Here is a 288,358-nt window from a genome sequence, read left to right as displayed (position 1 = left end):
CTCCCCATGTGGTCAATTTGAAATCCTATCTGAAGGATACAAAACATTTTCTGAACTGTATTGACAGAATGGTCTGGATGGATGGGTATACTATGATGGTCATCGACATCGCCAGTTTGTATACATGCATAGAGCATGATGAAGGACTACAGGCTATTTCCTGGTTCTTGGAGAGTAGGCCAGTGAAATACTACGAACACAATAAAATGTTGATGGAATTTTTAAGATTCTGCCTCAAGAACAACATCTTCCTTTTTGGCACAAACCTCTACAAACAGCTAACAGGCGTGGCGATGGGCACCTGCTCTGCCCCAAGCTTCGCAAATTTATTCGTTGGGCATTGGGAGGAGCGGGTGGCCTGGGCCGAAACCAACAACAAATGGAATGATCTGGTAAAATGTTGGTATCGTTATATAGACGACCTGTTTATCATCATTGATGGATCCATGGAACTAGCTATGGAATATCTAGAGGTACTCAATAACAATGCCAACAATTTGAGATTCACAGGTGAAATTAGCCAAAAGGAAGTGAATTATCTCGACTTGACTGTTTTCATTGAAGGTGGCAATCTGCATACCAAGCTCTTTCGTAAGGCCACCGCTGGCAATTCAACACTATTTGCTACCAGCGGGCATCCTAAGAGCTTGGTGAATAGTATACCGTATGGTGAACTTTTAAAGATAAGGAGGAACAACACCAAGGATGATGAGTTCAAAAAAGCAGCCAGCAAATGCTTACAAAGGTTCAAAGCCAGGGGATATAATGCTGAGACACTTCAACAAGCTTTAAACAAGGTGGTGAATCTAGAAAGAAGCAAGTTGCTGGAAGACAAAACTCATGAAAGAAATACGGAGACTGGGCAATTTCGACTTGTAACCACTTATTCAAGGAATTCCGGAGATATCAAACGCATTTTGCGTAGACATTGGAATATCCTTATGATGGATAATGTTATCAAGCAAGATCTACCCTCCTATCCTCTTGTAACATTCAGAAAAGCCAGAGCATTGAAAGACTACTTGGTCCACAGTCACTATGATGAACTGAAACCCAAACCTAAAATTGAACCTATGAAAGGTTTCTTTCCCTGCGGACGATGTAAGGCCTGCAAGGGAAGTAAACGCATCATTCAGTACAGCATACCTGGTGTAAAGGAACCAAAGAAAATTCTAAAATTCCTCACATGTACTACACCTTATGTGGTGTATTGTCTGACATGTCCTTGTGGCAGAAGGTATGTCGGCAGTACAACCAATCCGGTGAAACTAAGAATACTAGAACACCAGAGAGCGATCCAGAATGCAGATGTCAGTTATCCTGTTGCGAGACATTTTGACAAGGAACATGGACGCAATAGAGAATTATTAACCTATTTCTGCTTGGATTCTGTCCCTGCTAGTGTAAGGGGCGGTGATAGACTCTTAAAGCTGAGACGATTGGAATCACGTTACATCATAGACTTGTTAAGTAAAATGCCAATCGGGCTTAACATGCATGAGGACTTGGCTGTGCATCTGGTATGATTATTGATATCCAAGCTATGAACTATTGAATTGACCGCACCATTGCTTTATGTTTTTTGATGTCTTTTGATGTTTCAATTGTGATGACGAATTGATTTTCATTAAGATCTACTATGTCCATGAGGGCTGAAATACGTTGCAGATAATGATTTATTTACTTGCCCATCCAGGGCCTGATAACATGAAGAGTAATGGAGATTATGGGTTTCGTGTAAATATTGTAGCCATATGACTTTTGGGATTAATTTGATCCAGCATTTAAACTATAATGTTACTTTTGTATATTTGAACCCATTCCATGATGGCGGATGCCGATATAATTTGAGTGAAATTAACTTGCAATTGCCCATCCAGGGCGCAATTGGTCACTTTGTATGATAAATTGGTGCATTATGTGATTATTGCAGCCACATTGGTTTTTTTGCATTTGAATATTAATTAATGCATGATTGCGCACATTAGCGTTCAGCACAATGCATTAATATCCACTCCAAGATGGCGCTTGCCGATTTTGATTGCAGTCCTATCTTTATGTTGATTACTCGTGCAACGCGGGTGTTTAAATGTGAGTGGATGGTAACTCCCTCTGTCTCATTACTGACGAAGGCCGAGTGCCGAAAGCGCTTTGTGTGAGATTAAAATACTTTGCGAACCTATCCTTGGGGTGCTGCCTCCTGTTTCCCTAGCATTGCGGGGAGGGACTGTTGGAGCGGACATTGTTGTCGGGTGCACCCCCGACCGGCAGGCACCCGCCTCTGAGTGCAACAGGCTGGTGCGAGTGGAGCTGATATATATATATATATATATATTTTTTTTTTTGACGGAGAGGAAGTGTCAAAAAATTCGACTTTATATATATATATATATATATATATATTAGCTTTTAAAAAACCAATGAAATTCACTGAAAAAACCATAGGTTATACACTATATATAGTTAGGAATTAGCCTTTAAAAAACCAATGAAAAAAAAATAAAATATATATATATATATATATATATTCAATGAAAAAACCATTGGTTTTAGGCCATATATAGTTAGGGATTTGCATTTACAAAACCTTATTTTACTCGCATAAAACCATTGAAATTCCATATATAGTTAGATGCGCTAACTATATATCGCGCACCCGCAATCCACTGCTGTTGATGTCACATATTACATCATTCATGACATGGTCAGTGACATCACTGATGACATCACTGATGACATCATCCAGTGACTGTATGTTTCTGTAAAGTTAAAATATGTCTTACATATTGAAGAATGAGTGGATGTATAAGTGTCTGGATGAAGGATTTAGTAGGTGCATGACTGATTGTATGAGGGAGTGATTAAATGTGTCTCACTGAGTGCATGGGTTAGTGATTAAACTGTATTAATTTGTGCATCATTATATCTGTTGTTCTGTAAACTGCTGCATGTGTTGATCAGTAGCTATATGAATAACTATATGGGTTATTGATTGGTTGCTCAAGTATTTGTATGGGAGACTGAGTATGTGTGTGGGTGGCTGGGAGGTGTGTGACTCTGTGCATAGATGTGTAAGCAGTTGATTCACTAGGTGTATGAGTTCAAGAGTGCATGTGGAAACAGCTATATGGGCGGTTGACTGTGTGCATGAGTGTATTGGTGAGTGAATGGATATCTCAGTGCTACATGTCAAAGTAAGTACATATGTAAAACACAGTACATGTGAGAGTTAACATATATAAATAATTGTGCATAAGAGCCAGTGAATGTGTGAGTGGCTGTATAGATCATTGTGAACATGTATCAAGGATTGTATAAGAGAGTAAATATGTGTTAGAATATGTTTCAATAAGTAAGGTGTGTATAACTGTATAGTTGAGGAATTGGAGGTGTGTTTGATTCTTTGCATGACTGTCTAGGTGTATGAGTAACTCCATGGATGAGTGACAGTCTGTGAGTGTCTGTTTTCACTGAGTGTATCTAAGGATATATCAGAGTCTGTAGAGGTTCATCGTATTAACACATGAATGATGTCATCTGTGATGTTGTCAGTGATGTCATTTGAGTTGTCATTTGAGTTGTCATCAGTGATGTCATTTGAGATGTCATCAGTGATGTCATTTGAGTTGTCATCAGCGATGTCATCAGTGATGTCACTGACCATGTCATGAATGATGTAATATGTGACATCAACAGCAGTGGATTGCGGGTGCGCGATATATAGTTAGCGCATCTAACTATATATGGAATTTCAATGGTTTTATGCGAGTAAAATAAGGTTTTGTAAATGCAAATCCCTAACTATATATGGCCTAAAACCAATGGTTTTTTCATTGAATTTTCAAGGTTTTGTAAATGCAAATTCCTAACTATATATCGACTATAACCTATGGTTTTTTCAGTGAATTTCAATGGTTTTTTAATAGCAAATATGAAAAGCTTTAAAATGTCAAGTACGTGATAGATAAAAACATTTTCGTATTTATGCACGCTGATGTGCTTTGAACGCTGCACCCCCCCCCCCCTCCCCTCTTTTCTCTTAGTAGTACTCTCTCTTTGCAGATAGTGAACGGTAGTTAACGCAGGCCTTTGCCCCCGTTGTAATCCGTCGTGCCTGCTTGTCTCTCCATTTGATTGATTGTTATCCAAGCATTTACTGTTTTAGAATTGGTTCTCTTTGGATCATTCTCTATTTACAAACAAGCACAAAGTCGCAATACTCTGTTTAGTCTTTGCAGATAGTGAAAAATCGTGTAAAAAAATAAAAGTAATCGAGCAAAATCAGTAGGCCACTAATTGGATCTCTTTTTGACCTCGCTAAAATAGAAATATTAGGAACAACCCTTCATGAGAAATACGAAAATAGTGAGATGAACTGAGCTCCACACCATGAGGGCTGCAAGACAGCTCGACTCCGTCACCCACCCCGCCCAAAATAACGACAAACCCTATGCAAATATTAAAAATATAGACAACACACCAGCAAAGAAACAGGGTAAAACATTTTATTAAATAACTATTTACATAACTATTTTATACTTTTTATTGCCCGATCCGGCTAGCTCAATCGATCGAGCATGAAACTCATGCACTCTGATAGCAAGCGTTGCTACTGATGCTATGCAGACCAAAACTGGTTTTCAGTTTGTACATTTTTCTAGATTTTTCAATCCAAGGTTGGTTGACTTTGTAGAACGATGGCTTCAGATTTTCAACATACGGTGTGGTGGCGCGGACTGGGAGGGGGCGCTTCGCTCCTGCCCCCTCCCCAAGTAAGATTTTCATACGTGAAAGTACGTTAATGGTTTTGGTCCCTGAGTTGCTTCAATGTCACTGCCATTCTCAAATGGCATAAGTTCTGGATGTTGGGTGCCATAGTTCAGAGTTCTGAGCAGCGCTTGTAACACTGTCTGAAGCTTATTTCCACCTACTGCAGCTTCACTATTCTCAAAGTAAGTGAGTGTCGTTTGTGGACCTGACTGCATTTGAAAACAATGTGATATGTTACCTTCCTAAACAGCTTGACGGAGGCCCCCGAGGGGCGGTGTGATGGCCATGGACTCGGAGAAGACGCTTGGCTCCGACCCCCTCCCCAAGTCTTATAGCACTGGTGTAGCCTGAGATCGCCCCCGACATAGGCGGCCGGCTCCCGGGGTCCGGCGGAACTTTTTGCCTTTTGATGACTCTTCTATTCTGGACCTTGTCCCACAATCCGTTTGACCTGAAGACACGCTGTAGTGGGGCGCCCCTTTACCGTTTCAGTTGCCATTCCGCCCGCTTTTGCTACACTGTGCCTCTTCCGCCATTCAGCTGTTTACCGCCCGCTCTTGCGACTACAGCGTCTCGCTCACCATGTAGTTGAGTTGCTCCCGCTCTTGCGGTGCAGCGATAGGCGGCTGCCACAGGACTCTCAAAATGGCGGCCGGCTCTTCGGTTTTGGGCCTGGTCCACTAAAATGGCCCTGGGACACCTTTGAACTCGGACGCTTCCCTGATAGGGCTTGGGTCCCATTCTCAAAAGCGTCCCCTCAGCCGTGAAGATTCTACAAAAGTCTTGGGGGCCCCCGACTCCCGCAGGCTTCTGGTGGGGAGCGGCTGCCATGTCTGCTCGTGGAATGGCCACGACGGAGCTACGAGATGGTAGTGCTCTCATGCTGACGCCAGCTTTAGTCTGAAACATCCAGAAACACTGTAGACTACCAATTCGATCAGTTCCGGTAGCACCCCAACATGACCCGGAAGAGAAGAACTTGCCCTCCCCTCTTTGACTGATGGTTCTTGTTGCCTGTCCCCTCTGTTGTCATTTAACAGAACTTTTTGGACTGCTGAAAGGGGTTGTGTTCCGAACGCTGGTTGGTGGAGACATTTTGACTATATTCTTGACCTACGTTGTCGCGTAATGCGTTATATGACACGCCGCGTTAGAGCACCCGGAAGTGATCCGAGGCGCGGCGCGCAGCGCGTAACGTAAGCATAACAGGTCATGTGACTTGTTAATAAAACTTTTCATTGGTTCATTTTGCTTTTGTTATTTTAATGATGTAAAGCTTGGTCATATGACCTAAAAATTACGCTTTTTATTGTTTTTGAACATTATTTTTTTTTAAACATATGTTATAATATTCCAGGCTAATGTACTTTCCCGGAAAATTTACAACTGTCCTGCAAGTAAAATATATTCCTTTTTCGAGAAAAAGGGCGTTTCTTCGTTCCATGACGGAGCCGTTGAGTAAAAGAGACTCGGCCTGCTGTCTTAGTCGCCGATACGCCTGATTATCAGATTCTTATCGATCACTTTATGTTGCAGAAATGAAAAACACAACTGCCCTTGACCATTTATCTTTACTGCGTTCCTACATATTATACCTTTTATCCGTCATGTAATTGGACTACTTTATTTCACTTGCCTTTTACTGATTCGAAAACAGTGACTAAAAGTAAAAACTTTACCAATGTAAATACTACTACCATGTTTTGTTTTAAAAAGCTTTATTGTGAAAATGTCAGTATACAAATACGGGCCTATAACCACGTGGGCCGGCCACGGAGCAAACTGGAATCGTATATGATGAGGAGACATTTACATTATGGAGGAACGTAACGAACGAGCCATTAGGTTGCAAGAACTAAGGTGTCTAACAATTGCGGAATCGGTGGACGTACATTTTGTAATTAAAATACGACAGGGCCACTTACAAAAAAGTTATCTAGATATACATTTGCGTGCAAGTACCATGGGTGACGTTAATTCGAACTTTCAATAGTACAGTAATCAATAACACATCAGAACTTAATATCAATAGGGATGTCGAAATATTCAATCAATTCTCGTCCCCGCCCGCCATGAGCATCAAAACTGCATTCATATCTCGTGATATCAAGGTTGTTCAACTAGTACACAACAATGAGTTACGAGTCCCATTTATACTGGCGCCATTTTGGGCGAGGCCGGGCAGGTCCAAGATATAGTCAAAATGTCTCCACCAACCATCGGCCAGACCAGAACCCCTTTCGGCCCTTTATGCTACAAGATGGTGTCTTCCATTCAGAAAATATTATTGGCAGCATTTTGAAAGGAAAAATAAACAGCCGTTCTCCTAGTGAGTTTCACATTGTTACATTTAGGAAGAATGTTGAAGAGTAGTATGTGGAAAATCTGAAGCCATTTTTCTACAAACTCTCAATCAGCCTTGGATGGAAAAAAAATCCTGAAGAATGTACAAACTGAAAACCAATTTTTGTCTGTATAGCATCAACAGCAACGCTTGAGTCAGCTTTGTGTCAAGCCGCCATTTTCATTCACTCAATAGCGTCCCCCTGCACACATTCAGGGACCTGGTCGTGTTTTCAGATGAAACGGATTGTAGGACAAGAAGCAGAAAAGAAAAGGAAAAAAGTTCCGCCGGACCTCGGGAGCCGGCCGCCTATGTCATGTGCGACCTTTGGCCACACCAGGGCAATAGTGAAGCTGCAGCAGGTGCAAATAAGCTTCAGACAGTCTTCCAAGCACTGCTCAGAACTCTCAACTATGGCACTCAACATCCAGGACTTGCCATTCGGATCTTGGCGCCTTGTGCTGGTTCCGACCTATTCACACATCGGTCCACTACTGACATCACCTCATAAGCCAACGGGACACCCCACGCCGACTTTCGGCGCGTTCGAGTCACTGTGCCGGAAGAGTGACCGGAACTCAGCTGAACACGCCGTCTTTCGGCGCAGCATTGTAGGATGGCCACACCAGTGCGGCAATTTGCTGGACACCACCTCGGTGCCATCCGGATCTCGGTGCGTTGTGCTGCCTTCGGCCTACTGTAGCCGCAAGTGCGGACGCAACTCAGTTGGACTGCGAGTGAAACACTAAGGGGCGCCGCACTGCAGCCGAGGAGCCTCCATCTTGGGGGAGACGCACAGCCCCCACTGACTGACGCGACCTCACAGGCCAACGGGGCGCCCCACGCCGACTTTCGGCGCAGCATTGTAGGATGGCCACACCAGTGCGGCAATTTGCTGGACACCACCTCGGTGCCATCCGGATCTCAGCGCGTTGTGCTGCCTTCGGCCTATTCGCACATCGGTCCGCTACTGACGCCGCCTCACGTGCCAACGGATTTTCTACGCTTTTTGTAGCCCTATGCCGCATAACAGGTCATGTGACTTGTTTATAAAACTTTTCATTGGTTCATTTTACTTTTGGTTTCCTAAAGATGGAAGGCTTGGTCATATGACCTAAAAATAACACTTTTCATTGGTTTAGAACATTTTTTTTTCCAAAACGATGAAAGCCCCACCTTGTTTCTGGATGTTTCAGACTAAAGCTGGCGTCAGCATGAGAGCACCACCATCTCGTAGCTCCGTCGTGGTCATTCCGCGAGCAATCATGGCAGCCGCTCCCCACCGGAAGCCTGCGGGAGTCGGGGGCCCTCAAGACTTTTGTAGAATCTTCACGGCTGAGGGGACGCTTTTCGAGAATGGAGCCCAAGCCCTAGCAGGCAAGCGTCCGAGTTCCAAGGTGTCCCAGGGCCATTTCAGTGGACCAGGCCCAAAACCGAAGAGCCGTCCGCCATTTTAAGAGTCATGTGGCAGCCGCCTATCGCTGCACTGCAAGAGTGGGAGCAACTCAACAACATGGTGAGCGAGACGCTGTAGCCGCAAGAGCGGGCGCAACTCAGCTGGATGGCCGCCACCTGGGGAGGCCCGATCACGCCGCCTCCCCCACGCCCCCCCCCCCCCCCCCCGGGCCGCCCCACGCCAATTTTCGGAGCAGCATTGTAGGATACCAAAACCAGTGCGGCAGTTTACTGGACATCACCTGGGTGCCATCAACATCTCAGCGCGTTCTGCTGCCTTGGGACTATTCGCACAACAGACCGCTACTGACGAGGCCTCCCCCCGCACCACCCGGGACGCCCCACGCCAATTTTCGGAGCAGCATTGTAGGATACCAAAACCAGTGCGGCACCCAGGCGACATCACCTGGGTGCCGTCCAGAACTCAGCACGTTGTGCTGCCTTGGGACTATTCGCACAAAAGACAGCTTCTGACAATTGTTGCTTTTTTTGGTGAAAAATGTTTAAATGTTTTTACAGTTTTTGTTCCGTTCATTATATTTAAAAGTTAATAAAGTTTTATAATCTTACTTTGTTGGAGTGTTATAATTTTTTTTTAAAACGGGTGAATGGGGCCTTGAATCGGGTTATTGTCATGTGTGGGCTTTGCAAGTGTACTGCTACAGGATCGAACATTTCAAACTCAAATGCACGTTCTTTTTCTTACCTTTCCGAAGCATGGAGCGCAATAGCAGGCAGAGAAAGGGTGATGCAAGTGTTGAACACTGCCTAGCCTGGAAGTTGCTGGCAGTGCCCCCCCCCCCCCCCGCCCGCTCCTGAAAGAGGACACACATACACCGCCGCCCCGAGTACTTCACAGAACTTTAAAAGACCATGCGCTTGTTTATGAGGCTTAAATGGTTTATCACCCCTTCTAGAACCCCTGCATCGACCCTCTGACGTTTCCTGGAAGAATTAACACGTAACACAATACCAAGCCCTGTCAGCTGAAACCCCCGAGGAATCATGGGGCATATTATCAAGGGGGTTTATCTCCACTTTTTTGGCTTTAAAAGCCAAGAAAGCGGAGATAAAATTATCTCCCTATTACCAAGCTGTCGCTAACACCAGTTAGTGACAGCTAAAAGGAGATAGCGACCATCGTGGGCCCCGCTTTGCATATCAGTGATAGTGCCCTGAGCAGTTCTTAGCCATGTTATCCAATGGGAGGTGGATAACATGGCTAAAAGCATTTGCTCGATAATACATGAATATCGCTGACTTTTCTGCGATATTCATGCATTGTGGCCGTTTTTTATCGCATTTGCGATAAACCTTGCTAATAGCAAGGTTTATCTGCGATAAAAATCGCCGATGTGCGGCGATAATTTTTGTCTCTAAACAAGTTAGAGACAAAAATTATCGCTAGTTGTTGGTAATATGCCCCCGGGTTTTTGCTTGCAGAAATCGGGAGGCGGGAGACTAGCACTGAAATCAGTAGTCTCACGCCTGAATCGGGAGGGTTGGCATGTCTGGATTCTCTACAGCTGGGGCCATAAACTACATCCGCAGGGGTAGGTGATAGCCTGGGACCAGCCTGGCATCTAAAATGGCTGCCGTGCACGACAAAATTGTGGCATTGGAAAAAAGGCAAGATGGCGCAGACAATGTTTATCAATAAGGATTCATTTATAACAAAATATTTTATCGCAGTGACAAATTGGCGGTCAACACTTCCTGATTTCCATCGAATCGAACGTTAACAGACGTCACGCAGCAAAAAAAATAAAAAGCTCACGCACAGCCGCTGGAAGAGATGTATCAACATATATGAGCCTCCTCAGCCACCCTCATGAAACATAGGGGATTAGGATACGTCTCCCGCACCCCCTTATACCTAGTAATTTAATTAAAACGAAGCACAAAATGGCGAATTCTCGTTTCGCTACCAGTTTGCGGCCCAGTTCGCGGCCCGTGAAGCGCTTCTACCGTGAAAAATCATTTTTTTTTTATTTTCCCCACGGGACCCTTTAATAACTCCAACATCATTCCTAGGGGGTCAAGAGGGGTCTACCTTGCCCCCTTTCATTAAATTCCCCCTTCGTTTTTCACCTCTTCTTCTCTCTCGATCCTACCGAGAGATAAGATGGCGGCCGCTCCGGACTGTTTAGAATGTTGACAGACACCGGAGAGCCAATCAGCTTTCTGCGCTCAAAGTTCCGTTTCGCGAAAAGTAAGCGAACCGGAGCGCAGCCTGGAGCGCTGTTACAGATATATATCTTGTTTTAAACGTTAATTTCTCAAAAACTACTGGAGCACATATATTGAGACCTAGCAAAGGCACATCGGGCTAACAGTCCCTACAATTTTGCCAAGTTTCGTGCAAATCCATTCAGCCGTTCGAGCTAAAAGTGAGTCCAACCGCCCTATGGAAATTAACATGGGAAAAACGCGTTTTGGGACCCCCCTTTTTTCTCGGCCCCCCCTCGACAAAACCCCCCCAAATTTTCAGGGGCTGCTCAGAAACAAAATGTGCCATTTTCCTGAAAATTTCAGCCGATTCGGTCCACAAACGCCAAAGTTATTAGACATAGAATTTTCAAAAATCCCATAGGGAAAAAATCCTAACTATATATACCTACTGGCGATAGCCAGTAGGTAATATACATATATATATATATATATATATATATATATATATATATATATATATATATATATATATATATATATATTCACTGAAAAAAACATAGGTTATACACTATATATAGTTAGGAATTAGCCTTTAAAAAACCAATGAAAAAAAAAAAAAAATATATATATATATATATATATATATATACATATATATATATATATATATATATATATATATATATATATATTAGCTTTTAAAAAACCAATTAAATTCACTGAAAAAACCATAGGTTATACACTATATATAGTTAGGAATTAGCCTTTAAAAAACCAATGAAATTCACTAAAAAAACATAGGTTTTAGGCCTTATATAGTTAGGAATTAACATATAAAAAACCATTGAAATTCCTCCTATATAGTTAGCTGGACATTTTATTGATATAGAAACCAATGAAATTCGACATATAGTTAGGTGCACTAACTATATATTTCGCGCATCCGCAATCCAATGCTGATGATGTCACATATTACCTCATTCATGACATGGTCAGTGACATCACTGATGACAGCTCATTTAACATCAATAATTACACCACTGATGATATACTTCATGTGATAATACAATGCACCTCCTTACACTCTAATACACCTAGTGTAAAATACAGAGTATCATTTTTGAAACTATTGACACACCAATACCATTTACTACATACCCACTAACTGATTCCTACGTCTACATGCACATTCATTCATTCACCCATAAGGTCATTCGTACATACTGTCACTCATCATTGCAACACTATCATATGCACTCATACACCTATGCAGACACTCACACACTGCCACTCATCCATGGAGTTACTCACACACCTACTCAGTCCTGTAAAGAATCAATCACACTTTGATTTCTTCATCTATACAGTTAAACACAGAACAGCTTACATTTTCACAGATATACAAACACATACTTACTCACTTATACAATCAAATCCTTCATCCATACTCTTATACATCCTCTCATTCTTCAATATGTAAAACATATTTAAACTTTACAAAAACACACAGACACTGGATGATGTCATCAGTGATGTCATCAGTGATGTCACTGACCATGTCATGAATGATGTAATATGTGACATCATCAGCATATATATATCCATAATACTATTATCAAGAGAGAGCTGAAACCTTTGAGGCGGGTAAGCTCAAGAAGTACAGCACCAATCACAACACCCAATACAGCATTGTAAAGGACAGGTGCAGCAGATGGACATAGGCTATACAGCTGGCCACCATATACATTATAAGGGGGAAAGATCGTTAGGGGAAAAGTAGTCTGTTGTGGGCGTGGGCGTTCTGCTGGAAAGCCATGGGCGTGTGCATGGGCATGTGCATAGAGCGATGGGCGCAGCCTGCTGGGACTACGAGGGGGCGTTGCATTTACCATTGTTGTGGGCGTTGGCCGTTGACGCGATGTGGGGCGTGTAATTGCCGTCGGTTGGAGGGAGCCGTCCCAATACGAGTGGGCGGCGTCCCAATACAAGTGGGCGTTGCATTTACCATTGTTGTGGGCTGCACGTTGACGTGATGTGGGGCGTCTAATTGCCGTTGGCTGGAGCGAAGCGTCAGGTGGAGCGCACAAACACGTTTGCGTCTGCAGCGGACACAAACGTTCCCATATTGCATTGAGGATACGGCTTCACAGTGGACGCATTCTTCTGCGGGGCCTGGAGATTCGGAGTCGCGGGGCCTGAGCCTTGGGGACAGCTGGTTGTACTTTAAAAATCAGATCACACATATAGAAAATGAAATTTTAAGTATCATAATGTTATATTTTTTAGTTAAGTACTTGTAATTTATTATTTTACATGTAGTTACTTATAGTCACCTTCCCTTGATACTTATTATTTAAATAATTCATTTAAGTATAATTACTTTAATACATTTTTACTTGAGAATTGCTAACATTTAAGGTAGCTTACTGTTCCTTCCACACACGAATTATAAAAGCGAGCATGTAGTTATACCGCTACCTAGTGGTCATTCAACAAACTGAACACCAACCACTTCACACAAAAAAGTATTTAAAATTAACGCCAATGCTTAGGATATGGCACTTTACAAATTTTCTTTAGGAGAATGCAAGGTGTCTGACGTTTGTCTTAATCATTTCTCATGAAGAACGGTTGACTTTTGAAACAGACACAAACGGTGGCTCCATGACCAGTAGGTCTTAAAAACATAGGGGCATATTATCAAGACAGGCGAAATTGAATTATCGCCTCTATTGCGGCCGTTTTCGGTCGCAAAGCGGCGATAATTTCACCGCCCTATTAGCAAGCTGTCGCTAACATCAGTTAGCAACAGCTTTTAGGTGACAGCGAGTGGTTTGGGGCCTGCTTTGCATGTCAGCGATATTTATCGCTAATGACATGCAAAGTGGGTGTACCCAACCAGATAGAGACTGAAAGCAGTCGCTAACGTCGCTATCGCCTATTAGCAAGGCAGGCGTAGGGGTACAAACATTTGGGCTTAGCGCGAATATCGCTGAAAACTAACGCCTGCTCAGACCAGTTCTTAGCCTGTACATCCAATGGAAGGTGAATATTCAGGCTAAGACCCTATTAGCGATAATGCCTGAATATCGCTGGATTTCCAGCGATATTCACGCATTTCGCCGCCATGGCCGGATATTTTATCGCTTTGGAGAAAAACGTTGCTAATAGCACGTTATCTCTGCGATAAATTCCGGCGATGCTTGGCGATAAAAAAAAATTCGCAAAGCTTCTTTAGCGATAAATACCGCTAGTTGTTGATAATATGCCCCATACGTCCCACGCTACTGGTGGTCGTCGCTGGGCAGCACACTGCTGCACCTGATTCAAGGCTTTGTACTTTTCAGAACCTCCACTTGATTCACACCAAGCTCCAGTGGCGGCTGGCATCTACTGTGGGTGAGTGGGCGGGCAAACTAAAGAAAAACGAAATGTACTTACCGATTATGACGATGGTAACAACGTCCTCCTCAATTTGACCTTGTCTGCTGCTGAGACTGCAGAGCAGGCCCCAGCAAAAGCCCTCGACCAACCCAGGACTGCTCACCTGCTGTTAAACCATCATGTGAGCAGTGCCCTGATTGGTGGGATTAGCCTCTTTTGAATCTTTTGCCGGTGCCAAGGGATGTGGATGCCTGCACTTGCTCTCAACCTAGCTGTCTTAAGACAGCTGGGTTGAGCAGCTTAAAGTGCACAAATGTGTCTGTCCCTCTGAAGACGGATGGCCAAAGACACACGCGCACTTTAAACAAGTGCAAAAGGCAGCCATCTGCCCACCACTCCTCCCTGCTCACTGAGCAGGCCTCACCCGTCATGACGCTTGGGTCAGGATGGGGGTAGTGTTTTAGGGTTTAGGGAAGTGCAGTGGTGTTTGGGTAGTGTAGGGGGTCGTGCTGGGGGTAGTGTTTTAGGGTAGTGCAGTGGTGTTTGGGTAGTGTAGGGGGTCGAACTGTGGGTAGTGTTTTAGGATTTAGGGTACCGCAGTGGTGTTTGTGTAGTGGGTTGTGCTGGGGTAATGTTTTAGGGTTTAGGGTAGCGCACCTGTGTTAGTGTAGTGTAAGGGGTCGTGCTGGGGTTAGTGTTTTAGAGTTTAGGGTAGTGCAGTGGTGTTTGTGTAGTGTAGGGGGTCGTGCTGGGGGTAGTGTTTTAGGGTTTAGGGTAGTGCAGTGGTGTTTGGGGAGTCTTGGGGGTCGTGCTGAGGGTAGTGTTTTAGGGTTTAGGGTTGTGCAGTGGTGTTTGGGTAGTCTAGGGGTCGTGCTGGGGGTAGTGTTTTAGGGTTTAGGGCAGTGCAGTGGAGTTTGGGTAGTGTAGGGGTCGTGCTGGGGGTAGTGTTTTAGGGTTTAGGGCAGTGCAGTGGAGTTTGGGTAGTGTAGGGGGTCGTGCTGGGGGTAGTGTTTTATGGTTTAGGGCAGTGCAGTGGGGTTTGGGTAGTGTAGGGGTTCGTGCTGGGGAAGCGTTTTAGGGTTTAGTGCAATGCAGTGGTGTTTGGGTAGTGTAGGGCATTGTGCTGGGAGTAGCGTTTTAGGGTTTAGGGCAGTGCAGTGGTGTTTGGGTAGTGTAGGGTGTCATGCGGGGGTAGTGTTTTAGGGTTTAAGGCAGTGCAGTGGTGCTCGGGTAGTGTAGGAGGTTGTTCTGGGGGTAGTGTTTTTGGGTTTAGGGCAGTGCAGTGGTGTTCGGGTAGTGTAGGGAGTCGTGCTGGGGATAGTGTTTTTGGGTTTAGGGTAGAGCAGTGGTGTTTGGGAAGTGTAGGGGGTCGTGCTGGTGTGGTGTTTTAGGGTTTAGGGTAGCGCAATGGTGTTCGGGTAGTGTAGGGGGTCATGGTGGGGTACATTTAGGATTTAGGGTAGCACAGTGGTGTTCGGGTAGTGTAGAGGGTTGTGCTAGGGGTAGTGTTTTAGGGTTTAGGGTAGTTCAGTGGTGTTTGAGTAGTGTAGGGGTTAGTGCTGGGAGTAGCGTTTTAGGGGAGCGCAGTGGTGTTTGGGTAGTGTAGGGGGTGATGCTGGTGGTAGATTTAGGGTTTAGGATAGCGCATTGGTGTTGTGTAGTGTAGGGGGTCATGCTGGTGGTAGTGTTTTAGGGTTTAGGGTAATGCAGTGGTGTTTGTGTAGTGCAGGGGGTCATGCTGGTGGCAGTGCTTTTGGGTTTAGGGTAGTGCATTGGTGTTTTGTAGTGTAGGGGGTCGTGCTGGGGATAGTGTTTCAGGGTTTAGGGTAGTGCAGTGGTGTTTGGATAGTGTAGGGGGTTGTTGTGGGGGTAGTGTTTCAGGGTTTAGGGTAGCGCAGTGGTGTTTGGGTAGTGTAGGGAGTTGTTGTGGGGGTAGTGTTTTAGGGGTTAGGGTAGTGCAGTGGTGTTTGGGTAGTGTAGGGGTCATGCTGAAGGTAGTGTTTTAGGGTTTAGGGTAGTGCAGTGGGGTTTGTGTAGTCTAGAGGGTCATGCTCAGGGTAGATTTATGGTTTAGGGTAGTGCAGTGGTGTTTGTGTAGTGTAGGGCATCATGCTGGGGGTAGTGTTTTAGGTTTTAGGGTAGTGCAGTGGTGTTTGAGTAGTGTAGGGGTCATGCTGGGGGTAGTGTTTTAGGGTTTAGTGTAGTGCAGTGGTGTTTGTGTAGTGTATGCGGTCATACTGGGGATAGGGTTTTAAGGTTTAGGGTAGTGCAGTGGTGTTTGTGTACTGTATGGGGTCGTGTTTTAGAGTTTAGGGTAGTGCAGTGGTGTTCGGGTAGTGTAGGGGTCGTGCTGGGGATGGTTTTTTAAGGTTTATGGTAGTGCAGTGGTGTTTGGGTAGTGTAGGTGGTCGTGCTAGGATAGTGTTTTAGGGTTTAGGGAAGGGCAGTGGTGTTTGGGTTGTGTAGGGGGTCGTGCTGGGTGTAGTTTTTAAGCGTTTAGGGTAGTGCAGTGGTGTTTGGGTAGTGTAGGGGTCATGCTGGGGGTAGTGTTTTAGGGTTTAGGGAAGGGCAGTGGTGTTTGGGTTGTGTAGGGGGTCGTGCTGGGGGTAGTTTTTAAGCGTTTAGGGTAGTGCAGTTGTGTTTGGGTAGTGTAGGGGTCATGCTGGGGGTAGTGTTTTAGGGTTTATGGTAGCGCAGTGGTGCTTGGGTAGTGTAGGGGATCGTGCTGAGGTAGTGGTTTAGGGTAGCGCAGTGGTTTTTGGGTAGTGTAGGGGGTCTAGCTGGGGTGGTGTTTTAGGGTTTAGGGTAGCACAGTGGTGTTTGGGTAGTGTAGAGGGTCGTGCTGGGGTAGTGTTTTTTAGGGTTTAGGGGAGGACAGTGATGTTTGTGTAGTGTAGAGGTTGTGCTGGGGGTAGTGTTTTAGGGTTTAGAGTAGCACAGTGGTGTTTGTGTAGTGTAGGGTGTTGTGCTGGGGATAGTGTTTTAGGGTTTAGGGTAGTGCAGTGGGTAGCATGTTAAACTCTAATGTTATTTTAATCATTGTCTCTAAAATGTGTATACACATTGCTCTCACTAATGTACTGCTCTCTCAGTAAAAGGAGAGTTTTTATGCAGTCCACCTATAAACGCTCTCACCACTCTGCCAACAAGGAGCAGCTGAGATCGCCAGAGAAGAAACGCAGTGCGCGTGCACATCGGCTGTCCAGGCGCGCTGCGCATGCATATCTGCTGTCCGGGCGCATGCACATCTCCTGTCCCCCTACGCGTGCACATCTGCTGTCCTATGGAAAATAACATGGGGAAAACACGTTTTGGGACCCCCTTTTTTCTCGGGCCCCGCTTGTCGCATCTCCACGAAACTTTCAAGATACAAGCTGACCGCAGCAGGCCACTAGTTTTGACAATTTTGTGACGTTTATTAAACTGGCAGCAAAGTTATTGGGAAAACAAAAAGGCTTTTCCTATGGAAACTTGTTCCTAATTATAACTACCTACTGGTGACTGCCAGTAGGTAATATTTATACACACAAGACCCTTTATGACCCACATGTGGTTGAAATGTGGACCTAATATTTTTAGGTCTTTTTGCAATGTGATCAATTTATGTGTATTTTACTGCTTATTTATATATTTTTATGAATGAATGGTTTTATACTAATTATTGGCGCATTTGCACAGACTGAATAATCCAAAACATTAGCATGATTAAGTACAGAGGGATTGATGACCAACAATGTGGTGCATTTTGTCATCAGTGATTCAATAATCAGTTCTTTAGGCACAGTTTTCAGTTGTAAGTTTTAATAACAAGGGGGCTCTCTAGTTAATATTCTATGCTTGTGTTGGTTCAAACAGCAATGATTTTAAGTTATTCATTTGCGTAAATGATTGAAATAATTGTATATAGCTCGATTGTGATTACACATAGATTTAACAAGGCTGTTCTTTCTCCCTGCCCAACATCTTCAGTTCACATTTACAATACCCGGACGGGAGGTGTGAAACGTTAGATATTTGTTTTTATAATTTAGCACTTGCACTTTATTCACTTATCTGGTTGCTCACCTTTAGTAGGGCAATGTTTATATTGCGGTCATTTCAATTAGTAATTCATGGCCTAACCATACAACATTACTATTAAGTGATATGCTGTGGTAACATATAGGTTAATGGCAGGTTATGAAACGGATTGAAGAAATGCCTATTTATAGATACCTGTGTTTCAATTGAATTTACCATATTTGTTTTTACAAACATATATGTACAATTGGGATTTCTTACAAAATGTATTTGAACAGATATAAAATGTTTCAGAATGTTCAAAACGTTTAAAAAATGTTCAGCCTGCACAAACCTTGCATGAAAATATAAATGAACATTGCCAGTGCACCGTGATGGACTAGTGGGACGTGGAAGTCTGTCCACTATGTCCATCATAGGTCAGGTGACAACCTATCACGTGATGCTTTGGGTGTTTAAATGTCTGTTGGGTACATGGCACAAGCGTTTTAGTGAACAAGGTGACTGGGATCGCCGAAACGCGTCTTTCTTGATTTGCACATGCATTTCACTTGAAAAAATCTAATAAATTATAACCTATAAATATATATATATATATATATATGTATCTATATATAAAGGGTGGGCGGAATTTGCGTAGTCGCGCTACGCAAAGCTTCGCGAAACGGTAAAAAATCTCCATGAGCACGCAGAGTTTAGCAAACACGCGGAATTGCTCGTTTCGCCCATTCACGATGTGTTTTTCCTGTTCGCGAACGCTGTTTGCGAGTTCGGGGGGAATATCTTGCGAACATGCATTTTAAAAGGGCAAATGAGCAAAAAATTCCGCGAAGCCGCGGATAACAGAATTTTTGGCAATTCCGCGTTCTCCATGGAACGCGAAATTACACAAAATTCGGCAAATTTCCAGAGCGGAACGGAATGTACTACCCAGACCTTATATATATATGCAGAACAAACTCCAAAGCCACTTCCAATCACGCAGACCGGCGAAGCAGGCGACGGACCACAGGATCTGGTAAGGTTGTTTATTTCAATTTCTTTCAGGTGAAAAACAGCAACAACGTGTTTCGGGCTCAGGAGTATATATATATAATTGGTCACACTTGTTTTTTGCACAAGCACTGTAGTTCAACTGAGGTGTGAACAGCCTTTGGTCATGTGCTCAAGGGCGGGATCGCCCGAAACGCGTAATGGCAGAGCTGGCAATGAAATAAAATGGATGGAAAGTGGAAGCTGAGAGCGAGTTGAGGATATATATATATATAGGAGAGGAATGTCCGAAACGCGTCTGATGGCTTGCACCACAATGAAATAAATAATTTTGGAATTTGAAGACTGACTCTGGCGTATTTTTGCAGTCTGCATACCTGTCAGTGCAGCGAAGCACTTTGAAGGCAAGTCGGATAGTCATATATATATATATATATATATTTGGTCGCACTTGTTTTTTGCACAAGCACTGTAGCTAAACTGAGATGTGAACAGCCTTGTGGTTCTTTGAAAGAGCAAAGGCACTTGCCTACAAGAATTAGCATAAAAGATAGAGTTAATAATTTCGGGAAAGTATAACTTTATACATTTCTCCAACCATTTGCACTTATCTTTCAATAGAATACATTTTATGTTGTTTTGAATTTTAAACAACAATGCGATATTTGCACAAGGCACAGTTAACTTATTAGTGAGTGACATTGCATGAGATATCATCCGTGAACGTCAGCTTGGTCAGGTGTATAAAGTAAACATTAATAGGGCAGTTATGAACTGAAAAAGGGGTTTTTTAGAGATTCGGAACCCAAGGGCGCACTGCCTAGGTTGGTACGTTACAGTGTGTAAAGCTAAAATGAATGTTGTTGTGTAGTGCGTGAAGAGCAGACGGCAAACACCCTTAACCGTCCAATAAGTCAAAAGACATAACAAATTTACAAAGCTATGCTCTCGCAACTACATATGTAGTAACAAAACAGGGTACAATGACCAAAAAAGAATAGAAGCACAGAAGCAGATTCTTTGGTGTGTATTTCCTTGTCACAGCATGATGTAGGTTTATTTTCTCCAGACTTGAGAGATGTTACAATCGCCGACACGTGTTTCGTCGTGTACGGTTGAGTCAACACGACTCTTCAGGGCTGGTGATACAAAAATCACGTAAGCATGCATTTAAGTAAACGTCATATCAAGTGACAAACTGCATATGGTGACAGAAGTGCATCCAACATGCAGTAGTGACGTGCGTGTTCATTCCCACACAGTGGTGTGTCTGGTGAAGTCATTAAGGCACTAAGAGATATAGAGGGGCGATAGTTCTACTGTGCTAGTGTGCATGTTGTGAGTAAAAGTGATATCAAGAGAATGTGTGTGGTCGTTGTTAGCTCGCACACAGTGGTCCTGTATCTCAAGGGTTCGAGAGGTGGTTCGGCATTAACCAGAAAGTGTCTAAAACAAAGTGTTTGGTGAGAACATTGGTGATAAAGTCAAGCCAGGGCGTCTATGTGACATAGCAACGTGAAAAATATAAAGAATAGCGGTGCCTATTGTGGGTTAAGATCCAGAAGAAACTCTCCATGCGTTTGTAAGCTTATTCTATGTGAAAGGTTCTATTACCTTAGTCTTCAATACCAAATGTATGGTTTGAAGTGAGTCTGGACCTTGTCGTTTATGTTCTGTGTGAATAGAGTGGGGAAAAAGAAAAAGAAACTCAACAGGAGGCATCAAAAAAGGGGGAAATTGCAATGGACTCTGCAGTCCAAGGTCAGGATTGCTGGGCATAAAAGATCCTTCTCCTACCGCTATATTGTTGGTCAGAGTCGGAATTATCAATACTCTGGAAACGTTTAAACAGTGAGGTCAAACGTGTAGTAAGAGTTTAGTCTAGTTGTGATCCCGCCTCACTGGTCGGTGAAGAGTCTCGAGTGTAGAAGCTCTATTGGGATAAGGGAATCATAAGTTTAAGCGTCAATGCGAGTTAGTTGGTCTTTACACCAAAGAGTTATATCTGGCTTTAGTAAGTCTAGTTTAGTTGCCCAATCCTATATTAGTCACACAGGAGAATACCTGAGTACGTCTTCGTCTCAGGCGGAAGCCGGGAGGGGATTCTTCGGTTGTGCTCCTGAAGGGAAACGGGTGCGTCTCTTCGGCGGTGTACTGGGAAATTAAAATTGATTGTAATTAAAACATTATCGTCGTCGGATATGCAGGCGCCCGAAGCTCTAGGCAACAGACGTAAAAACGGGCATTAGTTTAAAGTTAGGCGGAGGAGGTAGTGTCACTTACCCGTAGTAGGCAATCCCTCCTCTTGTGTTTCCCGGTGGTCGTCTCTCGTGTACGGACATGTGACCCCGGGTGAGGTGAGATTTAAAAGGTTTTAGTAGACATCGAAGATGTCCTCGTTTTCATTGCGTATATCTGGGCGCCATTGTTAAGAGGGGTTATCTGGACACCTAGTTATCCTATTATATCTTTCGATTCGTTTAGTACAAAACTAATGTGCTCTACTGTCATTATTACGAGTTGGAGCTGATGTATACCGACATGATGTATATAAGTTAGAAGACTTCTAGATTTTTAGACGTGGAGTTCGAAATCACTTCACTTACGTGTGTAATGTTTTTGCAAAATACCGCAATGTCGTGTATTGGCTGTTTTGATATTATTCGGTTCCAGCTAGATCCATAACGTCTAGAGATATGCGCTTGGTGACAGTGCACATGCAAGAGACTATAGTGTCTGGCCAGAAAATACGTGACGTGATACAGGGTGACGGCGGTGATCCTGATGCCATGGTTAGCACAGGAGTCTGAATCCAACATTTTCTCCACATAATATTGCATTTCTCGTTATGCAGCAAGGTTACATATACAATCATCACATGTTATGAGAATTGTTTCTACCATAATACATACATTGTCGCGAAGTCTGGATAAATCAAAACAGTACATTTTAGGTATTCATATCGTACAGTACAACAGTCAGTAATAACATTCAGCTCCGAGGGGTTATGAACCATTCTCAAGGTGTTAAGTTTCCTAGTAATAAGTTTATGGTTTTGCTGTTATTACAAGGAAATTAATGTGTGCATGTGATGAATCCCCCCGGTGATTCTTTAATCACCTAAGAAATATTGAAGCTCAGAATCGTAGTTCAGCCCATGTTCTACGCTTTGTAAGCGCATTATCCATGTAGCTTTCCTACGTCTGAGTGTCAATTCACGGTTGCCCCCTCTGATGTTGAGGGGAATCAAATCAATCCCAAAGACACGTACTTTGATGTCGTCCTCCAGAGGTTGGCATTCTGCAATGTGAAGGGCTACCGGGTATCTAGGGTCTCTCTTCTGTATGGCTCTCATGTGTTCAGAGATCCTCTCTTTGAGAGCCCTGATAGTACTTCCTACATAGATCTTGCCACATTGGCATTCGATTACGTACACTACAAACTTGCTAAGGCAAGTGATATTGTGTTTGATCTGATAGACCTTTCCATCTGGTCCTTTGAAGCTCGTGGTGCCATGCTTCCCCCACATACACATTGAACAGAAGCCACATTTATAGAATCCAAGGCTACGTGTGGATAGCCAGTCACGTGCTGTGGTGTTTGGGGGAACGGTGGGGCTCAGTTTGTTTCTCAGAGTGAAGCCCTTCCTATATGTGATGGATGGTCTGCCTGGAAGAAATTCTTTGAGTGTAGGGTCATCAGTTAGGAGTTTCCAGTGTCTGTTTATACTCTTTTTTGTAACGCAGTTAAGGGCATTGAATTCAGTTATCAGTCTGATGGGTTGTTCAGAGGACTCTATCTCTGTGCGTGTCTTTAGACAATCGGGTCTCGGGATGGTCCTAGTTTTCAATTCTGCTTTCTTGAGGGATATCTTAGAGTACCCTCTTTTATGGAATCTGTCTCTCATATTAGCAATACTTCTCTGAGCTCTACAGGACTCAGTGACATTGAAAACGAGATCTTAGCTAATGCAGAGCAGAATAGTTCAACCTTTTTTTTAGAAATGGAACGGGTGAGGAAGGGCAACAGAACCCAGCCACCAAAGGTCGCTGTAAACCCAAACCCCATAGGGGCAAACGCAGGAACAAGCGAGGAATATCGCAGGAAACTGAGGTCAGGGACTCAGAGGAATTAATCGCATCAGTAGACAATGTACAAGTCATCAATCTATCCTCATTTCCATTAACACCTGAAATGATTTCCTTACTTAGCAAAGGCCTAAACTTCAATCCTTATGCTACTGGCGACTTATGTCAAACTAAAATTTACCTTTTCAAGTTTATACGAAAGCTTAAACTTAAGAAACATTTTGCTGGATCACTACAAACACAGAGACAGCCTAGACATATTCCGAATGTTTTTGACGATGTACCCTTGACCATTAAAGATGTACAAACCACACACTTGCTTCTTTCTTTGACAGACAGGGAAGACAGTCCACTAGAAATGGAGCAACTACTTGAGGAACTTGATGTGGAAACTGATTATAGTATGGCGAGTGGTCTAAAAAACAAATCAAAATGGACACCCACACTATCAGGGGGTAACATTGTTGACAACTTTCACAGACACATTCTTGAAGATCTCAATAGAACCAATATCAAAAACCTGAACACCAAGTTCAAATACAGAGACAACTTGACTAAAGGAGAACGATCAGCACTTTCCACTCTTAGCGAGAACCCCAATATCATCATCAGAGAGGCTGACAAAGGGGGCAATGTGGTGGTCATGGATCTGATTGATTACAACAATGAGATCCTAGGCCAATTGAGTGACGACTCATGTTATGAGTTACTTAATCATAACCCCATGGGTCCATTAACACTACTACTTAATGGACTATTACTACATTGGAAGCAATCGGGTCTTCTTGATGACAATGAATACCTATATCTCAAAGTCTACAGACCCACGTACCCATGGCTATATACCTTACCCAAAGTCCACAAAGATCTACCGTTCCCACCTGGTAGACCAATAGTATCGGGAATTGGGGGTCCCACTGAAAGAATCGCAGAATATGTGGATCTTTTCTTGGGACCCCTAGTGAGAAACCTTCCATCATACATACAAGACACTAAACATATACTGAACATCATGGCAGACATAGATTGGCAGAAAGACACCATATTAGTGACCATGGATGTGGTGTCTCTTTATACCAGCATCAATCTAGAACTAGGAATTGCAGCTATCACCAAACTTCTATCCAACAGACCGGCTTCACTATGGGCACATACCAACATGTTAATACACATGATGAAGATTATTCTTGAGAACAATTTCTTTATTTTTGATCGGAAATGGTACCGCCAGAAAAAAAAATTTTCGCCCTCCTTTGCCAATCTCTTCATGGGGGCTTTGGAGGCTGATCTCATCTGGGGCACCAAAGGCTCACAATATATCGACTCCATAGTCTTTTGGGGTTGATATATTGACGACTGTTTTCTCTTGTGGTCAGGATCTGAGGAACTTCTTCTCTCTTTTTTCGAACATCTTAACACTAACACATGGGAAATTAATTTCACTATGCGACATAGCCTGACCAACATTGAATTCCTAGACCTAGAATTTTATGTGAAGAATAATCACCTACACTCAAAACTGTTTAGGAAACCCACTTCTTGCAACGCTATACTCCATGCCTCCAGCTTTCATCCTGAACACCAGTTACGTTCCATCCCATATGGAGAATTCCTGAGAGCCAAACGTAACTGTAGTGAAGCCGGTGAATTTGATAACTGTATTGCTAATATGAGAGACAGATTCCATAAAAGAGGGTACTCTAAGATATCCCTCAAGAAAGCAGAATTGAAAACTAGGACCATCCCGAGACCCGATTGTCTAAAGACATGCACAGAGATAGAGTCCTCTGAACAACCCATCAGACTGATAACTGAATTCAATGCCCTTAACTACGTTACAAAAAAGAGTATAAACAGACACTGGAAACTCCTAACTGATGACCCTACACTCAAAGAATTTCTTCCAGGCAGACCATCCATCACATATAGGAAGGGCTTCACTCTGAGAAACAAACTGAGCCCCACGGTTCCCCCAAACACCACAGCACGTGACTGGCTATCCACACGTAGCCTTGGGTTCTATAAATGTGGCTTCTGTTCAATGTGTATGTGGGGGAAGCATGGCACCACGAGCTTCAAAGGACCAGATGGAAAGGTCTATCAGATCAAACACAATATCACTTGCCTTAGCAAGTTTGTAGTGTACGTAATCGAATGCCAATGTGGCAAGATCTATGTAGGAAGTACTATCAGGGCTCTCAAAGAGAGGATCTCTGAACACATGAGAGCCATACAGAAGAGAGACCCTAGATACCCAGTAGCCCTTCACATTGCAGAATGCCAACCTCTGGAGGACGACATCAAAGTACGTGTCTTTGGGATTGATTTGATTCCCCTCAACATCAGAGGGGGCAACCGTGAATTGACACTCAGACGTAGGGAAGCTACATGGATAATGCGCTTACAAAGCGTAGAACATGGGCTGAACTACGATTCTGAGCTTCAATATTTCTTAGGTGATTAAAGAATCACCGGGGGGATTCATCACATGCACACATTAATTTCCTTGTAATAACAGCAAAACCATAAACTTATTACTAGGAAACTTAACACCTTGAGAATGGTTCATAACCCCTCGGAGCTGAATGTTATTACTGACTGTTGTACTGTACGATATGAATACCTAAAATGTACTGTTTTGATTTATCCAGACTTTGCGACAATGTATGTATTATGGTAGAAACAATTCTCATAACATGTGATGATTGTATATGTAACCTTGCTGCATAACGAGAAATGCAATATTATGTGGAGAAAATGTTGGATTCAGACTCCTGTGCTAACCATGGCATCAGGATCACCGCCGTCACCCTGTATCACGTCACGTATTTTCTGGCCAGACACTATAGTCTCTTGCATGTGCACTGTCACCAAGCGCATATCTCTAGACGTTACGGATCTAGCTGGAACCGAATAATATCAAAACAGCCAATACACGACATTGCGGTATTTTGCAAAAACATTACACACGTAAGTGAAGTGATTTCGAACTCCACGTCTAAAAATCTAGAAGTCTTCTAACTTATATACATCATGTCGGTATACATCAGCTCCAACTCGTAATAATGACAGTAGAGCACATTAGTTTTGTACTAAACGAATCGAAAGATATAATAGGATAACTAGGTGTCCAGATAACCCCTCTTAACAATGGCGCCCAGATATACGCAATGAAAACGAGGACATCTTCGATGTCTACTAAAACCTTTTAAATCTCACCTCGCCCGGGGTCACGTGTCCGTACACGAGAGACGACCGCCGGAAAACACAAGAGGAGGGATTGCCTACTACGGGTAAGTGACACTACCTCCTCCGCCTAACTTTAAACTAATGCCCGTTTTTACATCTGTTGCCTAGAGCTTCGGGCGCCTGCATATCCGACGACGATAATGTTTTAATTACAATCAATTTTAATTTCCCAGTACACCGCCGAAGAGGAGACGCACCCGTTTCCCTTCAGGAGCACAACCGAAGAATCCCCTCCCGGCTTCCGCCTGAGACGAAGACGTACTCAGGTATTCTCCTGTGTGACTAATATAGGATTGGGCAACTAAACTAGACTTACTAAAGCCAGATATAACTCTTTGGTGTAAAGACCAACTAACTCGCATTGACGCTTAAACTTATGATTCCCTTATCCCAATAGAGCTTCTACACTCGAGACTCTTCACCGACCAGTGAGGCGGGATCACAACTAGACTAAACTCTTACTACACGTTTGACCTCACTGTTTAAACGTTTCCAGAGTATTGATAATTCCGACTCTGACCAACAATATAGCGGTAAGAGAAGGATCTTTTATGCCCAGCAATCCTGACCTTGGACTGCAGAGTCCATTGCAATTTCCCCCTTTTTTGATGCCTCCTGTTGAGTTTCTTTTTCTTTTTCCCCACTCTATTCACGCAGAACATAAACGACAAGGTCCAGACTCACTTCAAACCATACATTTGGTATTGAAGACTAAGGTAATAGAACCTTTCACATAGAATAAGCTTACAAACGCATGGAGAGTTTCTTCTGGATCTTAACCCACAATAGGCACCGCTATTCTTTATATTTTTCACGTTGCTATGTCACATAGACGCCCTGGCTTGACTTTATCACCAATGTTCTCACCAAACACTTTGTTTTAGACACTTTCTGGTTAATGCCGAACCACCTCTCGAACCCTTGAGATACAGGACCACTGTGTGCGAGCTAACAACGACCACACACATTCTCTTGATATGACTTTTACTCACAACATGCACACTAGCACAGTAGAACTATCACCCCTCTATATATCTTAGTGCCTTAATGACTTCACCAGACACACCACTGTGTGCGAATGAACACGCACGTCACTACTGCATGTTGGATGCACTTCTGTCACCATATGCAGTTTGTCACTTGATATGACGTTTACTTAAATACATGCTTACGTGATTTTTGTATCACCAGCCCTGAAGAGTCGTGTTGACTCAACCGTACACGACGAAACACGTGTCGGCGATTGTAACATCTCTCAAGTCTGGAGAAAATAAACCTACATCTTGCTGTGACAAGGAAATACACACCAAAGAATCTGCTTCTGTGCTTCTATTCTTTTTTGGTCATTGTACCCTGTTTTGTTACTACATATGTAGTTGCGAGAGCATAGCTTTGTAAATTAATAGGGCAGTTGCTGGGAATTTTAATGCCTGTCTTTTTACACACATTCAATGTTTTAAATTGTTAAAATTTGCAACATTGTCTCATAGCCTAGCAATTTGTTGGGAGGTACGCTCATTTGCAGACAGTAGACATTTGTGTCTAGATACTTTGTTTGCATATGAAATGAAATGAAATACCAGTATTTGTAAAGCGCACAGCTACCTCCGAAGTGGTGTCCCGGCACTTGGGGACCTCGGGAAGATTAAGCGAGCTACTGCCTAGAGTCACATGGTGCTGGGCTAACCTGCACTGGGGATCGAACCGTGAACCCCGGAGTCAGCTACAGTGGCGTCACTAGGGGGGTGCGGGGGTGCGAACCGCACCGGGTGCCACCCCATCTGGGGGTGACACCAATCTAGTTACTTAGCTGTCCTAAATGCCTGCCTGGCCACTAGTGTGGGTGCTGCTTAGTGTTAGTGCAACTGACTGCAACTTGAAGCGCACGCCGCCAAGGCGCCACGCACGCATGCACCGCACCCAGATGTGGCTGCCGGAGAACATTTTGCCTGCATACTGCCTCTCATTGCGCTGGGCCCGACAATACTCCTTTGATCGTCGCTGTGCCAGAAGTCTCACGCAGGTAATTTGATACTCTTTTATTCATTTTTGAGCGTAAATAATCACTGCGTGTGCCTCCAACAGCTCTCATTGCGTGGCTGTCTCCTCTGTGATTTAATGGATACAGTACACCTGACTAGGCCCTGCATCAGTGCCCGGTAGCCGTTCATTTCGGTTCTGACCGGGACTCCCAGGCAGAAAGGACCACGTCAGGATAACATCGGGAAGTGGTGGGGGAAGAACCCATGCCAGCCGGATTCTGCCTGTCCAACGCGGATCTAGGGTGACACAGGCCAGAGCTTCCTTAGGTTGCCCGGTGCAGAACAAAGTCAGTTTGCAGCTGCAAAGTGCATGTGCACTTCCAAAATGCAACATATATTCAAGCACTGGCAGCACAGCAGCAGGTCGCAGCTCCTGGCCCTGAAACTGCACAGTGGGGAAGCCTATGCACTGGAGGGAAAAGGGAGGAAGAGGGTTGTGTCCGGCCTGGCCGCAGTGAGAGAATCCATAGATAATTTGGAGCTGGACCGACGGGCAGCCCCGGAGCTTCAATGAAGCCTAAACTGGACACGAGCTTTTGTCAGCGCATACAGGTTACAGCTGAGACCATGACGATTTGACCCCTGAGATGAGGTTGCAGCTATCTATTTAGTTGACGTTCTGCCACCAGTGCAGTCCGATCTCCAGATGGCAGGTCAGGTCAGTGTGTGGGGTGTTTTTTTTGTCTGTTTGTGGGCTTGTCAGGCTGGACTGCTGATTTTTTCTGAAGAAAATAAAATCCTGCAGTAACCTTAAATGAACGGAATCGGACATGCAAAACACGTATAGCATATGAGGACAACCTGAACACGTGTTTGTTATGATGTACGTCATGATCTCATACTGTTGCACTGACTTGCAATGCTATGAAAAAATTGTTTTTGGTGGCACAGGCGCGTTGCTCAAAGGGGTGTAATTTCTGATATTTATGTTTCCTTCATTTTTATTGCTTGATTTTACTCGCAAAAAAGTGTCACTCGTAGTCGTTGAAATGTCACTCATAATTTCCCTAAAATTATGAAAACGTCACTCATAGCAATCTGAAACCTTGGCAGCTATGCAGATGTATGTTGTGATGATCGTCACTGGTGGTGCGATGCGGATGCGCGCGGGCCGCGGCTTATGTACCCAGCAGTTTGGTCCCAGGGCCGTCAATCTTAGCACTACTACCAATGACGGCCCTGGGACAGCCCCCACCCGCTGTGCGCAGCGCACCTGCTCTCTGACTCATCACAGCGCGCTCACGCGCCCTCCAGGGAGTGGACTGAGGTCGCGGAGACCGTGCGTGCGCCGCAGTGGTGAAACACAATACCTACGACGACATCAGACAGAGGCCACCACCTTCTTCTCTGTGATATCGCGTCGCAATTCGCCTTCAAATTTGGGATGCCAGGGACGACGGTGAGACTAGAGAGAAATAATATTTACATCAGATAGATGCCAAGTTTCAGAATGCTTATGTGTGAATTTTTTTAAATTTCAGTGTAATTATGAGTGACATGATTCAGCCACTCTTTCTCGCGAGCAAATTCAAGCAATGAAGACCAGGGTATTAGGGTCCACACTCTGCTCCTCAGTCAATCATAAGTCTCTTTGCTCGGTCGGTTGCAAGGCCGTCCATGTTAGTACCTTGCGAGAACCACTGAGCCTGTCGCCATTCTTACATCCCTCCCTGAAATAAACACTCCCCGATAATGCTCCACTCAGCCCTTGGTCCATCTACCAGGCCCAGAGGGCTGCCCAGGTCATGCCCAGGTCACTGTCCATCTGTCCCTGCATATACTTGGATTAAGGAGTCTGCTGTCCACATGGGTAAAGATTTACGTATTAAAAAGGCAAGTCTCATCTGATGTGGTTAATGAGCATTTGCTCTGCTTTTTAAAGGAGGCATTTGATCCCACCTCTACTGCTCTCAACTTATAATACCTAGGAATTGGGGAGATATTCAAGAAAATAGTAGCGATGCAAGTGGGATTGGGGAGGGACACACGCATAACCACCCGTGGTACCCTGTTACTGCTCTCATGTCCATGAGGATTCATACTGCTCAGATGCTGTCCCACCTTAACAGATGTATACTCTTCAATGGTGGTTCTGCGGGAACATGCCCCTGCCCATTAAATTGCACACTCGTCAATAGCAGTAGTACCAGATTTTCTCCCACTAGCAGGCTGCATACTCTTCGATAGTACTATTGCCCAGACATTCTCGCGCCCAGGAGGATACATACTCTTCAACGGTGGTACTGCTCTGATGCTCTCCTGCCCATGACAAAGCAAGCATACTCTTTGGTAGCCAGGAGGGTCAGAGTCCCACTGTCTTTGTAGAAGCCCTGCTTGCCACTGTGGCACATAGCAGGGAATGTTCTGATCTGTTACAAATTCTCCTCTTTTCTTTCCAGAAGAGACAGGATTCGATCTGGCTGATATTTACATTTTAAATGCCTTACTAGTACGGCTAGACTATACACAGGCAGCTGCTTCTTCATCCATTGGAGATGAAAGTAGGCTTGTTTCAACTGATGGGCAAGTCAAAGACTGTCGCTTAAACCCCTTGAAATACACTGGAAACACTGAAATAGGCGACATGGTCTTGCTAAGTGCTGTGTCCAGATACACAATGGAAAAGACATTCTGCGCGATCTCATGAACATTTAGCGTTGATTTGATCAGTGCTGATAAAGACAGGCAGTGCAGGCAGGTCAACAATTTTGTTAGGACTTCTTCCCTTTAGAATTACACGGTCTGCATTACTTTTCTGATAAGGATGGCACTACTAGGCCTAATTCTTCACAAATTGTAGCAGAAAGAATAGGGGTTCTTAAACAGATGTGTATTTGGAGTTCTCCTTTACCTTGTCCTTAACATGGCCCAGGCCGGGTGCTTTTTCCGCCTTTCCTCACGGGCGGACAATTTTACAGTGCTGCGCCCCACCAAAGGGTTTCATCTCTTCTGGTACTTGACTCACAACCCACAGGTGGCGGGCTTCAGACAGTGGCCAGGCCAGCTAGGATGATGAAGAGGGATCACTCACCGCACTCTCCAGCAGCGCCACTTTTAAACAGACCCCTTCTCCAAGGCCATGTGATCCTTATGTTGTCCCATTGCGTCTCTGCTGCAGGGCTCTATCTCAGCATGGCCTCTACTTCGCTGGATCGCTTCCCGGGCAGACACTGGGATGTTACGTAGTGGGTCAGCAGCAAAACAACCAGCCAGCCAGGAGCCTTTGCGGTGCATGTAGGGTTTAACAAGTGGAAGAAAAGTGGCAGAGCTCAGAAAAGAGCAGCCACCAGGTTTCGCATCATCGTCACCCACCTCCAGTTTTAATACACAAATAGTATCGCTCCTCACAAAGGTAAATCAGGAGGGCTGCATTACCTCAGCTGTGAGACACAAGTCTGCTGTAGCATCGCACTTCACGACCTGACTGTTTACATTTATTTATTAATAAGATCATATTACTGCATGAACTAAGTTAAAAATGTGGCACACAAATGTGATCAGATTCAGTGCACAGGACATGCTTTTTTTTACTGGCTCAAACGAAAACACGTCCCTCTTCGGGCAGGTGCACCAGGCAAAGCTTTCTTCCTTCATTGGGTTGGGCAGTCAGCATGATAGGCCTGAACTGCGCGGTAATGGCATTTTGTTTGCTTTGATAGTTGCACATCATTGCACAAGTGCCACCATTGCCTACGAACGTAACGTTTGTTCTTGTGTTTGAGTGTCCATTGCAGTATTATCCTTCTACCTGCGTTTGGTACTCCTTTGTAACATGCACACGCCACTTTTCTCTTGTTGTAACACACTGTAACGTTACTAAGGATGCTGTATGGGCCCGTTATTTGCCATCTGTGTCCACTGGCGGACTCGGAACGGAGGAGGTCCCTGCGGTAAGTCGTGAGGGGGTGACACCATGAGTTACCCGCACCGGGTGACACCAACCCTAGTGAAGTCCACTGGTCAGGTACCCTGGCCGCTGCGCCACACCTCTTCCACAAGTTGCTTTGAAGCTTATATTGTAGCACTGGCACTTGAATTGTTTTTTCAAAACTTTATTGCTAATAATGCACTGTCACTTTAAAGATTTGCACTAGTATAAAATGGTGAAAAATGGCGTCAACTTCAGGTTTGAGAAAGACTGCTGTGCGGCCGAAACGCATTACCTGTTAGTATGTGGCTGAAATAAACACTTACAATAATTGACCCCGAGCGTGCTGGAGTCTGTTCCAAATTGTGAGAGCAGACGTTGGTACGAATATATATAGCGTGGCCGCTGGTGTTATCGGAATGTTGTATAGCGCTACACACGGCAAAGCCCCCCCCAGCATTGAAATAGAAGGCAGGTCGTCATCATGTGAAGGGTCGGATATATATCTTATGTATTCATATTAAAAAGATTTACTAAAATGAATGCCCTAAACCTGTGTAGATTTTAAGAAAAGATACTAATATAAAGATAAACGTAATGGTTATAAAAAATTAATACTGTAGATAAAAGAGAATGGCCACAAATCAGATGATTTACATTAAATTGTTTGACCGAACTATCCTCTGGTGGTAAACTGTTTTCCCTTTTAGTTTCTGGTTAAATCTTGTTGGCACCAAATGCGAAGAGGAGTTTCAAAGGGCCTTCTTTGCATACCGCTCCATGATAACATTGTTTTCAACACGTCTGCTATGATGCAAAGAGAATGGAACTTGTCTGAGTTTTGGTTGTTCCGTACTGTGAAAATACAGATACATCTCCCAATATCAGCATTTACCCATCAGCTCAAGATATCTACATTATACAGTGTTGTCTGCTCATAGCACCCAGAAAAGTCTTTACTGTCACTCAGGAAAGATGCTTTTGCATCAGACTTAGATACACTTTTCTTGCTGTCATGATAAGTCAGACACCATGAACAGTGATTTAAAATCGAAGTGGTAAACAAATTCTGCTTAACACACACCGAAACTTTCTGCGTTATAACTCACATCATATGTGAATAATGGGGGTACTGTCACCATCTAGAACACAACATGTATAAATGGTGCCTATTGAAATATTAATTTATCATGAGAAACGTGTATAATTGGATGAAGAAATGCAATTGGAGGCACAAGCAGAAAAATCAAAAGCTCCTGACACTCTGAGAATTACATATTTTCTTCTCTCCCCGCGTGCCGTCTCTCCCTCACATCCCTGCTCACTGGGACTCCCCATGTTGCTTTCCACCACTTCCCTCGTTTGTAAAAGCACAGCAACAGGTATATTTTTGCCAGATTTGGTTACAGGGCAGACATTATGATACTAGTTTTTCTTTTATCTCTAACCTTTCATATGTTGCATCAAGGGCCATAGCACACACACGCAGAATTATGGCTATGTGGAGGGTGAGACAGCTGCACCCATTCAGCAATGTTTTAGACAGACAAGTGACTATAGTCTTCTGCCAGAGGCTATTATGTATGTTTTTCAGATTGTTGCACAGCATAAAATGGCTGAAGCATTTGTTCCATTTCCTAGTCATTAATGGCAAGCATTTTGTTTTAAATACTGACACTTCCCCAAATAGCTGTTATTTTCGATTAATTACCTGCATCTATCCTTTAGTGGACTTGCTCCTCCCACAGCGCAAAGCCGTCTGGTAGCAGCTGCTGCTGTCCCCATCTACTGCTGCTACTGATCCAGAGGCCAGGAGTTCAAGGCCTTCCTCTATCCCCAGGCTCCTGACTGCCCCTCATCTCTGGTGGTCCAGTGGTAGAGTGTCACTGCTCTGCGGCTTGACTGCCCTTCTGCCTCTTTTGCTGCTGTTTCTGTCCCTCTTTCTGCTTTTCTCTTTTTGTTTTACTGCCTCTGCCTTTTGGCTTTTCCTTTTATGCTCCTTATTTCTGTCCCCTGCTGCTGCGATCACCCGCGTCCCAGCCTCCCTCTAGTGTTCCTTCCTGCCTCCCAGCTGTCCAGCCCGTCCACTAGCACTACTTAATGGCTGCTGCTGCGCAGCTGTGCAGAGCCTTGCCGCTTTGGCGTGCCAACGACAAGCCATTCTAGGCCCGTCTGGTCCTAGAACACGCCCAGCTACATGGACCCTACTTCTCTGGCATTTCACCGCTACGAAGCCAGGGCCCTCCTTGACCTCAACCCGGGACGCCACTCCACTCACCATCTAACATCACTGAAGAAGACCCTTGGACCCTTCTCCTGTTGGAACTGAAACCACACCTTCAGCAATGCCAACATGCCAGCGCCTCTCGCCACTCAGCCAAACAAAAGCGCCCCGTCCGGCTCAACTACATCCTTCTCAACGTGGGGTCCCTCCATAAATACACCACAAAAATTTGGGACCTCCTTGACGCCACCTCTCCTGACATCACTTTCTTCACGGAAATCTGGACCAACCCCTGCTTCTCGGACCAGACATCGTCATTGCCATCCCCAAAGGCTACAAAATCACCCACAAGGACCACGCACTCCAACAACACAACATCAACCATGGAACACCTCCACTTCCAAATCCAGACCAACTACAACACCACCCTCCGCTGCACCGTTGCCTACAGGCCCCCTGACCCCACTTCACCAACGATTTCGTAGACCTCATCAGCACCCCAGGCTCTCGCATACACAGACTACATCCTACTCGGAGATCTCAACCTCCACATGGACAACCCCAGTGACCAGACCACTGACTTCCTAGTGGAGAACCTCCACAATATTTTACTTAAGCAGCTAGTCACAGCACCGACGCACACAGCTGGACACACCTCGACCCCGTCTTCTCCACCTGTGAGAATATCAGCTACAACCACACAACCAAACTCTCCAGGACTGAACATCACTGCGTGCATCTCGCCTTCACCATGCCAACCACACACCACAATCATCATCACCCCTCCGCCACAGTTGGATCAAGGCCACCGAAGAACTTCTCATCAACTCCCTCAGCACAACCATTCCACCAACGGACGCCAACTCGGCAGCACACAACCTCCACCGCTGACACCGTAGCATCGCTCAAGAAAAGACCAGGTAAGCAACACTTCAGGAAGGCCAGCTGGTTCACACCCACCCTCCACGAGTTTAGACGCACTAGCAGACAACTTGAGAAGAGATGGAGGAACAACAAAACCCCAGAAACTCATGCAACCTTCAAACCCTCCATCAACACACACCATCGCCTCCTGAAAACCACAAAGAAAACGGTCCTCCAAGACAGGTCCATTGCCAATGCACACAACAGCAAAGAACTCTTCGCCATCGTTAAGGAGTTCAACATGCCCAAAAGTGAAACCACAGATGTTCTCTCATCCCAAGACCTCTGCAACAAACTGGCACCTTCTTCCACTACAAGATTAGGAAGATCTGCGACAGCTTTGACACCCTAGACCCAGGCACTACGCCCACCACCATTGCATACAACCAAGCCGCACCCTAACAGACCATGCTGGACCCCCCTCACAACAGAGGACATGCTCAAGACCATGAAGAGCATCCACTCAGGAGCCCTGATGGATCCTTCCCCCTACCACATCTTTCACAGTGCAGCTGCCGCATCTCCCCCGAGCTTTACAGCACCATCAACTGTTCCAGCAAAACCACCTCCTTCCCTGATGACTGAAAACACGTTGAGATCAATCCCCTGCTGAAGAAGCCGTCCTCTGACCCGACAGACTTCAAGAACTTCAGACTCATCACCCTCATCCCCTTCCCAGCAAAGGTCATCGAGAAGGCCATCAACGCCTAACTGTCGCGTTCATCGAAGTGAGTCACATCCTGGACACCTCCCAATCTGGCTTCTGAAGCAATCAATGCACGGAGACTGCACTCCTCACCGCCAATGATGACATCTGCTCCCTCCTCGACCGGGGCGAGACCTCAGCCCTCATCCTACTAGATCTCTTGGCTGTCTTTAACAACTTCTCCCGCTGCACCCTAATCACGAGACTCCACAGCGCCGACATCCGCGACAAGGCTCTGGACTGGATCCATTCCTTCCTCACCGGCTGGACTCAGTGAGTCAGACTACAACCTCTCAGAACCAACTGAGTTCAGCTGTGGATGCCTCAGGGTTTGTCCCTGAGCCCCACCCTCTTCAACATCTACATGGTCCTCCTGAAGCCATTGTCAGAATCCAACGGACTCAACATCGTCTCATACGCCAATGACTCCCAGCTGATCCTCTCCCTCACCAACAAACCCACAACCGCAAAAACAAACTTCCACTGTGGAATGAAGGCAGCTGCTACCTGGATGAAAGATAACTGCCTCAAGCTCAACTCGGCCTAGGCAAAGTGCTCATCCTGGGACCCAGGCCTTCAGCTAGGGATGACTCCTGGTGGCCACCCGCTCTGGGAATTCCCCCCACCTGACAGACCATGCACGCAGCCTCAGCATCATACTGGACTCATTGCTCACCATGAACCGCCAAATCAACGCAGTCTCCTTAGCCTGCTTCTAAACGAAAGACATTCAGATGGATCCCCACAGAATCCAGAAAGATAGTCCCCCACGCACTCATCGCCAGCAGACTCGACTATGGAAACGCACTCTATGCTGGCGTCGCCCAGAAACCGCTCAAGAAACTGCAGAACGTCCAAAACACCACAGCTAGACTGGTACTCGATATCCCCCACCACAGCTAAATCACACAACACCTCTGACAAGTGCACTGGCTCCCAACAAGAGAACCACACTAAAGCTCCTCACTCACACCTACAAAGCTCTACACGACTCACATTCCACATACCTGCCAGACAAATCAGATCCTCCCAACTCGCCCATGCCTCTGTCCCCAGGATCCACAACACCAGAATCAGAGGAAGGTAGTCCTCCTACCTCACTGCCAAGACCTGGACCACCCTGCCCCTCCACCTCAGGAAATCTGCGTCGTTGACCCAATTCCAGAATGCCCTGAAGACCTGGCTCTTCGAATGATCCACCACCTATCCGACCAGCAGCCTCACTACCCCAGCGCCTTGAGACCCTCATGGGAGAATAGCCATGCTATTCAAAGCCCTGATTGATTGATTGATTGATTGATGTTGGACCCGGCCTTGTGGCGTGGTCCCCCTTCTCCCACATGGTGGGTCCCGCACTACCTCGACCCCTGATCCCCGGCCGAGAGCAGCACCATCCACCCTCCACGAGAGCAGCCCCTCCGGGCAGCCACCAGCTCTCCTCCGTTGGAACTCGGCGACCTCTCCTCAACACACTCGGCTGGTCCGAACCCTATCCCGGACCACCATCTCAGACCCTGACTCCATCTTGGGCCCTCCAAGACCAGGCCTCGTGGCCTCCGCCCGACCCCAGCCGCAGACCCAGCGAAGCGCCGACATAGAGGCACCACCATTCGACCAGGGGGTAAAGAGACCACTTGACGGATCAATGGGGGAAAGAGTTTCGATGGTCCTCCAACCGTCCCACGACGCCTGGTTTCGATCACCCCCCAGCCTCCCTGGGCGCTAGCTCCACCCCCCTGCTGGGTGTCTGGACACGCACATCCCGGCCCCTCCGACCTCCAGGTGCGAGGGTCCGGACATCAAAGGACGCTAGACCTATAACTGGGGCAGCTCCAGAGCAGGTCGGCAGTTGTATCCTGGAGTCGAGAGACACCGGGACGAACTCATCCGCGTGGAACCCTTAACCACCTTGGAGCCCTGCTGGCGCTGCCGCGGCCCATCTTCGTGAAACCATCTCTGGAGCCCTGCTGGCTGCCGCAGCCCATCTTCGTGAATCCATCTCTGGAGCCCTGCTGGCGCTGCCGCGGCCCATCTTCATGAAACCATCTCTGGAGCCCTGCTGACGCTGCAGCGGCCCATCTTCGTGAAACCATCTCTGGAGCCCTGCTGGCGCTGCCGCGGCCCATCTTCGTGAAACCATCTGGAGAGCCCTGCTGGCGCTGCCACGCCCATACCGAAGAACCCCCCAGCTCGAGGATTGAGAGCTGAGCGCAGGGTATCCCTGTACCCGGCTGGTACCAAGACTGTCCCGCTATCCCCTTCCGTCAGAGACTAAGCTGGAAAGGATCCCTGGATCCACGTATCCCTGAATCGTTACGATAACCTGCCTTAAAGTATTGATAAAAACGTTAAGAACCTATCTTTGTGTGGTGTGCATCTGTAGGGGGGGTGATTGCTCGTCTGTACGATCCTAGGAGAGGAACCTCGCCAGGAGTCCTCTCGACCTCGCTCGGCCAGTCCTAAGGTACCCTTTCCAACATTGGTGGCAGGCGGTGCGATCCGAGCCGACGCAGATTGTACAGAGAGTAACTCGCCCCACTATGAACAGAAACACGACAACCATGACGACTAAAGAAACCGGACCAACCGCAGAGTTCCAGATGGAACGACTAGAAGATTATAGCCACAAAGAATTGAAGCAATTCTGCAAAGACTTGGGTATCGCTACCACAGGACTAAGCACCAAAGACGATCTCAAGCAGGCTCTGCAGACCTGGGTGGAGACAGGAGCGTCGCCACCCCAAAACGAAGGCATCACAGTCACCGATCTGCACCCCGAGAACACCGCAACCCCAGCGGAGGAGAGAAACACGGGCCTCTCCCCCGAGGATGCCCGAGAACGAGAAAGAAGCCGGCTCCACGAATTATACCTGGCTAGACCCCGCTTAGATGGGGAACTGCAACTGGCTGAAAAGAAGATAGCCCTTGAGCAACTACGGCTAAAGGGAGACCTGGAAGAGAAAAGAAGGCCAAGAGAGTTGGAGGAGAAGAAGCTCGCGTACGAGCACGAGCGCGGCATGAAAGAACTGGAGATCAAGGCAAAAAACGGGGACACCGGCGTCTCCGGGAGCCGGAGCCCCCCTCCCACTACAGAAACCAAGGTCCACATCCCCAAAGATGTCGTCGAGAGTACTATAAAAACGACGACATCCAGCAATGGTTTAAGGTCTACGAGGTAGCCATGACCTCCCACGAGTACCGAAAAAAGACTGGGGTGCGGGGTTGTGGGGGAGGTTCGTCAATGAGGGGAGAGACGCCCTGCTACAGCTCCCTGACGCCGAGATGACCTCATACGAACACATGAAAGCTGCCCTCCTCACTCGCTATGGGCTCACCCCCGAGATGTACCGGCAGCAATTCCGAGACTGCAAGAGGATCCCCGGTACCACCTGGGTGGAATATGTGAACTTCTATAGTAGAGCCTTAGAGGGGTGGATCAAGGGCAGCCAAGTCACCACCTACGAACAGTTGTTCAACCTCATTGTATGGGAACACCTCTCCAACAACTGTTTCGTCGAACTCAGGCAGCATCTCCTCGACAGCAAACTGACCGAGCCCCGTAAACTCGCCATCGAAGCTGATCGGTGGGAGAGCACCCGGGTCCCCCGGAACAGGATGGGCGACCAAGGCCGAGCTTACCAGCGGTCCCACCATCAGCGAGGCGGAGGAGGAGGAGGCCAGGGCCGGGGCAGGGACTTCACCACGGTGCCCCCCACCAACACTTCCCTTCCCCTGGCCGGAAGAGGAGCCCCCCCTGCACGGCCGGGGCCCCGCTCAAACATCATCTGCCACAAATGCCAGCGACCTGGTCATTACGCCAATGACCCCAACTGTCCCAGAAACCAGCCATCCCACCCCACGGGTTCGCAAAACCGCCAGATCGCCGCCGCCTCCCTGGGGGAGGAGCAGGGCGAAGAAGAAGCAGAAGACTATGAACAAGACCAGACCGAGTGGGAGCCGGCTGCCATGTCCCTGGTATGTCTGGGAGAAAGAGACATGGTCCCCCGGGCCCCAATCCTGGCCAACACCCAGAAGTACAGCCAGTGGGTCACCATTAATGGACACAGGGCCGAAGCCCTCCGCGACACAGGGGCCAGTGTGACGGCTGTCCGTTGCCACCTGGTGACCCCGGATCAAATTTTGCCCAATGTACTGTGCCCAGTACGGTCCGCGGATAATTCTGAGAGCCTGTGCCAGATGGCCAGCGTCCCCTTTGAGTGGGGAGGAGTGTCAGGCATGCTGAAAGTGACTGTCCGAGACGATGCCCCCGTAGACTGCCTCCTCGGGAACGACCTTGAGAGTTCCCTCTGGGCTGACGTCGAGCGGAGGGAGCACCTGGGGATGCTTGGCCTTCCTGAATGGGTTTGTGCGACAACCTGATCCATGGCCGCCCGAGCCATCACCGCCACCGAAGAACCAGAGTGGCCCGAGCCTCCACCACCCGTCGTCGCCGAAGACACCGACCCTGAACCCGGTCCACCGGGGCCCAACTGTGAAGAAGTTGCCCCACTCAGCGACCTCCCGGAACTGGCCCAGTGGCGCCAAGAAGGTGGCCCCACTCGAGAACAGTTCCGTCAAGAAAAAAAAACGTGTCCCTCCCTCGAGGGGATCCGACAGCAAGCCGCAGCCCAGAGCACAGGGGATGCCTCGGGGGCACACTGGGTCTATTGGGACAATGAGCTACTCTACAGCGAGCAGAAGATTGTCGAGCTAGGGGCCAGCCGGGTGCTGGTAGTCCCCCTCCGATTCAGAGACTTCCTCCTGAACCTGGCACATGATGTGCCCCTCGCCGGGCACCTGGGGCAGGACAAAACTTACAGCCACCTGGTGACCCACTTCTACTGGCCCAAGAGGAGGAACGATGTGATCAACCACTGCCGAACTTGCCCCACCTGCCAAGCCAGCGGGAAGAGCGGCGGAAAACTAAAAGTCCCCCTGCAATCTTTCCCAGTCGTCAACACTCCCTTCGAGTGGGTGGGAATCGACATCGTGGGGCCCCTGGAGCCCCGGACATCACAAAGTCACCGGTTCATCCTTGTCCTGGTAGACCATGCCACCCGCTATCCCGAAGCCATCCCTCTCTGGACCGTGACAGCTCCCGTGGTGGGCCGGGCCTTGATGGGGATCTTCTCCCGGGTGGGCTTCCCCCGAGAAGTCGTCAGTGATCGGGGTACGAACTTCATCTCCCGATACATGAAGTCTCTATGGCAGCAATGCGGGGTCACGTACAAATTTACGACCCCATACCACCCCCAAGGGAACGGACTGGTAGAGCGCTTCAATCGCACCCTCAAGGGGATGATCATGGGCCTAGAGGAGCCCTTACGACACCAATGGGACGTGTTGCTGCCCTGCCTCCTCTTCGCCTATCGGGAGGTCCCCCAGAAGTCTCTGGGGTTCAGCCCCTACGAACTATTGTACGGGCACCCCGTCCGGGGTCCCCTAAGCTTGGTCAAAGAAGGATGGGAGGTGACCGCCCAAGATGCTCCCCCTGATGTGTACCGGTACCTCCTGACCCTCCGGAACCAGACTAGGCTGTTCCGAGAACTTGCCAAGGCCAACCTCGAAGCCAGTCAAGAAGACATGAAACGTTGGTATGATCAAAACGCCTCGTCCATTGAGTTCGAGCCGGGACAGCAGGTCTGGGTCATGTCCCCGGTTGAACCATGTGCCCTCCAGGACAAATGGACTGGGCCCTTCAAGGTGGTGGAGCGCAAGAGCCCCGTCACCTACCTAGTGGACATGGAGTCCCCTAGGAACCCCCTCCGGGTCCTCCACGCCAACAGACTCAAGCCTCACTTTGTCCGCTCAGAACTTAGCCTCCTGATGGCTACCGACAGTGGTGCTGAAGATGGCTCCGAGCCCCTACCAGACCTCCTGAATACCCTCGAAAAAGACGGCTCCGTGGAAGGAGTCAACCTCTCTTCCACCCTGACCCCAGAACAACGCCAAGATTGCCAAGAACTATTGAGACAATTTGCCTATTCTCTCTCACCCCCGGGGTTACCCCTTGGTGCCTCCACGATGTCGACACCAGGGATAGCCCGCCTGTGCGGCACCGGGCCTACCGAGTTCCTGATCGAGTGCGAGCCTGCATCCAGTCAGAAGTGTCCAAAATGCTGGCTCTGGGGGCGGTCGAGCCCTCCGACAGTCCATGGGCCAGTTCTGTTGTCCTGGTCCCCAAGGCCGCCGCCCCTGGCGTCGCCCCCGAACTCAGGTTTTGTGTGGACTACCGGGGTCTGAACGCCGTCACCAGAACAGATGCTCACCCCATCCCCCGTGCTGATGAACTGATCGACCGCCTGGGGGCGGCCCGTTACCTGAGCACCTTCGACCTGACCGCGGGCTACTGGCAGATCGGACTCACTCCAGGTGCCCAGGAGCGATCAGCTTTCTCCACCCCCGATGGCCACTACCACTTCAGGGTAATGCCCTTCGGGATGAAAAACGCCCCCGCCACGTTCCAGAGACTGGTGAATAAGGTGCTGGCGGGACTCGAGGAGTTCAGCGCCGCCTACCTGGACGATATCGCGGTGTACAGCCTCCACTGGGCTGAACACCTCCAACACCTCCGGGAGGTCCTGGCCGCCCTCCGCCGGGCCAGATAAACAATAAAAGCCAGCAAGTGCCAGATCGGCCAAAGTTCTGTGGCCTACCTGGGGCACCAAGTGGGAAGTGGCCAGGTGGCCCCCCTCCAACCCAAGATCGACGCCATCATGGCCTGGGAGCCCCCAGTCACCCAGACGGAGGTCCGAGCCTTCCTGGCGCTCACTGGATATTACCGGCGCTTCATAAAAGACTATGGCAGTGTTGTGGGCCCCCTCACGGAACTCACTTCCAAGAGACAACCACAGAAGGTGCACTGGACACCCGAGTGTCAGACCGCCTTTGAGACCCTCAAGACAGCGATGTGCACCGCCCCCGTGCTCCAAGCCCCCGATTACAGCCGGGAATTCATAGTGCAAACAGATGCCTCCGATCACGGTGTTGGGGCAGTTCTCTCCTAAGTCAACACCGAGGGAATTGATCAGCCGGTGGCCTTCATTAGCCGACGTCTGCTGGCCCGAGAACAGCGCTGGAGCACCATTGAGCGGGAGGCCTTCACCGTGGTATGGGCCCTCAAGAAGCTCCGGCCCTATCTCTTCGGCACCCACTTCCGGGTACAAACCGACCACCGACCTCTGCGGTGGCTGATGCAGATGCGAGGGGAGAATCCGAAGTTGTTGCGGTGGTCCATCTCCCTACAAGGGATGGACTTCACTGTGGAGCATCGCCCAGGCAACGACCACGCCAACGCAGACGGCCTGTCCCGCTTCTTCCGCCTCGGCGAGGAGAATACCCAAGAGGATGGGTGACTCTCCCTGCCTTCAGCTGGGGGGGACGTGTGTTGGACCCGGCCTCGTGGCGTGGTCCCCCTTCTCCCACATGGCGGGTCCCGGACTACCTCGACCCCTGTTCCCCGGCCGAGAGCAGCACATCCACCCTCCACGAGAGCAGCCCCTCCGGGCAGCCACCAGCTCTCCTCCGTTGGAACTCAGAGACCTCTCCTCAAAACCCTCGGCTGGTCCGAACCCTATTCCGGACCACCATCTCAGACCCAGACTCCATCTTGGGCCCTCCACGACCAGGCCTTGTGGCCTCGGCCCGACCACAGCCGCAGACCCAGCGAAGCCCCGACATAGAGGCACCACCATTCGACCAGGTGGTAAAGAGACCACTTGACCGATCAATGGGGGAAAGAGTTTCGATGGTCCTCCAACCGTCCCCCGACGCCTGGTTTCGATCGCCCCCCAGCCTCCCTGGGCTCTGGCTCCACCCCCTGCTGGGTGTCTGGACACGCACATCCCGGCCCCTCCGACCTCCAGGTGCGAGGATCCGGACATCAAAGGACGCCAGACCTATAACTGGGGCAGCTCCAGAGCAGGTCGGCAGTTGTATCCTGGAGTTGAGAGACACCGAGACGAACTCATCCGCGTGGAACCCCTAACCACCTTGGAGACCTGCTGGCGCTGCCGCGGCCCATCTTCGTGAAACCATCTCTGGAGCCCTGCTGGCGCTGCCGCGGCCCATCTTCGTGAAACCATCTCTGGAGCCCTGCTGGCGCTGCCGCGGCCCATCTTCGTGAAACCATCTCTGGAGCCCTGCTGGCGCTGCCACGGCCCATCTTCGTGAAACCATCTCGAGAGCCCTGCTGGCGCTGCCGCGGCCCATACCGAAGAACCCCCCCAGCTCGAGGATTGAGAGCTGAGCGCCGGGTATCCCTGTACCCGGCTGGTACCAAGACTGTCCCGCTACCCCCTTCCCTCAGAGACTAAGCTGGAAAGGATCCCTGGATCCACGTATCCCTGAATCGTTACGATAACCTGCCTTAAAGTATTGATAAAAATGTTAAGAACCTATCTTTGTGTGGTGTCCATCTGTAGGGGGGGTGATTGCTCGTCTGTACGATCCTAGGAGAGGAACCTCGCCAGGAGGCCTCTCGACCTCGCTCGGCCAGTCCTAAGGTACCCTTTCCAACAATTGATTGATTGATTGATTTAACTTTTCCTTGAAGCTGGTCATATGCAATAAGATTTTAAATTGTGTTGATTTTTCTGTGTGGAATTCTAAAAATAAACCATGACATTTATACAGATTTTAAATAATTAATTCAGTTCTGAGATACCTTAAGACAAGAATGAGCTTTTCCTCCAATGTTTTATGTTCTCTTTTATTTTGTTTAAAATCTTTTTATTTTGATTACAAGGAAACCAAAATGCACAGTACAACGGGTACATATATTAATGTAACTCTCATCGTTCAGAGGTAAGATTAAAGCAACACTAGAGTATGCAGTATGGCACACACAATCAAGGAAACAAAACAGAGAGACATCTGATTGCAACAGCATTCCATTACCATTCAAAGCGTACATCTCAAACAACCCACCAACCCTCTCTCGCTCTCCCACTGTCAGAATAAGGTTAGAGAAGGTGGTGCCCAGAGTGCTGCTGGTGTCATTTGTTCCGGTTTTGAACGCGCTAAAAACTTGTTTTATCCTGTTTTTACCTTGTCTTTCTAGCAATTACTGGGGGTAACTGTTAGCTTTATTTAAATTTAAATCTGTTTGTTTCCCTGCCGCATGCACTTTAACCTGCTCACCTCTTTCATCGGTCCCCTGTTGCTCCACTCTCCGATCCACCGCAGCAGCTAGGCTGCTGTTTGAGTGGAGGAAGTTGTTCTCTCTTTCTTTCCAGGAAGTGGGTTCCTCCCACTTCCCTTCGGCCACTACATGGAGGCCATTTTGGAGGTGAGATGCTCTAGTCTTCCTCCAACTCCCATCAGGGCTTCTTGGCATAAACTTAGCCGATGGCGCTGACACACAGCAAACGTGCACAGCGGGTGCGCCAAAGATAGGCCCGTCTGCACCTGTCCGCATCCAGCTGGGGGCAAGGGCCACCCCCCTGCCGGTTTTAGTCCTCACTGCCACATATACTCCTCAGAGTTACTTATGAGATTGAGGATGTCTCCCAGTAAGAATTGCCTTCACGCCATTCGTTCACTTATGGACATCTTGACTTGTCCTCAATGTTCTTATTCTTTATCTCCTCCACCTAAACCCCGCCGGGTCCCTGCCTCCTCCTTAGTCTACAAAATGATATCTCTTAATTGCAGATCCTTATCCAAACATGGCAAGCAAATCTCTATCTTGTTCCAAGAGGAATTTCCTGACGGCCTATTTCTTACGGAAACCTGGCTCAACACTGAGTCAGAACCTGATCTAGTCCAATGTCTTCTACCGGTTTATCATATCCAGAGGAAAGATCGGGAACAGGGAGGGGAGGAGGCATTGCCATTATTCTAAAAGAAGGTTTAAATTCAGCATTAACCCCAATATCCTTCCTGTCTGTGAGAACGACTCCTTCTCCATCTCACTTCAACTCATACCTTCTCAGGTATCCTTATATACCGCCCCGGTCCCCATGGACAACTGTTTAGAATCCTGCCAGAAGCTGGTGCTAACCTGGTAAGCTCCCCTTCTAACTTTACTATACTGGGGGATCTCAGTTTGCATTTCGATGACCCCTCAGACCCTGTAGCGACTGAACTAATCCAAAATCTGTTGGCTCTCTGGATAAAGCAAAATGTTACAATCCTCACCCATGAAAAAGGGCATCTTCTAGTTCCCATTTTCTCCAACTGCAATGAACTTTCAGTCGCAGATCCAGTCCAAGTACAATGGTCCGACCACTTCCTGGTCCCCTTCTCTTGGGATATATCAACCCCCCACACTAATATTGGCACGACCAGTATTGGGAAAAGTTCCTGTTCCAACATCCCATTGGACTCCTGGAATTCAGCTCTGATAAATTACATACCTACTCTAGATCCCTGCCCCACGGTTGCAAATGACCAATTTAACCAATGAATCAACTCCTCTCTTGACCTAGTTATACTTAAGAAACCTATCCATTAAAAAAAAACAGGAACAACCCCTCTCCATGGTACTCCTCTACACTGCATGAGTATAAACAAATCTGCAAAAAACTTGAGAGGAAATGGAGAAGAAATTACGATACAACAAGCAAACAGATCTACATGCACTCCATTAAAATTTACCAATCCAAAGTGAAGGAGGCACAAGCACTATACTATGAGGAAAGAATCAACTCCACCTCAAACGCCCCACGTGAAATTTGTAAGATCGCAAGCATCTTCAAAAACTAACAGTCAGGGATATTCCACCAGACAGCTCAAACGCACGCTGTGACAAGCTTGCAGAGTTCTTCTCAAATAAGCTCTAGGATATCTACAGTTCCTTCTCCCCCCGGCCCATCCATCAATCATCAGCTTACGGAGCACTCAATATCTGGTGAGCACTGTCTCAGGGAAATTCCCCTTATAGACATGGACACCCTAGTAAAAACATGTGCTTCAGTAAAATCTGGCTCTCACAATGACCCAGCACCTCACAATTTTTTAGTAAAGCTGGGGATACAATCGTCCGAGTGTTGCTGAAGCTGATAAACTCCTCCATTTCAACTAGATTAGTATCCCACCCTGGAAACATGCCATGGTTAGAGCACTATTGAAGAAACCCATCTTGACCCTGATACACTTGGAAATGATTGCCCTATTTCTCTTCTTCTCGGGATCAGCAAAATGCTAGAAAAGCACGTTAACTCAGTTATCTCTGCTTTTCTTGAATCTAATAATATACTCCACCATCTCAAACTGGATTTCTCCCCCAACACAGGACTGAAACTGCATTACTCCTAGTGGTTGAAAAGGCCAAAATTATTCTAGCAAAGGAGAATCGGCGGCCATCATCCTCTTGGAGAAAATTACAAAAAACAATTTGATGGACAGAATGTAGATCAATGTCTTACATTCACCCCAGTACAAGGATCTGGGCCTAAATCCATCGTTTTTTGCACTCCACACCACCCTGGGTCAGATAATGGCTTTATGCAAATCAGCTCTGACCCTGTGCCCCATGGGAACAGTCCAGTCCGAACCTCAACAGCCATATCTTTCCCAGACCGGAATCAAGCATCCGAGGACCGGACCGGTTTCGAGGTAACACCTCTCATCAGCCCGGCTAGCTTGACTCCAGTGGTGTGGAGGCTCTGGGACCCACGTCTGAGCTACCCCAGTACACTCAGGGAGAAAATTACAAAAAACAATTTGATGGACAGAATGTAGATCAATGTCTTACATTCACCCCAGTACAAGGATCTGGGCCTAAATCCATCGTTATTTGCACTCCACACCACCCTGGGTCAGATAATGGCTTTATGCAAATCAGCTCTGACCCTGTGCCCCATGGGAACAGTCCAGTCCGAACTACAACAGCCATATCTTTCCCAGACCGGAATCAAGCATCCGAGGACCGGACCGGTTTCGAGGTAACACCTCTCATCAGCCCGGCTAGCTTAACTCCAGTGGTGTGGAGGCTCTGGGACCCACGTCTGAGCTACCCCAGTACACTCAGGGAGAAAATTACAAAAAACAATTTGATGGACAGAATGTAGATCAATGTCTTACATTCACCCCAGTACAAGGATCTGGGCCTAAATCCATCGTTTTTTGCACTCCACACCACAGGGCACAGGGTCAGAGCTGATTTGCATAAAGCCATTATCTAACCCAGGGTGGTGTGGAGTGCAAAAAACGATGGATTTAGGCCCAGATCCTTGTACTGGGGTGAATGTAAGACATTGATCTACATTCTGTCCATCAAATTGTTTTTTGTAATCATCATCCTCTTGGACCTCAGTGCCGCCTTCAACACTGTTTAACTACGACATCCTGATCCACAGATTGAAGAATGTTGGTCTATCAGGTAGTGCCATCACCTGGCTACAGTCCTTTCTCAAGGACAGGAGCTTTCAAGTATTTGAAGGGGATAACTCGTCAGATCAAAACCCACTTGGCTGAGGTGTCCCTCAGGGCTCATCCCTGAACCCGATGTTGTTCAAGGTCTACATGAGCCCACTGGCACAGATTGTCCTCCCCTTCGGGAAAGACGTTGACACCAAGTTATTGGTGGCCCTAAACAACCCAGAACCCACCTTGTCTAGTCTAAGCCCCTGCCTGGAGAGAGTCGCCAAATGGATGGCACTCTCCTTCCTTTAACTAAATGGAGATAAAACAGAGCTTATGATGCTGGGCAACTCACCCATCTCTGGCATCGGCCTAGCTTGGCCAAGCTCTCTTGGCCCTCCACTCACACCCAAAAATCAGATCAAAAGTCTAAGCATGTGGCTGGATCAGTCACTCACTTTTGATCATCAGGCAACTAAACTGGCAGCCTCTTGCTTTGGCATCCTGCAGATGCTCGGTAAAGTCCTTCTGCTCCTCCCTTTTTCAGCAAGAAGACTCATGGTCTAGACTTTAATCCTCTCTCGCCTCAACTATGGAAAAGCTCTGTATTTAGGAGCTCCTAGGTCTACCACAAATAAACTGCAAGCCATCTAGAATTGTGCAGCACGGATGCTTTTTGTGACTCCCAACAGCCAAACCTCAAGGCCTGCTCTGAAAACCCTGCACTGGCTCCCGGTTGCGGAAAGAATAAAATTCAAGTCTTTATGTAACGCCCACAAATATTTCTGGAAGAAAGGCCCCCCATCGTCCAAGCCATTGTCTCCCTTACCAGCCTAATAGACTCCTTCGTTCATCCAGTCCCTACCTAGCTGCGGTCCCAAAAATCAACAGGATAAGAAGTAGTAGTCGTTCCTTCTGCTTTACGTCCGCCAAGCTCTGGAACACGCTTTCTCTCCACCTACGATCTGAACCAAATCTTCTTCCCTTCCATAAACATCTGAAAAGTTTTTTTCAAAACCCCTCCTACTAAGCTGCTGTGACCTGCCTCTCTCTCGGCTAGTGCTGAGACACCTTCGGGTAGCAATGCGCTCTACAAATATCCATAACATAACATAACATAACATAACATTTCTTTTACTATTCTTTACAAACCAGGAGTTGCAAAGCAAGTTGCTGAATAATTACCCTATAAAAACGAGATGTATTAGCTTTGTTTATTAATTACGAGGCAGCAAATATGGCTAATACAACTAAGTGGTGCCAGATGCTTGCTGTGCTGAGTTAGTGATATCTATGTTTTTAAAAAAAATAAAAAAATATTTATCATTTTCAAATAAAGTACAGTTCGTTGCTGTTGACACCATTTACAGTATAAATATAAAGCATGTATTTACATGAGGCATAGGGGTAGCACATTTCTCCATGGGGACATAAATAGGCATCCATGAAAAATCATTGTTAGGGTTGCAACTCCAATCTTGACATATGCATCTCGTAACTATATCAGGTATTGTACATCATCAGTGCATGCCTGGGTCTCTTAAACAATCTGTTTAATGGGATAAAACTTCCTGCCTTAGAACTGCTGTGGCCTTGCTATTGCAGCATGCATGCCCCCCCAATTACCTTATCTATTATTCTTGCCTCCCCCATCCCATTCCTATTCTTCTGATTGCTGGACATTCTTATTGTTTCGGTTTTCTGCTCTACTGTGTAGGTAAGTCTTAAATGGTACCCATATGTCACATGGTCTGCTACGAATCAGCATCAAGGCGTTAGAAATGTCTGCATTGGTATTACAATAGGTCATATCGGCATACCATTCAGAGATTGTCAGCACCAGGCCTCTCATCCAGTGCATCGCAACTCGTCTGTTTGCCAACAGCAGACCTGTTGGCAAACCTTCTATGTTGTTTTGGTACGTCGCAGTCTCGACCCAGTAAGGCTAGCATTGGAGAGTCTGGAACTGGTTGCCTCACCATCCCCTGGAGCTCATTTGCCATTTTTAACCAGAATGCTTGTATCTCAGGACAGTACCAAGCAAGATGGCCAAACCCAGCATTCTCAACACCGCATCTTACACATTTCTCATCACCTCTCAGGCTGCATCTCTTTTGAGACATTTAAAGTGCCCCAGGTGATGTCTGCCATTTTGCGATATGCTCTTAGTGATTGAGCACCAGCATGTCCATTGCTTGTCTGTTATTATTACGCCCAAGTCCTCCTGCCATTCCCGCCGTGCCTTTCTATTTGGTGGATCATCACTATGTCGCATAAGTTTATATAGTGTTGAAATCCCGTGGAGGTTGCCTGGAGCAAATATGTCAGTGTTTTCTTTCAGGCAGTTCTGCTCTGTCTGACCCCAACAGCGCCTACAGTGACTGATATGTTCCATGGCAATTATATCTGGTGATCAGAGTTGCCTCAGGTATCGAGTCTTGGACCACTTCCCAGGTTATCAGGATTCCATCTTTGAAGAAGTCTCCCATGTTGTGTATTTTTACCCTTTGCAGTGTCCGCGTTATTGCCCCATCTGCACTTAAGGTAAACCATGTGAACCACTCTATTGGTAGCTTTGGCGAATACAGTAGCGGAATCCACCTTTCATATGCCGTTTCTTAAGTAGGTAACGCGTAGACCATAGGGTCAATTGTGCTGAAGTTACGCTGTGCTATGCTTAGCAGGTAGCATGGGAGCGATAACGAGTCAGCTGCTTCCCTCTCCCAGTACAAGTGTGGGAGAACTGGTGGCCCATGAATCCAATAATATGCATGTATGATCTGCGATGCCCTATAGTATATTATAAGGTCTGGTGCATCCAGCCCACCTATCATATAAGGGAGGGTTAATGTTCCCCATCCCAGGCACAGCAATTTCCCAGCCCAGGCCAAGTGAGTCATATGTGTGTGCAAGGTGCAAAACACGGTTTTTAAAAATAGTATTGGTATATTGACAAACAAGAAAATAATTTTCATGAGAGCTATTCGGCCCATCAATGAGAGGGGTAACCGTATGCAGCTCTCTATCACCTCTGTCAAAAGCTGCACTGCTTTCCCATAATTCTCTCTTATTACCACGTCAGAGTATGTATGTATCTGAATCCTTAGGTTCATTGTTCCACACTAAAGGGAATTCTGTTTGTGTAGTCGTGGTGGATGTTGTGAGTGAAATATCAATAATTTCTCCCAATTTACTTTCAATCCTGGGGTTTGTTCTATCTATGTAGTACAGATTTGTAAAACTTAAAAAAAAAATTAAACTTAGTCCTAAGGGCTCCTCTTCATTTTGCTTAACCCGTTCGCTGCGGTGCAAATTTCCCCACTGTGCAGGCGTATTGTACGCGTGCAGTAATTGGACCCCCCTCAGCCGTCCGACGCACACACCCAACGTGACAGCCGGGGGCCGTCCGACGCATGGAACGCGTTAATCAGGCCCCACAAAAAAGTCTGACATGCCTGAAATAGAAAAAACACCTGGTGGAGGTATTTTGTTAGCATGGTTCAGGCAAGAGTACTACACTAGAAGTAGCCGTAGACTGCACATAGCCACACAAACAAATGATAGCCACCTTCTGTTGTCCTAGCACAGTTTGTACACAATATATGTCATTTTAGAAGGAACTATGCCCAGCCTTTTGGCTGTCATTCCACTTACTGGATCTGGCAAATATCAGGAACAATAGTTTAACCAAAAGTGTTCTTCAAAAGCATAAACAATTTTCATCAACTTCCTCTGTTATTCAAATACTTTGTCAGTAAGTGTATGTACAGTGCACAGCTAGGGTGGGCAACAAGACACAAGATGAAGTCATACACCAAATTGAATCTGCTGCACAAATCACATGTAGACAGCAACAAACTATTTTATTTTTCAATAAGGTCCTTGACATTCTTTCTTATTTTACAATATGCACTTGGCAGTCTTATTTTTATTATCTGAAAAGAATATTGGCAATAGTGTTAGTTATCTGTGTAGCATTCTTTTTCAAGAAGTTGACTAGTTTGGGGAGAAAAGGCTGTGTTGCCTGGAAAAGAAAGAGATACACATATATAAATATACATTTCAGTTGGGAGTTAAAGAAAAATGGAAAACATGTTTACATTTATAGGTAACTTGAACCCTAAACATAAGCTAATCATGACCAAACAGTAATAGTGGTTCATAACCTGCATTGAACGATTACATTATCTGCATTCAATACATACAGGTATTATAACTAATGTGGCTTTCAGTACACCTCCGGCACAAGTAAAAAACAGGATGAGTGTTAACATTTGTCCTGAATTCTTGTGATCGTTATGAAGTGCTCAGTTGCACAATAACTCAGGACCAAAGCTTATGCTATTACAGTGTAGACCCTGCACAGCCGAGCTCCCGACGGTTCCCGATCTCCTTGCCAAGTTTCCCAGATCCATGCTTAACTAACTGCAATGGTGTGGGTTTTGACTTTCCACTCTGGGATTTGTAGTTCTTGTTTATCCACATAAAACCAGGAATACGCTTCCCAGAAGTCAAAGACTAAGCCCTGTTCTGGAGTAGCTAGTCAAGCCTGAAACAAGGATTCTTGGGAGTTACAAGGTAATGGCAGGGTGATAAGGGCCTGAAAGGTTTGGGATGGGCGGAGATACCCGATCTCACGATTCAGCAGCTTTTTTTTCTAATCTCAGAAAGTGCTAAAGACTCAGTGCCATGCCACAGAAATTTGCACTAGTGAAAACTGATTCCACACAATTTTTCACTTTGTAAAGATCATATGTTATCACAACTTTTTTAATGGAAATTATCGCAGTATATTTGAGACAAAGCCATTTTGCTCCATAGTTTATTACAGTAGTATCACAGATAGTGTAGAAATAGTTTTTTTTCTCCAAAAAGCCAATTATGGATTAAGATTAGTTGAACTTTCTCTGGTGCTTTTTAAATGATGTATAAACAATACATATGTAAAATAAGGTTTCCCGATCCATCTGTAATATGGACACAAACCTCAACATAACCTGCAAAGTCAGTAAATCTGTCTATCATGTGGGCTTATGGGGAAGAAGTGGGCACTGGAAGGCGAGAACTGATGTAAAGATCAGCTAACTACACAGGGCTTGGAAGGATGGAGGAGATGTCAATGAGGTTAACAGGATTGTCATGGAGCCATTTTAGGGGTCGATTATGATCGTGGACGGACTTGCGTCCGTCCGCGACCCCAGAGCAGGAGGGAACCTCCGCATGACATGCGGAGTTCCCTCCTGTGCAATTAGGATGTGACCGCCACCCTGGCGGTCACATGCTCTATTTTTAACATTGCCGCGGGTGCAGCTTCAAGCTGCACCCGCGGCAATGTTAAAAAGGCACGCATTGCATTTGCATGCAGAAAGAGGCAGGCACCACGCGGTGCCTGCCGCTTTCTGCATGCAAATGCAGGGGGGTACCATAGGTACCCGCCATGTGCACCCCCCACCCCCCCTTCACCTAGGGGGCCCGCAACGGGCCCCCGCAGTGAAGTTCCGTATGCTTTTCCACGGCGGAAAACCCGCCGCGGAAAAGCATACTTTACTGGCCATCCTAATATGGTGGACGGTGTCTGGAAGACACCGTCACCATATTAGAGCTTTTCCGCCGCGGTTGTAATCCGACCGCGGCGGAAAAGCTGCGGACGGAAACCAGGACCCACCAGCCATCCTAATCTGGCGGTGGGTCTTTGGTCAGTCCGCTGCGGATTTTCCGCATCCTCGGAGCCGGCGGTGGCTTCCGCCGGCCCCGAGGATGCGGAAAATCCGCTATCATAATGACCCCCTTAGTTTTGAGATTAGACACATCAGTTCTGTAGGGGGAGGGGCAGGCAGTATAGGATGCAGATGGATATTGGACACCCATTTTGAAGGACAACAACAAACCATGCATGTGGGGGTCAAATAAATACTCAACCATATGGCTCACACCCCTCCATTGATATTCCGTGTTGCTTAAATGGCTCACACCCCTCCATTGATATTCCGTGTTGCTTAAATGGCACACACCCCTCCATTGATATTCCGTGTTGCTTAAATGGCTCACACCCCTCCATTGATATTCCGTGTTGCTTAAATGGTTCACACCCCTCCATTGATATTCCCTGTTGCTTACCCTTTCTCTCTCAGAAACGTAATAGATCTGGTTTAAAAGTATAGGGCTGCTCCTCTGAAACATTCCCGATGTGCCATGCCACAGTGAGTGCTGTGAAGACACAAAAAAGAGAATGAGGGAAACACTCAGTCAAAGTATTGTGCCCCTGTCAATAGGCATGTTACCCACCCCAAGCATCACTTTCTCTTTTTTCTAGTCTCCCCGGTTTGCTCTGCATCAGCTGCAGAAGAATTGTAAGCTCCTGTAAACTCTTTGTTACCATTTTGTTTCCAGAACCCACTTTAGATTGTATGTAGTGAAGTAAATCTGTACAATGCCAGTTGAGTTTCTAGCACATAAGCATTCCTAAAACTGCTTAATTGGGTAGGCAAAAGGAACAAATGTTGGACGGAATGTTGAACAATGCAAACATTCACCCTTAGTCACAAAGATCTGTGTTAAATCGATCGTTATTTTGGTCACCACACCACCCCAGCTTGGACCCAGCCGTGTGGGTAGGCCAGTAGTTGGAAATTAAAGGGATGGAAGATACCATTGCTGGACAAGCTGTCACCAACCAATTACATGCTTACACTGAAACTTATAACACCCTAGGCACTAATGAACCACTGTAGAATGGTATTCTTCCTTACAGGCAATGAAAGCCCTACTCATGCGCAATTGCATGTTTTCCTTCAATATTTAGTGTGTACAACTCTTTCCATTGATTTTTCTCCTTCAGAAATGATCATTCTGATGCATGAGCGATATTATCTTACATAATTCATAAGCAATCACACTAACAAGGAAAATTAAGACTCATTCAGTAACCGGGGGCTCGTTAATGCAACACCCTCTGCAACAAAATATGAGGGCAAAAACTGACAACCTTTCCCATTATTTAAAATGAATAAGGAATTAATTTTTCCATTACAATAAATCTGCTTAAAACATAGAACAGAAACTGCACCAGTGGATATCTGGGTCAGCTTGTGAGATTCAGCTACACTATAACCGGTCTGTTGCACATATCATTGACCACTCCGCTCCAGTTGTTTGAAATCTCCCACCCTGCGAGGTCACATGAAGAATACTACGTCATCCTTCATTCTGACCTAAAAGACCCAGCCTTACCTTCCACTCCTAAGATGATGACTTGTAGATTTACTTGCAGGTCATAGGAAGCAGCTCATGAATGTGAAAGAAGACCTCAAAGCAATACAGATGTGGATGACTCCGAGCAGCCTGACACACCCTGGCTCCAAAATAGAAATCCAGGTGCTGAGACACCACATCTCCCTTATAAAATACTGGCACTCTGATTCCCAACCTTCTTTGGAGACATTGTTCCATGAAAACCAAAGTCTGGGTCATAGTCTTTATATAGCCACAAACCCCACTCTCAACTGACAGAAGCAGTGGTCAATACCACTTTCTACTAAATATAGCTCCTCAAAAAAATCTTGCCCCTCATCCCAACAAATACCACCTCTGGAGGTAGAAACATCAGTAAATGTGACTACGGCTATTTCCTGTACATCACTCCCCCTGCCAAACCAAAGTACTATGAAAAACTGAAACTTGCCGTTCAACGTTCACCATTCACACTTTTTTCACATACAAAAGCGTAGACCAATCACGCCTCAATAAAATAGTCTCACTTTGCCTAACCTTCAACTGCCTTTAGGGCTCAACACCCTTATACCTACAGAATGCAATCATGCACCAACAGCTTACCATCTAAGATTCTAAGCAATCAACCTTTTGGTGGTTACTGGAGCCAATTGTAGAAAACACTTCAGAGTCACTGGCTTTCACTTTTTCAATATCCTCCGCCCACACACTAATAATATTATGAGTAACATGACCTTTAGGATTCAAAATTAACCTTGATAAAAATTATTGCTTGCACAACGACTTATCAATACAATTAAAAGCAATAAGAATGTCATGAAATAACAGTCATCCCCATACGACACGTGTCTTACGGAAGCCTTGAAACAGTTGACATGAAGTGAGTGCTTAACTAAACAAATAAACATAAACGTTTTTCAAGAATCATGGTGTCAGCATTAAGTGGTTATCCAGGGCTAGGTGGATGGAGACGACATCGGTCTGAGTTAGATAAAATAAGAATGTAGGGTCAGATTTATCAGGGCTTTGTGTTGGTGCAAAGTCACAAAAAGAGATGAGCACTGGTACAAAGTCTTGATAAAGTTTTCAATTTTCAGTGCAAACATTTATTTGTGAGGAAGATTGACTAAGAATATCGCAAAGTAGCTGTTTGTGTTACTTTGCATTACTTTATGTCAATGGGGTGTTCCATGGGTGGTACATGGGCATTCCCATGTAATTACCCAAGGAATTTAACACAGAGCCCCATCTACTAACAGAGGTAGACAGGGGTTTACACTCAAAAAATACGCCTCCATGAGAAAGGCACAAAGTAGGAGAACTCATTTTTTCTCCAAACTGTCCGATCATTGCATGTGTATAAATAACATGTACAAAGTGGCAAAGTTTAAAAGTAAGTCTAAGCAAAGTATTTTGTACTGGAGGATTATCATTTCGGTACAAAACCTTCTGGTACTAAAGTTTCTGCATGGTGCTAGGCAACCTTAAGGAGAACAAGAACTTGAGAAAATAGCAGCAATGCACCATCTTTGTAGATGTGACACTAGCCAGCTCTCTCCCTTCCACACAACACACCACAGTAACTTTGCTTGTCACACTGCGCTGCATGAAAAGTAGATTTTCCCCTTAGAGCTTAATGGCATTTTCAGAATGAGAAAGCAATAGTTTAGAGATTTGATCATTTGGGGGGAGGGTATAAACGTTTGCAGAAGATTTAAAGGCAATTCACTGATAGAGAATTGTAACAGCAGGCACTGGGTGGGGAAAAAGGAAACACTCACACATGGGTCTGTCCACTGATCACTTACCCTCTGCCTTCCTGAAGTGTGATTTATAAGGCGACACACCAATGCGATGCTGCTCTCTTGTTTTCCATCTGAGGTGCGTAAGTCCGGCAACTGCGAAGATCCCAAAAAAGTATCAGGCAAGATAACTCCCAACAGCCACAACAGAGCCCTTTATTTTTACCTGCCTGTAGTTCTCCTATTGTAATGTTATCTACTTTCGAAATAACAACCTACAGATGTACTTCGGGACCAAAGCATATTCTTCAAACTATCAGAGAGGAATGAATAATTACGTAGAAAACGGAATTCAGTTTCGTAGAGCTGTTTTCTGTGCATAGGGCTGATGCTTTAAGGCATGGCAAGAAAGCTTTAGAATGCCCATCTATCGAATAAAACCTGAAAATGGCGTTTTTGAAGTGTCTAGGGAGTGGTCGAGCAAAATACGTCTTTGCTATTTGTAAGGAAAACTCAGACACTGTTTCCTTCTGTGCAGAGAACCATAAAGAAGATGCAGGAGTTCAGATGAAAAGACACGAAAGAGGAGATTCCTGACCATTTGCAATCATGGCATAAAGATGAAGCACCCAGAGTGGGCTAGGAGGGATGGAGATGACATCAATGTGGCAACTGTAGGTGGCTAAGGTTGGCCATGGATTTGGAATCTGATCTGGGTGCCTAAAACTGGATTCTTTGATTACTCGATAGTTACCCTTATGGAAAACAGATGGGATGAGGGATAATGGGGTTTTAGAATGTCCAGTGGTGAAATATTGTAAAAACAATATTGATCTTGGACATTCCATTACAGCTAGCATGGAAACATTTAAAAAACAAGCTAAATCCCTATCCACTGATTACCTCTCACTTATTCTTTGACTTTCACTATCATAAGGGACAAGGCTTGTGGGGCCAGATGTACGACCATTCTCTTTAACGAATCGCAAATTGCGACGTTTTGTGACTCACAAAATGTAATGTACAACAGTGTCTGTGACACTATTTGCGATTTTCGATTGGGTCGCAAGGTACCTGCCTCATTAATATTCAAGAGGCAGGTCGCACTTTGTGAATTATTGGGTATGGTCTGCAAACACAGGGATGGTGGTCTGTTGGGGATAGCAGACCCCAATTTCTGTGTTTGACTTTTTAATAAGCAACTTTTTTTCAAAATTCAGTCCATTTGGGAGTGGCTTACCACTTACTTGAAGTAGGCTGTAAACTTCAAGTGTTTTGCAAACACAAATGTGGTTGGAAAACAATGGTATATACCATTATGACTCGCTATTAGGAAGGGACGCCCTTGGCATGCCCTTTCCTAATAGCAACTTACAAACACTATTTTGCGAGTCACTGACTCGCAAAATAGCGTTTGTACATACCACCACCTTTTTTGACGGTCACAAACGGGCGGATTCCGCGTTTGGGGCTGCTAAAAAAGGTCATACATCGGGCCCCTGGTCTATTCCACTTCAAGTATGGCAGGTCTGGGTTCTTGCTGCGAAGATACCAAAAAAGAATTAGGCAAGATTCAGTTCAAGGGCAATCTCCTCTATCCACACACATACAGTCTCTCTAGCTCCACAATGAAAGACATTTTGCTTTTTACTGTGTGCAGCCTACAGGTGATCGTCTAAGTGGGAAGACAGCTTATGTTTAAGTCTGACAACTTTGTGAGATGATCGATGATTGCTTCTAGCAAATTTGGCACAATGCCTAAAAAATAGTTTTGGGTAATGTGTAGCCCAATTAATTTATTTAGTGTGAACAGGTTAAAAATGGAAATTACATTGTTGGTATGCCGGAAGAAACATTTCAGGGGAAGGTAACATGAGTAATGGGTAACCATTTATCCAGATATAAAGAGAAAGTCAAAGAAGGGTGGTCCTGGCCAGCGATAATCATGCAGCAAGGCAAAAAGCCTCAATTACACTGCAGCTGAAGAACTGGTGCAGATAGGAAATTTGGTCTGGGGCTACATGGCCCAGCAGCAAAAGATGACCAGCTACCCTACACCTCAGTATCACTTCAACCAGGTAAGGTGCTCCCTTCTTTGCTCGGTGTTCCATCATGCAGTGATTTTGTGCAGCCTTCTCCTACGTCACCACCACAACTTCCTCGTTAGGCTCTGATTCCTCCACCCAGATGTCTCCATACAATTGGGTTCCCACTTCATCGCAGCCTACTCATGCCCCTACACACTGCCACATTCAACCTCAGACTAACTTATCCCACACACGGCACTAGCCTCTTCATCCATTCATATGCATGTACTTTAATCGAACCACCTATCCATGGATTCAGTTTCTCTACAACCATCCAAGCACTAACTCTTCAATTTAGTCACCTTTTATGTTTAATGATCAGTAGTCAAACTTTAATCTGCAGTTATTTTTAAACATAGAGGGACAGCTCCCTCTTCTGTCCCTGTTTGAAAACCACCGACTTCACTGATGTGCATACCCCTTGGTGCCCTTACATACTCAGAGTATTTAAGGCTTATGTACTCCGAGTATTTAACAGTGGCACCGATGGGAAGGTACTGCAGTGAATTTGGTATTTGGCAGCGCTATTTCTTAGAGCAAAATGCATCCTCACATCTATTTTTGGTTGCGAGGGTGCATTTAGCACTAAGAAAATAGCAGCACATGCACACTCCGCTCCATTGCTGAATTCCGCAGAATTTTAATGTTATCCCACAGAATTACACAGAATCAAATTCAAACTTTCTGTCTGCCCCATATGGGGCTGCCTGACTGCAAGATTTGGCTTTGCAACTTTTCGAGCAGAAAGGCTGGCAGGCCCAGCAGAGTGTGTTATATACTTAGCTAACTTGGAAGGTATGAAGGCAATGATTAGGAAAATATGGAAATGACAAAGATTTTTTTAAATTTTTTTATCTGATGTACATGTCTTTTTCCCTTTAGCTTTATCATTTCCTTTGGTACACAAACAAGGATCTAGAGTAAAGAAGTAATGATCCATGTGTAAGAGGACACCTGACTATTTTTGGAGGAGAAAACCAGTGATTACTTATAGCAAGTCTGGCAGTTTAAAAAATATTTTGAGTAAAATGCAGCCTAATTAATTTGTTTACTGTGAATAGATTTAGAATAGAAAATAGACTGATAGTATGTGAGAAGCCCATTGAGCCAGAAATAAAGGTAAAGACTAGGAAAGGGTTCGTGGGTAGTGAGATTCATGCTGTGAAGAAGAAAAGCCTAGCTCTTTGGAGGACGTAGGTAACATAAAAATATTGATGGCAAGTGAGAAAGAGGGGTGCTGAGGGTGTACTATGCAGCTTTTACCTCTACTGATATGTGCATTAATTCACTTAAAATGTTCTTCCTTTGAAAATTCCTGGACAGTAAGGCATCCATGTGGTGCAATGCAGTTGTAACATTTTAGTTTCAGCCCACAGCAGCATTTGCATTCTATTTCAAACCTCTTCAGTCACCCATGGCACTCTGCCCAAGTCAAAAGGTGATCATAAATGCTCCAGTACCATCAATATTGTTTTGAGGAAATCGCAAGTGATGGCAGACAAAAGCCTTAACCTCTTAGCTATTAGGTCTACCCCACCATCCCCCTGGTTATAAGCCTTTTTTTGACTGTTTGGGGTAGCTCGTGCTTAGGCCCCTGTAACTTTTTGTCAACATTAGGTATCCATGCCAAATTTGCGTCCTTTTCTTTCAACATCATTGGAATTTTAAAGATACCCAGGGTTTGTGGATTTCCCTGGAGGGGTCCCAAAATTAGCCAAAAGACAGCAAAGCACATTTCTTTTCTTTTTTGTGGGAAAAAGTGCTGCAGAAGAAAGAATCAGTTCTTTCCCCTGCAAATGGTATCATCAAACAGTTTGTGGTACTCAAATCTCCATCTTCCCAGCTTTGAGGAACAGACAGAATTTTGTCAGAAAACCCATACGTTTTAACAGTTTGGGCATTTTACTGGGACATATCCTATTTTTGCTACTTTTTGTGCACCAACCTCATTCCAGTTAGTGGTAAAAATAGAATTGGAAGAAATAATGGATCCTGGAAAACTATACATTTCTGAAGTAGACACATTTCTGAATACAGCTAGGGGTAATTTGTGTAGATCTTTCAAGGTTTATTTTTGATAGAAACCAATAGTTGAAAATAAGAAAAATTGAAAATGAGATTTAAAAAAAACAGCTATTTGTGCCAACGTTTTCACCTGTAACATCTTCTATGTATTTCAGATTTCTTTACAGCAATATACTGTTAAATCCACTGGGCCCTTCAGGTTGTGGGGATATATAGGACTTGTAGGTTCACTGTTAGAACTGGGGGTCTCTAGTTGGCAGAGGTAGGTACCACTGTCCAAATAGGGACCCTTGCTTCTAGGCAGGGTAAGGAGGAAACAATCTTTAGATAACCTCTGCTCACCCCCTTGGCAGCTTGGCACAAGCAGTCAGGCTTATCCAAAAGCAATGTTTAAAGTATTTGTACCATCACTCACAGTAACACAGTGAAAACACATCAAACTGACTCCACAACAGTTTAGAAAAATAAAGGTATTTAATCTATACTACACAAGACCAAAACAACAAAAATCCAACATACACAGTTCAAAAATATGGTTGCAAAAGAGTTCTTAAGGTTGCGATAAAATAATCCACAGTTGCATGAAAAGTTCACAGTTGCGTCACATTTAACCAATAGTACCTTTTGAATGTGACAAAGTTCCAAAGCAGAAGCTGGTGCAGTGGAAAACAAGTGATGCGTTGCTCCTGAGACCCTGGGGAGGCGATGCGACAACCCCGCAGCAGCAGCGGGCGGGTTGCGACTAATCCGGTCTGTATGGGGAAGAAGGCGGAGTTGTATGGATTTGGGTGCGTAGGTTCCGTGAGAAGTTTTCTCTCGCAAAGGCACGATGCGATGATCTTTGGAGTTGCGGCGATCTCCAGGGCGACGATGCATGGACCAGCGGTGATCTCTCTCTCGCAGCACCTCTATGCGGTGGCTTCTGCGACGACACTCGCAGCGACGTGATGCGGTCCGCAAGCAAGTGGTGCGGCAATCTCACCCTGCGACGACAGGCTCCGCGACGACACTCGCAGCGATGGTAATCTTCCTACACCGGTCTGGTGCGTCCCGCAAACGAAGGATGCAACAGCTCTGGCAGCGGCAACAGGCGCTGCGACGATCACGACCTTCGTAGCGGCGGGAATTTCCTCGCACTGTTGGGGATGTGCTCTGCAAGCGAGCGATGCAACAAAACTTGCAGAAAGTCTTTAAAAGCTTGGTTTTCAGCTTCCCAACACAGGTACAACTTCTAGAGGCACCACACATGGGCCACGCACTCAAGGAAGGACAGAACTTTCTCAGTAGAGTTTAGGGAAGCTGGGGGTCCTTTTGTTCCTGGGACTTCAGAACAGGGAGCCAGCTCTTCTCAGGCCCTTGGAGATTCCTTCAAGACAGGGGACTCAGCACAAAGCAAAGTCCTTCTCCTCTCATTGGCAGCAAAGCAACAGCCAGTCAGTCCAGCAGAGCAACAGCAGGACAGTCGTCCTTCTTCATTCCAGGATGATCTAATTTTCTGTCGTCAGTGGTCCTGTACTTATACCCCTAAAAGTCTTTATTCTCTTAGTACAAGTGGGCCCTGAGCCCGGTCTGAACCAGTTCTGGGTGTTCCTCGAGCATTTTGTTTTCCTAGCTTCTCCTTTCTTTTCAGAGTGAGGGGCAGGGTCGTCAGCCTCCCGGCAGGAGGTGGAGCCAGCATTGTGGACGGTAGGCACAGCCCTATTCAGGCCCAGGTGCTATCTCCTCCCATCACTCAAGTTGCAAATGCAGTCATTCAGCCTAGGGTTGACTCAGCCAGCCTCCTGGGGAATTCCCAGCCCCTGTCGCTCTCAAACCAGACAGTCCATTCACAAACAGACCGAGGCACACAGAAAGGTCAGACAAGAGAACAGCGACTTTCTAAAAGTGCTGTTCTCAAAAACAGGATTTAAAAACAACCTTTCCTAAAAGATGTGTTATTAAATTCTGAGTTCAGGGATACTAGACTTTTATGTCCTATCTTGTTCCTATGGGAAGATATGCTGGTAGCCACTGTAGCCAGCATCAATCAATCAATCAATCAGTGACACTTATAAAGCGCGCTACATACCCGTGGGGTCTCAAGGCGCTGGGGGGGGGGGAGCCGCTACTGCTCGAACAGCCAGGTCTTCAGCTTCTTCCTGAAGGAGAGGTGGTCTTGGGTCAGGCGCAGGTCGGTCGGGAGGGAGTTCCAGGTCTTGGCGGCCAGGTGGGAGAAGGACCTTCCTCCTGTAGTCGCTCTTCGGATGCGGGGGACGGCGGCGAGGGCGTGGTTGGCTGATCGGAGGTGGCGTTTGGGAGCGTAGAAGTTGACTCGGCTGTTGAGGTAGCTCGGGCCTTGGTCGTGTAGGGCTTTGTGTGCGTGGGTGAGGAGGCGGAAGGTGATTCTTTTGTTGACGGGGAGCCAGTGAAGGTCTCGCAGATGTCCGGAGATGTGGCTGGTTCGTGGGATGTCGAGGATGAGTCTGGCTGAGGCGTTCTGGATCCGCTGGAGTCTCTTCTGGAGCTTGGCGGTGGTCCCGGCGTAGAGGGCGTTGCCGTAGTCCAGTCGGCTGGTGACGAGGGCCTGGGTGACGGTCTTCCTGGTCTCGGTGGGGATCCACCAGAAGATCTTCCGTAGCATGCGTAGGATGTTGAAGCATGCCGAGGAGACGTTGTTGACTTGCCTGGTCATGGAGAGGGGGGAGTCCAGGATGAAGCCCAGGTTGCGTGCATGGTCTGTCGGTTTGGGTGCGGTGCCCAGGGCGGGAGGCCACCAGGAGTCGTCCCAGGCGGAGGGCGAGGAGCCCAGGATGAGGACCTCCGTCTTGTCCGAGTTCAGTTTCAGGCGGCTGGTCGTCATCCACTCGGCTACCTCTTTCATCCCTTCGTGCAGGTTGGCTCTGGCGGCGGCGGGGTCGTTGGTCAGGGAGAGGATCAGCTGGGTGTCGTCGGCGTAGGAGATTATGCTGAGGTTGTGTTTGCGTACGATGGCCGCGAGGGGGCTCATGTAGACGTTGAAGAGGGTGGGGCTCAGAGATGATCCTTGGGGGACGCCGCAGATGACTTCGGTGGCCTCTGACTTGTACGGTGGTAGGCGGACTCTCTGTGTTCTCCCGTCGAGGAAGGAGGTGATCCACTCCAGCGCCTTGTCCTGGATTCCGACGTTGCTGAGGCGCCGTACTAGGGTGCGGTGGCAGACCGTGTCGAATGCCGCGGAGAGGTCTAGGAGGATGAGGGCCGCTGTTTCTCCATTGTCCATCAGGGCTCGGATGTCGTCGGTGGCGGCGATGAGGGCGGTCTCGGTGCTGTGGTTGGCTCGGAAGCCGGACTGTGAGGGGTCGAGGGATCCGTTCGTCTCGAGGAAAGCGGCCATCTGCTTGTTGACGGTCTTCTCGATGACTTTGGCTGGAAACGGGAGGAGCGAGATGGGGCGGTAATTCTTGAGGTCGGTGGGGTCCGCTGTTGGTTTCTTGAGTAGGGCGCTGAGTTCGGCGTGTTTCCAGCTCTCGGGGAAGATGGTGGTGTCGAGGGATGTGTTGATGATGTCTCGCAGGTGGGGTGCGATGACAGCGTCGGCTTTGTTGAAGACGTGGTGAGGGCAGGGGTCGGTCGGTGATCCGGAGTGGATGGAGTTCATCGTGCGGATGGTGTCTTCGGTGCTGATCGGGGTCCAGGCACGGAGGGTGGTGGTGGGGGGTGGTTGTTCGGTCATGGTGTGCGTTGGTTGGTTGTTGAAGCTGTTGTGTATGTCCGCGATCTTGTTGTGGAAGTATGAAGCCAGGGAGTTGCAGAGGTCTTGCGATGGGGTGATGTCGTTGTTTCCTGCGCTGGGGTTGGAAAGCTCTTTGACGATGTTGAAGAGTTCCTTGCAGTTGTGTGCGTTGTTGTCCAACCGGTCCTTGAATGCTGTTTTCTTGGCGGCGCGGATCAGCTGGTGGTGTTTCCGGGTGGCAAGTTTGAAGGAGGTCCTGTTGTCCGGTGTCGGTTCCCTTCTCCAGACTTTCTCGAGGGCTCGGCAGTTCTTCTTGGAGCTCTTGAGTTCGTCGGTGAACCATGGGGCTTTCTTGCTGCCGGGTCTGCTGGGCGGGGTCCTCAGTGGGGCGAGTTCGTCCGCGCAGTTGCTGATCCACTTCGTGAGGTTGTCGGCGGCCTGGCTGGGGTTCGCTGAGCTGGCAGGAGGGTGCTGGCTCAGGGAGGTGGCGAGCTGGTCTGCTGTGATCTTGTTCCAGCTTCTGCGGGCGGTCTGTTGCTGGTGGTGGTGGGTCGTTGTTTTCTTGAAGGTGAAGTGGACGCAGCTGTGGTCCGTCCATTGAAGCTCTGTGGTGTGGCTGAAGTTGATGTCCTTGCTGGATGAGAAGACAGCGTCGAGTGTGTGTCCGGCGAGGTGGGTGGGGGTGGACACCAGTTGCTTGAGTCCCAGGTTGGTGAGGTTGTCGAGCAGGGTGCTGGTGTTGCGGTCGTTGTTGTTCTCCAGATGGAAGTTGAGGTCTCCCAGGAGGATGTAGTCAGCGGAGGGGAGGGCATGTGGGCTGACGAAGTCGGCGATGTCCTCGCTGAATTGTGTGCGTGGTCCAGGGGGTCGGTAGATCAGGGTGCCTCTGAGGGTGGTGTTCGGGTTGGTGTGGATCTGGAAATGCAGGTGTTCGGCGGTGGTCAGGGAGTTGTCGGTGCTGGTCGTGAGACGGATGGTGCTCCTGTGGATGATGGCGATGCCTCCTCCCATCTGGTTGGCGTTTCGGTCCCTCCGGACGATCTTGTAGCCCTCTGGGATGGCGATGGCGATGTCGGGAGCTGAAGAGGCGTTCATCCAGGTCTCCGTGAGGAAGGCAACGTCTGGAGCTGTGGTGTCGAGGAGGTTCCAGAGTTCGATGGCATGTCTGTGGATGGAGCGGGTGTTGAGCAGGATGCACTTGAGGTGGGTACTGCTGGTGTTCGGCTTGGTGGGTGCTGGTGCGAGGCAGGTCCGGATGCAGGTGAACTTGCAGGCGTGGCAGCTGAAGGGTCCGTGGGTACGTCGTGGAGAGGCTTGATGGCATTCTGGGAGTCGGCCGGTGTTGAGAGCGGTGAGGGTGGCGGCGGAGTACGTCAGGCGGGTCGGTCGGGGTCTTCGTGGGCCAGGGGTCCTGGCGCTGGTCGCGATCCGGTCGCGGACGGGCGTAGACGGGCTTACCTTTGGCGCGCCTTCGGCGCACAATCGGCGCGCCCGCTGCGCGTGACCGCTGCGCGTCCGCACGGTCGCCATTTAAGGCGAAGTGCGCGGGTGGGCGGAGCAGCTGGGAGGCGGGAGCGGGGAGGGAACAGAAGAGAAAAAGGGGCGGGGCCAATGTCGGTGGCGGGAAGCGAGAGCGGAGGGCGGCGAGGTAGGCGGCCAATCAGGAAGGAAACTGGACACGGCACAGGGGATACAAAGAAATTAACAGGCACAAATTTAGGGCAAAACAAATAAAAACGGCAAAATACGCGAGCAGACGGCAGAAACAGACAAGCACAAATTACGGGCAAAACGAGGAAAAACAGCAAAATACGCGAGCAGACGGCAGAAACAGACAAGCACAAATTTAGGGCAAAACAAGGAAAAACGGCAAAATACGCGAGCAGACGGCAGAAACAGACAAGCACAAATTACGGGCAAAACAACTGGGAAACCAGAGGGGAGCGACCACGGCGTCAGCGAGGCAGAAGGCAGGCAGAGGGGAACACACGCAGCAGCTGGTGGCCGTGCGGCGCGGGGGTGTCCTCGAGCATTTTGTTTTCCTAGCTTCTCCTTTCTTTTCAGAGTGAGGGGCAGGGTCGTCAGCCTCCCGGCAGGAGGTGGAGCCAGCATTGTGGACGGTAGGCACAGCCCTATTCAGGCCCAGGTGCTATCTCCTCCCATCACTCAAGTTGCAAATGCAGTCATTCAGCCTAGGGTTGACTCAGCCAGCCTCCTGGGGAATTCCCAGCCCCTGTCGCTCTCAAACCAGACAGTCCATTCACAAACAGACCGAGGCACACAGAAAGGTCAGACAAGAGAACAGCGACTTTCTAAAAGTGCTGTTCTCAAAAACAGGATTTAAAAACAACCTTTCCTAAAAGATGTGTTATTAAATTCTGAGTTCAGGGATACTAGACTTTTATGTCCTATCTTGTTCCTATGGGAAGATATGCTGGTAGCCACTGTAGCCAGCATCCCCCATGATAGCCTATGGAGCAAGATAGCCTTGCAGCTGTGAAAAACGAAAATGGCTGTAATTCATTACCAGAGCATGTCACCTGCACAGGTACATGCTCTACCTTTCACATACACTGCACTCTGCCTAAGGGGGTACCTTGGGCCTTCCATAGGGGTGACGAATGTGCACAGAAAGGGAAAGGTTAGGCCTGTTCAGTGGGGACACGGACCAAGAGGACATGACAGTTCACAGACTGCACACAGGCACTGTGGTGGCAGGCCCGAGACACCATTTTAGGGCTACTTATGTGGGTGGCACAATCAGTGCTGCAGGCCCACTAGTAGCATTTTTTTCATCGCCAGCCCTGGCACACTCAGTGCACTTTACTAGGGACTTCTTGGTAATACATATATGCCAACCATGTATATCCAATCACAATAACAATTTACACAGAGAGCATTTGCACTTTAGCACTGATCGGCAGTGGTAAAGTGCCCAGAGTCCTATTGCCAACATCCACAGGTCAGGAAAAATAAGGGAGGAAGAAGCAAAAAGTTTGGGGATAACCCTGCAAAAAGGGCCAGTTCCAACATTCACCAAGGACCAGAGGAACCCAGAGCTAATAACTGAGCTGGGTCTTTGAATGGTTTTTCATTGTGTACCGGATATATAGCAATTCATTTGGTAAAATATAAAGAGTGAAAAATAGGTATCAAGGACACCTATGTATTTCCAAAATGGGAACAAAATATAGAGTTTAGAAGCAGTAGCCATTTGCTTTTTTTTTTATTTATTTATTTATTTATTTTTTTTAATTTTATTTCCATAATTTGCACAGTTTACACATCATACATTTATACATTTCGTATACTGCATTTCATATTATTTGCCTGTAAGGTAAAACATAGGAACACAACAGCGAAAAGCCAAAAAACACAAAGGAATAGCCCTTAGACCTACTGAGGCCCAATATTCTCTTTCCATCTAGTTATGGGTTCCCATATTTTTAATCCTCTCATTTTACCTCTTATCCCTTTTCTGGAATAAATAGGCTTCTCCAAATTATAGGCTGCCAACAAATTAGCCAACCAGGTTTGCATGATAGGTGGATTTTTATCTAACCATGCTCTAGCTATAGTCAGTCTATAAACTGCAGCAGCCACAAAGATAAATTCTTTATGTATTATATCTCCATCCTGATCCATCCCCAACAATAATATTGATGGTGTGAGGGTTATACGTAACTTCAATGACCTAATTAAAAATCGTTCAACATTTTCAATCAGTGTGTACAGCTGTGGACAAGTAGCAAAGACATGTATTATACCCCTTTTGAACTGTCAGCGTGTCAGCGTTTGCCTACTGCTTGGGACCGAGTATCAGCCTTTCAGACTTTCCAGTCTTTGCCAGTCTCTGCCTACCCCTCGCGGAACCCGCTCCGCGGGTCCCGCATCGCTGGAGTGTTCGTGTTTTCTCCCTGGAGTTGAAAAGGAACAGCTGTGGGAAGTGTGTAACGGGGCTGCGAGCGAGCGCGCCTGCTCCCTGAGGGACTTCATCTCCCAGGAGCGAGCGCCAGCCCGGAGCAGCATCACCTGGGCCGCTCTCCCCGACCCCTCCCACCCTTCCACCGAGCAGTTTTAAGCAGCTTTAGCTGTGACCAGAGCGGGACGCCCTTTTGAACTGTCAGCGTGTCAGCGTTTGCCTACTGCTTGGGACCGAGTATCAGCCTTTCAGACTTTCCAGTCTTTGCCAGTCTCTGCCTACCCCTCGCGGAACCCGCTCCGCGGGTCCCGCATCGCTGGAGTGTTCGTGTTTTCTCCCTGGAGTTGAAAAGGAACAGCTGTGGGAAGTGTGTAACGGGGCTGCGAGCGAGCGCGCCTGCTCCCTGAGGGACTTCATCTCCCAGGAGCGAGCGCCAGCCCGGAGCAGCATCACCTGGGCCGCTCTCCCCGACCCCTCCCACCCTTCCACCGAGCAGTTTTAAGCAGCTTTAGCTGTGACCAGAGCGGGACGCCCTTTTGAACTGTCAGCGTGTCAGCGTTTGCCTACTGCTTGGGACCGAGTATCAGCCTTTCAGACTTTCCAGTCTTTGCCAGTCTCTGCCTACCCCTCGCGGAACCCGCTCCGCGGGTCCCGCATCGCTGGAGTGTTCGTGTTTTCTCCCTGGAGTTGAAAAGGAACAGCTGTGGGAAGTGTGTAACGGGGCTGCGAGCGAGCGCGCCTGCTCCCTGAGGGACTTCATCTCCCAGGAGCGAGCGCCAGCCCGGAGCAGCATCACCTGGGCCGCTCTCCCCGACCCCTCCCACCCCTTCCACCTTTTGTGTGCAAGGCCTACTTTAACAGATTACACTCCCGCAGCGCGGGAGAGTGCGCGGGAGAAGCCCGGGACAAGGGCGGGACCGTCTGTGGCCGTCCGGGGCCGCTGGAGGCCGGGCTGGGCCACCCCATTAACATCTACGGTCCAGGTACTGATTAACCCACTGATTTTGTCTCTGATTCGTGATTTGTTAGCTGTTTGGTGGGCAGAAGGGGGGTTTCTTGCACTATGGCTTGCTCAACTAGTATTTCTACCCTGTTGCCTCCTCTGGGTGAAGCAGAGCCTGCTGTCATGGGCCCTCTTGATTCCTACTTTAAGCGTTTGCCACAGGATATTGACAAAGAGATCGCTCTGGCGGAAAGACGGGCCGGGCGTAGGCTCTCGATTGAGCTTCTGAAAAACCCGCCTGAGAAAAACCAAGGTCTGAACTTTCCTGCGCTGGTTACACCTCTGTCATCCATTGTTTTACCAGCTACCCAGGACTTATTACTCGACTTGCCTCTGCATACTGAGTTAGCTGTTAATTCTTCATTGGACATTGTAGCAACTAATCTATCTGTGGCGCATTTTGATGAATCTAGCCAATTAGCAAAAGGGAAAGGAGCTTTAGGAAAACACTGTGTACAATTGGAAGCAACTAAAACAAAGCCTGGTGTTAAAAGGAAATGGGGAGTTACTGTAAAAAAATCACAACTTCAAAAACCTGCAAGAAAGTACAGGAAGCTGGGTACTAAATCATGTTCAAGCCATGTCCCTCCAAAGAATGGCGTACTAATGCCAATGGGGGAGGCTGAAGCAGCCCCAGTAGAAGTGGACCCTATAATCATGGAGCCCCCGACCACGTTGGCGGTGCCAGTCCCAGACCCAACTATCATAGCACCCTTGGGGTCACTATCTCCCAATCACGACCTTCTGTTAGAAGTGGAAAAAATAATGCGTTCCCTTCTAAATCCAGTAGAGTTAAGACTTAAAAAGCTAGCTGAACAACTTGACCATCTAGAACAAGCTAGCCTAGATAACTTTTTTTCTATTAAATCTTTAATTAAGTCTGGCAAAAAAACGGGTGAGACTGGGATACATCAACAGATAGTCGATAAAGACCAAAGAGCCGTGTTGGTTGACCTACAATCCCCTCCTGCAAGTGGTATTCCTGAACAGGATAATAAAGGGGGGAATAGTAAGAATGTATCTGATCCAATGTCCACTAAAACCATTAGTAATAGCGGGAAAACTAAGCCCAATAACATCACCAACAAGGGTAGTAAGGATAGTGTAAAAAATCCACCTACCACTATCAGCAAAAATGCCACACTTTTGCCGACCGATCCGGGAAAAACTATGGCCCAACGGTCAGGAAATGATAAAAACCCATCCTAGTAATGGTATCGGGAACAATGCCCATCGTATCGGGAATGGGACTAATACTTGTGTGACAGTGGAAAACATCCTTACACAGAGCTGTGTTCCTTTAGAACAAGCACAAACAAAGACCCAAATAACTAAACTGCCCACTAGGATCCCGCCAGTACAGCTCACCCCGGACTCCTACCCATATGTGGCTATACTTACTAACGTCCCACCCCTAACGGAGGGCCAAAGAGAAACTTATGACATGTTAAAAAACAAGGCCATGCATTGGCTTTCTGTCAATAGACCACTGCCAGGGGGTGTGGATGGCCTGATAATTGGGGCCAGAAGGGTCAATTGGATAGGGAATACCTTAAAAAAACAGGGGGGGGAGTGTATTATAATTAACTTTCAGGATCCAAGGGTTGTGGGGCTGATTACGGGACCGGGTTGGAACATAAGCATTGGTGGGATTGGGGTTGTGGACCTCACTTTCTTTTATCCCAGACCGGTGATCTACCCAGGGGGCTGCAGGGAGCAACCGAGACTCAGTCCCTGTACTTGGGTAGAGGCTGGCCCCCCTGCTGCTCCCATATTTAGACCAAATAATTGTTACATACAGGCATTCAACCCCTATAATGGGCAGGGGCAGACGGGGTGGGGATGTTGACAGAGACCAGTTGAACAACTACGTTTGGAAGAAGAAATGGTTGGGGGAAGTAACCCTGATGTAATATTGATACCCTATGATGATGAAACGAGCCAAAAATCCGAAGTGGCGAATGTGAGGGATGGGGGCATTATTGCATGTTCGGAGGGGTGTGTGGGTGAACCAGCCCTCCCAACTACCATTTGCACCAAGGAGGGTACAGATGCAAATTGTATAGATACTGTTTTAAGCGAGGATTGTGACTGTGGGAAGCAGGTTGATTTGCCGCCCACGGCACCCAACGAAAAGGGGATTTGTATAGAAAATACCCTGGAGAGTCTTCTGTCATGGAATATAGCGGGGCTGGGGGCTAGACTGTTGTCACAGCACTGGATTGATTTTGTAAGTGGGTTTGAAATGTGCCTATTTCAAGAGACGTGGGCTTGTGATCCAATTCATTTCCCGGGTTACTTAAATTTTTGTATCCCAGCAACGAGAGGCCCCAGGGGTAGACCTAAGGGAGGCCTCGCAGTCTGGATTAAGCAAAATTCAAATGTAAAAGCAAAAATGATTGATCTAGGTTGCAAGGATATACAATTATTGAGATTATCCGTAGGTAAGGGTGGCATGATAGACATTTATAACATATATGCAAGGGGCAAGAGTCTTGGGAATTCTGCTACTTTAGAAGTTCTATCCGCCTCCCTTGAATCCCAGTCACTTGGAAACAGAGTAATTTTGGCTGGTGACTTGAATAGGACATTCGAGCCTCTAGAAAACACTGCATACCCAATAGGACTAGAGGAAGATGCCCTTTGGGGCATCCCAAACCTAAACCTCCTACCCGTGAAGCGGTGGACAAAAGATATCTTGTCATTGAATGCGTTATGTTTGGAGTATGGTCTGAGGGCCCTCAATGGCAGGACAAAAAGCGACCAATGTGGTAATTGTACATTCGACAATGGACACAACAAAAGCAGGATTGACTATGTCATCTGTAGTCTTGAGTTATGGTGTGGCGTGGGTGACATGGAAATTGTGGGGAGAGTAGAAAGTGATCATAACCCCCTCTGTGTCTCCCACTCATGGTGGAGGGCCGCACGGGCAAACCCAGTGTCAGGTAGTGCGAGCATATCTGTTATGGCCAACGACTCAAGAAGGGTGAAATGGCCATATGTCCTGGCCAATTTGGCCACCTTGGAGTTTATTAATTTGGAGGTAGGTAATGCTATTGCCGCCATGGAAAAAGTAGATCCTGTATTACCAGGCTCTGTCCAAATAACTAATATACATGACACATTCTTCTCTTTGATATAACCGCACTTTAGCAAGCCATTGAAGACTAATAGAAAAGCACCAATCATATTGGCAACCTGGTTCAACAAACAGTGTAGGGTAGCTAGGCTGGAGTTGGGCAGAGCACTCAAAAGCAGGGACAAGGCCTCGATTAGAGCCACCAGGAAACATTATAATGACAGTATCCGAAAGGCTAAGAAGCGGTGGGATGAGGAGTACTGGGAGGAGCTACTTGAGGCTTCAGGGCAAAAGGATTCCAGAACTTTCTGGAAAATTGTGAAATGGGGAAGAGGGGGCGCCCCCAATAATCCCGACAACAATGTCGATGAGACATTGTGGGTCGAGTATTTTAAACCCCAGTATGCTGAGTGCAGGGATATAGTGGCCACAGAATCAATCCCTATGGTTTTTTGTAAGGGTGATCTATTCCTAAAAAAGGATGCGGAACTTGTAATTTCAACTCTGCAGGGGGGAAAAGCCCCCGGGCTAGACGGAATCCCTTCAGACATTTTTAAACACGACAAGGTCCAGTGGGCAAAATATGCGACCCTGTTGGGTAACGGCTTGGCCAAAGGGGCAAAAATCCCCAATATATGGAAGGGGGCAATAATAATACCGATTTTCAAGAAAGGCGACCGGTCACTCCCGGCAAATTATAGACCAATAAGTTTGCTGGCTACTATGCAAAAAGTAGTGGGGAAGATGCTGGTCGACAAACTTATGGCCTGGGTAGATGACAACAATGCCTTATCCCCCTTTCAGGCAGGATTCAGACGTGCAACCAGTACGGTCGATCAAATTTTTCGTTTCACCATGCTACGGTGGGGGACTGTACTCCTGGGTAAAGGCAGCCTTTATGTAGCATTTGTAGATCTAAGGGCTGCCTTTGACCTGGTGCCCAGGTGCACGCTGTGGGAGGTTCTGTCCAAAATAGGGGTCCCACTTGACTTGCTCACATTGATAATGCGTCTTCACGAATGCAACTACGCCAAGGTTCAGTGGGGGAGGAATGGGGAATCCACTACTAATTTTCCAGTTGAGCGGGGGGTACGGCAGGGATGTGCAATGGCACCCCTGCTGTTCTCCCTGTTCATTAATGGCATTGTAGACAGGATATTGGACGCAGTGGTTGACGCACCTTCGTTAGCGGGCATCAGAGTCCCAATTCTGATGTTCGCCGACGACACCTTGATCGTGTCCAAGACCCCGTCGGGTCTCCAGCGAGCCCTGAACATATTTGACGCATTCTGCAAAGAACGGGGTTTAGAGGTTAATGTAAATAAAACCAAGCTGATGGCCTTTGGGCAAAAGTGCCAATCCAAACCCAAGGTATTTTTGAACAATATCAAATTAGAGTTAGTAGATGTTTTTACTTACCTTGGGGTGGAGATATCAAGTAAACTAGGTTGGTCAAGACACATAGAGAAGGCGGTGTTGAAACACCAGCAAATTTCAGGAGCCCTCAGGGTCGAGCAAGTAAAATCCAAAACCAGGCCTATAAAACCTGTTCTCATGGTTTATGACGCAAAAGCCTTGGGCGCAACCCTTTATGGGGCTGAAGTCTGGGGCTTTGAGAGTCTTACCACCCTTCAAAGATCTGAGAACAGGTTTGCGAGAGGGATAACTAGTCTTCCCCAAAGTACCCCATTAATACCGCTTGGCTTTGATCTAGGCAGAAGATCGCTTAGTGACCGAGCCCGACTGAGGCCTATCCTCTATTGGAGACGGCTATGGACAACCATGGAAATAAGACACTACGCTGAGGGGTTCCTAGCACTAGCCAAATCAGATGTTTTTCACAAAATTAAATGGCTAAAAATGCTAAGGGACGTCCTTGCTGAGCTTGGGCTCTCCAAACTATGGGAAAACCCCCTCGGGGAAGTATTCCCTAGTAAATCCAGTATTAAAGAAATATATTGGGACCACATCGACCAGAAACTTTGGAGGAGCGTAACCTCGGAATCCATGGGGGGTAGATTTATGGAAATTAAACAAAGACCATCCCTAGAAAAGTATTGGGACTGTATAACTGTCCCATTAGACAGGAAATTATTTTTCCAGTTAAGGGCAGGTTCTCTCCCCCTGAGGTGTTTGACGTCCAGTTGGAGAACTAGTAGTGGTTTGTGCTGCCCGTCATGTGGGGCCCCCAATGAAAGCATTGCACATTTTCTATTTGTATGCGAGGCCTATGTAAATCCAAGAAAATCTTGGTTGGCTCCAGTATGTAGGAATCTTGGTGTCCGTAGCGGTGTTGAGGGGTTGAGAATCATTTGTTCCTCCACTGAAATGTCCATCGTAGTTGGAACAGCAAAATATTTGGGGTGGGCATGGTCCATAAGGAGGAGGGCTCTATCCCTTAATGTGTTTTGAATTTTACATTTTCCTTTGTTTGACTTACCCCTGCAGACATCTACTGGAAGATATATATGAATTTTAACTACAAAATGCGGCTAATATGTATGGTATGAGTTTTTATTTAAACTTTGGGAATGGTCCGTAACGCGGAGGTTTCTATACCTCAACCTGCATCTAGTTTTCGCATATTATGAAAAAGCTTATTTTATCTTAATTGGTAACAATTTTTATGCTAATATATTATGTATTTCTAATTACAAATCTTTGTAACAGAATGTTTGAAGTTTTAAAAAATGTATGAATTTATATGTTTGTGCTTTTATGAGTGTATAACTCGAATAAAGCTTTTTCAATTCAATTGTATTATATCCGCCTCTGGATGATTGCACCTTGAACAAGTAATGCCCGTAGTTCCTCCCCATTTAGCTATTCTAGCTGGGGTAAAGTATAAGAAGTACAAAGTTTTATAATGCTGTGATTGTAAAGGTGCCGAACATAGAACCGTACGCGCAAGCTCAAGTGACTCTTGAAATAATTCTTTTGGAATACTCAGTTTAGATGCCCATTTGTTACTAAATTTCTCCATATCATCTACTTTTCCTTTCACCAGGCATGCATACAGGCTCCTAATTGTACAATCTGCAGAGATTTGTATTTTCTCTAAAATTTCATTACTCTGAAATCCTGCAGGTCCTCCCTGTTTATTACCCAAAAAGCTCCTAACCTGGAGATATTTAAAAAAAGATCTCCTATCAATGGCGAATTTCGTCACTAGATCTGTGAACTGTAACATCGCTTCACTCCCTCTGAGGTCCCCAATCTGACCAATTCCCCTTTCAGCCCAGCCAGCCATTGTACTATCAGCAAAAATTGCTGCGGGTAATGACCTATTCTTGTACAATCTGACATATCTGTTAAACCTACCAAGGCCTGATTTCTTTAAAAAAACATTCCAGATTCTAAGAGCAGCATTTAGTGTTTTAAACCTGGTCCTTTTGTAGTACCCATACTCCGTACAATTTAAAAAACAATTTTCAGCTTCTTCCCCCAGAACAGCCTTATAAATTTCTGTCGACATACTTGTAACTTTTTGTGTCTTGCCACCTCCCCCAATTAACCCCTGCATATACTGCAGGGCAGCAGCAAGATAATACATCCTGAAGTCAGGCACTCCCCACCCCCCTTTTTCTCTCGGCAAAGCCATAAATCTATAAGCCCTTCTCGTCTTACCTTGCGCCCATATGAATTTATTCAAAATAATCTCTAATGAGTTAAACCACTTATTCTCCAAAAAAAGGGGGATGGCTCTGAAAAAATAAAGGAACTTAGGAAGGATTAGCATTTTGATAACATTTGTAGTTCCTACAAGAGACAAATGTAAATTGTTGAGCCTTTCCAGGTCATTTTTGACTTTTGCCAATAGGGGGGCGATATTAATTCCCACAACATTATCAATGTCTGCCGAAATAGCCACCCCTAAATAAACTGCCGAAGTAACCACACGCGGATCATTACAATTAGAATATCCATTTTCTACAATCTGAGTCTTTGCTTTATTAAGACTATACCCAGAGATTTGCCCAAATAACTCCGCTTCCCGTTCAACTTGACCAATTGACGTATGAGGGTCAGAGGTGAGAATTGCCACATCGTCTGCGTAGGCTAGGGATTTGACAACGCACCCATTCAATCTAACTGGCGTGATCAAAGGATTGCCTTCTAATCTGTGGAGCAATGGTTCTAAATACAGGGCAAATAACAGTGGGGATGATGGGCACCCCTGTCTTGTCCCCCTTCCTATAATGACATCTGCTGAATATCCTCGATTAACTCTGATTCTGACTATAGGATCAATATATAACCCCTGTATAGCCCTAATAAAACCCTCGCCTATCCCCGACCACCTCATAGTTTGCCATAAATACTTCCAAGAGACCCTATCGAATGCCTTCTCGGCGTCTAAGAAGAGTGCTGCCATAGGGTCTCCCAGGCCACCTGCAGCGTCGAACATAGTTAGAACCGTCCTGGTATGCTGCGTTGTCCCTTTGCCAGGTATAAATCCGTGTTGGACGGGGCTTACCAAACTCTCAATAACCCCTGACAGCCTTGCAGCTAATATTTTAGAGTAGACCTTGACGTCAGCATTCATCAATGTGATCGGTCTATAAGATCCAGTATTTTTTGGGTCTTTCCCTTTTTTAAGGATTACAATAATATCTGCCCCTCCCCAGGATGGGGGAGACCCATCACCTTTTTGTGCTGAAATCATAATATTAAACATATCATTAAGCAATACATCCTTAAATACTTTATAAAACTCCACGGCAGTAGCCATTTGCACATCTCCGAAATTGTGGAAACCCATACTAGCATGTGAATTATAGGACATTTTTCAAAGTGACATTGTCTTACATTTGAAAGGCAGAAATGCATACAAACTCAATACGGAATATCAGTTGCTCTACAAATTTGTGTTCCTCTAAGTTTCCCCATAAAAATGGTACCTCACTTGAGGGGGTAGGATTAGTGCCCGAAGGGGCCAAAATGCAATGTGGACACACCACATTTTTACAGAAAAAACTTACTCTTTTTTTTACAGTGTTTAGCTGTGGATTTTGAACCCTAGCTCTGCTGGAACCTAGGGAATTCTAGCATACCTGTACAGTTTTAAAAAGTAGACACCCAGTGGAATCCAGGAAGTGGAGACTTGTGCAGCTCTCACCAGGTTCGGTTACCCAGTATCCTTTCCAAACCTCAAACTTTGAAAAAAAAAACACAATTTCCCCACATTTCTGTGATGGGAAGTTCTGGAAGCTGCATGGATCTACAAAATTCCATGCACCCCGAATTCCCCAAAGCCTTCCAATAAAAATGGTACCTCACTCATGTGGGTAGGCCTAGTGCCCGCCACAGGAAACAGGCCAAAATGCAACGTGGACACACATCATATTTTTAGAGTGAAAATGACCCTTTTTTCTCAAAGTGCCTAGCTGTGAATTTTGAACCCTAGGCCTGCCGACACCTAGGGAAACCTAGCAAACCTATACATTTTTTAAAACTAGACACCCAGGGAAATCCAGGAGGGTTGACTTGTGTGGCTATCACCAGGTTCTGTTACCCAGAATCTCTTGCAAACCTCAAAATTTGTTGCAAAAAATACAATTTCCGCACATTTCTGTGAGGAACATTTCTGGAATTTACGCGGATCCACAAAATTCCACCCAACTCACATTCCCCAAAGTCTTCTGATAGAAATCATACCTCACTTGTGGGGGTAGGCCTAAACGTAACGTGGACACAGCCCATTTTTACAGTGAAAACTGACTCTTTTTTTTTCAAAGTGCCTAGCTGTGGATTGTGAACTTGGGGAAACGTGGTAAACCTATACATTTTCGAAAACTAGACATCCAGGGGAATTCAGGAGAGGGTGGCTTGTGTGGCTCTCACCAGGTCCTGTAACTCAGAATCCCTTGCAAACCTCAAACTTTGTCACATAAAACACATGTTCCTCACATTTCTGTAATGGAAAGTGCTGGAATCTACGTGGGCCCAGAAAATTCCACCCACCCCGCATTCCCGAAAGTCTCCCAATAAAAATAGTACCTCACTTGTGTGGGTAGGCCTAGTGCTCGCGACAGGAAACGGCCCAAAACACAACTTGGACATACCACATTTTTACTGTAAAAACTGACCCTTTTTTTTGCAAAGTGCCTAGTTGTGGATTTTGAACCCTAGCTCTGCCGGCACCTAGGGAAACCTAGCAAACCTATACATTTTTTAAAACTAGACCCATTGGGAAACGCTGGAGGGGGTGACTTGTGTGGCTGTCACCAGGTTCTGTTACCCAGAATCCCTTGCAGACCTGAAAAACTACTGGCCCATCTCGCTCCTCCCCTTCACTGCCAAAGTCACAGAGAGACTCGTGAACACCCAACTGACCGCCTTTGTTGATAACTCCATCCTAGATGCCTCCCAGTCTGAATTCCGCAGCAACCACAGCACCGAGACCACCCTTCTAGCCACCACTGATGACATCCGCATGCTACTGGACCAGGGACACACAGCGGCCCTCATCCTGCTAGACCACTCATGCTAGACCACTCATGTAATGACGTCAGCGCGCCATGCGCGCGATCGTCATTGCATTGAAAATAAAAAACAGGCCTCAGGAGGTTGGTGAAGCTCTTCCTCACCTCCCGAGGCCCCCCCAAAAAAGGAAATCCCTCTGCTGTTTGCAGCAGAGAGATTTAGTGCACCTGTGCACATTACAGAATGGTCCCACCATGAGCACAGGAGCACTGGTGCTCATGACAGAACCATTCTGTCATGAGCATCGAAAGGGTTAATTATATGGACTATTCTCGAGCATCAGTATCTTTCACAGATTGACCTGCTTTGAATATCCCCTATTATCAGACAAAGACCATGCACCATATATGAACTGACATCAGAGTTTACTTTAGTAGTCCATCAATGTCGCCTTACGTGAGCAGTCATATCACTGACGCTACAGAGGCCATTTTAGATTGTGCGAGGCACAGCAAGTGAGGCAGACATTAACAAAGTAAGTAAACTGCATAAAGTATACATGCATTTCTTTGCAAGTGCTATTGTTCTCTTTTGAAAAGCGATCTTGGTTAGGAGATGAAAGTGTCCTTAAGGCCTGGCCGCTAATGGTACCATTTAGATCAGTGCTCTGCTTGCCTGCAGATGGGGGGATAACTGCAGGAATTCAATTGAAAAAAGGTGAGTACATATTGCCTTAGACTTAGAGCCTCGGAGGGACTGACTATCAGCATGTACGAAGTGCAAGTGATATTGTCTAGTAATGACTAAGATCTGCCTGATCAGAGAGTGTTTTGGAAGTTTGACTCACTCTCAGAGGAATGGGATGAAGTGTGCATAGGGAGGAGAGCTGACACTGGTAACTGCTACAGTAATATTGTCAATGGGTGGGCACTCAGTCTATCTTAGTTGATAACAGATGGTCTGCTGCTAAGGACTGGTTCCACACTGCCACAGAAATAACCTAGGATCCAATTAAATTAGTTTCAAGGGTTTTTATAGAGCATATGGCTACCAAAGACGGGCTTTCCAGCACTGACAGGCTATGCAGGATAGTGGGCTGTTTAGGCATATAAATTGGTTTTGAGTGCCCACCCAAGTGTCGTTTGTCCTAAGGCTGATGGGTAGAGAATTCCAGAGTTTTGGAACAAGATAGTCAAACGAGCGACCACCGCCTCTGGCTCCCTTGATTCTGGGGACGGTGAGGATAAATTGTTGGATCTTAATTTTCTGTTGGCACTGTAGGGATTAATAAGGTGCTGAAGGATATGCAGACTAACCTTGTGTTTTGCACGATGTGGAATGCAGAGTGCTTTCAATTGTTTTCTTTTACGTATTCGCAGCCAGTGAAGTGTGGGCGTAGCAGGGCCAGCTTACTGAGCTCCATTGAGCAAATAAATGTAACAAATATGGGAAGTGCTACAGTTAGTGGTTGGTGTGTTCAGTCCACTGCAGTGGGCTAGAAATCCTCTTGCTGTGATATAGAACCTTGGGCAACCTCCTACCTGGCCTTTAGGTAGTTGCTGACTAAATGTAATAGGAAAACCCTATTCTTGGTTTCTAGAGGTCCTCATTCAGGGCTCGTGAAACCTATAGTAAGTTCAGAGCACCTGCAGCAATTGATGAATCAGGCATTCCACTGCAATTCACTCAAAAGCTCATACTTTGCTCCCTCACAGGCAGTGCTTAGTGTGAGCCGATAGTTACATGTGGGGCCCAATGGCACTCATATTTTGGGACTGGCACTTGTTTATGCTCATCAAACTGACCCAGAATAAGAGAGAGAAGCAGAAAAGGGGAGTAAGGAGGAAAAATAACGGTGAACAGCTGATAAATGAAGAAATCAGGGATGAAAAAGAACCAGCAAGCTTTAGATAAAAGGGCAGGAAATAGATGGCAGTGGATGAAAAAGGCATCAAGTCAAGGAGAAGTGTGGCTCAATGGTTAGAGCGGCAGACCCTGATGCAGAGGTGTAGCCCGGGACCAGGGTTCAATTCCCCGCCTCGGCGGGTCTTGGGCTCAAAATTCCACGAACCTGATAATTCTTGCCTCGGTGCCTATTCTAATCATAGAGTCCCACTCTGCAACTCTGGGCAATAGCTTGCTTAATCTCCACAACGGCCCCCACAACGCTAAGAATGCCTGGCCTCCACCCTGGGGGTGCCCAGGAGTGGACGCCTCACAGGAAAAGCCAGGATGGGTTCCACAGCGGTATTTGTACAAGCGCCTTGAGACCCTTGCGGGTGAGTAGTGTGCGCTATACAAGTATCAATATACAATTTACTACAAATCAATTGGTAGCGCTGTTGGTGGGATTCCAAGAAAAACTTTGGGTCCCTGTATTTATTCGTTTGCAAATTAAGCACTACTCAATAGGCTTTAATTTTACTCTTGTGGATGGAATAGGTTCAGCATATGGCTGGAATGATATCCTAGTGGCTAGTGAGAGTGGGCTTTGGAGGATAGACTAGTCTACATTCTACCCACTTAGAACCATGCTTTGAGAGGTGAGAAATCTATAGCACATTAGTTCTAGCTTTAGGTAACTGGGGCCTGAGATGAGAGAGGTGAGAGGTAAACAAGTGTTTCCCAACACAAGCTTCACACCCCATTCCAGAGGCCCTGAGTAAGATCCACTCCATGATAATAATGGTTAATGATTCTATGTCATTATCAGGGGTAGGTGGAGATTGCGTAGTTCTGTGGCCTGGCAGAGTGCCCCCCCTGCACCCCTGCTGAAGCCCAGGCCAACCGCCCTCCTCCAGCTAAAGCCCCCCGGCCCTCCACTCCCTCTAAACACCCGGCCCTCCCTCCCGCTAAGCACCCGGGACCCCCGCATCCCTCCCGCTAAACCTCTGCCCCCGCCCTCCCTCCTACGTAGTAAGGCCTAAAAGATGAAAAAGAGTAGAGACCTACCTTCCTCCCAAATCAGTGTCCTGCTCCTGCTGCAGGGCCTGGATCCACTCTGCTTCCGCTGCTCCGGTTGAATTACAGGAAGAACTGCAATGTGCATGGCGTACTGAGTGAAACATGTCTGACCCTATCCTAGAATTTGATAGGGTCAGGCATGTCTTCACTTAGTACGCCATGCGCACTACAGTTCTTCCTGTAATTCAACCGGGGCAGCGGAAGTGGAGCCAGGCGCAGGAGCAGGACAATGATTTGGAAGTAAGGTAAGTCTCCCTACACCAGTGAACTCTACTCCGCTGCGATTGCGGCGTTTTGGAAAATGCAGCACGCCAAACGGAGTGCAGAGTTACTAAAACTCTGCAAACTTCTTTGGCGGAGCAGAGTTAACCGCCAGCACTTACTCATTATATAAGCGGTGTCACCTGCAATGGAATCTTATGGTACTCAGGCAAAGAAAGTGTGCTTTCATGTCTCTTCTTAGCTTCTTTAAACCAAAAGTGGCCACACTTTGTTCTCATTGCATCATTGTGTACAGACACGATCTACCCTACTCCCTTTTCTTCCCAGTGAGATACAGAATTATGCTCTGCAATGGTTGCTATTGTCATAAGGCAGGTCATAGGCCAAAGGGTATATAAGCTTCCAGGTTAAAGAAGGTGCATGAAATATAATGCTGCTAATGCTGATAATATTATAGAAGTGCAGTTTTACATTTATTCTTTAAGCATTGTTTTTTTAATCGCTTCAAATACTGAAGGAAGGCATGGTGTTTGAAAGGTGTTTGAAAGGTGGGTTTGGAGGTCTGAGGAACTGCATATAGTCAGCATGCCGTTTTCACATTCCTGCATCAGAGCACTGTAAGTTACACAACAATGTACACACAGACCACCATATGAACACTTTCACATGTTGCAACCAGGTGTGTTATTGTATATATTATGCTATATTTACTTTCCCTCTCAAGGAGTGTTCAGCCTTATTGCCCATCTCTCTATATTTTATTCAGAGCTGGCCTGTCTTTTGTTTGCAGAGCCAAATAACAGTTCCAAAGTTTGAGCAAAAGGTGACCTTTATCCTACTAGGTATTGATTGCCTGTGAATGTGATCGATATCACATTGTTAAGCGACAAAATATCAATCTGCAACATCGAGTGCAGGATACCACTATAGACCATATACTGTGAAATTACTATTCTTTTTTTTATAACTCTTCGTTCAATTTTCACAGAGGCAAACAAGCAGCATGACATATCCCCCAACTGTCAAGGACTTTGAGCCGAACATGCATCAATTAATACATAGGTCTTCCTGAGGCCTGGGCCGGAACATAATGCCAACGCAGTCTTTTTCCTTTCATTGTTCGCATCAACATGAAAACCCACCAGTTAAACTTGTGGATCAAGCCCGTTCCGCCCTCCGTCAGCTAAGAATCTCCCACTTTTCCTCACTGTCTCTCTTTCCTCACTTCTCTCCAGGGATCGCTGATCTTCTCGAATTTGCATGGGCATCCTCTTGCCTGGTACATCAGTTTTTCTGCTCCCATACACTAATTCATACCTTCCTCCCACTCCCATATGATAGGTGTAGGAAAGTGTCCCTTTTTGCATGGTTGCCCCCACTTTTTGCCTGATGTTTGATGCGTCTTGACTAAGTGTGCCCTGGGTACCTACTAATAAGGTACCCAGTGCCTATGTTCTTTCCCCAAAACTGGACCCTTGCTCCCACATTGGCACTCCACTGGCTTACATGTAAGTCCCAAGTAAAAGGTGCCAGGGGCTCCAAGGGCCTTGGAACCTGAGATAGTCTCACAGGGCTTAATCATATATTTTGCCACCCTCAGGAACTCCTGATCCATACACACTGCCACTGCAGTCTGTGTGCCAGGTGGAGAGCCTAAAGCTACAGGTCGACATGACACAAATCAATGTGTGCCACACCCACCAAAACACTGCCTCTAGTAGGCCTTACAGCCCATAGGCAGGGTGCACTATACCACAAGTGAGGGCACAGTTGCATGAGCCCTCGGCCCCTACAGTACCTGTGCCATTTACAGGTGTTTGCAAGTGCAGTGAAGCCATTTTAGACCATGGGCTGGGAGTTTGGCACCCCGAACTCCACAGCTCCATGATGGCTTTAATGAAGACCGAAAAGTTTAGTATCAAACTTCTCAGCCCATTAAACCCACACTGATGCCATAGACTCCTGAGGCTTGAGCCAGGAGCGGAACACAGCGTCTTTGCACTTTTGTAATCTGCTCGTATTTCAATAGTATTTTAGCCTGCTCGTGTTGTATTAGAGGCTGGGGGGGAGTCCGCGGTACTCTCCATGATTGTTTGGAGCGGGACCTCCATTTTAGGGTTAATGTAGGTCAGCGGGCTGGTTTTCAACCCCTGACACTACATACGGACGTGGTGAGACGAATGCGCAGCGCAGCGCACACATGCAGGGGGCATTTCGTTGGCGCGCCGAAGGCAAGCCCGTCTGCGCCCGTCCACACCGCCGCCAGATGCCAGACCCTCTGCTCAATCTACAGTTGCCCCACGCAAGTATTCACATGCTGTGCTTCTGTCTTTCGACACTAAATGCTCTACTCCTGCCTGGATTCCCCCAGCTGGTTCCTTTAAGTGCAAGCAATGCCCTTTTCAACTCCAAATAGATAGGTTAGTCTCACTCCCTCCGTATTTAGTTGAGTTTAAGTTTCTAAGTCTTAATTGCCGGTCGCTGGCTAAGCACCATGCTGAGGTCTTCGACTTACTAATAGATGAGTCTCCAGATGTATTATTCTTAATCTTGGTTGGCTCTCCCTCAAGGCGTTATCATGAATAAAGTTAACAGATCAGGTAATGGGGTGGTAGCATTGCAGTAATTCACAAGGAGTCTTATCACTGCAGTTTTTTAAAGGAGGACATCCATGACTGCAAAAGCGCCCTTTTCAAAATAACATTAAACTACAATCTCACTGTTTCTGGTCTTCTTATTTATCAACCGCCAGGGCCATCTAAAGTGTTTAGGGAAGAACTGCTGAATAAAGTTATCTTCTTCGCCAGCAAAGCGGCGAATTTTACTATTTTAGATGACCTCAACTTACATCTTGAAAACAATGGCAAATCGGAGATCAACAGTTTCCTGGCAGATTTAGAGGCCTGTCAATTGGCTCAATGTGTCTCTAATAGTAAAAGTCCACCTGTTGGACCCTATATTTTCGAACATAAGTTTCTTAAAGGTTCTGTCGCCAATCCCTGTGGTCTGGACAGATCATTTTCTCATAACTTTTTCCCTGTGGTGGCAAGGAAAGCCTACATTGAACTGCTCCTTACCAGTTTTAAAACATCCTTGGCACAAGTTAACATAAATCATTTCTTGGATTTACTGTTAAGCCACAAGCCTCAGCTTCCACCTGACATTGATGATGCAAATACGCTTTTACGGGATTGGCTGACTCAAGTTTTGGTCAGTTGTATCCCTGCCAATCTGAGTGTTAAAAAAAGAAGTCAGTCTAATCCCTGGTTTAATGAATCACTGATTAAAGCTAAAAAACACTGCAAACAACTTGAGTGCACCGGGAGGCACGCTTATGATGTTCAAGCAAAAAATAAAACCGAGCATCTATGAAGCTCTATCATAAACTGGCCCGGAGAGCCAGAGCAGAGTTTATGGCCGGTAACATCTCGGCAAGCAATAACACCTCTAATACACTCTGCACCCTGCTCAAGGTTATGAAGAGTTCTGGGTTGAAGGTTGACTCACCTGTCATCTCAAATCACCAGTGTGACGACCTGGCAAGTTACTTTTTGAATAAGGTGGAAAAGATATATAAGAGTTTCCCACCGGTCACTGGCATCACTGACCTTATGGAAAGGCATGGGGATATTGGATCCACTGTGGTCCGAGCACTTTCGTCTTTCCCCCTGCTGTCTCTCACTGAATTTGAGTTCCTCTGTCTGAAAATTAAATCAGGCTCCCCTGCCGACCCTTTGAAACCCATTCACTTTCGTCAGTTTCATACCCTCATCACACCAGTGACTAGGGACTTGGTTAATCTATCTTTAACCACAGCGTCCATACAATCTGCGTCAAAGCGCACTAAAGTTATACCTCTCCTGAAGAAACCGTCACTAGATCCATCTGAGCTGGGTAATTACAAGTCCTATATCCCAGCTGCCATTCCTGGCAAAGGCGGTCGAATCTCATGTAAATACTATGCTTACAGAGTTTATCGAGCAAAATTAAATCTTAGATCACTCGCAAAACGGTTTCAGATCTCGCCACAGCACCGAATCTGCTTGGCTGGCAGTGATGGAAGAAATCTGTGGTAGCCATGATGTCGGAGATTATGACCTATATAAGAATATCAATTAAATAATGTAATCACCAATATCGCCGTTTTTTGGATAGGCCAAAAGAAAGTCAAAGATCCCCCAGAGCCTTAAAACGAGTATTCTCAAAATAGACAGTATCGATAATGCCAAAGTGTGGGCTGATCTTGGCTCCCCAAGAGAGTAATTCTGGAAACAAAACATCTAGCCCCCCATGGTTTGCATCCCAATACTTTTACTAGTCGGGACATAAACGCTGCTAGAAAGTAGATACGTAAATCTAGTTATTAAATTACGCCCTCCAGTCATCGTCACTGTAACTAACCCTGGATGTAGTGGGTGGAGTGTGGCTATGCAGAGCGCCACGGAGTTGAGAACAAGCTCCATGAAAGTCTGCGTAGCTCCGCTACGCCACCCGCCTCCCACCTGCCCTATTAACAATTGGTAAAAACTTTTTTTTAAAGAGTTAAAAGTAAATAAAAACGCCTTACCTTAGCTGCGCCGTCACCGGACTGCCCTCTTCCTCTTCATCACGTTCTTGGTAAAAACAGCCCATCCGCGTGTGCTTGGGCATGTGCACTTTTCACCAAGAACGTGATGAAGAGGAAGAGGGCAGCCTGGGGACGCAGAGCTGAGGTAGCAGTTTTTATTTACTTTTAACTCTTTTTTAAAACGTTTGTACCAATTATTAATAGGGTGGTGTGTGGCGGGGGCTGACCAACTCTGCTCCGTCGCAGAGTGTGTGGGGATTTCCCTACTTCGCGTTCTCCGCGGAACGCCGAGTAGGCAAATTTCCGCACACTCTGCGGGCAGAGCGGAGTTCTCAGCCCACGGTTAACTGTAACATATGTATGTTAACCTTAGGCTTTTTATACCCCCAGATGATTTTTTGCCACATGTAGGAAGGTGGATACCTGACTATGGTTACCCCAGATTTTTTGCCTAGTGTTTAGCTGGTTTTCGACTTAGTTGGCCTGGGACCCTGCTAATCAGGGCCCCAGGCTATCTGCTCTCTCTGTAAAATGGACTCCATGTACTTTAGGTACATACCCAATTGGACATTGGTTCACCTTATCAGCCCCTGTACAGTGTACTATAGGTACCCAGGGCATAGGTGTATCCAAGGCCTACCAGGGGCTACAGCATATCTTTTGCCACCCCTGGCTGGCTATCCAAACTGACACAACTGGCTGATCCCTCAGCTGGGGCAAGGTTGTGTAATCAACCCTTGCTTAGATATAGTATACCTATATCTAAACCTATATCTGGACATATATATACCTATAAGTCACTCCTATGGCAGGCCTTATTAATCCTGGAGGCAGAGTGCTTGGTTTATGTGAGATGGTGCTCGGGCATGAGCTGAGCCTGTCTGCAGCTGTCGGGACCAACTCCCTTAGCTGTTCCAGGATATTGCCATACCATATACTCTTAAGTGCATTATAATCCTCGCGGTTATTTGCTAACTTTGGTTTGGCTTTATCAAAACATGTCGTGTAAGGTGTCATACGCTTTTGAATACTACCCCCTCACCAGTCCTAGCGACGGGGGTAGCATTCCACCCTTCTAGAGGGAGAAGACATGTTACTTTGCTTAAACGTGGTAAAATCTAACCAAAGCCCCAGCATCACAAAATGGATGCTGCTGCCACAGACACGAGTCTGGCCTCCTGCTGCTGACCGAAACTCTGGCAGGGGAGGCCTGGACAATAGATATCCTGTCACAGGGAGGTGTTACACCACCCCAGACATGAGATAGTGGATTGTAGCAGGGAGGGTTGAATGAAACTAGGCACTGCCTGTGGAGCACAAGGCTTCCCATTGCATAGTCCTGTTCAAACCGGTGCTGGGACACTCCAGTCCCAGCTCTGGCGCGAAACTGGACAAAGGGAAAGGGGTGTAACCACCCCCTTCCTGGGTTCCACCCATAGGAGGGACCTAGCAGGTAATCCAGCCCCTTGATTTGGAATAAAGGTAGGAGCTGTGCCCAGGAGCATTAGATTATCCTGACAGAAACTTTGATACAGAACTCTGGACCCTTCGACATCCCACTCGACGTGGAAGACTGAAGAATCTCCCTTGTGGTCATGGAGTGACCACCCTGTGCAAACAGGCACCATCCAGCGCCCAACGGTTTGCTTTGTTGCAGTTCCTGCCGGAACTCGAGTGACAGAGATCGACAAGACCCAGCTTCCCTGACTTTTAACAGCCCGATCCACAGTCCCAGTGAATCTAAGACCCGTGGAAGCGACGTGAAGCGTGGAGCCGGCCCTCTTGGAAAGACTGCGAAGTGCTGACCGTGCATCTCCCGAGGCACCCTCGAAGCTGTGCATTGGGGTTTGAAAAGCCCCAGCCCCGAGCAGCTCGTGCACCAAAGATCTCCCCTTCACACTCCTCGAGTGCTGCGTTGGGCCCTTTTGCATTTTTCTGCTTGATGCGTTGGTCCGGTCTCTTGCCTGTTGGCTAGTGGCCCCAGAACCGACAAACCTTTGAATTTACACTGCTAGTCTGGTTGCTCCAGACTGGTCCTCGCTCACCTGAAATGGAGCCACCGCTCTGACCTTGCTGGTCCGAGTAAGAAGCAATCTTCCAATCCTGCGTGGGTTGCATTTGCCAAGGCCTGTTAACTCCGATCCAGAATCCGACATCGCCGACAGCGAGAACCTTTGTGGGACAGCTCGTGCTCCACTCCTGGTCATCGTCAATGCCCCGGAGTCCACGTGGCAGCGGAGACAAGCTTCACAACAACCACCTGATTGCGCCCGACATTGCCTGGTTCCTTCCTGGTTCCATCCTGGTCACTGGCTAGGGACCCAGACTCTGTCCCCTCTGCTTTCAGGTACTCTACATCTTCGATCCACCCTTGGATCCAACCGGACTCTTCTCTCCTGGCCGCCTGCAGCATCTTCATCTCCAGGCTCCATAGATCTCCACGACGAAACCCGACACACTTTGGCACCTATGCACCCGCTTCCTGTGGATGAGGTAACGAACTAACACCGGTGCTCCTGTAGTGGTTTACACCTCTAGTGTCCTAGTTTGAAGTTGGGTAATTCTATTCCAGTCGGAAGACTTCCAAAACAGTAACTCTTTAACTTTTACGCGCCACTGACTTTGCATTGGTGCTTGCGTGTGCTTTAGGCACTGCACCCGTGTTCCACGGGCCTCTCCCGACTTCATCACTGCTAGTCCCGAGTATTCCCAGCGATTCACAACGCCCTAGGCCTTACCATTGTTCGAGAGGTGGTACTTATACCACTATTTTAGTATATGTTTTGAGTGGCCACCAGGCCTATCCAAAATTGTGCAACTTTTGAATGTTTAACTGTGCTTTTGTTCAAACGCTTGTGCCTCTGCAGTCATAAAAAGTACAGAGGATTATTCTAGTAATAAATACATATATTTTTATAATATATAACTTGTGTGGTGTCCTTTCATTTGATATTACAAGATTGCATATGGTATAACAGCTGGCTTCACATGCCCTCTTGAGTTTAGCCTAAGACTGCTTAGTCCATGCTACCCCTAGGATAGCTTGTCTATAAGGTTGACTTTACAACCACCACCATAAGGGATTGTTTGGACCGATACAGAGTGCCCACAGAATTGTGGACATCATACATCAGGCCAACTTCTCACACCACATAGCCTCAGTCTGTGGAAAAAAGCCTTTAGCTAAATGTAAAGGTATGCCCGCAAGAGGTATAGGTAGAAAGGGAGAATAATCATCTTGATTAAGTTGCATGGAATGATTAGAACAATGTGAAAATAATGCCACTTAATCAATATCGTCTGCGTTCTACTGTATAGTACGCCATCATCAGATTCCCTTACATTCTCCATTTTTACAGAGACTTCGATCCCCAGGTAGGTGCCCATTTGACTCATCGCCTAACATCCCAAGAAAGGACAATGCTGGTGAGGACTAGGGTCTTATCAAGGTTTAGTTTGTACCCATAGAATGCCCCACACTCATTAGCCAATTTTTCAATACCTGCCAGAGAATCCTCTGTGGCAGAGGTCATGATAGTAATGTCGTCTGTATACACAAGCACTTGGAGCTCAAGTTGATGGATACGCAGAAAAGCAATATTCCTCATGGTCTTGAGGGCTTGAATTTAAGGTTCAATTTAGTGGGCAAAGAGCAAGGTGAAAGTGGACATCCCTTTACGGATTCCACGATTTATCTAAATTAGGTTGTTAGAAGACCCTGAACATAAAACCCTTGCCTTAAGATTCTGGTAAAGCTTTTGAACCAAAGCAATAAAACATGGCACAAACCCTTGCACAGCCATAATGCCCTAAGAAAAGGCCTTGAGCCGCAGTCGAAAGCCTTTTCAGCGTCTAACATTATTGCTCCTACCGGATATCTCTGAGCACAGCCTGCCTCAAGAGCAGTGATAACAATGTTGACATGAGCGGTGTTATCCCGGCCTTGAAAAAAACCATGTTGATTCTCATAAAAAAAATCAGAAATAATGGTAGCAAGTCTTTTTACTAAATCTTAGTATACATCAGAATTAGTCAAAGAAACAGGCTGATATGAATCACTAAGAAAGGGAGCTTTCCCTTTCTTAAGCAAGATGACGATGTTGGTCTCAGTCCATAACCCAGGAACCTCCCCAAGTAATTCAAAAGAGTTGAATAGATCATGGAGAACCGGCACTACAAGATGTGACAAACTAACATAGAATACCAATGGAAGTTGATCGGTGCCCCAGGCCTTGCCTCGTGCCAGCTAGCCAACAGCGTCTTACACTTCGGATGGCGATTTTTGACCTTCTATCTTACGCTATTGTGTAGAAGACAGTTTCCAATGTTGGTGGACCCGAAGAAACTGAAAGATCTGGTCCGTGGAAGGGACCACTTCTTTGTCATAAAACTTCTGATAAAAGCTGTTGAACTCCTCATGCATGAGGGCAGGATTGGTCACAATAGCCCCTTGAGGGTTCTTAATCCCAGCAATAGCAGATGCATTAGCGCTATCAGGGACCCAGAAAGATAACACTCAGCCCATTTCTTTGATAAAGAATTGTGATCTGATATAACCCTAGGATTTAGGGAAGCTCTCTACAAATATGGACACCCTAAACCCACAACTTGTAGAAAGTCAAGAAGGTTCAGGAACGCCTTCAAACTACTGTGGGAGCAGTCAAGACCCAGATCTCATGACAGGAAGTTCAGATGACCATGCTCTCATCAAGAGTCGAAGATTTGGAGAATAGGTCTCGCCGGAATAACCTCAGGGTACTGGGGATCCCAGAGGGGTCAGAGGAACAATCCTAGATGCTAGATAGTTTGGTTGTTTAGTTAAGCCTTTACTACACTGCAGGGCTGGGACATGGACAGCATAATTCAGAGAACCCAGCCCTATCCATTTCGGCCTCCCCTGAGGGCTAACATCCTCGTTATTCATGGGCCAACCCGATATATGTGGGTTACTTTCTCCTCCGTTAGGAGATAAACAGGGCTGCTAGTCCAAGATCACCAGTGAAAGCGGCTGGCCTGGACTTTTTTGTTCAATCAGATTTCTCTCATGAGAATGTAGTCCTGGCACTGCAAAAGCTTGGAGCTTTGGTTTTATTACAGGAGCCAGCAATCCTGTGCATCCAATACGAGGAACAAATGTATTAATGTTTTGAACAGCCTGGGAGTGAGGAGCGCTTAACCAAGTTGGTGAGGGGGGGGGGGATAAGGAGGATAGTGGATCTGCCTGATTTCTTTGTCTTTTTCTTCTTGATTCTTTTTCCTTATAGGTTTTTACAGTTGTTTACTCAGTCTCTTGGGTACTCCTTCCCTCTTTTCTTTTTTTATTTCTCTTTGCGAATGGAAGCTTTAGATCTGCAGGGCCAGCAGGCACCTAGCTTTGATTTCATGAATGTTTAATGAGAATTTTTCACTTAGTAATTATGGGTCTGGGGGAAAACATTTTGGGTCATTTTGGCGGGTGTTGCGGGTGGTGTCTGCCCTGCCCCTTTAGTTCTTTTCCCCAAATTCATCCTTCGTCTGGGGTGCTACGGGGGGGAGGGGCAGGAAGTTAATGTACTCATGTCTACTGCCCGTGCTAGTGATATTATTTTGGACAGGAGGTGGTAAGCCCTTTTTCTGGGCCTTGCATGAAAAGAACACGTTGGGGGAAGGCTGGGGGTGGGCGGGTGGTGGGGCCAGGGTTTGGGGTCACTTTGTCTTTATAATTATTTTGTATTTTAGCATGTTTAGGCAGGTTGCTGGACAAAAATTGAGGCCTTATGGTCGTGGACGATAAATTTGGGACCAAGAATGATTCTGTGCTGTTGTTCTCTTTCCCTGTGTGCTGGTTGTTCGATCAAGAATGTCAAGATTTAGCCAGGGATGTGGTCCAGTGACCAGCATCTTCATATTATTTAGTGGAATATCAATGGAATGTAGGCACCTTATAAGCAAAAATTAATTAAAGAGGTGCTACACTATCTTCATCTACATTTAGGTGGCCTACAGGAAACTCAGCTCTTGAATAAATCGGCCTCTCTTCTGGATGATTTATCATATCAAGTCCTTATCCTCAGCTTGTTTCACTTCTCTCAGATAGGGATTACCCTATTGGCTCGGTATAAGAGCTAGACACTCACCAACAACTGTACAGATGTGGGTAGACGATGGCTCATAGCAACAGTCAAGAGAAGCCAACTAAGCATTATGCCATGTGTGCTCTGTGGGGCCAACACTGATGATCCTGTGGTCGTTAATAGTCTGATTTCTGAGGTACATCAATGGTCAGAACCATTGATTATTTGCGGGGACTTCAACATCATCCTTAACCCATGGATAGAATCCTCTTTTAGTAGTTGAGGGCTAAACTCTTCTTCGAGAACCTCCTATAGCTCAAAGGAAATGGCTAGGGTTGCTTTGTTGCAAGTAATGGAATCTTATGCTTTGGTGGATGTCTGACGATATTCTCTGATGACAAAACAAAGGTTTACATATTTTTTCGCCTCTCGTAAATCTTTTTCTCGGATAGACATGTTCCTTCCTACCAAGCTCTTATGCCCCATCTTGGGGCCTGATTACGAAGTTGGCAGTGCGTCACTGGATCTGCCCTGCTGCTGCAGCGCCAAATCCATGGTCAGATCGCCTGCCAGATAACGAGTATTTCTTGTGTTTGGCGGGCTATTATTCGACGTTCTCAAGGCAGTGCCTCAGAAAATGGGCACCACAATGGGAACGCCAAAAACAGTTCCTGCATGGTATGGCATGTAATGTAAATGTAAATGTGTTTGTATTTATATAGCGCCTTCTACCCACAGGTCTCGTAGCGCTTTTTTCATACCGCTGTGGAACCCTTCCTGGCTTTCCTGTGAGATGTCCACTCCTGGGCACCCCCAAGGTGAAGCCAGGCATCCAAGCGCTGCTGGGGCCGTTGTGAAGATTAAGCAAGCTATTGCCCAGAGTCACAGAGTGGGACCCATGATTAGAGTAGGCACCGAGGCGAGAATTATCAGGTTGGGAGAGATTGAGTCCAAGAGACGCCGAGGCGGGAATTGAACCCTGGTCCCAGGCCAGACCTCTGCCTCAGGGTCTGCCGGTTTAACCATTGAGCCACGCTTCTCCACAATGACCATGCCGTGCAGGAACAGGGGTGCATGTACACAGGGGGGCACATATAGGGCCCCTCTGCATGCACCCCATGGCCCTGAGACACAAGGGGGACTTATCGGGCCCCCTCTGTTTCCTCTCCACCACAGTTTTCATGGAGGAGGAACCACCATGAAAAATGTGGCAGAGAGGAAACTTGTAATATGTTTGGTGGTATCGCAGCATTTGCTCCAAGCATATTACAGCCTCAAGACCACCACAACACTGCCAGGGAGCAGGGGCATTGGCAGTCTGACCATCCTAATTGTAATAAGGTGGTCGGAAGACCGCCGCATCCCCGCGAGTTTGGCGGTCTGTGGACTGCCAGACTCTTATTAAGCCCCTTGGTATCTCCTTGTACCCTAGGGTTATATCAGATCACAATTCTTTTTCTCTTCTCTCTTTCGTCCATCCTGACAAATTGGGACATAAACAGATGTAAGCATGTCCATCATAGGAATTGAAGATATAAGTTGATGAGCTTTACTGTCATTCTTAAATGTGCTACTTAGTGTACACCATTTGATGCCAATATTTTGATGGTCAGTGTTAGAAACTTCAAAGTTAGTGACACCCAGTTAGCCCTTAGTGTTGCCATAATGAAAGGAAGATAACGAATTCCTCATCTATTTAGTTGTAAAAATGCCAGTATCCAGTGGTTGAGGAATGAAAATAGTATAGAAATCCATTTTGAAATTCTGTAAAAACACATCCTGACTTATTTAAATGAAATGCTAAAATGGATATTTATGGCGCTTGTGTTGGAAGATTATGATTGGCTCATATTGTATTTGTAGAGGAACAAGGAACGTTGAAAATATTCATATAGCCAGTCGGTTATGATAGATCATCTGAATAAATGTACATCTAATTATATTGAAGTACTTTAGCGATTTTTTAAAAAATATATTGCTTTTGTTTATGATGAATCAGTTGCATTTCATAGTTAATCAGAGTTTGTTTACTCACAACTGATGCAATATCACCAGTAATTGGAAAGAATACAGATGTGCTGCCCAAAAAAGAAGCTCTGTAGACTGGTCATACTAGGCCTTGTTGCCCGGTTTAGAGGATATGTTGTTCCATAAGAGAATCTTATATATATTTATTTTGAGATAAAATTGTCAATTCATGCTTGTTTTTTAATTTATGAAGAGCAAGCATATTGCCACCCTTCTGCATATGCATAGCAAAGATGTGAATGGCTATCCTGCTACAGGACTTTTCGCTCATCAAAGCATCTCAGTATTTCTGTGTATCTCTAAATTGTTGTGGGAGCAGTTTACTTTGTGAATGTTTAGCTTAAAAATATTTCACTGTTGCGGGGCACGGCATCCTGAATTGCATAATCTAAATTGGATGAGTTTCATTCAGATTTCAGCTTTGGAGGTGTCTCACACAAATAAAATGTAACAGAAATACATCCATGGAGGTTAAAGGAAACACACAAATGTATAAATAATCCAATAATACCCCCCCCCACCCACTGACATCCCCTCTTACTTACCCAGTCTCCCTCAGCATTGTACAGGGTGACACTGAACATCGCAGTTCTGTTCCCCTGTGTAATTCTGTCTAGGAATGGCCAGACTGATAACCCTAAATACACAAAAAAGAGAGCCAGGCACAACCCAGTACAATGCCCACCTTCAGTAACCGCCATCTCTGCTCTCCACAAATGATCCCTCTCCTATCACTAGACCACACTTCCCAAATCACTCAGCTCAAGTAAGAAGTGGCTACATAATCACTAAAGTAGTCTTTAAGACAGTGTGTGGAATAACTAGCGTTTACCTGGAATGCTATTGTCATCAGCAATCTTTAAAGATTCACTCGCTTTGTATAGAACTCAACATTAGAAGAGAATCCTATTCCACCTAGAGATGACACACCTATGTTGACCTTTGCACTTAATAGAAGTCCCTTCAAGGGAGTTCTCACTGAAGCTACAAGTGGCAAAACATGCAGCGGGCACAGTGTTATCACTTTACAGCCATTCCTGCAGTTCTGCAGCATTCAGGGGTTCCATCTTCCCTCTACACACTGGCATGTATCAGAGCCCCTATACAATTACTGTTATCCTTAAGAATATTTAATGGAGCTTTCAGTATGTATTAGATTGAGAAGCCATTAAAGTCAGTTCAAATAGACCAATACGTCTATGGAGAAAGTGATCTGGTATTACTCCTGGTCGAATCTTTCTTTTGACCCATGAGATCAACCAATCCACTGAGGTTGATTCAAGTATTTTGGTACATGCCTCATATCATTCAGAGAGATGCAAGGAATGCTGGAGGGAAGGGTTTTGCGTATTTCTTTATAGTTTATTGGACCAATTTTTGTCAGACTTTTACAAGACCCTACTCTGCAGAGTAGATTTGAGCAATTCAAATGCGGTACTGAACAGTTTAAGAAACTTCAAAAGACAAATGTACTTTCTATGTCAGTAGGGCGATGCTATGCTATGGAGAAAGACACCCACAACTGGAGAATTAGTAGGAATTTTAGTTTAAAAAAAAACAGGAGTTATGTTTTCTACTTGTTTTCCTTCTGGATTTCATTGTACTTTAATGTGTGCTTGTGTGTGAGTGTGCATGCTTCTGTATTAATGTGAGTTTTTATTTTTTGCAAATTAATCCAGCTTATTTACATTTGCATTTTTTAACACTGGTATATGAAAGAAACATGCTGCCTGAACAGCAAATGGTTAAAAAAGTGTTTCTAGAGCTGGCATTTCTAGCATGGGGGGGGGAATCAATCTGTCGGAGGCACTTGTGTTGATGATTCTTGGCAAACTTGTTACTTCAATTAGAGAATTCACATTGCCACTCATGGTAAAATACTGCTCTCCAATAGTGGTAATATTTCTTGGCAACTTGTGGTCTACCCCCTAGTAACATAACAGCCCTGGGACAATAAATCCTGGCATGTTTTGGGCATCTGTGATGGTGCAAATCTCTGGCATAACGATAGTCCTTGGAGAATGCTGGGAATTCTTGACAAATTTAAAAGTGCCATGGTCTGATCGGTCTGCCATAGAAAATGAAACCAGTATGTGGCTGAGAGGGATTGGCTAAACGTGTTCTTTAGTATGTTCTTAAGTATTTCTACCTTATGTTTGTTAAGATGTCTATTCTGTAGATGTTAAAGGTAGGACTATGAGTTTCCAGGATTTGCCATGTGGTCAGAGTATCCCAGAGGGTATGGATATTACCGGGACAAACAAGGCATTCCATTTGTCCACTTATGTGTGGTGTCACTAGGGACAGGAACGTTTAAAACGGCCAACATAAAGTTCAAGTCAAAACAGAAATCTTAGAAGCTTATTGTATCCAACACAAATGTCTATCGTTTGGGGCACTGCTGCAGGTGATATGAAAATAATTATGTTGTTGAGCAATCAAGCCAAATATTATGTTTCAGGTAGAAAGTACTGCAAGGTTACTGGAAAAAAAGTTGTTTGAAAAATTTGTCCCAAGATAAGTGAGCATGAATAGCACACAATGCAATCACCATTATGTAATTATGGTTTAGTCAAATGCCCCATTGAAAATGCTTTCTCAGATTGCACTAAGGCCTTGGACCCTGCAACAAATTGGACAAGATACTTTCCACCATGCCAAAATGTGTACAGTTCTGTAAAGGGGAAAAAAGTTAAGAGGCGAGTTGAAAAACTTAAATATTCTAAATCCAATAAATGTCATTGTTAGCTGACCATTTGAGAGAACAGCTTGGACAATCCCTTACTCGTACAAGAAGAATGTGTTTATTAACAGACTCTGGGGCATATTATCAAGGAGGACGTTAAAAATTATCGCTGGTTTAGCGGCAGAAAACTGCCGCTAAAGCGACGATAATGGGCTTGATAATATGCCCTTGAGAATTCCAATAGAAGTCCATGTGCTGGTGTGAACCTGGGCTTCTATTGGAATTCTCCAGGCATAATATCAAGCCCTTTATTGCCGTTTTAGCACCAGTTTTCTGCCGCTAAACCAGCGATAATTCTAACGCCGTCCTTGATAATATGCCCCAGTGTTTTTTTCTAAAATTCCATATTCAACATAATCAAGCACTACTTTTTCTTTCACTGGAGGCAACTAAATAGGATAATCCAATATTTTACTTACTATTGTCAATAAACATTTGTCTGTTTGAAATCAATCTTTTCAAGTTTATTAACCCAAAGTAAATATGTAAAATAAAAAATACATAAAAATTAACATTGAATATGGCCCAATAGGTTATAGAGGGGTCGCTTTGACGTCATATACCAAGAAGGGTGGGGGGGGGGGAAGTGCTCTGCAAACATCAAAAAATAAGTTTGTGCCTGAAATTGGATTGCCACTCCCAATTGGACTGGAAAACATGGTGTCTCTGTTATGTCAAAAGTGCTGTCACAGAAAAAGAGGGTACTGGATTGTGAACAGTACAACAGTCAAATGTCTTAGGCACTTGTAAATGGTGATGTGGATATTCATGTTGTACAGATCTAGCAAGTAAAAATAAATATAATCTCTGTATCAATGGCAGAATAGTTGCAAGTTTACCTTGAAAAGTCGTTGTGATTACATACATATGTTTACTCAGCGAAGGTGCAGAAAAGGGATGTGAAGGGAGTGTGGGATAATTTGGAGGAGTGAAAGAAAGGATGAGAGACAGACTGCCTTGCAAATTGTGCATTGTAAATATTCATTCATGTAAAGAATTGATTGGTGACCTTTATTAATCCTAGTAAAAACAGCATTTATTTCCCATTGATAAACCTTCAGAAACAGTCATTTCAAAACACAGAGGCCAATAAGATTAGGATGCTGTAAAGAAGAGGTTGTACAGTTTTGCTTTAGATGGGGGCTGAGGGCAAGGGATGAGATTGGCTTTTTAGACCATACACCATTGCTAGAAGCCAACTAGATAAAATGTACTAGGGCAAATAAAATACACAAAAACATGGTGGCCTTTTAGACCATCCACCATTGCTAGAAGCCAACTAGATAAAATGTACTAGGACAAAGAAAATAAACAAAAACATGGTGGCCTTTGAAAATCCTTTGTCACTTACCCTTTCGCCAGAGTAAAGCATCAAGCTGTTATTCTGCCTCATCATTGCCTCTGTGGTGGGCCAGCGTGGCTGCTGAAGTGGTAAAAAGTTGCATGAGGCAAAACGTTCTCCAAGGCCCACTTCCATTATCTACACAACACCATGCCCATAAAGAAAAACCCTCATCAAAGTGTTTAGCAGCACCCACGTTTAAGAAGGTGATTTTATCTACTGGATGCAATCTCATAAATTGTATGACAAGCAAGTGAATGTAAATGTAGAAATATGGTTGTGGTTAAAACTGGCGAGCCAACAAATATCCAATGTGTATGAAGATCTATGCCTATTGAACTTATCTACACTTTGGGGCTCATTATGATTGCGGATTTTCCGCATCCTGCCTGGAGGATGCGGAAAATCCGCAGCGGACCCACCAAAGACCCACCGCCACATTAGGATGGCTGGTGGGTCCTGGTTTCCGTCTGCAGCTTTTCCTCCACGGTTGGCTTACAACCGCGGAGGAAAAGCACTAATCTGGTGACGGTGTCTCTCAGACACCGTCCGCCAGATTAGTAGGTGCCTGCAAACATGCTATTCCGCGGCGGCTTTTCCGCCGTGGAAAAGCATGTGTAACTTCACTGCGGGGGCCCGTTGCGGGCCCCCTAGGTGAAAGGGGGGTGGGGGGTGCAAATGGGGGGTACCTATGGTACCCCCCTGCATTTGTATGCAGAAAGCGGCAGGCACCGCGCAGTGCCTGCCTCTTTCTGCATGCAAATGCAATGTGTGCATTTTTAACATTGCCGCGGGTGCAGCTTGAAGCCGCACCCGCCGCAATGTTAAAAATAGAGGATGTGACCGCCACCCTGGCGGTCACATCCTAATCGCACAGGAGGGGACTCCGCAGCCCATGCGGATGTCCCCTCCTCCTCAATGATCGCGGACGGACGCAAGTCCGTCCGCGATCATAATCGGCCCCTAGATTTGTAGGTTGGGTAGGTGAGGGAGGAAGTACCAGAGAATCGAATGGGGAAGCTAATAGAAGAGTGACGTCTAATCCAGCCATAAGGGGAAAGAAGAGGAAAGGGGAAAGAATTTGCCAGAAAAGAAGCATTGTGGAATAGTGAAGTGGGCTTAATGACAGCACAACAAGTGGAGATACTAAGACGATGGTCCAAATTTTAGAGGTATTATTGGTTGGTGAGAAATGCTAGGAACAGCTTTGTTTAGAGGCTGGTCAGGTTAGTTATAGATTGAGAGCAGGATGTGGGAAATAACATTTATAGTGGATCCAATGTTAGAGAACATGCATGGAGGGCAACTGAAACACCCAAATACCTGGCTCCTATTCCTCCATTAAAATAGTTTTTAACTTACGCATACTCTTCCAGCAATATGATGTGGGATGCGCAGAATCAATGGAAAACTCCTCTGTCCCATGCGGTGTCTAGAAAGGCGTACAGGAAGCTGTAAAGAATCCAAAAATGATTTCAACAAAGATTAAGGCCAACTCCAGACTCCACTAATGAGGCTCACATTCCTGCTCTGCCCACAACTTTGTATTTGAGGATGTAACATTTTTAATATTGTCCTACCATTTTATAACAAAAACATGCTTGAATATATATGTATTATGTGTATATCATCAAGTTATACACACACAGACACATACATAAATGTATATAACATATATACATTTATATATAGATATATTTTGAAATATATGTATACATGCCTGGGTACATGTGGGTACAGAAGCTAGCCAACTATTCACTCAGTATGTCCCTTTCTTTTGGGTTGTGTATCCCTCTGTTCAAAATACATCTTTGGAAAACTCCCCTGGGAAATAATGAAGTCCACATAAACCTTTTTAGTTGTGCAGGTTTTGATGAGTCGAAGCTCAGTGAATCTCATTTCAGGTGTTTTCTTGCACCTGAATGTGTATTCAGAATGTGTGAAGCTGCAACAGTCACTAAAGTCTTCTGAATATGATAATCTAAGTGTTTCAAAAGACTACAGAATAGATACACATTGCATGGTGTGCGTATGTGTGTGTTTCCCCTAAGATGTCCAGCAACATCTTATGAAGCTTGCAGGATTCCACAAGCTCCTTGAGTGACTGGGCCTAAGTCAGCAGAGATGGAGGAGGCTTCTTATGTACCAAAGAATATTCATCATGCATTAAAAGTTACTCTGGCAGAGTAGTTCCATGTATTATGGCGGCTTTGGGTGCTAAGCTTCAACAATGCAATCTTGATTCTCGATCCTCCTACCAAACTAGTCCCTGACACATTTCTGGTTTGTCAATACCTTGTCCTGGTCTTATCATTAAGGAGTACAAAGATTAAAATGAAGTCAGTAGATCATGGTAAGAGTGATGAAAGAGTTGGTGGCTCTGGCAGAGGGCATCAAATTAACTGCAGATATTTCTGAAAATGTTGTATTCCAAATCTTGTATTATAAAAGGCATCATAATTCTCTTAGACTTGTTTGTGAAATATATGTAAAGGACACCATATTTCTACTTGAGAATGACATTAAGATGTGTGCTGCCATTAAATATGCATTTACAAAGCCAGGCAAAGTCTATTTACTTTTGCTCAGTTGAAGTTTGTACAAGCCATCAGTCTGGGTCAACTTCATTAAGAGAAAGTTTGCTTTCTGGTGGTGATGAGATAAACAGTTTCAAAGGTTTGCTTGGAATTTATAATTTATCTAGAAGATTGTGGTGTCTTTTATATTGAGAGTGTGAATGGTGAGTTCAGCTGGTAATGTTAGAATCAAAAACGAAACAGCAGTGATTCACATACAATCTTCCTTATACATTTTGGCTATGAGTATATGGTAGTATTGCATAAACTACGCTGTCTTGAGAAATGTACTTTGTAAATAGTCATCTATTTAAAGAATCTATTAGAAGCATTTATTAACCTTGATGAAACAGCATTCATTTGAAGTCAACAAACTTCAGTAGGCAGTAAGATAAGACAATGTATGATAGAGCAGAGTGTGTAGTTAGTTATAGAGAGACAGGTGGCAAGAAACTGGTTTTGGCTGGTTTTGTCGACTACACATTCATAGAAACCAAAGGATTAAATGTTCTGAGGCACAGGAAATGCTCAAACACATGGTGAAGGAAATGCTTAAACACATGGTGGCCTTTGGTGCCCCGTCTCACCCTTTCGCCAGAATAAGGTAGGAGGCTTCGGCTCTCGCTCATTATTGTGTCTGCCGGGAACCACTGTGGCTGCTGTAAAGATAAAAATTGCATTAGGCAAAACATACTTTAAGGTCCATTTTCACTTTCCACTCCAAACTCCCCTTCCATGACCACAATGAAAGACTCTCATCAAACTTTTCAGTGGCACCCAAGCATAAGTAGGAACATTGATCACACAGAGTTTGTTGCCAGCAACCTTGTTTCTAGTAAATCATGTGATGTAGATGATGACAATATTATTAAGCTGTAAAGTATCTTTAGCCACAGCACCCTTAAGGGTTTAAAGGTTTTTAATATCTCCAGTGTCAGAGCAGTGTATTTGGCTAGTTTGCCAATAGACATTTCATGAGTATAAATAGACTGCATGAAGTATTTTTCTGGCAGACAAGTAATACACACAAATATGTTTAAAGACAAATAACAGCAAGGATGCATGTTCACCTTTTTAGGATGTAAGGGAGTGGACAAGTTCATAGCCAATGGAAAGAGGTGTATCCTAGTAAAATATACTAATTCAAAACAACAAACGTAAACTTATAAGATTAATGAAAGTTACATAATTTTGCAGATAAAGGTGAGGATTATCTTTATATATGCAACTGATGTTTTCCTAAACATCAGCCTGCCTATGCAGTGTGTGCTATTTATTGGTACTACACTGATACATCCTTATTATTTTTTGTAATTGCACTCTGATCTCACTGCCCATATGCATGTGTTCACTAATGATGAAGAGTGTCCTAAGAATTCTCATCTAGAGCTGATTGTAAGGTATTATCCACTATTGCCATCTGCAAAGTGTGTTAACATTAGGTAATACCATGTGCTGAGAGCATAACCCATTAATTGACTACCATGTATGTGAGGGGATATGACAAGAAGAACAGGTAATTAGGAGCTTTTACTACTGAACATGTGGAGAATACATCTATTAGCACCCCTATAGGAAGGCCAAAAAGCTGATTGCAACTGCTGGCTTCTAGTCTTCACTGAACCTGGAACACAGGCAAATAAGATTACTTAGTGTGATCATTCTACTGCTTAAGACAAGAGCGACAGTGGAACCTTCCTGATCGCAGCATCTAACCTAAATGACTCTTTGTCTTATCATCCCTTTTATATTAGCTTCGGGACTTGCGTGCACACTGATAAGCACCCACCATCACAATGCTAGTTCAAAAGAACTTTAACAATACTAAAAAAAAAGAAGCACAGGTGCACAGCACAGAAATCAGAAATTTAATTTTCACAGGAGTGAAGTTCTTCAATTTTGATTTTCTTTTTTATTCCAAAATGTGGTAGAAAGTACAGCAGACGGGTTTCGTCCCTTACTAGGGACTTCTTTGAGGCGATTATGGATTCAAGCAATCTTGTCAGTGAGTCCTCAATGTTGAAGTTGTCGAACTGGGCCACAGTCAAAAAGTTCTTTTTAATGGGTCTTGAAAATGGGTATATAATGTACAATCTCCAGGACTTTCAAGAAGATAACCATAAAATATTTTGTAAAGGAAGATATCAGTCAGAACTTTGAGAGACAGAGCTGCGCCACTCCTTCATGACATGAAGTGGGGTATATTCATCCCAGAATACCAGATCGAGGATTGTGTATCAATGTTCAACATCAATTGTTGATATATACAGGCAGGTGGTTGGTAACCACCGAAAGTGCAGGAAAGACGAGATGGTGGACGATCGAGCTGACAGAGCGGATGGACAACTTGATGAAAATGACTGATGAGAAACACTGCACGGCAGACTTTTATGATGATTTTCCCCGTGAGTAGATAATCTGTGCAGGATTGGGGTGATCGGACCTTTAGCTTTCAGGGAGTGCCTCCTTACTGTGAAATATAACTTTATGCTGAAATGTATGATTCTGCGGACCCTTACTCGCATAGGCCAGGCTTATTGGTACGGGAAGTCAGCATCATATTGAGTGAGAGATGCTATCCATCAATAGTTGTTTACGAGGCTCCCTGAGAGACTTAGTACCTCCTTTGGGACCCCACAGAAGTGATGGCCGGTAACATCTGCCCCAATGCGTTTTACGCTCAACCGTCACAAGTTAAATAGTGCTTATTACTAAACAATTGTAGTTTTCTTGCTATATATACTAGTAATTGCTAGTGAGGGGGAAATGAGCCGCTTATGCCTAGTTGGGGTTGGCATGGCGTGGGTGGGGGGGGTTGGTACTTTTGTTACAGTTCACATGGTCACACTGGGCGTGAGTGATTACGGCACCGCATTTATTATAGCAGCTAGGATTGTCAGAACATGTGAAAGTGAAGAATGACGCACAGTGGACATGGGGAGGGGTATAGAAGAAGCCTGTGATTAATGACATGGAACATGAGGAGCTTAAATGACCATAGAAAATTGTGTAAAATTCTGGCGTACTTGAACAGAAAGGAGGTAGACATTGCGCTGCTGCAAGAGACGCATCTTGCCCCTAATAGCGCTATGCTCACGAGGTGTAACCTAGCAGGGCCATTCCATGCAGGCGGCTTCACCTGACACTCCAGGGGTGTAATTACCTTGGTTAATCCCAAATCAGGCATACAACTTGAAGCATGCAAGACTGATCCTGCTGGTAGATTTGTAATCTCAAGATGTCATGGTAGGGGGCTGACTTTCAAATTCTAAACACATACAGGCCTGACTATGATGACCCTCAGTTCTACCATTCACTTTTAACATACATTAGGGGCTGCCACCCATTGCCACTAATTTGGGGTGGGGATCTTAACTGCTTGTTGGACTCGCGCTTGATCGATCGAAGAGACCCTCAGATTTTAAAACCATTGCAAATAATGTTGGAAGAGTGCCACGGGGAAGCTGACAGCGAAATCAAGCACATGGGGAAATACACATTGGCCAGATCCTATGGTGAGGGAGACAGGCCGGGCTCAGTGCTGGCGGCGATTGTCCGCTGACGGTATGAATCTGGAGTCACCCAAGAATTATTAGATGAGAAGGGAACTGCCCTGAAAGAGCAGGCGTAAATAGTAAATAGATTTGGCCAATATTATCAGAACCTGTACAGTTCCAAAGTTACCCCAGACAACGAAAATAGAGTGAAATACCTGAAATACATACAAGTACTCTGGCTGATGGATAGCCACAGAGAGTATCTCATGAGACCTCTTGATGCTGTTGAGATCCGTATGGCACTCAACTCCATGCGGGATGGAAGTGCACTTGGCCAAGATGGGCTCACCATGGCCTTTTATAAGGCCCATACTTGATCACTCTTCCAGGAGATGGAAGAACCTGGCATAATGCCCCCTCCATGCGTGAAGCACTGATTTTTTATATTTTTTTTTAATATGTTTTTATTGCAGATAGTCATTCACAGTTATACGTCGGTCATTAACAGTGCAATCTGCATTGGTAGCGACAAGACTATGGTACCACGGTTACACAGCCATTCAGCCCACAACCCGGAGGTCGGGCGGCAAATATCGATCCAACTGTACACGTGGGTTCTGTGCTCAGCTAGTCATGACCAGTTATGAATGATGGTTTGTGTCTGCTTTTCTGAAAGAACTGATACCCCAACCAACCCAACAGAACTATCCCAGAGGCCTAGCAGCAGATCAGCAATATCAGATCCTCAAGAAGTTATTATGAAGCTTGAAAGTCCTCCCTCCTCCCCTTCTCCACCCCCCCTACCCCCCCCCCCCATGCCATTGGTGCATTATTGGTATGTCAGAAAGTATGAGGTAGGAGTCTTTCTCTCAGCAGTCGGGACAATATGCATTATACCTGTCGTGCTACGGGGTTGTAGGCTGCTCGTTGTCTTCATTGTCCGTGTCACTGTGCGTGTCGTGGTCGCGTAAAGCCTGCACCAAAACCTCCCATGCTTGCGCAGATTCCAGTGCCCTCTCATTCTGTTGCCGCCGCGCTAGCTGGAATCGCAAGGTTCTCTCTCCCTCAGCCCATTTAAGGAACTCACTGCGCCACTTAGCGCCCGTTGGACCAACTCGTGCCTTCCTGTGCCGCGTGATTTCCCGTTTCGCTAAAAGCAAACCCATATCTATACATTTGCTGGTGATTTTCATTTTAGGGGTATGCGGAAACCAATAAATGATCTCCACTGCCATGTCATACTGCAGAGTTTGTTCCGTCACCCCGTTAAGAGTATCTCCTATCATTTTCCAGTAAGAGGTCAGAGCAGGGCAAGTCCATAGCATATGGCCTAGGTCTGCTCTGTTCCGCCCGGCATCTAGGCCAGGCCGCAGTATCTGAAGCAAAGTATTTTTGTATCTTCTCTGGGGTCAGACATGCTCGGTGTAGGATGTAAAAGTGGACCAATTGGAACCGCGCGCTGCGCGTGCTCTTCCAAGCTCGGCACATCAGCTGGGCCCATATGGTCTCTGGAATTTCCCTCCCTATGTCTGCCTCCCATTTGGCCTTGAGCGCCTCTAGCGGAGGCAGTCCCTCGTTAATCATCCTGAAGTATAAGCACGTCACTGCTTTACTCGTCCCTGCTGCCATCATGACATATTGGCATGCCATGGACGTCTGCAGCTCCTCAAGTCCACTCTGCCAGTGTGCTTGGATTGCCCTCGTGATCGCGGCGTGTAACAGAAAATCGCCCCAGGGTATGTCGAAGCAGTCCGAAATTGCCTGGAAGGGCAACAGCGCCCCGTCCTCGTATAGGTCACCTATTACGTGTATACCTGCGTCCTCCTAGGTTTGTAATTGCGACCAATCCCTGCCATGCGGTAATGCTGTAAGCATTCCCACCGGTATTTCGGGGGCGTAGGGGTGGTTCGTTTCTGTCTTTCGCTGCATGCGGTTCCAACACGATCTAATAGTACGTTCCTCCTGTGTGAGATCCCTTAGGGCCAGCCTCTGCTGCATTGCGATGTAAGAGAGTACGTGCCTGGGTATTCCCAGTCCCCGCTCCTCTTCTGGACCACGGAACTCCTGTGCTACCTCCTGAGCGTAGACCTGCAGCTGGGCTGCCAAGTAGTACACCTCGAAGTCAGGGACAGCCAGCACCCCCTCAGCCTTATGCCTCATCAAAGTCGTGAGCGTCACTCTGCGATGGCCCGATCCCCACAGGAAAGCTACAATCAGTGACCTCAAGTTTCGGAATACGGCGGGAGGGATCCAAATCGGGAGCGTCTTAAAATAATAAAGTAGCCTGGAAAGCGCCACCATCTTAAGCAGCGCAATAGGTCCCGCCACTGACAGCGGTAGGGTGGCCCAAAAGGACATACTTCCCTTCAGCGCTCTAATGCAACAGGAGATATTACCCTCCAGTACATCAGCTGGACAGTGATACATGTAAACACCTAGGTATTTCAGGCAGCTGGGTGCCCATCTGATTGCTCTGGGCGTGTCGGGCTGGGGTTCTCCCTTACGAACTGGGAATAGGCACGTTTTCGACCAGTTCACTCTGAGGCCTGATATTTCACCAAAGCAAGTGAGTACGGCATCGGCACCAGCCAAAGTCCCCTCAGCATCCTCCAGGAAGAGCAACAGGTCGTCGGCATAAAGGGAAATAAACTGTTGCCCCGATAATGTCCTCAGTCCTCCGTAGTGGGCCCCGTGCGGATCGATAGTGCTAGGGGCTCCACCGCCAGCGCAAAAAGCAACGGGGACAGCGAGCAGCCCTGTCTCGTTCCTCTTTCCACCGGATATTGCTGGGATATTAACACTCCCGACTTTACCCTTGCCATCGCAGAAGCGTAGAGCACTGCCGTCCACCGCAAGTATCCCTCTCCTACCCCGTAGCAACTGAGCACTCTACGAAGGTACTCCCACTCTAGACTATCAAAAGCCTTTTCCAGGTCGATCGACAGTATCACGGGATGGGGGCATCCTTGTGGTCTTCCTCCAACAGGCGAATTAGCTGGCGTATGTTCATAGCGGTGTTACGTTTGGGAATGAACCCCGCTTGATCTTTATGTACTACAGTGCCCATGTGTTCCAGTAATCTAGAAGCAAGGATACTACTTAATATTTTGTAATCAACTGTGAGCATCGATAATGGCCTATAGGACGTCGGGTCACCGCTCTCTTTGTCGGGTTTAAACAGGGGGATCACCAAGGCCTTACGCATCGTGCCCGGGAGGCACCCCAGGCATTTCGCTTCTTTATATACTACCAGTAGCCGTGGGGCCAACAGGTCGATATAGGTGGCATAGAATTCTACTGGTAGCCCGTCTAATCCTGGGGTTTTGTTGCGTGCCATACGTTTTATGGCATTGCGGATCTCCCCTATTTCTATGTCCTTACCCAAGTCCTTCGTCTGTTCGGGTTCTAGTTTAGGGATAGGTAGGTCTCGTAAGAAAATATCAATGGGAGCGGAGTCCGCCATCACCTTACTTTGATATAGATCCTCATAGTAGCTCATGAAACAGCGGAGAATTTTGGGTTGGGTGCAGACCTCCACGCCCTCAGAGTCACGCATGGAGACCGTGGGAGAGCTGCGCCTAGTGGGATTGGCTAACCAAGCCAACAGCGCCCCCAACTTGTCTCCCTCCGTGAGCGACCTGGTCAAGTAAGTCTTGTAGTCGAAACTACGCAGTCTTTCCACTTCGACGGCTACAGCTTCTTTCGCCGCTGCGGTCTGGTGTTGCAGCTCCGGGCGGCCGGGTCGTAAGAGCTCCAACTCACAAAGTTTACGATCCGCCTTATCGAGGTCTTCCAGAAGTACCCTGCGCATCTCCACTTTCTTAGCTATACAATAGCCTCTCACTATTACTTTGAAGGTGTCCCACTCTGTTGCTCTCTCCCCAGTCGTGCCCTCATTCTCAGCGAAATAATCAGTGATCCTATCTTCTTGTTCGCTCCGGAATATTGGGTCTTCCAACATTTCAGGGCGTAATCTCCAGGTTGGGACACAGGAAGCGCCCGGGAAACATCTGAAGTCTGCCAATAACGGGTTGTGATCGGAGATCGTCCTCGCCAAGTACTCGGATCTCACGGCCGAGGATACCAGTTCCGCCGAGCACAAGATCCTATCCAGCCTCACATGTAATTCGTGCATGCCCGAGAAATGAGAGTTGGTCCGGGCATGTGGGTGTTGGGCTCGCCAGATGTCCGTCAGTCCCCACTTAGTCTGCCATTTCAGTCTACCCTTGGCTACTCGGCATGTTGGGGAATCCGCTAGAGGGGGGTGTGATCTGTCAAGGTCTATGTCCACCACCGAGTTAAAGTCCCCTCCCAACAGGAGTGGCCCCACTAAATAGTGGGCCAAGGAACCCAACATTGTCGGGAAGAAGGCCAGTTGATCCACATTAGGCGCGTAAACGCTGCAGATGTTTATGTCTTTACCTCCCAATTTACCCGCTATGGCCACAAACCTCCCTTCCGGATCTACTGTATGTTTCGTCACCTGGAAAGGGACGGCAGCTCTTATCCAAATCAACAGGCCTCTAGCATAAGCTGAGTATGTGGTGTTGTATAGTTGTCCCCTCCACCTGCGCTGTAGTGCCAGTCCCTCTGCTTTCGTGAGGTGCGTTTCCTGCAATAGCGCTATTTGCACTCCCCTGCGGACTAAATAAGCATGTATCTTGTGACGTCTTGACATAGTATGCAGCCCGCGCACGTTCCAGGTAATACATTTTAAGTTAGATAGTTCAACCATTGTCCCATAATGTCCTGCATCTTCCCCTCCATTCGAGCTCTATACAGCCCAAACACAGTGGATGCCTTGCACTGATGGCGTGCCCGCCCCCCAACAAAACTTAACAACCCCAGCCCGCTCCTCCCCAACCCACCCTCCCCAGAACAGGTCCCAAAGATCGCGATCTAGTTCCCATCCAAACTGTCCCCAGAAAAACGTAGACTATCCTGACGGTAGTCACCGCAGGCTTGCCTAAAGGGCAATGTGGGGGTCGAGCACCAACAGGAAGCCGCCCTTTGCCCGAGCTATCGAAGTGCGATCGAGCCATAGTAACCTAGGGCTATTGTAGGTCTTACCCCACAACCCTTCCATTATCATGTTAGCAAACACTCCCTGTGAAACACCATCCCCACTCCCATTGCCCGTTCCTTTATTGAAATCGGCGCACCCGGAATCACCCCTGACCATCCAGCAGTCCTTCCGCCGTCTCCGGGGTAACCGTAGGCAGGTGTACACTGTCAGTCTCAGATTCCTCTGTGTCCGTGCGGTCTTCCAGCCCGCCAGGCTCTGTGTCTTCTATTATGGGCCCTCCTTGGGACCCCGACATACTGGACACCATCTCCAAGACCCCTCGCCGTTCCGCCGTTGTCTCCAAAGTCAAGGGCCGTCCAAGTCTACTACGGCCATTCCAGATCCTCCTAGATCTCCGCCGTGGCCTCTCTCTCGGAGCCATTGGAAAAAGTGATCCAGGGCCGTCCTTGCCAGCTCTATACAGTTCCAATCACCTACACGCTTCGTCAGGGGTGTCAAAAAATTTGGTGGTGCCGTCAAGTATGATTCTGAGCCTCGCCGGGAACAGAAAGGAGTACTGTATACTCCCGCTTCTCAGTTCACGCTTTATTGCTAGGAAAGAGGCCCTCTTGCGCTGGGTCTCGTAGGTATAATCCAGGAAGATATTAACCCTACTGTTCTCCACCTGGAAGGGTCCATTCAGTCTAGCATTGTTAAGAAGTGAGTCCCTGTCCCGGAAGTGCAGCAGCCGCGCAACCACCGGGCGCGGAGGTCGCCCCTGTTGAGGTGGTCTGGATGGGAGTCCAAAGCCACTCTTCCAGATAAGCGACCATGTCCCCATCTTCAATTTTTTCCGGCAGTCCCACTATTCTGATGTTGTTCCATCTATTGCGTCCTTCCGCGTCCTCTGCCCTCTTCTCCAGTGCGTCAATCCGATTCAGAGCGTCTTTCATGGCAGCAGAGAGTGTTTTTTGCGCCGGCTCCAGGGTACTAACCGAGCTCTCCACTTCCTTGACTCTGTCCGAGAGCTTACCATGATCGGCCCTAAGCAGTCCTAGGCCTGTCGCGACTTGTGCTATATCCTGTTGGAGCGCCGATCTCGTATCAGTTATCGCCGCCAGGATCTTGTCTAGTTGGTGTTGGAGGTGCGGGTTCCGTGACGTCTCAGGGTCTAGTTGGTCCCCTTTGTCTGGCATCTCCGCGTCTGAGGTAGCCTGCGCATTGCCCTTGGCTCCTTTTGGCTTTCCCATGGTGTCCGTGGTGTCTGATGTTGACTCGGGTGATCGCCCAGTTGGGGAACTTCAGTCAGGCTTCAGCAAGTCCCACCTCAGATCGTGGGTCGACGCATCCCAATGAGTCTCCTCTGCGGCCTCCCTTTAGCCAGCTCCTGGCGTGGCGGTGGGGAGGGATCCCACCACTAGGTCACTGTGCCCATGTTCCGGGGACCCCGAGTCAGGGCAGCGCCCCCTCCAGTTGCTCCGCTCCTAGTTGTGTCTGGGGTCCACTACTGCTTGTCGCCGGGTCTGTGGAGGATCTGCCAGGAGTGTTCGGATCAGTTAGCAGTGGCGCCCGCTGCGATTATCACGTGTTCTGGGCCCTCCTGGATCGTCTCCTTGATGGCCTGCGACGGCAGGGGCCCCAAGCGTGGGGCGGCTTCAATTCCCCAAGGGTCGGACTCGGGCGGGAAGGAAATCGGGGAAGGGCTACCACCAACCTGCAGTGTTCCGCCGGAGGCCGCGACCCCCTCGTTCCACCTCCACCCTTGTCTCCAACAGCAGGCCTCCTCCGTCACCCACGTTGGGCCGCGTAGGCCCCTAAGGCCAGCCCAGTCGCTCCCGCCACCACGTTCGATCTCCAGCACTCTACTCCAGGCCCAGCAATCGCGCAGCGTGTGCAGGGTGGGCTCGACACTCCCCGCAAGGCACCTCGTCGGCGTGGGTCATCAGTCCCCACTCATGGGCCGTAGCGGCCATATGCACCTCCGGGATCCAGCGCCAATCCTATCTCTTGGACTTCAAGGGAGGCGTCCCCCCGGGGGACCACAAGGACATCCCGCAGCACCCGGAGTGGCGGAACAGTCCGCTCGAGTCTCGGAGCGGCGGAGGCCAATGGCGTCAGGGGTCCGATAGAGCTCCGGTCGGCTTCCTCCGCTCTCCCCGACACCGCGTCACCCAGCGTCTCAGGGGTCCGACCGGGCAGTGTCGCCGACTGGCTCCGCTTAAAAGTTCACGAATGCTGCCGGCCGCCCAAGTAGCCTGTGCGTGTGTCACCTCGTCTCAAGGGGGAAAGGGGGAGGAAGATTTTGCCGGTATCCCCGGCTGCCCAAGGTCGCAGGCCACCTCAAAAGCACCAAGACGGGACGGGTGCCATTTTGAGCTCGGCGCCGTCCGATCCGTCGGCAATCGGTCGCCGCAGCTCTCCGATGTTGCCTCCCGGCAGAGCGTCCCTCCACTCTCAACAATTCGTGGGTTGGGGAGCCCCTAGTGCCCGGAAAACAGGATTAATGGCGGCTCGGTCGCGGAGCCGAACGCTCAGGTGACCTCCACCATCGGCGCTCTAGCCACGCCCCCCATGCGTGAAGCACTGATGACAACCATATTGATGCCTGACAAGGCTCCCCAAGAGTGCTCCTCTTATAGACCACTATCAATGCTAAATGTCGACACTAAAATTTTAGCTAAAATATTGGCCAACAAACTGACCCCGCTTTTGGCTATTTAGGTGGATCCTGAGCAGGCGGGCCTTGTACGAGGCCGTACAGTAGCCTACAATATGATAACAGTTTTTGTGGCTCTACAGCATGTTAAACCAGGTGTCAAGGCGGCAGAAGCTGAAAAAGCCTTTGATTTCGTTGAGTGGAAGTACATGAACCCCCCCCCCCCACAGCTCGTGTGTGTTTGGGAATACTGTTTCCTCCCCATACAGATTTCTAGAGGCACAAGACAAGGGTGCCCCTTGTCACCATTGCTGTACGCCGTGGCTGCGGAGCCCTTGATCTGCGCTTTTCGTGAGTATCACCGCAATAGGGGAATTTGTTTCCAGAACTATAATCTTATTGTCTCAGCTTACGCGGATGACATGTTACTGTACATACGGCATCCGGACACTAATCTTTCTCCAGTTATCCGAGAGGTGTTGCGATTTGGCAGCATATTGGGTCTAAAAATGTATTGGGATAAATCTATTATATTCTCTTTGACCTGGGCCACAGTGCAGATAGCCTTAGATTATCCCCTTCAATGGACGTCGGACCTGGTCCGATACCTGGGTATACAGGTCCGCTCCGATGCGGAACAAGTACTCAGGGCAAATTATGGCAGGGCCATCACTAAATTAGAGGAAGATATAGACAGATGGATCCACCCTCCTCTCTCACTTGTGTGGCGTGTGTCACTGATGAGAATGATAATACTACCCAGATTCCTTTTTCTTTTTGTTAATATTCTGGTGGTGGTACCCCAAACAATTTTTTAAACACTAAGGACCCTGTTGAGTAAATTTGCTTGGGCTGGTAAAACTCTGTGTTAAACTGGATATACTTACTTTGCCTTATTCTGTGGGGGGCCTGGGGCCACCAGACCTGGAGCTATATTATCTCACACTTGGATCCACGGCCCACATTACTTGCCACATCTTCAAATAGAGAAGGTAGCTGCAAGCCCTGACCCTTTCCCTTGTTGTGTTTTTCAGGCACCAATTAGGCGCTGCAGTGTGCTGGACTCAGTTAACTCTACTATTCACGTCTGGCACGTTTTGCTAAGAAAACAGGCAGGTGAATATGTCCCCGCTAATGCCGGTGGAATGGTGCCATTGGCTTAGCATTAGAGCTGAGAGAGGGGTGCGCCGCTCGCTGGGAGCTTTACGGATACTCGTGATGGGCAATTTGTTTGTGGAAGGAAGAATGTGCACTTGGGAGGAGGCAGTGGAAGGCATACCTGACCTTACCCCTCTCACACAATTTCATTTTTTTAGAGTTCGTCATGCACTGAGAGCCTTACTTGGAGACAAACTGCAATAACCTCTGGAGTTAGCCTCTCGCTCGCTGGTGATACGCTCAGAATCCCCCCTCAAGCTAGTTTTGAACATTTATGCCAAGTCACAAGCATTTAAGCATACGCAATAAGCCAAGGCTCGACTGGAGTGGCAACATGATATAGGGGTTGACCTCACTGATGATATCTGGCGTTACTGCTGTGAAGCCTTCAAAGATTTCACTTAATGGACGGCACAGACTGGTCCATTTCAAGTATCTCAATAGGGTACACTATACGCTGCTGAGATTATTTCGATATGGGCTTAGGGATACAGACTGCTGCAAATGCTGTGGGGAGGCAAAGGCAGGCTTGTTGCATGTGGCATGGTTATGCCAACCAGTGGCGGACTTTTGGAAACACATTTTTCATATATTACATGGGATTACAGTTCAATCCCTCTCACCTAATCCTTTACTAATGCTTTTGGGGTACACGAAGACTCTGAATAAGAAAGTCAGGAGACTGGTCTCCATGAGTTTACTCTTTTACAAGGTTTTGGGGTCTATATGCGCAATATTTGTTGGCGAAACAAGCTGATATTGGGGATAATGACTGAATGTATGTTGTACGAGGTTGCCCCCCCAAAAAAAAATAATAATAATAAGCCATATGAGTCTCGGATTAACAGATTATGACAGCCTAATATCCTACATGTAATCGCTTGCACTCAGAATAGTGAACTCTGCAGACTGTCATAGTATGGTTCTAGAGTATTTTATCCCACTGTGCACACCCTGACTGTAACATTAAAATGCTATAATGCTATTGTGTTGTGTGACAGCAATTGTTGCCAGCCACGTTTGTTATGTATATTCAGCTCTATGTACCAATGTGAACTGGGTTATGAAAATGTATAAAAATACATTTAAAAAAAAAACAAAAAAAAGGCACATACTTTACAGTAGAACACTGACCTTGGTCTGCCCATGCCAATACAGATTGACTTTCCAGGTTCTTCTACTTACGAAATGAAAATAAAATGTATAAAACGTGACAATCACCATGGGGTATCTAGGCATTAGCAGGCACGGACAAGCTAAAAATCTAGCAGATATCAAGATTATTGACTAAATAGCCAAGTTTTTAGATTCTTCATGAATTCCAGTAGATCTGTCTAAAGTTTTAGTTCTGTCAGGAGTGAGTTCCACAGCCTTGCTGTGCTTGAGATGAATCCTCTACCACCCCAGTTGGCTTTCTTAAATCTGGGGATTACAAGGGTTCCACTGGTGGATGAGCATAGGGAGCATGTTGGGATATAGCGTTGAAAACTCTGTATCAACTATTCAGGGCCAGCACCTTTCTGTGACCTGAAGGCAATACAGAGTGTCTTAAACTGGATGCGTTTACTTATTAGGAGCCAGTGTTAATGGATCAATGCTTGAGATGTGGATTTATATTTCGGGGATGCCTAGCAGTAACTGTACTGCGGCATTCTGCAGCGTTTGTAACTTATGTAAATATTGCTTTTGAATATTAATAAAAAGCTTGTTGCAGTAGTCCACTTTGGATGAAATAAGAGTCGTAAATACCATCTTTTGTAGGCTCAATGGAATGAAAAGCAACACTTTCCTTAGAGTTTTCAAAATAAAAAACATGAGGAAGTGATGTGATTTATTTGTCCCTCACAAGATAGATTACTATCAATAATTACTCCAAAGTTTTTTACTTTACCACTGGGGATCAGTAGAATCCCCAGTTCCTGAGGCCACCATTTGTTTGACTAAAAAGAGGGGTTATTACCAAACAACAGGATCTCAGACTTGCATGTCATCCACATACAAAACCAGAGAAAAGCCAAAGATTCTGATTAGAGCTTCAAGTTGGGTAACACATAGATTAAATAGAGGGGGGCTCAGATATGAGCCCTGAGGGACCCCAGAGGGCAAAGAGAAGGCTGGTGAGATAAAATCACAGAGAGAGACTGTCTGGATACGGGCAGCCAGAAAAGAGGTGATAAACTTGAGTGCCATGTCTTTGATTCCAATTGATTCAAGGTGACCATTTAAAAGAGCGTGATTAATCATATCAAATGCGGCTCAAAGATCCAAGAGGATCAGACCCGCATTCACTCCACTATCTATCATCTGCCTGATTTCTTCTGTGGCTGTAATCAACACAAGTTCGGTACTACGATGACTCCGAAATCCGAACTGTGTGGCATCAAGACTCTTTGTTTTGTCTAGAAAGGTGGTTAAGTCCTGGTTGATTATTTTTGTGACCAATTTGGCAGGAAAAGGCAATTGATTAATTGGTCAATAATTGTTGGGGTCCTCAGTATCTAAGTTTTTTTTTAATAATGGAAGAATAGACCCTATCTTCTAGTCTATTGGAAAATATCCTGCTTCAAATAGGTTGTTGAACATGGCCGTGAGGTGTGTGGCTATCACCTCTGGGACCAAGTGCAGTATCTTGGCCAGACATGGGTCCTGTTGTGAGCCCCATTTAATCTGCATCAGTGTCTTTTGTGTCTGATCCACCATAAGAGGCCCAAAATGTGATAGGGTACTGATGTTATGTGTGTCCTTCGCCAGTCTGTTGTTTAAATCAACAGTTTGACTAATATCTAGAAAAGACTCATACACAGATTTAACTTTGTCTTGGAAGTGAAGGGCTAGTTTGTTACAAAATTGTTGATTAATATTAGGATTCTTTGGATCTGGAAGTTTTTATCGTTTTTTAACTGTTGCGATATTTCCTTAGAGGTTTAACAGATCCTTCTATTTTTGCCTCAAATTATTTATTTTTCTCAATTAGACTAATTTTTTGTAGCTCTGAAAATTGATTTTATATTTCTCTTTATCTTCTGGTTTATACTCAAGTCTCCATTTACATTCTGATCCCCTACATTCCTGCTTTTTCCATCTAAGATCATCGGTAAAACCAGGTTCAGAGATATTAGTCTTATGGATACGAAGGTTCTTATCTGGAGATAACTGAGTTAGTTATACGTCCAGCCATTGATGGTAGTTACGAACAGCTGTATCTGAATCAGGGCTGACCGATGGAGTTGAATGAATAAGAGATGAACTAAACTGACCAGCATCAATAGTACTTCATAGGCGTCTAGTAGTACTTCCAGTTTGTGGGCATGATTTTATTGCCTCAGATAGCCATTTATCTCGAACATGATCGCCTTATGGTCAGACCATGTCAAGGGGAGCGAGGATGTCCAGATGAGCTGTGGATTGTCTGTGAAAATACCATCAAGAAGATGCCTAGCTTTGTGTGAGGAGCCCTGTACAATTTGTGTTAGACCTGCACCATACATATGCTCCATTAAGTTAATAGACTCTGGATCAAACGGGTTAGCCATATGGAAAGTAAAATCACCTAGAATAGCAAAATCAGTGGCGTCAGCTTTTAATTCTATGAGACTACCAATGGATTCGGTAAAGGCTTTTCTAGACCCAGGCTGGCGATAAATGAGAAGTCCATTATTAGAATAGGGACTATTAAGTTCAATTTTAAAATGTATAATTTCACAGAGTGACCTCTTAGGAAAGATATTGAAAATAGTTTTATGATGATCGCTGGATATGAATGCAAGCCCTCAACCCTTTTTTAGTGGGTGGTCATGTCTAAGTATCCTGAATCCCGTGAGTAATGCCGATAATAGGTCTGGGTCAGATGATGAATCTGCCCAGGTTTCAGTGATAAAGGCCAGATCAATATTCTGACTCTCTATGAACACCGCAAACTCTAGTACACGCTACACAAGCAATCTGGTATTGCTAAGGGTACAACTACAACTTATTTTAAATTGTTTAGGGGTTGCCTCTGGCAATTTAGTAGCAGCAAAAGAGATACAATGAAAGATAGTGAGGAAGAAATCACAAAACAAGCATTTTGAGCCATTTGTGTAGCAGTGAGCGTCTAACTGGGGACCCAGACAAGGCTTACATGAGGCGTTGATAAAAAAAAAACAGGGTCACTAGAATAGGTAATAGGTCCCTTAATTTCTAAGGTCAAACAGGGGCTTGGCGCTGAGCGTGGTCCGAGCTTGGATGGGTGCAGACATGCTTGCTTTCTGTGCTCCATCTGCTTTAGAAGCCCCCAGGTACCAGAAATATACAAACACTAGACTGTCACACACCCGAAATGGTGGCCAGCAAAGGAACAAAGAGAAGAGAAAGAGGAACTCTCGCTGCACATGCGAAAGGGAGAACCTGCAGTGGCCCAGAGAGTCAGGCAGAAAATATAGGAGGTAAGATGCTCCCTAGTTGCAGTGGGAGTGAGTATCAAGAGCAACAACCAACCCCCAATGATAGTTTTAAAAAGTTAAAAAGTGCACAGAAAAAGGGAAAGTGCATCTTACTAGTGTCTATTAGTGACAATTATGGCTCTCTAGGGAAAGGTTAGCCTCATTGTCTTTCGTTTGGGGGCTTGTGTAAGGAAAGTGCCCCTTTTTGCACAGTTGCTCCCCACTTTTTGCCTGATGTTTGATGCTTCTTGACTAAGTGTGCCCTGGCCTCCTGCTAATCAGGTACCCAGGACCTATGTTCTTTCCCAAAAACTGAACCTTTTCTTCCTCTATCTTTACATCACTCTGCAGGTATTTTTCCATCTATTCCTTCTCTCCTTGTTTCAGTTTCTTATCGTTCTCTTCCTCCTTTCCCCGTCTCTCACTACGAGCGAAAGTCTGATCATGAAAAAATAGAGTCCTGGGTCCCAGAAATGCTGATGATCACCACCAGCACAAATCTATTGCTAGTACACTACACTTTAAAGCATTTTTGGAATGTTGTATGTGTTAATCTCGCGCCCTGCTGACCTTATCTCAATTGAAGGTTCAAACTTCCTGCAAAGATTTTGTTCAGGCTCAATGGTATAGTATTCATGTAATATAATACCTGAACAACTCCTGTAGGGTGACAAACTATCTTAATATTTGTAGTATCTGTCATTAACCCCGATTGGGCCCTCTTGATAAATATATCTACGTGTTCAAACAACAGAGAATACTCATTTCCTGGGACTTTGATACAGTGTATAGAAAATCAGTCTGATTGATCATATCTGATGGTCACGTGAATAAAAAATTCAGTCATCTAAATATGGGCAGACATTCTTGGTCATTCAAATGTGCTGTCACACCTCGATTACTCTGAATGTGCTGAAGGTCTGAGGAGAGGACTTTTAATTTGCACAGACTAACTAGGTCTTATGAAAGAGGTAATGGCAACATCCAAGCTGTTGACATTTGATAACATCACTGAGCTGGAGAGGCACCCATGATTTTTGTATCTTCCTTTCTTTTATTCACTCAATGAGCTCTAACTTGCTATCTCCAACAGAGTTTAAAAGAATTAAACAAATACCAGGATATGAATAAACACAATAAATAACTAGAACAATTATTTTAAAAAAAGGAGTTCATCCGTTGAACAAGGATGGAGTGAACCTACTTGAGATGTTGTAACTGATAATCTAGAGAGTGTACTCCCAGTTGTGAAGTTACGCTTGAAAGAAAGAGTTAACAATTATGTTCTTGAGCTCAGACATTCCAAAAAACTCAACTGCATATTCTAGCATTTAGATTTTTCTATGTGCATGGCATTGTAGTACTTCAACTGTTCCACTGTGTTTTTTTAGGCAGAAATTCCATTATTATTGGGGCCGGAGTATTTTTCATGGCTCTCGCAATGACTTATCAGGCTACATTCGTCAAAGCAAATACGCTTGTGCCATTATTTTAAAGCAGCAGAAAATCTGTTGCCACTCATTTACCAGCAGCAAACCCCAAGCACACTCTTTTGGCTTTTTTTTAGATATTTTTATTAAGGTCATAAGTATGACACAAAATAACACATTACAAAACAAATCCATCAGTTGGTGGTACGAAAGTTGTTGGACATAACAATCGAACAATCATAGAGACAATGTAGCTGGTCACATAAAAAAAGGAGTATGATCAAGGACAGAAAAAACTAAGGGGCAAATTATCAAGAACGGCGTTAAAAATTATCCCTGGTTTAGCCGCTAAAACTGAGATAAAGGGCTTGATAATATGCCCTTAAGAATTCCAATAGAAGTCCATGTTCTGGTGTGAACATGTACTTCTATTGGAATTCTCCAGGGCATATTATCAAACCCATTATCGCCGCTATAGCAGCAGTTGTCTGCCGCTAAGCCGGCAATAATTTTAATGCTGTTCTTGATAATATGCCCCAAGGAAAGTATAAGCTGTGGAAATGGGTGGTCACGACCTGCCTCCAATATCGCTAAACTGCCCCTAAATGGTGCCCATATCTTCCTAAGGCAAGCACGCCATCATCATTAGGGTTAATCAGGCTCTCCAAGAGGCCTATATTGGTCAATTCATGCCACCAGACCATAAGGTTGGACCCTGGGCCAGCAACCAATGTCAGGCCAGATCCAGTCGAGCAAAAGAGATAGCACAGAAATAAATACTACTTAGGTGGGCTGGTACACAAGGTGAATGACCCAATACAATTAATTTAGGGTCCCACCATCATGATAGTTATTCAAAGCATATTCAGCTTAACAAATACGGTCTGCCAGTAGTGAAAAATAGCAAGACTAGTGACAAGGATATGAACTGAGTCTGCCCAATCACCAAAACATCGAAAACACTTTGAGTCCTGCCTCAAATTCATAATAAATAAATAATAAGGTGTATAATAGAAGTCATTGATACATTTGAACTGATAAGTTTTAACCCGGGAGACATTCAGACCTGAATTTGATCAAATATTTGTATGTCTCATTTCATCAGGAATAACTTTGACCCCAAGATATCGGCTTCCCTTATCAGCCAATGTTTGAAAAATATATACAAATCCTCTCCCAGCACACATTAAGTAATAGATGATCAATAACAGTCTCACAGTATCCAATATTCTAGTCCACTTTTTATCCTTAGATATCAGTTCAGGGACATGATTCAATCCATATTCGATTTTCATAAATACAGCTTCATCAAGAGCATGGCTTAGTTCATCAACAAGGCAACCTGATACAATTAATTCATCAACTATACTACTAAGCCAAGGAAACACATAAAGAACACAGCCATTACTGTGTTCTTTATGTGTTTCCTTGGCTTATTCTTTTGAAACCTTTATTACTATACATAGTCTGTCTCTATGTTGGGTGACGGTTCTGTCTCTTTTGATCACAATTAACTCTTGTGACACTGTGTATTTGGAATTGCAGCCCTGAAGAAGTCAAGGTGTGAGATAACACACAACAAAGCACATGTTGGCTAGAGGAAACTGCACTTTGGATGAATCAACTGTAACAAGTTTTATTGTTGATGAACTAAGCCATGCTGTTGATGAAGTTGTATGGATGAATATCAATTATGAGTTGAATCATGTCCCTGAACGGATGTCTATGGATTAAAAGTGGACTAGAATATTGGCGACTTTGAGACTGTTCTTGACCATCTATTACTTAATGTGTGCTGAGAGAGGATTTGTATAGATTTCCTACTCTTTTCATTGAAGGGACTTTTGGAATGGAATTGGCAAAGGACCCCTCCTCACCTGGTAGCACCATCATTACTGCAGTACAACTACCTCCCAATACTGTTTGCTGAATGCCCGTTGTCTTTTTCTATGCCTGGTTGCCAATCGATTGTTCATTAATGTCTGAAAAATGTCAGCCCGTTACTGGATCTCTTTTGGCAGTTTCATTTGATACACCCAACTAATACCCTTCTTAGGTAGGACTTACCTCAAGTATTCTAAAAAGGCGGTAATGGAACAATTAACGTCTTCCAGCCTCGAGAAGAAAACAAGCATGGAAGAGAAAATCGCAGTGATATTATCTCGAAAAAGAGAGAAGACAGTCACCCTCAAAGAAAGAGCCGCCTAAAGTAAGTATGCAGGATGCCTGCCAGCAGTTGATCAAATTTTCGTGCAGTTGAAGGGAAAAGTTAGGATTATAACTTATATAAGAATATGCATTAAATAATGTAATCCCCGACATCTGCATTTTCGGATAGGCCCAAAGAGAGTCTAAGAACCCCCAGAGTCTTAAAACAACTCTGCTTCAAATAAACAGTGTAGGAAAGTAGGATCTGCTTCTTATGGTTACCACCACTTTTTGCTTGATATTACACTGTTTTGACTAGTCTGACTGGGATCCTGTTAATCAGGACCCTAGTCTATCTGCTTTCTCCTTAAATTGGGTATGTTGTGTTCTAGGTACACTCTAGATTGGATACTGATGTACTCTTGTCAGTCCCTAGTATATGGTACACATGTACCCAGGACATAAGTATCCCGGAGGACTCCCATGGCCCGAAACATGTATTATGCCACCCAGGAGAGGCCATGCAAAATGGCACTACAGCCTGCTACTGCAGTCTGTATAAGTTGGTGCTTGCACCACTTACAAAAGACATAGGTTGACTTTATTTATGCCACTACACTTAAAACGTATAAGTCACCCCTATAGCAGCCCTTAACAATCCTGAAGGCAGGGTGCTGAGTTTTAAGTGAGAGAACAGAGCCCTTCTGCGGCCTTCGAAAACCATTCTCCCGGGTTGTCTGTGACGCAGCCAGACTTGCGGTAAATGCTATCTCGAGAACGGCTGCAACAAAACATATAGGGTAGAAATACGGAATTATGGGGAGACCATTGGTCGCCTTCTACTCTGGGGAAAGCTCCTATAGCAGTCAGAAGTAAAGAACTTGGGAGTCTGGTTAGATTCAGCATTAAGTTTCAGCACCCAAACAAAAAAAGTTGCTGCTACTTGTTTCGACATACTACGCAGTTTGAAAGCAGTCTTGAAACTTTTTGACCCTGCTACCAGACAACTAATTGTTCAATCTACGGTGTTGTCGTCCAGATTGGACTATGCCTCCTCTCTGCTCCTGGGTGCTAATAAAGTGGAAATTGCCCGTCTGCAACGCATTCAAAATGCGGCTACTAAAGCCTTAATAGGCCTGCCTCGTTTCAGTTCTACCTCCAGAACTATTAGGAAATTCCACTGGCTTCCTGTAGCCCAGCGGATACAGTTTAAGGTCTTATGTATCTCATTTAAAATCTTAAAACAGTCGACCCCTAAAATGCTGGGGCCATTGCTGAAGATGTATGCACCTACACGGGCTCTACGTTCAGCTGGCCAGAATCTGGTTGAGATCCTCCGGTTCAAGCGATGCAGAGCCGGTGGACATTCCTTCCGTTTCTTAGCAGCAAAATTATGGAATACTCTACCAGTCCATATTCGAGAAATAAAGGAGCTGTATCAATTCAGGAAAGCCATCAAAACTCATCTATTTCCATAAAATAATCTTTGTGTCCTTTTGTTCTCAGTTTCGTTTTACTCAGGATTAGCGCCGGGACGCCACTTTACTGGGGCAGCTGTGCGCTTTATAAATCACATAACATAACATAACATAACATATCATGTTTGCTATCAAACACCTTGAAATCAAAGCTCAACCTGGTAACCGGTGTGAGAGGTATGATTCTACCCTCCTGAAGCAAGCTACGTGGGGTCCCTAGACTTCTCAGTACCAGCCTTCTGGACCCGGTTAGCACAAAATGGATGCTGCCGACCAGTGACACATTTCTGCCCTCCTGATGCGGAGCCAAGCACGAGCAGGGGAAGGCAGAACAATAGGTATCCTGTCACAGGGAGCTGTGACAACCTCCCAGACAGGAATTAGTGTATTGGGGCTGGGTGGATGCACTTCCAAAGTGCCTGAAAGTCTGCACGAGGGGTTTACTTGGTGTCCTTGTGCATAGTCCAGTTCAAACAAGTTCTGTAAGCCGTTGGCCCCTGCTCTGGAGTGAAACTGGACATATGACAGGGGAGTATCCTCCCCATTGTCCAGACCGTCCTCTGGGTGGGTCCCCTGAATCTGTCCAACCCTCTTCCGTGGGTACAAAAGGTCTTACCTGGCTGTGAGACATTAGATTTGACGTTGACAAGATTTAACAAGAAGAAACCACTGACCAACCATCTGGACACTCTGGACTTCGCTGGGCTTCGACTGAGCCTGACTTTGTCTCCTTCTCTGTCCTAATCTTGGTCTGTGCCCATGCACCATACAGGCTCCATGCAGGGCCTGTGGAGCATCACAGACAACAGAAGTGTCTCCCTTGGAGTAAAGAAGTCACTCCCCTGCATCTGTAGGCACCGCAATGCACCTGACTGGTTTGCTGCTCCTGAGGTCCTGAGGCCTCCAAAAGATTCCAGCAACACAGGAGGTGGGTTACGATGTTCCTTGAGCCTAAGCTGACATCTCACCAAGTTTGAGGCCAGTATTCCTCGTGGGGACTACATAACCTGAACCCCTGTGTACTGTGTACTTTTGCAAGTGCATATGCTTGTTGGCGTTCCCCAACTTTGTGCACTGGGCTGTCAATAGCCTCCACCTCTGAGCACATTTCCTACCAGGAACTTTGGCCTCCACGCACTCTGTGCCCTGCAAGCTGTTGCTCTTTGAAACTGCCTGAGGTCCCCTCACGACTCCTATGGCTCCGGCCTGTGGGTCCCTGTGTGGGTCAACTTTACTTTCTTGTGGCTTCCTTGGTTGGTCCAGGCTTGCCCTGACTCCCCTGCAATTGGTGAGTCCCCTGGACCTTGCTGGTCTACTCCGCAACCTTTTTTGACCTTTTGCGTGGGTTGCCGTTGCCAAGTCTTGCTGCTGCTCCCGCCGGACTCCGAACCCCTCAGCACTCGACATCCTTCGTGGGACACCGTGGCTGCTGAGTCAAGAAACCCTTCATCTTACCTGAAACATCCGACATTGATGGGCATCTGCTTACTGAGCCCTGTCACTCCCGGTGACACAAACTCTGTTCCCTCTGCTTTCAGGTTCTCTTCATCCTGAATCCACATTTAATTCCGCTGGATGCTTTTCTCCTTCCCTGCAGTGACTGTTGATTGAAGACTCCCATTGAGATCGATGGCGGTGTCCAACTCTACTTCAGACCTATGCACCCGGACCCCCTGGGATAGGTAACTTGGGTACCATAGTATCCACAAGTGTGGTGGCTCTCTAACCTCCTAACTTCCACAGGGCTTCTTCCTAGTCCTTTGGGAAGTGTCCCTAAACTGTAAAAGTGCAATCACAACTCTCCCATTGAATTGTACGGCGCACGCGGTTGTGTACTCACACTGCACCTGTCCTCCGTCGGGTCCCTACGTACTCACCTTGGGTGGTTCCTTGGGGTCCCAGTGATTATACACCTTCTAGACTTGGTCTTGACTCAAGTCGGGGTTCTTATACCACTATTTTGGTTTATGGTTTGGTCCCCCTCTGGGCCCACTGTGTATTTTTGCTACTTACGATTGATTCTGTGCTACAGTATTGTGTGCTTTGTATCCTTGTGTAGAGGATACTATAGACTGTTATATAAATAAATACATATTTTTATAACTAGTGTGTGGGTCTACTTTCATTTAATTAATACTAAAGGTGACATTCTGGTAAAACAAGCTGCTTTACCTTCCTTCAAGATTGAGCCTGAAGGCTGCTCTCCACAGCTACCACTAGGATAGCGTTCTAAAGGTTATCTTTGACCTTATACATCATAAGGGTCGTTTGGACTGGTGCAAGGTGTCCACTTTAATTAGTGGACAGCATATACCAGGCCAACTTCTCACATTGGTGTGCAGCGGTTGGGATTCAAGCCTGCATTGTTTTACAAGATAAAACTTTGAATTGATTAACTGAAAACCATTAGTATATAGGTACAGATAATACTAGCTTGGATAAGTAAGTTCTACTGAACTTGGGGTTGGGTAAATCAAGGGTTTAGCACACCCTTTCTTCAACCTAAGAGAGTTTAGTTTCCCCCTAGGTTAGGTAGGTGCACACACCACACATTACTTAGTATGTCTTATAAAGGATATGTCAGTAGCTCTCTGCCCTCTAGATACAGTGAGCTTTCATTCCAAGAACTAGAAAGCCCTGTGTGCCTCTAGAAAGCTGAAGGCAGGGAGAAATGCCAACACTCAAAGCCTGATAGAGGTGTTAATCCTAGATTACCTCAGGAAGAACGCTGGGTCAGAGGAATTGGATAGAGTGGGTGGGACAGGGAATGAGGACAGGTCAGGACAGGAAACTTTCTATGACTTAGACTCAAACTCTGGCCAGGAGGACCAAGATGGGTCTCCCTGGACAACTCAGATGTTCAGGAAAAGAATGAAGATAAGGGCCAAGATGGCCCCTTCTTCACCCCTACTGGAAGAGTGCAGAGTTTACCCAGGAGATCTAGATCTCCCTCTGCAGAGTCTAACCATTCAGGACAGTCACTAGGGACTCCTGCATCAGGTAGGAGGGACCACTCCTTGGATAGGGAATACCAATTACTTGAGCTTAAGAAAGCCAGTTTTAGCCTCAGGCAAGAGCAGTTGGCCTTTGATAAGGAGTCCCTGGAAGTCCAGAAGGCTAGGACGAAATTGGGACTCAAGTCCCACGGTGGCAGCAAAAGTGTCTCTAGAGTTAAGGAACATTCTTTTGACAATAGGAACCTGAGCAAGATTGTACCTCCCTACCATGTTGGGGATGACATCCACAAATGGATAACTGCTTTAGAGAGGGTCTGTAAAGTTCAGAGGGACCCTCAGGAGCATTGGGCAGCTATCTTTTGGCTCTCCTTTGCTGACAAAGGTAGGGCTAAGCTCCTCACTGTTAGAGAAGAGGATGTTGATAAGTATTCATTCCTGAAAAGTGATCTCATTGATGGGTTTGGCTTAACCACTGAACAATACAGGTTTAAGTTCAGAGACACCCAGAAGGCATAGAATCAGGACTGGGTATACTTTGTGGACTGTGCTATCAAGGCTCTGGAAGGCTGGTTACTTGACAGCAAAGTGAATGATTTCAAGGGATTGTACAATTTGATTATGAGGGAGCAGATCCCTAATAATTGCCAAACTCAATTGTTGCATCAATATCTGGTTGACTCTGATCTGCATTCTCCCCAAGAATTGTGAAAGAAGGCAGATAAGTGGGTCAGAATCAGAGTGAAGCAGAACAAACAGAACACTGGCGGTGATCCTAAGAAGCAAGATGCTAAAACTTCAGATAAGGGTGGGGACAAGGGTAAAGATCAAAGTCTTCATCAGGGACCTAAAAACCTGCATCTGGGGAGGAGTCACGGTCCAACAAGGGTAAAAGCAAACATAAACCTTGGTGCTATTTATATAAGGAAAAGACCCATTGGACAAAATAGGCCAATTGTCCCAAGGCCAAGGATTCAACCCCAACCACTACTGTCCCTAAGGCAACAGCGCCCCCCAGTACAGTTTCAAGTGGTGGTACAGAGAACAAGGGATTAATAGGGTTAAGCTTGGGCTTTGAGGTGGGGTCTGGCCTAGTCAGAACTCCAGCTCAGGCTGTACTTGTCTGTGATGGTGGCAGGGATCTTGACACCTTATTTGTCAGTCCCAGTAACCTGGGCAAATACAGGCAGCAGCCTTTAATTAATGGTATGGAGGCCATGCCATACTGGGACGCAGGAGCAAGTGTCCCTATGGTGAGAAAAGATCTTGTGGACCCTGACCAGATCATACTTGGTGAAAATTACCAAGTGTCCAATGCTAACAATGTCAGGACAAACCATTCCTTGGCAGTTGTTAATTTCAGCTGGGGAGGGGTAACTGGCCCAAAGAAAAGTTGTGGTTAGCTCAGACCTTCCTGTGAAATGCTTGTTGGGCAATGATTTGGAGACATCCGCTTGGGCTGATGTGGAATTAAGGACGCATGCAGCAATGCAGGGCATCACTGCAGGTGTGTTTACTGTGTCCAGGTCACAGGCCAAGAAGACAAATACTGAACAGGGCCTGGATCCTGGAACAATGGACCAGGTGCTTTCCAAGAGAAGGAACAGGAGGGGCAATGCTGTGTCTGCCCCCCAAACAAAGAGTGAGGATCATTCTCCAGATTGAGATAGTCCTAGTCCCTGTGAAGGAACTACCCCTCATGAGCTTGAACCAGAGCAGGTGAGTTCTTGGGGGCAGGGGACCCTTCTAGGGCAGACCTGAGTTTGGAACAGCAAACCTGCCCTTCTCTTGAACCCCTCAGACAGCAAGCTGCAGCTGAGGCTGCTGGGCGTGTCAGTGGGTCCCACAGGATCTACTGGGATGAGGGACTCCTATATTCGGAGGGTAGAGACCCCAAACTTGGTACCACCTGGAGGTTGGTTATGCCTCTGACGTTTTGGGGCTTCCTACTCCCCCTTGCATATGACATTCCCTTGGCAGGACACCTAGGCCAAAGTAAAACTTGGGACAGACTTATCCCTCACTTTCACTGGCCTCACATGTCAGGGGACACCAAGGAGTATTGTCGCTCCTGTCTTACCCGTCAAGCCAGTGGTAAGGCAGGTAGAACCACAAAGGCCCGCTTGATTCCACTTTCAGTGTTTGGGGTCCCCTTTGAAAGGGATGGGATTTATATCATTGGCCCCATGAACCCTCCAACTACCTTTGGGCACAGTTTTATTCTAGTGGTGGTGGACCATGCCACTAGATACCCATAAGCAAGTCCCCTTAGGACCCCCACAGCTCCCGTGGTGGCAAGGGCCCTCCTGGGAATCTTTTCCAGGGTGGGTTTCCCTAAGGAGGTCTTAACTGACAGAGGTGCAAACTTACTGTCCAGTTATTTTACTGCAATGTGGAAGGAGTGTGGAGTGAACTACAAGTTCACCACACCCTATCACCCACAATGCAATGGGTTAGTTGAAAGGTTAAAAAAAAACCTGAAGTGAATTATAATTGGACTTCTAGAAAAGCTCAGGCGAAAATGGGATGTTCTGTTGCCCTGTCTTCTCTTTGCCCACAGAGAGGTCCCACAGAAGGGTGTTGGCTACAGCCCTTTTGAACTTCTATTTTGGTATCCTGTTAGAGGTCCCTTGTGTTTAGTGAAGGAGGGATGGGAGTTACCTCTCAATCCACGTAAGCAAGACATAGTGGACTATGTACTACGTCTCCGCTTCTGGATACCTGAATACATGTAGAAGGCAAGTAAAAACCTTGAGGCAAGTCTAGAATTACAGAAAGCTTGGCATGACCAAAAGGCTGTACTGGCTGTTTATCAGCCAGGATAGAAGGTATGGGTGTTGGTGCCTGTGGTCCCAGCAGCTCTCCAGGACAAGTGGAATGGACCCCATACCATTCTTGAGCAGAAGGGAGAGGTCACTTACTTAGTGGACCTGGGAACTTCCAGGAGCCCCACAGGGTGCTCCATGTGAACAGGCTCAAGTCATATTTAGACAGGGCAGACAAGACATGGGCTTGCTCATGGCTACTGATGAGGGGCAGGAGGAGGAGAGTGGCCCACTCCCTGACCTCCTCTCACAGAAGCCTGACAATGGCTTAGTTGATGGCGTAGCTTTGGCAGGCAGCCTCACTGAGCAGCAACAGACTAATTGTAGGAAGGTGCTCAATCAATACAGGCACATGTTCTCTTCGACTCCCAGTCAGACCACCTGGTATACCCATGAAGTGGACAAAGGGGAGAGCTTACCTGTGAAGAACAAAATGTACAGGCAGCCTGACAATGTCATAGATTGCATCAGGACTGAGGTCCAAAAGATGCTGGAATTGGGAGTGATTGAGCCCTCAGATAACCCTTTGGCTAGTCCAGTGGTCCTGCTACCAAAACCTCATACGTAGGGTGGTAAGAGAGAAATGAGGTTTTGTGTTTACTACAGGGGACTCAATGCAGTCACTAGGACTGATGCTCACCCTATTCCTAGGGCAGATAAGCTTATTTATACTTTGGCCTCAGCCAAGTTCTTAAGCACATTTAACCTCACTGCTGGTTATTGGCAAATCAGACTAGCTGAGGATGTCAAACCCCAAACAGCATTGTCAGCCCCTAGTGGGCACTATCAATTTGTGGTAATGCCCTTTGGGTTGACAAATGCACCTGCCACATTCCAAAGGTTGGTGAATAAAGTTCTCACAGGCCTGGAAGCCTATAGTGCAGCATATCTAGATGGTATAGCTGTCTTTAGCTCCACATGGGAGGATCACCTGGTCCACCTAAAGAATGTTTTGGAGGCTCTGAAAAAAGCAGGCCTCGCTATCAAGGCTACTAAGTGCCAGATAGGGCTGAGTAAGGTTGTGTACCTGGGCCACCTTGTGGGTGGAGGTCAACTTTAACCATTACAGAGAAAATTCAGACCATCATGGACTGGGTTGCTACCACTATGCAGACTCAGATCAAAGCTTTCTTGGGCTTGACTGGGGAGATTTGTTAAAGGAAATGGGTCTATAGTGACTCCCTTGAAGGATCACACATCAAAAAGAATGCCCAAGAAAGTTCAGTGGATAGTTAGCTGTCAGAAGGCATTTGATGACCTTAAGCAGGCCATGTGCACTGCTCCCATTCTACAAAGTCCTGACTATTCTAAACAATTAATTGTCCAAACAGATGCTTCTGAGTTGGGGTAGGGGCTGTGTTGTCACAACTTAATGCAAAGGATCAGGATCAACCAGTAGCTTTTATTAGCAGAAGGTTGACCCCACAGAGAAACGTTGGTCAGCCATACAGAGGGAAGCCTTTGCTGTGGTTTGGGCTCTGAAGAAGTTGAGGCCATTCCTGTTTGGCACTCACTTCATTGTTCAGGCAGGCCAAAAGCCCCTCTTATGGATAAAACAGATGAAGAGTCAAAACCCCAAACTTTTGAGGCGTCCATTTCCCTACAGGGGATGGACTATACAGTGGAACATAGGCCTAGGACTAACCATGCCAATGCAGATGGACTCTCCAGATATTTCAACTTAGAAAATGAAGACTCAACTGGGCAAGATTAGTCTCATCTCCTTACATTGGGGGGTGGAGGGGGGCGGTTGTATAGGAAAGTAGGATCTGCTACATTTTTTGCTTGATGTTACACTGTTTTGAATAGCCTGACTAGATTCCTGCTACCCAGGACCCCAGTCTACCTGCTTTCTCCTTAAATTGGTTATGGTGTGCACTAGGTACACTACAGATTGGATACCGAGGTACACTTGTCAGACCCTAGTATATGGTACACATTTACCCAGGGCATAGATACCCCAGAGGCCTCCCATGGGCTGAAGCATGTATTATACAACCCATGAGATACCATGCAAAATGGACCTACAGGCTAGCTACTGTAGCCTCTGTAAGTTGGTGCTTGCACCACTTACGAAAGATATAGGTTCACTATATCTACAGGTCACTACACTTAAAACTTATAAGTCCCCCCTATAGCAGCCTTAACAATCCTGAAGGCAAGGTGCTAGGTTTTAAGGGAGAGGGTGCTCCTGCATTATCAGAGCCCTTCTGAATACTTCGGGGACCATTCTCCCAGGTTGTCTGTGACACGGCCAGACTTATAGGTAGAGGTGCATTATAACTAAGGCTCCTGCTTTGCAGTTTTTATGGATGTTTACAGATAATTACAGACAGAAAACAAAGTGTTTACTGTCTGTATTTATTTGTAAAAGCGGATATATGCAGAAAAGTGGGCTTTTTGTGGGTGAGTCTCCATGCTATTTTTCGTGATTTCTAAGATAACAGCTGAGCAGATAAGCAACATGAGAAGCTAAAAATAGGTTGAGATTTCCCAAAATGCAGGTGTATGGTAACATATATTTGTATTATAATGCTCATATTTACCTGAAGGTGTAGTGTTTTGCACTATATTTGGCTGCTTAAATTGCTACAACGCGACAGGCAGCAAATTATGAGTGCATGTTTATCAGTTAAATAAATGAGAAACCATCCCATTTAATGACTCCATGTATTCGCAATTCACAAACTAAATATGGATAAATTCCAATAAGATGGGTAAAAAATAAATATGGATAAATACAGACGGAAATGTTAAAAACGATGAATACCATAAAACCAGAAGCCCTAATTATAACCTCGCAGTAAATGCTATCTTGAAAACGGCTGAAACAAAACATGTCGTGTCTGTCTGGTATAAAAAACCTTGGAATCATACCTACACATTCTTAGCTGGTGTGGGAGGTAATATTCCACCCTTCTGAAACAAGCTTCGTGGGGTCCCTGGTCTTCTCGGTACCAGCCTTCTTGACCCGGTCAGCACAAAATGGATGCAGCCGACCAGAGACATATTTCTGCCCTCCTGCTGCTGAGCCAAGCTCGAGCAGGGGAAGGCAGTACACTAAGCATCCTGTCACAGGGAGGAGTTACCACCTCCAAGACAGGATGTAGTGTATTGGGACTAGGTGGGTGCACTTCCAAAGTGCCTGAAAGGCTGCACGAGGGGCCCACTTGGTGTCCTTGTGCATAGTCCAGTTCAAACCAGTTCTGGGAGCCGTTGGCTCCTGCTCTGGCGCAAAACGGGACAAAGGACAGGGGAGTATCCTCACCATTGTCCAGACCCTCCTCTGGGTGGGTCCCCTGGATCTGTCCAACCCTCTCCCGTGAGTACAAAAGGTCTTACCTGACCTTGAGACATTAGATTCGATGTGGACAAGATTCAACAAGAAGAAACCACTGACCTTCAACAGTCTGGACACTCTGGACTTAGCTGGACTTCGGCTAGGACCGACTTTATCTCCCACTCCGACCAAAGCTTGGTCTGTACCTGTACACCATACAGGCTCTGTGCATGACTTGTGGAGCATCAAAGACAACAGAAGTATCTCCCTTGGAGTGCAGGAGTCATTCCCCAGAATCTGCAGGCACCGCATCTGACTGGTTTGCTGCTCCAGAGCTCCTGAGTACTCCAAAGATTCCAGCAACACTGGAGGGGGGTCCCGACGTTCCTTGAGGCTCAGCTGCCATCTCACCAAGTTTGAGGCCAGTATTCCTCATGGGGACTGCATAACTTGAACCCATGTGCACCGCGTACTTTTGCAAGTGCATATGCTTGTTGGAGTTCCCGAACTTTGTGCACTGGGCTGTTGATCGCCCCCACCTCTGTGCATATTTCCTATCAAGAACTCAGGCCTCTATTGACTCTGTGCCCTGCAAGCTGTTGTTCTTTGAAACTGCCCGAGGGCACCTCGCAACTTCTATGGCTCCGGCCCGTTGGTCTCTGTTAAGGTCAATTTTACTTTCTTGTGGCCTACCTAGTTGCTCCATGATTACCCTGATTCCACTTCAATTGGTGAGTCCCCTGGACCTTGCTGGTTCACTCCGCAACCTTTCTTGACCTTCTGCGTGGGTTGCCGGTGCCAAGGCTTGTTGGTGCTCCCGCCGGACACCAACCCCTCAGCACTCAACATCCTTCGTGGGACAGCTCGCATCCAGCTCCTGGTTGTCTTCAACATTGTCAGGTCCCCCTGGCTGCAGAGTCAAGAAAACCTTCATCTCACATTGGGGGGCATCTGCTTATGAGCCCCTGGTCACTCCCAATGACCCAGACTCTGTCCCCTCCGCTTTTAGGTTCTCTTCATCCTGAAGCCACATTTGGATTACACCAGACACTTTTCTCCTTCCCTGCAGTGACTGTTTATGGAAGACTCCCATGGAGACCGACTGCGGTTTCCGACGCCACTTCAGACCTATCTACCCTGCTCCCCTGGGATAGGTAACTCGGGTATGACAGTATCCACAGGTGGTGTAGCTCTCCAGCCTCCTAACTTCCACGGGGGTTCTTCCTTGTGCTTTCGGAAGGGTCCTTAAACTGTAAACTGTAAAAGTGCAACCACAACTCTCCTATTGAATTGTCCGGCACAAGCGGTTGTGTACGCACACTGCACCCGTCCTCCGTGGGGTCCCTAAGTACTCACTTTGGGTGGTTCCTTAGGGTCCCAGAGATTATACACCTTCTGGACTTGGTCTTGACTTGTCCTGGTTCTTATACCCCTATTTTAGTACATGGTTTGGTCCCCCTCTGGGCCCACTGTGCATTATTGCTACTTACCATTGATTCTGTGCTACAGTATTGTGTTCTTTGTGCTGTATCCTTGTGTAGAGGATACTAGAGAGTGTTATATAAGTAAATACTTATTTCTATAACTACTGTGTGGTTCCCTTTCATTTAATTAATACTAAAGGTGACATTCTGGTAAAATAAGCTGCTTTACATTCCTTCACGATTAAGCCTGAAGGCTGCTCTTCACAGCTACTACTGGGATAGCTTACAAAAGGTTTTCTTTGACCTCATACATCATAAGGGTCGTTTGGACTGGTGCAAGGTGCCCACTTTAATTTGTGGACAGTATATACTAGGCCAACTTCTTACAGACAGTATCGATAATTCCAAGGTTTGGGGAGATATTGGTTTCCCCAAGAGAGGAATTCTGGAAACAAGCCCCCTTGGTTTGTATCCCAATGCTTTTACTAGTTTGGACGTACATGCTGCTAGAAAGTAGAAACGTAAATGTGGTAATTAAAGCCCACCCTCCAGTTGTGTTTGCTGTAACATAAGGATATTAGCCCTAGGCTTTTTATACCTCAGATAAATATTTGCTAGATAGCCTCTGTTTGTGTAAAAAAACCTTTGGATAAATACAAAAGTATGCCAGAAAGATGTATAGGTAGCAAGGGAGAATAATCATCTTGATTAACTTGCATTGACAGATTAGACCATTGTGAAATTATGCCACTTTGTAGTGTAGTTCCTATATTCCCAATAGGCTCTGCTCATTGGAAAAACATATACTATAGATTAGACGTAGGACTGAGGTCGACTAGGTCTCTATCGAATATATTAGACTTAATTGTGAGTGCCAGTTAGCTCAGAGGTCACTAGAAACTTTCTCAAATAAACAAGAAGGGATTCGTTTCTGACAACCGCTAAAAACATGACAACTTTGTTTCCCGAGATAAAAACTTATCTTCAGAGTCGCGGAAACAATAGATAGTTATTTCACTCAGTCAATCGTGCATGCTTTGTTTCACCAGAGGTACAGAGAAATAGAGAGACAGGCGTTTTCAATAAAAGTATTTAACGAACAGTCTTCTTTCTCATGCAGAGGAAATTAACTGCTACAATTGTAATACTGGTTGCAAAGTACAATGCGTACAGTACGAAGAGTATTATAAAATAATACTGTAAAAACATGATATGGTTTCTAAACCATAAGATACATAGAATATGTACATTAATAAATAAAGACTAAAAGTACTCAACTGGTGCTTCTAAAATATGCCTACCCCGGTGTACCTAACCTAGGTCTAGTACAAGGAAGAAGTAAGTGAGGTGTAGCCTAGTTTCAGTATTCTTTTGCTAAGAACCTATCCAAGATTTCTCTAAGGGTCTAATCAGCTCCGTACCTTGGTTTTAGAATGAAAGAGGTCTGGTATCTCTCTCTCAGGACTCGATTTCCCAACAACCCACAAGGGTAGCTTGGAAACACTGGAGCTGGATTTCTCGGCAAGAGAAAAGACAGCGTCTCTTTCAGTGCATCTGCTGGAGGGTCGGCTTACTTCTGCACTTGCTGTAGCGAGCTGCGTCAGGCAAGTAGATAGTCGAACTGCTCCAAACCATAGTGTGTTTGCCTGGGCAAGTGTGGGCATATTTATACCTTGAAGGTGCCAAGTTTGACGTAAGGTTGGACATAATAACGTCATCAAAGACTCAGTTCTTTTGAAAACTCCATGAGGTCTTAGATAAATCAATATTCAAGCAAGGGGAAGTCCCTGTCTGCTGAAGGCGGGTTTTTCCAAGAAATCGATCTATGCCTATATAAGGATAGGGTGATTTATACCTATATATGGGCATGAATCGGGAAAATTACACTAGGGTCCCAAATTCATATACAACAACTTACTAAATATCTCCTGCGTTCTGCCAGATAGTATGCCATAATTAGATTCCCTTACATCCTCCATTTTCACAGAGACTTAGATCCCCAGGTAGGTCACCGAATTGACTAATCGCCTATCATCCCAAGAAGGGACAGTGCTGGTAAGGATTAGGGTCTTATCAAGGTTTAGTTTGTACACAGAGATAGACTCACACTCATTAGCTAATTTTTCAATAGCTGCCAGAGAATCCTCTGGGGCAGAGGTCATGATGGTGATGGTTGCTGCACAGGCAAGCAGTTTGAGCTCAAGTTGATGGATCTGCAGCAAAGCAGTATTCCTCAGCCTCTTGAGGGCTTGAATTTAAGGTTCTATATAGTGCGCAAAGATCAAAGGTGAAAGTGGACATCACTTTACAGGTGCACAACGTATCTAAATTAGGTTGGTAGAAGACCCTGAACATAAAACGCTAGCCTTAAGATTCTGGTAAAGCTGTTGAATCAAAGCAATAAAGCGCGGCCCAATCTCTTACACAGCCATTATGGCCCTAGGAAAAGGTCATGAGCCCCTTTCGAAGGCCTTTTCAGAGTCTAACGTTATTGCTCTAACCAGATTTCCTCGAGAATAGTCTGCCTCAAGAGCAGTGATAACAATATTGAGATTGGCGGTTTTATCCCGCTGTGAAATAAAACCATGTTGATTCTCATTAAGCATGGGCGGAAAATCTGTTCCGCTCGCGGATTTTGCGGATTTTCGGTAAATTCGCAATCCGCGAGCGCTCGCGAATTTACCGAAAATCTGCAGTTTCGCACGCAGCGGATTTTTTTTTCTTGGTGATACAATTTTGCGGAGTGCAGTTTTCACTTACCGTCATTCAGCGTTTGCCGGGTTGTTTTTCTCGATATTTTGCGAGTGCTGCTCCATTTTGGATCTTGCTGCGGGATCCCGGGGGAGTTTGGCGACGCATCGCGAGAGTTCGCAATTGCGAACATGTAGGTGCGGCGGGCAGCAACAATCTCGCACTCGCGAAATTACAAAATTTGCAATTCTGCACAAGAAATCCACTAGCAAGCAGCATAGACCTTCTGAAAATCATGATTTTTATCAGAATAACTCCTCAGGTTGACATTTGCCTGCACTTTTTTGGATTTGAGGCCTTTTGCCTCTCTTTGGATCACTTTTGGATTAGAAATCAACTTTCATAAGTAAGTTTGTATGGGGCATTACAGTTGCTGTTCTGCAGAAAGCACTCAGCAGGTGCAAAAGTTCACTCATCATTAGTAACCATTCCCTGCAGTACTTCCTGAGGCCCCCCTCCAGAGTTCAGTTGCCTATGTTTGTTTGGGGCATTACAGTTGCTGTTCAGCAGGTGCAAAAGTTCAAACTCATCATTAGTAATAGTAACCATTCCCTGTAGTGCTTCCTGACTGGGGCCCCTCCAGAGTTCAGTTGCTAGTTGCAACAATTGTATGACCCTGCTCTGACCCTCACAGCAGGCTCATAGAATAGCTACAAGTAGGCCACAAAGGTCCTGGAAAAAAATTGCACTGCAACAGAAAGCAAATTAGAGATAAGGAAGCAGGAGCCAGACTGGAATTTTAAAACAGTGACACATTAATAAACCAACCCCTAATTAATTCATGTCAGTTGAAGCAGGGCAGGTGTGCTTGCTTTTCCCCCCCATAATCTAAAGTGATGATGAACCAGAGGGTGTGTCAAACAAACAAGGGAACCCTTAAGGTATCGCATAGGGACCTTGGGCATTAATTATTATAAAGAACATGGTCCCTATAACAAGTATTTTATGAACAATGATCATACACTAGATAGATTGTATGTCTTCTGTCCATCCGGACAGGGATTTATTTTAAATCAGAAGAATAATTTTGATTGTTAAAAATGTCAAGCGGGCACAGCCGTGACCTTCAACATATACAGGACAACAACAAAAAGAACAAAATGGAAAAAGCACAAAATATGTCTGTACACTTATGTTTCAGTGGGACAGACGTCAAATGTTAGACCGCACCATTGCAATTATCCATGTTACATACACATTTTGCATATGGGGTTTATATGTCGACGTTTCGATGCCTTTCCTAGAATGTGGGCATCATCATCAGGACATTGGATGACATTATTGTTGTCTTAATTATTGAAACCATAATAATTGGCCTTTCCATCACATTTATATTATAAACATTTTTTACATTGGGAGGAAAAAGGGAAAAAACAAAGAAAAATAACGTAAATAACAGGCATATAGCATAGGTCCTCTATCGTTCTAGTCAAATGCATTTTTTCAGAACTGGGTGGTTTGGCTGTGAAGAGTGGGAAATGGCATTGATGTACCAGAGGGTGGCATGGGTGAAACAGAGGGTGGCAGTGGTGAAACAGAGGGTGCTGGGAACCTGTGATGATGAACCAGACGTAGAAACAACATAGTCGCGACCGTTGAGAGCCGACAAGTAAGTTCGCAATTGCGAACTGGTACAAAATCCTCGCGAACTGGCAGAAACCCTTGCGAACACAAAAAAAATCCGCAAATTCGCGATAATTCGTGGATTTTGCGGATTGCGAGTTCGCAAATACGCAAATTCGCAAACGCCAGATTCGCAAAATTCGCCCATGCTTAATTCTCATCAACAAGATCAGAAATAACCGTAGCAAGCCTGTTTACTAAAATCTAAGTATAAATCTTGGAATCAGCATTAATGAAAGAAATAGGCTGATATGAACCACCGAGAAAGGGATCTTTCCTTTTCTTGGGAAAGATGACGATGTTGGTCTCAGTCCATGATCCAGGAAGCTGCCCAAGTAATTCAAAAGAGTTGAATAGATCACGGAGAACCGGTAGTACAAGATGTGACAAACTAACATAGAAATCCAATGGAAGTTGATCGGTGCCACAGGCCTAGCCTTGTGCCAGCTAGCCAATTGTGTCTTACACTTTGGAGGCCGATATTTGTCCTTCTTGCTTGTGCTACTGTGTAGTAGACAGTTTCCGCTGATGGTGGACCCGAAGAAACTGAATGATCTGGTCTGTGGGAGGGACCAATACCTAGTCATACCACTTATGATGAATGCTGTGGAACTCCTCTTGCATAAGGGCAGGATTGATCACAATAGCACCTTGAGAGTTCTTAATCCCAGAAATAGCAGATGCATTAGATCTATCATGGACCCAGAAAGGCAACAGCCCATTTCTTTGATAAAGAATTGTGATCTGATATAACCCTAGGATTAAAGGAAGCTCTCAACAAATATGGACAGCCCAAACTCACAACTTATGCAAGTTGAGAAGGTTCAGGAAAGCCTTCAAACTGTCTTCTCAAGACCCAGATCTCATGACCATTCTCTCATCAAGGGTCTGATATTTGGCAAATAGATCTCGCAGGAATAACCTTAGGATATTGTGGATCCCCGAGGGGTCAGAGGAACAATACTAGACACTATATAGTTTTGTTGTTTAGGGAAGCCTTTCTTACACTGTGGGGCTGCGACATGGAAGAGCATGATTCAGAGAACCCATTGCTATCCATTCTCACTTCCTCGGTATTCACGGTCCATCCTGATATATGTGGGTAACGTCCTCCTCCGTTAGGAGATAAACAGGGCGGCTCCTCCAAGATCACCAGTGAAAGAGGCTGGAGTAGACTTTTTTTGTTCAATCAGAGTTCTCTCATAAGACTGTAGTTCGGCGTTGGCAGCTGAGAGAGCATATCCCGGCACTTCAAAAGCTTGGAGCTTCGGTTTCATTACTGGAGCCAGCAATTCAATCCTGTGCATCCAATATAAGGAGCATATGTATTCATGTTTTGAACACCCTGAGGTTGAGTAGCTCTTGACCAAGTCGGTGGTGGAAAATCAAGAGATTAATGGATCTGGCTGATTCTGTTTTGTCTTTTTCTTCTTGATTCTTTTTCCTGGTAGGTTGTTACAGAGTGCTTTACTTAGTTTCTTGGGCATGCCTTCCCTTTTTTCTTTTTTTCTTTCTCTCTGCTAATGGAAGCTTAAGGTCTGCAGGGTCAGCTGACACTTAGATTTGATTTCATGAAGGTTCCATGAGGTTCCATGAGGGTTCTTTATTAATTAATTATGGCTCTGGGGGAAAACATTTTGGGTCCTTTGAGTGGTTGTCTTGTGAGGTCTCTGCCCTGCCCCTTTAGTTCTTTTTCCCACATCCATCCTCGGTCTGGGGTGCTCCGGGGGGAGGGGAGTTTATGTGCTCATGTATATTACAGTGCTAATGGTATTCTTTTGACCGGGGGTAGTCAGCCCTTTTTCTGGGCCTTGCATGGAAGGGATAGGGTTAGGGGAAGGCTGGGTGTCGGGGCGGTGACGGGGCCAAGGTCTGGGGCCACTTTTGTCTTTATACTGATTTTTTTGTTGGAATGTTTAGTCTGGTTGTTGGAAAAAAGACCGCCTTATGGTTGTGGACGGTAAAGTTAGGACCAATAATTATTCTGTGCTGTTGTTCTTTTTCAATGTGTGCTAGTTATTCGATCAAGAATGCCAAGGTTTCGCCTGGGGTGTGGTACTGACCAGCATCTTCATAATATTTCATGGAATATCAATGAAATATAGGCTTCTTACAAGCAAAAATTATTTGAAGAGGTGCTACACTATCTTCATCCACATTTAGTTGGCCTACAGGGAACTTAGCTCTTGAATAAACAGGCCTCTCTTCTGGATGATTGCTGGGATCAAGTCCTATCCTCACTTTGTTTCACTTCTCTCAGAGTGGGATTGCCCTACTGGCTCGGGATAAGAGCTAGACACTCATCAACCCCTATATAGATTTGGGTGGATAATGGCTCATAGCAACAGTCAAGAGGGGCCAATTATGCATTATGACATGATTATCCTGTGGTCTTTAATAGTCTGCTTTCAGAGCTACATCAGCGGTCAAAACAATTGATTATTTGAGGGGACTTCAACATCGTCCTTAACCCATGGATAGACTCCTCTTTTAGTTGTTGAGGGCTAAATTCTTCTTTGAGAAGCACCTACAGCTCAAATGAAATGGCTAGGGCTGCTTTGTAATGCAAGTAATGGAATCTTATGCTCTGGTGAATGTCTGGCGATTTTCTCAGATGACAGAACATGGGTTTACATATTTTCCCTCCTCTCGAAAAAAAAATCTCAGATAGATATGTTCCTTGCTAGCGAAGGTCTTATGTCCCATCCTGGGGCCTGATTACAAGTTTGTCAGTGCCGCGCCTGTTCTGCCCCGCAGCCGCACCGCCAATCCCTTGGTCAGGTCACTCGCCAGATTGCGAGTAATTCTTGTGTCTGGCGGGCTTTTATTTGACGTACTCATGGCTGTGCCTCAGAAAATGGGCACAACAATGGGAACGGCAAAAACAGTTCCTGCGCGGTATGGCATGTATTGACCATGTTGTGCAGGAACTGGTAGTGCCCCTGCATGCACACCATGGCCCTGAGGCAAAAGGAGTCCCTATATAGGCCTGCTTTGTTTCCCCTCCAGCACAGTTTTCAAGGAGGAGGAACCACCATGAACAATGTGGCAGAGAAGAAACTTGCAATATGCTTGCCAGGACTGCAGCGGTTCCTTTAGGCATATTGTGGCCTCAAGACCACCGCAGCACTGCCATGGAACAGCGGTTCCCTGGCTGCTGCTGGAGGCCATTGGCGGTCTGACCCCTATAATTGTAACAGGGCGCTCGGAAGACCACTGCATCCCTGCGAGTCTGGCGGTCCGTGGACCGCCAGACTTTTAATAAGCCCCTTGGTATCTCCTTTAACCCTGGGGTTATACCTGATCACAGTTCTTGGTTTCTTCACTCTTTTGTCCATCCTGACAAATTGGGATATAAACAAATGTAAGCATCTCCAGCATAGGGAATTTGACATTGAAGATATAAGTTGGTGAGCTTTGTTGTCATTAGTGCAGACCAGTTCATGCCAATATTTTGATGGTCAGTATTGGAAACTTCAAAGTTAGAGACACCCAGTTAGCCATTAGTTTTGACATCATTTGTTATAGAAGGAAGAAAATGAATCCCTCATCTATTTGAAAAAATGTCAGTATCTAGTGGTCGAGGAATGAAAGTAGAATAGTAATCCATTTTGAAATTCAGTACAAAACACACCCTGACTTACATAAAATGAAATGCTAAAATGGACATTTATGGCACATGTGTTGGAAGATTATGATTGGTTCATATTGTATTTTTAGAGAAAAATGGAAAGTTGAAATTACTCCTTATAGCCTGCCAGTTATGACAGATCATCTGAATAAATTTAAATCTAATCATGTTGAAGTATTTTAGAGAATAAAATTTAAATATATTGCTTTTGTTTACGATCGATCAGTTGCAATTCATAGTTAATCAGAGTCTCTTTATTTACAACTGATTTGGAATCTACAGTAATCAGACTGAATACAGATGTGCTGCTCAAATAAGAAGCTCTGTAGACTGGTCATGCTCGGGCTCTTTGCCCGGCTTACAGGATACATTTTTTCATGAGAGAATCTTATATATTTATTTTGAGTTAAAATTGTCAATGCATGCTTGGGTTTAATTTATAAAGAGCAAGGATCTTGCCACTCTTCTGCATGCACATAGCAAAGATGTGAATGGCTATCCTGCTACAGGACTTTTCGTTCATCAAAGGATCTCATTATTTCTGCGTATCTCTAAATTGTTGTGGCAGCAGTTACTTTGTGAAGGTTTAGCTTGAAGATATTTCATCATAGCAGAGCTCAGCATCCTGAATTGCATAATCTAAATTGTTCGATTTTCCTTCAGATTTCAGCTTTAAATGTGTCTCACACAAATAACGTAACAGAAATACATCAATGGAGGATAAAGGAAACACAAAAATGTATAAATAATTCCCCTCACTGACATCCCCTCTTACTTACGCAGTCTCCCTCATCATTGTGCAGTACGACACTGAACATCACAGAGCTGCTCCACTGTGTAATTCTGTCTCGCAATGGCCAGACTGATAGCCGTAAATACACAAAAAGAGAGCCAGGCACAACCCAGTACAAGGCCCACCTTCAGTAACCGACATCTCTGCCCTCCACAAATGACCCTCTCATATCACTAGGCCACACTTCCCAAATCACTAAGCTTAAGTAAGTAATGGCTGCATAATCATCAAAATAGTCTTTATGACATCATGTGGAATGGAGGATGAAATAGCATTTACCTGGAATGCTATTGGCATCAGTAATCTTTAAAGATTCACTCACTTTGAATAGATCTGAACATTAGAAGAGTATGTTGGCCTTTGTACTTCATAGCAGTACCTTCAAGGGAGATGTTACTGAAGCTACAAGTTGCAAAATATGCAGAGAGCACAAGGTTATCACTTTGCAGCTATATCTTCAGTTCTGCAACATTCGGAGGTTCCTTCTTCTCCGTACACACTGGCATGTATCAGAACTCCTAGCACAATTACTGCTATCCTTAAGGATTCTTAATGGAGCATTCAGTATGCATTAGATGGAGAAGCCATTGAAGGCAGTTCAAATAGACCATTAAGTCTATGGAGAAAGTGATCTGTTATTACCCCTGGTCGAATCTTTATTTTGACCCATGAGATCCACCAATCCACAGAGTTAGATTCAAGTATTTTGGTACATGCCACCAATCATTCAGGAAGATGAAAGGAATGCTGTAGGGAATGAAGGCTCTTGCTTATTTCTTCATAGTTTAGCCGACCGATTTATGTCAACCTTCTACAAGACCCTAATCTACAGAATAGATTTGAGCAAACCAAATGTGGTGCTGAACAGTTCAAAAGCCTTCAAAAGACCATTGTACTTTCTATGTCTGTAGGGCGATGCTACATCGGTGGAGAAAGATGCCCACAACTGGAAAATAAGTATGGCTTTTTACTTAAAAAGAAATCAGGAGTTATATGTTTTCTACTTGTTTTCCTTCTGGGTTTCATTCTACTTTAATGTGTGCATGTGTGTGAGTGTGCATGCTTGTGTATGATTTTTTTGTGTGCAGATTAATCCTGCTTATTTACATTTGACTTTTTTGGGGGCTCTTTTTAGGGAGATGAAAGAAACATGCTCCCTGAACATAAATTGGTTAAAAAAGTGTTCCTACAGCTAGTATGTATTGCATGGGGAAAAAATCAATGTGTCGGAGGCACTGGTGTTGATGATTCTTGGCTACCAGTTACTTTCATTAGAGGATTCACATTGCCCACCCATGGTAAAATACTGGCCCTACCATAATGGCAATATTTCTTTGCAACTTGTAGTGGTCTATCCCCTAGTACTATAACGGCCCTGGGACAATGAATCTTGGAAATTCTTGGGCATCCGTGATGGTGCAAATCTCTAGCATAACAATAGTCTTAGAGAATGCTGGATATTCTTGACATATTGAGAAGTGCCATGGTCTGATGGGTCTGCCATAGAAAATGGAACTAGAATGTGACTGAGAGGGATTGGCTAAACATGTTCTTTAGTATGTTCTGAAAAATGTCTATTTTATATTTGTTATGATGTCTATTATGTAGATGTTAAAGGTAGGTCTAGGACTTTCCAGGAATTGCCATGTGGTAAGAGTATCCTAGAGGGTATGGATATTACCAGGACAAACAAGGCATTCCATTTGTCCCCTTATATGTGGTGTCACTAGGGACAGGTACGTTTAAAACGGCCAACATAAAGTTCAAGGCCAAACAGAATTCTTAGAAGCTTATCAAATTTAACACAAATTTCTATTGGGTGGGGCACTGCTGCAGGTGATATGAAAATATCGACTTTGTTGAAAAATTAAGCAATCAAGCCAAATGTTATGTTTCAGGTAAAAGTATTGCAAGGTAACTGAAAAAATGTTGTTTGAAAAATGTGTACCAAGATAAGTGCAAAAAGAACAATTGATGGACAGAATGCAGAACAATGTCATACATTAACCCCAGTACAGAGATCTGGGCCTGAATCCATCGTTTTTTTGCTCACCATGCCATTCCCGTTTGGACCCAGCCATATGCAAATCAGTCATGCACCTTGTGCCCAATGGGAACAGGCCAGCCCGAATTGCCAGCCCAGGTCCTCCCTGGACTGGAAACAAGCATCCTATGACCAGTTTTGGGTTTTCAGCCAGGATAGCTTGACTCCAAGGGCACGAAGAGCACGGGACTCAGGTCTGAGCATACCCGACCCGTGACAAAAGCAAAAAGAACAATTGATGGACAGAATGCAGAACAATGTCATACATTCAGGCCAGTACAGACATCTGGGCCTAAATTCGTTGTTTTTTGGCTCACCATGCCATTCCAGTTTGGACCCAGCCATATGCAAATCAGTCCTGACCCTGTGCCCAATGGGAACAGTCCAGCCTGAACTGCCAGGCTTGGTTCACACTGGACTGGGAACAAGCAACCTACGACCGATTTCGGGATTTCAGCCCTCATCACCCAGGATAGCTTGACTGCAGAGGCATGTAGAGCAAGGGCCTCACGTCTGAGCATACCTGTCCCACTCGGGGGGACAAATGCAAAAAGAACAATTGATGGACAGGACACAGAACAATGTCATACATTCACCCAAGTACAGAGATCTGGACCTAAATCCATAGTTCTTGTACTCACCATGCCAATTCAGGCACAGGGTCAAGACTAATTTGCAAATGGCCAGGTCTAAACTGGGGTGGCATAGTGAACAAAAGAATGTTGGATTTAACCCAGATCTCTTGACTGGGGGGAATGTTTTTATTTGTTCTGCATTCCATCCATCAATTGTGTGTCTTTTACTTTCTCACCTAAAGTGCTTCAGGTATGCCCGGACGTGAGTCCTGGGCTCACTGTGCCACTGGAATCAAGCTACCCTGTCTGAAGAGGGGTGAAACCCCTAAACCAGTCCTAGGATGCTTGTTTCCGGTCCAGGGAGGACCTGGCTTGGCAGTTTGGGCTGGACTGTTCCCATGAGGCACAGGGTCAAGACTGATTTGCATTTAGCCAGCTATAAACTGGGTTGGCATGGTGTGCAAAAGAATGATGGATTTAACCCAGATCTCTTGACTGGGGGTGAATGTTTTGATTTGTTCTGCATTCCGTCTATCAATTATGTGTATTTTGCTTTCTCACCCAAAGTGCGCCAGGTATGCCCAGATGTGAGTCCTGGGCTCACTGTGCCACTGGAATCAAGCTACCCTGGCTGAAGAGGGGTGAAACCCCTAAACCAGTCCTAGGATGCTTGTTTCCGGTCCAGGGAGGACCTGGCTTGGCAGTTCGGGCTGGACTGTTCCCATGAGGCACAGGGTCAAGACTGATTTGCATATGGCCAGCTATAAACTGGGTTGGCATGGTGTGCAAAAGAATGATGGATTTAACCCAGATCTCTTGACTGGGGGTGAATGTTTTGATTTGTTCTGCAGTCCATCTATCAATTATGTGTCTTTTGCTTTCTCGTCCTTTTTACCCCAGGTATGCCCAGACATGTGTCCTGGGCTCACTGTGCCACTGGAATCAAGCTATCCTGGCTGAAGACTGGTGAAACCCGAAACCGGTCCTAGGATGCTTATTTCCGGGCCAGGGAGGACCTGGCTTGGCAGTTCGGGCTGGACTGTTCTAATGAGGCACAGGGTTAAGACTGATTTGCATATGGCCAGCTATAAACTGGGATGGCATGGTGAGCAAAAGAATGATGGATTTAACCCAGTTCTCTTGACTGGGGCTGAATGTTTTGATTTGTTCTGCATTCTGTCTATCAATTGTGTGTCTTTTGCTTTCTCATCCTAAGTGCACCGGGTATGCCCAGATGTGCGTCCTGGGCTCACTGTGCCATTGGAATCAAGCTATCCTGGCTGAAAAGGGGGAAACCCCGAAACCGGTCCTAGGATGCTTGTTTCTGGTCCAGTGAGGACCTGGCTTGGCAGTTCGGGTGGACTGTTCCCATGAGGCACATGGTCAAGACTGATTTGCATATGGCCAGGTTTAAACTGGGGTGGAATGGTGAGCAAAAGAATGATGGATTTAACCCAGATCTCTTGACTGGGGGTGAGTGTTTTGATTTGTTCTGCACTCCGTCCATCAATTGTGTGTCTTTTGCTTTCTCGCCCTAAGATAAGTGAGCATGAAGAGCAATGAGTGACTCTTGGTCAAGGCATTATTAGAAAGACAAGGAATAGGGCAATCTTTGGTGTCATGCTGAATAACTACACTAGAGACCATTTCGACATTGCTAGCATGGAAAGACAAGGGAAACATTCAATACAAGGTTCCAACTCACTTACTAGCATCCCTTATCACCTACCATTTCTCTTCCAGCATTATGATGAAGGGGCGTAACCTTTTGGGTGCTCCAATGTGCCATTACACCTGTGGTAGGCCAAATGGGTAGCTGGGAAACATATTTAAAAAAAAGGCATCAGGCAAAAAGACTTCAGAAGGTGACTGCACTAAACATTATTACAACCCCTCTCCTCTCAGATCAGTCTACAGACCCAACTCTCAGATAGGTGGAAAGATAATCACAGGACGTTAGAAAACTGAATTGTTTTCTACCTGTAATGTGATTTGTCTAGAAAAGGCGTTTTTTTCATTTCTTGTTGTTTGAATATGCACAAATGTCTGGAGAAAACTACAGCCTATCACTTGCTCGCTCAAGATATATCCAAATGTATCTCAAACATTTATCTCAATCTCTATCTCTCTCTATATATATATTATTTATATATATATATATATATATATATATATATATATATATATATATATATATATATATATATATATATATATATATATATATATATATATATATAAATATATGTATATATGTTCATATACACGCACACACATGTATAGCACACAATGCAGTCACAATTATGTAGTTACAAAATGGAGCAGTTTAGGCAAATGCTCCATTGAAAAATCTTTTTTAGATTCCACCAAGACCTTGGACCCTGCAACAAATTTGGCATGATAATTTCCACCATGCCAAACTGTGTACAGTTCTGTACAGGACAAAAAAAGTTAAGAGGAGAGTTGAAAAAGGTAAATATTCTAAATCCAATAAATGTCATTGCTAGCTGACCCTTTGAGAGAACAGCTTGGACAATCCCTTACTCGTATAAGAAGAATGTGTTTTCTAAAATTCCATATTCAGCATAATCAAGCATTACTTTTTATTTCACTGCAGGCAACTAAACGGTAGGATCCAATATTTTACTTACTATTGCCAATAACATTTGTCTGTTTGAAATCAATCTTTTCAAGTTTATTACCCCAAAGTAAGTATGTAAAATAAGAAAATACATAAAAGGTAACCTGTAATATGGTCCACTGGCTATAGAGGAGGTCTGGTGACGTCATATACGAAGAAGGGAGGGAGGGCAAATGCTCTGCAAACACCAAACAATGAGTTTGAGTCTGAAATTGGATTGCCACTCCCCACTGGACTGGAAAATATGGTGTCCCTGTTATGTCAAAAGTGCTGTCACCATTTACAAAAAAACAAAAAGGGAATACTTTTATTTTGTAATGGATTGTGAACAGTCGATTTAGGTTTAGGGGATTTTGAAAGCGCATAGCTACCCTTGGGCATCCCAGCGCTGAGGTGAGATAGTACAGGCAGTTGTTTGCGCATGAATTTAGGGGAAAAGCCATGTTTTGAGTCTTTTTTTGAAGGACGCTTTGTTTTAAATCATTCGGAGTTTTGGATCCATACTGTTCCACAGTTTAGGTACCAGGTGGGCGAAAGACCTTCCACCCCATCTGGCTCTCTTGAAGCTGGTGGGATTCATCAGAAAGTTAGAGCTTGACCTGAGGTGGCGAAGGGGAGAATAATGTGGGACCAACTTTTGTATCAGGGTGGGGCCTCTCCTATACATGGCTCTGTGAGCCAAGCTTATGGACTTAAATTTGATCCTGGCTTGGACTGGGAGCCAATGAAGCTCCCTCAAGGAGGATCTGGCTGATTGATGTTTGGGTATATTCAACAGCAGCCATGCAGCTGCATTCTGTACGACTTGGAGTCTGTTTGTAAAGTATTTAAGAGAGCCAACTATCAGATGAGGTCTTAGGCACTTGTAAATGGTGATGTGGACATACACGGTCTGCAGATCTAGCCAATAACCTTGAAAAGTGGTTGTGATTTGAAAAATATGTTTACTCTGTGTAGGTATGAAAAGGGATGTGAAGGGAGTGTGGGGTAGTTTGGAGGAGTGGAAGAAAGGATGAGAGATAGACTGCTTTGAAAATTGTGCATTGTAAATATTCATATATGTAAAGAATTAATTGTTGGCCTTTATTAATCCTTGCAAAAACAGCGTTAATTTGGCATTGATAAACTTAAAGAAACAGTCATTTCGAAACCCAGAGGCCAATAAGAGTAGGATGCTGTAAAGAAGAGAGTGAACGGTTTTGCTTTGGACGGGGGCAGAGTGCAAGGGATGAGATTGGCTTTGTAGACCATCCACCATTGCTAGAAGCCAACTAGATAAAATGTACTGGGACAAAGACAATACTAAAAAACATGGTGCCTTTGAAATCATGTGTCACTTACCCTTTCACCAGTGTAAAGTATTAAGCTGTTGTTCTGCCTCATCATTGCCTCTGTGGTGGGCCAACGTGGCTGTTGAAGTGGTAAAAAATAGCATGAGGCAAAACATACTCCAAAGCCCACTTCCATTATCCACACAACACCATTCCCTTAATGAAAAACCCTCATCAAAGTGTTTATCAGCACCCACATTTAAGAAGGTAAGTTTATCTACCTGATGCAATCTCATAAATTGCATGAAAAGCATGTAAATGTAGAAATATGGATGTGGTTAAAACTAGCGAGCCAAAAATAATCCAATGAGTCTGAAGATCTATACCTGTTGTATTTATTTAAACTTTATTTGTAGGGTGTGTAGGTGAGGGAGGAAGTGCCAGAGAATGAAATGGGGAAGCTAAAAGAAGAGTGATGTCTAATCCAGACATATGGGGAAAGAAGAGGAAAGGGGAAAGAATTTGCCAGAAAAGTGGCATAGTGGAAGAAGTGAAGTTGACAGTGCAACAAGTGAAGATAGTCTAAGGTTTAGAGGTATTATTGTTTGGTGAGAATGCGAGGAACAGCTTTGTTTAGAAGAAGGTCAAGTTAGTTATGGATTGGGAGTAGGGTGTGTGAAATAACATTTATAGTGGATCCAATGTTAAAGAAGATGCATGGAGGGCAAATGAAACACCCAAATACCTGGCTCCTATTCCTCCATTAAAATAATTTTTCACTTACCCATACTCTTCCAGCAATATGATGTGGGATGCTCAAAATGGATGAAAAACTCCTCTGTCCCAAGTGGTGTCGAGAAAGGCATAGAGGAACCTGTAAAGAATCCAAAAATGGCTTCAGCAAAGAATAAGGCCAACTCCAGCCTACACTAATGAGGCTCACGTTCCTTCTCAGACCACTACTTTGTATTTGAGGATATCAAAATAATAATATTTTCCTACCATTTTATAACAAAAACATGCTTGAATATATATATATAGTATGTGTATATCAACAAGTTATACACACACACACACATACACACATATATGTGTGCATATATACATTTATATATAGAAATATTTTGAAATATATTTAGTTATGCCTTGGTACATGCGGGTGCAGCGGCTAGCCAAATATTCACTCAGTATGGCCCTTTCTTTTGAGTTGTGTATCCTTCTGTTCAAAAGACATTTTTTGAAAACTTCCCTGGGAAATAATGAAGTCCACATAAACGTTTTTAGTTTTGCAGATTTTGATGAGTCGACATCGCGTTGGGGGAAGGTCATAGGTAGTGAGCTACAGAGTACAGAAGCTCACTGAATCCCATGTCAGGTGTTTTCTTGCACCTGAATGTGTATTCAGAATATGTGAAGTTAAAACAGTTACTAAAGTCCTCTGAATATGATAATGTAAGAGTTTTCAAAAGTCCACAGACTAGATACACACTGCATGGTATGTGCATGTGTTTTTTTTTCCCTAAGATGTCTCTAGCATTCCTCTAAGACCTTGGTAGTCCAGCGACAGCTTATGAAGCTTGCAGGATTCCACAAGCTCCTTGAGTGACTGGGCCTAAGTCAGCAGAGATGGAGGAGGCTTCTTATGTACCAAGGAATAATTATCATGCATTAAAGTTACTCTGGCAGAGTTGTTCCATTTATTATGGCAGCTTTGGGTGCTCAGCTTCAACAATTCAATATTGATTCTCGACCTTCCTACCAATCTAGTCTGTGACACATTTCTGGTCTGTCAATACCATGTCCTGGTCTTATAATTAAGGAGTACAAAGATTAAAATGAAGTCAGTAGATCATGGTAAGAGTGAGGAAAGAGTTTGGTGGCTCTGGCAGAGGGTATCGAATTAACTGCAGATAATTCTGAAAAAGTTGTATTACAAATCTTGTATCATAAAAGGCATCATAATTCTCCTAGACTTCCTTTTAAAATATATGTAAAGGACACCATGCTTCTACTTGTGAATGACATTAACATGGGTGCTGCCATTAAATATGCCGGGGAAAGTCTTATTTACTTTTGCACAGTTGAAGTTTGTACAAGCCATCAGTCTGGGTCTACCTCATTAAGAGAAAGCTTGCTTTCAAGTGGTGATGAGATAAACAGTTTCAAAGGTTTGCGTGGAATTTATAATTTATCCAGAAGATCCTAGTGTCTTTTATATTGAGAGTTTGAATGGCTAGTCCAGCTGGTAATGTTGGAATCAAAAAAGAAAGAAACAGCAGCGATTCACATAAAATCTTCCTCATACATTTTGGCTATGTGTATATGGTAGTATTGTATAAACTACGCTGTCTTGAGAAATATACATTGTAAACAGTCATCTATTTAAAGATCAATTAATTTTGATGAAACAGCATTCATTTGAAGTTAACAAACCTTCGAAACATTATTGTCAAAACTCAAAGAACATAATAATGTAAATACTGTTGGGTAAAATCCATTGAAGGGTGAGGCAGTAAGATAAGACAATGTATGATAGAGCAGATTGTTTAGTCAGTTATAGAGAGGGACAGGTGGCAAGAAATGACTGTTTTTTTTACTACGTATTCATAGAAACCAAAAGATAAAATGTTCTGAGGCAAAGGAAATACTCAAACACATGGTGAAGGAAATGCCCAAACACATGGTTGCCTTTGGTGCCCCGTCTTACTCTTTCGCCAGAATAAGGTAGGAGGCTTCGGCTCCCTCTAATTATTGTGTCTGCCGGGAACCACTGTGGCTGCTGTAAAGGTAAAAATTGCTTTAGGCAAAACATACTTTAAGGCCCACTTTCACTTTCCACACCAAACTCCACCTCCATGACTACAATGAAAGACTCTCATCAAACTTTTCAGTGGCACCCAAGTTTAACTAGGACCATGATCACACACAGTTTGTTGCCAGCAACCTTGTTTCTAGTAAATCATGTGAAGTAGGAGATGACAATATTATTTAGCTGTAAAGTTATATCTTTAGCCATGGTACCCTTAAGGGTTTAAAGGCTTTAAAGATCTCCAGTGTCAGAGCAGTGCATTTGGCTAGGTTGCCTATAGACATTCAATGAGTATAAATAGACTGCATGAAGTATTTTTCTGGAAGACAAATAATACACGCAAATATGTTTAAAGAGAAATAACAGCAAGGATGCATGTTCACCTTGTTAGGATGTAAGGGAGCGGACAAGTTCATAGCCAATGGAAAGAGATGGATCCTAGTAAAATATACTAATTCAAAACAACAACTGTAAATTTATAAGATTAATGAAAGTTACATAATTTTGCAGAGAAAGGTGAGGATTATCGTTACATGTGCAAGTGATGTTTTCCTAAACATCAGCCTGCCTATGCAGTGTGTGCTATTTATTGGTACTACACTGATACATGCTTATTATTTTTTGTAATTACACTCTGATCTCACTGCCCATAGGCATGTGTTCCCTAATGATGAAGAGTGTCCTAAGAGTTCTGATCTAGAGCTGATTGTAAGGTATTATCCACTATTGCCAACTGCAAAGTGTGTTATGATTAGTTAATACCATCTGCTCAGAGCATAACCCATTAATTGACTACCATGTATGTGAGTGGATATGACAAGAAGAACAGGCAATTAGGAGCTTTTACTACGGAGCATGTGGAGAATACATCTATGAACAACCCTATAGGAAGGCCAAAAAAGCCAATTGCAACTGCTGGTTTCCAGACCTTCACTGAACCTGGAACACAGGCAAATAAGAATACTTAGTGTGATCATTCTACTGCCTTGAACTAACTGAGCCAATTTCAGTATTCCAGAGAGCATTCTAATACGTATATTAATAAAAAAAAACGGCCATACTTTGGAACAATATCTGAATATGAAAATCTTGAGCATTTGATACCACGCATAGAAAATGTATTTTTGGTAAGTTTAATTTCTAAGAACTCTTTTTCACTGATTATACTAAGGAATAAAAACAACCAACATTCATACAGGGTGCACAAAAAGCTCTACGTTCCTCAAATTAGCTAGACATAGATTCCCTTCAAATGTGTTGCCATGAACAACAATCATTCACTCAATTCTGCCTCTCAGCATCAATCAATCAGTAGATTTGTATAGCACTTTATGTCACACGTGAAGGTATACAGGCGATGGCAGAGTCCAGTTGATAAGCCAAACATCTAAGTCTTCCGGGACTTTCAGAACTCTGGAAGAGATGGGGATGTACAGAGATAAAGGGGTAGCTCATTCCATGTTTTTGTTGCTAGGTAGAAGGAACAACCTCTGCATCTGCTATGTCAGATGCGGGGGTGAAGGTTAGAGACGGAAGTGGAGCGGAGATGTATGGTGGGCTGATGTAAGTGCAGTCGATGGTTAAAATAGGCGGTCCGCAGTTATGTAGGACCTTGTATGCGTGGGCCAGAAGCTTTTCTGTACAGGGAGACACGTTCATTTCCCTGAGGTAGGGGGTGATGTGAATTAGTCTAGGGAGTTCCAGGGCGAGTCTGACTGCTGTGTTCTGTATTGTCTGTAGTCGGTTCGTAGGCTTGGTCAGTGGGGGTCTGAGTTAAGAGGGCCGCCAAAATGCGTCCAAGGGAGAGCTTTTGTTTCTGAAGTGCAGTATCTCTGTCTTGGCTGGGTTGAGTTTCAGGCAGTTGTCCCTCATCCAGTTGGCAATGTCTGTAATGCAGATGATTTTCTTTGGTTCGAAGGTGAGGGTAGACTGACTTTTTGAATTCTTCTGGTGAGGAGAGGCGATCCATCTGAGAGCAGCTCCTTGGATGCCTCTGTTGTGCAGCCTTGTGATGAGTGTGGGGTGGCAGCCGTATCATAGACTGTCCAGAGGTCTATGAGGATCAGAGCCACAGTCTCTCCGCAGTCGTGTAGGTCTTGGATGTCGTCGGTAGCCGTCAAGAGGACTGTCTTGGTGTTGTGGTTGCTGCGGATCCAGATTGAGAGGAATCGAGTAGGGGGTTCTGTTCCAGTTGTGAGGAGAGTTATTGGTTGATGACTTTTTCTAATACTTTGGCTGGGAATGGGAGCAGGGAGATCGGTTGTCAGTTCTGGAATTCACTGGGATCTGCTAATGGTTTCTTTAGTAGGGGGTTGACTTTTGCCTGTTTCCAGTCTTTGAGGCAGGTGGCTGTTGCTATTGAGATGTTGAACAAGGCAATGAGAAGGTGGCTGATTTCATTACAAGACCATATGCTACCATTATGCAATAACCTCTTTTTGCAGCCCCAACATTCAGCCCTTTAAAGAACAATAATACATCATAAAGCAATGGAATGTCCAGACAATATGAATGTCCAGAGTCATCATCCTCTTTTATTCGCTCCTTCATTACAGATAAGTACTGCTGTGTTTTGTCCTTGGTAGGTCGCTCCCCACACCGCACAGCACCGCCTGTGTGCCCTTGCCTTAGCCCAGCTGCCGCTGCTGCTGTCTAGGATTCGAGGCCCTCCCTGCTCTTGCCCCTGTTTCTGGTATTTTTATTTTCATTGTAAATTGTATTTTTTGTCAGCTCACTGTGTGTTTTTGCCCTTTTGCCCCCTTCCCAGCTGTGCCATTACTGTGTCCCTTTTCCTTTCGGCATCCCTGCCGTTCTTCTCCCCAGTTCCTGCCGCTGCGTCCCCTGCGGCCCGCCCCCCTGATCTCCCATTAGCCCGCTCCCACCTCCCAGCTCCTCCTCCCTCCCACCTCTCCTTCTTATGGCGGCCGTGTGCAGTGGGCATGCCGCTGGCGTGCCAAAGGCAAGCCCATCTGAGCCCGTCCACGCCTTGACCGCGCCCAGCACCAGAACCCCTGGCCCCCGCGAGTCCCAACACTGCTAGGATGCCAACCCCATCCACGCACTCAACCCTGGACAAGAACTCACATACTGCCTGGCCACCCTTCAGGACCCTTCTCCTGCCGGACCTGCAGCTTCATCAGCACATGACCAACCAACCCACCCACCAGGAAAGAACCCAACTACCTCAGATGCATTCTTCTCAACACTCGCTCCGCCCGCAAACACGCCGTTGTACTCTGGGACTTTCTCAACTCAACCTTCCCAGACGTCACCTTCCTGACGGAGACCTGGCTGAACCCCTCCTCAGAACCCGACATCGCTATAGCCATCCTGGAAGGCTATAAAATCTCCCTGCATCCACTTCACCTTCCGGAAACCCAACACGCACCACCGCACCCGACTGATGCCTTGCCGCGGCTGGAACAAAGTCACCGAAGACCAGCTAACCACCACCCTTGCCCAAAGACCGCCCACCGACGCCGACATCGCCGCCCACAATCTCAGACAGTGGACTGACGACTGAGCCATCAACCTCGCCCCGGTCAAGAAATCCAGCTGGTTCACTGAAGACCTCCAGGCCTCCAAGCAAACCTGCCGAAAGCTGGAGAAGAAGTGGCTCAGTGAACGAACACCGGACAGCTACGCAGTCTACAAGAACGCCACCCGCGGACACCATCACCTCATCAGATCCGCCAAAAAGGCCTCCTTCAAAGCCTGCCTAGACAACAACGCACACAACAGCAAAGAGCTCTTCAACATCATGAAGGAACTCTCCAACCCCAGCTCCAACACCAACGACATCCCACCTTCGCAAAACCTGTGCAACTCGCTCGCCACCTTCTTCCATCGCAAGATCGCAGACATCCACAACAGCTTCAACGCCATGACCACCCCGACAACCACTCATACCGCCGCCCCCATGACCACAATTCACACCGATTGCCTGCTCTCCTGGACCAATATCAAGGACAACTACACCATCAAGATCATGAACACTGTCCACTCCAGATCTCCGTCAGACCCATGCACACACCACATCTTCAACAAAGCCTGCACCTCCATCGCACCCCACCTCCGGAAAGCCATCAACATCTCCTTCGAGACAGCAATCACGGCCCTCATCCTCCTGGACCTGTCAGCCGCCTTCGACACGGTCTGCCACCGCACACTACGAACATGCCTCCACGACGCCGGGATCCAAGAGAAGGCCGTTGCCGAATAGATGAGGAACAACCAACTGAAGCTGAAGCTGAACTCGGACAAGACGTAGGTCCTCATCCTCCGATCCACCCCTTCAGCCTGGAATGACTCCTGGTGGCCAACCGCATTGGGAACAGCTCCAACACCCACCACCACGCACGCAACCTTGGGGTCATCCTCGACTCCACCCTCTCCATGACCAAACAGGTCAACGCCGTCTCTTCCTCCTGCTTCAACATCCTCTGCATGCTTCGCAAGGTCTACAAGTGGATCCCCACTGAAAGAAGAAGAACGGTCACCCAGGCCCTCGTCAGCAGCAGGTTGGACTACGGAAATACCCTCTACGCAATAACCTCGGCCAAACTCCTGAAACGGCTCTAACGCATCCAGAAAGCCTCTGCACGCCTGGTCCTCGTTATCCCTTGCCGCAGCCACATCACATCCCACCTGAGAGACCTGAACTGGCTCCCTATCAACAAGAGGATAACCTTCAAGCTCCTCACCCACACACACAAGGCACTCCACAACACTGGACCAGCGTATCTCAACAGCCGACTCAGCTTCTACACCACCAGCTCCTCTCTGCATGGGGAAAAAAATCAATGTGTCGGAGGCACTGGTGTTGATGATTCTTGACTACCAGTTACTTTCATTAGAGGATTCACATTGCCCACCCATGGTAAAATACTGGCCCTACCATAATGGCAATATTTCTTTGCAACTTGTAGTGGTCTATCCCCTAGTACTATAACGGCCCTGGGACAATGAATCTTGGAAATTCTTGGGCATCCGTGATGGTGCAAATCTCTAGCATAACAATAGTCTTAGAGAATGCTGGATATTCTTGACATATTGAGAAGTGCCATGGTCTGATGGGTCTGCCATAGAAAATGGAACTAGAATGTGACTGAGAGGGATTGGCTAAACATGTTCTTTAGTATGTTCTGAAAAATGTCTATTTTATATTTGTTATGATGTCTATTATGTAGATGTTAAAGGTAGGACTAGGACTTTCCAGGAATTGCCATGTGGTAAGAGTATCCTAGAGGGTATGGATATTACCAGGACAAACAAGGCATTCCATTTGTCCCCTTATATGTGGTGTCACTAGGGACAGGTACGTTTAAAACGGCCAACATAAAGTTCAAGGCCAAACAGAATTCTTAGAAGCTTATCGAATTTAACACAAATTTCTATTGGGTGGGGCACTGCTGCAGGTGATATGAAAATATCGACTTTGTTGAAAAATTAAGCAATCAAGCCAAATGCTATGTTTCAGGTAAAAGTATTGCAAGGTAACTGAAAAAATGTTGTTTGAAAAATGTGTACCAAGATAAGTGCAAAAAGAACAATTGATGGACAGAATGCAGAACAATGTCATACATTAACCCCAGTACAGAGATCTGGGCCTGAATCCATCGTTTTTTTGCTCACCATGCCATTCCCGTTTGGACCCAGCCATATGCAAATCAGTCATGCACCTTGTGCCCAATGGGAACAGGCCAGCCCGAATTGCCAGCCCAGGTCCTCCCTGGACTGGAAACAAGCATCCTATGACCAGTTTTGGGTTTTCAGCCAGGATAGCTTGACTCCAAGGGCACGGAGAGCACGGGACTCAGGTCTGAGCATACCCGACCCGTGACAAATGCAAAAAGAACAATTGATGGACAGAATGCAGAACAATGTCATACATTCAGGCCAGTACAGACATCTGGGCCTAAATTCGTTGTTTTTTGGCTCACCATGCCATTCCAGTTTGGACCCAGCCATATGCAAATCAGTCCTGACCCTGTGCCCAATGGGAACAGTCCAGCCTGAACTGCCAGGCTTGGTTCACACTGGACTGGGAACAAGCAACCTACGACCGGTTTCGGGATTTCAGCCCTCATCACCCAGGATAGCTTGACTGCAGAGGCATGTAGAGCAAGGGCCTCACGTCTGAGCATACCTGTCCCACTCGGGGGGACAAATGCAAAAAGAACAATTGATGGACAGGACACAGAACAATGTCATACATTCACCCAAGTACAGAGATCTGGACCTAAATCCATAGTTTTTGTACTCACCATGCCAATTCAGGCACAGGGTCAAGACTAATTTGCAAATGGCCAGGTCTAAACTGGGGTGGCATAGTGAACAAAAGAATGTTGGATTTAACCCAGATCTCTTGACTGGGGGGAATGTTTTTATTTGTTCTGCATTCCATCCATCAATTGTGTGTCTTTTACTTTCTCACCTAAAGTGCTTCAGGTATGCCCGGATGTGAGTCCTGGGCTCACTGTGCCACTGGAATCAAGCTACCCTGTCTGAAGAGGGGTGAAACCCCTAAACCAGTCCTAGGATGCTTGTTTCCGGTCCAGGGAGGACCTGGCTTGGCAGTTCGGGCTGGACTGTTCCCATGAGGCACAGGGTCAAGACTGATTTGCATTTAGCCAGCTATAAACTGGGTTGGCATGGTGTGCAAAAGAATGATGGATTTAACCCAGATCTCTTGACTGGGGGTGAATGTTTTGATTTGTTCTGCATTCCGTCTATCAATTATGTGTATTTTGCTTTCTCACCCAAAGTGCGCCAGGTATGCCCAGATGTGAGTCCTGGGCTCACTGTGCCACTGGAATCAAGCTACCCTGGCTGAAGAGGGGTGAAACCCCTAAACCAGTCCTAGGATGCTTGTTTACGGTCCAGGGAGGACCTGGCTTGGCAGTTCGGGCTGGACTGTTCCCATGAGGCACAGGGTCAAGACTGATTTGCATATGGCCAGCTATAAACTGGGTTGGCATGGTGTGCAAAAGAATGATGGATTTAACCCAGATCTCTTGACTGGGGGTGAATGTTTTGATTTGTTCTGCAGTCCATCTATCAATTATGTGTCTTTTGCTTTCTCGTCCTTTTTACCCCAGGTATGCCCAGACATGTGTCCTGGGCTCACTGTGCCACTGGAATCAAGCTATCCTGGCTGAAGACTGGTGAAACCCGAAACCGGTCCTAGGATGCTTATTTCCGGGCCAGAGAGGACCTGGCTTGGCAGTTCGGGCTGGACTGTTCTAATGAGGCACAGGGTTAAGACTGATTTGCATATGGCCAGCTATAAACTGGGATGGCATGGTGAGCAAAAGAATGATGGATTTAACCCAGTTCTCTTGACTGGGGCTGAATGTTTTGATTTGTTCTGCATTCTGTCTATCAATTGTGTGTCTTTTGCTTTCTCATCCTAAGTGCACCAGGTATGCCCAGATGTGCGTCCTGGGCTCACTGTGCCATTGGAATCAAGCTATCCTGGCTGAAGAGGGGGAAACCCCGAAACCGGTCCTAGGATGCTTGTTTCTGGTCCAGTGAGGACCTGGCTTGGCAGTTCGGGTGGACTGTTCCCATGAGGCACATGGTCAAGACTGATTTGCATATGGCCAGGTTTAAACTGGGGTGGAATGGTGAGCAAAAGAATGATGGATTTAACCCAGATCTCTTGACTGGGGGTGAGTGTTTTGATTTGTTCTGCACTCCGTCCATCAATTGTGTGTCTTTTGCTTTCTCGCCCTAAGATAAGTGAGCATGAAGAGCAATGAGTGACTCTTGGTCAAGGCATTATTAGAAAGACAAGGTATAGGGCAATCTTTGGTGTCATGCTGAATAACTACACTAGAGACCATTTCGACATTGCTAGCGTGGAAAGACAAGGGAAACATTCAATACAAGGTTCCAACTCACTTACTAGCATCCCTTATCACCTACCATTTCTCTTCCAGCATTATGATGAAGGGGCGTAACCTTTTGGGTGCTCCAATGTGCCATTACACCTGTGGTAGGCCAAATGGGTAGCTGGGAAACATATAAAAAAAAGGCATCAGGCAAAAAGACTTCAGAAGCTGACTGCACTAAACATTATTACAACCCCTCTCCTCTCAGAGCAGTCTACAGACCCAACTCTCAGATAGGTGGAAAGATAATCACAGGACGTTAGAAAACTGAATTGTTTTTACCTGTAATGTGATTCGTCTAGAAAAGGCGTTTTTTTCATTTCTTGTTGTTTGAATATGCACAAATGTCTGGAGAAAACTACAGCCTATCACTTGCTCGCTCAAGATATATCCAAATGTATCTCAAACATTTATCTCAATCTCTATCTCTCTATCTATATATATATCACTGTCATGTGATCAAGGTGCTGTTTGCACCGAAACGCGTCATGGCGGAGTGGTGATGAGGATTGTACTTGAATAAAACTTACCACATCCACAGAAATCGGGTTTGCCTCGTCTTTCTTGCTGCTGCATACTGTGGCCACGGACGTTCTATGCCGAAAATATATATATATATATATATATATATATATATATATATATATATATATATATATATATATATATATATATATATATATATATAAATATATGTATATATGTTCATATACACGCACACACATGTATAGCACACAATGCAGTCACAATTATGTAGTTACAAAATGGAGCAGTTTAGGCAAATGCTCCATTGAAAAATCTTTTTTAGATTCCACCAAGACCTTGGACCCTGCAACAAATTTGGCATGATAATTTCCACCATGCCAAACTGTGTACAGTTCTGTACAAGACAAAAAAAGTTAAGAGGAGAGTTGAAAAAGGTAAATATTCTAAATCCAATAAATGTCATTGCTAGCTGACCCTTTGAGAGAACAGCTTGGACAATCCCTTACTCGTATAAGAAGAATGTGTTTTCTAAAATTCCATATTCAGCATAATCAAGCATTACTTTTTATTTCACTGCAGGCAACTAAACGGTATGATCCAATATTTTACTTACTATTGCCAATAACATTTGTCTGTTTGAAATCAATCTTTTCAAGTTTATTACCCCAAAGTAAGTATGTAAAATAAGAAAATACATAAAAGGTAACCTGTAATATGGTCCACTGGCTATAGAGGAGTTCTGGTGACGTCATATACGAAGAAGGGAGGGAGGGCAAATGCTCTGCAAACACCAAACAATGAGTTTGAGTCTGAAATTGGATTGCCACTCCCCACTGGACTGGAAAATATGGTGTCCCTGTTATGTCAAAAGTGCTGTCACTATTTACAAAAAAACAAAAAGGGAATACTTTTATTTTGTAATGGATTGTGAACAGTCGATTTAGGTTTAGGGGATTTTGAAAGCGCATAGCTACCCTTGGGCATCCCAGCGCTGAGGTGAGATAGTACAGGCAGTTGTTTGCGCATGAATTTAGGGGAAAAGCCATGTTTTGAGTCTTTTTTTGAAGGACGCTTTGTTTTAAATCAGTCGGAGTTTCGGATCCATACTGTTCCACAGTTTAGGTACCAGGTGGGCGAAAGACATTCCACCCCACCTGGCTCTCTTGAAGCTGGTGGGATTCATCAGAAAGTTAGAGCTTGACCTGAGGTGGCGAAGGGGAGAATAATGTGAGACCAACTTTTGTATCAGGGTGGGGCCTCTCCCATACATGGCTCTGTGAGCCAAGCTTATGGACTTAAATTTGATCCTGGCTTGGACCGGGAGCCAATGAAGCTCCCTCAAGGAGGATCTGGCTGATTGATGTCTGGGTATATTCAACAGCAGCCATGCAGCTGCATTCTGTACGACTTGGAGTCTGTTTGTAACGTATTTAAGAGAGCCAACTGTCAGATGAGGTCTTAGGCACTTGTAAATGGTGATGTGGATATACACGGTCTGCAGATCTAGCCAATAACCTTGAAAAGTGGTTGTGATTTGAAAAATATGTTTACTCTGTGTAGGTGCAGGAAAGGGATGTGAAAGGAGTGTGGGGTAGTTTGGAGGAGTGAAAGAAAGGATGAGAGATAGACTGCTTTGCAAATTGTGCATTGTAAATATTCATATATGTAAAGAATAATTGGTGGCCTTTATTAATCCTTGCAAAAACAGAGTTAATTTGGCATTGATAAACTTAAAGAAACAGTCATTTCAAAACCCAGAGGCCAATATGATTAGGATGCTGTAAAGAAGAGATTAACAGTTTTGCTTTGGATGGGGGCAGAGTGCAAGGGATGGGATTGGCTTTGTAGACCATCCACCATTGCTAGAAGCCAACTAGATAAAATGTGCTGGGACAAAGACAATACTAAAAAACATGGTGCCTTTGAAATCATCTGTCACTTACCCTTTCACCATTGTAAAGTATTAAGCTGTTGTTCAGCCTCATCATTGCTTCTGTGGTGGGCCAACGTGGCTGTTGAAGAGGTAAGAAATAGCATGAGGCAAAAAATACTCCAAAGCCCACTTCCATTATCCACACAACACCATTTGAAAAACCCTCATCAAAGTGTTTAGCACCACCCACATTTAAGAAGGTGAGTTTATCTACCTGATGCAATCTCATAAATTGCATGAAAAGCATGTAAATGTAGAAATATGGATGTGGTTAAAACTAGCGAGACAAAAAATATCCAATGTGTCTGAAGATCTATACCTGTTGAATTTAATTAAACTTTATTTTTAGGGTGTGTAGGTGAGGGAGGAAGTGCCAGAGAATGAAATGGGGAAGCTAAAAGTAGAGTGATGTCTAATCCAGACATATGGGGAACGAAGAGGAAAGGGGAAAGAATTTGCCAGAAAAGTGGCATAGTGGAATAGTGAAGTGGGCTTAATGACAGTGCAACAAGTGAAGATAGTCTAAGGTTTAGAGGTATTATTGTTTGGTGAGAATGCTAGGAACAGCTTTGTTTAGAAGAAGGTCAAGTTAGTTATGGATTGGGAGTAGGGTGTGTGAAATAACATTTATAGTGGATCCATTGTTAAAGAACATGCATGGAGGGCAAATGAAACACCCAAATACCTGGCTCCTATTCCTCCATTAAAATAATTTTTCACTTACCCATACTCTTCCAGCAATATGAAGTGGGATGCGCAGAATCAATGGAAAATTCCTCTGTCCCATGCGGTGTCTTGAAAGGCATACAGGAAGCTGTAAAGAATCCAAAAATGACTTCAGCAAAGATTACGGCCAACTCCAGCCTACACAAATGAGGCTCACGTTCCTTCTCAGCCTACTACTTTGTATTTGAGGATATCAAAATAATAATATTTTCCTACCATTTTATAACAGAAACATGCTTGAATATATATATAGTATGTGTATATCATCAAGTTATACACACACACACATACACACATATATATGTATATATACATTTATATATAGAAATATTTTGAAATATATTTATTTATGCCTTTGTACATGCGGATGCAGCGGCTAGCCAAATATTCACTCAGTATGGCCCTTTCTTTTGAGTTGTGTATCCTTCTGTTCAAAAGACATTTTTTGAAAACTTCCCTGGGAAATAATGAAGTCCACATAAACGTTTTTAGTTTTGCAGATTTTGATGAGTCGACATCGCGTCGGGGGAACGTCAGAGGTAGTGAGCTACAGAAGCTCACTGAATCCCATGTCAGGTGTTCTCTTGCACCTGAATGTGTATTCAGAATTTGTGAAGTTAAAACAGTTACTAAAGTCCTCTGAATATGATAATGTAAGAGTTTTCAAAAGTCCACAGACTAGATATACACTGCATGGTATGTGCATGTGTTTTTTTCCCTAAGATGTCTCTAGCATTCCTCTAAGACCTTGGTAGTCCAGCGACAGCTTGTGAAGCTTGCAGGATTCCACAAGCTCCTTGAGTGACTGGGCCTAAGTCAGCAGAGATGAAGGAGGCTTCTTATGTACCAAGGAATAGATATCATGCATTAAAGTTACTCTGGCAGAGTAGTTCCATGTATTATGGCAGCTTTGGGTGCTAAGCTTCAACAATGCAATCTTGATTCTCGACCTTCCTACCAATCGAGTCTGTGACACATTTCAGGTTTGTCAATACCATGTCCTGGTCTTATCATTAAGGAGTACAAAGATTAAAATGAAGTCAGTAGATCATGGTAAGAGTGAGGAAAGAGTTTGGTGGCTCTGGCAGAGGGCATCGAATTAACTGCAGATATTTCTGAAAAAGTTGTATTCCAAATCTTGTATCATAAAAGGCATCATAATTCTCCTAGACTTCTTTTTAAAATATATGTAAAGGACACCATGCTTCTACTTGTGAATGACATTAAGATGGGTGCTACCATTAAATATGCATTTACAAAACCGGGGAAAGTCTTATTTACTTTTGCACAGTTGAAGTTTGTACAAGCCATCAGTCTGGGTCTACTTCATTAAGAGAAAGTTTGATTTCAGGTGGTGATGAGATAAACAGTTTCAAAGGTTTGCGTGGAATTTATAATTTATCCAGAAGATCCTGGTGTCTTTTATATTTAGAGTTTGAATGGCTAGTTCAGCTGGTAATGTTGGAATCAAAAAAGAAAGAAACAGCACTGATTCACATAAAATCTTCCTCATACATTTTGGCTATGTGTATATGGTAGTATTGTATAAACTACGCTGTCTTGAGAAACATACATTGCAAACAGTCATCTATTTAAAGAATACATTTGTAGCCTTTATTAACCTTGATGAAACAGCATTCATTTTAAGTCAACAAACCTTCGGAAACATTATTGTCAAAACTCAAAGAACATAATAATGTAATCACTGTTGGGTAAAATCCTTTGAAGGGTGAGGCAGTAAGATAAGACAATGTATGATAGAGCAGATTGTTTAGCCAGTTATAGAGAGGGACAGGTGGCAAGAAATGACTGTTTTTTTTTACTACGTATTCATAGAAACCAAAAAATAAAATGTTCTGAGGCAAAGGAAATACTCAAAAACATGGTGAAGGAAATGTCTAAACACATGGTGGCCTTTGGTGCCCCATCTTACCCTTTCGCCAGAATAAGGTAGGAGGCTTCGGCTCCCTCTAATTATTGTGTCTGCCGGGAACCACTGTGGCTGCTGTAAAGGTAAAAATTGCTTTAGGCAAAACATACTTTAAGGCCAACTTTCACTTTCCACACCAAACTCCACCTCCATGACTACAATGAAAGACTCTCATCAAACTTTTCATTGGCACCGAGGTTTAAGTAGGACCATGATCACACACAGTTTGTTGCCAGCAACCTTGTTTCTAGTAAATCATGCGAAGTAGGAGATGACAATATTATTTTGCTGTAAAGTCATATCTTTAGCCATGGTACCCTTAAGGGTTTAAAGGCTTTAAAGATATGTGTCAGAGCAGTGTATTTGGCTAGTTTGCCTATAAACATTCCATGAGTATAAATAGACTGCATGAAGTATTTTTCTGGCAGACAAATAATACACGCAAATATGTTTAAAGAGAAATAACAGCAAGGATGCATGTTCACCTTGTTAGGATATAAGGGAGTGGACAAGTTCATAGCCAATGGAAAGAGGTGAATCTTAGTAAAATATACTAATTCAAAACAACAAACGTAAACTCATAAGATTAATGAAAGTTACATAATTTTGCAGAGAAAGGTGAGGATTATCGTTACATGTGCAAGTGATGTTTTCCTAAACATCAGCCTGCCTATGCAGTCTGTGCTATTTATTGGTACTACACTCATGCATCCTTATTATTTTTTGTAATTGCACTCTGATCTCACTGCCCATAGGCATGTGTTCACTAATGATGAAGAGTGTCCTGAGAGTTCTCATCTAGAGCTGATTGTAAGGTATTATCCACTATTGCCAACTGCAAAGTGTGTTATGATTAGTTAATACCATGTGCTGAGAGCATAACCCATTAATTGACTACCATGTATGTGAGTGGATATGACAAGAAGAACAGGCAATTAAGAGCTTTTACTACTGAGCATGTGGAGAATACATCTATGAACACCCTTATAGGAAGGCCAAAAAAGCCAATTGCACCTGCTGGCTTCCAGACCTTCATTGAACCTGGAACACAGGTAAATAAGAATACTTAGTGTGATCATTCTACTGCCTTGGACTAGCTGAGCCAGTTTCACGATTGCAGAGATCATTCTAATAAGTATAATAATCAAAAAATGGCCATACTTTGGAACAATATCTGAATATGAAAATCTTGAGCATTTGATACCACACATAGAAAATGTATTTTTGGTAAGTTTAATATCTATGAACTCTCTTTCACTGATTATACTAAGGAATAAAAACAACCAACATTCATACAGGGTGCACAAAAAGCTCTACTTCTATGTTCCTTTAATTAGCTAGAAATAGATTCCCTTCAAATGTGTTGCCATGAACAACAATCATTCACTCAATTCTGCCTCTCAGCATCAATCAATCAGTAGATTTGTATAGCACTTCATGTCACACGTGAAGGTTTACAGGCGATTCAGAAAAGGGGGTGGTGATGAACAGAGTGTCTGAGTTAAGCAGACCACTCTTACCCAGTCCAAAGATCAGGGCTTGATCCATCACCGTTATTTATCTCACTACACCATCCCAGCTCAGAACCTGGCTATATGCAAATCAGTCTGTCCCTGGCCCAGTGCATCATGGGAACAGGGCAGACCAAACTGTTCCCATCATGCACTGGGACAGGAACAGACTAAGTTGCATATAGCTAGGTTCTGACCCGGGATGGTGCAGTGAGCTAAAAAACGGTGTTGGATCTAGCCCTGATCTCTTGACTGGGTGAGAGTATTCTGCTTAATTCAGAAACTCTGTCCATCACCACCCCTTGTTGTTTAATTATTTTGTCCACCATAAGCGTGGAAGGGTATACTCAGATGTGAGTCCCTTGCTCATTGCACCATCAGGATTCAAGCAAGCCGGGCCGAAGACGGCTGTAATGCCAGAAACCGGTCCCCGGAAGCTTGTTTCCTTCCCAGTAAAAGAATTGGCTTGGTAGTTTGGTTTGCCCTGTTCCCATCATGCACTGGGACAGGAACAGACTAATTTGCATATAGCTAGGTTCTGACCTGGGATGGTGCAGTGAGCTAAAAAACGGTGTTGGTTCTAGCCCTGATCTCTTGACTGGGTGAGAGTATTCTGCTTAATTCAGAAACTCTGTACATCACCACCCCTTGTTGTTTAAATGGTTTACAGGCGATGGCAGAGTCCAGTTGATAAGCCAAACATCGAAGTCTTCCGGGACTTTCAGAACTCTGGAAGAGATGGGGATGTACGGAGATAAAGGGGTAGCTCATTCCATGTTTTTGTTGCTAGGTAGAAGGAACGACCTTTACATCTGCTATGTCAGATGCGGGGGTGAAGGTTAGAGACGGAAGTGGAGCAGAGATGTATGGTGGGCTGATGCAAGTGCAGTCGATGGTTAAAGTAGGCGGTCCGCAGTTATGTAGGACCTTGTATGCGTGGGCCAGGAGCTTTTCTGTACAGGGAGACACGTTCATTTCCCTGAGGTAGGGGGTGATGTGAATTAGTCTAGGGAGTTCCAGGGCGAGTCTGACTGCTGTGTTCTGTATTGTCTGTAGTCGGTTCGTAGGCTTGGTCAGTGGGGGTCTGAGTTAAGAGGGCCGCCAAGATGCGTCCAAGGGAGAGCTTTTGTTTCTGAAGTGCAGTACCTCTGTCTTGTCTGGGTTGAGTTTCAGGCAGTTGTCCCTCATCCAGTTGGCAATGTCTGTAATGCAGATGATTTTCTTTGGTTTGAAGTGAGGGTAGACTGACTTTTTGCATTCTTCTGGTGAGGAGAGGCGATCCATCTGAGAGCAGCTCCTTGGATGCGTCTGTTGTGCAGCCTTGTGATGAATGTGGGGTGGGAGCCGTATCATAGGCTGCCAAGAGGTCTATGAGAATCAGAGCCACAGTCTCTCCGCAGTCGTGTAGGTCTTAGATGTCATCGGTACCTGCCATGATGACTGTCTTTGTGTTGTGGTTGCTGCGGAATCCAGATTGAGAGGAATCGAGTAGTTCTGTTCCAGTTGTGAGGAGAGTTATTGGTTGATTACTTTTTCTAATACTTTGGCAGGGAATGGGAGCAGGGAGATCGGTTGTCAGTTCTGGAATTCACTGGGATCTGCTAATGGTTTCTTCAGTAGGGGATTGACTTTTGCCTGTTTCCAGTCTTTGAGGCAGGTGGCTGTTGCTATTGAGATGTTGAACAAGGCAATGAGAAGGTGGCTGATTTTATTACAAGACCGGATGCTACCATTTACAATAACCTTTTTTGGCAGCCCCAACATTCAGCCCTTTAAAGAACAATAATACATCATAAAGCAATAGAATGTCCAGACAATATGCATGTCCAGAGTCATCATCCTCTTTTATTTGCTCCTTCATTACAGATAAGTACTTCTGTGTTTTGTCCTTGGTAGGTCGCTCCCCACACTGCACAGCACTGCCTGTGTGCCCTTGCCTTAGCCCAGCTGCCGCTGCTGCTGTCTGGGATTCGAGGCCCTCCCTGCTCTTGCCCATGTTTCTGGTATTTTTATTTTCATTGTAAATTGTATTATTTGTCAGCTCACTGTGTGTTTTTGCCCTTGTGCCCCCTTCCCAGCTGTGCCATTACTGTGTCCCTTTTCCTTTCGGTATCCCTGCTGTTCTGCCCCCCAGTTCCTGCCGCTGCGTCCCCTGCGCCCCAGCCCCCCTGCTCTCCCATTCGCCCGCTCCCACCTCCCAGCTGCTCCTCCCTCCCACCTCTCCTTCCAAAGGCAAGCCTATCTGCACCCGTCCATGCCTGGACCGCGCTCAGCACCTGAACCCCTGGCCCCCGCGAGTCCCAACACCGATACGACGCCAACCCCATCCACGCACTCAACACCGGACAAGAACTCACATACTGCCTGGCCACCCCAAAGCGCATCCAAGGGCCCTTTTCCTGCCGGAACTGCAGCTTCACCAGCACACGACCCACCAGCCCACCCACCAGGAAAGAACCCAACTACCTCAGATGCATTCTTCTCAACACTCGCTCCGCACGTAAACACGCCGTAGTACTCTGGGACCTTCTCTACTCAACCTCCCCAGACGTCACCTTCCTGACAGAGACCTGGCTGAACCCCTACTCTGCACCCGACATCGCTATAGCTATCCCGGACGGCTATAAAATTTCCCGCAGGGACCGCACCAACGGAGTAGGAGTAGTAATCGCCATTGTCCACAGGAACACCCTCAGAGCCTAGACCAGCACCGACGACACCCTCAACATCGCCGAACACCTACACTTCCAGATCCACACCAACCCCAACACCACCCTCAGAGGAACCCTCATCTACAGACCCCCTGGACCCCGACCACAGTTCAGCGACTCCATCTCCGACTTCATCAGCTCACACGCGCTCGCCTCCATAGACTACATCCTCCTTGAGGACCTGAACTTCTACCTCGAGAACAACGACAACAACTCCACCACCCTGATCGACAACCTAGCCAAACTCGGACTCAGACAACTCATCACTACACCCACTCACTCTGCCGGCCACACGCTTGACCCCATCTTCGCCACAAGCCCCCACGTCTCCTTCAACCACACCACCGAACTCCACTGGACCGGTCATCACTGCATCCACTTAACCTTCCGGAAACCCACCATGCACCACCGCACCCAACTGATGCCTCACCGCTGCTGGAACAAAGTCACCGAAGACCAGCTAACCACCACCCTTGCCCACAGCTTACCCACCGACCCCACCAACGCCGATATCGCCGCCCACATTCTCAGACAGTGGATCGACGACTGAGCCATCACCCTCGCCCCGGTCAAGAAATCCTCCAACAGTCACACCAGTAAGAAAGCAAGCTGGTTCACTGAAGACCTCCAGGCCTCCAAGCAAACCAGCCGAAAGCTGGAGAAGAAGTGGCTCCGTGAACGAACACCGGACAGCTACGCAGTCCACAAGAATGCCACCCGCAGACACCAACACCTCATCAGATCCGCCAAAAGGGCCTCCTTCAAAGACCACCTAGACAACAACAACAGACAACAGCAAGAGAACCAGCTGGTTCACTGAAGACCTCCAGGCCTCCAAGCAAACCAGCCGAAAGTTGGAGAAAAAGTGGCTCCGTGTACGAACACCGGACAGCTACGCAGTCCACAAGAACGCCACCCGCAGACACCATCACCTCATCAGATCCGCCAAAAGGGCCTCCTTCAAAGACCGCCTAGACAACAACGCACACAACAGCAAAGAGCTCTTCAACATCGTGAAGGAACTCTCCAACCCCAGCTCCAACACCAACACCAACGACATCCCACCTTCGCAAAACCTGTGCGACTCGCTCGCCACCTTCTTCCATCGCAAGATCGCAGACATCCACGACAGCTTCAATGCCATGACCGCCCCGACAACCACTGATACCGCCGCCCCCACGACCACAATTTGCACCAATTGCCTGCTCTCCTGGACAACATCAATGACAATGACACCATCAAGATCATGAACACTGTCCACTCCAGATCTCCGTCAGACCCATGCCCACACCACATCTTCAACAGAGCCAGCACCAACATCGCAACCCACCTCCGGAAAGCCATCAACATCTACTTCCAGACAGCAACCATGGCCCTCATCTCCTGGACCTGTCAACCGCCTTCGACACTGTCTGCCACTGCACACTACGAACATGCCTCCACGACGCCGGGATCCAAGAGAAGGCCCTGGACTGGACCACCTCCTTCCTCTCCAGTAGAACACAGAGCGCCCCCCACACCCCCCTTCGGCTCCAAAGCCTCCGAGATCATCTGCGGCGTACCCCAGGGCTCATCCCCCTTCCCTACGCTGTTCAAAATCTACATGGCACCTCTAGCCCACGTCGTCCGACTGCACGACCTCCACATCATCTCCAACGACGACGACACCCAGCTGATCCTCTCTATCACCAAGGACCCCCACACCGCCAAAACCAACCTCCACGAAGGAATGAAGGCCGTTGCCGAATAGAGAAGGAACAGCCGACTGAAACTGAACTCGGACAAGACGTAGGTCCTTATCCTCGGATCCACCTCTTCAGCCTGGAACGACTCCTGGTGGCCAACCGCATTGGGAACAGCTCCAACACCCACCGCCACGAACACAACACGGGGGTCATCCTCGACTCCACCCTCTCCATGACCAAGCAGATCAATGCTGTTTCTTCCTCCTGCTTCAACACCCTCTGCATGCTTCGCAAGGTCTACAAGTGAATCCCCACTGAATTGAGAAGAACGGTCACCCAGGCCCTCATCAGCAGCAGGTTGGACTACCGAAACGCCCTCTACGCAGGAGCCTCGGCCAGACTCCTGAAACGGCTCCAACGCATCCAGAAAGCCTCTGCACGCCTGGTCCTTGACATCACTCGCCGCAGCCACGTCACATCCCACCTGAGAGACCTGCACTGGCTCCCTGTCAACAATAGGATAACATTCAAGCTCCTCATCCACACACACAAGGCACTCCACAACACCAGACCAGAGCACCTCAACAGCCGACTCAGCTTCTACACCGCCAGCTCCTCTCCGCTGACCTCGCCCTCGCCACAGTCCCCCGCATCTGAAGAGCGACCTCAGGTGGCAAATCATTCACCCACCTTGCCGACAAGACCTGGAACACACTACCCACCCTCCTACGGCAGACCCAAGACCTGCTAACCTTCAGAAGACTCCTCAAGATCTGGCTTTTCAAGCAGTAGCAGCATTTCCCTCCCCAGCGCCTTGAGACCCTCACAGGTAAGTAGTGTGCTTTACAAATACCATGATTGATTGATTGTTGCTATGTATTGATTGCTGTTAAAGATCATATCTAGTCTTTAGTCATAGCTTGGGACTGACCTTCCAATTTATAGTTTAGCCTGGTAAGATTTTAGGGAACTTAGTTTAACCTCTGTGTAATATTGTGTCAATAGTTGTTTGACTTGTGTCAATTCCTGCTCGAAAGATAGCTGACCATTTGGCTGAGTATATTCGTCGTGTAACACGAGGGCCCAGCATGCATTATCCAGCCTCTTGGTCCCTGATCGGCTTCTTCGCCAATGGTCAGACTGCTTCTATTTCAGTGCCGGCTTTCGAGCTGTAACACCACTTGCTCCTCAGTGCGGTTAATGGCCCACAGCAATTCACACTGCCATTTTTCCCTGCTTTGGGAGGGGGGCGATTGCAGAAGCTTCGGGTCTGAGATCAGGTAAGTATTTGAATGTAAAAGATGACTAGAAAACCTCAATTGGAGATTTCAGGCAGGTTGCCTTGCAGTGTTGGTGGAGGACAAGTGCAACTCTTACAACCTAAGATCTAAGCTATTCTGGACTGGGAGGGTCCAACAACCTAGAACAAAGTCAAGGCATTCCTTGGCTTGACTGTGTATCATAGGAGGTTTTTGAAAGGGTATGGATTCATTTTGGCACCACTCACAGAACTCGCCTTCTAGAAAATTCCCCAGAAAGTAAACTCGACAGTTATGTCAAAACGCTTTTGACACCCTGAAAGAGGCAATGTGCTCAGCACCAATTCTCAAAGCTCCAGACTACACCAAGCAGTTCATTGCGCAGACTGATGCCTCTGAGCTAGGGATATGAGCAGTTCTATCCCAGACCAATGATGATGGCCAAGACCAGCCTGTTGCTTTTATTAGCAGGAGGTTACTCATCAAGGAGCAGCTTTGAAGTGTCATTGAGAGGGAGGCCCATGCTCTGGTTTAGTACCTAAAGAAGTTGAGACCATACCTGTTTGGATCTCACTTCACAGTTCAAACTGACCACAGACCTCTCAAATGAATAATGCAAATGAAAGATGAGAATCCCAAACTTTTGAGGTGGTCCATCTTCCTACAGGGAACAGACTTTACAGTTGAACACTGACCTGGGACTGCCCATTCCAATGCAGATGGACTTTCCAGGTTCTTCCACTTATGAAATTAAAATAAAATTTATAAAGCGACACAATTTCCTAGGGCTACCTAGGCACTAGCAGACACAGACAGGATAAAAATCTGGAAGATATCAAAATTATTTTCTAAATAGCCAAGTTTTTAGATTCTGCCTGAATGCCAGTAGATCTGTCTTAATAGTTTAGTCGGGAGTGAGTTCCACAGCCTTATTGTGCATGAGATGAATCTGCTACCATCCCAGTGGGCTTTTTTAAATCTGTGGATTACAAGGTTTCTACTGGTGGATGAGCATAGGGAGCGTGCTGGGATATAGCGTTGAAAACGCTGTATCAAATATTGAGGGCCTACACCTTGTTGTGAATTAAAGGCAATACAGAGTGTCTTAAACTCGATTGGTTTACCTATTAGGAGCGGATGTATGACGTTACAACGCATACTTTTACTCCGCATACCATTACAACGCGGTATTCACAACGCATACCACTACAACGCATAGCGCTTTGGGGTGCTGGATAGTGGTAAGTATAATTTACTATTCTAACTCCAGTCCCCGTGGACCCTAGGGAAGGTGTTGGATAGTAAATTAAACTTACCTCTTATCCTAGAGCGCCCCCCAGCGCTATGCGTTGTAATGGTATGCGTTGTAATGCCTGCGTTGTAGTGGTAGTGCGTTGTAAAAAATGCGTTGTAACAGGTGAATACCATTAGGAGCCAGTCTAATTGGATCAATGCTTGAGATGTAACCGTGCTGCGGCATTCTGCAGCGTTTGTAACTTATGTAAAAATTGATTTTGAATAATAATAAAAAGCTTGTTGCAGTAGTCTACTTTGGATGAAATAAGAGTTGTAACGAACATCTTTTGAAAGCTCAATGGAATGAAAGGCAACACTTTCCTTAGAGTTTTCAAAATGAAAAAAGACAAGGAAGTAATGTGATTGATTTGTCCCTCAAAAGATAGCTAAGTTTCAATAATTACTCCAAGGTTTTTTACTTTACCACTGGGGATCCTGGGGCCATCAGGTGTTCGACGAAAAAGAGGGGTTATTACCAAACAACAGGATACCAGTCTTTGAGGAATTTAATTTTAGGCAGTTGCTGCTCATCCACTTCCTGATATGAAGCATACAGTTGTGAAACTGAACTGCTGTGGCTTCAGGATTATCAGTGACAGATACAACAATCTGTGTGTCATCTGCATGTGAAACCAGAGAGAAACCAAATGAGCTGATTGGAGTTGCAAGTGGGGTAACATAGACTTTAAATAGAGTGGGGCTCAGGGGTTAGGCCTGAGGGACCCCACAGGGCAAAGAGAAGGTTGATGAGTTAAAATCACAGTGAGAGACTGTCTGGATACGGTCAGCCAGAAAAGAGGTGATAAACTTGAATGCATTGTCTTTGATCCTAATTGATTCAAGGTGATCAATTAAAATAGGGATTAACCTTATCATATGCGGCTGAAAGATCCAAGAGGAGCAGAGCAGCATTTCCTCCACTATGTATCATCTGCCTGATTTCTTCCGTGGCTGAAATCAACACCAGTTCGGTACTATGATAACTACGAAATCCGAACTGTGTGATATCAAGACTCTTTGTTTTGTCTAAAAAGGCAGTTAATTAATGGTTGACGATTTTTTTTTAACCAATTTGGCAGGTAAAGGTAATCGAGTAATTGGTCGATAATTGTTGGGGTCAGCAGTATCTAAGATATTTTTTTTAATAAAGGAAGAATAGACCCTATCTTCCAGTCTATTGGAAAATATCCTGCTTCAAAGAGGTTGTTTAACATGGCCGTGAGGTGTGAGCTATCACCCCTGGGACCAACTGAAGTATCTTGGCCGGATATGGGTCCTGTGGTGAGCCCAATTTAATCTGCATCAGTGTCTTTTGTCTTTTGTGTCTGATCCACCGTCAGAGACCCAAAATAGGATAGGGTACTCACATTATGCTCGTCCTTCGCTGGTCTGTTAAAATTGACAGTTTGACTATTATCTAGAAAAGACCTATAGAAAGATTTAACTTTGTCTTGGAAGTGAAGTGCCAGTTTGTTACAGAATTGTTGATTATTATTAGGATTCTTTGGATCTGGAAGTTTTTTAACTGTTTGAGAATAATTCCTTAGAGGAGTTCACATTTCCTTCTATTTTTGCTTCAAAGAATTTCTTTATCTCAATTAGAATAATTTTTTTGTAGATCTGTAAATTGACTTTATATCTCTCTTTATCTTCTGGTGTATACTCAAGTCTCCATTTATGTTCTGATCGCTTACTTTCCTGCTTTTTCCATCTAGTATCTCCGGTAAACCATGGTTCAGAGGGATTAGTCTTATGGCTATGAAGGTTCTTTGCTGGAGCTAACTGAGTTAGTGATACGTCCAGCCATTGATGATAGGCTGACCAATGGAGTTTAATAAATAAGAGCTGAATTAAACTGACCAGCATCAATAGTACTCCATAGGCGTCGAGTAGAACTTCCAATTTGTGGGCATTATTTTTTTTGCCTCAGATAGGCCATTTAGCTCAGACATGCTCACCTTATGGTCAGCCCATGTCAAGGGAAGGGAAGATGTCCAGATGAGCTGTGGATTGTCCATGACAATGCCATCAAGAAGATGCCCAGCTTTGTGTGAGGAGCCCTGGACAATTTGTGTTAGTACTGCACCATCCATATTAACCATTAAGTTCAGAGACTCTGAATCAAACGGGTTTTCCATATGGAAAGTAAAATCGCCTAGAATAGTAAAATCTTTGGCGTCCGCTTTTAATTCTAGGAGACTACCAATTGATTTTGTAAAGGCTGTTCTAGACCCAGGTGGTCGATAACTGAGAAGTCCATTGAAAGAATAGTGACCATTAAGTTCAATTTTAGAATGTATAGATTCACAGAGTGACCTATGAGGAATGATATTGAAAATAGTTTTCAATTATCTCTGGATATGATTGGAAGCCCTCCGCCCTTTTTTAGTGGGCCGTCATGTCTAAATATTCTGAACCCCGTGGGTAATGCAGATATTCGGTCTCATCAGATGATGAATCTGCCCAGGTTTCAGTGATAAAGGCCAGATCAATATTCTGACTCTCCATAAAGACCGCGAAATTTAGTGCATGCCTAACAAGCAATCTGGTATTGCTAAGGGTACAACTACAACTTATTTTAAATTGTTTAGAGGGTGCCTCTGGCAATTTAGTAGAAGCCAAAGAGGTACAATGAAAGTTAGTGAGGAAGAAATCGCAAACCAAGCATTTTGGGCCACTTGTGCAGCAGTGAGGGTCTAACTGAAGACCCAGGCAATGCCTACATAAGGCATTGATAAGAAAACAGGGAATCCCTAGAATAGATAATAGGTCCCTAAATTTCTGAGGCCAAACTAACAGGGGTCTGGCGCTGAGTGCAGTCCGAGCTTGGGTGGGTGCAGATGGGCTTACCTACGGCACACCAGTAGCACGCCAGCTGCGCGCCTGGCCCTGCATCTGCTTAAGAAGCCCCCAGGTACGGGAAAAAATAAAAATGCTAGACCGTCACCCACCCAAAATAGCTGCCAGCAAAGGAACAAAGAGAAGAGAAAAAGGAACTCTCTCTGTAAAAACGGAAAAACCCGTGGCGAACCAGAGAGTCAGGCAGAAAATATAGGAGGTACGATGCTCCCTAGTTGCAGTGGGAGCGAGTATCAAGAGCAACAACCAACCCCCAATCATAGTTTTAAAAAGTTAAAAAGTGCACAGGAATGGCCTCTCTATTTTCCGAGCTCTTGCACTTTCCAGAACCAATGATAATAGCGGGAGATTTTAATATTGTGCTTGACCCTTTACTGGATAAGTCCACTTCTGCCCGACAACTCGCTCTCTCAAAATCCAGAGAGTTCTTGCTAAAATCTATGCATCAGTATGGATTTATTGATATATGGAGAGCGAGTTCAGGGCAGAAAATCGGCTTCTCCTTCCGAAATTATAAGTATCGCCACAGGTCAAGGATAGACTTTTTCCTAATAACCAGAGCTCTTGAAAAATCAGTAAGGAGTATCATTTATGTACCATCCCATCTGTCGGATCACTCGGCGGCGCTCCTAGACCTTCAGTTTCAATCCCAACCCATCATTAGATCATGGTCAATCGATAGGTCTCTCCTCACATCTCCCGAGGACTTGGAATATATTAGAGTGGAAACACAAGAGTTCCTTAAAGTCAACATCGGTTCCGCTTGCTCTAGTATAGTATGGGACGCCTTCAAATGTTTTTTGAGAGGTGTTATCAAGAACAAAACTTCGTTTCGTAAAAAACAGTATACCCAAGGGGTCGCGCTGATAGAGGCAGATATATCGATTGTCCAAACTGAGTTAGACAGTCTTGACATTGCTCCTGAACATGTCATTTTGGCTAAACAGGAGGAGTTGTCAAAGCTTAAAGGGCGGTTAGCTTCTCTTCTAAACCAACGCATCCTGCAAAGGTGGGAAGCTAGCAAGTTAGCTAATTTTGAATTTGGCGAAGGGGCGGGCAAACTCTTAGCCTGGAAGTCAAGAACTGACCAGACCCGTAACAATATTGAGTCGATATCTACTGGCCTGGGAACAGTATCATCTGACCCAGAGATTAGGTCAGCTTTTAAAGACTTTTTTCAAGCCATCTACCGTGAAGACAACAACATTTCCTTTGATAATGTAAGAAACTGGCTTAACGAAATCTCACTCCCATCATTAACTATTGAACAAGCGGCCTCTTTGGACCAGCCTATAACGGTAGAAGAGGTATCAGAAGCCATACTCAAAAGCAGTAACGGGAAGGCGGCGGGGCCTGACGGTCTCCCGGCAGAAATTTATAAACATCTTGTACCTGACATTGCCCCTTTTCTTACCAGGTTATTTAATCAAGTCCTGATAGTTGGCGATATACCACCCATAACCTGGAATAAAGCATCAATTACGCTAATATTGAAACCAGGAAAGGCATCCACCGCCTGCGGCTCGTATCGCCCTATCTCAATACTCAACGCAGACTATAAGATCTTCGCCTCACTGTTAGCTAAAAGGTTGGGCCAGGTCGCCCCTTCAGTCCTACATTCAAATCAAAAGGGCTTTGTTAAAGGCCGCCAGCTCTTTGAGCTGACTTATGACCTAATAGGAGCGATCGACATGGCAACTAGTTCATCGTTGCCTCTGGCTATTCTCACGTTGGACGCAGCCAAGGCCTTTGACAGGGTCAATTGGGTATACCTGTCGGGGGCCTTGGAAAAATTCGGCGTGGGACAGGCCTTTCGTAGAGCGGTGGAATTGCTGTACCATAGCCCTTCGGCCTCGGTACTGGTTAATGGGGGTCTGTCGGAACCATTTACCATCACAAGGGGCACCCGGCAGGGGTGCCCGCTTTCACCCCTCCTGTTCGATCTATATATTGAGCCATTTGCTCAAAAAATACGGGAAGATACTAAAATCACACCTTTTAGATATAGAGATTGGACAAAAAAAGTATCCCTGTATGCCGATGATATTATGATCATTACCTCTGACATTAATTCCGCATTTCCGAGAGCCATAAAATTAGCACAACAATTTGGCAATATCTCTGGCTACGAAATGAATGCCACGAAGACTGAGGTCATGGTGTGGAATGGCATAGCAGTGGGGCTTCCTGTGCAACCCTGTGATAATATGAGATATCTCGGCATAAAGATCATAAAGGATATAAAGTTGATCGCCTCTACAAATTTTACTTTAGTGGCTAAAGAATGTAGGAAACTAATGAGCTCCTGGGCACATCTTCCTTTATCGCTCCTGGGTCGGTCAAACTTAGTTAAGATGTCTATACTACCAAGGTTGACTTTTATTTTAAATAGTTTGCCACTTTATTTTGAGAAAACACTGATAGCAAAGATGCAGAGTGACATTACTTCATTTGTTTGGAGGAATAAGACTGCCAGAATTGCTTGGACCAAACTGAGGCGACGTAGGGAGAAGGGTGGTTTGGCTGGTCCTGACCTCCAGATTTATGCTTGGGCCTTTCAGTTGACACACGCCCGTATGTTACTCAAAACTCCAGCACATCAAGGCATCGGGCTCATGTTCACAGCATTATTGCAGTGTGAGGGTCTAAACCAGTCAGGCTTTTTATTTAAGTTTGGAGATCCTAAATTCTTTAAGAAGATCAAACTGAAGGTATTGCAGGACCTTGCAAGAACTTGGTATAACCTTCGAGTTGCTACCAAAATAGGCTACCATTCTAATAGATCTCCTATATGGGATCTTCCTGCTCCCCCTGGCTGGACCAAAGACACATTGATTAGCCCACTGAAAGACGCTGGTATATCATCATGGGGAGATTTATTTTTTGAAGGGGATATGTTCTCCTGGGAGCACCTAGTCAGTCTGGTAGGCCCCAATCTCTCTAGATTAAAATTCCTACAAATTTCAAGCTGGGCACAAGCACAAAAAATAGGGCCACCTTTTCGACAACAACCACCTCTAGGAGGAAGCAGCCACCTGGAATCTTCTCTACTCGATAGGCCACCAGCACCTAAGGAGGTCTCCTTCTTTTATAATTTAATCTTAGAAGAGATCGACGGAGAATTCCATCTTCCAGACCAGCTCTGGGGCTCCCTATTGCCTACAATAAACGTGCATGAACTTTGGCTAACCTCCTGCAATGTTCTCTGGGATATCGTTAAACCTGCCTGGCTTCGTAGAAATCACCTTTTTACTCTCCACAGGGCTTATTATTCGCCCCAGAGGCTGTCTAAATTTTCTCCAGGTATACCAGTGGCTTGTCCCCGATGTGGCCAAGAGGCAGCCTCGGATGCGCATATGTTTTACGAATGCCCACGTCTAATATCTTACTGGCAATCAATAGGCACCAGATTAACATCTTCAACAGGCTCCATCGTGAACATAGATCTCCGCTTAGTAATTTTTGGTGTAGTGGACACGAAACGTAATGCTAACAACAATCTTTTGTTCTACTCAATGTTGGCGGCGCGTCGTGAGATTTGCAGGCGCTGGAAAGAGGCTTCTCCCCCGACCTTATACGACTGGTGTTCCTCCATGCTACAAATATCTAAAATGGATCTTTCCAGGGCTGGAAAATCAGATAAAAGAGCTTTTTGGTCGAAACTTGATTGGTCCCAATAACTCGAGCTGGGGTTTTTTTTTTTTTTTTTTTTTTTTTTTTTTTCCCCAGTTCCAATGATTACGAAGCCATGACACACTCTCTTCGCTATATCACTGTCGTCCTTGGTTTAAGGCGAATCAGTGGTAACAGCAATAGTGGAATCTGGTCAATGGCATTCACCTGTCGATGGGGGCATAGGGGCCAGAGATTGAGTGAGATAACGGCATAGCTGTAGGGTCTTGTCGGTTCCGTAATACGATCGCACCCCAACCAGTCCTGCACTGAGGCAGCATGTCTACTCTCCACATCTCTTTTTTCCCCTGTCCACGATACAGACGGGCCAGCCATGGTTGAGATGAGGAACAGAAAAAAAAATTTAAAAAAAAAAAAACAACCAACCCCCAATCATAGTTTTAAAAAGTTAAAAAGTGCACAGGAATGAAATATACTTTACAAATATTTAAGTGTGAAAGAAAAAAAAAGTGAAAGCACGTCTTACTAGTGTCTTTTAGTGACAATTAAGGCTTGCTAATGAAAGGTTAGTCTCCTCCTCTTTTGTTGGGGGGCTGTGTAGGAAATATCCCCTTTTTGAATGGGTGCCCCCTACTTTTTGCCTGATGTTTGATGCTTCTTGACTAAGTGTGCCCTGGGCTCCTGCTAATCAGGTACGCAGACCGGTGTTCTTTCCCCAAAACGGAACCTTTTCTCCCTCATTGGCACTCTTCTTGACTTCGGTCATAGACCTGCACTCTCCCTGCAGCTCCTGCTCTTCGTCGCTGCCTGCGGAGCCCCTGGCCCTGTGTGTTCGAGGCTGCTGCCTCCGAGATTTTGCGATCCTGGTCTAATTGTGTTTACTTGTTGCTAATCTGTTTCTGCCACTCTCCAGCATCTGTCTTTGTTTTTATCTTTATTTTGTTTTATTGTTAATTATTCTAATTCCCTCCTCATCTGTGCCTGCTCTCTCGCGCTTCCCCTGTTCCCGCCACTGCTGCCCTGACACCGCCCCTCTACCAGCGCCTGTTCGATTTTCATCAGTACAGCTTCATGATCAGCATGGCTTAGTTCATCAACAATGCAACTTGATACAGCAAGGAAGAGAAATCGCTGTGATATTATCTCGAAAGAGAGAAGACACTCACCCGCAAAGAAAGAGCCTAAAGTAAGTATGCAGGATTTCTGACAGCAGTCGATCCAATATCCGTGCAGTTGACGGGTAAAGTTAGGATTAGAACCTATATAACAAAATGTGTTAAATAATGTAATCACCAATATCTGCATTTTCGGATAGGCCCAAATAGAGTCAATCTCAAAACGAGTTTGCTTCAAATAGACACTATCGATAATGCCAAAGTGTGGGGTGATATTGGTTCCCCGAAAGAGAGGAATTCTGGAAACAATCCGCCTAGCTGGTTCGCACCACAATGCTTTCACTAGTCTGGACATGAATGCTGCTAGAAAGTAGAAACGTAAATCTGGTAATTAAAGTCCACCCTCCAGTCATGGTTGCTGTAACATATGTATGTTAGCCCTAGGCTTTTTATACCCCCAAATGAACTTTTGCCAGATAGCTTCTGTCTGTGTAAAAACTATTTGGCTAAATATAATGGTATGCCAGAAAACGGTATAGGTAGCAAGGGAGAATTATCATTGTGATTAGGTTGCATTGACAGATTATACCAATGTGAAAATGATGCCACTTACTCAATTTCTCCTGTGTTCTGCCGGATAGTACGCCATAATTAGATTCCCTTACATCCTCCATTTTCACAGAGACTTCGGTCCCCAGGTAGGTCACCGAATTGATCAATCGCCTATCATCCCAAGAAGGGACTGTGATGGTGAGGAGCAGGGTCTTATCAAAGTTTAGTTTGTACCCAGAGTTAGCCCCACACTCATTAGCCAATTTTTCTAAAGCTGCCTGAGAATCCTCTGGGGCAAAGGTCATGGTGGTAATGTCGTCCGCACAGGCAAGCACTTTGAGCTCACATTGATCCGCAGCAAAGCAGTATTTCTCAGGCTCATGAGGGCTTGAATTTAAGGTTCTATATAATGCACAAAGAGCAAAGGTGAAAGTGGACATCAAGTTATGGGTGCCACGATTTATCTAAATTAGGTTGGTAGAAGACCCTGAACATTAAACCCTAGCCTTAAGATTCTGGTCAAGCTGTTGAATCAAAGCAATAAAGCGCGGCCCAAAGCCTTACACAGCCATAATGGCCCCTATAAAAGGTCATGAACCCCAGTCAAAGGCCTTTTCAGGGTCCAACATGATTGCTCTGCCCTGATTTCCCTGAGCACAGCCTGCCTCAAATGCAGTGATAACAATATTGACATGGGCAGTGTTTTACCTCCCTGGAACAAAACCATGTTGATTTTCATCAAAAAGATCAGAAATAACCATTGCTAAAGCTTGTTTCCTAAAATTTAAGTATACATCTTGGGATCAGCATTAATCAAAGAAATAGGCTGATATGAACCACTGAGAAAGGGATCTTTCCCTGTCTTAGGAAGGATGACGATGTGGGTCTATTTTTTTTAAATTTTGCAAGTAATTCAAAAGAGTTGAATAGAGCATGGAGAACTGGTAATATAAGATGTGACAATCTAACATAGAAATTCAATGGAAGTTGATCGGTGCCATAGGCCTTACCTCGCACCAGCTAGCCAATAGCGTTTTACACTTCAAAGACTGATATTTGACCTTCTTGCTTAAGCTATTTTGTAGCAGACAGTTTCCGATGATGGTGGACCCGAAGAAACTGGATGATCTGGTCTGTGGAAAGGACCAATTCCTAGTCACACAACTTCTGATAAATGCTGTGGAACTCCTCTTGGATAAGGGCAGGATTTTTCACAATAGTCCCTTGAGAGTCCTTGATCCCAGAAATTGCAGCTTCATTAGCACTATAACAGAACCGGAAAGATAACACTCAGCCCATTTCTTCGATAAAGAATTGTGATCTGATATAACCCTAGGATTAATGGAAATTCTCTGCAAATATGGACACCCTCAACTCACAACTTGTGCAAGTTCAGAAGGTTCAGAAAAGCCATAAAACTCTCTTGAGAGCAGTCAAGAGCCAGATCCCATGACATGTAGTTCCAATGACCATGCTCTAATCAAGCGTTTAAGATTTGGAGAATAGGTCTCACCAGAATAACCTCAAGATATTGAGGATCTCGAGGGATCAGAGGACCAATCCTAGAGGCTATATATTTTGGTTGTTTAGGGAAGCCTTTTCGACACTGGAGTGCTGGACATGGACAGCATGATTCAGAGAGCCCATCGCTATCCATTCTCATATCCTCGTTATTCACAAGCCATCCTGATATATGTGGGTAACTTCCTCCTCCCTCAGTAGATAAACATGGATGCTCATCCAGGATCACCAGTGAAGCGGCAGGATTGGACTTTTTTGTTCGATCAGATTTCTCTCATGAGACTGTAGTTTGGCATTGGAAGTTGAGAGAGCATATTCCGGAACTTCAAAAGCTTGGAACTTCGGTTTCATTACTGGAGCCAGCAAACCTGCGCATCCAATATGAGGAGCAAATGTATTCATGTATTAAACAGCCTGGGGTGAGGAGCTCTTGACCAAGTCAGTGGAGGGAAATAAGGAGACTAATGGATCTGGTTGATTCTCGTTTGTCTTTTTCTTCTTGATTCTTTTTCCTTGTAGGTTGTTACAGAGTGGTTAACTTAGTTTCTCGGGTACGCCTTCCCTCTTTTCTTTTTTTTATTTCTCTCTGTTAATGGAAGCTTTAGGCCTGCAGGGTCAGCTGACACCTAGGTTAGATTTCATGAAGGTTTCATGAGGGTTCTTCATTTATTAATTATGGCTCTGGGTAAAAACATTTTTGGTCCTTTGCACGGGTGTCTCGGGCGGTCACTGCCCTACCCCTTTAGTTCTTTTTCCCACATCCATTTTTGGTCTGCGGTGCTCTGGGGGGTAGGGGACTTTATATACTCATGTCTACTGCAGTGCTAGTGGTATTCTTTTGACCAGGGTTGGTCAGCCCTTTTTCTGGGACTTGCATGGAAGAGATAGGGTTGGGGGAAGGCTGGGGTTCGGGGTGGGTGGCGGGGCCAGGGTCTGGGTCACTTTTGTCTTTATACTGATTTTTTTTGTTGGAATGTTTGGTCAGGTTGTTGGGGAAAAAATGAGCCCTTATTGTTGTGGATGGTAACGTTAGGACCAAGAATTATTCTGTGCTCTTGTTCTCTTTCAGGGTGTGCAAGTTATTCAATCAAGAATGTCAAGGTTTAGCCTGGGGTGTGGTCCTGACCAGCATCTTCATATTCTTTTGTGGAATATCAATTAAATGTAAGCATCTAATAAGCAAAAATTAATTAAAGAGATTCTACGCTATCTTCATCCACATTTAGTTGGCCTACAGTAAACTCAGTTCTTGAATAAACACGCCTCCCCTCTTATTGATTTCTGGGATGAAGTTCTATCCTCAGCTTGCTTCACTTCTCTCGGAGAGGGATTGCCCTACTGGCTCAGGATAGGTGGATGATGGCTCATAGCAACAGACAACAGGGGCCTATTATGCACTATGCAATGTGTACTCAACTGGGCCAACACTGATGATCCTGTGGTCTTTAATTGTCAGTTTTCTAAGCTACATCAATGGTCAGAACCATTGATGATTTGCGTGGACTTCAACATCATCCTTAACCCGTGGATAGACTCATCTTTTAGTATTCAAGAGCTAAACTCTTCTTCTTCAAGAAGCACCTGTAGCTAAAAGGAAATAGCTAGGGCTGTTTTGTTGCATGTAATGAGATCTTATGCTCTGGTGGATATGTCTGCCGATATTCTCAGATGGCAGAACATGGGTTTACATATTTTCCTGCCTCTCGTAAATCTTTTTCTCTGAGATATATGTTCCCTGCTAGCCAAGCTCTTATGTCCCATTGTGGGGCCAGATACGAGTTTGGCAGTGCAGCGTCGGTTTTGCCCTGCAGCCGCACCACCAAACCCGTGGTCAGGCCACCCGCCCGATTACAAGTATTTCTTGTGTTTGGCGGGCTATTATTTGAGGTTAAAAAAGGGGGATTTCTTCCCTTGGCAAGCAACTGAAGTTACACAGACATAATATTTGTCTAGGTCAACTGAACACAGTAAATAGGTTTTGTACGCTATAATGCACCCACACAGTAACAGTATAGTTTTGTTATTTATTTAGTAAAAAAAAATTCTATATATTACATTGCTTAAAAACAAGCCATTGCGCGCCTTTATAAAAACAGTTTACAATTACATTAACATCATTTTATACACATAATAGTTAAAAACACATTAAATCACAAATAATTTTCATCAACAAGAATTGATTAAAGAGAAACAAGAAACACATTGGGGGAGATACAAACAGACACTTCTTATAGGTCTTTATATTTAGCACATCTGGAAACCTGGTATTCACAGAATCTAAACCTGGACCCGTTGTATATCTTGTCTACAGGATAGATTTGGTTTCTTGATTGTGCAACAATGGCGTTGACGCGTTTCGATGGCCTTTATTGATACTCTGCCATCTTTTTCAAGACTAAATGATCAGTCTCTCCTGCTTCTGGGCACTGGTTGGTTGCCACTTGCAAAGAGATTTCCTGGTTACATCACCCTAAGTTGTATCTCTAGGATTTCTCTCGCGTCATCTTTTGAGTCTTAAAGCGTTCCTTCTTAATTTTAAAATCGCTTCTCCTAGAAGCCGCTCTTTCTTTGACTGTAGGTTTCACCTTATTACTTATTTTTTTAAATGGACACTGCCCTCGGCGATTCTTCCTTTAACTTTTGTATATACGGGCTGTCTGTTAATCCTTATTAGTTGCCCCAAAATGTAACTGTTTGCCAAATCTCAATCTCGTGATTCTATAAGGGTAAGAGTAAAACTATCGCGGGGTGGGTTCTTCTTATGGCATGGGTCTCGTATTTCTAATGATAAACAGTCCAAAAAGTCTCCCACTCCCGATAGCCTTGAATCTTGTGTGCTCCTCTTTTTACGACTCAAGGCGCGCAATGGCTTGTTTTTAAGCAATGTAATATATAGAAACATTTTTTACTAAATAAATGACAAAACTATACTGTTACTGTGTGGGTGCATTATAGCGTACAAAACCTATTTAACTGTGTTTAGTTGACCTAGACAACTATTATGTCTGTGTAACTTCAGTTGCTCGCCAAGGGAAGAAATCCCCCTTTTTTACTGTTTAAAGTACTCTATTCCCCTGGTGTGCTAAGGGGTCACTCTCAAATTTTAAAACTATTATTTGACGTTCTCATTGCAGTTCCTGCGAAAGTGGGAACCACAATGGGAACTTCAAATACAGTTCCTGCACGGTATGGCATGCAATGACAATGACGCGCAGGAAATGGGGTGCATGCACACAGGGGGCACATGTAGTGCTCCCTGCATGCACCCCATGTCCCTGAGGCACAAGGAGGCCCTTGAATGAAAGTTAATGCTAAAATGGACATTTATGGCGCACGTGTTGGAAGATTATGATTGACTCATGTTGAATTTTTAAAGAAAAAAGGAAAGTTGAAATAACACCTTATAGCCTGCCCGTTATGACAGATCATATGAATAAATGTAAATCTAATCATGTATTTTAGCGAATAAAATTGAAATATGTTGCTTTTGTTTACGATGGATCAGTTGTATTTCATAGCTAATCAGAGTTTGTTTATTTACAACTGATTTTGTATCACCAGTAATCAGACAGAATACAGATGTGCTGCCCAAAAAAGAAGCTCTGTAGACTGGTCATGCTACAACTCTTTGCTCGGCTTAGAGGATACCCTTTTTCACAAGAGAATCTTATATATTTATTTTGGGTTAAAATTGCTTGTATTTTAATTCATGAAGAGCAAGCATCTTGCCACTCTTCTGCATAAGATGTAAATGGCTATCCTGCTACCGGACTTTTCGCTCATCAAAGCATCTCAGTATTTCTGCGTATCTCTAAATTGTTGTGGCAGCAGTTTACTTCGTGAATGTTCAGCTTCAAGATATTTCATCATAGTGGATCTCAACATCCTGAATTGCATAATCAAAATTGGACGATTGTCCTTCAGATTTCAGCTTTAAATGTGTCTCACACAACTAACATGTGACAGAAATACATCCATGGAGGATAAAGGAAACACAGAAATGTATAAGTAATTCCCCCCTCTGACGTCCCATCTTACTTACCCAGTCTCCTTCAGAATTGTATAGTATGACACTGAACATCATGTAGCTGCTCCACTGTGTAATTCGGACTTGAAAAGTCCAGACTCTTAGCTGTAAATACACAAAAAAGAGAGCCAGGCACAACCCAGTACAAGGCCCACCTTCAGTAACCGCCATCTCTGCCCTCCACAAATTATCCCTCTCCTATCAATAGACCACACTTCCCAAATCACTCAGCTTAAGTAAGGAATAGCTACATAATCATCAAGGTTGTCTTTATGATTTCAAGCAGAATAGTAGATGAAATAACATTTACCTGGAATGCTATTGGCATCAGGAATCTTTAAAGATTCACTCACTTTGAATAGATCTTAACATTAGAAGAGAATCCTACATCATCTAGATATAACACACTTATGTTGACCTTTGCACTTTAAAGCAGTACCTTCAAGGGAGAAGTTACTGAAGCTCCAATTTGCAAAATATGCAGAGGGCACAAGGTTATCACTTTGCAGTCATCTTCAGTTCTGCAACATTCAGTACATCCTAGAAGGTATGGCTATTACCAGGACAAACATGGCATTCCATTTGTCCCCTTTATGTGGGGTCACTAGGGACAGGAACATTTAAAACGGCCAACATAAAGTTCAAGGCAAAACAGAACTCTTACAGGCTTATTGAATCCAATGTAAATTTCTATTGTTTGGGGGAGAAAGTACTGCAAGGTCACCGGAACAAATGTTCTTTGAAAAATGTGTCCCAAGATAAGTGAGCATGAATAGCAATGAGTGACTTTTGGTCAAGACAAGGAATAGGTGAATGTTAGGTGTCATGCTGAATAACTACTCTAAGGCCATTTCCTCATCGCTAGCATGGAAGGACAAGGGAAACATTCAAGACATAGTTCCAACTCAATTACTAGCATCTCCTCTCACCTACCATTACTCCCCCAGCAGCATGATGTATGTGCGTAACCATTTGGGTGCTCCCATGTGTCATTCCACCTGTGGCAGGCCAAATGGGTAGCTGCGAAAGATACCAAAAAACAGGCATTAGGCAAAAAAGACTTCAAAAGCTGACTGCACTAAACATTATTACAACCTGTCTCCTCTCAGATCAGTCTAGAGACCCAAATCTTGGATAGGTAGAAAGATAATCACTGGGCGTTAAAAAATGGAATAGTTTTTACCTGTATTGTGATTTGTCTAGAAAAGGCAGCTTTTATAATTTCCGGTAGTTTGAATATCTACAAAATCTAATGAGAAGACTACACACTATCTCTTGCTTGAGATATATCTAAATTGATCTCAATCTCTCTCTGTCTCTCTCTTTCTCTCTCTCTCTCTCTCTCTCTCTCTCTCTCTCTCTCTTTCTGTCTCTCGCTCTTTTTTTGTTTGAGGACAATAAAAGAATAGATTTCCTACATCTCCGGTGGTTCGTGAATTTCTGCTTGGCAGAAGCAATCGCATCGAAAGACGGAGCATCTTTATTGTCTTGATATATATATATATATATATATATATATATATATATATATATATATATATATATATATATATATATATATATATATATGGGGGCGGAGCAGCTCTTCATCAATCAGGAGGGGGCTGGATACTTAATCCGGTATACACGCCTGCTTCTTGTTTTGGTACACCCTCGGCGCTGAAGAAGGCACAGACGCCGAAATGCATTCGCCACAATGGGTGTTTTGAATCGCCATGGCTTGTGGTTTTGAATAAAGATGCATCTCACGTTTCCCCTGCTGTGGCCTCTTCTTCTTTTTGAAGGAGTTTCTTGGACATTTTACAGTGCGAGCTCCAGTGTCGTGCTTAAGAGGCCCCCGCATCTTCAAGAGGCCTTGGACTTGCTGGTCTCCGCTTCGGTTGATTGTCGTTGGAATCCAGGGTACTGGAACGACCTTGGCCCACCTCCAGGCCAGGGAGGAGATGGGGCGGTGTTAAAGTCATTCGACATCACGCTGGGCTAGGTGGATTCCCTGCCTTGCCCCCGCCGAAAGGATTCCTGTGGCATGGGGGTTGATGCGGTCTGGGGACTCGAGGGGGCACTTTGTTTTAAGGTCACATGGACTTTGGGGTTCACCAACATCTGAGCACTGATCCACTCCCCGCAATACCTGCCAGTATTGAACATTGCATGCTGGGACCTGTAGGCGCCATCCACGAGGCGGCTAGAAGGAGGTATAAGGCGATTGGTACTTACCTTGGGGGCGGAGCAGCTCTTCATCAATGAGGAGGGGGCTGGATACTTAATCCGGGATACACGCCTGCTTCTTGTTTAGCTACACCCACGGTGCTGAAGAAGGCACAGATGCTGAAATGCATTCGCCACAATGGGTGTTTTGAATCGCCATGCCTTGTGGATTTGAATAAAGATGCAACTCATGTTTCCCCTGCTGTGGCCTCTTCTTCTTTTTGGAGGAGTTTCTTGGATATCACTGTGCTAATCCTATGCTTAAAAACTTTGATAGAAAAACAGACATTTGAGGTGAGCAGATCTAGAGTGTCGCTGGTGTTGAGAGTGCTCTAACAGGAGCTGCTTTCCACCTAAACTTGGAAACTACCCAGAGTTCTCTCCTTTTTTGCATAATGTATGCGTCACTCTATGCCTGAAAGGGTTTTGTTTTGACTTAATACTGGGTGCTCCTTTGTGTCTGGACAAAGTTATACCTCTCTGAAGAGCTCTAATTAGAGCGAAACACTGTGTCAGGTGTTGCTTTTACTCATTTCAAGTTGGCTTGAGTTGGTATTTTACCAATTCAAAGCTGTAATATTGTGCCTGGAGTGATAAATGGCTTTTGTCATTTTACAGCTCGGCAAGGACAGCACTGTACTAGTCCTATGCTTAAAGACTTTGCTGTATAAATTGTTTATCTTGCGTCACATCACTGGAGAAGTGTGTCGCTACCGCAAGGGTCGCCGTCGCATCACCGGAGAAGCGTGTCGCAGGGCCTGTCGTGGCTCCCTAAAGTTACAGAGTCGCCTCACGGCCGTCGGGAATGCACGCATCGTCTTCACGTCGTTGCATCGCATCAAGGGCACCATCTTCCTGCATTGAACCGGATCGTTGCATCGCATCAAGGCGCCATCTTGTTGCATCGCAACCGGGACGCACCACGAGATCGTCGCATCTCCACCTCTCCAGTAAGGAACAGACGCATCGCATACTTCGCGCAAACAGTGAGGAACAGACGCATCACCTACCTCGAAGCAAGGAACAGATGCATCATTCTCCCTGTAAACCTTTTGTTTATCTTGCGTGATGCATCCAAAGGTACTTTGTGAGAAATGTGTCGCATTTACCATCTAAAGTGAACTGAGGTATTTCTACCATCTTAAAGTCATTTTCTTACTTCTGTACTGTGGATTTTTGTTGTTTGGGTCTTGTGTTATGTCTATATAAAGAATACTTATTCTTATAAAACCTGTATTGTGTCCATCTGTAGGATTTTCACTGTATTACTGTGTGTGATCACAAATGCTTTACACACTGCCTCTGAGATAAGCCTTCCTGCTCGTGCCAAGCTCCCACAGGGTTGAGCAGGGGTTATTTTAGGAGTGTAGCCCCTTACTCTAACTAGAAGCAAGAGTCCCTATTTGGACAAAGGTATAAGCCATTGCCAACTAAAGACACCCAGTTCTAACATTTGTGGTCAGAGGTGATGATTTGGACTTCCATTTGTGACTCATATACAGTGATTGGTGTGCACTACTAGTGAGTGCAGACCAAACGCAACCATATACATTTTTTGGGTAGAATTATTTTTCCTTGGAACTGTTATTTTTACTAAAGACTGCCAGTTTGTATTGATGGATATAGATTTTGAGGAAGAAAGGTTGGAGGCCTACAATGTAAAACAGCTGAAAGCCTTCTGTAGAAAATTTAAAGTTGCTACTCCAGGCCTCACAAAGAAGAATGAGTTCCAAGAGGCGCTGAGGGCCTGGGTGGAAGCAAGAAATGCCTCTGAGCATGTGGAAGAGCCTACAGAGGAGGCTGAGAATGGATTGGCCATTGGGTCCAGCCAGGGAGAGAGTGTATTCCCCCATAAGCAGCAGTGTTTCTTCCAAGGGCATGTCCCCAGGACAGCTGGAGGACAGAGAGAGAAATAGATTGCATAGAATGGAGATGGCCAAGCTAAAGTTGGAGAGTCAAAAGGACCTAGAGAGTAAGAAGTTGGAGCTTTAGAATAACAGAATAGCTTTTGAAAGGGAAAAAGAGAAATTAGCACATGAAAGATTTTTGAGGGAATTGAAGCTTAAGGCTAAAAGTTTTGAATTGAGTCCCTCTGGTGGCAGCGCATCATCTGTGCCTGCAGAAGGCAGGGTATATTTCCCAAAGAATGTCATCAAAGATTTCCATAAGCATGAAGATATTGGGCAGTGGTTTGCAGCCTATGAAATTGCAATGTTGGGCCACCGGGTCCCTGAGAAGGATTGGGGAGCAGGAATGTGGGGACGCTTTGTTAGTGATGGGAGGGATACATTGTAAGACCTGCCCAGTGAGAGTAGGATGCTTTATGCCCACATGAAGGAAGCCCTGATGACAAGGTATGGATTGAGCCCAGAACTCTATAGATAGAGGTTCAGGAATTGTAACAAGCTGGAGGCTACCACCTGGGTAGAATATGTGTCTTTATTTTGCAGAGCTATGGATGGTTGGGTGAAGGGTAGCAAAGTGAGTACTTTTGAGGAACTCTATGATTTATTGACATGGGAGCACTTGTCTGGTAATTGTTTTCCAGAGCTACGCGAGCACCTAATTGATAGCAAGCTAACTAACCCTAGGAAGCTTGCTGAGGAGGCGGACCGTTGGGTGAATACCCAGGACCATAAGGGTCATGTGGGAGACTCCACCAAGGTTGGTAAAGTGTCCCAAACAGAAGAGTGGGTGGGACAAGGGTAAACAGAGGAAGTTCCAGAAAGGGCCCCAAAGTAATTCCCAAGGGAACCAAGGTAAGGGTTCCCAGCCTCCGCCTGAGAAGAGGTTGAGCCTCTGACAGGTAAACCTGTTCACAGGGGGCCCCCTACATGCTTTCAGTGTAAACAAGTGGGCAACCGCTGGTATGATCCTCAGTGACCCCAGAAGGATCACAATGCACCACCCTGTACACCACCCCGTCAGGTGGCAAGTGTAGCCCTGGGAGGGGAAGAGATGGGTGCCCAAGGTGGGTGGGGTCACGCAGAAATGTCCCTTGTCTCTTTAAAAGATTGTGAGGTGGCCCCCAGAACCCAGCTGCCTGATAACACCAAAAAGTACAGGCAGTGGGTGACCACGAATGGCCATAGGGAGAAGGCTCTGAGAGACACCGGGGCCAGTTTGACAGCTGTCAGTAGTCAGCTGGTGTATGAAGAGCAGGTGGTCCCAAATGCATGTTACCCTGTTGTTGCCGCTGACAACACAGAGAGCCACTGCAAGGTGGCTCAGGTTTCCTTTGAGTGGGGGGTTTCAGGTACTCTCCAAGTAACTGTAAGGCCAGCCATGCATGTGGATTGCCTGTTGGGCAATGATTTAGACAGCTCTCCTTAGGCTAAGGTGGAGAGAAGGTTTCATTTAGAGATGTTGGGTTTGCCTGAGTGGGAGTGTGTGACCACTCGGTCTATGGCAGCCAGTAGGGGTGCTCAAGAGGTCCTGGAGCCTGAAATTATGGCCCAGGTACCTGCCTTAAAGAGAAGAGGTAGGAGGTGCGAGAAACCAGCCCACATTGTTCCCACGGTCCAGGAGGAGGCATACCTTGAGGGGTATGCCCTGGAACCGACAGGGGAGCAAGTTGCAGAACTGAGGGACCTTCTGAGCTGACCCAGGGAGGAATTCTGTGCAGAACAGAAGAAGTGCCCATCTCTTGTGGGTTGGCTTCAAGCCAGGCAGCAGGTGATCAGTCTGGATCACATTGGATCTTCTGGGAGAATGACCTACTGTATAGCGAGCCTAATGCTGCTGAGCCTGGGTCAGCCCGTGTGCTGGTGGTACCCCAGCGCTTCAGAGCCTTCCTTCTGGGTTTGGCTCATGATGTACCGTTAGCTGGACATCTGGGGTAGGACAAGACTGTTGAAAAGCTTGTCACCCACTTTTATTGGCCCCAGATGTGCAAGAGTTCAGATACTCATTTTAGGACTTGTCAAACTTGCCAGGCAAGTGGGAAGAGTGGGAGGAAGCACACAGCTCCTCTCCAGCCCTTCCCTGTGATCAGCAACCCCTTTGGATGGGTGGGTGTTGACATTGAGGGGCCTCTGGACCCCAAGTCAGCCATGGGCAACAGTTTTATCCTGGTCTTGGTGGATCATGCTACCCGGTACCCGGAAGCCATCCCTCTCAGGACATTGACGGCCCCCGTGGTGAGACGTGCACTGATGGGTATTCTCTTCCATGTGGGGTTTCCCAGAGAGGTGGTGTCAGACCGTGGTACAAACTTCATTTCTAAGTATATGAAGTCCCTGTGACAGGAGTGTGGAGTAACTTATAAGTTCACCACTCCTTACTGCAGGAAGGTGGAATCTGACTACATGGTTGCCCCCACTTTTTTCTGGTGTTTTGATGGTTTTTGACTTAGTTTGGCTTGGATCCTTCTATTCAGGGCCCCAGTCTTTCTGCTTTCTCTTCTAAAATGATTCCTATTTTTTTTTTTTAATAAACTTTTTTCTTTCCATCAGATAGTGCATGTTCATACAGTTGACATAAACTTTTCCATGCTCATGACGAGCTGAGCTCGTCATGAGGCACGGTGCTCCGGTGCTCATGACGAGCTCAGCTCGTCATGGGCCGTGGTACGCTCAGGTGCGGGGAGAATTCCCCTGCTGTGCTGAGCGTTCCATGGGAACCAATGCACCTGTGACGAGCTAAGCTCGTCATGAGCACAGGAGCACTGTAGCTCATGACGAGCTCAGCTCCCCCCCAGCACAGCGGGGGAATTACCCCCGCAGCGAAGGGGATAAACAAATAAATTAATATGAATAAGCAAACATATTAATACATAGGCAAGAGAATAGTGAGAAACAAAAGAGAGGAAACAAATTGAAATTTCACAGTAACATAGCATATGTAAGCAAAATATTTTTGGGGGGGAAACACTTCTTATTTCATATTTAGCCAAATCCAGCTACCTTAAGCCATCCAGGGCCAATGGCCCCCACAGCACCTCTAATTTAACTAACGATTTGATGCCACTTGCCTTTGCCAGAGTTGCCTCTACACCATAAGTATCTCTGATAATCGCCCACCAATCCTCTGCCACCGGTGGTGTAGTAGAGACCCATGCCATGGCAATAGTCAGCCTAGCTGCAGCCATTAGAATCGTAAAGAGACCCGCTACTGCCGGATTACCATCTTTATATCCCAACATAATTTCAAGATCCGTGAGTGGGTGATCCAATCCTATTTTAGAATAAAGTATTTGCTCGATTTTCCTCCAGTACCTATTCAATTCTGGACATTCCATAAACATATATTTTCAGTTAGCAGCATACAGTCCACATTTGGGAGTGTAATACATCATGCAAGTAATACGTGTTTGCTGGAGCTGTTAGCTAACAGAATGGGCAGAGTCCTTAACATAGCCTAATACCTGTTCTATCATTCTAGGTGAGAGCATTGTCCCCAAGGTTTGAGTCCAACGTTCTGCTAATTTCTCATTGCCCAATGGTCTGAAACTATGTAGAAGAGCATACATTGAGCCAATGAGAGATTTAGACTTCTCCCTATAAATACAATCCCAGACTGTTGAATGTTTTATTTCTTTTACGGCCACATTAGAAGCAAGATAATCCCTAATCTGCAAATATTGTTAAAAAATGGCCCGGAAGTTTATAGGCCAGTCTTAAATTTTCAAATGATTTAATACCTCTATCATTATATAAATCGCCAAAGCAGTTTACTCCATAGTTTGCCCAAATTTTACCCGCTTGATCCCTAAATACCTCAGGAAAAGTGGGATCCCCCACAATGGGTAGTTTTTATGGAATATAAGTAGATTGCACCTAGTAGACATTGCTTTTACCCTTTTAAAATAGTTTGGATCTCTAATTCCATATAAAAATGTATCCCTCTGGTTCCCCAGCATAAATGTGAAGACAAAATCAGTCTGATCTAGGCCGACCAAACTACGAAAACGACCCGTAAAAGTGGCCCAGAAAAAGTCTTTGAAATCTGGGAATCCAAGCCCACCTTGATCATATGTAGCTTTAAGCAGCTCAATCGCCCTCCTCGGTTTTTTATATCCCCAAATAAAACTACTAAAAAAAAACTCTAATTTTTAAAAAAATATGTTGGGGACTTTCAAAGGAATAGAACGAAACAAAAATAGAAATGTAGGCAATATTTTCATTTTGATCAAGTTACATCTGCCTAACAGGCCTATAGGGATCTTATGTCAAATTCTTAACAATTTAATAGTTTCTTTTAGCAAGGATACATAATTTAAATCAATGATCTGATTAATCTTAGCTGTTATCTTTACTCCCACGTAAGTTATAGTGATACAAGATCCGATAATGGAGTTCTGAATCCCGACAGTGGTAAGTACCTGAGTTTTGTCAGGATTCAATTTGTACCCTTCAACTTTGCAACATCTGTATGCTTCTACCTTAATACTAATTGCAGCTTCCTCTGGGTTGATTGCATAGACTGCAATATCGTCTGCATAGGCTGTGATCTTTAGTTTAGTATTTTCAGCTTTTAGAGGTTTAATTTGTGTGCACTTTTGTAGTGTGCCCAGAATTTCTGGTCTTTCAATACCATGTCCTGGTCTTAACATTAAGGAGTAAAAAGAATAAAATTAAGTCAGTAGATCTTGGTAATAGTGATGGTAGAGTTTGGTGGCTCTGGCAGAGCGCATGAAATTAACTGCATATATTTCTGAAAATGTTGTATTCCAAACGTTGTATCACAAAAGGCATCATAATTCTCATAGACTTGTTTGTAAAATATATGTAAAGGACACCATATTTCTACTTGTCAAGGACATTAAGATGGGTACTGCCATTAAATATGTATTTACAAAGCTAAGGAAGGTCCTATTTACTTTAGTGCAGTTGAAGGTGTCATATAAGTTTTACAAACTTCAACTGCGCTAAAGTAAATAGGAGTTGAAGTTTGTACAAGTCATCAGTCTGGGTCTACTCCAGTAAGAGAAAGCTTGCTTTCTGGTGGTGATGAAATAAACAGTTTCAAAGGTTTTCTTAGGATTTATATAATTTACCCAGAAGATCGTGGTGTCTTTTATATTGAGAGTGTGAATGCCTAGTTTAGCTGGTAATGTTGGAATCAAAAAAGAAAGAAGCAGAAGTGATTAACATAAAACCTTCCTCATACATTTTGGCTGTGTGTATATAGTACTATTGCATAAACTATGCTGTCTTGAGAAATATACATTGTAAATAGTCATCTATGTAAAGAATCATTTAGTGGCCTTTATTAACCTTGATGAAACAGCATTCATTTGAAGTTAACAAACCTTTGGAAACTTTAATCCAAAACTCAAAGAACTTTGTGCCACCTTTTTTCCAGTCGCAAACGGTTCGATTCTGCGATTCGGCCCATTTGCGACCGGAAACCGGCCTTTTCCGATGCATGAAGTCATTCCCATTTGCAAATTAGGTCATCGCAATTTTTTGCGATTACCTAAATAGCTAATGCCTTTAGGGAATGTCAATTTGCAATTCCCTAAAGGCGATGCATCAGCTCTTTCCTAAATGCAAAGAGTGCCTTTAGGAAATGCTAATTACCATCAACTTCAAGTTGATGGTCATTTGCACATTCTTTGAAAAATGCACAAAAGTGCATATTTTAAAGTGAGATGTGGTGCACACACATGCCCTTAGGGCAGGTGTTTGCGCCACATGAGCACTGTTCCATTTTTTGGGGGGTGCATCAGGGGGGCCTTAGGCCCTCTGGCACCCTTAGAATTGCATTCGCAATTTGCGATTACCAATTTGGTAATCGCAATTTGCGAATGCATTTCCATTCATTCCTATGGGCCTGTAGGCTCATAGGAATGAATGGAGTAACATTCCCTAATAGCGTTTCACAATTTGCAAATCGCTATTAGATGATGTTAAGGAATCACAATTTATTTTGAGATTCCTATATGCATAGGGATTTGCGATTCCAAAATAGCAATTCTTTAAAAATCACTATTTATGGATCGCAAATCCAAATGTTGATGCATGTGGCAGAGAAAGATGTAATCACTGTTCTGTAAAATCCATTGAGGGATGCGGCAGTAAGATAAGGCAATGTATGATAGAGCAGATTGTATACCATGGCAAGAAATGACTGTTTTTTTCGACTACACATTGATAGAAAACCAAAAAATAAAATGTACTGATGCAAAGAAAATACTCAAACACATGGTGAAGGAAATGCTCAAACACATGGTGGCCTTTGATGTCCCGTCTCACCCTTTCGCTAGAATAAGGAAGGAGGCTTCGGCTCTCGCTCATTATTGTGCCTGTGGGGAACCACTGTGGCTGCTGTAAAAGTAAAAATTGCATTAGCCAAAATATACTTTAAGACCCATTTTCACTTTCCACTCCAAACTCCCCCTCCATGACCACAACGAAAGACTCTCATTAAACCTTTGAGTGGCACCCAAGTTTAAGTAGGACCATGATCACACAGAGTTTGTTGCCAGCAACCTAGTTTCAAGTAAAACATGTAACAAAGGAGCTGACAAAATGATTTAGTTGTAAAGTCATATCTTTAGCCATGGTACCCTTAAGGGTTTAAAGGCTTTAGAGACCTGTGTCAGAGCAGTGTATTTGGCTAGTTTGCCTATAGACATTCCATGAGTATAAATAGACTGTATAAAGTATTTTTCTGGCAGCAAGGATACATGTTCACCTTGTTAGTATGTAAGGGACTGGGCCGGTTCATAGCCAATGGAAAGAGGTGGACCCTAGTGAAATATACTAATTCAAAACAACAACTGTAAACTTGTAAGATTAATGAAAGTCACATAATTTTGCAGAGAAAGGTGAGGTATATCTTGACATGTGCAAAGTGAGGCACGTTTTCCTAAACATTAGTCTGGCTATGCAGTGTGTACTATTTATTGGTACTACATTCATGCATCTTTTTTTTTTTTTTTGTAATTGCACTATGATCTCACTGCCCATATTCATGGGTTCACTAATGATTAAGAGTGCCCTGAGAGTTCTTCTCTAGAGCTGATTTTAAGGTATTATCCACTATTGCCCACTGCAAAGTTTGTTAACATTAGTTAATACCATATACTGAGAGCATAACCCATTAATTGACTACTATGTATGTGAGGGGATAAGACATGTATAGAAAATTAAATTTTGCTAATGGTTATTTCTAGGCACGCTCTTTCAATTACTATTCTAAGTAAAAAAAACAACCAACGTTCATACAGGGTGCATTAATATATTTACTTTGATGTTCCTCAAATTAGCTAGACATAGATTCCCCTCAAATGTGTTGCCACGAACAATAGAAATTCACTCCATACGGCCTCTCAGCATCAATCAATCACGCGATTTGTAGAGCACTTCTTGTCACCCGTGAGGGTATACAGCTGATGGCACTGTCCAGTTGATTAGCTGAATAGCCAGGTCTTCAGGGGCTCCCCATCTCTTCAAAACTCTGGAACAGATGGGGCGGTCCGGAGATAATGGGGTAGCTCAATCCATGTCTTCCTTGCTAGGTGGGAGAAGGAGCGACCTCTGCATCTGCTACATAAGATGCGTGGTTGAAGGTTAGAGACGGAAGTGGAGTGGAGATGTCTGGTGGGCTGATGGAAGGTCAGGCGATGGTTCAAGTAGGTGGGTGCGCAGTTGTGTAGGGCCTTGTATGCGGGGGCCAGGAGCTTGATACCCAACATCTTTTCTGTACAGGGTGAGGTAATATGAATTTTATGGTCAATTGTGTCCCCTATCGTAGACCCCAACGGCTCCATGTACCTGCTAGTACATGTTAGTTCCCTCCACAACCAGCTATGAAGACGCAAATACATTTGCGTCCAACGTTAACATGTCCTCTTTCAGATCCACCATGAATGGGTCCGATATTCAGTTCCTAAGTGTGCCTTGCCAACGTCTTTACATGGTGCACTTTCACGTTTTTCTGGCCCTGGCGAGTTGGGCCTTGTTTCCTGCCATTCAAGCTTTCTCCTGCCTTCTGCCTCTGGAAGCCGCAGCTTGGGCCTGCATCTGTATCCATGACCTTTCACTCACTCCCTGCGCGGCTAGCGGTGCCTGGCTCAGCCTGCCGGCCTGCCAAGACCGTATTCAGCCTTCAAGTTATCTGCTCCGCTCCTCGAAAAATTCTTTCCTGTCTAGTAGTTTAGGTAAACATCCTTCCCAGCTGCAGAGTAAAGGGCCCGGCCTTTCTGTCTCCATGCAAGTAATTCATAGCCTCCGTTACCATGGTAGGCCCATGGCCCCCTGCTTTACATTTAGACACGCAGTTGCATATACACGCATTAACAGTCAGTATAGAATAGCCTCTGCCCAAGAGACCTTTTCCTTCTAGATAATACAGTTCCTCAAACACAAGATATTAGATATGATTTGGGATTAGGTTGTTCTGACACTCCAGACTTCTGTCTCCACTGTAGGGCTAAATGTCAAGTCCCCTTCACCCTCCAGTTCCACGTAAATCATACGTCATGCTGCTGCGCGCGCATCTTTGCCACATGTTCTTGCTGACTCTGCAGGATCCTTCTAGGGATTCACCCACTTATGACACCTCTATGTGACGTTTCTTGCACACACCTCCGTGTACGCCCTAGTGCACGCCTACTGTTACGTATTTCTGCTCTTATCTCGTTTCTCTCAGCTGTTACGCCTTCTACATTCAATGTTACTGTATGAAATGACTATATATATGATTTCTTGTTAATAAATCATTGTACATGTCCATTGCAAGTCCCACCCTGAACCCTCGTGGCGATGGGTCATGCTACCATTGGTTCGAACCAATTCCTTTTTAAGGAATAAAACCCCACTTTGAAACCTCAGATACCACGGACTCTGCCTTCTTATTTTGACTGAGTTATTCTTATTGAACTTTACCGCATAAATTCCGTATAGGTAATTAAAATTTACCACAAGGGAGCCAGTTGATTTCCCTGAGGTAGGGGGTGATGTGGGTTTGTCTAACGAGATCCATGGCGAGTCTGCCTTCTGTGTTCTGCATGGTCTGTAGTCGATTTGTAGCATGCTCATTGGGGGTCTGAGTTAAGAGGGCCACCAGGATGCATCCATGGGAGAGCTTTTGTTTCCAAAGATCTGTCCCTCTATCTTGTCTGTGTTGAGATTCAGGCAGTTGTCGTTCATCTATTTGGCAATGTTTGTAATGCAGTTGTTGAAGTCAGTCTTGGTGTTTGGTGGTATCTTCGGAGAGGGAGAGAATGAGTTATGTGTCATCAGCATAGCATACGATACCAGTCCATGGTTTTTCTTTTATGATGCTGGGCAGAAGTGTCATATAAGTTTTAAAAAGGGTGGGGATGACCGAGGATCCTAGTCCACAGATGATTTATTTGGTTCGAAGGTGAAGGGTAAAATTACTTTTTGCATTCTTCTGGTGAGGAGAGGCGATCCATCTGAGAGCAGCTCCTTGGATGCCTCTGTTGTGCAGTCTTGTAATAAGTGTGTGGTGGGAGCCACTACCTAGGCTGCCAAGAGGTCTCTCCTCTTTCTGAAGTTAGCAACTTTATTTTGTCTAATTTCTTTTAGAAGGGTTTCTGACGTTCAAGCGTTGGAGACTTCAAATAGATTCTATTCTCCTGAAGGGGTACATTCTAACATATGGAAAAGGACTAAAATAATGTCTGAGCCTGTTTTGTATCCTTTTTTTCCATGAGTGTGAAAAGCTATGTGTGGAAAAATGTATGAGAGTAAGGTGCTGGAGTTTAGGGCAGATGGTGAGGAACAGTTGTTACTGTCTAACGTCAAACCCTATAAGGAAGTCTCATAGCCACTTTAGCTAATCGGGCGAGAGTAGTAATAAGTGAGGTAAGAGTAGACCTTTCCAGATATGGTGCCTATTCCTCAGAAGTGCAAAGGCTAGTAAGGTTTTCTGGGCAGGTAGTTTGCTAACAAATATTTTAAAAGTAGCAGATTGATCTAATGTGAATACTTTTGCAAAATGTTATTTAAGACCTGTGGCCACTGGATGGCTTTAAACTTGCAAAATGGTAGCCTTCAGAGGCTAACATTATCCCTTCCTCCTCACCCTACGAGGAGAAAATAAAAAAAATGTAAAAACAAAAAGAATGACTAGGATAAAGGTATTATTTAAGTTTGTTATCAGGTTTATAATTGATAGTGTTATAGCATCAAGTACTTGTGAATTCATTTTTTTTTGCACAAAAAAAGTACAGCACAATTCACGCATTTTAATTTCCCAGATATAAAGTACATGTGCATTACAATGTCAGTACTTTTTATTTGTGCTTTTATGTCCTCAAAGGCTGAAATAAAGAATTTCTTTTGACTTTGCTTGAATTCTATTTGCAGACAACTTATTATAAAGCTTGACAGAAAATGAAGATGTTGTCCTGTTTTGTCGTAGCTTAAAGATGATGATGACTGTGTGCCCTGGATATACATATTGTCTGGACATTCTTTTGCTTTATGATGTATTTTTGGTCTTTAAAGGGCTGCATGTTGCGGCAGCAATAGAAGGCCATTGCATGATGTAAACCTCGATTGTCTTTAATGGAATCAAAATTCTTCTTGTATGTTGATTGGAGAATCGCTATTCTGGCTTCGCCTAGGTTAAAGATGAGGTGAGGTCAAAAGCCAGCTGGGGTCCCTGATTGGACCGAGTTCATGATGGAGGCAGTGTCCTGTGGGGGGAGCTGTCCCCATTCAGTTAGTCGGATGTCTCTGGTGATAGCGGGGTTGTTGTGTTGCTTAAAGAAATCAGTGGCCTTGGGCTAGGGTTTAAAGTATCTGTAGACGTTGCAAGGTTGTTGCAGAATTCCTGTGTGGGGGTAATGTTGTTAGTTGCAGCCGAGGGGTTGGAGAATTCTTTGACGCTGTTGAAGAGTTGTTTGCTGTTATTAAAGCTTGATTCAATGCATGAGGGTGAGGCCTTTTTCTTCAATTCTCTCAACTGTCTGAAGTAGAGGTTGAGGCGAGGGTTGTGTTGAAGTTGGTCTTGTTGGTTGTGTCCTTGTTGGTGCGCATCTCCTTTCCAGTTGTTTACGGTGCTGTTTAGTTGTTCGGAGGTCTTCAGTGTCCCAGCTAGCCTACTTAGTGAACTTTCTGTGGGTTGTTGCCAATGGAAGCAAAGCTGTTGGTGCAGTTTCTGATGTTCTGGTCTAGGTTGTTGGAGGACATGAGGCGGGTGGTGTTGAGGGTATTGATCCATGTGTCCTTTAAGACTTTGCTTCAGCTGTAGTGGGCGATTGGGTAGACTGGGGGCAGCAGTCCGTGAGCTGGTGATGTTGAAGTGAATGATGGAGTGGTCAGTCCAGGTGAGTTCAGTGGTGTGGCTGTACCTGATGTTGTCACTGGAGATGAAGATTGGGTCTAGTGTGAGGCCTGCGGTGTGCATGGGGTCATGAGCGAGTTGGGTGAGTTAGATGTTGTTCATGCTGTCGAGGATGTTGGTAATGTTGATGCCATTGAGATCAAACACAAACATAATGTCTTTTAACTGGCAATATTATCTACCCAATACAGTCTCATGAGGAGTATGAGGAGCATGTGCATATAAATCGTAAAATGTTCATTTGGTAAATTAAGTTAGCCAAAGCATATTGAGCCCTCCTAAAATGTCCTTGAGGGGTTTATGGCAAGGTTGACTGCAAACCTATATAATGACCCTGTTGACTTGATTGTCCTTGAAGGCATTGTAAAATCACCATCAGAAGTTGTCACTTTTACTAAACTTATTCCCTCTAAAATGGTAGGTAGGGGAAGTGAAGAATGCAATGGGAGAGATAATTAAGGAAGCAGAAACAAAGCGGTTTCTGACCTACCAAATATGTGAAAGAGGAAAAGGGTAAATACTGGTAGGAAATCTTAGTGGCATGGTGCGGTATTATGGGCTGACAAGAAATTATAGAAAAGGGATTGTGTAGAGACTGGACTGTTTAGTTATGGATTGGAAGTAAGGGTTGGGAGATGAGATTGTACTTAGGAAAGATTTAATGTAAGAGAACTGCAAATAACATTCAAGGATGGCTACTGAAAGGCTCAGATACACAGCTCCTTTATATCCATTAAAATACTGTTACTCTTACCAATATTCTCCCAGCAATATTGTGTGTGGGGTTGTATAACAGTGAGAAGCTTCTCTGTCTTATGGTGGTTCCAGAAGCCAATACAGGAAGCTGACAAGAAGACAAAAAGGATTTCAGACAAGATAAAGGCCAAGCCCAGCTTTTAGTAATGGGACCCACACTTCCTCTATGCCCACAAATAAACACCCTTAACTTTGTTTGTCAGAATATAATAATTTTAATATTGCGCTACCATAATATTGAAGAAAAACTATTAATTAAAATATTGAAAATTAAGTATATAACATTTAATTTAGATGACTTATTATTATTCTAACACCTACACTCCTTTAAGATGTAGATATCACTACGGTACCTATACACGGAGTAATGTTCACATGTCCTTTGTACAGGCCTGACCCTAGAAAGTGCTCGCATCTCTTCGGTATTTGGACAAAAGATCAGAAACACAAATATTGTCGGACAGAATATCATGTCAAAAATATAGAGGACAAGAATATCATGTATGTCAGAAGTTTATAAACTTTTGAAATACTCAACTAGACCCTCCAGGATTTTGCATTTTGCAAAAAAGTCGCAAAATCTGCAGTTTTGTAAAAAGGTTGTTCTTTTTACAAAAGTGCCCACTACATTTGGGGAATGTGATCTGATGTCTTTTTTGAGTGAAGAGGCTGACAAAAGGTTGTGAAAACATAATTGAAAGGGTCGTGAAAACATAACTTACAGGTATTTTAGTCTCTCAATCCCCAACTTTTTGGAAACTAGGACATCTTGTGGCCAGGGATGGTAATTGTTTTCAAAATATCTCCATTATAAAGTTCAAAGGTGAACAGTAGGTCATACTTTTTTAAAGAGAAAGGAATTAAAACGAAGGGAAAGTTAAATGAGTACGCGTCTCTGGAAGAGAGTTAATGTGCTAGAAGTCAGGAAGTGGAGATTAAAGGCTCCAGGGGTGATTTGGGTGTCCTCTGGACAATTTACACTCCTCATTTAGTGGCCATAGCGAGTGAGGTTTATTTGGTTGGCCACCACTGAGCTAAGCATCATTAGTGTTGTGAGATTTGCATGAACCTGTGTGGATTAATTTCTCGAAGAGATCAGTTTTTTGTAGGTGTGGACATCATAAGTGCACTCCTACTTTCATTCATTCTCAGCCACAGCCAGGGCCAAAACACAGGCCCCGACGGCCCATGCGGTGCAGGAGGCCCCAGACCTTCTGCCTTCCTCCATTCAGCCAAAGAGCAATTTTTTTAGTATCAGATAAGTCTCTATTTCGACATCATGTCATAAAAGACAACATAAAAAAACACATCATCAATACCTTAAAAGTACATTAAGCACAGCTGATTCATTGACAATTATACATAAATAAGGGCTTTTCACTTACCTACTGGCTAAATCTGTCCTCTGATTATTCTTTATCAATAATTAAAAAGTTAGAAATTCACTTTGAAAGTAATAAATATGACAACATTTTATCAAAAAATCTAAAAAAAAAATAAAAAAAATAAAGGACAATTCATTTTACATAATAATGAGGAGACATTCAAACATTTGGGACAACAACTGATTTTAGTTTGGTCCTTCGAATTGCCCACATCCAATTGAGAAATTTAGACACAGCAATAATTAGGCTTTCCGAACAGTCTGTTTTAAAAATCCGTAGGGCCTCAGTTCCTTTTTTGATACATTTTTGAAGACATACTGGCCTAAGCCACCTAAGCCGCGGCAGTTTGTACACAGGGCATATAAACAATATATGAGTTAGACTTTCCAGTTGTGAACTACAAAAGGGACACATAACATCCCTACCAGAGGACCATTTACTTGTAAAGGTATTAATCGGCAGCGTACCCACCCTATATTGATGGAACCGTTTCCGGTCCTCAGGGATTGTAATAAAATCACAATATGGTTCATAAGCTGGTAAGAGTTTAAGCTCAAGAAACTCCCTATGTAGTGAAGAGGTGGAACGTCTTTGGAATTTTTGTGTTGTGACCATCGACCAGTATAGTTCCCTAAGAATCTTGCGTGATGGAAAAATATTGTGTGCTTGGTTATCCCATAGCTCAGCCAAGCCCATGGCATTATAAATAGCCTTGGATTCACTAAACCATTTTATTCTATTGGCTGTGTCCATGTTCCTAACTTCAAGGAGTGCTTGGGCATAGTGGGAGAGCTCTGGGGTAACTCAGATCCTCCGCCAGTGTGCTATGGGTCTAAAGCGCACTACATCCTCTATTCTCTGGCAGCCCAGGTCAATATAGAGTGGCAAAAGCGGGGTAAATGGTGGGAGCCTCGCTATTCCTCTTACAAATTTATTTTGGGCATTTGTCAGTTCAGAGATGTTACATGACCCCCATAGTTCGGCCCCATACAATATAGATGCTCGTATTTTTGTGTCATAGATTTTTAGTGCCGGAGCTATGGGTTGGGTGGCCGAAGAGCGCAGTTCTCTCAAGAGAACTCCCGCCAGCTGGGCATTGTCTAGTAGCTAGTTGATTAATGTGTGGTTTCCAATCCAGCCTTGAACCCAGTGTGATACCCAAGTATGAGAACGAATGGGTCTGCTCTAGCAACCCCCCATTCATTATTGCTCTTCCTTTCACTTGCTTATACCTATTCATTACCATAAATTTGGTTTTAGACACATTGATGGTAAGGCCATAGTCGCTACAGAAGGTCTCAAACTGCCCGATTGCTCTCTGGAGCCCTTGTTGGGTCTTGGATATTAAAAGAGTGTCATCTGCGAACATCGACAGGGGTGTAGACTCACCACAGAGCTTGGGTGCATACGTAGGAAAATCCCTGTAGTAGGCGATAACCCTGTTGATGTACAGAGAAAAGAGCAATTAATATTGGTGGTATAAGGGAGACTCAGGGGCCCTTCATCACATTCTGCAGGGGGGTGTACCTGCTATTTTCTTTGGGGCAGAGCCGCGGGCTGGACACTGCGTCACTACTGCTTCTGGCCAGGCCTGACTCCGCCGAGTCCCCTGTGCATTGTATTCTGCTTGGGGATTGTGCTCTGGGCTGGGTCTCGCTCCGCTGCTTCCCTGGCCGGGCTTGACTCCACCGAGTAACTGCATCCTGGTTGGGGGCTCTATACCAGGCCGGGCTTTGCTCCGCTCTCCAACTGGCCGGGCCTGGCTCCGCCAAACACTCTGACTACACCTCCCAGGAATATCGCAAAACGCTAGTACCAAGAGCCAGGAGGCGTATAAAGGGGAATTTGGGGCCGAGTTCCCTGTGTACCTGCTATTTTCTTTCGGGCTGATCCGCGCGCTGGACACTGCTTCACTACTGCTTCTGGCCGGGCTTGGCTCTGCCGAGTCCCCTGTGCATTGTATTCTGCTTGGGGATTGTGCTCTGGACTGGGTCTCGCCCCGCTGCTTCCCTTGCCGGGCTTGGCTCTGCCGAGTGACTGCATCCTGGTTGGGGGCTGTATTCCGGGCCAGGCTTTGCTCCGCTCTCCAACTGGCCGGGCCTGGCTCCGCCAAACACTCTGACTGTCAAGGGTCCCCCTCGAGAGAGGAGGATGTTCGTCCACAGGAGCAAAGATGAATGTCCCACACACTTCCAGACAACAACTACCAAAGCAAGAAGGTATAATTTCGCTATAAGGCAGCTGCTACCAAAAAGTGTGGGGGGAATTTTCCCAGGGAGTATACCACTCTCCCCCAGCCAGGTGACGTAGCTGCAGTCTTGATGGCAGGAGACTGGGAAATAAATATACAACAATACTAACCTCACCAGTACTTTACAGGGCTGATATACAAGTGTTCAACATACCATTCCACTTACCTCACAGGTGAGTGACAGGGCTTTAAGCTAGAAGTCCAGGCAAGAACCAGGAGATACAGCAGAGAACCTGGTGGACAACTAGCAAGGAAATCTCCAAAGTAGAATGCACCAATTCCCGTCCTACTCATAAACTGAAGACAGAGCAGGACTGGGGGCCACAAGTGCAGCTGATAACACTAGTATCACTTATAGAGCTAAAGACAAAGTGATACAGAAATTCTCACTTCCAGCGCATAAACTAAAGACAGCGTGGAGCGAGTAACAAAACACATAACACAGACAATCCCCTCTTCCAGCTCATAAGCTTAAGACAGAGCGGAGGAAGGGAACAAACAACATAAAACACGGACAATAGACACACCCCGTCTGACTAGAAACTGAAGAGCAGAACGGAGTGGGCGTACCTACAACAAGGCGCGTTAGACCAGACACACTCCACTCGTAAACTCAAGACGGAGTAGAGCGCAAACACAAACATACACAAAAACCCCTTCGATCATAAGAATGACCGCGGAGTCTAAACACTGTGATAAATTGCCAGTTCGGAACTGACACCAAAGAAGAGAGAAAGGCAGGCGGGGGATCCAGGCGGAAGGGGACGCTAGGCACCGGTGAAGGGCGTGCCGAGAAGAGAAAAGGTAACGGAGCAGGGCGGGAGGAAAAACAGCAGGCAGGACACAGAACAGGAACAGAAAATACCGTGACCCAAAGGCAGAAATCTCAGGAGCTGGAAAAGAGCACAAACGGGATCAATAGGAATCAGCAGGATCTCAGAACACTACGGGAACCTCACGGAGCAGGACGCTGAGTAGAGGGGGCGTGGTCACTAACCAAACAGTAAGCCAAGCAATGATTCGCGGGTGAGCTTCCCTTTTCAGCTATCTAGGGAGCATCTCATAATACCATGACTACTCAGTAAGAGGTTTTAAGGGAAAGGTACAAAAGTCTCACAGGGACACCAGGAGGTTAGTATAACTGAGCATTCTACACAGCCCTGTGGAATCTATATTGAACACTTATGGATGAGGTCAGATCCGACCACCCCTAACAGTTCTCCCCCTCAAAACCCCCCTCCCGAGGCCGGGGCCAGGTTTCCTAGGATGTAATCTATGGAACCTCCTGATCAGTCTAGGAGCATGTACATCCTCAGCAGATTCCCAAGTTCTGTCTTCTGGGGGATATCCCACCCAATCTATAAGGTATTGGAGTTTGCCTCTATACCTTCTAGAGTCTAGGATCTGTTGTACCTCAAACTCTTCTTCGCCTTCGATCACCACAGGAGGAGGTGGTGATTCAGGGGTCAATGGGGGAATGTATTTCTTAAGAAGGGAACAATGAAACACAGGGTGAATTTTGATGTGTGGGGGTAACTGCAATTTGAGAGTCACTGGGGTTATGACTTTAAGAATGGGCTAGGGACCTATGACGCGAGGCTGTAATTTCTTGGACCCAGGGAGTCTGAGATTCTTGGTGGATAACCATACTTTTTCCCCTACATTATACTGAGGTTCCTCTCTGCGATGTTTATCTGCTTGATACTTCATATTTTCTTTGGCTTTGTTCAGTTCTTGAATGGCCTTTTCCCATACAACCTTTATGTGTTGATGATGCTCCTTTAATGCAGGTATTTTGTCGAGATCAGTAGGGAAGGGAATAGGAAGGAACCCAGGATGTTGACCATGATTGAAGTAAAAAGGAGACACTCCTATGGCTGAATGTGTTGAATTGTTATAAGCAAACTCTGCCAAAGGTAATGCTTCCAACCAAGTGGATGGCAAATGGGTCAGTAGACAACGCAAATACTGTTCTAGTGTTGATTAGTCCTTTCCGTTTGACCATCCGTTTGAGGATGGTAGGCAGTGGACAATCTATGGTCCATTTGTAACACTGAACATACTCCTTTCCAGAATTTGGAAACAAATTGAGGGCCCCTATCTGAAAATATCACTGCCGGAGTACCATGGAGGCGAATTATCTGCTCTAGAAAAATGTGTACCAATTCTTGTGATGATGGTATCTTTTTAAGTGGAACAAAATGAGCCATTTTGGACAGCATGTCCACTACTACCAGTATGGTATTATACCCTTTACTACAAGGCAGTTCGGTGATAAAATCCATACTGATGGTATGCCATGGTTTGGGAGGAGCTGGTATTATCTTCAACAACCCTGTGGGGGCACAATGCGAAGACTTTTGCCTAGCACATACTGAACAAGCTTTGACATAAGTCGTCGTGTCTTTAATGATATTATCCCACCAGAACCATCTCTGACAAAGACTAACAGTCTTGGCTACTCCTGGGTGTCCAGCAAGAACACTATTGTGACACCGTTCCAATACTTGAGTTTGTAAGGGGGAACAAGGTATGTACAATCGGTTATCATGGAAATATAATTCCTCTTTGACTGTATTCAAAGGATTCTTTATCCATTATTGTCTGTTTATCAAGGCATATTGTTCTTTTAAGATATCAAAAAAGGATTGAGAATGATGTTCTTCGGCTCCAATGATTTTATGTTCTGGGATGATAGGAGGTGTGCTATTCGTATGTGCCATGCTAGTGCTGTTAATTCTTGAGAGAGCATCAGCCTTGCCATGTTGGGCTGCAGGTCTATAAGTGATTATAAAATCATATTCACTAAAGAAGGATACTCAACGCATCTGTCTAGGTGTCAAAGCTTTTGCAGATTTAAAGAACTGTAAATTTCGATGATCTGAAAATATTGTGATAACATGTGGAGATCCTAATAAATAATGTCTCCATTCCTGAAAGGATAACTTGATGGCAAGGAGTTCTCTTTCACCGATGGTATAATTTTGTTCAGCAGGGAGCAACGTCTTAGAAAAGTAGGCCACAGAATGAAGCTGTCCATTTCCTGGATCCCTCTGCGACAAGACCGCACCAACCGCTGCTTGTGAAGCGTCAGCTTCCAGAAAAAATGGCAAAGTGTTGTCAACGTGCCGAATGATGGGGGCAGACATAAATTTCTTCTTGAGCTTGCAAAAGGCCTGTTCTGCTTCTTCATTCTAAGCGAACTTGATTCCTTTCTTGAGTAACTTCGTTATAGGAAGAATGGTTTCTGAAAAGTGGTCTATGAATCTCCTATAGAAATTAGCAAATCCTAGAAAGGATTGTACTTCCTTGACCGTGGTGGGACTAGGCCAATCCATCAATGCCTTTGTCTTCTTAGGATCCATAAGAATACCTTGAGGAGAAATGACATAACCCAAAAAGTCGATGGTATCGGTGTGAAAGGTGGTTTTATCCAACTTGGCAAACAAGGAATTCTCTTGCAATTTCTGTAAAACTCTTTTAACGTGTACCACATGTTCTTCTCAATTTTGAGAATATATTAAAATGTCATCAATGTACACGATGACAAAAACATCAAGGTATTCTCGGAGCACTTAATTGATAAAGTATTGAAAAGCTGCAGGCGCGTTGCATAACCCGAAGGGCATCACGCAATATTCATATAAACCGAATTTGGTGCGGAACGCCGTCTTCCATTCGTCTCCTGCTTTAATCCGGATTAGATGATAGGCTCCTCTTAAGTCTATCTTCGTGAATATCTTTGCACCTCGTACTTGATCCAACAGCACAGGGATGAGCGGCAATAGATATTTGTTCTTTATAGTAATCTTATTTAAAGCCCTATAGTCCAGGCATGCTCTCAAGCCACCTTCTCTTTTTGGTATAAAAAACAGGGGCGAGGATACTGGAGACGTTGAATGTCTGATGAACCCTTTTTGTAGCATGTCATCTCGATAGTTCTTTAAGTATTCGGTTTCATCAGAAGTTAGCGCATATATCCTACTATTAGGAAGCTCAGCACCAGGTATTAAATCAATGCGGCAGTCGTAAGAACGATGTGGGGGCAATTTAGTGGCCTCTTCTTCATTAAATACTGACTGAAATTCAGCATAAATGTCGGGTATCTTTGAAGCCACAGCTAATGACTGGACTGAGCAACATAATGGATGCAAACTGTCACTGGCTTCCTGATAGCAATGGGTCATGCAATAGGGTGACTTTAACGTCACTGTTCTGTCTATCCAGTCAATCTTTGGATTATGAGTTTGGAGCCAGGGAACTCCTAATATTGCTCCAAAAGTAGGAGTGTCAATCAAGTCAAAAACGATATGTTCTGAATGCCCGTTACCACAAACCAGGAGCAGAGGAGATGTTTGATGACTAATCATACCTGATGAAAGTTCAGAGCCATCTACCGACTTGACAGGTTCAGGCTTGTCCTTTTCCACGAAAGTTATGTTCATCTCACGGGCTAATTGTATGTCAAGGAAATACCAGTTGCTCCAGAATCTAAAAGAAGAGACATATGATGTCTATCTTGATTGCTGACCACTAATGTGATATTCAATAGAAAATGTTTCGCAGGTCTTATCAATGTCTTCTGATTTTGAGAGATCTGACAAAGGCATGTCCTTGAAGAATCGATCTCCTCATTCTTCAAGCTCTTTAGTTTTCCTGAACACCAGCGATTTTCTTGGGCGTAGTAGAAGGACGGTTGGGACAGTCTTTGGCATAATGTCCACTCTTGCCACAGTATAAACACAAAATATTTTTCCTTCTTCTAGCTTTCTCCTCATCTGAGATGGGACCTCTCATTCCTCCAATTTGCATGGGCTCAGGTACATCCTTTATCTCCTTTTTGTCTGTTTTCTGTAGGACCAACCTAGGGAATCCGATACGACTCTTTTCACCTCTTCTCTCTTGCAGTCTATGATTTAATTTGACTGTAAGTTCAATGAATGAGGGACAATCTTCAGGCGGATTAACTATTTGAGCTAGTATGTCCTTCAACTCATCAGACAATCCTCGGTAGAATAAGGATGTTCTCTTATCTTCAGGCCAATATGTTTCGGCCAGCAGCCGGTTAAACTGAGTTATATATGTGAGAAGATCTTTGGACCCCTGTTTAAGATTAAGCAGGGCATTGTCACTGGCTTGCATATAAGCGTGCTTTGCAAACAGACTTCTAAACTTGAGCTGAAAGTTGTTGTAATTATACAACAAGGGATCATCGGTTTCTACCAAAGGGACAGCCCATTCTGAAGCATTTCCTCCCAAGTAGGAAAGAATAAACGCCACTTTTGATGCATCATCTGGAAAGGCTGCCGCCTTACACTTAAATTGAAGATGACACTGAGTCATAAAACTGTTAAACTTGCCACTATCTCCTGTGAATCTCTCTGGCATGGCTAAAGGAACAGGACTAGGTGTGTGCACCGTAACTTGTACAAGAGGGCTTACGTTTGCCGCTTCAACAGGTGGACTAACAGTGGGTGATTGTACAGAGAACCTGGCGGGTTGAATATAATTTCTCTTGGGAACCGCTCCTGCATTAGTCCCACCCACAGCCCCGGTGTCTTGAGCTTGTAAATGGGCTACATCTGCCTGTAACTTCAGGTTCTCTGTTCTTAACATTGCCACTTCCTGTTGTAAACTGGTAACTTCGGCATTGATCTCTTCCATTGAAGGAGTATGTTCTGTAGAACCCGCACTCGGGTCTACATTCATCTTTGCTCGGGTGAACTAGAATACTTGGGCTTGGCTTTCTGTCAAGGGTCCCCCTCGAGAGAGGAGGATGTTCGTCCACAGGAGCAAAGATGAATGTCCCACACACTTCCAGACAACAACTTCTAAAGCGAGAAGGTATAACTTCGCTATAAGGCAGCTGCTACCAAAAAGTGTGGGAGGAATTTTCCCAGGGGGTATACCACTCTCCCTCAGCCAGGTGACGTAGCTGCAGTCTTGATGGCAGGAGACTGGAAAATAAATATACAACAATACTAACCTCACCAGTACTTTACAGGGCTGATATACAAGTGTTCAACATACCATTCCACTTACCTCACAGGTGAGTAACAGGGCTTTAAGCTAGAAGTCCAGGCAAGAACCAGGAGATACAGCAGAGAACCTGGGGGACAACTAGCAAGGAAATCTCCAAAGTAGAATGCACCAATTCCCGTCCTACTCATAAACTGAAGACAGAGCAGGACTGGGGGCCACAAGTGCAGCTGATAACACTAGTATCACTTATAGAGCTAAAGACAAAGTGATACAGAAATTCTCACTTCCAGCGCATAAACTAAAGACAGCGTGGAGCGAGTAACAAAACACATAACACAGACAATCCCCTCTTCCAGCTCATAAGCTTAAGACAGAGCGGAGGAAGGGAACAAACAACATAAAACACGGACAATAGACACACCCCGTCTGACTAGAAACTGAAGAGCAGAACGGAGTGGGGGTACCTACAACAAGGCGCGTTAGACCAGACACACTCCACTCGTAAACTCAAGACGGAGTAGAGCGCAAACACAAACATACACAAAAACACCTTCGGTCATAAGAATGACCGCGGAGTCTAAACACTGTGATAAATTGCCAGTTCGGAACTGACACCAAAGAGGAGAGAAAGGCAGGCGGGGGATCCAGGCGGAAGGGGACGCTAGGCACCGGTGAAGGGCGTGCCGAGAAGAGAAAAGGTAACGGAGGAGGGCGGGAGGAAAAACAGCAGGCAGGACACAGAACAGGAACAGAAAATACCGTGACCCAAAGGCAGAAATCTCAGGAGCTGGAAAAGAGCACAAACGGGATCAATAGGAATCAGCAGGATCTCAGAACACTACAGGAACCTCACGGAGCAGGACGCTGAGTAGAGGGGGCGTGGTCACTAACCAACCCGTAAGCCAAGCAATGATTCGCGGGTGAGCTTCCCTTTTCAGCTACCTAGGGAGCGTCTCAAAATACCATGACTACTCAGTAAGAGGTTTTAAGGGAAAGGTACAAAAGTCTCACAGGGACACCAGAAGGTTAGTATAACTGAGCATTCTACACAGCCCTGTGGAATCTATATTGAACACTTATGGATGAGGTCAAATCCGACCACCCCTAACACTGACTACACCTCCCAGCAATCGCGCAAAACGGCAGTACCAAGCACCAGGAGGCGTATAAAGGAGAATTTGGATCCTCGCCACGCGAGACACGCGCGGGACGCGCCAGGACAAGGGCGGGGCCGTCTGCGGCCGTCAGAGGCCAGAGGAGGCTGGGCTGGGCCACCCCTTAACATCTCTACTATTTTCCCTGGAATTGATTCATACCCAAAGGTACTTTTAAAAATCACTCCATCTTGGACATTTCATTTAATTACTCTAAAACTTTTTGCCGCAGGACCGTCAATGCAAATATTTTTTCTTGCTATCAGTCCTTTTTTAATATTGTGGGGCGGAAGTATTAAGTATTGTGCATTGTGGGATTTGTCCACCCGGTTGTAAGAATGAGCGACAAGGGAAAATATACTAAGCCTGCTTCCTCTCGCCCCATGACTAGGCACCAGGCTGCCACGGCACAACCTCTCCCAAGCCTCACTGCCATTGATAAGATGCTACAGAAGACGATCGGGGTAGTGGAATCTGCCATAGAGAATACTGAGAGGCGATTATGAAATGAAATGAAATGAAAAGTAGATTTATAGAGCGCGGTTGCTGCCCAGAGGCGTCCAAGCGCTAGAGACCAGAATAGAAATTGATTGACAGAGGTAACTTGCTGAAATTACTGAGGGGGGGTTAAACAAAAAAGTCTTCAGCTGTTTTCGAAATGAGGAGAGGTTAGGGTTGGATCTAAGATGAAGAGGAAGTGAGTTCCAGGTCTTGGCGGCATTATAGGTGAACGTCCTGCCGCCCGCCCTTGCCTTTTTTATTCTCGGAACTATAGCCATACAGGCCTGGCTAGATCGAAGGTTTCTGCTGGGTTGGTACTGTTTTACTCCGGCCATCCCCCCTCTCCAGTCTGTAGGGGATTTTTCAGCTGTTGCTGTTAATGCCCCTGACTTCAGTTCTTCCCTTATGTGCTCTTTTGCAGAGCTGCCCTGTGCACAGATTGTTCTTGATGTAAATGATACCCCAGTTGTTGCCAATTCCCCTCCACACCCTGTAGCCAGAAAAGCCCCCAAACCGCGCCTGAGGAGTAAGAAAATTAAACTTGTAAAAAACTTAGCTAAAAGATCGACGACCCTACCGGACTGTGCACAGGTTGCTGCTGGTCCTTCTCTGTCCTCTGTGGGAACTCCTGTTTGGGTCACTCATCTATTATCTGATTTCGAAGCTCATATGGAACAGATTATTGGTTCACATTTTAAATCACTGACATCTAGGCTTGATAGATTAGTTTCCACCATCAACAATATAGGTCTAGGGAGAACCCAGCCGATTAGTCCATCTGGGAATCCTAGAACTATTAAGCCCACTTCCACTTCCAACCCTAAAATTCTACCAGCCAGTAAAAATATACCAGCTGTACCTGCTCGGGTAACTGGCAGTTCTACCCCTGACACTATTCTACCTCTGCCCAGGGTTCGAAAAGTAGACACTGGAAATACAACAGTGCCGAGGGGGGGCCACTGAGCAAACTTACTGGACCAACAAGCCCAAGCTAGCAGAAATACTTCAGAGGAGGGGTCTCCAGCTGTCCTGCCCTCCCTTGATCTCCCTCCTGAGTCTCTACCATATTTTGTGGTCCTTGCTGGGGTTCCACCTTTAAGCCAGGGAAAAAGTGAGGATCATTTTGAATTAAAAAACAAATGTATACAATGGCTTAACTCCAACAGGCCTCTCCCCCCTAATGTCTCTGGAGAAATATTGTGTGTTAGAAGAGTAGACTGGATTGGGACTGGACCAAAAACTATTGCGGGAAACTGTGTTGTGATTAACTTTAGGAACACACGCTCTGTAGAATACATCTGCAGCAGGTCGCCATCCTGGTCTAACACCCACATTTTCCCCCTACACTTGTCATATTCCTATCCCACTCCCCAGCGGAGAACTTGACAGAATAGAGGTATGCGACAAGAGGGGGACCAGAACATCTTACCACCCAGAATCCAACAGGGAATAACATCCTGGGAGGGCTATCAGACGTATATTCTCTCACTTTCACTATTCCCTCAAAGAAATAGGTTTAGCATGTTGGAACAGGTCGACTGACGCCCTGTGAAACAGAGTCCCTTACCCCAAATACGTAGCAGTCTGGGCATCCAAACAGCGATATTGGTGGGTAATGGTGACAGTAGCATCCCTGAGAACCTATCAACATATAACAACATCACAGAGGGTTGGAAGGAATCGGGGGCAGGTACTATGCATGTGGGGGTCTGTCCTTCCTCCGAGGAAATGCTAAGAGGTGAGGCAAGGGAAAAGACACCAGAGCCCAAGATCTTATTGTGTAGTACTGGGCCTGACCAATGTAAGAGGGAACTATCAATTAACATCAGGCCAGTTCATAGAGGTATATAAACACTGTCATGGAATGTGCCCGGGATGAAAAAGAAACTAGCTTTACCTGAATGGGGCTCTTTTATGGCATTGCACGACATTTGCCTGATGCATGAAACACGAGCAAAGGAGGAGAGTGTAAGGGCCGGCTTTGCCACTTTTGATATCCTGGCGACAACTGGGGGTAGGGGGAGACCCTCGGGTGGCCTGTCAATATGGATGGGCACGCATTTGGGTGTCCAGGCAGTCCAAATATCAACTAACTCGCTTGATGTCCAATGCATTCTTTTAACACCTCAAGATAGGCCCCAGGTGGCCATATTAAACATCTATTCAAGACCTCTGAAGAGTGGTCAAGAATCCGATACTATTGAAATATTAAAGCAGGTTATACATTCACTCGACCCTTTAGTCACCCTAATAGTTGGAGGCGACTTCAACTGCCAGTTTGAGCCCCTCGTGATTTCAGATATGGGAGAGCTGGATGATGAGGACCGGTTCTGGCATGTTCCTGATCTGCAGATTCCTACTGTCAGAGCATGGACCCCATTGGTCCTTCAAATTAAGTCTTTCTCCCTCTCAACGTCTCTGCGGGCGTGTAATGGGAGATTAGAGCCCGACAGACCGGGATCAGACACGTTTAACAGACTGGGGAAAACTTCTATCATCGATTATATAATGATGGAAGCCAGACATTGGGATAAATTGTTGGATTTTAGGGTCTACCCACGACGAGATAGTGACCACAATGTCCTTGTCTTAACACTCAAACCTGGGAGTTTTGGGCTAACAAACCATGCTCCTGATTGTAACGGTCCGCTGTTGCCACTTTTGATTTCTAACAACAGGCGGAGGGTTAAATGGCCCTACCTCCAGGACTCCCCCATGAAACTCGCTGAAATATACCAGATAGCAATACCGCTGCTAACAGATATGGGGGATATAGGCATTGACAATTTGGATCTAGACTCCCAGGGTAGAGCTGTGGAAATTCACAAACAGCTGGCTGTCAGGCTTGTGGATGTGTTTAGTCCTGTGGGAACGGAAAAATCCCACCAATCCAGGACACATCCCTGGTGTGACGCCACCTGTAGGAAAGCAAAAAAAGATTTGCTTTCTGCAATAAATAATAAAGATAGAATTAACATTAAAAAATTCCGCCTGGACTATAAAAAGGCCATTATCAGGGGAAAGAAGCAATGGGAGGAGAACAAATGGGAGGAGCTTAGATCTGCACTCTCACGAAAGGACTCCAAGTCGTTTTGGACTATTGTGAGTTCTGGTGTGAGCGGGGGAGGAATGGCTACAACCCCGAATATAGCACCTGCAGTGTGGGAAGCACACTTCGGTGCGCTATATGCCAATTCGGGCGAAGAGACCATACTCCCTCCCAAGTGAAGTGTGGCTCACTGGTTAGAGCAGGCAGACCCTGAAGCAGAGGTCAGACCCAGACCAGGGTTCAATTCCTGACGCGGCAGGGTCTTGAGCCCAAATGTCCACGGACTCGATAATTCTCGCTTCGGTGCCTGACCTAATCATGGGTTCACACTCTGCAACTCTGGGCATTAAGCTTGCTTAACCTCCACAACGGCCCCCGCGGCGGGATGCCTGGCTTTCACCTTGGGGATGCCCTGTAGGGGCTATCTCACAGGGAAAAGCCAGGACGGGTTCCCAAGGCAAGCGCTTAGAGACCCCTGGGTGATAAGCGCTACATAAATCCAATATACAATACAATACAATACAATCCCGATCCTCTCCAGGAGCATACACCGGTGGGGACGGAAGATTTGGTCTTAAGGGAAACTGTGGCATGTCCCCTGTTGGCCGTCCCGACTTGTGGGGTCCTTGGATGGTGATCGGAGGCAAGATTCCCGGCTTGTTGGGGACGTGTATCATCTAGAACGGCCTGAAGAAATTACTCTGAAGGAGGTCGAGTCTGCAATAGCAAGACTATTACCTAACAAGGCCCCCGGCCTAGATAAAATCCCCGGGGATTTATTCCGATCCCAACCCAAAATATGGGCACCGTATCTGGTGGTTTTGTTTAATGCAATTCTTAGGGGGATTAACCCGCCAGATATTTGGCTTGGAGCCGAGATCGTCCCTATCTTTAAGAAAGGCTGCCCATTAACCCCAGCAATCTATAGGCCTACTAGTCTCATAGACACCGCACAGAAACTAATGGGCAGGATCATCCATATAGGATCCAGGGGTGGATGGAAGAAAATGAGATACTTACCACACTCCAGGCTGGGTTTAGGATGGGTATTTCAACTTTGGATCAAATATTTCAGCTGCAGGTCTTATTTTGGAAAACGGTGAGAGTGGAGGGTGGCAGCCTCTATCTCATCTTTGTTGACCTGCGGGCCGCTTTCGAACAAGTTCCAAGGGAAAAATTATGGAAAGTCTTAGCAGAACTGGGTCTCCCATCCTATCTATTGAACATCCTAATTAGGCTTCACACTAGAAACTATGCCCAAGTTAGGTGTGGGAGGCACGGGGATCTCTCGGCACGTTTCCCTGTTTCGAAGGGTGTACGCCAGGGGTGCGTCTTGGCGCCAACGTAATTTTGTCTTTACATCAGTGGCCTTGTGGACCATTTAATTGGTGTAATTGACAATGACGCCCCTAGGCTGGCCACAGGGCGGGTGCCCGCTCTGATGTTTGCAGATGACACCTTGTTGCTATCTAAAACATCATGGGGCATCCAGCACACCCTGGACGGCTTTGCAGCATTCTGTGCTTCACGAGGATTGGAGATAAACTTGGACAAGACCAAGTTTATGATTTTCAATCCCCCAAAGCAAACCCGTCCGAACCCCATTCCCAATGGTTCTGCCTTAGAAAGAGTTAAGACTTTTGTCTATCTGGGCATTACCTTGACATAAAATTTTGACAGGGGTTCCCAAATTTCCAAATCAGCTCTTAGGTTATCCCAAGTAATGGGGGGCATTAGCAAAGTCCACAGATTTTCGGATTTCAAGCCGGCAGCCCCGGTCATTGAAATATATCGACTCCAGGCTAGAATGGCCTCGACGTATGGTGCAGAACTTTGGGGCCATAAAAATACATCTAATCTCCTGAGGGTCGAGCAGTGCTTTATGAGGAGCCTTTTGGGCTTGCCACCAAGCACACCAGTCATTCCTCTATGACTTGACCTGGGGCTGGAATCAATAGAAGAACTAGTAGCAGCACGGCCCATGCTCTACTGGAAGAGACTTTGGTCAGTGCCTGAACTGGCTCCATATAGAGGAATTTTTAGAGGTCTGGGCTCTTCTAAAAGGCAAGAACATTCCGTGGCTTCACCACATCAAGACTCTTAGCATCCGGATTGGCCTGTCTGAGCTCTGGGAGACCCCGGAGGTGTGTTGCCCGGGGACATCCAAATTGGAACTCAAAAGTCAGCTGAGGCAGCAGAACTCATTAGCCTTACAGAGATCAGGTTCCCTAGGAAGACTGTCAGCAGAGTTCCTCCTGGTGAAAACTGAATTGTGAACGAAGGAATTCTTAGATATAATCTATCCATCCCTTGTGAGGAAGCTTTACATCCAGTTAAGGCATGGCAGTCTACCACTCAGAGCATTCACCTGTAAATGGGCAAAATCAGAAAATATAGCCAGACCGGCATGTAACTATAAGTGCGAAGATGTTTGCCATGTTATGTTTTTTTGCCCTGCGTATGAAACTATAAGGAAATGTTGGCTGATTCCGTTATGTAGGAATCCAGAGTTCAGATATTGTATGCAGGCATGTAGGTGTCTTAACGTATGATACTCACCCCCCCCCCCCATTGTTTTTGCTGTATCTCGTTTTCTACTTGGCATGTGGCATAGAAGGAAAAGTTTTGGATACATTCTTGTGTTTAATTGTGTTCAATTAGGAATTTTAATCTTTCAGGTCTTGATAACTATCTAGTTTAATCAATTTTTAATGTTGACCTGTCTTCTATTTATTGTTTTACTGACTTGTGCTCTTTTGTATGTATTTTACTTGCACTTTTATGGTCTTTGACCGAAATAAAGTTATCTAAAAAAAAAAAGATTCAATGTAAGAGAACTGCAAATAACATTCAAGGATGGCTACTGAAAGGCTCAGATACACAGCTCTTTTATATCCATTAAAATACCCTTACTCTTACCAATCTTCTCCCAGCAATATGGTGTGTGGGGTTGTATAACAGTGAGAAGCTTCTCTGTCTCATGGTGGTTCCAGAAGGCAATACAGGAAGCTGACAAGAAGACAAAAATGATTTCAGGCAAGATCAAGGCCAAGACCAGCCTTTAGTAATGAGACCCACACTTCCTCTATACCCACAAATAAACACCCTTAACTTTGTTTGTCAGAATATAAAAATTTTAATATTGCGCTACCATATTATTGTAGAAAAACTATTAACTAAAATATTGATAATTAAGTATATAAAATTTAATTTAGATGACTTATTATTATTCTAACACCTACACTCCTTTAAGATGTAGATATCACTATGGTACCTATACACGGAGTTATGTTCATATGGCACTTCTTTGCACAGGCCTGACCCTAGAAAGTGCTCACATCTCTTCGGTATTTGGACAAAATATCGGAAACACAAAAATTGTGGGACAGAATATAATGTAAAAAATATAGAGGACAAGAATATCATGTATGTCAGTTTCTAAGGGTAAGTAAAGTTTTGCTACCTATAACTCCTCATATATGTACCTTGAAAATATATCTATAAATCTTCAAGGTACGTAGATCTGGAGTTAAGAACAGTAAATTTACATTTACCTAGTTGCACTTACCTACTCGATATTCTTGTCCTCGATATTTTTGACACAATAGTCTGTCCACACTCTATTTGTGTTTCTGATTTTGTCACTAATCAATCTCTTCAAATGTTCTTCCTGAAGTGACCTCTAATAGGAAGACTATCTTGTAAAATATGCATTGTAAATATTCCTCTATGTAAAGGATGGAGCAGTGGCTTTTGCTTCCTTGCTGAAAGAATATTTGAAGTTTATAAACTTTTGAAATACTCAACAAGACCCTCCAGGAATTTGCGTTTTGCAAAAAAGTCGCAAAATCTGCAGTTTTGTAAAAAGGCTGTTCTTTTTACCAAACTGCCCACTACATTTGGGGAATGTGATCTGATGTTTTTTTTGAGTGAAGAGGCTGACAAAAGGTTGTGAAAACATAATTGAAAGGGTCGTGAAAACATAACTTGCAGATATTTTCGTCTCTCCATTCCCAACTTTTTGGAAACTAGGACATCTTGTGGCCTGGAATGGTAATTGTTTTCAAAATATCTCCATTATAAAGTTCAAAGGTGAACAGTAGGTCGTACTTTTTTAAAGAGAAAAGAATCTGGAAGAGATGTGCTAGAAGGCAGGGAGTGGAGATTAAAGGCTCCAGGGGTGATTTGGGTGTCCTCTGGACAATTTACACTCCTCATTTAGTGGCCATAGTGAGCGAAGTTTATATGGTTGAGCACCACTGAGCTAAGCATCATTAGTGTTGTGAGATTTGCATGAACCTGTGGGGAGTAATTTCTCGAAGAGATCAGTTTTTTGTAGTGTGGACATCATAAGTGTACTTTAATTAATTCTCAGCCACAGCCAGGGCCAAAACACAGGCCCCGACGCCCCATGCGGTGCAGGAGGCCCCAGGACTCTGCCTTCCTCCATTCAGGCAAAGAGCAATTAATATTGGTGGGATAAGGGAGACTTAGGGGCCCTTCATCACATTCTGCAGGGGGGTGAACCTGCTATTTTCTTTGGGGCTGGCCGCAGGCTGGACACTGCTTCACTACTGCTTCTGGCCGGCCCTGGCTCCGCCGAGTGACTGCATCCTGCTTGGGGGCTGTATTCCAGGCCGGGCTTTGCTCCGCTCTCCAACTGGCGGGGCCTTGCTCCGCCAAACACTCTGACTACACCTCCCAGCAATCTCGCAAAACGCCAGTACCAAGCACCAGGAGGTGTATAAAGGAGAATTTGAAGCCGAGTTCCCTGTGTACCTGCTATTTTCTTTGGGGCTGAGCAGCGGGCTGGACACTGCTTCACTACTGCTTCTGGCCGGGCCTGGCTCCGCCGAGTCCCCTGTGCATTGTATTCTGCTTGGGGATTGTGCTCTGGGCTGGGTCTCACTCCGCTGCTTCCCAGGCCGGGCTTGGCTCCGCCGAGTGACTGCATCCTGGTTGGGGGCCGTATTCCAGACCGGGCTTTGCTCCGCTCTCCAACTGGCCGGGCCTGGCTCCGCCAAACACTCTGACTACACCTCCCAGCAATCTCGCAAAATGCTAGTACCAAGAGCCAGGAGGCGTATAAAGGGGAATTTGGGGCCGAGTTCCCTGTGTACATGCTATTTTCGTTGGGGCTGATCCGCGGGCTGGACACTGCTTCACTACTGCTTCTGGCCGGGCCTGGCTCTGCCAAGTCCCCTGTGCATTGTATTCTGCTTGGGGATTGTGCTCTGGGCTAAGTCTCGCTCCGCTGCTTCCCTGGCCGGGCTTGGCTCCGCTGAGTGACTGCATCCTGGTTGGGGGCTGTATTCTGGGCCGGGCTTTGCTCCGCTGTCCAACTGGCCGGGCCTGGCTCCGCCAAACACTCTGACTACATCTCCCAGCAATCTCGCAAAACGCCAGTACCGAGCGCCAGGAGGCGTATGAAGGAGAATTTGGGGCCGAGTTCCCTGTGTACCTGCTATTTTCTTTGGGGCTGAGCCGCGGGCTGGACACTGCTTCACTACTGCTTCTGGCCGGGCCTGGCTCCACCGAGTCCCCTGTGCATTGTATTCTGCTTGGGGATTGTGCTCTGGGCTGGGTCTCGCCCCGCTGCTTCCCTGGTCGGGCTTGGCTCCGCTGAGTGACTGCATCCTGGTTGGGGGGTATATTCCGGGCCGGGCTTTGCTTCGCTCTCCAACTGGCCGGGCCTGGCTCCGCCAAACACTCTGACTACACCTCCCAGCAATCTCGCAAAAGGCAGTACCAAGCGCCAGGAGGCGTATAAAGGAGAATTTGGATCCTCGCCATGGGAGACGCGCGCGGGACTTGCCGGGAGAAGCCCGGGATAATGGGGGGGCCGTCTGCGGAGGCCAGAGGAGGCTGGGCTGGGCCACCCCCTTAACATCTCTACTATTTTCCCTGGAATTGATTCATACCCAAAGGTACTTTTAAAAATCACTCCATCTTGGACATTTCATTTAATTACTCTAAAACTTTTCGCCGCAGGACCGTCAATGCAAATATTTTTTCTTGCTATCAGTCCTTTTTGAATATTGTGGGGCGGAAGTATTAAGTATTGTGCATTGTGGGATTTGTCCACCCGGTTGTAAGAATGAGCGCCAAGGGTAAAAATACTAAGCCTGCCCCATGACTAGGCACCAGGCTGCCACGGCACAACCTCTCCCAAGCCTCACTACCATTGATAAGATGCTACAGAAGACGATTGGGGTAGTGGCATCTGCCATAGAGAATACTGAGAGGCGGTTATCAATTACTCCGGCCATCCCCCCTCTCCAGTCTGTAGGGAATTTTTGATCTGTTACTGTTAATCCCCCTGACTACAGTTCTTCCCTTATGTGCTCTTTTGCAGAGCTGCCCTGTGCACAGATTGTTCTTGATGTAAATGATACCCCAGTGGTTGCCAATTCCCCTCCACACCCTGTAGCCAGAAAAGTCCCCAAACCGCGCCCTAGAAGTAAGAAAATTAAACTTGTAAAAAACCTTAGCTAAAAGATCCACGACCCTACCTGACTGTGCACAGGTTGCTGCTGGTCCTTCTCTGTCCTCTGTGGGAACTCCTGTTTGGGTCACTCATCTATTATCTGATTTCGAAGCTCATATGGAACAGATTATTGGTTCACATTTTAAATCACTGACATCTAGGCTTGATAGATTAGTTTCCACCATCAACAATATAGGTCTAGGGAGAACCCAGCCGATTAGTCCATCGGAGAATCCTAGAACTATTAAGCCCACTTCCACTTCCAACCCTAAAATTCTACCAGCCAGTAAAAATATACCAGCTGTACCGGCTCGGGTAACTGGCAATTCTACCCCTGACACTATTCTACCTCTGCCCAGGGTTGGAAAAGTAGACACTGGAAATACAACAGTGCCGAGGGGGGACACTGAAGTCAGAGCAAACTTATTGGACCAACAAGCCCAAGCTAGCAGAAATACTTCAGAGGAGGGGTCTCCAGCTGTCCTGCCCTCCCTTGATCTCCCTCCTGAGCCTCTACCATATGTTGTGGTCCTTGCTGGGGTTCCTCCTTTAAGCCAGGGGAAAAGTGAGGATCATTTTGAATTAAAAAATAAATGTATATGTGAGAAGTTGGCCTGATACATGTTGTCTTCAATTCTGGGGGCACCTTGTATCAGTCCAAACAATCCCTTATGGTGGTGGTTGTAAGTCAACCTTATAGACAAGCTATCCTAGGGGTAGCATGGTCTAAGCAGCCTTATAGGCTTAGCTCAAGAGGGCATGTGAAGCCAGCTGTTTTACCATATGCAATCCTGTAATATCAAATGAAAGGACACCACACAAGTTATATATTTTAAAAATATATGTATTTATTCTCAGAATAATCCTCAGTACTCTTTATGAGTAAAGAAGCACAAGCGTTTAAACAAAAGCACAGTAAAACATATGAAAGTTGCACAATTATGGATGAGGCCGGGTGGCAACTCAAACCATATATCATAAAAGTGGTAAAAGTACCCCTTTACGAACAGTGGTCAGGCCTAGGGCCTGGGGAGTCGCTGGGACTACTCGGGACTAGCAGTGATGAAGTCGGGAGAAGCCCGCGGGACTCGGGTGCAGCGCTAAAAGCACACGCATGCACCAATGCAAAGTCAATGGTGCGTAAAAGTTATAAAGTTACTGTTTTAGGAGTCTTCCGACTGGACTAGGATTACCAAACTTTAGACTTAGACACTAGAGGTGTGTACCAGTGTAAGAACACCGGCGTTCATAAGTTACCTCACCCACAGGAAGCATAGGTGCCAAAGTGTGTCGGGTTTCGTCACGCAGTTCGATGGTGCCTGGAGAAGAAGATGCTGCAGGCGTCCAGGAGGGAAGTGTCCGGTGTGATCCAAGGGTTGATCAAAGATGTAGAGTACCTGAAAGCAGAGGGGACAGAGTCTGGGTCACTAGCCAGTGACCAGGAAGGAACCAGGAAGGAACCAGGCGATGTCGGGCGCAATCAGGTGGTTGTTGAGAAGCTTGTCTCCATTGCCACGTGGACTCTGGGGCACCGAGGATGTCCTAGAGTGGATCACGAGCTGTCCTACTAAGTCTCTCACTGTCGGCGGTGTCGGCTTCCAGATTGGAGCTAACAAGCCTTGGCAAAGGCAACCCATGCTGGATTCAAAGATCGCTTCTTACTCGGACCAGCAAGGTCTGAGCGGGTGCTCCTTTTCAGGGAGCGAGGGCGAGTCTGGAGCAACCAGACTAGCAGTGTAAATTCAAAGGTTCGTCCGTACTGGGGCCACAAGCCAACGGGCAAGTGACCGGACCAACTCGTCGAGCAGGAAAATGCAGAAGGGCCCCACACAGCACTCGGAGAGTGTGGAGGTGTGAGCTTTGATGCAAGAGATGCTCGGGCTGGGGCTTCTCAAACCTTAATGCACATCTTCGAGGGAGCCTCGGGAGCTGCACGGTCAGCGCTTTGTTGTTTTTCCAAGATGGCCGGCCCCACTCTTCAGGTTGCCTCCACGGGTCTCAGCTCTGCAGGGACTGTGGATCGGGCTGTTAGAAGGCAGGCAAGCTGGGTCTTGTCGATCTCTGTTGCTTGAGTTCCAGCGGGAACTGCAACAAAGCAAACGTTGAGGTGCTGGATGGTGCCTGTTTGCACAGGGTGGTCACTCCTTGACCACAAGGGAGATTCTTCAGTCTTCTACGTAGAGTAGGATGTCGAAGGGTCCAGAGTTTCATTTCATAAGTTTCAGTCAGGATAATCTGAGTGCTTGGGCACTGCTCCCACCTTTATTCCAAACTGGGGGGCTGGATTACCTGCTAGGTCCCTCCTATGGGTGGGACCCAGGAAGGGGGTGGTTACACCCCTTTCCTTTTGTCCAGAGTCGCGCTGGGACTGGGGCTGGTGTGACCGGATTATGCAAGAGGAAGCCTTGTGCTCCCCAGGCAGTGTCTAGTTTCTTTCAACCCTCCCTGCTACAATCCACTATCTCCTGTCTGGGGTGGTGTGACACATCCCTGTGACAGGAAACCCTTTGTCCAGGCTTCCTCTGCCAAGTTTCGGTCAGCAGCAGGAGGTCAGACTCGTGTCTGTGGCAGCAGCATCCATTTTGTGATGCTGGGGCTCTGGTTAGGATTAACCACGTTTTTAGTAAAGTAACATGTCTTCTCCCTCTAGAAGGGTGGAATGCTACCCCCGTCGCCAGGACTGACGAGGGGGTAGTATTCCAAGTTGTATGACACCAAACACAACATGTTTTGATAAAGCCAAACCAAAGTTAGCACATAACCGCGAGGATTATAATGCACTTAAGAGTATATGGTATGGCATTATCCCGAAACAGCTAAGGGAGTTGGTCCCGACAGCTGCAGACAGGCTCAGCTCATGCTAGAGCACCATCTCACATAAAACCAAGCACTCTGCCTCCAGGATTGTTAAGGCCTGCCATAGGAGTGACTGATAGGTATATAAGTGTCCAGTTTTAGGTTTAGATATAGGTATACTATATCTAAGCAAGGGGTGATTACACTACCTTGCCCCAGCTGAGTGATCAGCCAGTTGTGTCGATTTAAGTACCAGCCAGGGGTGGCAAAAGATATGCTGAAGCCCTGGTAGGCCTTGGTGGCACCTATGCCCTGAGCACCTATAGTGCATGGTACAGGGGCTGACAAGGTGTCAGTTCCAATTGGGTTATGTACCTATAGTACATGTATGTGAATTTAGAGAGAGAACACCAGGCTGTGGGTCTGATTAGCAGGCCCACAGCCACATTAAGTCGAAAACCAGTGAAGCAAAAAGCAAAAATTTGGGGTGACCATAGGATAGCAGACCCTACTCTCCTACACAACCCCCGCCCCCCCCAAACGCAGGGACATTAAACTTAACCTTGACCAGATAAGTCTTCATGTTCTAAGTGGAAATACCTGGATAGACCATCTGCATTGCCATGGTCAGTCCCTGGTCTGTGCTCCACTGTAAAGTCCATCCCCTGTAGGGAAATGGACCACCTGAGCAGTTTGGGATTTTCACCCTTCATCTGATTTAGCCACAAGAGGGGCCTAGGGTCTGTCTGAATTAGGAAGTGAGTGGCAAACAAGTATGGTCTCAACTTCTTCAGGGCCCAAACCACAGCAAAGGCCTCCCTCTCAATAGCTGACCAACGTTTCTCCCTGGGTGTCAGCCTTCTGCTAATAAAAGCAATGGGCTGGTCTTGACCATCTACATTAAGTTGTGAAAGCACAGCTCCCACCCCCAACTCAGAAGCATCTGTTTGAACAATGAACTGTTTGGAGTAGTCAGGACTCTTCAGGATAGGTGCAGAGCACATGGCCTTCTTCAGGTCATCAAATGCCTTTTGACAGCTAACTGTCCACTGAACCTTTTTTGGCATCTTCTTGGATGTCAAGTCATTTAATGGTGTCACAATGGACCCATAGTTCTTTACAAATTTCCTGTAATACCCAGTCAGGCCCAAGAAGGCTCTGACTTGTGTCTGGGTAGTTGGAGTAGCCCAGTCCTGTATGGTCTGGATCTGGCTCTCCAGTGGTTGAACCTGACCCCCACCTACTAGGTGGCCCAGGTACACAACCTTGCTCTGCCCTATCTAGCACTTGGTAGCCTTGATAGTCAGGCCTGCCTTTTGCAGGGCCTCCAGAACTTTCTTCAGGTGGATCAGGTGATCCTCCCAGGTGGAGCTTAATACAGCAATATCATCTAGATATGCTGCACAAAAGTCATCCAACCCAGCAAGGACTTGATTCACCAACCTTTGGAAAGTGGCAGGTGCATTCTTCAAACCAAAGGGCATCACCACAAACTGATAATGCCCACTGGGGGTAGAGAATGCTGTTTTGGCTTTAGACTCCTCAGCTAACCTGATTTGCCAATAGCCAGCTGTCAAATTAAATGTGCTCAGAAACTTGGCAGAAGCCAATTTATCTATGAGCTCATCTGCCCTTGGAATGGGATGAGCATCTGTCCTAGTGACAGCATTGAGACCTCTGTGGTCCACACAAAACCTCATTTCTCTATTTCCATCGTGGGTATGAAGTTTTGGCACAAGGACTACTGGGCTGGCCCATGGGCTCTCTGATGGCTCAATCACTCCAAGTCCAAGCATTTTCTGTACCTCAGCCTTTATACAATCCCTGACATGGTCAGGTTGCCTGTAGATTTCATTCTTCACAGGCAGACTGTCACCGGCGTCCACCTCATGGGTGCACCAGTTAGTTTGACTGGGTGTGAGTGAAAACATGTGTCTATGGGCCTGCAACACCTGTCTGCAGTCCATCTGTTGCTGGTCAGTGAGGCTGCCTGCCAAGGCTACTCCATCAACTGAGCCATCATCAGGGTTTTGGGAAAGCAGGTCTGGGAGAGGGTCACTCTCTTCCTCCTGTTCCCCGTCTGTAGCCATGAGTAAACCTATGTCTTCCCTGTCAAAAAATGCTTTCAATCTGTTTACATGGAGCACCCTGTGGGGGCTCCCAGGGGTTCCAAAGTCAACCACATAGGTGACTTCTCCCTTTTTCTCAACAATAGGGTAGGGTCCAGCCCATTTGTCCTGGAGAGCTGCTGGGGCCACTGGCTCCAACACCCACACCTTCTGCCCTGGCTGGTACTCAACCAGAACAGCCTTTTGGTCATGCCAAGCTTTCTGTAATTCTTGGCTGGCCTCCAGGTTTTTGGATGCTCTCTCCATGTACTCTGCCATCCTGGAGCGGAGACCAAGTACATAGTCCACAATATCAAGCTTAGGCTTTTTGAGAGGTAACTCCCATCCTTCCTTCACAAGACACAATGGACCCCTTACAGGGTGGCCCAAAAAAAGTTCAAAACGGCTGTAGCCAACCCCCTTCTGTGGGACCTCTCTGTAGGCAAAGAGCAAGTAGGGTAAAAGGATGTCCCATCTTCGCCTAAGCTTTTCTGGTAACCCTTTTATCATTCCCTTTAGGGTCTTGTTGAACCTTTCAACAAGCCCATTGCACTGTGGATGATAGGGTGTGGTAAACTTGTAGTTTACTCCTCACTCCTTCCACATTGCTTTTAAGTATCCAGACATGAAGTTGGTACCTCTGTCTGAAAGAACCTCCTTTGGAAAGCCCACTCTTGAGAATACTACAAGAAGGGCCTTTGCCACAACAGGAGCTGTTGTGGTCCTCAGGGGAATTGCCTCTGGATACCTGGTGGCATGATCCACTACTACCAGTATTAATCTGTGCCCAGATGCTGTTTGTGGATCCATGGGACCCACAATGTCGATTCCAACTCTCTCAAAGGGTACCCCCACCACAGGTAGTGGTATCAGGGGGGCCTTTGTTGTGCCACCTGACTTACCACTGGCTTGGCAAGTGACACAGGAGCGACAAAACTCCTTGGTATCTTCTGACATATGAGGCCAGTGAAAGTGAGGGACAAGCCTGTCCCAAGTCTTGTTCTGGCCTAAGTGTCCTGCAAGGGGAATATCATGGGCCAAGGTAAGAAGGAAGTCCCTAAATTGCAGAGGTATGACCAACCTCCTGGTAGCACCAGGCTTGGGGTCTATAGCCTCTGAATAAAGGAGCCCATCATCCCAATACACTCTATGGGTACCTTGAGCATTCCCAGCAGCCTCAGCAGCAGCCTGCTGTCTGAGGGGTTCAAGAGAAGGGCAAGTTAACTGAGACTGCCCCAGGTCTGCCCTTGAGGGTCCCCCTGTCCCCAGAAACTCAACCTGATCAGGTTCAAGCTCTTCAGTGACAGTCTCCTCTTGGATCTCAGAATCAGCCTCCTGTGAGATCTGATCCTCAACCTGGGGCAAGTGGGAAGGCACTGCCTTAACCCTCTTGCTCTTCTTCTTGGGTTGTGGTTGGTCTATTGTTTCAAGATCCACCACAGGTTCAGGTAGGCACTTCTTGGCCTGTGTCCTGGTTACAGCAAGGACATGTGCTGATATCCCAAGCATTTCTGCATGAGTCTTGTACTCCACTTCTGACCATAAGGATTCCTCAAGATCATTGCCCAAAAGACAGTCAACTGGGAGGTCTACACTCACAACAACTCTTTTGAGGCCAGTTACCCCTCCCCAGGAGAATTTAACAACAGCCACACTATGTGTAGTAGTGGCATTGCTAGCATTGGTCACTAGGTAGTTCTCACCTAGTATGATTTGTCCAGGGTCCACAAAGTTAGGTGTCACCATAGTGACACTGGCACATGTGTCCCGGTAGGCCTGAGCCACTTTCTCATTAATTAAAGGCGTCTGCCTATACTTGCCCAAAGTATTGGGACTTTTAGTAGTGGCCATGGCTATGTCCACATCATAGAGCAGAACTGCCTGAGTAGGGATTCTGACTAAGCCAGACTCCATCTCAGTACCCAGGGTCAACCCTACTAAACCCTTTGGCTGTGTACCACCACTGCTGACTGTACTAGGGGGTGCAGGTGCTTTAGGAGCTGCAGTGGTAGGGACTGGATTTTTCTTCGTGCATTCATTGCCCCAGTGTGAAACTGATTTGCAGGTATTACACCAAGGTTTCTTTGGGCCATCATTCTTCTTTTTCTTGTTTCCATTTTGGGAACCACGCTCCTTATTAGAATTATTTTGGGGGCCTGAAGACTTCTGGACTTTTTCTTTTTCTTTCTTATCCCCACACTTCTGGTCTGCTTACTTCTGATCACCTCCATGGTTCTGGGGTTTCTTCTTAATCCTTGTTCTGACCCACTTGTCTGCCTTCTTTCCCAATTATTGGGGAGAGGTCAGATCTGAGTCAATAAGGTATTGATGCAATAGCTGGTTCAGACAGTTATTAAGGATCTGTTCTCTCATTATAAGATTGTACAATCCTGTATAGTCTGAGACTTTACTTCCCTGCAGCCAACCCTCCAGAGCCTTAGTGGCACAATCAACAAAATCAGTCCAGTCCTGAGTCTGAGCTTTTTGGGTATCTCTGAACAACAACCTGTATTGCTCAGTGGTTAGGCCAAACCCCTCAATAAGAGCACTCTTCAGGACAAAGTAGTTTTTGGCATCCTCAGGTTTAACTGTGAGGAGGCTATCCCTCCCTTTCTCAGAAAAGGAGTACCATAAAATTGCAGCCCACTGTTCTTGAGGAACCTGCTGTACCATGCAGGCTCTCTCCAAAGCAGTCATCCATTTGTGGATGTCGTCTCCTTCCTTGTAGGGGGCTACAATCTTTGTCAGGTTTCCAGTATCATAGGACCTGTCTTTCTCTCTAGGAATATTGCTGCCACCAGTAGAATCTAATCCACACAACTTTTGTTCTCTTGCTAAAGCAAGTTTAGCTTGAGCCAGGGCTCCCTCCTCCCTCTCTATCTGGAGTTGGACAGCCCTCATTCTGGCCCTATGCTCTTTTCTCTGGGGGGAAGTCATTCCCCTTTGAGATTCCCTTGAGGCACTAGAAATGTGAGAGTCCCTGGAGGGAGATCTCACTCTTCTATTACCTGGGGAAATTATGTTATAGGATCTGGGGAGGTGCTGGCCCTCTCCATTCCCATGTAGGTCCAAGATGGCCTGGTTAAGCCTACCAATTTGTACCTGGTTGGTCCCTTGATCCTGATCTGAATCTTCATTAGCATCTGATTCAGGTTCCTCCTCTATCTCTGGGGTGTTCTCAGTATCTGGGGGGTTCACTCCATCTCCTGTATCTAAGGGAGCTGCACTCGCCTTCTCTAGATCATCCTTCTCCAGGATGGCTATCAGGATGGGAATGGTAGGGTTGTGACCCTTTCTCAGCCCCCTTGAAGTGCACAAGGCACTCACGTCCTTATGGCTGAGGTTGTCATAGCTGGAAGGTGCCTTGGTAAGGTCAACCAACACAGGCAGAGAGCTGGAAGCTTCACCTGTGCCAGACATGACTGCTAGTGAGGTGTAAGTGGGGCACTTACCTACACTAAGTGTTTTCCTACTGTACCTTGCTAGTGAGTTGTAGGCAGGGTGTGCTAAGCTCTTTGATCTACAACTACTAAGTTCAGTAGAACTTAAATATATAAGCTTTGTTTATATGTACCTAGGTACTTCATGTGATCTTTCAATTTGATAAAAAGATTGCAATGGTAAAACAGCAAGCTCAAATCTGCACCGCTGCACACCAATGTGAGCAGTTGGCCTGATGTATGATGTCTCCAATTCTGGGGGCACCTTGTATTAGTCCAAACAATCCCTTATGGTGGTGGTTGTAAGTCAACCTTATAGACAAGCTATCCTAGGGGTAGCATGGACTAAGCAGCATTATAGGCTTAACTCAAGAGGGCATGTGAAGCCAGCTGTTTTACCATATGCAATCCTGTAATATCAAATGAAAGGACACCACACAAGTTATATATTATAAAAATATATGTATTTATTCTCAGAATATTCCTCAGTACTCTTTATGAGTAAAGAAGAACAAGCGTTTAAACAAAAGCACAGTAAAACATATGAAAGTTGCGCAATTAAGGATGAGGCCGGGTGGCCACTCAAACCATATATCAAAATAGTGGTATAAGTACCCCTTTACGAACAGTGGTCAGGCCTAGGGCCTGGGGAATCGCGGGGACTACTCAGGACTAGCAGTGATGAAGTCGGGAGAAGCCCGCGGGACTCGGGTGCAGCGCTAAAAGCACACGCATGCACCACCAATGCACAGTCAATGGTGCGTAAAAGTTATAAAGTTACTGTTTTAGGAGTCTTCCGACTGGACTAGGATTACCAAACTTTAGAATAAGACACTAGAGGTGTGTACCAGTGTAAGAACACCGGCGTTCATAAGTTACCTCACCCACAGGAAGCGGGTGCATAGGTGCCAAAGAGTGTCGAGTTTCGTCACGCAGTTCGATGGTGCCTGGAGATGAAGATGCTGCAGGCGTCCAGGAGGGAAGTGTCCGGTGTGATCCAAGGGTGGATCGAAGATGTAGAGTACCTGAAAGCAGAGGGGACAGAGTCTGGGTCACTAGCCAGTGACCAGGAAGGAACCAGGCGATGTTGGGCGCAATCAGGTAGTTGTTGAGAAGCTTGTCTCCGCTGCCACGTGGACTCTGGGGCACCGAGGATGTCCTGGAGTGGATCACGAGCTGGGCCACAAAGGCTCTCGCTGTCGGCGGTGTCGGCTTCCAGATTTGAGCTAACAAGCCTTGGCAAAGGTAACCCACGCAGGATTCAAAGATCGCTTCTTACTCGGACCAGCAAGGTCTGAGCAGGCGCTCCTTTTCAGGAGAGCGAGGGCCAGTATGGAGCAACCAGACTAGCAGTGTAAATTTAAAGGTTCGTTGGTACTGGGGCCACAAGCCAACGGGCAAGCGACCTGACCAACGCGTTGAGCAGGAAAATGCAGAAGGGCCCCACGCAGCACTCGGAGAGTGTGGAGGGGTCAGCTTTGATGCAAGAGCTGCTCGGGGCTGGGGCTTTTTAAACCCCAATGCACAGCTTCAAGGGAGCTTCAGGAGTTGCACGGTCAGCGCTTCGTAGTTTTTCTAAGATGGCCGGCCCCACGCTTCAGGTTGCCTCCACGGGTCTCAGCTCTGCAGGGATTGTGGATCCGGCTGTCAAAAGGCAGGCACGCTGGGTTTTGTTGATCTTTGTTGCTCGAGTTCTGGCAGGAACTGCAACAAAGCAAACGTTGAGGTGCTGGATGGTGCCTGTTTGCACAGGGAGTCACTCCTTGACCACAAGGGAGATTCCTCAGTCTTCTACGATGAGTAGGATGTCGAAGGGTCCAGAGTTTCGTTTCATAGGTTTCAGTCAGGATAATCTGAGTGCTTGGGCACTGCTCCCACCTTTATTCCAAACTGGGGGGCTGGATTACCTGCTAGGTCCCTCCTATGGGTGGGACCCAGGAAGAGGGGGTTACACACCTTTCCCTTTGTCCAGAGTCGCGCTGGGACTGGGGCTGGTGTGCCCCAGAACCGGTTTGACCGGATTATGCAAGGGGAAGCCTTGTGCTCCCCAGGCAGTGTCTAGTTTCTTTTAACCCTCCCTGCTACAATCCACTATCTCCCGTCTGGGGTGGTGTGACACCTCCCTGTGACAGGAAACCCTTTGTCCAGGCTTCCTCTGCCAAGTTCGGTCAGCAGCAGGAGGTCAGACTCATGTCTGTGGCAGCAGCATCCATTTTGTGATGCTGGGGCTCTGGTAAGGAGTAACCGGGTTTTAGTAAAGTAACATGTCTTTTCCCTCTAGAAGGGTAGAATGCTACCCCCGTCGCCAGGACTGGTGAGGGGGTAGTATTCCAAGTTGTATGAGACCAAACATGACATGTTTTTATAAAGCCAAACCAAAGTTAGCACATAACCGCGAGGATTATAATGCACTTAAGAGTATATGGAATGGCATTATCCCGGAACAGCTAAGGGAGTTGGTCCCGACAGCTGCAGACAGGCTCAGCTCATGCTAGAGCACCATCTCACATAAAACCAAGCACTCTGCCTCCAGGATTGTTAAGGCCTGCCATAGGAGTGCCTGATAGGTATATATGTGTCCAGTTTTAGGTTTAGATATAGGTATACTATATCTAAGCAAGGGGTGATTACACCACCTTGCCCCAGCTGAGTGATCAGCCAGTTGTGTCGATTTAAGTACCAGCCAGGGGTGGCAAAGATATGCTGCAGCCCCTGATAGGCCTTGGTGGCACCTATGCCCTGAGCACCTATAGTGCATGGTACAGGGGCTGACAAGGTGTCCAGTTCCAATTGGGTTATGTACCTATAGTACATGTATGTGAATTTAGAGAGAGAACAGCAGGCTGTGGGTCTGATTAGCAGGCCCACAGCCACATTAAGTCGAAAACCAGTGAAGCAAAAAGCAAAAATTTGGGGTGACCATAGGATAGCAGACCCTACTCTCCTATAGTATACAATGGCTTAACTCCAACAGACCTCTCCCCCCTAATGTCTCTGGAGAAATCCACAACCCTACCTGACTGTGCACAGGTTGCTGCTGGTCCTTCTCTGGCCTCAGTGGGAACTCCTGTTTGGGTCACTCATCTATTATCTGATTTCGAAGCTCATATGGAACAGATTATTGGTTCAAATTTTAAATCACTGACATCTAGGTTTGATAGATTAGTTTCCACCATCAACAATATAGGTCTAGGGAGAACCCAGCCGATTAGTCCATCGGGGAATCCTAGAACTATTAAGCCCACTTCCACTTCCAACCCTAAAATTCTACCAGCCAGTAAAAATATACCAGCAGTACCAGCTCGGGTAACTGGCAATTCTACCCCTGACACTATTCTACCTCTGCCCAGGGTTGGAAAAGTAGACACTGGAAATACAACAGTGCCGAGGGGGCCACTGAAGTCAGAGCAAACTTATTGGACCAACAAGCCCAAGCTAGCAGAAATACTTCAGAGGAGGGGTCTCCAGCTGTCCTGCCCTCCCTCGATCTCCCTCCTGAGTCTCTACCATATGTTGTGGTCCTTGCTGGGGTTCCTCCTTTAAGCCAGGGAAAAAGTGAGGATCATTTTGAATTAAAAAACAAATGTATACAATGTCTTATCTCCAACAGGCCTCTCCCCCCTAATTTCTCTAGAGAAATATTGTGTGTTAGAAGAGTAGACTGGATTGGGACTGGACCAAAAACTATTGCGGGAAACTGTGTTGTGATTAACTTTAGGAACACACGCTCTGTAGAATACATCTGCAGCAGGTCGCCATCCTGGTCTAACACCCAAATTTTACCCCTACACTTGTCATATTTCTATCCCACTCCCCAGCGGAGAACTGGACAGAATAGAGGTATGCGACAAGAGGGGGGCCAGAACATCTTACCACCCAGTCCCTTACCCCAAATACGTAGCAGTCTGGGCATCCAAACAGCGATATTGGTGGGTAATGGTGACAGTAGTATCCCTGAGAACCTAACAACATATAACAACATCACAGAGGGTGGGATGGAATCGGAGGCAGATACTACGCATGTGGGGGTCTGTCCTTCCTCCGAGGAAATGCTAAGAGGTGAGGCAAGGGAAAAGACACCAGACCTCAAGGTCTTATTGTGTAGTTCTGGGCCTGACCAAAGTAAGGGTGAACCATCAATTAACAGCAGGCCAGTTGATAGAGGTATACAAATATTGTCCTGGAGTGTGGCCGGGATGAAAAAGAAACTGGCTTTACCTGAATTGGGCTCTTTTATGGCAATGCATGACATTTGCCTGATGCATGAAACATGGGCACTGGAGGAGAGTGTAAGGGCCGGCTTTGCCACTTTTGATATCCTGGCGACAACTAGGGGTAGGGGAGACCCTCGGGTGGCCTGTCAATATGGGTGGGTACGCATTTGGGTGTCCAGGCAGTTCAAATATCAACTAACTCGCATGATGTCCAATGCGTTCTTTTAACACCTCAAGATAGGCCCCAGGTGGCCATATTAAACATCTATTCAAGACCTCTTAAGAGTGGTCAAGAATCCGATACTATTGAAACATTAAAGCAGGTTATACATTCACTCAACCCTTTAGTCGCCCTAATAGTTGGAGGCGACTTCAACTGCCAGTTTGAGCCCCTCGTGATTTCAGATATGGGAGAGCTGGATGATGAGGACCGGTTCTGGCATGTTCCCGATCCACAGATCCCTACTGTCAGAGCATGGACCCCATTGGTCCTTCAAATTAAGTCTTTCTCCCTCTCAACGTCTCTGCGGGTGTGTAATGGGAGATTGGAGGCCGACAGACCGGGATCAGTCTCTTTTAGCAGACTGGGGCAAACTTCTATCATCGACTATATAATGATGGAAGCCAGACATTGGGATAAATTGTTGGAATTTAGGGTCTACCCACGACAAGATAGTGACCACAATGCCCTTGTCTTAACACTCAAACCTGGGAGTTTTGGGCTAACAAACCCTGCTCCTGATTCTAACGGTCCGCTGTTGCCACAGGCGGAGGGTAAATGGCCCTACCTCCAGGACTCCCCCATGAAACCCGCTGAAATATACCAGATAGCAATACCGCTGCTAACAGATATGGGGGATATAGGCATTGACAATTTGGATCTAGACTCCCAGGGTAGAGCTGTGGAAATTCACAAACGGCTGGCTGTCAGGCTTGTGGATGTGTTTAGTCCTGTGGGAAGGGAAAAATCCTACCAGGCCAGGACACATCCCAGGTATGACGCCTGTAGGAAAGCAAAAAACGATTTGCTTTCTGCAATAAATAATAAAGATAGAATTAACATTAAGAAATTCCGCCTGGACTATAAAAAGGCCATTATCAGGGGAAAGAAGCAATGGGAGGAGAACAGATAGGAGGAGCTTAGATCTGCACTCTCACGAAAGGACTCCAAGTCGCTTTGGACTATTGTGAGTTCTGGTGTGAGCGGGGGAGGAATGGCTACAACCCCGAATATAGCACCCGCAGTGTGGGAAGCGCACTTCGGTGCGCTATATGCCAATTCGGGCGAAGAGACCATACTCCCTCCCAATCCCGATCCTCTCCAGGAGCATACACTGGTGGGGACGGAAGATTTGGTCTTAAGGGAAACTGTGGCATGTCCCCTGTTGGCCGTCCCGGGGCCCAGCCACGAGTATCGATTGGTGGGGTCCTTGGATGGTGATCGGAGGCAGGATTCCCAGCTTGTTGGGGACGTGTATCATCTAGAACGACCTGAAGAAATTACTCTGAAGGAGGTTGAGTGTCCAATAGCAAGACTATTACCTAACAAGGCCCCCCGCCTAGATAAAATCCCTGGGGATTTATTCCTATCCCAACCCAAAATATGAGCACCGTATCTGGTGGATTTGTATAATGCAATTCTTAGGGGTATTGACCCGCCAGATACTTGGCTTGGAGCAGAGATCGTCCCTATCTTTAAGAAAGGCTGCCCATTAACCCCATCAAACTATAGGCCTATTAGTCTCATAGACACCGCACAGAAAGTAATGGGCAGGATCATCCTAGATAGGATCCAGGGGTGGATGGAAGAAAATTAGATACTGACCACACTCCAGGCCGGGTTTAGGACGGGTATTTCAACTTTGGATCAAATATTTCGGCTGCAGGTCTTATTTCGGAAAATGGTGAAAGTGAAAGGTGGCAGCCTCTATCTCATCTTTGTTGACCTGCGGGCCGCTTTCGAACAAGTTCCAAGGGAAAAATTATGGAAAGTCTTAGCAGAACTGGGTCTCCCATCCTATCTATTGAACATCCTAATTAGGCTTCACACTAGAAACTATGCCCAAGTTAGGTGTGGGAGGCACGGAGATCTCTCGGCACGTTTCCCTGTTTCGAAGGGTGTACGCCAGGGGGGCGTCTTGGCGCCAACGTTATTTTGTCTTTACATCAATGGCCTTGTGGACCATTTAATTGGTGTAATTGACAATGACGCCCTTAGGCTGACACCTTGTTGCTATCTAAAACATCATCAGGCATCCAGCGCACCCTGGACGGCTTTGCAGCATTCTGTGCTTCACAGGGATTGGAGATAAACTTGGACAAAACCAAGTTTATGATTTTCAATCCCCCAAAGCAGACCCGGCCAAACCCCATTCTCAATGGTTCTGCCTCAGAAAGAGTTAAGACTTTTGTCTATCTGGGCATTACCTTGAAATAAAATGTTAACTGGGGTTCCCAAATTTCCAAATCAGCTCTTAAGTTATCCCAAGTAATGAGGGGCATTAGCAAAGTCCACAGATTTTCGGATTTCAAGCCGGCAGCCCCGGTCATTGAAATATATCGACTCCAGGCTAGAATGGCCTCGACGTATGGTGCAGAACTTTGGGGCCATAAACATACATCTAATCTCCTGAGGATCGAGCAGGGCTTTATGAGGAGCCTTTTGGGCTAGCCACCAAGCACACCACTCATTCCTCTACAACTTGACCTGGGGCTGGAATCAATAGAAGAACTAGTAGCAGCACGGCCCATGCTCTACTGGAAGAGACTTTGGTCAGTGCCTGAACTGGCTCCATACAGAGGAATTTTTAGAGGTCTGGGCTCTTCTAAAAGGCAAGAACATTCCGTGGCTGCACCACATTGTAGTGTAGTTCCTATATTCCCAGTAGGCTCTGCGCATTGGAATAACATAAACAGCAGTGTAGACGTAGGACTGAGGTCATCTAGGTCTCTACTGACTATGTTAGACTTAATTAGTTTTGCCAGCTAGCTCAGAGGTCACTAGAAACCTTCTCAAATGAATATGGAGGGGTTAACTTCCCTGATTTAGACAAGAAGGGATTAGCTTCTGACAACCATATAACATGACAACTTTGCTCCCTCAGAATAAAGAGTATATCTCCCGAGTCGTGTGAAAACGATAGACCACTATTTCACTCAGTCAATCGTGCATGCTTAATTTCACCAGAGTGCAGAGAAATAGAGAGACGGGCATTTTCAATAAAAGGTGTTATTTTATTGAGCAGTCTTCTTTCTCATGCAAGAGAAATGAATTGCCACAATTGCAATACTTATCATAAAGTAAAGTACGTACAGTAAAAGTAGTATTATGAAATAATACTGTAAAAGCATTGATATGGTTTCTTAGCCATATGATACTTTAAAATGGATAAAATATATACATACATAAAAACATTGACTAACAAACTCAACTTGTGCTTTTAAGATACGCCTACCCCGGTGTACCTGACCTAAGCCTAATACGTGGGAAGGAGTAAGTAAGTTGCAGTTTTGAGTTAAGTTAGGTTTTTTGCCAAGAATCTGAATCAAGAATTCTCTCTAAGGTTTTAATCAGCTCCGTACCTTGGTTATAGAATGAAGGAGGTCTTGTATCTCGTTTCTCAGGACTCGATCTCCCAGCAACCCGCGAGGGTGACTTGGGAACACCGGAGCTGGATTTTCTCGGCTGGAGAAAAAGACAGCGTCCCTCTCAGTGCGTCAAAGGGAGGGGCGGTTTCCTTCGGCTCTCGCAACAGCTGGGCTCCCGGGCAAGTAGAACGTTGCTCTGCTCCCAACCACTGTGTGTTTGCTTAAGGCAACGTTGGTATATTTATACCTGAAAGGTCCCTGGTTTGACGTAAGGTTGGACATAAGACGTCACTAAGAACTAACAGTTCTTTCTTGACTCCAGGAGTTCTTGTGCAAATCAAAACAAAAGCAGGGGGGTTTCCCGGGCTGCTGGAGGCTTGGTTTGTTTAAAGAACGCGTTGCACTTTCTAGGAGTCTATGGGAGTAGCCTTGCCGTATTTGGACTGCATAGGCTATTTTACTGATTCTTATGCCTTTATAAGGATATTATTTGTTATAACCACATAAGGTCATGAATCGGGAATATCGAATTAGGGTCCTAGATAGAAACACAACAACATCAAGACTCTTAGCATCCAGATTGGTCTGTCTGAGCTCTGGGAGACCCCGGAGGTGTGTTGCCCGGGGATATCCAAATTGGAACTTAAAAGTCAGCTGAGGCAGCAGAACTCATTAGCCTTACAGAGATTAGGTTCCCTAGGAAGACTGTTAGTCAAAGAGGGAGATCCCTGGAGTCGAATGGTCGACTGGTAACTATTGGCCTTTCCTATGTACAAAGAAAGGGTCACAGACTGCAATGAGTATTAAACTAACACAAAAATAGGTTTTCCACACTGAAATAGAATCGTTTACAGTCTATTTTTATTAAAATAACAATCAATTATACAATAAAAGACAGAATAAATTCATATACTTTTTGCACCACAATTTAAAATCCAAGTAAGAAGATACTTTGGAGGGTTAAAAATAAACCATAATATTCAACAATATTTCACAAACATAATATAACTATAAACAGTAAATAAAGACACATTCAAAGCATATTCACTATAAATAGACAACAAACTACATATAGTCACAAAAACCCCTGAATTTCTATGTGGCCTACCAGATGTCTAGGTCACAATCATTTACCCGACCCAATGGCCTGAATCCGTTTTGCTGTTGTAAAACTCTAGTGGTGGAATGGAATACCCATCTACAGTTTTATGCGGCCCTCATTGGATTCTATTCAAAAAAGACAAACAGTGCGTCGACGCGTTTCGGTGCTGTACTCTGGATTTGGTTGCACCTTCCTCAGGACTTCTTGTTTTCTGGGGTTTCAAGCAATGGATGGGTCCACCATATCTTTTAGATCAGGTATGGGGCATATCCCGATGAGAACCGCTTTAAGTGTCCATTGACTTCTGAAATAGTGTGGGCTTCTCTCCCCTATGGTAGGAGCTCCTTATCTTGGCTTTCCTAGCTTTGAGCTTGACAGGCGTATATTCAAGTTTCTTGCATCAGTGGTAAGGATTCTCTCTCTCCGGATAGGAGTTCCTTGTCTTGGGTTTCCTCGCTCTGAAATTGTCAGGCGTTTATTCAAATCTCTTGCATCTGGTAAAATTCTAAAACCTTCTCAGAACGGGCATACTATTTCTTTAGTCTTTTCATGAACTGGATATGTTCTGATTAGCGCTGCGTGTCTGCTTCTGCCTCGTTCGTCTCCTCGATCCCTAGGAAGACTGTCAGCAGAGTTCCTCCTGGTGAAAACTGAATTGCGAGCGGAGGAATTCTTAGATGTAATCTATCCACCCCTTGCGAGGAAGCTTTACATCCAGTTAAGGCATGGCAGTCTACCACTCAGAGCATTCACCTGTAAATGGGCAAAATCAGAAAATATAGCCTGCCCGGCATGTAACTATAAGTGCGAAGATGTTTGCCATGTTATGCTTTTTTGCCCTGCATATGAAACTATAGGGAAATGCTGGCTGATTCCGTTATGTAGGAATCCAGGGTTCAGGTATTGTATTCAGGCATGTAGGGTCTTAACGTATGATATTCACCCCCTTCCCCCGCCATTGTTTTTGCTGTATCTCGTTTTCTGTTTGGCATGTGGCGTAGAAGTGTTTAATTGTGTCCAATTATGAATTTTAAACTTTCAGGTCTTGATAACTATCTAGTTTAATCTATTTTTAATATTGACCTGTCTTCTATTTATTGTTTTATTGACTTGTGGTCTTTTGTATGTATTTGTCTTGCACATTTATGGTCTTTGACCGAAATAAAGTTATCTAAAAAAAAAAAAAGATTCACTGTAAGAGAACTGCAAATAACATTCAAGGATGGCTACTGAAGGCTCAGATACACAGCTCCTTTATATCCATTAAAACACCCTTACACTTACCAATCTTCTCCCAGCAATATGGTGTGTGGGGTTGTATAACAGTGAGAAGCTTCTCTGTCTCATGGTGGTTCCAGAAGGCAATACAGGAAGCTGACAAGAAGACAAAAAGGATTTCAGACAAGATCAAGGCCAAGCCCAGCCTTTCGTAATGAGACCCACACTTCCTTTATGCCCACAAATAAACACCCTTAACTTTAATTGTCAGAATATAACAATTTTAATATTGCGCTACCATAATATTGTAGAAAAACTATTAACTAAAATATTGATAATTAAGTATATAAAATTTAATGTAGATGACTTATTATTATTCTAACACCTACACTCCTTTAAGATGTAGATATCACTACGGTACCTATACACGGAGTTATGTTCATATGGCACTTCTTTGTACAGGCCTGACCCTAGAAAGTGCTCTCATCTCTTCGGTATTTGGACAAAATATCGGAAACACAAATATTGTGGGACAGAATATCATGTCAAAAATATAGAGGACAAGAATATCATGTATGTCAGTTTCTAGGGGTAAGTAAAGTTTTGCTACATATAACTCCTCATATATGTACCTTGACGATATATCTATAAATCTTCAAGGTACGTAGAACTGGAGTTAAGAACAGTAAATTTACATTTACCTAGTTGCACTTACCTACTCTATATTCTTGTCCTCGATATTTTTGACACAATAGTCAGTCCACACTCTATTTGTGTTTCTGATTTTGTAACTAATCAATCTCTTCAAATGTTCTTCCTGAAGTGACTTCTAATAGGAAGACTATCTTGTAAAATATGCATTGTAAATATTCGTCTATGTAAAGGATGGAGCAGTGGCTTTTGCTACCTTGCTGAAAGAATATTTGAAGTTTATAAACTTTTGAAATACTCAACAAGACCCTCCAGGATTTTGCGTTTTGCAAAAAAGTCGCAAAATCTTCAGTTTTGTAAAAAGGCTGTTCCACTACATTTGGGGAATGTGATCTGATGTTTTTTTTGAGTGAAGAGGCTGACAAAAGGTTGTGAAAACATAATTGAAAGGGTCGTGAAAACATAACTTACAGATACTTTTCGTCTCTCAATTCCCAACTTTTTGGAAACTAGGACATCATGTGGCTAGGGATGGTAATTGTTTTCAAAATATCTCCACTATAAAGTTCAAAGGTGAACAGTAGGTCGTACTTTTTTAAAGAGAAAGGAATCAAAACGAAGGCTCCAGGAGTTATTTGAGTGTCCTCTGGACAATTTACACTCCTCATTTAGTGGCCATAGCGAGTGAGGTTTATTTGGTTGGCCACCACTGAGCTAAGCATCATTAGTGTTGTGAGATTTGCATGAACCTGTGTGGAGTAATTTCTCTAAGAGATCAGTTTTTTGTAGGTGTAGACATCATAAGTGTACTCCCACGTTCATTCATTCTCAGCCACAGCCATGGCCAAAACTCAGGCCCGACGGCCCATGCGGTGCAGGAGGCCCCAGGCCTTCTGCCTTCCTCCATTCAGCCAAAGAGCAAATAATATTGGTGAGATAAGGGAGACTCAGGGGCCCTTCATCACATTCTGCAGGGGGGTGCACCTGCTATTTTCTTTGGGGCTGGCCGCAGGCTGGACACTGCTTCACTACTGCTTCTGGCCGGGCCTGGCTCCGCTGAGTGACTGCATCCTGGTTGGGGGCTGTATTCCGGGCCGGGCTTTGCTCCGCTCTCAAACTGGCTGGGCCTGGCTCCGCCAAACACTCTGACTACACCTCCCAGCAATCTCGCAAAATGCCAGTACCGAGCGCCAGGAGGCGTATAAAGGAGAATTTGGGGCCGAGTTCCCTGTGTACCTGCTATTTTCTTTGGAGCTGAGCCGCGGGCTGGACACTGCTTCACTATTGCTTCTGGCCGGGCCTGGCTCCGCCGAGTCCCCTGTGCATTGTATTCTGCTTGGGGATTGTGCTCTGGGCTGGGTCTCGCTCCGCTGCTTCCCTGGCCGGGCTGGGCTCTGCCGAGTCACTGCATCCTGGTTGGGGGCTGTTTTCCGGGCTGGGCTTTGCTCCGCTCTCCAACTGGCCGGGCCTGGCTCCGCCAAACACTCTGGGCTACACCTCCCAGCAATCTCGCAAAACGGCAGTACCAAGCGCCAGGAGGCGTATAAAGGAGAATTTGGATCCTCGTCACGGGAGACGCGCCGGGAGAAGCCCAGGATAAGGCCGGGGTATCATCTAGAACGGCCTGAAGAAATTACTCTGAAGGAGTTTGAGTCTGCAATAGCAAGACTATTACCTAACAAGGCCCCCGGCCTAGATAAAATCCCCGGGCATTTATTCCGATCCCAACCCAAAATATGGGCACCGTATCTGGTGGTTTTGTTTAATGCAATTCTTAGGGGGATTGACCCACCAGATACTTGGCTTGGAGCCAAGATCGTCCCTATCTTTAAGAAAGGCTGCCCATTAACCCCATCAAACTATAGGCCTATTAGTCTCATAGACACCGCACAGAAACTAATGGGCAGGATCATCCTAGATAGGATCCAGGGGTGGATGGAAGAAAATGAGATACTGACCACACTCCAGGCCGGGTTTAGGACGGGTATTTCAATTTTGGATCAAATATTTCGGCTGCAGGTCTTATTTTGGAAAACGGTGAGAGTGGAGGGTGGCAGCCTCTATGTCATCTTTGTTGACCTGCGGGCCGCTTTCGACCTAGTTCCAAGGGAAAAATTATGGAAAGTCTTAGCAGAACTCCCATCCTATCTATTGAACATCCTAATTTGGCTTCACACTAGAAACTATGCCCAAGTTTGGTGCGGGAGGCACGGGGATCTCTCAGCACGTTTCCCCATTTCGAAGGGTGTACGCCAGGGGTGCGTCTTGGCGCCAACGTTATTTTGTCTTTACATCAATGGCCTTGTGGACCATTTAATTGGTGTAATTGACAATGACGCCCCTAGGCTGGCCACCGGGCGGGTGCCCGCTCTGATGTTTGCGGATGACACCTTATTGCTATCTAAAACATCATCGGGCATCCAGCGCACCCTGGACGGCTTCGCAGCATTCTGTGCTTAACGAGGATTGGAGATAAACTTGGACAAGACCAAGTTTATGATTTTCAATCCCCCAAAGCAGACCCGCCCAAACCCCATTCTCAATGGTTCTACCTTAGAAAGAGTTAAGACTTTTGTCTATCTGGGCATTACCTTGACGGAAAATTTTGACTTGGGTTCCCAAATTTCCAAATCAGCTCTTAGGTTATCCCAAGTAATGGGGGCATTAGCAAAGTCCACAGATTTTCGGATTTCAAGCCGGCAGCCCCGGTCATTGAAATATATCAACTCCAGGCTAGAATGGCCTCGACGTATGGTGCAGAACTTTGGTGCCATAAAAATACATCTAATCTCCTGAGGGTCGAGCGGGGCATTATGAGGAGCCTTTTGGGCTTGCCACCAAGCACACCACTCATTCCTCTGCGACTTGACCTGAAACTGGAATCAATAGAAGAACTAGTAACAGCACGGCCCATGCTCTACTGGAAGAGACTTTGGTCAGTGCCTGAACTGGCTCCATATAGAGGAATTTTTAGAGGTCTGGGCTCTTCTAAAAGGCAAGAACAATCCGTGGCTGCACCACATCAAGACTCTTAGCATCTGGATTGGTCTGTCTGAGCTCTGGGATACCCCGGAGGTGTGTTGCCCGGGGATATCCAAATTGGAAATCAAAAGTCAGCTGAGGCAGCAGAACTCATTAGCCTTACAGAGATCAGGTTCCCTAGGAAGACTGTCAGCAGAGTTCCTCCTGGTGAAAACTGAATTGTGAGCGGAGGAATTCTTACATGTAATCTATCCACCCCTTGCGAGGAAGCTTTACATCCAGTTTAGGCATAGCAGTCTACCACTCAGAGTATTTACCTGTAAATAGGCAAAATCAGAAAATATAGCCTGCCCGGCATGTAACTATAAGTGCGAAGATGTTTGCCATGCTATGTTTTTTTGCCCTGCATATGAAACTATAAGGAAATGCTGGCTGATTCTGTTATGTAGAAATCCAGGGTTCAGATATTGTATTCAGGCATGTAGGGTCTTAACATATGATACTCACCCCCCCCCCCCTTGTTTTTGCTGTATCTCGTTTTCTATTTGGCATGCGGCATAGAAGGAAAAGTTTTGGATAAATTCTTGTGTTTAATTGTGTCCAATTTTGAATTTTAAACGTTCAGGTCTTGATAACTATCTAGTTTAATCTATTTTTAATATTGACCTGTCTTCTATTTATTGTTTTACTGACTCGTGCTCTTTTGTATGTATTTTACTTGCACTTTTATGGTCTTTGACCGAAATAAAGTTATCTAAAAAAAAAAAAAGATTCAATGTAAGAGAACTGCAAATAACATTCAAGGATGGCTACTGAAAGGCTCAGATACACAGCTCCTTTATATCCATTAAAATACCCTTACTCTTACCAATCTTCTCCCAGCAATATGATGTGTGGGGTTGTATAACAGTGAGAAGCTTCTCTGTCTCATGGTGGTTCCAGAAGGCAATACAGGAAGCTGACAAGAAGACAAAAAGGATGTCAGACAAGATCAAGGCCAAGCCCAGCCTTTAGTAATGAGACCCACACTTCCTCTATACCCACAAATAAACACCCTACACTTTGTTTGTCAGAATATAACAATTTTAATATTGCGCTACCATATTATTGTAGAAAAACTATTAACTAAAATATTGATAATTAAGTATATAAAATTTAATTTAGATGACTTATTATTATTCTAACACCTACACTCCTTTAAGATGTAGATATCACTATGGTACCTATACACAGAGTTATGTTCATATGGCACTTCTTTGTACAGGCCTGACCCTAGAAAGTGTTCGCATCTCTTTGATATTTGGACAAAATATCAGAAACACAAATATTGTGGGACAGAATATCATGTCAAAAATATAGAGGACAAGAATATCATGTATATCAGTTTCTAAGGGTAAGTAAAGTTTTGCTACATATAACTCCTCACATATGTACCTTGACGATATATCTATAAATCTTCAAGGTACGTAGATCTGGAGTTAAGAATAGTAAATGTACATTTACCTAGTTGCACTTACCTACTCGATATTCTTGTCCTCGATATTTTTGACAAAATAGTCTATCCACACTCTATTTGTGTTTCTGATTTTGTCACTAATCAATCTCTTCAAATGTTCTTCCTGAAGTGACCTCTATTAGGAAGACTATCTTGTAAAATATGCATTGTAAATATTCCTCTATGTAAAGGATGGAGCAGTGGCTTTTGCTTCCTTGCTGAAAGAATATTTGAAGTTTATAAACTTTTGAAATACTCAACAAGACCCTCCAGGATTTTGCGTTTCGCAAAAAAGACGCAAAATCTGCAGTTTTGTTAAAAGGCTGTTCTTTTTACAAAAGTGCCCACTACATTTGGGGAATGTGATCTGATGTTTTTTTTTGAGTGAAGAGGCTGACAAAAGGTTGTGAAAACATAATTGAAAGGGTCGTGAAAGGGGGAGGAGCCAAGATGGCCGCGGAGACGGACGTGTAGTCTCCCGGCTCCCGGAGCCTTTATCTCCCGCACAGCCATCCTGTTCACTATCCTGCTATTTCGTACCAGCGGGATGTTTGGAAACGTTTCCTGACTCTACTGGTGTTCCTCCGATGTCCCTGCCTGCTTGCTAACCTGGGGTTTCGTCGAGATATACGCCGACCCCTCTCCTAGCCCTGGACCCGGGACCTGAGATACAGCGCACCGCCTGTGTCTACTGCAGCTGCGGGGGCCGATCGCTCTGGAACGGTGCTGACATCCTCTGTTGGTCGGATGGCTCTGTGGTCGTTTACACCGGACGCTTGTGCGGAGGGCACTGCTGGCCAGCTGGGAGTCTATTTCATCGCCTCATCTGTGGGACTCTGAAGGTGAGCCGCGCTTTGCTCTCTCCAATGTTGGAGGTGCCCCCGGCTACCGGGGCTCCTTCCTTGCCTCGCCTCTGCCTGTGCCGAGCGGAGAGGGACGCCTCGGTGTGAGCCGTCCACGATTGCGGACTTGTCCTGCTCCGAAGAGATTGATTATTGCACCACAGCGCTGACCTCGCCGGTGATCCTTTGTTGTCCCTGGAGGTAGGATCAAGACGGCTGGCTCCCCAACAACTATGGTGGACGGCGCTTCGGCTCCTGCCCGGTGTGCCCAGCTCGTACCCGATTGGGAAGCGGACCTGCCTAGTGCGCCTCGCACCGAGGGGGTAATGAATGATCAACAGACGTTTACCCGCACTTCTGTGCTTTGTGCCCTTACTCGACTGCGGAATGAGTGGCGTGCAAACTCGAGACTGTTAAGGGAGAAACTGGATGGGTTTGTGACTGGATCATGCTATACTTTGCCTGGTTTCTCTTCTTGCGATGTCTATCAGCCTCCGCGGATCCCTGTCAATGATACATTGTTGCCGCGGGAGTGTGTGACTAAACAGCAACTTCGCGAGGATACAGAATGTGAGCTGCGATTTAACTGCCCTGGCGCTGATACAGTGTCTCTTTCCCCGGTGCGACACTCAACCTTGCCCACGGAGTCCACGGGTCTGCTGCTACAACATCCGACTATCCTTATATTCTGTGTCTATTCAATGGAGACATCGACACCTTCTGCAATGCAAAGAGTTATTTTATTGAGAATGCAGCTCCTTCTATGTGTCGGCTCTGGTTGGGACTGGCGACGTCCATTTTGTCCCTGGACATTTCTTCATCATCGAGTGCGGCCATTTTGCCTCTTTGTTCTCACTGGGGCGGGCTTTCTCCTTTTCTCCTACGGTTGTGGCTTCTCACGGGGGGTGGGTACGTGGGGTCACCCAAGATCGGGCCAGGGCTAGGTGATTTCTTTAGTGTGATGGACGCATTGTTGGGCGGGGACTAGGATGGGACTGTGTTTTGTCTGGTTTACTCGCACATCTGGAAATGACTCTCCCCACCTATAGTTCTGCTTGCTACTTTTGTCGTGCTGATGGTACCTGGGGTGGGGGATGCTTCCGGGGCCGATGGGGACCGGGAGTATGTTGACTTTCCTCCTCCCACCTTCTCTGAGAGTTGGAGACTGGGATCGTTCTTTCTCACTCTCTATACTCTCTTTCCCACTTGGGGGTTCTCTTGGGGCGACAGGCATGCCTATTGGGGGGGGTGGGCCGTGGCCTTCCGCTGGTATGCAGGGTGGGGGGGATGGGATGTGTTTTATGTTTTCTCTTTGTTTCTATGGCCCTCTTTCTTTTTCTTTTCTTCTTCTGTTTCTTTTTCTTCTACACCTCTTCGCTTCCTTTGGGGTTGGGGTTCTGTGTTATTAGGGAGTTTATGGTATTCTATCATTATGTGACATAGCGGTTGGTCCTGGTACTTTGATAGTGGTCAAATTACTTTCTGATAAATGCCTTCCTCTATCACGCCTCCTTCCGGGTGCTCCTTGAATGATGATAGCTATCCATGGTCAATGATTAGCTTCGACTCTTTTCGTAGTTTTATAAATTGTACTCAACAAAATCATAAAATTAAACCTTTTTCTATCCTTATGCTATGGTTCTATGCTCCACACGATACTCTTCGCTCAGAGACTGCTTTAACGGCGTTCTGTCCTGATGGTTCTTTTTTATCCTCGGCCGGCCCCGAGGGGTTGTAGGCAGATGCTGTGTATTGTGCACTCTACAAATAAAGGTTTTAAAAAAAAAAAAAAAAAAAAAGAAAGGGTCGTGAAAACATAACTTACAGATATTTTCGTCTCTCAATTCCCAACTTTTTGGAAACTAGGACATCTTGTGGCCAGGGATGGTAATTGTTTTCAAAATATCTCCATTATAAAGTTCAAAGGTGAACAGTAAGTCCTACTTTTTTAAAGAGAAAGGAATTAAAACGAAGGTAAAGCGAAATGAGCACGCGTCTCTGGAAGAGAGTTAATGTGCTAGAAGTCAGGAAGTGGAGATTAAAGGCTCCAGGGGTGATTTGGGTGTCCTCTGAACAATTTAGAGTCCTCGTTTAGTGGCCATAGCGAGTGAGGTTTATTTGGTTGGCCACCACTGAGCTAAGCATCATAAGTGTTGTGAGATTTGCATGAACCTGTGTGGAGTAATTTCTCGAAGAGATCAGTTTTTTGTTGTGTGGACATCATAAGTGTACTCCCACGTTCATTCATTCTCAGCCACAGCCATGGCCAAAACTCAGGCCCCGACGGCCCATGCGGTGCAGGAGGCCCCAGTCCTTCTGCCTTCCTCCATTCAGCCAAAGAGCAATTAATATTGGTGGGATAAAGGAGACTCAGGGGCCCTTCATCACATTCTGCAGGGGGCCTTTCATTTTGCGTTATGCCTCTGACAGATTATAACAAGGTGCAGTTAGTTGAATCTTACTCATCAGTTCGGTTCAAGGATATTCTATTCCTCCAACAGCATGGAACCAGTATGGGGAGATCTTTGTCCCCAGTGTAGCGGGCCTCTATGTACATCATCTCGAAACTCATAGAATCCTCAATCAAGCCAACCCCTTTCTTTCTCATAAGTTCTTTTCAAGGATATTCTATTCCGACAACAGCATGGAACCAGTATGGGGAGATCTTCATCCCCAGTGTAGCGGGCCTCTATGTACATCATCTCGAAACTCATAGAATCCTCAATCAAGCAAACCCCTTTCTTCAACATATCAAACTTTGGAAGAGCTATATTGATGACATTTTACTAATTTGGGAAGGCAACCCGACTACAGCCAAGGCTTTCCTATTATGGCTAAATGATCAAAAACTAAAACAGTATCTTTTAACAATGGAATGATTGGGCAACTCAACAAATTGCAATATTTCTAGGGTGGTCTACCTAATTACTTGCCCTTTCAATTTGTACTACGTGGGCATGGCCACTCAAAAAGTGAGAAAAAGGATCTGCGAACACTGCAGAAACGTACGATGCCAACGGATTACTACAAAAATCTAATCACACTATCTTGAACTAAAACACACACCCAGTGATTTGAAATGGATAGTCCCGGAATGTATAAAAGACAGAGACATTCTGGAAAGGAGACTCCTCCAAAAGGAACAGAGATGTATGTTCATACTCAATACAGACACCCGGCGCCTCAACGATAACATTTCATGGGGCCAATTCCTCTAGAAGTGTAGCTCAACTTTTACCTCCCTAAGCTATTGGTGTACAATGAAGATACATAGAACCAAAGTAGATTATTGTTTTAAACACCTTACCCATAAACTCATTTCTTCTTTGAGACCGTTGATGAAATATCCTCTATTTAGATCGATAAAGACTTTTTTTTTGTAACCTGGTAATAAGACATTCACAAGGTTTTTTTGATTCAATTCTCTCTCCCTCACAACCCCCCCCGGACTGTCTCCCCAATCTTCCGCCCCCCTTTTTGTTTTGAAGATTTCTTTAATGCACAAAATCTCACTCCTTGACTATTTGTCCACTGAATCTTTTTCATGTTTTCACAATGCTGGTAGCCAATTATTTATCCCAAGATGGCCTGTTTTGTAGCTTTTGAGAATATAGAAAAGCGTATGAGCACTTAAGTTTTCCAACATGGATCTGATTCTGATCCAAAGTTGACGTGCAGTTTTAAAGTAACACGAGCGGTATAGTGTTCCGCAATTCAAACACGTATGTGGAAGTCCTCCGCTACCTGCCGGCGCAAAAGACCCTTTCTGGAATGCACACCGGCAGGATGCGGTCCCTGGTGAGCCGATTCAGATGCAGTGGCAGAGGGCAGCCTTGACGAAGTGTAGCAGGTTAGCTCCCAGTTTGGGCACTAAAAGGATTTCTAATAGGACACTGCACAACAGGGTCAACAGCTCGAACAGACCCAACCTCTTTTGTTTGGAAATACACGTTAAATGTTTCGATGACATTTTACCTCCTGTCTTGCAGGGTTTGACTACAGGCATCGTCCTCCCCAGTGGGATTATGACGCCAGAGAACGGCGTTTAAAATGTATGTTTTTTTCGCATGTTTTTTCAGTGTGTTCATCTTATTGTTAAGTGTTTTCGTTAGTCATTTAGGCTAAAGGTTGTTCCGCACTACCTACAGTATAACCACTGATTTTTGTGCATTTTGGACGCACAAATACACCTGGGTGTTTCGTATATTCACTGCTTTGAACATTATTTTGTGTCAGCCACAGCTAATGTTTTGAAACTCTACCCTCTTTCTCGTTTTTATGGTAATGCAGTGACATTGTCCTGGGAATAAAATCATATGTAGGTTGTGTGATTTGCCGGTTTTGTAACGTGATATGTTCCTATTAGGACATTTTTAGAGCTGTGGTACCAATAGGAACTAGGTTCCTTAGGTCCTGATGAAGAGCCAATAGGGGCAAGGCTCGAAACATGTTGACCAGATAAGCAAGAAATAGATTCATTGATATCCGTTTCCTTCTTTTTCTTTTCCCTTGATTTTAAATCTTACCGACTAGAGGTGGGAATAAAATAATGGTGTCCTACTAGTCAGGTGTTTTTAAATTTGTTTAGCACCTGCACTCTACTCCCCTCCCACAACATTGTTTTCATCATAAACAAAAACCAAAAAAGTGCTTCCTACGTATTCTGTCTGGTTGAAGCACGCCTCGATCCGCAGCGGATCGGGAAGATCCCCAAAGACGAAGCATGCCACCAAGGAGCAACCCTGGAGGTTGAGGGGTCTTTAAGAAAAACAGTGTTTTTCTCTTATTGTGGAGGGTATGTCCATCGCTATCCTTTCTGAATTTACTGGGTTCTTTGTTTTGCTAAAATTGTATAATTAAGGACGGCAAATCTAGTTATTCCTCTTCCTCCCTCTCTACTTTTGATAGATTCCTTATTATCACATCTAAAATGGAGCAGAATTCAGTACTTACCGATTGCAATCTAGGGCCCACCACCCATGGGGCAAACAACAGCCCAAAGGGGGTATTATTATATGCAGAATAACAAAATAAGGTGCTGCAAAATGTGCCAAACAATTTCCATGATTGTGCCACAAAATTTGCCAATCCATGCCTGAATATCTTGGAAGGGTTTGCCCACCTAAGGCATATGATGGATGACTAACCAAAGAGCAATGTCCAGGTTTTAATCCCATAGGTTTCTAGTCTGTTTAGAGCACTATCTTATTTGCATGCAATAATGGCAACTCTCCATTTCAATCATGCCTAATATTGCTCTTGTTTAACTTGTCTTATACTTTTCACACTCTTCATGCCAGACAACTATAGTTGAAAGAACCGTGCCCCTGCGATGAGAGACAATAGAGTTAGAGACAACTTTTCCCCTTGTGTTTCATCAGCATGTTTTGATTATAGGGAGCAAAAAACTGCATGTGGAACTGCTAGGATGGAAAATGTATGGCCAATATAGGAGCAATTTACTCCATTGAACATTTTGTTCTCTTGATCTGTGCCACAATCCTTAACATATAACAACTTACTGGCACCGGTCGCATGATTGGATTGGAAATTAAAAGCTGCACAGGCAAATATTTTCAGACTAGCCCGGTTCCTCTCCTCTTCCTCTCTTTCCTTCCATCTCCATTTTTTTGTCTTCTCTGTACCCACCCACTCTAATTTCTCTCCAAAGTCTTTTCGTCTGTGCTCTTTCCATAACCTTTATCTCTTTTCCTTTTCCCTTTCTCTGCTTATGACCCTTCAATAAATGCTGAAATAGACCCTGAGGAGCTAGAGAGGGAAAGGCAACGTGACCTTTCTAAGACTGGTCTCCAGTGGCTCTATCTCCTGTGTGTGTATATATATATACATATACATATATATATATTTATATATATATATGTGTGTGTGTAGGTGTGTGTGTGTGTGTGTGTGTGTATGTAGGTGCCTATACCTATACATATATCCACATATATAACCTGCTGTGGCATCTGGTGGCGTTAAATACCTCGGAATGATCGTTTTATTTACTGTTGGAGGAATATATATATATTTCTGTAGTGTCATTTCCTTTTGTTGTCCTACTTGAAAATGAAAGTTCCTTGAAATTCTTGATTGTTAGGCGCACACATTCTGCTACGAATTGGTAGGTCGAATAATTTTGTGTCTCAGCCGCCTAAGTCACTTTTTTTTATAGTTAATTATTTTTTCACCCATTAGACACTAGCCCTTTAGTGGAAGTGGCATGTAGCAGCTTCTGTGCATTGTTCTCTATCTGGCAATTCAGATTTGAAGTTTGGTGGCCATAATGAATGCATTTGCACTTTACCTTTTTATGAACTCTGTTTTTAGTGTATCCTCTGTATATTTTTTCATTGAATGATGCACTTGCACTATATTCTGGTGATAATTTGTTTGTACTGCTATTAACCTGTTATTGATAATTTCGCTTTTGTTAATCTCTGCGATCAGGCACTTGCCATCATGCGAGAATTCTTTTTGGCCACACTATCAAACTGAGATAGGAGCACTTTGCTTTCACTGCTGTTTTGCACTTTATCTTGTCTGTATTTTATACAACTTGTCATGATTGTTTGTACAGCTGCTACTATGACATTATGTTTATTTTTGCATTTCATCCTTTTTTTATGGGTGATTGTGCTTTTAAAACACTTTATAATGCAACACCTACTTTTGGCGCGTCATGTGACCAAGCTCCGCCTGTGGAGCGAAACGCGTCGAGGAGAGCACTGGCTCCGTGATTGCTAACATTAAAATCACCACTGCTAACACCACTGCTGACACGACTGACCGTGTGATGGCGCTTTATTAAAATAGCTGAATTCAAGGAGAAGAGGTCCGCGCCTGTTTGAGTCCGCGCCGATAGCGGCCAGGATTGCTCGGATATATTTATATATTTATATATATATATATATATATATATATATATATATATATATATATATATATATATATATATATATATATATATATATATATATATATATATATATATATATATATATATATATATAGTGAGAGAGAGAGAGAGATTTCACTTGATAGTGTTGGACTCAGATGCGCTCTGTTTTCTGAGATCTGCTGCTCATCTTCAGTTAATAATTTTTCTTTTGAATTCTGTGTGAATTCTTGAGGCAGGGTCGCCGATAATGCTTTGCATATTGTATAATATTCCTTAGGAGTTTCTTCCTAAAACGATGTGTCCCAGATTTCCACTGTAGGATAATGCATCCTTGCGCTGGTTGCCCACAGACACTAGTGAGATGCCTGTGCTACCACAAGATCTTGCCACCCATTTTTATCCCCACCGCCCGGCCTTCCTACATCACTCCTCCCACCCTCCTTCACACCCAGGGCTTTAAGTGGGCTGGGTCCTGCTAGTGCTCAGCACTGACAGTTCTTAAAAGCAAGTGCCAAGACAGGTCCCTATCGGGCTCTCCATTTTTACCCTCAGGGTGAAAAAAATAATAACTTAACTCTGCAATATTACTAGCCATCACTGCTTTTGATGTAACTTCAAGGAAACTAAGTTTTCAGTTGTATACAGCACAAACGTGGAGCGCTTTACATGAGTACCAGTTACATTACACAAGGACATATTCCTTTGTTGAATCAGAGGATATTGCACCAACGTCAGGCTCGAACCCACTTTCTCAGCTATAAAGTCAGCAGCTCTAGACTTACGCCACAACCTCACCCACAAGATCAGTAGCATTTTCAATATTATATACAACAAAGTCATAGTTGTTGGTGATTTATCTTATGCAATTTACAACCATTGACAATGTCAATAGTCCTGGCTTGTTGTAGGAAGTAATGCTACTTGTTGTGTTATATATCTGGATGAATGGACAGAAGCAGCAAAATACCAGTGGGGCAGCACACTATGCTGAGCACAGATTTTTAGCTTAAGTGTTTTAAGCCACGCCCTTAATTACGGCAATCACGCCCCTATAAGAGACCCCCCAGCTTTTTCGTCCCACTTGAAGCCCTGTTCACACCTATTCTATCCTTTTCTTTCCTTCCCTCCTGTTCCCCTTAATAATCCTCCCATATACCTCCTAACCACATTTTACCTTAGTTTTGGGGCAAAGATACAGTTCTTTCTCCTCCACAATTGCTAATACTTTACTTATATATGCTCAATCAGAATTTTTCATTTTTAAACACTTTGGGGCTTTTGCAATAAATACTTATATTTCGTTTGTGCTGCTCTGTCAACCTCAGGTCTTTGCTGTGTTCCATGCTCTCTGAATTTGACTACTCTGTGTTTTTTAACTCAATTTAGCAGCTTAATTCAATTGTGGGAAACTAAATGCTTATCTGCATATATATTTATCGGTTTTGGATTATTACTACCATGAGCCGTGTTACATAAAGCAGCCCCTTGGTGCAACGGGCTTGCGCATACGCTTTGTGCACCCCCAGGGCAATTTGGTATTTCATAGGGGCGGCAGATGCTTGTTCGGTTCCTTCCATAATACCGATAGTGGTGGCGTACATGTAGCGGCAGTGCTATCTCTAGAGGGCGATCCCTCATGTGTATTGGGGTGTGGACCCCATGCAAATGAGGGAATCTCTTTATCTTTGCAACGATGCCGCATTATGTACACAGACGCAAAGGCAAAGAAGCTGTCAGGAGGCACACTGAAAGTGCGCCACAAAACAGCGGGGCACTCTCCTATGGGCCCCTCCCAGTCAACCCCTTGCAAGTGGGTGCAGTCCCTCACGGCACCCGCCTTCAAGGGGCTCTCGACAAAGGGATATGTAATCCCTCTTAAAAGTGCAGGTGGGTTGCCACCTGCATAGTGAAACAGGGAGCAACGTTTAAACAGCTACTCTATATTTCACTTGAATGTGCTGCCCCCACTGCACCACAAGTTTGCCGCTGTCCCTTCATAAAAGGGCACACTTTTCCTGTTTGCGCACATCACACCTACTGAAAGGAAAAGAGCGTCCTCTCTGTAATAGGGTCATAGGAGGGTTATTATATCTATTGCACTATGCTTCATTATCTTTTAAACTGTTGATTCATATGCAATTGTAATGTTTTCAAAAAGAACATCTTTAACAGTGCTTCAAATGGTGGTGGTATTATTAGAGATCACAAGTCAATGACAACCCAGGCACATTAGGGTGCACTTGAACGTTTTGCTTGATCTTTCTCAAAATAGACAGCCATTTTGAAATTGTAGATAAGGTATCCTTTCACAAGTACATGCACGGTCTCTATCAAGAGGATTGTAAGCGTCAATCACAGGCCAAAAGAGAGAACTTTCAATTAATGCTCTGTGACCAATCTAGATCTGAGAAATCCTCTTGAGTGCTCAAGAGCCTGGTTTTCCAAATATACATTCTGTAGATTTATGGTACAAATATCCTCTCGTGATGGTAAAATGGACCGCAGAGTCACCATCACCAATATTTGCTGTTTGATTAATTTGTTCTATTCTACATCCATTTCGGTGAAAATGTGAGGAATAAGGCGCAGTAGATGGGAGAGGATTTGGAGAGGGATAACTGTACCTTACATCCAGAAATGACGCGAAAAAACAGGAAACGGTAGTAGTTGGCTAACAAAGAGCAGTGGGAGGCATGGCCTAAGTATGAAGCACGCCTATATGGTTAGGAAGGATCAATGTGACATCTGCAGGGAATGTGCTAGTAGATAGGAGGATGATCTGGGAAAAATAATGTTTTTTTAAATTTGAATTTGATTTGATAATAAAAAGGCATTGAAGCCATGTTGAGGACGCATGCAAATGATAACTTTGGAAACTAGGGTCTTTTGTTATGAAGCATGACCCATTGATTAAGGATGACATTGAGCGTATAGTGGGTCTACTAGCAGAGGACAATCGTGACAGTTTGTTAATTACTCGCATCCCCCCTTCACTCACACCCCCTTTCCACTTACCCTTTCAGGTTGGCCACCATAAGGTACAAGACATCTATTTTGGATTTTATCCTGTGCAGATCCCAGCGGCTTCTGTGAGGATACCAAAAGAGGGCATCAGTCAATCATTCAACACTGGAGGATCCAATCGAGGGACCACCATATACCACACTTCCTTCCGGAAGACAGAAAATTAATCTCGTATACTTGTTCTAAGTCCCATGGATACTCTACCTGAGGATTAAGTTGATCACAGACTATGGATATTCATCATAGTCATTAGGAATGATACATTTAATAGCAATGTTTATTTTTCCAGCCCATTTGAATATAGTTTTGTTACGGAAGCTAAACGAACAATGATATAGCCATTAGGTTTGGCTTGCATTTTGAATCCTGACTAAAATATTTTTTAAAAGCCTGCTTTGATATTCAATGGATTTATGTGATAAAGAATTCAATGTATCATGAGTTCAGTGGGAGCTGCTGTGCCAAGGCAGAGGAGTTCCACCCCACTGCTTTTAAAAGCATTACAGCCTGGACGGAGAACATGCCCAGGCCACCAGTCCCTGTCTGAGTGCCGAACCACGGCACTCAGACCAATCACAACTCTGCATTGCAGCGTTGTGATTGGTCAGGGGAGCCTGGGTGCTTACCAATCACAATGCTGCAATGCTGCATTTTGATTGGTCAGGAAAGCCTGGGTGTGCTTCCTGGTTCCTGTTCCAACAGACAGATACAGAGCAGAGAGGTGGGATGCGGCGATAAGGTTACTGGTTTTTATTTACATTTTTTTACATTCCCCTTCCTTCTTCCCCCAATCCATGCCGGCTGCCACTGCATGATATAGTGCATGTTTGATATGTAAAACACTCAACACTGCATAGGAAGCAGAATAATACACTAAACAACTGTACTCTGAGGTGTAAGAGAAGTACTCTATTGGGTGAAGCCAACATCTGCTCTATGTATATTTTGAAACATTGGTAATAATAGGTATTACAAACAGCTGCAGTTTCAACCGTTCCCTAATAAAAAGAGCTTGCTCCAAGCAGCCAATTTAAAGTGCTGAAAGCAAATCCAGGGAGATAAACATGTGAGAGTCAAGCAGATTTTACAGATGTATACAAATTCAAACAAATGAGGATAAGAAATGTCTAAAAACAATACGGTATCTGAAGATGGCCAGTAAACAGAGCTTTGTGTTGTCCATCACAAATCAAACAACAACAGAAATGTGGCAGTGGCAACACTTAGGCAGCATAGGGAAACAATGGCCTTGTGCGGTTAGCAGCATGTAACAATGCAGCTATAAGGAGGCAGGACCAGTATGAATAGCCACATCAGAGAATAGGGCTTTGGGGGGTGGCCGACCAGCGGGAGGCCTGCCCCCCCCCCCAGGGGGTTTTGGGCCGGGGGCTGCCAGAGCTCACTGGGTTGGTTGGGCTCCATTGGGCTGGCGTTGGGCTTGTTGGGCTTGGGGCTGGGCTAGTTTTGGGCTTGGCAGCCAGAGCCCAATGGGCTGGTTGGGCTCCATTGGGCTTGCTTTCAGCTTGTTGGGCTTGGGTTGGGCTAGTTTTGCGCTTGGGGGTTTTATAACCGGTCATCTTGTGTCACAAGCCACCATTTTGCCGGTCAGGGAGGACACTGGACAGTTTAGCTTTGTCCCGCCCCCCCCTCCCTAGGGAACGAACTTCTGGTTGGTTTTTGCGGGGTTTGTTGTTGGAAATCTCATTACTTTTCAGCAAGGTAGTTTTCTTGGGAGCAGGTGCATCGGGGGGGGGGATTTTGTATTGGTGTTGTCGCTGGAACAAGTGCTGGATTGGTGCGCTATATTTCTTTGGGGCGTTTTTCCTAGGTCAGTTTTGGTATAATGATGTATAGTTACAGTTATGAAAGAACATAATAATAATAATAATAATAAAGGGATCTTATCGTGCGCAGACTTAGCCCAGTGGGCATCAAGGCGCCTAATTCCAAATCCAGCTCATAACAAAGAACTCTGCAACTCAACCTGTATAGGCTCTAGAGAAGCACCATGTTTTTAGGGCCTTTTTAAACAACACCAGAGAAGGTAGCGTCTTCATCTCCATCGGCAGGATGTTCCAAAGCTGTGGGGCAACGACGGAGAAGGCCCTGGCTCCCCACCTGGTGAGCTTAAAGCGAGGGATAACAAGTTGAAGTTGTCCCGAGGAGCGCAGACACCTTGGAGGGTGATAGCGAGTAAGTAGGGAGCTGATAGCATCTTTGGGTCCGTCCTCGAGAGCTCTATAGGTCAGGCACAGAATTTTAAAATAAATTCTGTGCTGGATAGGCAGCCAGTGAAGGTCTCTCCTCGCAGCAGTAGCAGAGGAAGACCTGGGAAGATCCAGGACAAAGCGTGCAGCAGCGTTCTGCACTACTTGCAGTCGATGTATGAGGCCCTTGTTGGTTTCCATGTAGAGAGAGTTGCAGTAGTCTAACCTGGAACCAACAAGGGCGACTGCAATCTGCTTGCGTGCTTGAGGGGACAGGTAGCTGCGAATTCTGTTGAGAGTCCTGATCACGCCCCAGCAGCTCGCGACAGTCCGACTCACCTGTAGAGACATCGAGAGTGATGTATCGAACACCACACCCAGATTTTTGGCGGATTGTGAGGGAGTGGGGCAAGTTCCAAGAGAGGAAGGCCACCACTCACTCGACCAGATATCTTGGTCCTTCCCAAAAACCAGAACCTCAGTCTTGTCGCCATTTAGCTTCAGGGAGTTGGTGACCATACAACATAAGAAGTTTACCTAGTTAGTTGTAGAAAGGTTAGGAAATTGCAAGTTGTGTTTATAATTGTTGCAGGGGGAACATGTTTAGGGGAGGGGGTGGGGGGTAAAGTAGGAAGACAATATTTAGTGAGGTTTTGTTTTGTACGTCACAGGCCAAGGGAACTTGTATGTTAGGTGAGCCTGTTTCCAATAAAGCAGCCTGTTTCACACGAACAAGCTAGTCTGTGGTCTGTGCTGCCCCCCTTTTGGCCCAAACAGCCTTATTGGAGACAGTGGCACATGTGAGAAGTATAATGGCTACATCACGTAGGCAATATATGACCCCATAAAGCATGCAGCAGTCATACCTATCAGCACCCTGGGCCAGGTAGAACATGTGGTTTTTAAGCCCCCTAAGTTGTAAGCTCCCATGAGTGTATATCTCCTAAATGTCAATCCAATGTAATGTTATGTTACGTTTTGTTATATACTTTACTAAGCAAATAGGCACTACACAAATATGTTAACTTTTTAAATACCATGTCATGTTTTTTCAGGGTTGTCATGTAACAGAATCATACATGTTGGGAATCAAAGGAAATTCAACACTGTAGAACAACCAATTTTGCTATGTTTGTACATGAATATAGTTGTCATTAAAATACAACGGAGAACCGTGTGTCTGCTTATATGCATTTTGCACTGTGTACAATGTATTTCAATAACTCAGCATTTCTCACAGCATAATTTATAGTTGGCAGTGAGCAGAGGTTACACCTTTCAGTTTCTGAGCTGTGCTGTCTGAAAAGTATATGAAGACTTGGAAGAATACATAGTCGCCTGGCCTGATGAACTAGGATCACCGCCTAAAGTATTAAAGGAAGTAAGAAACCTAGGAATTACCAAGGACTCTATACTATCGATGAATGCCCAAGTGGACAAACTAGCAAGATCAAGCTTTGTCACTAGAAAAACCCTGCAACAAATTTTCCCTCATTTGGGATTTCCACACAAAATCTGAGCTACTGTCTCCCTTTTTCTGTGGAAACTCGATTAAGCCAATAGCCTTTACAACGGATCACCTTTAACGACCATGAAAAGACTACAACTAATTCAGAACTCGGCTGCCAGGCTACTCTTGCATATCAAACTGCGAGACCACATCTCACCTGCCTTGAAAGACCTGCATTGGTTACCGGTTGCCCAAAGATCCATGTTCAAGCTACTTAGTATCACTCACAAAGCAATACATGGAACGGGACCACTTTTCATCAGGAATATAATCACCAAACACTTTCAACAAAGGAACCTCCTCTCTAAAGAGGCATCTCGCCTCAAAATCCCAAGATACAAGAAAAAAAAAACATAGGTGGCTCATTCTTCTGTGTTTAACCAGCCAAGCTATGGAACTCATTACCCCCCAACATAATATCCACCCACAACCATCTTATCTTCAGAAAACTACTCAAGAATTGAGTCTTACCCACATGAGCACCATAAGCAAACAGAAATTTACAGTATATCCCTCTGTATATAAACATTTATGTTCACTGTAGTTATGTACCTATCTTTGTGTATCGTTCTGTATAAACATGTAGAATAATTTTGTTGTTAAAAAAAATCATCTTTGGTCTACACGTACTTACTTCAATTGTGCATCGATGTACCTCCATGTACTTGGATCTGTGTGTCTGACTTTTCTCCTGAAAAAGCATCTCCAATGCACTACCCTATTTCTCATCCTGTACCTCTATCAATAGCTTTAATCTACATATACTTACCTCCTTTATGCATCTATATACTTTCAATGTACTTATGGATCTATATATTTATCACTTTCTTCTAATTTAGTATTTCCTATGCACTACCCTATATCTCAGCCTACACTTCTCTCAATATATCTTCTAGCCCAACTTTCTGTCTCATCTCAAACTTCTTTCTACTACTCTTTCCAATGCACTACCTTATCTCTAACCTATAAATCTATCAATATATCCTCTACATCCACTCTCCCATTTATCCCAAACCCCATACCACTACTATGATCCCCAAAATAACCCTTTCTAGACTCTCTCCTACTCTACCCCTTCTTGCATCATCTGACACCTCTTTTACTATACCGATCCCCAAAACAAACCTTTCTAAACTCTTCCCTCTGACTCTTCCCCTCCAAAACCCTTTTTACTCAACCCAAAGCCTCCTCCTACTGCTATGACCTAAAACAAAAGAAAAAGAAAAAAATCCTTCACTCTTCTATCCCTCCACTATCCTTTTCAATCAAAATAACAGACTAACATGTTCACTGCTCAAATTTCATATCCACTTTACTAATTCACCACTAATCCTTTATGGGTTCTAGAATAGTGTGCTACTTGGCAATAAGGCGTATCATCACCCCATCAGGGTTACACGTGCTATAAAAATGCAAACCTTTTCCCCTTTTTAACCCCTCCCCAACCCTTCTCAATCCAAATAACTGACTAACATATCCACCACTCAAATTAATTTCCTGTTTCACCATACTAACTTTCAACACTAATCCTTATGGGTTCCAGAGTAGCATGCCACTTGCCAAAAAAGTGCTTCAAAACCGCATCAGGGGTAACAGGTGCTATATTAATGAAAACCTTTCTACCCCTTCTATCCCTCAGCTATCCTTCACACAGCAAATAACTGAGTAATATCCACCACTCAAATTACTTTCATATTTCACAATACTAATTCACCACTAATCCTTTATGGGTTTCAGAAGTAGCATATAAATATAAACCCCTTTTTCCTCTTCTATCCTTCTGCTATTCTTCCGAAAACAAATAACTGCTTAACCTATCCACCACTTAAAATTTACATGCATGTTTCACGATACTAATTCAACACTAATCCTCTATGGGTCCCGGAGTAGCGTGCTACTCGTCAAAAAAGCGCTTTGACGCCTCATCAGGGTAGTAAGCGCTATACAAATGCAGTTACAATATAATGCAATAGGCACATGGCCAAGTTGAAACATTGGCAACGCATTAAAAAGGCGCTTGGTTCTGCACCGAAACATCACAGTCATGTATGGAGGGGCCTTAGGTTCCCTAAGGCAGCCCCGCCTGAAAAGAGGGCTCTCAAAAGCCATATAATAAAGTCAGAATAGAAAATCCAAACTCTGAACACTGCAAGTGTTTGCAGTTTAAAAAAATTACTGAGCAAAGCAATTGACACTTTACCCCTCAATCAATCACTCACAAGATCTAGTGCAGCTTTATACACTCCATAATGATGGCAGCAGTAAAGGAGCAAAACAAAAGATATTTTTTTTTTAAACACTCTCCAAAACAATTTCGAACAGCAAGAAATATACATAACCACAAAATACATTGGACTGATACCAAAACATGACAAGCGTTTCATCAGGCCAATACTTAAAGGAAGCTCTCCCACACAGGCAAAGGGCAGTCCCAGAATCCCTCTTTAGTTGCCACATGGTGTGTTGACATTGTTACTCCTTTCCGCTTCCATTCGTGTATCAGTTGGTATCTCAAACACAAAGAAACCTGCCTTGTAATACCTGCATGGTCAAGAGAGTACTCATAAAAGCATTTCACACTCACGCTCTAGAGCTTTTTCCATAACATTAATACACCATAGAAACTCTAACAAACTATTCAGTTTGTCTCTCTACATAACCCTTCTGCTAACCGGGAAATTAGCACTCTAAATAAAACAAATTAGGCATCTTAGATCCTGATAAACATGTTGTAAACTGCTGCCCCTTCCTTGTGGCAAAGGCTCTCTGGTGAGACACAGCGTTATGCTACTTACCTCAATACCAGACGCTTGAGCTCCTGCATCCAGTAGTTTACTTTGAGTTGTCTCTAGAGAGAGGCAAACATATTTAAAATTAGCAATTACTTTTCTAACCAGATGGTAGGCCCTTGATCTATCAGACTGTTTGATTGAATTATTGTCTTTGGTTTCAGATCATCACCAATTATAGGGTTTAATGTAAAACAATCTATGAACAATACATGGAAATGTTTCTCACCTGTTCACAATAAGTTTAATATTCATACTATATAAATGTCTTCTGTGTTTACTATAAGACACAGTAGCTATTGGGACCTGGAATAGCAGTGCAGCAAGATGAGTGTCATAAAGATGCGGCATGCATCCAGAGAAGTGTCTTCTCCCTATTGCACCCTAGTCTTTTTAAGGAGATCACAGCCCAATTCTCAGTCGGAATATTATAAAGAGCATATTTGCTGGCCAAACAAACCTAGAGGTAGAGATCAGTAGCATGATAAGAAACCCTCAAAAAGAAAAGAGGAGGGCCAGAATGCTCACCAACAGGAGTTGGAAACACAAGGGCACCGAGTGGTCATCATGCCAAGAGGCTGCATCGGAAATCAGTTTGTAAGCAAGAAGCCATCCTTTCAGGAACATCATACCAGCAAGGGAATATCCATACATAGCAAGATTTCTTTCAGTTCTCAAAGTCGAGAACCTAAGGTACATTCTAGAGACAACCTCTCGCTAGGACAACTGGACCTAGACCTACAGAAATGTTTTAGCAACTGTTGGAACTGAAAAACATGCTGTTAGTCAGTTTTCTGGTATTCAAATCTAGATCATTTCCTGCTTGGTAGTCTATGCCTATTCTATGGTTCCAAAAGTTTCAAAAACATTGGGCACTCAATATGGAAAGAATAATTCAATCATGATGAAGCCGTGGGATGACTTATGCGCAATAATAAATCATATTAACATAAGATAGCCTAAGCCTATTGCTTGATGTTCACAAATATATTGCCAAGATGCAAAACATGAGTATCCAGGCCTGTAACCAGGATGCTCGTTGGCAGGGTAAAATCTAGGTTGAAACTAAGGTGCAGGTAAATAGGAATCCAAAGACTGGATCGACAAGGCTAGAGGTAGAGAATAAAGATTGTAAATTTAGGCTTCCCAGATCTATACCAGACTGCCAAAAAAGATCAGATTTTGGTCTCTAAATGCAGGCTGATAAACCATAGCAGTCCAAAGCCCTCCCTTGTCATAAGTGTTTGAGAATATGTTCACCATCATCACATTTGACAAAGTACTACGAATAAAGATTTACTTGTTTGTATTGCACTGAATTTTGGCAATCTCTTTCCTGTTTAGCCTCAAAATCTAGTTGTGATGGAAATCATACTTGTTAAAAAATACAACTGAACAGATATAGTAAAGAGTAAGGCAGTGAAGGCAATAACAGAGAATGTATGGGCACATGCATGAGGAGAGGAGACATGAACAAAGGAGGTGTCTATAAACAGCCATTGTTGTAGGGATTGTGTAGGAGCATGGACAGTTTGCAGGCAAGAGGAAAGAAGGGATGAGAAAAAAGGAATATGTATGGCCACGGGGTGTGAGGAGGTGATTAGTGTTTACTGATGAGGCATGGCAGAGGAAGCAGAGACAGAAAGGAACTAAAGCAGCGTGAGTAGAAGATGCATCGACAGAGAAAGCATTTGCAAGGTTCTGAGGAAAGTTATGAGTAACAGAATGAGCCTGGAGACAAGAGCAAAGGTAATGTTCAGAGGATCCATGGACAGTGGAGATGCATTCATGTGATTTATCAACAAGGCATGGATAGAAACTGGCAATAGCAGTGATAAGGGCATAGGTGGAACTAGCAATGCACAAGCATTGGCAAAGGAGGCAATATAGAGATATGTGGGGAGGGCACCGCCAGAAGCAAAGGAGAATAGTAATAGACAATAACCAATGAATAAGTTCACTCTTTCAATTAGTTACATTTTTAGACTAAAAAATAAATGGGGTTTAAGGATTTACCAATCCTGTACTCACCAAGCAGGAGGAGTAGCTCATTTGCTGTCTGTTTAGCTGCTTGCCCTTTGTGAGACAGAGGTTCCTGGGCAGAGATCTGCCAAAGAAAAGACGACAAAATTTAGTGAGGGGGCGATTATCATTTATGGTCCCACATACTGTAATCGGCAGAGCAAGAGGATCTCTGATACTGTGGATAACAGAGCTGTGTGTAGTTAAGACCTTCCTCACAATCCCAGCTCTCTTTCAGGAGCCGAAATGCGTATTTATTATCCCAAATATTTTGGTAACTCTGGGTCCAAGTTGTTATTCTCATTCTAGGGAAAACTCATGATAGCCGGCATTTGAAGCGGGATAACATTCAAGAATTATAGATTCCAGGACCCGGTGTCCTCAAACCAATTTGCAGCCAGCTCATAATGAGGCCACATTGGAAAATAGAAAGCAGCTGAGGGGCTGATGCTTAAACAAATGAGAAACCCAATCATTACGTTGGGCGATCAAAGGGTTTGAGATATTAAAAACACTACCCCTGAGCGTTTTGGTGAAAATACATCTGTGAGTGTGATGTGTGTGTGCCACTGTTTTTTAAAAGCTGATCTCTGGCAATAGCAGTACAAAAGGGGGTGGTGATGGACGGAGCATCTGAATCAATCAAACACTCACACCCAGTCAAAAGATCTGGGTTTAATCCATCACCGTTCTTTAGCCCACTCTGCCACCCCAGTTCAGACATGGCCATATGCAAATCAGTCTGACCCTGTGCCTCATGGGAACAGTCCAGCCCAAACTGCCAAGCCATGCCTTCCCTGGACCGGAAACAAGCTTCCAAGGACCGGCTTCTGGCATTTCAGCCGTATTCAGCCCGGGTTGCTTTAATCCAGTGGCAAAGTGATCAAGGGACTCACGTGTGAGCATTCCCTGCCAACCTATGGCAAACAAAGTGGTACAAAAGGGGGTGGTGATGGACGGAGCATCTGAACCAATCAAACACTCACACCCAGTCCACAGATCTGGGTTTGATCCATCACCGTTCTTTAGCCCTTTCTGCCACCCCAGTTCTGAACTGGGGTGGCAGAGTGGGCTAAAGAACGGTGATGGATTAAACCCAGATCAGTTGACTGAGGGTGAGTGCTTGTATTGTCAATGCTCCGTCCATCATTTCCTTTGGTTTTTCTTTGTTTGCCATAAGTTGGCAGGGTATGCTCAGACGTGAGTCCCTTGCTCACTTTGCCACTGGAGTCAAGCAAGCCGGGCTGAAGACGGCTGAAATGCCAGAAACCGGTCCTCGGTAGCTTGTTTTCGGTCCAGGGAAGGCATGGCTTGGCAGTTCGGGCTGGAGTGTTCCCATGAGGCACAGGGTCATTTTGATTTGCACGTGGCCATGTCTGAACTGGGTTGGCAGAGTGGGCTAAATAACGGTGCTGGATTAAACCCAGATCAGTTGACTGGGGCTGAGTGCTTTTATTGTCAACGCTCCGTCCATCGTTTCCTTTGGTTTTCCTTTGTTCGCCATAAGTTGGCAGGGTATGCTCGGACGTGAGTCCCTTGCTCACTTTGCCACTGGATTCAAGCAAGCCGGGCAGATGACGGCTGAAATGCCAGAAACCAGTCCTCGGTAGCTTGTTTCCGGTCCAGGGAAGGCATGGCTTGGCAGTTCGGGCTGGACTGTTCCCAAGAGGCACAGGGTCAGACTGATTTGCACATGGCCATGTCTGATCTGGGGTGGCAGAGTGGGTTAAAGAACGGTGATGGATTAAACCAAGATCAGTTGAATGGGGGTGAGTGCTTGTATTGTCAAAGCTCCGTCCATCATTTCCTTTGATTTCCTTTGTTCGCCATAAGTTGGCATGGTATGCTCAGACGTGAGTCCCTTGCTCACTTTGCCACTGGATTCAAGCAAGCCGGGCTGAAGACAGCTGAAATGCCAGAAACCGGTCCTCGCTAGCTTGTTTCCGGTCCAGGGAAGGCATGGCTTGGCATTTCGGGCTGGACTGTTCCCATGAGGCACAGGGTCAGACTGATTTGCACATGGCCATGTCTGAACTGGGAAGGCATAGTGGGCTAAACAACGGTGATGGATTAAACCCAGATCAGTTGACTGGGGGTGAGTGCTTGTATTGTCAACACTCCGTCCATCATTTCCTTTGCTTTTTCTTTGTTCGCCATAAGTTGGCAGGGTGTGCTCAGACGTGAGTCCCTTGCTCACTTTGCCACTGGATTCAAGCAAGCCGGGCTGAAGACGGCTGAAATGCCAGAAACCGGTCCTCGCTAGCTTGTTTCTGTTCCAGGGAAGGCATGGCTTGGCAGTTCGGGCTGGACTGTTCCCATGAGGCACAGGGTCAGACTGATTTGCACATGGCCATGTCTGAACTGGGGTGGCAGAGTGGGCTAAAGAACGGTGATGGATTAAACCCAGATCCGTTGACTGGGGTGAGTGCTTGTATTGTCAACGCTCCATCCATCATTTCCTTTGATTTTTAAAGACAATGGGTGGCATTTTCAGCCTTCTGTGATAAAGATAACAGGGGACTTTTTTTAGTGCTCTCTCATGAGAGGTGTCAGTGAATGGGCAGGAGTGGAATCCACATCTCTACTATATAATCAGGATTTGTGTCCATCACACCAGCTGATCATCTTTATTGTTCAGAAGATACAGTGATTTCATGATAGAAGAGTCTACTCAAAAAATCCCCTACCATATTGTGCAGTGCTGCAAACCCTTCGGGTAAAGAAGCCTCCTTGCAAGCTTTTGTGACACCAGCTCTAAGGAAATGTTCGAGAGGCTGAATGGAAAAGAACATGAAATTAGTAAGGGAGAAGCCTTTAGAAAGAGAGCACTCATCCATATGGCTTTCAATTTCATTTATCACATTCATTTCCAACTATATTAAATGATTACTGCACATAAACAACAGATCTTGACCAACTAAGCAACAAAATCACAGCCATCTGAAACCACTTGGGACATGGCCCTTCCTAAGGATGAATAAGCATCACTTTAAAAATTAGAGGACAGGATCAAGCTCCATCTTCACGAAAGAAGTTCAAGGCAGTCAAGGGGATTGAAGTGATCTAGATCCTTGTGGTGGACAGGCGATCCACACTCTCAAGGTGGTCAGTGGTTGACTGGGGAGAGGTAATCAGTATCACCACGAAGGAAAAAGTGATCAGAAGCTTTACAGGGTGAGAATCCTCAAGAGGTAGGAGAGTAAGATCTTCTGTGGCAAGTGAAGTTCAGGATCCCAAGAGATTTGACGCAAATACCCAAAAGGGAGAGGAGAGGTGATCAGAATTCTCAGAGGGGAGAGTTGATACGGATCTTAAGATAGAAGTTGTTGATAAGGCTGCTATAGGGGGAAAGGTGACATTGGGTGTTACAAAGTGTATATGGTAAGTTCCCAAGCTTTTAGATGTTTTCTATAGGACATTTATGAGGCACGTGTGAACTATAGCTATTAAGAAAACATACAAGGACAGATTTAAAAAAATGTGAAAACCTTTTCCAAAGTATATAAACCAACTCATGAAAAATAAGGTAGGTGTTGGTCCAACGATGGAGGTTAAAGGGAAGAAGTGATCTGGATCCATAGAAGGGGCCCATGATTACAATTCTTATGAGTGGTATCAAGTACAATTGTAACAATAAAACCAGTTGGATAATGTTTCTGTCTCAATATGGGGGTTACAGAAAAAGTAAAAATAAGTTATACATTAAAAAGTTGTGAACAAGTTTGTTTTTAACTCCTAGTGAGGCAGGAAGGCTAATAAAGTGAAGGAAGAAAACATGACATGGTCTTGATTCAAAGTTTTACTTTTTTGACACAATCAATCTCCAAAAGCATTACTTTCTTCTATGTAGTGGTGCACTGACCACACAAAAAGGCAGTTTCTCCCAAGAAAATTGAAAATGAAAGGGTTTTAAAAAATAATGCACCAGTGCAAATAATTTCTGTAATTCCTTAGATTCCATCTGCATTACTGTGACCCTCATTATGAGTGACCTATCATAATCTGCTATTTCACTGTGAGTCCAGGAAGGGCAAATAACAAGGACTCACATTTTGGGAGCAATAACATATGGGCGTCAAATTTCATTTACTGTACTTGTTTTTCCCCGGGCTTTTGAGGAAACACAGCAGAGCTGCCATATTCCTCCAAACATCATGATTCCAATGAGACCTGTACCATCAGAATTATTGTGTCACTTGTAATGAAGGCCCAACTGTGATATCCCTGGTGAAAAAAAGAGAAGACCCAGATAATGACCACTCTGATCTGGGCTCTAGGTCAGATGTGTTGAAAGCTACAGAAAAATCCAGCAGAGATCTGAAAGACAAGCAGAGAATACCCCCAAACCCAACATTTTCTCACTAGACACCCCCTTATGATTCGCTTCGATACACCATGGACATAATTCATTCAAACCTACAGTAGATATTTCTGAGGGGTACATTTGCCCCAGACATACCTTTATCAGGCCAAAGGTGTTCTCTTTCGGCAGGCTTGCCTGGAGGTATAATATCTCTCGGAACACCCCTGGTAGTTCCAAAGCCAGCTGGTCTGGGGGAAGCAGAGTCGCCATTGGGCCAAGTGTCAGTAACACCTGTTCACTGATCTACAGGAAGTAACACAGAAGAGAGTACATGTCTCTGACCTCTGTATATGTGAAGCAAGGGGACACTGATTGTTTTTGTATGGCAAAATACTTGTGGTGGAGATGCATGTTTATGCATTGTCATAAAAAAAAAGTCATGGCATGGGTTAACTTGTACTCATATGCCTGCATTCAGGAAGTTCCTACCATACTCAGAATGTAACATTTATTTCCTAATTGAAAAAGTCACAGTTTCTTATTTTATTTATGCCACGTTACAATCACTTTGCAGAGGAAGCCAGGTTGCCCCATACTTACAAGACCCACGCAATTTGATTTGCTCCCATGTCCGGATTTAGGCCCACATCCATCAAAGGAAAACCCGGTTGCAAACGGGCAGATCTCAGAATCTGCCCCTTTGCGCCCGTTATTTTTGCATTTGGGATGCATCATCTCAAATGCAAAAATCGGAAAATGCGATTACACTTAAGGAATCGCAAATTGCGATGCCTTGAATGCAATGCAAGATGCCTTTTAATGGGGCTTTGGGGGGGGGGGGGGCGACCAGCGGGAGGCCTGCCCCCTCTGGGGTTTTTGGCCCGGGGGGGCAGCCAGAGCCCATTGGGCTGGTTGGGCTCCATTGGGCTGGTGTTGGGCTTGTTGGGCCTGGGGTTGGGCTAGGTTTGGACTTGGCAGCCAGAGCTCATTGGGCTGGTTGGGCTCCATTGGGCTGGCGTTGGGCTTGTTGGGCTTGGGTTAGGCTAGTTTTGGGCTTGGGGGTTTTATAACCGGCCATCTTGTGTCATTAGCCACCATTTTGGTGTTTGTGACACAACAGCGACCCTTGACCCTTCCAGGTAGGTCGCTCACCCTCCGCACAGCACCGTCTGTGCCTCCCTGCCCAGCTGCCGCTGCTGAGGAAGTTTGAGGCCCTCCTCCACCCGCAGGCTACCACCTGCGCCTCATCCCTGGTAGCCAGTGGTAGGCTGTAGGTTTGCTCATCCTCCATTGTATTGCCTGTATCTTCTTTCATTGCTCCCGTTGTAGTGACTGCATTTTCATTGTTGTGTCTGTGACTGCTGTTGTCTGTCTCCCCTGCTGCCTGTACGTGGCTTTGCCCGTTCTCTCCCTCTGTTCCCCTTGCTGCCCCCGTGTCTCTCTCCCCGGTTTCCCTTCTGCTCCCCTCTCTGCCCGGTGTCTCTCTGCCCGTTTTTGCCTTCTGTTGCTTAGCTGCCCCTGCATTTCTGTGACCTTTCTGCCTTCTGTGCCACTCTTTTCCCCCGTTTTTTGTGACCTTTCTGCCCTTTCTTGTGACCTTTTGCCTTCTGTGCCACTCGTTTCCCCCCATTTTTCTGTGACCTTTCTGCCCTTTCTGGGGACCTTTGTACCCTCTGAGTCACTCGTTTCCCCCCATTTTTTGTGACCTTTCTGCTGTTTCTTGTGATCTTTCTGCCTTCTGTGCCACTCGTTTCCCCCCGTCTTTTGTGACCTTTCTGCCCTTTCTTGTGACCTTTGTGCCCTCTATGCCACTCGTTTCCCCCTTTTTTTGTGACCTTTCTGCCCTTTCTTATGACCTTTGTGCCTCTGTGTCACTCATTTCCCCCGATTTTTCTGACCTTTCTGCCCTTTCTTGTGACCTTTGTGCCTCTGTGCCACTAGTTTCCCCCCATTTTTTGTGACCTTTCTGCCCTTTCGTTGTGACCTTTGTGCCTCTGTGCCACTCGTTTACCCTGTATATTTGTGACCTTTTGCCCTTTTTGTGAGCTTCTGCCTTCTATGCCACTCGTTTCCCCTCAATTGTTGTGCCCTTTTGCCTTCGGTTTCCTTTGTCGCCCCTCGCAGCTGCATCCCCTACGGCCCCTCCCCCCGAGCTGCCCATTCGCTGCCTCCACCTCCCGCCTCCCAGCTGCTCCTCCCTCCGAACCTCCCCATATAGGTCGCCCGGTGCGCGGTGAGGAGAGCAACCCTTGACCCTTCCAGGTAGGTCGCTCCCCCTCCGCACAGCACCGCTTGTGCCTCCATGCCCAGCTGCCGCTGCTGAAGAGGTTTGAGGCCCTTCTCCACCCGCAGGCTACCACTTGCGCCTGATCCCTGGTGACCAGAGGTAGGCAGAAGGTTTGCTCATCCTCCATTGTATTGCCTGTATTTTCTTTCATTGCTCCTGTTGTAGTGACTGCTTTTTCATTGTTGTCTGTGACTGCTGTTGTCTGTCTCCCCCGCTGCCTGTATGTGGTCTGTGCCCGTTCTCTCCCTCTGTTCCCCTCGCTGCCCCCGTGTCTCTCTCCCTGGTTTCACTTCTGCTCCCCTCACTGCCTCTGTGTCTCTCTGCCCGTTTTTTCCTTCTGCTCCCCTGGCGGCCCCGGTGTCTCTCTGCCAATTTTTGCCTTCTGTTGCTTAGCTGCCCCTGCATTTCTGTGACCTTTCTGCCTTCTGTGCCACTTGTTTCCCCCCATTTTTAATGACCTTTCTGCCCTTTCTTGTGACCTTTTGCCTTCTGTGCCACTCGTTTCCCCTCTTTTTTCTGTGACCTTTTTGCCCTTCTTGTGACCTTTTGCCTTCTGTACCACTCGTTTCCCCTTGTATTCTTGTGATCTTTTTGCCCTTTTTGTGACCTTTCTGCCCTCTGTTCCACTCGTTTCCCCCTCAATTGTTGTGCCCTTTTGCCTTCTGTTTCCTTTGTCACCCCTCACCGCCCCGCTGCTGTGTCCCCTGCGGCTCCGCCCCCCTGACTGCCTATTCGCTGCCCCGCCTCCCAGCTGCTTCACTCCCACCTCTCCATACATGCCACTGGCTAGCTGCACCTGTTCGTGCTTGGACCGCGCCTAGCGGCAGAACCCCTGGCCCTCGCACCCACCATGACGACCGCCGCCACTACGATGCCAGCACTCTGCACGCTCTCAACCCCGGACAGACCCACAACTGCTTCAAGGCCGCCCCAAAACGCACACACGGTCCCTTCACCTGCCGGAACTGCAGCTACACCAGCCACAGAGCCAACAAACCACCCGGCATGAAAGACCTCAACCACCTCCACCCTGACCTCCACCGACTACATCCTCCTCGGAGACCTGAACTTTCACCTTGAGAACAACATCAACAACACATCCACAACCCTGATGAATAACCTCGCCAACCTCGGACTGAGACAACTCGTCACAACACCCACCCACTCTGCCGGCCACACGCTCGACCCCATCTTCTCCTCAAGCCTGCATGTCTCCGTCAGCCACTCCTCTGGACCGGCCATCGCTGCAGCCACTTCACCTTCCAGAAACCCACCACACACCACCGCACCCAACAGACCCCCCGGCGCTGCTGGAGCAAAATCACCGAAGGCCAACTACATGCAAACCTCGCTCTCAGCCCCCCCACCGAACCCTCCAACACCGACGTCGCTGCCCACAACCTCAGACGCTGGATCGAGGACTGCGCCAACACCCTCGCCCCGCTGAAGAAAAGCCCCCACAGAGACACCAGCAAGAGGGCAAGCTGGTTCACCGCAGAACTCCTAGAATCCAAGCAAGCCTGTTGGAAACTAGAGAAGAAATGGCACAGTGAACAAACTCTGGACAGCAATGCAGCACACAAGGACGCCATCCGCCACCACCACCACCTCATCAGGGCTGCCAAAAAGACCTCTTCAAAGACCACCTCGACAACAACGCACACGACAGCAAGGAGCTCTTCAACATCATGAAGGAACTCTCCAAACCCCAGCTCCAACACCAACGACATCCTGCCGTTGCAAGCCCTGTGCGACTCCCTCACCACCTTCTTCCACCGCAGGATAGCAGACAACCACGACAGCTTCAACACCCAGACATCCCCAACTGACAGCAACACAATAGACCCTCCGCACACCATCTACCACGTGCCCTTGCTAGCCTGGGCCAGCGTGAGCGTTAATGACACCATCAAGACCATGAGCACAATCCACTCCGGCTCTCCGTCGGACCCATTCCCGCACCACGTCTTCAACAAAGCAGTCAGCTCCATCGCACCCCACCTACGCAACGTCATCAATCTCTCCCTTGAGACCGTGACCTTCCCAGAGAGCTGGAAACATGCTGAGATCAACACCCTACTCAAAAAACCCAAGGCGGACCCAAGAGACCTCAAGAACTTCCGACCCATCTCTCTGCTCCCCTTTCCGGCCAAGGTCATTGAGGAAATCGTTAACAGACAGCTAACCCGATACCTCGAAGAGAACAGAATCCTGGACCCTTCCCAGTCAGGGTTCTGCAGCAACCACAGCACCGAGACCGCCCTCATCGCTTCCACCGACGACATCAGGACCCTGCTAGACAATGGGGAGACTGCAGCACTCATCCTCCTAGACCTCTCCGCCGCCTTCGACACCGTCTGCCACCGCACACTAAGCAAACGGCTCCATTCCGCAGGGATCCGAGACAAGGCTCTGGAATGGACCACCTCCTTCCTCCCCGGCAGAACCCAAAGCATCCGCCTCCCCCCGTTCCGTTCCGAAGCCTCCGAGATCATCTGCGGCGTACCCCAAGGATCCTCCCTTAGCCCGACACTGTTCAACATTTACATGGCCCCGCTTGCACACGTCGCCCGACAGCACGACCTCAACATAATCTCCTACGCCGACGACACTCAACTGGTCCTCTCCCTCACCAAGGACCCCATCAACGCCAAAGCCAAACTCCATGAAGGAATGAAGGCCGTCGCCGACTGGATGAAGATCAGCCGTCTGAAGCTGAACTCGGACAAGACGGAGGTCCTCATCCTCGGCTCCAACCAGTCAGCCTGGGACGACTCCTGGTGGCCAACGCCACTGGGGGCAGCCCGACCCCCACCGACCATGCACGCAACCTGGGAATCATTCTCGACTCAACACTTTCAATGACCAAGCGAGTCAACGATGTCTCCTCCTCCTACTTCAACACCCTCCGCATGCTCCGCAAGATCTACTAATGGATCCCGACAAATACAAGAAAGACAGTCACCCAGGCCCTCATCAGCAGCAGACTCGACTACGGAAGCACCCACTACGCGGGAGCCCCAACCAAGCTCATCAATCGACTACAACGCATCCAAAACGCCTCGGCACGACTGATCCTCGATGTACCACGACATGGCCACATCACCACATACCCCCACCTGAGAAACCTGCACTGGATCCCCGTCAACAAGAAGATATACTTCAAGCGCCTCATCCACGCACACAAGGCCCTCCACAAGACCGGCCCGGCCTACCTCAACGGATGGCTCTCCTTCTACACCCCCAACCGCCAACTACGCTCAGCCGACCTCTCACTCGCCACTGTCCCGCGCATCTGAAGAACAACCATCGGCGGGAGTTCCTTCTCCCACCTCACCGCCAAGACATGGAACACCCTCCCACTGAGCCTACGACAGACCCAAGACCTTCTGACCTTCAGGAGGACACGAAAGACCTGGCTGTTCAATCAGTAGCGGCCCCCACCTCCCCCCCTGCACCTTTCAGACCCTGGCGGGTATGTAGTGCATGTAACAAATGACTGATTGAACAGCCGGTCACGGAGGACACTGGGCAGTTTAGCTTAGTTGACTTAAGCTTTGTTTAGCTTTGTGGTGGGTGTGGTGGCGTTCTGTTGTGCGTTTCTCGTGATAGTGGCAGCGAGAGCCATTGGTCACCAGCTGTGAGGGACGGTGAATGGTGTCAGCTAGGAGATCTGAGGAGCGTCGCTGCACGGGGCCCATTGACAGAGAGGGATAGCGTGCTTGGAGGATCCGCGTGTCCTAGAGGCCATCCACCTCTTAGAGGATGCAAACCGCACTGACATGCTGCGGCCCGACGTGATGGTGAGACCCTCTAGGAGCGCAGCGAGTGGCAATCGCCTGTCAAACGCCCGCGAGGTGGGAAGCGGGGCGCTGTTGCGCGGCCTACCTTGGTGTTTAGGGAGGGGGCGACACGGCCCAGGGAGGGGCAGGGGACGCGGCGGTGAAGCGGGCGAGGGGGGGTGGCGTCCACAAGAGGAAACGTGGCAATAAGAGAGGTGCCGTGGTCCCAGAACAAGGGTGGAGCGGTGGGGGGGACGTGCCCACCATGGTGAACAGCGGGGGGTCTTCCCCCCTTGCTTATTGACAGCACGGAGGAGGGGGAAGGGGCAGGGGAGGGGGCATGGGGGGACATGGGGAGAGAGGCGGCTCCCCAAGAATGGCTATGCCTATGGCTTTTTTTGTGGCACATGGGCAAAGAGACGGTGACGCACTACCTGGATGACTTTTCCTGGTAGGACTGCCTGGTTTGGTGGACTGCCAGCAGCAGCTGGACAGTTTTACAGTGCTCATGGGCTACCTGGGTGTGCCTCTGGTACCAGAGAAGACACAAGGTCCAAGCACGGGGCTGTCATTTCTGGGTGTAGAACTAGACTCTGTAGCCATGGCGACCCGTTTGCTGGGAGGTAAGAAGGTGCATATGCTGCTGTTGATTGACACCATGTTGGCCAAGCAGAAGGTAACGGTACGGGAATTGCAGGTTCTCTTAGGGCACTTGAACTTTGCTTGCCGGGTGGTGCGAGCGGGGCAAACCTTTTGCAGACGTCTGGGCGTGTCCCTTTCCGCTTTGACACTACCGCACCATCATCTGCGCCTGTCGGTGGGTACGAAGGAAGACCTGCGCATGTGACGTGCGTTCTTGGAATGATTTAATGGTATTCCCTTGGCTCCCCCAGAGGAGTGGGAATCGGACGCGACCATCTCCTTGGACGAGGCGGGGTGGGTGGTTTTGGACTGTATTGGCAGGGGAAGTGGTGCGCTGAGGTTTGGCCCCCACGGTGGCAGAACGGGGGAAGGAGCATTGCATTTCTGGAACGGTTTCCCCTGATGGTGGCGGTGACGGTATGGGCAGGGGAGCTGGCACACAAAAAGGTGATTTTTAAGGTGGATAACATATCGGTGGTACATGTCGTGAATAAGCAGTCGGCCAGGGACCCACAGGTGCTCAAGTTGTTTAGGGTATTTGTGCTGCAATGTTTGGAATATGACATTTTGTTTCAAGCCCGGCATGTGCCGGGGGTGGACAATGACATAGCGGATGCTTTGTCTTGTTCACAGTGGCAGAGGTTCCATGGGCTAGCCACGGAGGCGGATGAATGCAAGATGCCGGTGCCGACAGGGATGTGATCAGTAGGAGAGAAAGAGTTGCTCAACTGGTAAAAGGATCAGTGGCTGTTTCAGCGTGGAGGGCGTACGAGCAGGCTTGGCGGGACTTTTTGGACAGTGGGGTGATGCGGCTAGACAGTCATGGGGTGAGTGGTGAGCAGGTGGTACACTTCATTTTGGCAATGACGGACAAAGAAATGTCCAAGGTGACGATCGCGGGCAAGCAGTCGGCCATAGCATTCATGGGAAAATTGGGGTGAGGCTATGCACCGTCGGCGGGTGAACTGGGTGCATGTTTTTTGGAAGGATGGGCGTGGGAACGAGGCGCCAATGCCTCACAGCGCCACCCGTTACGGCGGGGATTCTTTTCGACTTGATAAGGCTCATACCGGAGATTTGCCGCAACAGAGAGGAAGCTATTCTGTTTTCCACGCTAATGTTGTGGATGTATTTTGGGGATTTTCGGGTGTCAAAGCCCCTGGGGACAAGAGGGAAACAGGGGGTACAGTGGGGGGAGGTGGAGTTGCGAACCATGGAGGTGGCGGTTTAATTGCGGCGCTCGAAGACTGATCAACGGGGAGTGGGGAAGTGGGTTGTCAAGGGACGTGTGGCGGATCGGGCGGTGTGCCCCGCGGTGCGGGGTGAGATGCTGGTGTCCAGGGCGAGTGATGAGGCGGGTGAGGTTTTTGAACGGGCCGAGGGTAGCCGGGTGTCAGCGACGCAACTACTTTGGGTTCTGCGGGCATGCCCTTCGCGCTATGGGTGAGAACACCAGACTGTTTGGGGCGCACTCCTTTCGTATAGGCCCAACAACAGACGCGGCAAAGAAGGGGTGGGGAGGGAGGATTTGATGCGACTTGGGTGCTGGAAATTGGACTGTTATAAGACATACATCAGGATGTGGGGTTTCAGGGAGGAGAAGGCTTGATTTGTTGTTGCTTGTCTCACATATGTGTCTTTTCAGGTGCGGAGGCGGGACCGACCATAGCAGGATTGTCCATCCTCATCTTAGGACACTCTTTCATGAAACAAGCGGAGCGATATGAATGGGACAAGACCAGGAATTTGAATCTAGCATTGGATCCTAGGCTTTTCGTTGTTACTGGCAAGGGAAGGAGGGCATGAGGTGGCATGAGTTAATTCCAGCGCTGAGTAAGGTAGTTAAGGGGGGAGTTTGCATGGATGTTCTGGTTATTCATTTAGGGGAAAAGGCTTGGCGTTGCTGAAACAAATGAAGCAGGATTTGCTGGAGATTCAGCTGCAATGGTCTGGTTGTCATGTGATATGGTCTGAGTTTATACCGAAGAGATGTTGGAGAGAGGCTGAACGGGCGTGAAGGAAGATTTATAGGGTCAGGAGAGTTTTTTGTGACAAAGAAGGGTTTGGAAGGAGGGAACATCCAGAGCTGCGCTATGCGGCAGTGTATTTCTTCAGGGAAGATGGGTTGCATATGTCTCGCTATGGCATGGAATTGTATATAGTGCAGTTGAAGAAGGCTTTGGACAGAGCGATAGGGGTGTGCAGATACCCGAAGCATCAGAGTCCTAGTGGGGGGGTCGGAAAGCCGCCGGGGTCGACTTTCCAGGTGGCTTTTTTTCTGGTCAGTTGTGGTATAATGATGTATAGTTACAGGTATGAAAGAACATAAGAAGTTTATCTAGTTAGGTAGTGGTAGAAAGGATAGGAAATTGCAAGTTGTGTTTATAATTCTTGCAGGGGGAACACGTTTAGGGGAGGGGGTGGGGGATAAAGTAGGAAGACAATATTTAGTTAGGTTTAGGTTTGTACGGCACAGGCCAAGGGAACTTGTATGTAAGGTGCACCTGTTTCCGAAAAAGTTGAATTTTTCACACCATCAAGCTGGTCTGTGGTCTGTGCTGCCCCCCTTTTTGGCCCAATAGGGCTTTGGGGTGGTGTCCAACCAGCGGGAGGCCTGTCCCCCCAGGGGTTTTTGGGCCGGGGGGCAGCCAGAGCCCATTGGGCTGGTTGGGCTCCATTGAGCTGGCATTGGGCTTGGGTTGGGCTAGTTTTGGGCTTGGGAGTTTTATAACCGGCCACCTTGTGTCACTAGCCTCTATTTTGGTGTTTGTGACACAACAGCCGGTCAGGGAGGACACTGGGCAGTTTAGCTTTGTCCCGCCCTCCCTCCCTAGGGAACGAGCATCGAGTTGGTTTTTGCGGGGTTTGTTGTTGGATATCTCATTACTTTTTCAGCTAGGTAGTTTTCTTGGGAGCAGGTGCATCGGGGGGAATTTTGTATTGGGGTTGTCGCTGGAACAGGTGCTGGTGTGGTGCGCTATGTTTCTTTGGGGCGTTTCTTCTAGGTCAGTTGTGGTTTCATGATTTATAGTTACAGTTATGAAAGAACATAAGAAGTTTACCAAGTTAGGTGGTTGTAGAAAGGTTAATAAATTGCAAGTTATGTTTATAATTGTTGCAGGGGGGGACATGTTTAGGGGAGTGGGTGGGGGGTAAAGTAGGAAGTGAGATTTAGTTTTGTACGGCACAGGCCAAGGGAACTTGTATGTAAGGTGCCCCTGTTTCCAATAAAGCGGCCTTTTCACACCAACAAGCTAGTCTGTGGTCTGTGCTGTTCCCCTTTTTGGCCCAAAATAGCGATTTCGCTATTTGGGTCCGCTAGTTACAGAGAAATTATACCAGATGGTAAATAGCGAAAACTTTGAAAAATGCACTAAAGTGCATTTTTCAAAGTTGTAGGTTACACACACACATGTCCTTGGGGCATGTGTGTGCACAACATGTGTGCACAGATCAACTTCAGGGGTGCAACAGGGTGTCCTTTTGACACCCTTGCACCCTTGTAATTGCATGCACAATTTCCCATTCGTTCCCATGGGCCTGTAGGCCCATAGGAATGAATGGGAAACCATTCCTTAATTGCGACTCGCAATTTGCGAGTAGCAATTGAGGAATGTTTAGGAATCGCTATTTTTATAGCAATTCCTACATGCATAGGCTTTTGCGATTCCATAATTGCGATTCCTTAATAATCGCAATTAAGGAATCGCAAAAGCCTACCTTGATGCATGTGCCAGTTAAAGTCTTACTTTCTGGTAATGGTTAAATAGTATTGTGACAACTTCTACACAAGAAAGACAGGATGGCATATGCCTATGAGTAAATTCAGATGTGATGGGTAGAATGGATTAACCTAAATCATTTGTACTTTTGGTTGCATCCTAATCCTTCACTCTTTTGCTCAGTTTGCCACTACAGATAATGATCAACAGTTTGCAAATCATTCTCGGTCCTTCTACAATAGGAACATTTCATTTGAAGCTAGTATGTTTGCACTCAATGTCAGTATATGAAAATTCAGACCAATGTATGACTGACTGGGCCTCATTAGTGCCGCTCTGAATATGGCCTATGGCACAATGGACTAGGGCGTCCCCATTTTTATGCAGCCATCAGGATAAGCACTTAGGCCGTCTCACTTAGAAAAAAAGTGATGAATGGAGTGCTAGGTTTAATCTAAACCATTGGTAATTAATTGGGATTGAATTCAAGTCCAAAGTCTTTTGTTGACTTTGCTACTAAAGACAGACAGTAACCAACCGCAAGGTATCAGTCTGAGCCATCTTCCAGTAGTAGCAGCCAAGACCTGTTTAGTGTTTCTCAGTGAAGTACCATAGATGCTCACTCACTGCATGCTATTTATTACCACTGTTCATGCAGAGAGAGGGGCATTATGATCCTCACAAGGCTCCACCTTTTGTGAATCATGGCCCCTTCCTCAAATGATCCATGGTGATAAAAGGGATATTACATTTGGCACTTTTGCATATTTTTGTAAAGTATGTGGTACTGGTGTCTCAGTAGATAATAGTAGCATGCTTTGTCTCTCTCAAGAATCCATTCTGACTTGAAAACTTACCTTGCACTTTTCCTTGGTGTTCATGCATGGTATGTCAAGATAGACCTTGCAGATAACATAGCCCTTCAAATATTGTGGAACAAGCTTTGCGTCTGTGCTCTGGGCAAATGCCCAAGTTAAGGATTCAAAGGCTGCAGAGAAAATACAAATCAGTTCTGTCCAAAAGCCCACTTATGCTCTCTCTATATACACCCTTAACCCTACCAACTTTCCCCTTCCCCAGAATACATGCTTGTGGTTCATAAAAATCAAGGGGAGGGTGGGCAGTTTTTAATGACTTTTAACACACTCTAATACCTCAGCTGTTGCTCAAAATAATACAGAGCATATCAATTTTACATACAATGTACAGAATCTGTTCATTTTATGAAGAAAAGCGAAATAATTTCTCAGAGATAAATTCAACACCCAGAAGATTTTGGAAAAATTCTCAGACAAACTCTGCAGCTGTTGATTAAAATGAAACATACAATTATATAAAATTATCCCTGGCTTTTTCTGAAAAATTGCAAGTATTCTTGTAGTGGGTGCGCGCTCCATCCCGTTTCCGAGAAGCTTCCAAATACTAGTTTATACTTACCACGGCAGAAATACCAACAGTGAGTGAAAGTTCTTGCTTTCTTCATGATGGGTAGAAAGCGTTCAAGGATGAAACCCTCAGAATACTTCATTGTGGACACTGTGAGGTGACAACAAAAAACACGGCTCAGACTGGTTGCATAGTGGAGGCAAAAGCCTGTGGTGCGCGGGTGTACACAGGTGCCACAGCGGAGATGGGAGGCCTGTAGTGCCCTTCAAACTGAAACATACAACAGATAGACCTTAGGACTGGGTTGTACTTTGAACTGAATGGTTTGCGTTGCTCCCTGGGCGGAAGGAAGTCTCCAATTGCACTCTTTTACATTTCAATAAATTATTCACTCTTTTAAATTATTTTCCAAATCAATTTTATTATTTGCTGCTTTTTATTCCATTGTGTCATATTACTTTCTTCAGTTATACAAAGATGTGTTTTTTTTATACTTCAATGCCTTATCATGCCCAAAGGAGTGCAATTGATGACCCCCTCCCGCCCAGGGAGCAACGGAAACCATTCATTGAATTCATCCTCATACTCAGGAGGATTTACCAATTTGCACCAACGACCATAACACCAATTGAAATAACATAAGTACACGGGAGTGCTACGGTCCTTCCCCGTTTGGATCCAATATATGTACTTTGAACTGACATGGGTGGGACAATATAAAGGGAGAGCCTTGGGTTGTACATTGGGGTGTACATTGAAGTGAGATGGGTGGCCCAACAGAGAGACGGGGCAGCCTTTGGGCTTCCTTCGATCTGACACAGGCGGCACACAAAGATTTAGAAGAGTATTTGCTTAGGTCCTCCCTGGAGACTGGCTGTGTTTCCTTGTAGGAGATTCTGGGAAAAAGACAGCCAATTCCCTGAGAGTCAAAGTCTAAAAGGAGGTTCTTTTTATTCTGTGATCTCACAGTAGTATCTGGCTACTAGTATTTCAAGTACAAGAGGCCATACTTGTTAGAAGGGTTGCTCATGAATTCCCTAGGCCCTGAACCTGGGAGCATCAATTTCCCCAAAACTAGAGTCAGAAAGTAAAACTGAAGTGGAAGGGGGAGGGGGTAACGAGTAACAATGATATCACAGAGAGAGTACCAAATATGCGGAGTAAAATTCTGCCAGAAATTGTATGGATCAGTAACCTAATCTAAAATGTTCAAGTGAGACAAGTAAAGAAAAGTACTAAGTGGAAAAGCTGAAGCTGAGAACCAGATTGGATTATACATTTCCGAGAAGCAGGCAGTAAGAAGGCTGACGGCCCAACTGTCTTTATCTGCTGTTAAACCCTATGGTTCTAAGTTTAACTGCCAGAACTACTGAGGTTGAGATTTCACAGTGCTGTACTCTCCTAACCGGAGACCCATGTCTGTAGCTATCACTACCCCATTGTGCTTTGAATATCGTCTATCCTGGAGTGTGTGATCATTGTACCAATAGTGTCCAACAGAACTTAATCCATTTCCCACTTCACTTAGCATGGTCTTCCCTGATGTAAGGATCTTTCAAATGCCAGGCAACTTACCGTGACCTTGAATGACTTGTTTGAGGCACAACGCAACATATGGATGTGGGATGGCCTCCATGTCAAAAAGATCCAGGATGTTCCTAAGTACCACGCTGGGAAGCCAGCGAGCAAGCTCCACCATCACTCTGCAGCCGACTTTCTCCACGTCTGTGAACTCAGACAGCTGTTCAAGATGATGGGAGATCAGTTAGCAATGAAGACCGACTACTTTAAAAAAAAAAAACAATCCCTAGTATCAAACCGGCAGACCATAATCTTTAATTCTGTAGAATGTAATATCTAAACTTGAGGCTGGGAACATGGATGTTGTCAAATACTAAGAGGGAAAATTTCAAACCTTTTGTGCCACAAAAGAGGTGCTAACCAGCGTGAATACTTTTTTTTGCTATTTTCTTTCCAGCGCAAAACTTGATTTGTGCTGGAAACCACCCTATAAGTAGCGCAAATCAGCGCAAAGCTCCGCTTTGCGTTACTTTGCACTGAGGGGGCATTACATGAGTGGTACATGGGCATTCCCATGCAACCACCCAAGCCTTCTGATGCAAAACCATATTTACAAAAATTTGTAAACATGGTTTTGCACCAAAAGTTAACACCCCTTCAAAGGAGGCGCTAACAGGAGAAATGCTTTCATTTCTCTGTGCTTTTCCAACTTTCCATGCATGCTCCACATATGCAAAGTGGGAAAAGCTTTGCATCATGCCTAGCATAGTATTTTGTACGGGAAGGGTACCCTTTCTGTACAAAACCTATGCTACACTCATGCACGCACCCTAGCGCTGTAGCGCTAAGGTGTGTGCATGGTGCACAGCTGCTGAAATTAGCGCCGGCACAAGGGACAGGGGGGGAGAGAGCCCCTCTCCTGCTCCCTCTCTGCCACGCAACGTAGAACAGCCTCGCTGGGGGCTGCGCTGCGTGACTTTTAAAAAAGATCCACCTAACTGCGGTGCCAAAAATCCCTGAATATGATGTCTATGACTACAGTTGGGAGACCGTGAGCTCAAGATCCATCATCAGTAAACCTTGAATACAGTGACAGAAGGTAGAAGGCCTGAGTAGCCCAAGGCACAATGCATGTATGTGTGTGCTGCATGGAGTAACTGCACTGCAATACTGAAATGAGTGCAGTGTGTCTTTGAAGATAGATGGTCCATGCAGACCAAAGCACATGCCATTTATGTGTATGTTGCATGGAGTAACGCATTGCCGCGATGAGCACTTAGGGTATTATTTAATAAGATGTTTCACAGGTGCACTCAAAGCATACCACAAAATTACTCAGATCAAGTGTTCACACATCCCTTAGTAAATGCTATGTGCCTGAGTGCTGAGGAAGGAACATCATAAAATCTAGGAATATTATATAATCTACCTGAGAATCAAGACATTTGCCTTTTTTACTAATTCAGTGGGCTTATTCCTTATGAGGGAAAGAATCCTGTAAACAAGATTGAGATGGTCAGGATTGCTACTCCTCACTACACTCCTCGCTACACTCCTCCTCACTCCTCATCTCTCCTCGCTACACCTCGAAAAGGGGATGCTTGTCAAACAAGTGATCAATGAGCCCACTGCAGCGTCAGGGATGTGGATGAAGGATAGTTTTGGGGGAAGGTATCTTGTCACCTGAAGGATTGCAGAAACGACTTGAGCAGTTGTTACTGGGTTTTTTGTTTGTCTCTTTTTAAGAGTAGTAAGTTCACTTATCCTAGACAGTGAAGCTTATTATCTATAATGTCCTTGACGAGGGCAACTTCAAAGGGGCTGACACAGGTCTAGATGTAGGTGAGCCTGCAAAACGTCTACGTGACCATTTCTATGCATTGCGAACTTGTTGCACGAATTGACAGCCAGAACATTCACAAGTATATAAAGGTATATATATAGATTATTTCAACTTTGTTAAACTCCACATAAACATACCTATGACATTTGTATCTTTGCTGTACATGAATATTGAATTAATAGTAAATCCGCACCTGCCAGTTTATACTTCCACAATATTAGTTTTTTTTATATTTTGCTATGATATTCTTGTAGCAAATATTTCTGTCGTTAATATCGTGACATACAATCTTTTATGCAGCTAGCCTTCTTTAGATATATTTTATACTCTATCAATGCATTAATAAATGCTCTGACCAGTGTATCATGGATGTATGAATAATCAGCAGTAACTTTCGACCTTAATTGAAACTAATGAGAACTGCCGCACATCCCTCGTCTAGGTATTCCTAATCATGTCTAACTCATGGTGCTCCTGTGGTGAGCTAATCGCCCCGTATCTCTGAAAAGAATGTGTGAAGTCAGAAAGTTCCTGAATTTAGATAATCGGGTAGAGACTATCACAATGTTTCCAAATTTGTTATTTAGAAGCATCTACTTCTCTAACTCCACAAAAATAATTGCATTACACGCTGGAGAACTAGTCCTGCAAACTTATATGATAAACATGTGTTATCAGTGTAGGGGTCAAACCATATTCTGAAACATATGAAAATTGCACTTATCTCTTGCCCCTTGTGCTTCTAAGGGAATTAGAGCCCAGATCCCCACAGAGATGACAATTCGACCCTCAACACCTCCATACTCTCGCCACTGAAACGTACGTCATCAAGAGACATGAAAAAATGCCTACCTCGGCATGGAAAGTCAGCTCGAATTACTATCTCCATCGAACTATATATCTGCAATCGGCATAACCGATTGTTTAATTCACTTGGAGAGTCAACTCGCTACAGTATCAAAGGGTATCAACAACATCAGTAAGATCCTTAAAACCCACCCTGCATATGATTGACAATCAAACCGACCCTTCTCCAACATCACCAGGCAACCCCTATGTTTATCTCAGACCCAGATGAACAGCTGGCACACAATTCCCCTCGATAACCAATTTCACAGGCCGAAATATCAAGCCGCATGA

The 288,358-nt window shown here is 45.5% G+C and overlaps 1 protein-coding gene across 1 annotated transcript; it reads right to left on the bottom strand.

Annotated features, from left to right (window-relative positions):
* Positions 1 to 52,476: 52,476 nt before the first annotated feature.
* Positions 52,477 to 285,553, bottom strand: LOC147708726 (uncharacterized). The gene is made up of 22 exons (XM_086925772.1): positions 285,430 to 285,553; positions 283,906 to 284,004; positions 283,326 to 283,456; positions 272,192 to 272,338; positions 270,420 to 270,506; positions 267,742 to 267,817; positions 265,717 to 265,769; positions 259,196 to 259,267; positions 247,811 to 247,900; positions 198,152 to 198,282; positions 196,335 to 196,557; positions 187,820 to 187,909; positions 165,639 to 165,710; positions 163,704 to 163,793; positions 152,564 to 152,635; positions 150,641 to 150,730; positions 102,839 to 102,910; positions 101,038 to 101,127; positions 99,685 to 99,756; positions 57,584 to 57,673; positions 54,663 to 54,752; positions 52,477 to 52,569 (listed from the first exon to the last, which is right to left on the bottom strand). The coding sequence occupies exons 1-22, from the start codon at positions 285,551 to 285,553 to the stop codon at positions 52,477 to 52,479; spliced, it is 2,154 nt and encodes a 717-aa protein (XP_086781898.1).
* Between the last annotated feature and the right edge of the window lie 2,805 nt (positions 285,554 to 288,358).

The sequence above is a fragment of the Lissotriton vulgaris genome, chromosome 6 (genome assembly GCF_964263255.1).
Source record: "Lissotriton vulgaris chromosome 6, aLisVul1.2, whole genome shotgun sequence".
NCBI lineage: Eukaryota > Metazoa > Chordata > Amphibia > Caudata > Salamandridae > Lissotriton > Lissotriton vulgaris.
The sequence above is the reverse complement of the archived record's forward strand: the minus strand, read 5'-3'. Positions and strand labels throughout refer to the sequence as shown.

Bases quoted from the DNA above. Each gene is read 5' to 3' on its own strand.
- LOC147708726 (XM_086925772.1), bottom strand. From the start codon at position 285,553: ATGGTGGAGCTTGCTCGCTGGCTTCCCAGCGTGGTACTTAGGAACATC. The intron at 259,268-265,716 runs GTAAGTAGCATA...GTATCCTCACAG, and splicing joins CTCAAGCGTCTGGTATTGAG to AAGCCGCTGGGATCTGCACA. The intron at 52,570-54,662 runs GTAAGCAACAGG...TTTCTTTTCCAG, and splicing joins ACGTTTCTGAGAGAGAAAGG to GCAACACAGCCTTTTCTCCC.